This window comes from Zosterops lateralis, assembly GCF_965231275.1.
Source record: "Zosterops lateralis genome assembly, chromosome: 3".
NCBI lineage: Eukaryota > Metazoa > Chordata > Aves > Passeriformes > Zosteropidae > Zosterops > Zosterops lateralis.
Window position 1 is genome coordinate 64,148,445 of NC_139764.1, and position 207,441 is coordinate 64,355,885.

General features: G+C 39.9%; 2 protein-coding genes and 1 long non-coding RNA gene across 5 annotated transcripts; 1 reads left to right on the forward strand and 2 right to left on the reverse strand.

Annotated features, from left to right (window-relative positions):
• Positions 1–41,470: 41,470 nt before the first annotated feature.
• On the forward strand, positions 41,471–168,403 carry CEP85L (centrosomal protein 85L). Its single transcript, XM_083856739.1, has 13 exons — positions 41,471–41,540; positions 83,955–84,116; positions 109,141–109,907; positions 145,190–145,311; positions 155,447–155,564; positions 157,634–157,810; positions 159,474–159,626; positions 159,903–160,057; positions 161,570–161,687; positions 162,006–162,056; positions 165,668–165,775; positions 166,159–166,372; positions 167,466–168,403. Exons 3-13 carry the CDS (start codon positions 109,215–109,217, stop codon positions 167,627–167,629), a joined length of 2,073 nt encoding a protein of 690 aa, XP_083712865.1. The 5' UTR covers positions 41,471–41,540; positions 83,955–84,116; positions 109,141–109,214; the 3' UTR covers positions 167,630–168,403.
• On the reverse strand, positions 49,528–58,032 carry LOC310907929. The gene is made up of 3 exons (XR_014589743.1): positions 57,974–58,032; positions 50,387–50,484; positions 49,528–50,037 (listed from the first exon to the last, which is right to left on the reverse strand). It is a non-coding gene; the product is annotated as an uncharacterized lncRNA (long non-coding RNA).
• PLN (phospholamban) lies at positions 115,341–129,194 on the reverse strand. Of its 3 annotated transcripts, none has more exons than XR_014589506.1 (4): positions 128,988–129,194; positions 125,497–125,531; positions 123,310–123,386; positions 115,341–117,630 (listed from the first exon to the last, which is right to left on the reverse strand). XR_014589506.1 is itself a non-coding variant. In XM_083856740.1 (4 exons), the coding sequence occupies exon 4, from the start codon at positions 122,785–122,787 to the stop codon at positions 122,629–122,631; it is 159 nt and encodes a 52-aa protein (XP_083712866.1). In that variant the 5' UTR covers positions 122,788–122,908; positions 123,310–123,386; positions 125,497–125,531; positions 128,988–129,194; the 3' UTR covers positions 122,372–122,628. The 3 variants fall into 3 exon arrangements, 2 of the variants coding, with proteins under 2 accessions (XP_083712866.1, XP_083712867.1); XM_083856740.1 differs by lacking the exon at positions 115,341–117,630 and adding an exon at positions 122,372–122,908; XM_083856741.1 differs by lacking the exons at positions 115,341–117,630; positions 123,310–123,386 and adding an exon at positions 122,372–122,908.
• Positions 168,404–207,441: the final 39,038 nt, after the last annotated feature.

Consider the following 207,441-nt stretch of genomic DNA (forward strand, 5'->3'; position numbering starts at 1 on the left):
TGCTTACAGCACAGTAAATCCCTTTGGAGACTTGCTAGCAGAAAGATCTGATTCTCTCTTGATTTGCTTGGAAGTAGCTCCTTTGAAACCAAGTGAGTTAAAGTACTGCAGAATTTCAGAGAACTGAGGGAGTGTGAGGCCCAAGTACTTTGGAGTGTACAGTGAAATCATGAGAACACTAAGGATAATGTTGGCTTACTGTTTGGTAAAATGACAGAAACATTGCGGTCCAGACTGATTGTGTGGTAGTTCCTCCACTGGAAACATGCCATCAACCAATTATTCACCTCCCTCCCAAAGCACAGAGCCGCCATATCATGTTCCTTCTCACACCTATGCCAGGGTGAGGTTGATGTGCATCCATGACCTACTGCATGTGAAAATCAAACGTGATCTACAGGGTGCTGTGTCTGCACTGAAAGAAGGGTCAAGCATTCTGGACCTATGAACATTTGTGATGGTCTTCCTACTTGAAGTTTTTGCATCAGCCACTTGCATAGCAGTCTCATTTACAGTCAGAAATCCTCTTTTGTAGCTCTTTGGTTTGATGGATGTTACTGGCTGGCCAGTGCAAAGCCAGAACATAGCTACAGCCTTTACTAGCCAAGCTTCCAACCCTCAAAACAGTATGTTTGAGCATTTTGGGACAAGTTTGATAGTGCCCTGGAGACTTTCCAGACTTTCTGGAGAGAGCATGGTTGGGTTGCTGTCTGCCACTTAGGTACGTTTTAGGCAGCTAAATCCAAACATAGGTGGTAAAATTTAGGTAGAGTGAATTTGTCATTTTTGGTAGTGTCTTACTGGTGATTAGTATTTTTGGGATAATATGCTAGATAGTATGTCAGTAAAAAATGAAGTTTTCAGACTCCCCTGATTAAAAGTAGTCAGTGGACTACTTTATGAAATGGAACAGTGATTCTTTACTGAGCAGAGGTTTTTGAGATTTTAGGATACTCCTCCATTTTGTGTAGCATGAGAAATAGAACAAAAGCCCAAAAGATTCAAAGAAGGAGACTGAAAAATCCAGTCACTCTGAGGTCACTCTGCCTAGAAGGCCCTTTGGGCCTTGTTTCCCAGTTAGAAGCGAACACAAGGAGGCACAGGGACATCAGGGACATTCCAGTGAGTTTGCAGAAAGGCCCATCTTTTCTATACTATCAGAGAAAAAGTACTATTGCCTTTTCAAACTGTTTGCAAACAGGTCCTGCTCGCCCACGTGTGAGGGGTAAGTAACCAAAGAATAAATTTGGAAAAGCAGATACTGCTGAGATTGTTCTTTACCAGACCAGTTGAAATACTACTGTTGTGGTACTGCCTCTGATTCATAGCATGAATTGAGAGCATCCAAGATAAATGAGGAGCTCACTGTAATAAGAAAATGATACCTGCTGCTGATTTACTCTCTCCCTCGCTGTTGCCATTGCTACAGAACCCTTTTATCAGTGCTTTGGCAAGGAACATTGCTAACTTCTTTCCTTTCCCTTTATAAACCAACCTCCCCCACAAATAATCACAAGTTTTAATGTTTTTTGAGTGCTACAATAGCACAATGATTGGAGAACAGCATATCAGATTGGAGAATTTAAAGCACTATGGCAGGGACAGTCTGCTGGGCTAACCTACAGATGAATTTTCCTTTCCAGTACTTTGTGCAGTCAAGGGGCAGATGAGTCACTTCCTCTTAGCCTGTCTTTCTGGCCATGCACTGAGCCATTATCTGTTTTAAGACTTGCCTCTTTGAATCTATGGTCTATCAGATCAATTATTATTGAATACACTAGTATTTTATTAAGCTGTGTTCATGGAAGGTGGATATATATGTTGCTGTCTTAAAATCCAGTTGAACCAAATTTCAGAAGCCAGTGGTTCTAGCAGTGTGCTGATCAGGCCCTCGATTGTGAGCAGCAGTGAAATGCTGTTAGATACTCAGTGGTCAGACTCCATTACCTTGGCTGAAACCAGATTTCATCAAGTCAGTGTGGGAGAAGGTCACATCCCACAGGTGTGCTCTGAACAGCCCATGCATACATGCTGATGAGTCAAAAGGGAGGTGGAAAGCAAAACACTCCCAACAATTTAATTATATAATAGTTATATTTTTGTGGAGAAGAAAAAAAAAAAAAAAAAAAAAGATAATGATTCATCATAATTTTTTTTAATCCTGCTGCATGCATGGTACTTTTACTGAGAAAGGCACAACTTGGCTAAACCAAGATCGGAGTTGAGACCCACACCCCTCTGAATTAGGAGCTTAGGTATGTTATTTTAGACCATCATGAGGTAGCTCTGCTTAGTGCCTGAATCGCTTCTCATTTGCCAGTATTTGGGAAGGGGAAGCTGTGAGTGGTTGTTCTCTGTCTTTACATACTACACTGGTTGATGTACAGATCTCTCTGATGGCCTGTCTCCTCACTTCTTTCATAGCTGGAAAGTCCTGCTGAAAGAGGCTTCCTAAGAAGTCTTCCTTCCTACTTCCCACTTACAGAAACGGGCTATCACCTGTGCCTCAGGCTTGTTTCCTGGGCTAGGTGCTATTGACCACAGTCTTCAGAAGACAAACTACAGAGCTGTTCCTGGTTATACGGCCGTAAGTTATTTCCAGATCTCTACTGAGGGTTTTGCCTGTTTGTTTGGGTTTTTTTTAATTCCTTTATTTATATTTTTTAAAAACCTTTTTAGTAATCTTTTCATTTTACTTTTATTCATCTCTTCATGTATTGGTTACCTCAATTGCAGATGAGTCTCAGGTTGGAGCAATCTAGTATTTGTCACCTGTTTGTTGAAGCATCACTGCAAAACTGACATTTAAGACTGCAATCCAGAGATGCAAAGCTTGCCCAAAATGAAAAGGCACTAAGACAGAAAGCAGCTGATTTTATATCCAGTTTTCTTCTAATATTTTTGACTTCTTTAATTTAAACAGCTACATTTTTAAGTTACACCTAATCAGTTCTGATCCTTCAGAATCACCTGAAATTCTTCATAGAGACAGCAAAATATATGGATATTTGTTACCTTTCGGGATCTGGCAGTACTTAGGAGGACAAAGTTGTTCTTTATATCTTTCTTATAGTCCAGTTTTGCTGGAGACCACTGTCAGACCTTACCAGACATGGCCTGTGACTGTTGCCATTGGCTCTTTACCCTCCCCTAGAGATGCCTCCTCTCATCCTTCCCTTCCTTCCAGACCCTTGTTGCCTTTCTCCAAAACTCAGGACTCTTGTCACTGCCTGGTCCTGCAATGTCAGTGCAGCTCCCTCCAAAGCTCCCCTGGGAGGTATTGCCCATCCTATTTAAGGCACTTCTGGGGTGGATACCTAGTTCTTGAGCTTGTAAAACAACCCAGAATAGGAATCACTTGCCATGTAAACATCTTGCAAAACCAGCCTTCAGTTCTTTCCAGCAGTATGAAAATTTTAAGCATGCCACAAAAAATGTGGCAGAAGTTGAACTGAAAAGGAAGTGTGCGCCATGTGGCTGAGCTACCCTGCTGACATGTTCTTATGCTGACCTCTAGCCAGTCTTAGTCCCCTTTGTATGCTGCTTTTCATTCTAAATAGCTGGCAAGCAGAAGAAAACCGTACATGGCTGAGTTTGCTGGTTTTTCATGTTTTTCCTAAGTGGTCTGAATGTTGTGATTCTTGTTGGATACATAGGTTATAAGGAGTTAAATATCATAATGTGATGTGCACCAGGATTACAAAACCAAATGAGCTGAAGCCAAAGACAAGGCAAAGTCAAACTGAACTGAAACTTCTGAGTAGTGGATTCCATGTGAACAGATATCCCAAGTGAGGATATATAATATCCCATTCTAAAGAGAATGTATTTATTAATGGGAAGATGAGGTAGAGTATTAAGTGCTCTGTATTTCATGTGAATGAGGCAATAGCTTCATTAATAATGAATAATAATTATGTCATCTCCCTTAGGTATCTGGTATGCCTTTGCTTATCAATACTTTTCTTCCTGTTAGACAGAAGAATATTAACAGTTCTTAGGAATAACATTGCCCTTTACTTAGTAAGGAGCACAGCTATTTAGGAAAGAGTGAAAATGTGGGGTTTTGTCAAGTTTGACTATTCTGAGCCAATATATATGTAATATATATGAGCCAATATATGTGTAATTACAATTGTGCACATAATATTTCTATGTATGTCATTGTATAACTACATACAAACAATATATGCATAACAAGGGCATATTGTTTAAAAATGTAGATGTTATTGTGCAAATAAGATGTTTTGTTGCAATGCAGTTTAGGAAAAGATGTCCTTTGGAGCAGTGACTTTTCAATCAGTAACATTTCCTAACTTGAACCTATTAGTCATGAGAGAGTTACCACATGTAAAAAGGCGAGGAAGAAAGTATGTGTCATCAGAGTCCCCAACACAAAAGCTTCTTCAAGCAATACCTACGTGACCATGATCACTCACAGGGTGTTGGCACCTTCTGAGTAGCAGGTACCAAGTTCCAGATCATCTTGTTACTGCTGTCAACATTATTCTGTCTCTGTTCTCCCTGGCAACTGAAAGCAGGGGTGAAGAACAGTGGGAGCTGCAAGTTCCCTGATGTAGTCATATTCTGTGTTCAGCAGCATCCTTATGTTGCTTATCTTCAATGCCAAATCCTAGGTGAGTGCACCACATGTTTCCAGGAATGTTACTTGTCTGTCTCCAGGAGGGTTTTTTTCCTCCATTCAAGGCACCTACTCACCACAAGCCATTGTTCATCTGTCAGAATAAAACATCACAAGGAAGAAAAGTAACACTTCTGTACCTTCAACATGAGAGGCAGTCAACAACTTGAGCAGCTGCACCTGCAGCTCTGCTTCTTGTCCATCCCAGTGGTCTGGAAGCACAGCTCTACTTTAAGGAATCATGCAGCTTCACCAGCTTCACTCCTTCTCAAAACTACCAGTAGGAGAGCAGCTTTAGTCCATTCCCGCTTTCATGGCAATAGGGAGGTGTAAAAATGTCTTTGAATGCAAAGGTCTGTATGCTTTACAGCCATGATTTTTAAGATGCTCTTTTAGATCACAGATTGACCTCAGAAACTTTTATAGTCAGAGGTAAAATAAATTTCCCCTAAACTTTCTCCTGAATTTCCCTACAGCAAGTTAACTTTTTTTGGTAAAAAATACTTTTTACAGTGTCTGGCTTATAGTTTCTGAATATTTATATCTGACATCTCTGCTATACTCTATGCCTGATGATTAACAGCATCATTGAAAGATCTTTTCCTTGTTTAAATAAATAACAAAGACCCAAGCCAAAATTATTTTAAATACACTATAAAATATTGGGAAGATTAAAAACTTTAAAGTCACTAGTGGGTCATTCCAGTTTTTGCCAGAATCAGAAAGGATATTTCCAGTGACTTCAGTGGGATAATTTTCTAATGACCTTCACAAGATTCAGTTCAGCAGCATGTACTTATGGGTCCATTATTCAGCTATCAATATTCAGAACTAAGTACCATTCTAATCTTTTGAAGGAAACCTTTTCTTCAAGAAAACTGGAACTGAAAATACACTGTTCTCTCAATGAACATAGAGAAAATAGAAAGGGTTTTTTCCTATATTAGCAATTAAATAAATGCAAATTAAATTGTTAGAAAAGTGAACGTTAAAGTTCCATCTCTAATCGCCTTTCAGTGGTGTCACTGAAATGATGATATAATCTAATATAATCATTAAATTTGGAATTACCTTATTCTGTTAATTGCTATCTTGATTTAATCAGCTGTTCCTGTAATTACATTATTGCTCTTCCATTAGTATTTTATCAGCCTTATTGAGAGCTATATACCTCCTCTGTTAACACTTTTTTTTTTTACAGGATACAGTTGATGTGCAGAGATCAGGTTGGTTGGAATTTATGGCAACTTAACTGTGAAACCAGTGTGTTAGCTACAAGAAATCAGGAAGAAAAGTTGTACAATCTATTTTCAGACACCATTCAGAATCCATTCAGAAAACACTTATATATAATGAAATTTTACCTTTTAAAGTTAAGGACCCTGAGCTCTCTTTAAAGGTGAAGCGGACAATGAAACCTGAGCAGTACCTTGGACAAACTCTGTTCCTGATATGTGTTCTCTCTGTTGTTTGGCTGGTTTTTAAACAGGTGCACATAAAATACCAGTGTGACTGTGTTGTGTGGCACATTGAGCCATCTTAGAACAGCAAACTCTGAACTGAAACCCTTTAGTGCCATTTATATACATGACAGTAATAAATTTATTGCATAAAAATAAGGGAAAATCTTATTTTGTAACTGTAAAATAAGTTGTCTAAAGGATGAGTTTGCACTGTTTTGTGCAGTGTTTTCATGAGTGCTGACTTCCTGTTTACATTGTTTGTGCTTAGTAAGGCAGGCTCTAACATGTATAAAAGCTGTCAACTAACATCAATGCACACGTATTAGGAATCAGTGTAAAAATAAGGTGATAGGGATATATGCTCCTACTAAACACTTGCATACATTAGACTATGCATTTGCAAGTTCTGAAACTAGACTTAAAAAAAGAAACCTTTTCTTTCTTAGAAGAATGTCAATTTTGTTTTCCAATATAATATCAGCTACCACAGACACGTGCTCCAATAAGCACTGTAGTAATTTTTTTTTTTAATACAGCAATACCTGAAGTTAATTATTTAGATTATAATGAACCATCAGAGAGAAGGGAAAGTGATTACCTGAAAGTTGCCATAGAGCCAGCAGAGGGAGCTCCAAATTTTTTTTTTTTTTTTTTTTTTTTTGAGAGAAACGTCCTTGGAGCCGACTGCTGTGAAAAATAGTCTTCGGTCACTGAACACGGTTGCTGGCTGCACTGCTTCCTCCCTGGTCCGGGGAATCACAACAGCAAAATGATATCACGTTTCCTTGGGTAGGAAGACTGCCCGACATGCTAAAAATGTAATTTAAAAGATCTCGGAGTACCACTGTTTGTTAGAAGAAATAATTATATTATAATTGTAAGAATCTCCAAAGGATATGCTAAACTCTCTCTTAATATACTGCGTGTCAGCACTGCCCTTGTTACCTGAAACCATTGCACTTAACAGTAAGCCATGATGAAGAGACAGGCTTTGACTTTAAATACTCTTTTCCAAACTAAGACATATGATATTTAAACAGAGTGCCCTGGCCTAGGTCACACCATGTTTTCTTATTTTTAGAATTAGTTCCAATATTATGAAGGAACTGAAGGAACCTGGAGCCTGGGGTCAGGTATGGAGTGCTTTCTTCATGTGCTGCATCAAAACAGGAGTGGCCAGCAGGTGGAGGGAGGTGATGCTCCCCTTCCTCTCTTCCACTCTGCCGAGACCCCACCTGCAGTGCTGCATCCAGCTCTGAGGCCCCCAGCTTACAAAGGTCGTGGACTTGTTTGGAGCAGGTCCAGAGGAGGCCACAAAGGTGATCAGTGGACTGAAGCACCTGTCCTATGAAGACAGGCTGAGAATTTGGGTTTTTCAGCCTAGAGAAGAGAGGGCTCTAGGATGACCTTAGGGCACCTTCCAGTACCTAAAGAGGGGCTGCAAGAGAGCTGGAGAGGGACTTGATACAAGGACAGTGGTGAAAGGACAATGGCTTCAAACTGAAAGAGGATGGGTTTAGGTTAGATATTAGGAAAAACCTCTTCACTGTGAGGGTGGTGAGCACAGATTGTCCAGAGAAGTTGTGGGTGCCCCTTCCATGGAAGTGGCCAAGCCTAAGCTGGATGGAGCTTTAAGGAACCTGAACTAGTGGAAGATAATCCCTGCCCATGGCAAAGGGGTTGGAACTAGATGATATTTAAGACATTTCCCAATCCAAACCATTCCATGGTGCTATCATCAAGTCAAAAAACCTAATATACCTCAACAGTTCTCCCTCACATGCAGCCACACAGACCAGGACATTTGGGCATTACTCCTTCCTCAGCTCTGGGCAAGAAACTGTCCTGACCAAGGAGGAGCATTACTGGGAATTGTTTTACTGGCAAAATCTCAGACTGAAAACCCACATGGTTGGTCCGGTGTTCTCGAGATCTCTTTGCTAATGTAGGTATGGACTGCTTCTATCCTTAATTATTTCTTTCAGGAAAAGGAACTGGAGAGACAATAAATACCCACTCAGCACCATGTATTATCACTGAGAGCTGCACAATTTAAAGCTCCTTGTCAGCAGTGTCCAAGGCAAGGATGCCTTTGGTACCTCTCATCCTTTCCTCAATAATATGCTTATGCATTAGCATAGGCATTAAGCTGATTAACATGAGCTTAATTGGTAACAATCCAGGCTTGAGCAGAATGCTCTTGAAAACTCTTTCTCCTTGAATATTATGGTGGGAGAATTGTCCTCTCTCTGGGAAGAAAAAGTTATCCTCTTTTCTGATAGCAGCCCACAAAAGTTTCTGAGCTTTAATCAAACAGCTTTGACAAGTACTATAATACAAGATCATCAGAAGGGTATTGCCAACTTCTCTGTACCATGTCTTTGCCAACTTCCTTCTTCCAAGCTGAGACAATAATAACATTCTTTCTGTACCTGGTGATATTTGTATTTCTTTCTCTTGGTTTCTGGTGAAGTAGCTACCACTCCTCAGCTTTGTTCCAGTGGCCCATGAATGTTTTGGCTAAGGAGACTGTTACTGAATCATAATTCTTCTCTGCCTTTCAAAAGCTTTTTTGGTGATTAAAACTCCACAGAATTCAGCCAGTTCGCTCCCTACCACACTTATCTAACACACCCAGAAGTGATGACAAGTCAGCTCATCAGCAAAACTGGGCTGGGACTTCTGGGATCTGGGGACAGAATTATCAAGGCTTTTGCCTTGCACTGATATGAGGTGTAAATTGAAACTCCAGCATCTGGATTGTCTCTGTAATGCAATCCTGGTTTCTTTTAACTTCAGTTAAAAGGTTTTCAACAGTTTCTTAACCAGTGGGCCTTCTTCACTGCTTTGCTGGCAGTTCCTCCCAACACGCACCTGTATGTATCCTGCTGGCTGAGCCTGGCTCTCAGGCTGTGCTGGCAACCAGCTGTGCCTGCTGCTTTGGGCACACAGGTGTGGCCCAAGCAGGAGCAGGGCCTGGGGGGCCTGCCTGTATCTGTCACTTCAGCATAGGTTCAGCCACTCAGGGCAGGTTCAGGTTGGGCATCAGGAAGAATTTCTTCACTGAAAGGGTGGTTGAGCACTGAAATGGGCTGCCCAGGGAAGTGACAGTCACTACCACTGGAAGCGTTCATGAAATGACTGTACATGACAGTGCCATGGTCTAGTTGACAGGGTGGTATTCTGTCAAAGGTTGGACTTGATGATTTTGAAGGTCTTTTCTAGCCTTAATGGCCCTGTGATTGTGTCACATCCAGGTGCAAGCCTGAGGACAGTGCAGATCTGCCCACCAGCAGGTCCCTGAGCAAAGCTTCTGCAGGTGCTTCCAGCACAAAGTTCAGCCATCAGTGGAGAGACTGCGGCAGTGCCATCACTGAAGGTCTTAAAGACAAACAAGCATTGGCCTGTCTTGGGAGAGGACAGTGCACCACTGGGATCACTCCAGAGATTCCCTTTCTCTGATGAGGGAGAAAACACACATATCACAGGTGCCTACAGATATGGAGGTATTCCAGTACACAGATATTGTATCCCATTGTGCTGTGTATTTGCCAGCTGTGTGACTTGTACAAAGACACCCGAGTTGCAGATTTTAAACAGTTCATTATTCATTCACTGAACAATTCCCATTCTATGGGAAACAGAGTCAATGAACTCTGTTTCTACTCACTGTTCAGGACTCAAGATAGCATGGTTTCTTTTGAATGTGATTTAGTGTGATTTATTTTAAACATATTCCTTGTATATCCAAGTTAAAATTATGTTCCCAGCAGGCTTTGTTATTTATTAGAAGCTCATGAGTGATGGATATGTTAACTTCAGATCTCTAAATAATTTTAAAATATAAATTATAGGAAGCAGCTTATCTAGTTTATTAAGCAATTTCAAGGATTTATTCTAAACATCACACGTGTTTTTAAAAAATCCAGATATAATCTTTATTTTTAGTGTTAACATGCTGAACTCATATCAGGGAATCTAGACTACATAAAAACCATTGCTTCATGAACTCACAGTGTTCCCAAGCTGATATTGCTGGTAGACTCTCAATCTAGTTTAATTTTACTTCTTCATCCAAACTGCCACCGTTGGAGTCTCTTAACTGTTCTATTTGAGATGTCTAAACCAGACAAAAAATACAATATCTGGTTCCTATTGCTGCCACAGAACCACCACCCTTCCTAAAATGGGAGTGTTTGTGATGCCAAAAAGCTTAATTGGGTCATGGTGTCAGTTTAAATCGTACAGGAGATGAGCACTACATGTTTATTAAATTTAACGGTCTGTTTCTGTATCTGAAATGTCTGTTTCCTAGGAGAGAGCAGAAGCAGAGACATTGGGTTTTAAATTAATCAAAACCAGTATGCTGAAATTCATTCAGAAAATGAAGTGGCAGTCAGAATTACAGTATTTATTGTATTATCTCAATTATAAGACCAAGCAGAAGCTGAAGAAAGGGGTGGCTTTCAGAACTGATACTCTGCAAGCACATAGATGGCTTGTTCTGGCTGTAATTTGGAAAAGCTGACTAGATAAATGATTAAAAAAGTCATGTGAAAGAACATTTTTGAGGTGTATGCCACATGATTTTGCATGCACCTCAAAATTTCCTTAGGTACTTTCAGCTATGCATAAATTATAAGACATGGGAGCACTTTCCATAGAAAGTGGGTCTAGGAACATACCCCAAAGGTATCATCTTTGTTCTGTTTACATGTTAACATGCACCATCCCTTTTCATTGGTCCATATGCTTGGGTCCCTGGGAAAAATCTGGATGCACCCCTGGATGGCAGCACTACAAGCTTCTGTCAGGAATTCAGCTATGAAATCCCTTGAAACACAAGAGTTAGAGCACTCCCTCATAAAGTGAGATCTTGATTAATAATACTCCTTCTTAAGATTATTCTTGTAGAGTCCCTGATATGTTCACCATCATTTTTTTGCTTTTGGGGGAGTGTAGCATCATCGTGTGGCAACAGTGTTCATCCTGTCCAGGGAGGTGCAGGCGCCGGCAGGGAAACAGAGACAAGTCTCTTTTGTTAAGCACCAGAGTCCATTTTATTTCTTCTACCCCACCCCGAGCCGGGGAGGGAGAGGAAGGCAAAGAGAGCCAAGGCCAAGAGGGAGAACCCCAGCCTTGTCTCCCCTTAGGTAGAGGGTCTGGGGACAGGGCAAAGGGCAGGTGAGGGCATTGACCTGAAGCCAGTGGAGACACACTGAGGGGGAAGGAACCACAAGGCCAAGGTCATTGAGGGGGAGGCAGAACTGACCAAACCATTGTGTACAGAGCACACTGGAAGTGTCCCCTCAGGCAGGAGGGGCAGCTGGGGTCTGTCTTGTCAAGGCCAGACCTTGGGTATTACACTGAGTGCCTGAAGGGACTCCACAGAGGAGGTAAATTTGACACTTAACAGTGTCAAACAGCCTTTCTGCCCCAATGTAGCTGGAGTCTGATAGAGAATTGAGGGGAAAGTGACTCCACTAGGAACCTTCTTCATTATATTGTAAAGGGAGGTCACAGGAAGCCTGTTTCCTTCACTGCAGCTCATAACATCTTGGGATGTGAAAACTTTATGCTTTTTCTGTTGCCTCAGGTTGCAGAATGTTCTGGTGATGAGGCTGGTGATCTTCAGGGGAGAGAATAGAGAGAATGTGAGAAATAGACTGGAAAGGAAAAGTAACTCAAATCCAGCTAAGTTTAGTCTTAAAAGCTTGATGGAGTCAGTAAGAATAGCAGTTAATATGTTCTTCCTGCACTAAAGAGATTTATTTTCTGGTACTAAATATTGTGTAGGGCTTATTTTTAGATGGTATTACGCAGTTTATGCTTACTCAGACAATAAGCTCTGGGGCGTTGATGACAGAAATTATTGGAGTAAAAATAGATTTTTTTTCCTCTATATCCTTTCAGCTTCTTGGAACTGGATGTTTTTTAAGGAACTGGTGTGAAAATAAATCTGCCAAAATGAAAAGGCCAGCATTCAGCATCTCTCTTTCATGTGAGCTGATAACTTGCCAGTGTGGACTTTCCACTGTTTTCTTCCAAAGTATGTTCTACACAAGTCTTCCAAGACTTGTAATCAAACAGAAGCTGCTGATACATCAGCATCTGATACCAACTTCCTTAAAGAATTCTTGTCACCTCTTGTCACACTCTTTCTGTAAAATCCTTATTTTTGTTAGTCAATATCTAGTGTGCAAGTAGGTACCCTTTTCTTTTGGTGTCTGTGAAGCAGAAGGGGAATTCTTGATAATAAATAAATCAAATGTAGATGTTGCTGTTTAATATGACTAACAGGAATTTACTCCCTGGACACGACAACAACAACAACACCATCTACCACTGAACTGGCAAAATCTCTTTCCCTCTTCTGGCTTTTCAAAAATAACCAGTGTAGGGCTCAGTTGATCTGTTAGGAGTTTGCACAGCTGTCATCCCCAGCAAACTTGAAAATAAGGCATCCTCCCCATGCCATGGCCTCTCTGAAGAATACCCAGTTTTTTGGGGGCAGCAAAGTAGAATACAGACCCATATACAGGAACATAGATTCAAGATCAGGTTAGATGGAACTTTTAGCAACTTGGTCTAGTGGAAGGTGTCCCTGCCCATGGCAGGGTTCTTGGAACTAGATGATCTTTAAAGTCCCTTTCATCCCAAAAAATCCGATGATTCCATGGATTTAAAGGCCAGACCATCAGTTAGCATTCAGGCTCTCTCAGGCAGATCAGTTTCCTGTGCTGTCCCACCCACGATTTGATTGAGTGGGGCAAAATAAGTACCAAAACCAGATGTAATGGAAATGGCCGTGCAACAAAATATAACGCTCTGAACCACGCTTGTATGTTGTAAATAGAACATGGGGGCAGAAGGTCAGGAAAAAACCACCTGTTTGGGAACAGCAGCCTTTTGTTCCTTGGGGCTTTCTCGTGGCCGTGCTGTGGTGCTCCAAGCTGCAGTCTGCCTAAGCAGCTGCTGGCAGCTGCAGCCACCAGCTGTATCCAAGGGGATCCCAAGAATGGACCCAGCTCAGCAGCCCTGGAAATAGTACCCTGAAGACATGAAGCAATTGTTGGTCTGCATGCCAGGGAGAATCAGTACTGACTAAAGGGAAAAATGCACTCTTCTCTTCTGAGTCACTTCATATAGCCTGTTATCACTATTTGAATTCATTCTTCCCCTGTGATTAAGTGTCAAGGTGATACTTTCAATAGTTGTATATTTCTTTTGCATATGATACTTAAAGAGAGAGGAAGGATGAAAGGATGAAACTTCTAGAATTAATGCCCCCTAACCCTAAGCAGTGGTATGACCCTTCTGTAAGTCTATTCTCTGTAAGTAACTGTACCCAAGAAATAAATATTAGTCTTTTAACAGCTGTCCTGGAGATTACATCCCTATTACTACTCTTCTTGAACAGCATAAACTAAATAAATTTAAATGAAATTATCAGACATGATCTCACATTCAAAGAACCGGTGTCACTAAAATAATGCTATAAATTCAGCACTCTAATGTAATTATTAAAGTGGAATGTGGTCTGTTTAGTAGCCTATTGATTTAAGCCATTCTCTCTTAATTTGTAGCAGCAGTACCTCTGCTGGCAGTGGGCTTGACCTGTTGGTATCATTACATCTTGGACAATATCTACAATACAGCAGTGAATATTGTTAATGTCCAAAATTTATCACACAGAGTTTTCAGTTTTGCAGCAAAGTATTTAAACCCAGTGTTAAAAGGGAGGGCTTGTACTTGTGGGAATAAATGATGAAAAAGCAACAAGAAGCTAGAAAGCATAAAAGCATTTCTTTTTCTTGTCTAGAAAAGAAAAAAAGGGACTTTTCATGTTCCTTTCTGTGTAGGTTGATGCTGGGGGAGAGGGGGGAGTTCTCAAAAAAGGGTCTGTGAGATGTGGTGGCATTCTTCCTTTGTCCCTCCTTCCTGCCTTTGCTGTCCCACCTTTAATTCCTTCTCAGTGACCCCATTTTTCACTTTTCACATAATTTTCCACTTTCTTTAGTGCTGCCCTTGTAACCTTGATCTATGATTCTATGCTTTTATGACTCTTATTTTCACACAGCTCTTTTCACCCTGGATCTGTCTCCTGAAAGCATGCACCTGTGCATATCCCCATATTCCCTTTTTCACTTCTTCTCTCTTCCACCATGGGTTTGTATCCATTCTATATTGATAGAATCCATACATATATGTGTATATGCTGGATTTCAGATGATGAACATATTTTTTTTAAAAAAATTCCCTGTGAAGTTGAGCATACCCACTTGGTTGCCAATGAGCTGTGCCAAGTGTGTCGCACACCAGCCTGGTTAGGCAGTCACTGAGCCGAGTGGTGCTGCTTTGAGCAGAGCAGCTGATACACTGGGTGGCTGAAGCCAGCAGTCTTGCCTCTCTGCAGACAAAAGTCTGGAAGAAAAAAGGACAAAGGTGACAAAGCCTGACAAAAGACCTCGTTGAGGAAGGCATTTAAATGCATTTTGTGGTTGGTAAAGAAGGACTCTCCTTCTGCTGTGCGCTTCACCCTGTTCTAAGATGGCTGTTTAAAATGGCACCCCCTGAGCTGACACACTTTTGACATGCTCCAGCATCTCATCCCAAAATGCTGGTATTGTGGGGCACAAACCAGATGAACCAGACATTTGGGGCACTGCCCAATGACATTTACAGAAGCAATTTTAGGTGTGAACTTATCACAACTGTGTCAGCTCCGCTGCATCACTGCCATGAGTAATAGAGTGTTTGGCATGATATTTTTAAGGCTTGTTCCTGCAGTGATGTTATTGAGAATGCCCTTTTGTATTTTTAAGCAGTAATTTTCTGATTCCCTGTGGATTTTGTAGAGAGAAAAAAGAGGGCCAGGGTTGTGGTGGGAGCAGCTTTGTAAGTATGAATTCCTATGTTCAAAAAGAGGGAAAACAGCAAAAAAATCCCACTGGTAGTACTGTCAATCTTTAAATCCTGTTTGTGGGGTTTTTTCCAGTTGTGGAGTGAGCAGTACTGGTTTACATGCATTTGATCTTCTTGTATAGAGACGAAAGAAATCTCTTCTTCCTTGATATCACACGTAAAGTGAAATGTGCAGTTTATTGCTGAAAAGGTGGTAGGTTTTTTTAAGTGTTCGTGATCGGTGCACCGAGGGAAAGCCAAAGAAGAGGAACTGTTTCCAGCAGAGGGAGCTCCAAAATCTGGTTTCACCCCCCATTTTTTTTTTCCCTTTTTGTGTCTGAGGGTGACAGATGGTGCTTTTCTCTGAAATAGATGATCTTTGGTAGAATCCTATTTGTTAACATATAAATCCTTTGACGATTTTCATTCCCTTCTGTTAGGAATTCCTTCTTTCTCTCTTAACAATCCTCAACACTAAAATGGTAACAGAATTTGTCACTGCATAAGGATATTTTTTAGACTGTCCTATATTCTAAAACAATTTTTATATATTTAAGTTAATTTCAACTTAAATTTTAAGGCAGAAGTTGGTATATTTTTTTGCATATCATTTATTAAAAGAATTTCTGTTCAGCTTTTGTAGAAAAAAATTTAAATCATAGGAATTATTTATATTCATTTTCCTAAATTTCCATGTGAAACTTCTTCCAGCTCAGCAAATAAGCAAAGCTTATTCCATTATATAAATTCCATTTCACGTGTTTCATCTTCTGCTTAGTCAAGTCAGCTTGTCCCAGATGAAGCAGATTATATAAATTATTATATAAATCTCAACTTGCTTCCTCATTGTTCAAATTGATTTGAACAATGGCTGCAGATCTTGATGCCACTTTCTTGCTTCTGATACTGCTTAACTACTAATCTAATAGGTATTCATCTAATTTGGAGTGTGGAAGGTGCCATTGATATGCCATTGCCCTCACAAAAGTCCTTGAGTAAATATGTTTTTTTCCAGTTAACATGAAAAAAAAATATCAATGCCTTCTTCCCAGCACTTAAACCTTTGTCTCTGTGGAGAAGCAGATCCCAGCCCTTGCTGGCCCAGTGACAGAAATGCCGAGTAAGTGAAGTGTGGACAGAAAACCACGCTTAGCTCTCCCTTTTGGCTTCATTTTAATTTTCTTATATTTCCCAAGGCCTTTGAACGTCAGGAACTTGTAAAAAGGCATGTCTGCTGCCCTCAGCTTTTATCACAATGAAGACAGAAGACATATGGCATTTTGCTCCTGGTCATGTCATACCACTAACATATCCAGTCTGATGGGGCTTCCTCTTTTTCTCGGATGAGACATAACAGGAGCAAGCCCCTGAGGACTGGCCGTGCAGTCCCCTCATCAGCTGCTCTCAAGGTATCCAGACAGTTGTGGGGGCAATGAATGTCCTTCTGAAGCAGTGTGGCAGTGCCCTTTGATGTACCTCCTTGTTCTGCCAAAGATTTAATGTCATGATGCACTCCTTCCTTCCTGGCTCTGCTCATGCTGAGGCAGCCCCAGATGCAGGAGAGTGTGTCAGCGTTCATTTTGCAGACAGTAAGGAGGCAGTAAATGTTTGCTTTGCTGCCGGCTGCTCGATTTCTGCACACTCTGCTCCACAAAAAAAGGAAAAAAGAGCTGGAAGCTATTTGTGCAATTTGGAGCTTCCCATCACCAACTCCTGATTGTGTGGTGACTGTGTTGGGCTCAAATAATCAGAAAGCAGGATCTGCCTCCAGCAATCTGTTTTGTTCCCCTCTTCCCCTACCCCTTTTGATTTGCTTCCAAGAGCTTCCTCTGGAGTCAGGATGATGGCTGGGCACCTTGGATATCTCAACAGCAAGCCACTAATTTAGGTGTAAATTTAGTGCTTTAGGCTTATTTTTCAAGATGTTTACTGGTGCCTGGGCATGCAAATATTGAAACATTATTTGTCACGCTGCAAAGAATAATTACTAAACAGTTAGATTCTGATCTTTTGTGTATTTTAAATGTGTTGAAGTTGTGTCACAAACTATGTCTTTTAAATATGGTGCTTTCTGAACTCAGCCTGTCTTACAGAGAATGGAGAAACAAAACTTCCATCTGATACCTTCAGCTCAAAGCCTGCTCACATCCCATGGGCTCCTCTCCCTTTGACGTGGTGCCAGGCAGAGCTGGGAGATCAGATTAATTCCTGGAAGTCCTTGTGCTCTCAAACCACAGCTGAATTCCCTCTTCAAGTGCTTTTCAGCAGGGGTAATTTCAGGAACTGGCTCCTCAAGTCCACTCTGTCTTATGTCATACCTGCCCAAATGAATTCTTTCTTAAAAATCAAGCTGTTCTCAAGATCATTTTTCTCTGTAACTTTTCCCTCTCTCCTGCTTCCACCATCCAATCAGTCTAAGATCAGTGTTAAAAAGGTAAATGTTCACTCCATTGGGCATCTGTTTTCTCTTGTTGCTCCTCTTTTTCATCAGTTTAGAGCTTTGTGCCTGGTTCTTACCTAATCTTACCTAATTTGCAGCTGTGTAACCTCCAGTACCACAGTTTTCCAGCTCACTGTATCTGAAATACACACTGCAACCAGCCTGCCCTCTGAGCATGGGATTTGAGAGAGAAACACATGAAGGAGACCCTGCTTTTGATCTGAATCCTCTTCTCTTACATTCCCACGGCCTGACCTCAGCCTGTGACAAAGGCAGGCTCTGCACTCACCCTGCACACGGCACAGCCGGAATGAGATCCCTATGTCTCCAAATTCCACAGCGCATCTGCAGGCAGCCCTGGCCTGCTTTCCAACCCTAAGCACCCCCAAATGGAGTATTTCCTGATTTTTTTTTTTTTTAATTCTTATTTCCATTTTTCCTACCCTCTTACTCTGGAAACGTGTAATTTAAAAGCTTTCAGCAACCCACAAACCACTGCACTAATGCACATCAGGCCTGTTAGTGGGGAAGCTCCTGCCCTTCCTGAGGGGATATGGGCTGTGCCTGTGGCATCAGCACCGGTATCATCGAATCCTAATTGAATTGTACATTTCTTTTTCCTGCAGAATTCAAAAGGTAGATTCAAAACTGAACTGACCCTTAATAAATGCAATTAAGCACATAGTTTTTCTATTACTGTTCTCACTAGTTTTAAGCACGAAATCTAAGAAGCCCACAGATGTTGTGGTTTCCAAAATGAGCACATCAATAGTCAGGAAGCTGAGGCCATTTTCTTAGTGTTAAAGCTCTTCTTAAAGTCAGCAAGCTTTGAATCCAGTCAGCAATTTGTGTGTTAGCAATAATGCCAGGAGAATGAGAGAACTGTATTTTATTCATACTTACTTCTAGTTTAGAGAAATATGGAAAAGTGACAGTTCAGAAATATTTCAGGTTTTCTACTTGGTTTCTATATAACTTTTTAGAGCTTATAGGAATATGCAAAACTGTGATTAAAAAAAACCCAAACCAAACCAACCACATGCACAACCACTTTGAAGTATTTTTCCAACAAGCAGCATCACTTCTTATCACAGGGAGGGAAAATGTCCCTTGTGACACAAGGCTGGGTTTAGCAAAACCAGCTGGGGATATACCTGTAATATCCCTGTAAGGAATGGGTGAATGGGGGGATGTCCCTGCTGGAGCTCATCATTATTACAAGTCTATGCTGTCACAAATACGTTAACATCCTAACCCCAGGATCCAGTGAACACTGTTCACCAAAATGATCCCATTTACTTCTTCCAGTTCTTTCTCATTTCCAAATCCTATCACAGACTAGGCAGCCATGGTTATTAGTTCTGTTTTCAAACATAGGTTCCTCTTTGGTCATTTAACATGGTTGATGTGTGATAGTCTAAGAATTGTTCATGGGTCAATGTTGCCAAGTGAAAGAAATCCTTTGTCTATTTATCAGAGAGAGGTAAAGCACTGCTGTTTTCTCAGGCAAGGTCTGAGGACTCATTGGGGTAAGCAACTAAAACTGATAAAGTATGAGAGAGCCCCAGAGAGCCTTTTAAAAGGCTTTAGAAGGCCATAGAATACCCATAGGCTATGTCTCTACACTAGAAAGTAGAACAGGACCAGGGCACTGGTCTGCAATCATGTGTCTTGTTTAATTGTTACAATGCTCTGTGGCACAGATTTGGTCCATGACAGCTAGCAATACTGCTGGAAACAAAAAGGGTTGGATGCCTCAGACCTTTCCTAATGGGTGGTTCAGATATGACCATCATGTCTGGAGGCAAAAGGGAACAGTTTAGATTTGTGTACGTGTGCCAGGCCATGTTGCATTGCTTCAGGTTATGGAAAAGTGTCTAGCCTGTTTTATTTACTACTGGAGATGTAGCCTTAGAGTTTCACTTCTAGTGCTGCCACTGATTTTACAGAATAGCATCAGTGTGAGGCTCTGAACATCTGTCATGCTGTTACTAGGCTGATGGCAACTTTTAATGCTAGGTTAGATGCATCTGCAAAATATACAGTCACAGCAATGCCTGTGCTGTGGACTTAGCTTGCTGGTGATCTTCAAAAACTGTTTTTTTTTCCCTGCATTATTCTCTTCTGCTTGTAACTGTAAATTCCTTGGTAGCAGTCTGCTGTAATTCAGTCAGGCTGGTAAAGAGACTCCCCATGAAGGAACAGCAAGTCTGCAGACGACAGAACTGCCTCCACCATTTGTTCCAGACAGACCTGCCAGGAATCGGTCGTTTTGTCCTTGCTCAGTAGCTTTACCAAAACTCTGGGAAATATAGTAGAGCTAATATTAGTAAAACAATGGTAAAACATTGTTAACTACTCACTTATCTAGTAGCGAAGAAAAGATACTCCTGCTAACTAAGGTGTTGCAAAGAGAAGGGTACTCACATCAGAGGCTCCCTGGGTTACAAAATGGAGATTTCAGGTTTATGAAACATGTTAACACGTTAACATTCAGTGTTGTTTTTCCTTCAGGACCTTAAAGGGAAGGTTTTTATAAACTGTTATATCAAATAAAATGTTATTCTGAATAACTTTTTATTTTATGCCTCAAGAGAGGCAAAGATGGTGGATTTTGGAAATATACAAGTAGGGCATGAATCACTTAACCCTCGTTGCCTGGTGGTTTCCTCCCTGGGAGAGGGATGTGTGAGCAGCACTCTGGCAGAGCATTCCCCACCTCCTGCAATGCCCCTGCATTCAGGGCTGCCGGTCACATGGCCATGTCCCTTGTTGGAGCCCTCAGCAATGATAAAAGAGGTGTCACAGGGAGGTTTTCAGCCTTGCCCAGCCATGCTCCTTGGCACACATCCCTTCCTCCTGGGGAAGAGTAGCCAACTGGATCCCCAACAAAGGCACCACTTCCAAAGTGGTTTATAGGAGTGCCAAAGAGAAGGACAGTTTTTACTAGACAAGCTGGGAGAGACTGAAGAAAAAAAGGGCCAAAATTTCTGTAACCCTTCTTTTCTTGTTATAACTACCTGCAGGTGTGCAGGGCCAGAATGAAGGGGCCTGGAAGGCTCAGGGACAGACATGCACTAAAGCAGTGATGGAGGACCTGACCAAAGGCCTATCTAGCCCAGCTCTGGTGTGTCAGTGAGCTGAACGAGGCCATTACAGAAGGAATAGATGCTGCAGAAAAATGAAAAACTGTGAAGTGAAGAGGGAAATAGTTGCTAGGTGTCAAAAAGATGTCCTGAGGTGGCAGTGAGAACTCTCAGTGCCAAGTGCTTGCTCCAACAGGCAGAGACAGAGGCTGATGTGTTGTGGGAAGACCCCAAAATGGATCTGCTTAGACCAGGAGAGAACAGGAAGGACTTCCTGCTGTGGCATGAAGTAAATGAACTGGAAGTACTCCTCTGGAGAGAAGCAGATGAGAGGCTCAGAAGTTCACAAACAACAGAGTGGACATGGGGCTCCACCAGATGCTGAACATGCCCAAGACCAACATACAGAAAGGCTCATGGGGTGGGATAAGGACAGGGACAGATCCCTCACCAGTTACCATCACAGGCAAAATAGAGAAGCTTTGGTGTGCACTTGACACCCACACAGGGTCAACCCATCAACGAAATATAATTGCTCTTGTGATTAAAAGAAACTTTGCACCACAAATTAAAAAAAAAACAACTGATGTGCAGGGAAAAAAAAATTCTACCTGATATTTTTGGTATTTGTTTGTAATGGTATAACAACCATCTGCTTCCCAGAAGCTGAAGTTTTCTGTGGACTTATTTTTATTGCAATGAATGTCAATATGTTGTCTTTTCTGTTATCACGGCATTGGACTCTATTATCTGTTACTACTGCAAACCGATTGGTTCCTAATAATAGAAAATAGGCCATAAATGAATGTCCTATTTTTTTTCTGAATTGAGGACCAAAAAAGTGGAGCAGATTTAAAAATACTCATGAGGTTTATATCCTACAGGGAAAGATGGTAATGATCTTTTTTTGGGCCAAAGCTGCCTTAAAATGTTTGTGAGCATGTGAAGTTTTTCACTGCTACTAATAAATGGCTAAAAATCTGTTTTCTCTTGTTTGAAGTAAGGAAATAAAGAGGTTTAGATGAAATATTAGAAAAAAGGTTCTTCACCCAGAGGGTGGTTGAGCACTGAAACAGGCTCCCCAGGAAAATGGTTACAGCACCAAGCCTGACAGAGCTCAAGAAGTGTTTGAAAGGCACATGGTGTTATTTTTGGGGTGTCCTGTGCAGGGCCAGGAGTTGGACTTCATTGATCCTTGTGGGTCCCTTCCAACACACCATGTTCTTTGATTCTATGATTTGAAAAATGGTCCAACTTTTAGGCTGGTGATACGGTGGTAATCACCATGCTGTGCATAAGGTCTGGCTTGTTTAAGACATCAGGACCTAAATGTCACACAGCAAAGTAGCAGCCTCTGAACCCCAGTCAAATTGAAGTTTAGTACATGAAGAAATACTAAATTGTTAGAGACTTTGCTGTCCCTCACTACTGACTGAATTGAAGTGGAATAGCAGCCAATGATCACCAAAGATTTGATGAACATTATTGTATTTTTTTTTAATGAAGTGGAAATCTACTCTCTAGAAAATCAATAATGCTGATTGTCAGGGGGAAAGAGAGTATCTACAAGAGCATGTAGTAACAAGACAAGGGAGAATAGCTTCAGACTGAAAGAGAGCAGGTTTAGATTAGATACTAGGATGAAAAGTTTTACTGTGAAGGCAGTGAGGCACTGAAACAGGTTACTCAGAGATCTTGTGGATGCCCCATCTGTGGAAGTGCTCAAGACCAGGTTGAACAGAGCTCTGAGCAAGGTGGTCTAGAGGAAGGTGTCCCTGCTCACAGCAGGGGGGTTGGAACTAGGTGATCTTCAACATCCCTTCCGACCCAGTCCATTCTATAATTCTGTGATTCTGTGATTCCATGATAAGTGGCCACCCCAGAATTTCAGACTCTCCTTCTCCTGTGCTGATGCAGAGGCAAGGAACGAACAAAGAACATGCAGTACCTGCAGCCCAATCAAGGTATTTGTATATGGAAAAGTATCACTGTTCAGTAAAACAAATATTTGTTTCCACCTTCTTTTAAAATCACAGGGCAGGGCCAACATTGCTGTTCCTCAGTGCCTATAGGCACAGAGCATGGTGAAAATGTCTGTGAAGAGCCAGGATGCTGCTGGGGTGCAGTTCTGTGTTGCTACTTTGGTACAGTCACTTTGAAAACAAATCCTGATGAATGGTGTCCTTTTCATAAGCCCCTTTTCCTGCCCATATTTCACAGGAAGGTTTTTCAGCCATTTGTGTTAGTCTGAAGCTGTTTCTTGCTCTTTGGTTTCCTTCCAAGTATGATCTCTGAAAGCTCTTCACTAGCTCACATTTGCAGGCTGTGAAATGCATGGCAGGTAGTGGGGAAAACAGGAAGTTTCAATGTAATTCCCAGAGGTGATGTGTGGGATTGAAACCAAAATCTGTTTTATGTTTGTTTTGGCTGACGTAGCTGGAACCTTGTGCTGTGGAGTTATTAATGTGCAGCAAAACATTCCAGTGGGTATGCACCCATGGACCTGCTGACTTCTTGTTACTGTATTTAAAGAGATGCTGTAGAAAATAAAACCTAGTTTATCCAGTGAACTTTAACAGCACTGCATCTGTTCAGATGATGCAGTTTCTAAGAATATGCTTTTTTCAGAGCTCCTCTTACTTATCTGATCACTCCATGGGCCAGGACACAGAATCCTTCACACAGATACAGTTTCCCACATTCCCTGCTACTCATTTATCTGACAGGAGGAAAAAAAAGAGTAACAGCTCTACCCTCACTGAAGGTTTTTCTCCATGGTATCCTTCCTGGAGTTAGTTCCTGCAGTACAGCACAGGCTGCACTCCAGCATGGTGTAATTTTGTATATGCCCTTTCATCCATTTTGGGCCTGTCTTTGCAAATGCTTTTGTCTGTCTCACCTCCTATTGAACTATACTCTAATTTCTGGCTTTTTTAAAACCAGAAAGCAGGAGTCAGTGTCATGCATGTGCTCACTGCTCAGGTCTGTGGCCAACATGAGGCAAGCAAGATTGGAAAAAAAAGACATCAAACACCAAAGGCAAAACTCACTCTGATCTGTAATGAAATAATCTCTAGAAGTTCCCCCCATTCCCAGAATTAGAGTCTGGACTGTGTTCTGAAGCATGAGGAGGCAGAGGTATAATCCTCAAGTTATTTTGATACTGCTGTGAATTAGGGTCTGCCTAGAACTGCACAGTGCATGTCAGCAGTTTGCTCCTGTTGGAGAGTAGCCTGTCCAATGGAATTTCTGTGGCTAAAACCTCATACTGGATTTTGAACAATTTTTTCAATGATGATCACATGAAACCATACCCATTACACATAATAGCTAGCACTCATTCTGCTACCTTCTCAAGCATTTAGAGCTGGAAACCCAACTAGAACTTGGCAGGCCAGTCAGGAATGGCAGCTTTATGGAAGAATGTATTTTCACCCTTCCTGTTCAAGAAATTACTGGATGTGGCACTTAGGGCTATGGTTTAGTTGATATCGTGGTGTACTGTCAAAGCTTGGACTAGATGACCTTGGAAGTCTTTTCCAACATTAATGATTCTGTCATTCTTTTTTTTTTTTTTTCCTTCATCCCTATGCTAGTGCCCTGGGAAGGTGTGGGAGATAATTGAATTTTGGTAGAGGGTGGCTAAAAACTGGGGAAGGAGGGTGTTCTTTCCTCTTCACTGTACAGCGCACAGTTATAAATAGTAATTTGTATGAATAGTTCAAACAAAAAAAAGATATGCCCTACCACAGTTTACCTTAAGGTTTTTACCTGCTAATTGAAATTTATCTTCCACTTAACTGCCTTTCTAAAGTCATTAACATTGTTCAGCTGGGGAAATAGCTAAATTGTAACTGAGACCAGTGGACATAAGAGACAAGCATAGAAAGCAATCAAGCTCTTTTTGGAAACTGAATATGCCAGGCTTGCAGCAAAGTTGAAGTATGTGCTGGGCTATCCAATGCTGGCTGATGAAAATGTCTAATGTTACACTGATTCCTGAGGTAAAGGGCAGCAGGACTGATTGTTCTTTGTGTAAACAAGCAGGATACTATCAAAAGGTGAATTAGCAGGATTATGACAAAACATGTTTCTACTGCAGTTGATGTGGGCATGCCAAAGCCACCTTAGAACTAACAGCTTGACAACTTTCTGAGCTTCTCAGGCAGATGTTGCACACATCGGTTTCTTCACTTCCACAGCTTTCCTGCTAACGTCATGCAAGTATTTAGTTTAAAACCAGGTCTATCATGGCCATGGGACTCAGACTTGGAGTACAAACAGTGCTGGTTTCCCCAGACAACTAAAATGACCCCTTAAACCCTCAAAACTAGCTTAGCTGTCAGGGCAGAAAGAGATTCTGGTCCATACAACATTTGTGGGCACTCTTCCTGCTCTCACCAAAAGTGGGAACTCCATACCAGATCGACTAAGTCTTCCCTTCTTAGCATTGCTATGTGTTTTGAAGAAGGAAATTCCCCATGATGTACTTTGCCAAAGTCACAGAACATCACAGCCACCTCAGTCATGACCCTAGACCTGGTTCAGAGGGCTGGTCCTGTGTCAGTCACTCATGACAGTGAGATCCAACTCCCTTTGTGTGGATGCTCAGAGAATCCAGTCTGAGGGTGGCCCAGGTTGCAGCATTTCTGAATGTCTCCAGTGGCACTGTTTCTGCTTTTCCAGCTCAGTGAGTCTACTTTTGGAGCGTGTGTCATTTCTAAAAGTCATGAAAACTTGTTTGTGGATGTGCAGGTAGCACATTTCTAGTTTTGGATTAGGATGCCTGCTTTTCAACTTTCTACCAGGAATTCCCCATACTTGCTGTGGAGACTGTAGCTGGAGGGCTTCAGTTTGCTTACAAAAAATGAGAGTGGGGGCTGGTGGTGCAGAAGTCACTATTTTTGCTCCAAGACAGGAAACCAAGCTTTTCTTGCAGTCTGATTCCATCCAGCTGACCTTGCTGCTGTCCTCATCTTATTGCAGGCTTGTCTGAATAACCTCAATTCTTGTCCTGCTTAGACATTTCCTTGTAGTTCTGTCACCAGTTGCAACTCAGGTCACAGCCACAGGGGAAACCACAGTGGAGACACTGCAGACAGCTGCTGGTCTGTTACATACAGGACCATGTTCCAAGACCACTAACCAGTGCTTCTGCCTCAGCTTCCCCCAACAGATGTGAACAGCAGCATTTATTTGCGTCACATATGGCTTCTTGTAGTGGCCTGAGCACCCTCATCTCCTTTCTTTCTCATTTGTTCATGTTCTCCCTTCATTGTTCATGCTTTTTTATTTGTTTCAGGTAAGCCAGTGCAGTAAAAGTCTGCATTAAAAAAAAAATCTCAGACTGTGAGCTCCCCAAATGTGACAGCTGTTAGTGATACATTCTCCTAAAAGTCCATTCTTAAATCCATAAACACTCCAACATTCAACAGAATGCTGTAAAGTTTTGCTTCAACATGGATGTTTCAGTGAGACCATCTGGGACTTCTCTAAGTGTTTTAAAACACTTAGCTCAGTTTTATGCATTTTACTTGTAGATCTTGAACTATTGTAGCATCTTTTCTCTCCTCCAAAATTTTTTTCCTATGCTTAGAATGAGAACTGAGGGCAAACTGTTTGGCTAATGAGTTGTGGGAGAGAATGAAAGATCAGAATGGGAGTAATTTTGAGGGGTTCAGATTATCTAAGTTCACATGCCTTGAATAATCTGGGCTCATGGATGCTTCCAATGTATTCCTTCTTGCTCTGTCCCACTGAATTGGACAAAATGCAGCTTCATAATATAATTACCAATAGGTGGTTGAGTCATTAAAGGAGTAAAGCTGCAATATACTTTGCATCATTTACATCTTTTCATCTGAGGAACAAAGTCTAATTATACAATCTCATTTATAAAACCTCCTCATCCCTACATAGGAAAAAAAAAAAAACCCAAACCACTTTTCATTTCTGTGGATTGCAATAAATAATACTCGGACAGGAATTTTAAAACTGTACACCAAATTCAGCTCTCATGTCAATATGCATTACTTCTTCCAAAGTACCAGAGCATGGATTTACCTACAAGTAAATTCTGTCCCTGTATGGCTGGATTTGGCCAGAGACTTCTGCAGCATCTCTTAGGTCATTAGTTCAGGCTATGCAGAGCTTTTGGAGACCACACCAGTGGAGTGTGAGCAGCAGCAACCTACACAGTGCTCCAGTTTTACAGAGCCATATAAAGCAGCAGGGGAAGCAAAGATGATAAATCACACTGGCTGGCACTTCAGTGAAAAGATTAGTATTAATGGATTAGGAATCCAATTAACCACTCCTCTTCTTTTAACAAAAGCTGGCATGTCAAAGGTTGCTGTCTCTCATGAGAATAGTGGGGTGCAGATGGCTGAAAATCATGACATGCTTTGATGCAAAATAAAATTTTGGCCCCATCGTTTTGTTTCCAACTTTGGACCTCCTAAGGAGAGCAACCCTGTCACTGGCTGGCTGGGCTCCTCCACACAGCCACTTCCATCTGTAGCCATCTTTCCATGCTAATCGAACAGATTTCTTATCCAGATTGGTGTCTGTTTGCCAGACAGTGTTACAGGGCTGTCAACAAATGGACTGCAAATCAGCTTTATATTTGTTTAAATGAAGTTTCTTCTCTTGTCTTTCACACGTCTTCAGTGAAGCTCAAGGTCAGCAGTTAGAGGATTTTTAAAAAAGAAAAAAAGTGCTTCTTTCCCACTTTCTTTCTGCTTGTAGAAATTTATTGTTTGTTGGTTGTTTGGTTTTTTGTTTTTTTTTTTTTTTTTTTTTTTTTTTTTTCAGATGGAATTTAATGCTGGACTACTTTCAATACTGTATCTATTACATAGCAGTATTTCCTATTCATCTTCTGAGAATTCCCTTGTACCCTTTAATGAGGAATTCAGAAGGCTTTGTATTTTGTTAAATATGTGCTAGACCAATAATGACCAGAAAATTTGCAGAATTCCTAGATATTAATCTGGCCTCCACTGGGCTTTGCAATGGTTGTAGAGGGATTTGTCAGAGAAAATTAGTGCTCTAGTCAGTCACACAGAGTGCCTCTGGCATCTTGGCACTCCAGAAGACAATGGACTTTTCTTCCCCATTGTACACCAAGTATCATTCCACAAAATGCTCGTTGCAGATTTTTCTCCAAGTCTTAAGAGTGACCAGCAGTGATAAATGATTGGTGATTGGTGGTGGGAGGGATGAAGGTTGCTTTCTCCTTCCCTCTTTTTTTTTTTTTTTTTTTTTTTCCTCTTACTTATATTGCCCAGATACTCCAGAAGTCTTTGCACAGTATCTACCTGGATTTGTCAGCTGTTGCCAAAGCACTTTGAATCATGGCTTGTGTGACATTACTGACATCATGAGGTATAGGTAGGAATCTAGAGAAATCTACATGGGTCCTTCTTAATCCCTCTACAGAGAACAAAATTTTCCATGAGCTCAGAAGGGAATTAGTAGGTGTATCACAATAGCACTTCATAGGCAAAAACACATCCCAAACATGCCATGGAAGACCACCAAGTGTTTACTGTTACTTTAACTTCAGATCCAGATATGAAACAGGGTGTCTAGCATGGTCCTTGTTGGCTGCCAGCTGATACCAAGCTCACCAAGGAGATCAGCTTTCAGATTCTCTGATTGATCTTTTTCGCATACAACTGATGAAAGGCACTGTCAGAGGGTACTGCTCTTGGGAGCTGTTATAGTGCCTTATTCTCTTTCCATTTTCTCAGTGTCTGAAGCAGATAAAGCACTGCAAACTGAATCTCCTGAATATCTCATTTGTTTTGATCTTCGTTCAACTGTACTAGAATCAGAGATTTAAGCACTTGATTCTGACCAGTCTGTTTTCTATACCTGATATTAAATAGTGACACTGACTTTTGTGGAACCAGATGCTGAGTGCTGTTGGTCTCCCTCAAAATACAATAATCTAATGCCATTAAAAAAGAGAGCTATTATTTTAATTAAAATGGGATCAATTTTCTAAACTAGGCACCCATGTACTCCACAAAGTTCTATGACCATGGAAGTCCTACAAAGCAGAATGGATCCACACAAGTTGTGCTGGCTAAACCTTCCTAGGGTGCAGTTATCAATATCCAGAGACCTAACAATGCCTTTTTCCTGATGGTCATGACCAAAGACTGTTAAAAGACCATCAGATTTGTAAAATTGGTAGAAAAATAAATCTTTAGTTGATGGCTGGGGTTAAATCATGGTAGCAGTGCATGGATACATGGAAACAGGGCCTCCAAGGTAGTTAAAAATGAAAAAAAAAAAAAAAAAAAAGAAACAAAATATTTTAGGATGAAAGATAATATTTTACTTTTTTATTTTTTAAATTGTTTTGGTTAAATGATCTCTGCTGTAAATTGAACAAATTCTGTATTGAACACCCAGTATATGCTCTTATAGTCTCTAAAATTGATATAATTATATATTCTTGTAATTATAATTCAGTATCTGTTAGCTTGTTACACTGTCTTTGGACAACCCAGACAAGAATTAATAATGTCTATTTAAAACCTAATTTAATTTTCAGGGATTAAAAAATAATTAACACCAGTTCAGGCAATCTGCACATCACATTTCTTGCCATCACTTTAGTTTTCTTGGAACTGAGAAAAATAACAGCTTTTTAAATTTAATAAAACAAATGTTGCTTTGGTCTTTCCAGGCTGTTCATGGAAAATCCCACTCTTTTTGTGTTTGCAATTAGTTGCAATCGTTTCAGTGAAATTCCCCACTTCATATTTAAGTGGAAATGGAACACAGAGCTGCAGCAGGAAGTAGGAAGGAGCTGTTGGGAATCTTTGCTGGGTCTGGCACAGCAGGTATTCCTGCCAGCTGTGCTACACCTCTGCCATCCCATGGTCTGCAGTGGGGTCGTGAGCTCCTCCTGGGCAGAGCCCAGCAGCTCATCAATGTTGAACACAAGTTCAATATTGATATTTTTGCTCATTTTTATAAGCAGAGGATTTAACTTCTGGTTTCTCCTTTTGGTTCCTTTCTTATCTGGCTCCAGTGTTTCCTCCTAACAAATATGTGTGTTATGATGACCACTTTGATGTATATCTCCTTCCTTCTTTTCTCTTTCTTCCTCTCTCTCTTCCTTTAGGTTTTTCTGTTCAGGCTCTGTGTGACTGCAACCAAGTTTTGCTTACAAAGATTAGGTTAAACCACACCACTGCCTCACACATCAGCCCATTTTACTGCAAAAGCTAAATTCTGATTTGAAGCATGTCTTTGATTCCAGCAAATTTAATGTGACTCTCATCCGTACGAGAGGAGAGATCCGTGGCTATCCCAGCTGTTCCCGCTCTGAAATCCCTGGGACAGCAGACAATGTCCTCCAGAGCCCTCTCACAGCAGAGAGTAACAACATGGACCTTGAGAGCAGAACTGGGCAATTGCTACCAAAGTCTCTAGAGAGAATTATCTTTTTCATTTTGTGCCATACAGATGTAACTCTTTTTGGTAGCACAGAATTGGTACATTTTAAGCAGCTGATACATTTTCTAAAGGACTCAGCACTAATAATTGCTCTGCAAGCAAATGTCTTTGATAATAAATCTTTCCATTCATGTGCTCTAGGAAACAGAGAAGGAAAAGGACCAGCAGACCTGATTCCTGTCACAGTTGTTTCTATTACTGCCCTGCTAAATCATCTCAGGTAAGTTGTTTCACAGTCCTTTTCTGATCAAATTTTTGTCAGCGTAGAATAAGAATTCCCAAATGGTACTATTTTACTTGTAATACTGCCAGTAAAATTGTTTACAGAGAGGATCCTCAGACTCAGGGGGTTCATTAAGCAATAAATGTGGCTTTTACAGCTGTTGGGTACAGGCATTTTGTCATCTGGCCAATAAACCAGATGATGAAAAGAGTTCACCAATGTGGGACTCTCTTTAGAAGTAACATGCATTTCAGTTTGATGATCTTCCTTGGCCATACATAGAAATAATGGCCATTCATTACATACAAATGGGTATGTTTGGAAAAATCAAGTGAATATATTTGATGTGGTTTAACCCCCACCATCAACTAAGCCCCACAAATCTCCAGGAGCATAGGAAAGAGAATCAGAGGAGTAAAAATGAGAACAACTTGTGGGTTGAGATAAAGTTTAATAGATAAAACAAAAGCCGTGCACACACAAGCAAAGCAAAACAAGGAATTCATTCACCACTTCCCATGGGCAGGAAAGTGTTCAGACATCCCCAGGAAAGCAGAGCCCTGTCATGTGTAATGGTTACTTGGGAAGACAAACACCATCACTCCGAATGTGTCCCCTGCCCCTTTTTTCTTCTCTCCCTTTCATTTATATACTGGCCATGATGCCATGTTACAACATGGAATAACCCTTTGGTCATTTGGGGTCAGCTGTCCCAGCTGTGTCCCCTCCCCACTGCTTTCCCACCCCCAGCCTACTCAACGGGTGGAGAGAAAGGCAGAAAGGTCTTTATTCTGTGTAAGCCCAGCTCAGCAATAACAAAAATATTCCTCCTATCATCAATACTGTTTCCAGCACAAATCCAAACCACAGCCTCCTCATACTACATACTATGAAGAAAACCAACTCTAGCCCAGCCAAAAACATTACATTCTCCACCCCTTATTCCATGCCATTTACATCATGGTCAGATCCCACATTATCTAATACATTGTCATTTACACCACACCCCTTCCCATCCTTTCATGTAATACACAGGTATCATTCCTTTAGTTTATGGATGGCCCCTGTAAAATGTCCATAAAATATCCACAAATGTCCACTGAGATCATTTAGTCCATGGCTTTGGGCTCCCTTGGTTGTGGTGACCACTTGGGAAGAGGGAGGTGTTGGGGGTTTGTTCTGTGGGTCCCTGGGCACCAAAGTCACCTTGGGCTGGGTCACTTGCACTTACACTGCTTCTTGTAAGGCTTCTCCTCCATTGTTCAGGTGGATTTGATATGGTAATTCCTATAACAACAATTTAAAGGTATATCCATTACAAGCTTCATTCCTGGTCCCCTTGGACCACATTGCATGGCTTAACATTGCAGTGAGCACTGACTAGTAAACCACAAAAGTAAATGTCTAATAGTTAAAAGTAGTTAATTTTCCTGTCTTTCTTTGTATCTATAATTAGGCTCTGAGGACTTTATTGCCCTCAGGCAGAGTGCCTGTCTCTAGCAGTTGCACATAGAATCACAGAACCATTTAGGTTGGAAAGGGCCTTTAAGATCATCAAGTGCAATTATTAACTGAGTCTGACTGACTCCAATATGCACATTTCTTACTGTTCCCACATCCTGCACTTTCTAGTTTCTTTTCATAGCCCATTATTTAGCAATTGATTTTACTTCACACTGTGAATTCTCCATAAATAAAAGGTTGGCAATAGCACTTTAACATAAACAGTCAGTTACTGTGATTCTCTATTTATCCACTCAATCAATAACTTATAGTTGGTAAAAAAAAATAATTGACAGGAAGTTCCTGCACTCCCAACCTGAATTATTTCCCAGCAGTTGCAAAAAGACCTTACAGCCAAGTGTTAGCAGTGGGAGTTACCAGTGATTGTCACAGCACCCTGTCTTTCTTGCTTGCTGAATTATTTGTACCTTGAAATATAATAACTGGCAGGCCCAGAGAGAATTGGCCTGGACAGGTGTTCCTGCATTCATTTATATTGATACCAAGGAAATCCTGATTTCAAAAGTCAGCCTCTTACTTAGACAAAATTACAGCAGCAGACAATACTGACATGCCATGTACTGGGGTGTTGGCAGAGAGGAGCTGCTTCAGGCTGCACCAAGACTGCTTTTTAAGTTAATTGCTTCATCTTTGCCACGGCAGGATCATGCACAGCAATTTATGCCATCATTTTGTGTTGGTTATTAGTACTAGAACCTTTTGTCACTTGCGTAACTTTCACTTAATTTGAAGCATAGGCTATGAGTTTGAAATGCAAAGTGTACCTTTAAAAAACAGACATGACTGTCACTGGGAGTTAGTGGATGAGGGAGGCAAGCTATTGATGCCAAAATTCCAATGATCTATGCTTTACATCCTTGGTGTGATCACTCGTTAATATTTAAAGCACCTCACTTTGAAGCAATATTGTCCAATGCTAAAGATCTCAGGGAACAATGATAGAGAATGTGACTGGAAAATTGGATGAAAGATAACAAGAGAAACATCATAATATTTTATGAGCATATGAGTTTAGGGATGAAATTTGATCTGATACTGTTAACTGATAAAAAGGTATCTGAAGCCCTGATTCTGCAAAAGCCATGTAGCCCTTCAACAGAGAAGAAAAATATAGAATATGTCTGGATTTAGAAATACAAAATGTATTTTTTAATGTTTGAAATAAGTTGTAATGTTGAGATTCTCTATGCCTGTAAATATTTTTGCTATGTCTCTTTAGAGACCTAAGTTCTGACAAAAGTAGTGGGTTGAGAGAAAGAGTGGGTTTAACTGGAGCATAAGCTTTTCACATTAAATACACATTTCACATTAAATTTTGCATTTCCTAAAAAGAAGCTTTTATATATATGGTAATATATTTTTGTTGGATGTCTTACACCATTAAAAAAATCCAGCACCTAAATATGTCCTGTAGGTAACATTTTGTCATCAGATGAAGTGGATATGCATGTTGAAACAAATTTGATGTCCATGTCTGATGTTACTCCATCAATTCAATATGATTCCATAAGTCCTTAAGTCCATATGTAAAAAACCCTCACCTATATGAATAAAATATTGCTATTTAATATACATTCTCTGAATTGTTACTCTACAATTTTAGGTTCTGTGTTTGCCTCCCACTAAAAGGAAGTTTATTCTACTGAATCAAATATTATAGGAAGAAACACAAGCATGGACTGCCAAAACACTTTGGTACTTGAATTTTCAATGAGTTTTCACAAAGCTCCCATAACAACCAATATGTCTTTCAAGTGAAGGTATACTCAAAAGAAACCTGGGGAAAACTGTGAGTTCCACTGGTTTCTGTAAATTGCAAGTGAAAGGAACCAAATTTTCAATTTTTTTCATTGCAGACGATGTGGAGCAGGATCAATGGTTCCTCCTCTCTCTTGTGGTCTCCCCAGGTCTCAAGAAATTTAGAAAAGCACAGAAACTTAAGGGTTCAGTGAAAACAATGTGATTAACAGCAAGTCTGTGAAAAGCAAAACCACAGAAGCGTTGTCCTTGCTGACAATTTTCTGTATAAAAATGTGTTTTAAATCAATGGAATTTGAACTTTTGCTTAGACTAAAAAAGGTCAGAATAAACAGATATGTAACCAGCAAAGTAAAATAACAGAAATATAACAATCTGGCATTCCACATTTTATGTTCTTGCTGAGGTCAACAAAAGAAGATTTTTTTTCTTTGTATTGTACATATTTTTGCATCACAATGTTAGTGTGGCCACATTTCTAAAAGTTGTTGTAATTTTTTAACCATTCCTTTACAATGCTCTGAATTATTCTAGTGAGACAAGCCTTTCTGCTTTTCTTTCTTTCTTTCTTTTTTTTTTTTTTTTTTTTTTTTTTTCTTTAAGATGCACTATGGGGATTCCTGCTGAATGAATGATTATTTCCAGCTGTGTTAATAAATTTTCTTAAAAGATGACAAGAAATTATTTGGATGTTGTCTTTTAACTGTCCAAAAATCAATTTTGAACTTTTAAAGGAGGTATCTTTTATTGATTGCAAAGAACTAGCAATTATACTGTGGGAAACAAATCTTTATGAGGAATGGAGGAGGAGCAGCCCTGAAACATTTCTGTGATTCATATCTTCTTCAGAAGTTTTTTCTTAAGAAGGGCACTTCAAATGAAAATCCTTCCCTCTTTAAAAAAGTGCAGGACTTGATGCCATGTTTGGTTTTAAACTTATCCTTGTCTCTTCCCCCACAGTGAACCACATGGTTTGAATTAAAGGAACTAAGTACAAAGCAATAACTGTATTTTTAAAATGTTGCTCAGGAATGCATCCATTAATGAGAACAGCTAATGTAAAGAAAGAGCTTCACATAACAAAAAGGCTGAACTCCAAAACAATTCCTTATCCATTCAAAAAGTAAACTTGTATAAACACCTATTTACTACAGATAGTTCTATCAGCTCTGGAGAACCAAAATTTTAATATGAATTCCTGTGGTTTGCTTTTGTTTCAGACAGTGTTTATCAAAACAGAATGTTTAGAGTAATTATTTAGTCCACAGATACTTGTCTCTGCTTTCAGTGAACTTCTACAGATTTCACTTCCAGAGGTAAATTTTAGACCTGAGCTCCAGATCTGGTTTATCTGATCTGATCATTCAGAAAACAGTTACAATTTGTTCCAAAGAAAAATTTGTTCCAAAGAATTTGTTCTATTTGTTCCAGTTGTATTTGCAGTAATCTTTATTTGGGTGAGGAGAACAAGGTGTTTCACCAAGTGAAAGGAGTTGTATAAATGCAGGGAGGGATCCACAGGCAGATAGTGTCTTAACATTACCCAAATGCAATCAAGTGGCAGCTAGATCAATATTTATCTTAACAATAATTATCTGAACAATTGTTTAGATCCCAAGAGAAAGTGGCAGTGTGTAAACCCCATAAATCCCATGAGGAGATGTATCTCCTAGCAAGGAAATATATTTCAGAGTTTCATTTAGCCTCAAGAGTATTACATCAGAAAAACAAAGACTTGGGTATCAGAGTTAAAAATTTATATCTTCAAAACCCCTGCAGTACTTTTGCACAGCACAAAAGGGAGTTCCTCCATGCCAATTTTCCAGCAGTGAAATTCCCTCAGGAGTTAAGTGTATGTTTTGTGTACAGTCTGTTGCTACCTAGTGCATGTAGCTAAGCTACACTGAGGTCTCTATTTTAAGCAAATATCTACTGATCTCAGTGGTAAGACCAGGTACATTTGGTATTCAATAAATCTGGTTCAATGTACATGATAATTTGCCCTTTAAACAATAGTTCAAACACCTGTGTAAGTTCAAGTTCATTTTCTAGTTGTGAGTTTTTGAACTCACATCTATTATGAATGCTTAAATTAGCTGCATAATGCGATAGGAGGTAGTTTTAACCTTTTCATTGCAAAATGGGACAGCTTTATGTAGTAATTAGAGCAAGACAATAACTTTATGACTAGACCAGTTGTCTAGATCAGGGGAGGAAAGGAAGGCTTAGGTTCTTCCATCTACTCCTGTGAATCATTAAATATCCAAACAATAAATGGGTCTCCTCAAACCCAGGTGAATACATAAACATCAAGAGCAAAAAAAGACACAGTGTAAATGTGTGACTATTCAGTGCAAAGAGCAACACTTCCAACACATGGGATTTAAGAGAACACCATCCCATGCTGAGGCCAAAGTTGGTACCTCTTCTGCAACTGTGTTGGCATCTCTTCCCTGTGAACTGAACTGCTTGTAACAGTTCAGGTGCCTTTTCCTTTAGCTGTTGGGAGTTCCATGCAAGGACTAGGTCTCCGAAACTAAATAGAAACCCAGTCATTTAAAAGCCAAGGTTATTTTGGGAGGCTGGTCCCTACCATGTTGCAGCTGGATCCACTTTCCCCCTCACACTGCAAGTCAGTTACATTCCTGCAGTACAGCTCAAAATAACTGGTTATCCTTGGCCAGAGTGATGGGCTGAGAGAGAGGACAGGACAGCTGGATGAACTTCCACAGAGGGTCAGCAATGTTAAACTGAACGAAGAGAAATGATGGTTATACCTGAAAAAGCTGGGGGGAAAGGAGAGAAGGGAGAGAGGAATCACAAGGATTGCATTATACAGTCCATTCTGAAGGGAAGAACATTGGCAGAAAGGGAAACAATCAAAATATAAAAAGGCCTTTAATTTTTAAAGAAATTTGTATATTTACTTACTAGAAGTCTTCTTAGTAAGAGGAGGTCATGCAGTCAAACTTTTTAGTAGGGCCTGTAGCTATAGGACAAGAGGCAATGGTTTTAAACTGACAGAGGATAGATTTAGATTACACATAAGGAACAAAATTTTTATGGTAAAACAGTGGTACAGATTGCTCAGAAGGTGGTGGATGCACCGTCCCTGGAAATATTCAAGGTTGGTTGGACAGAGCTCTGAGCAAGCTGGTCCAGTAGAAGATGTCCCTCCTCAATTCAGGGGGCTTGGACCACATGACATTTAAAGCTGTATTCCAACTGAAATTTTTGTGTGGTTCCAGGAAGAAGAGAGAAGTGAGGAAGCTGGAAAGTGAAGAGTCACTTTTTTTCCTGAAAAGGAAAGAGAGGGTTAAGGCAATTAGAAGAACCCAGAGAGGAAATGGAAGATGAAACAAGGACAAAAGGACCTTTAATTCTGGATCAATTACAGAGGTGTCTGACTTGTCAGGGGCCAACCTCTCCACTTCAGTCAGCAAGTAATATCCCCCATTCTTGTCAAATCTCCTGCCACCATTATCTGCTGATAAGATGGTAGTAGAGGTGGAGGGGAAATGCTACTTTTTGTCTGCGTTTGCAGGTTCTTCAAAAAGTGACAAAATTACCTAGGGTGTCAAATAACCCACACAGCAGGTGTGCTTGGTGCAGGCAGGGGTTCCATGGAAGTAAACCCCATGTTTTTCTGGACACTGCTGTTCAGACTATCTGCAGATGCAGCAAGGAAAGGCTACCTATATTGAATGGGAAAAATGCAAAGAAACCAGGTGGATTCACTGAAGCTAGGTAAAACTTCTCCTTCCATGCCTTTTGACTTGTGTTGTGCAAGTGAGAATTGTTAACTTGCTGGCACAGATGTTTCCTTTTACATGTGTGTCCCCAGTGATTTTCAGTGTGACATGTAGCTGTGTAAGCGGGACCTCCCGGGGTCTGTGTCACGGAGCTGACTCAGCTTGCAAACAAACACTTTTCTCTATTCACCAACCCTGCAGAGTCAGTTGGAGTTCCTGGAGGAATTCTGCAAGTTTTCTGACTCATGCCCAGAAACACAAGTTCTGTAGGCTAGATCTGCCCTTCAGCAGTCCTGTACCACTGCTCTTTTCTGTATTTCTGGTGTCTTTTGCAACCACAACATCTCTGCAAGATTTTTCAACTGTTCTTGCAGTTAAACTTAGTCGCCAACATTTCGTCTACTTACATGAATAGTTTGTTGCTCTGCTGCTAATCTCTACCTTATCTAACTGTAATCTCCACCTTATCTAACTATTCAGTGAGTGCTAAATCGAGCGAGAAAAATGCAGAGCTGAAAGTATAAACCCTGGTGAGGCAATCCAGTTATCAAAGACACGCCACGTGCCTGCAGTATCTGATGCTATCAGAGCTTTTCCATGAGTTCCCAGTCTTGCATGCATATTTCTGTGAGCTGGATGTTAGTGGCAGCTTTCTGCATCTGTCAGATGCTAGTTCAGAAACAAAAAAGAGATTGTCTAAAAGGCTGTGGGACACTGGCACAGATCCAGTGAGCTGTCTGCCCTACTATGAAACCCTGTTTAAGAAGGTAGGAGCAGGGTCCTGATTAATTTATGGACAACATTCTGCCTCAGCAGAGAGTGCAAAGGCACATGGAGATGTGTGTGGACCTGTTCAACCCCTGAGCATGCACATCTCTACCACACTGCAGCAAAAGGCAGGGCAAGAGGTCCAAGTCCATCCCTGTGTGACAAAGAGGAACTTAAGGTCAGAATTGCCTTTAATAAAGACCGTGAGCACCTGTCCAGATAAGATCAGTGTTAAACGGTAGCAGACCTAGGATGCTTCTCATCTGTAGGTCTCAGAGCACTTCACAGAGGTAAGCCCTGCAATTCTGAGCACAGAGCTCCGGGTAATAAAGCCTTTTCACAGACATATTTTCAGGGGATCTTTGTTGGAGCCACTTCTCTCCACACGGCGTCAGTTTAAGATTTACATGCAAAGTACAAGAAGAAGGGGAGGCGGCTGCCTGTTGTTGTTACCAATCCAGAGCTGAGTGCCTCTACACTTCACAGAGCGTGGTTTGAGCTGCAGTCGTGCAGCTCTCCCGTAATCACCACAGTTTCCTGTTGCACTCATTTGAAAAGACAATGTTCCTGAAGAAGTTATGAAGACGTCAAGTAAGTTGCTGTCCTAATTTCTGTGTGTTTGGATAAGAGTGCTTTCTTAATTATGCTGGTTAGAGCTTATTTACGGTGCTTCTCAAACATTTGAAGGCACGAGAAACTTGTGCTTCCAGAGAACATATGGACAAAACTGTGTATTCTGCAGTCCCCTCAGCATGTTGCTCAGAAACAGCTGCAGAAGATTCAAGGCAGCTCTTTTTTCATTGGTGCTGAAACTGAGGGAAGTGACTTAAATCTTGAGTTGCAAGACGCCTCTGCAGCTGTGATGTCAGATAAGAAAATGTAACTATTAGAAAATCTGCTGTATGACTATAAATATTTCTTAAAGGCAGTAACTGAAAAAAAGCAATTTCACGTGTTCAAGCCAGCACTATTTTTTTAAAGTGCAGAATTATTTACACCTTCAGATGGACTCTCCCCACAGTTGTGGAGTGTGTGCTAGAGAGCTCCCTCGCAGTTCACAAAACAGGGCTCTCAATAGGAAGGATGTCTGTACCTTTTTGCTGACAGCCATGGCTTCCTGCCTTTGTTTGGGGAGATGATGCAGTGGAGGCAAGCAGCGAGTTTGCCGTCTGTCTGACGAGCAGATAACCTGCACAACTTGCAGCAGGGATCAGGGCACTGCTTTGGCTTTGCCTGCCCTCTCTGTCACGACAGCAGTTCTCTGTTGGTTACAGCTCCCATGTGTACAGAGGGCTGGACACAGCTCTCAAGCAAGGGGATTATCCAGAGAGAATATTAGGTGCTATCCTTTTTTTCTGGGCACACAGGAAATGTTGTGGGAAAAGCTTGAGTTGCTAGGCAGTTGTTTTGCTGGTAATGCGGGAACTAAGCCAGCACAGAGCAAGCCACAGAGGGGCCGTTCTTTTCAGGCCGCAGAAGAGCGGAGCCTCAGCGTGTTCTCTGCACTCCAAGTTTCCCTCTGTGCCTGGAAGCCCTTGATGCCATGTACCACCACTTTTAAAACTGATAAATCAATTGGGGCACTCTTCTCTCCACTCACTCAAAAAGTTTTAATTTCCTTAACGTGCATCTGATCAGTTTTTAAGCTTCAGTTTACTCAAACAAGTCTTCTGTTGTTACTTCTAGAAAAAGTGAGATCCAGACAAGGAAAAGAAAGAAAGCCAAAAAAAAAAAAAAAAAAAAAAAAAGAAAAAAAAAAAAGAAAAAAAAAAAAAAAAAGAGAGAGAGTAAAAATTATTATGATTTAGCATGTGAAATTAATAATAGAGAAAATAAATTCTTTAGCTGTATGCCTATCAGTGATACTTCAGGTTTTGTTGCAGCATCACTTTAAGGATTCATTCTGCTTAAGGCTAAGTGAAGTACTCCCCTAAACACACTAATTTAAATCATGAAGTGACATTTGAAGGCCCAAGACAATCCCTATAGTTTATGTGAAGAATTGCAAAATGCAGAGACTTATAATGGTAGCCTTAGTAATAGGAACTGATTTCCACTTCTGAGACCAAGTAGAGAGAAATATACAGCCCTTGGGTATCACACTGTATTTCTGTGAACTGTGAGAATTAGGTACTTCAGTTGCAGAATTAGGAATACAATGCCAGACAGTGGGAAGCCAGAAAGCTGCTCTCCAGGAGAGTCACAGACACTATATGGACACTCTGATTCTGATGCAAAGAAGAAAGAGGGTGTTTTTCAATGCCACTATTCATTTTGTCTCCCCTGCCTCCTTTGAGTCTCTAAAAGGCTTCGTGTAAGAGAAACTGCCATTAGATTTGGTGCTCATGGGCATCCCCACTGACAGTGCCAGCAGGGTCTCATGGTCAGACAAGTGTGGAGAACAGGATCTTGCACTCTGAGTCACCTTCCTGCTGCCTGGTGGCAAATTTTATTTTAAAGGATTATTGTAGCTTAGTGTTGGTGGTGCCAGCCCAAATCTCGGTCAGTGCCAAGCCTGGCAGTGGTGTGAATGGTTTGCCATGAATGCTCAGGAGGAGGATGAGTTTCATGCAGAATGGAGCTCTCATTCCTGCTGCCTTTAATGCACAAGCCCTTTGGTGGCCTGAGAAACCAGAAACTGGGTGTCATCTTTCACCATTACTACACGCAACTTCCTTCATTTGCTTTGATATGCTGCAGTCAGTATTTCCTAAGCAGTGCCTAAGAACATTATGCCATCTTTTCAGCTCATGTTTGTTAGTTTCAATTTTTGCTGGCATAGTAGCTGAATATAAAATCTTATTTTCTTCACACAAGAGTTCAATTTCTTTCTTACTTCACTTCATAAATAAGTCAATGTACGGAATTGTATTACAGAAGCTCTACTAAATAATAAATAATGCATTTGGTCTGCCACATGATTCTGTGCTTGTCTCTTTGCCCAGTGCTCCTCTAATTCACAGAATGGGTTTTGTATCACAGTGCATGTAAGTCTAGATTCTTTGCTGTACCTTTTGTAAAACTCATGCCTCCTCTGAACTAGATGCTTCAGCTAAGTTTATACAGAGCAGTATCATACAGCGCGAACATCTTTATTTTACAAAGTCTCTCTGACGTTTAGTTATGTGATTTTTTTAAGGGGTTTTGGGGGGGGTTGTTTGCTTGTTTGTTTTAGGGGGGGTTGGCTTTGTGGTTTTTTGAGGGTTTTTTTGGTATGAGATAATGAAGTTCAGAGTTGGTAAGCCCCCTGACTCTGTCACTTACAGATTCTGTTTTGAAAGAACTTGAGAAGGTGCTAGAGGAGCTCAGAGTTTAGCTGTTCTGTGTTTGTTGTGTGTCTCATCTATATGAAATCCATTCATATTATCTGTGTGTTTCAGGAGACCAAATGGCTCTGCTGCAAGGGGTCTAGAGAGCAGTTTGAGAGAAATGTTTGTGTGCCACATGCTGTTTGAACTGTCCAGGTGCTGAGAGCTTTCAGGGGTAACTGCAGCCAAAACCCAGTAAGTGAATGATTATTTCTCTTCAAAAGCTGCTACTACATCATATACATGTGCATTATTATGCTCAATCTAAATAGAAAATTGACCTGAAAAAGACCATCTGGTATTGACAGTATCATGAGTGATTCTTCCCTAAAACTCACTTGCCTCTTGTTTATCTGAGTGACAAAGGTTCCAGCAAATCTCCTGGGGCTTCATAGCAGCACCAGCAGTGAGGGGAAATCCAGGCATTATTAGAACATGCCAGAGATACCTATGAAAAAACTGGACTGTGAGACAATGGTGAGCCACAAGCTTTTGGCACAAGGCCAGAACAAAATGCAGAGGAGTATCTAGAGGTCCTTAAAATGTTCTGTCTTGAATAAGCCATGAAAGCAATTAAGGTACCCTCAATAGTAGAAGATATCCTGGCCTGTGAAAAGGCAGAGGCAGGGAATACAGTGAAGGGGCATGCACATTATGAGTGGGAAAACCTCCAAAACTTGGCAGAAAATGCAAGCAAACAAATAAAGTGGAAATAAACTGTTTTTTGAGGAACTTTAAAATTGCAGAATTATCTTCAGATTTTTCAAGGTGAGAGAGGTATTCAAAGTAGTAAGGGCTAAGAAGGAAGCACTACACAGCAGACCCCAGAACACCAATGCTGAGCATCTGATGAACTCAGGAAAACACACTCTAAAGACAAGATAATATTCAAAGTATAGAAGTCTAGAAGCAGAATGATGATGAGGAGGATTGCATTGTAGCAGAGAAAGTTAAGAGTGCTATCCAGCAATCAGTGAAAACAAAAGGTTCAGAGAGTGGATAGCTCTAAGCAAAATGATCCAGGGGAAGAGGAGCTGGTCTGTTCAGGAAGGTACATGGACTATATAATACAAAGAAGGAAAAAAAAAATTCTTAAATAAAGAAGGAAGAAAGTCAATTCTGCTGCTAGTGCCCAAGAAAAGTGAACTGCTAAGCTGCACAAGTCACCAGAGATGACTGATCAGTGAAATTAGGTCCTTCTCAAACAGCTGTGAGCTGTTAGGTCTGCCTTAGCAAAGCACTTTGTGGTTCTCAAAGCACTGCTGTGGAATCAGTGGAGGCAGACAAGCTTGGCTCCCAAAAACTTCTCAGGTGTGGTAAGATCAGTGGTCTTGACAAACAACACAGGCCAAGCAATCGGTTCAAGGTGATAACTAGCAGTAGATAGGATGTTATCTCTCAGCACCTTCCCAGCCTTCTTGGAGGACCTCAGTGGAGTTATAATGGCAGAAAGGGTCACAATAGGAAGACTTGTTTTGTGAACACAGAGAACAGAGGTTTGAAGAGTAAAGGCAACAGCTTCTGCAGACTGGTGAGTTGAAGTGCTGATCAGTATATAGAAAATAGTGGCAATGGAGAAATGAGAATTACAGGGATAGTAACAAGGCAGTGCTGTGGCTGAGGTGGATCATCTTTTATGCAAAGGTAGCTTGATCACAGAGGATTGAAATTGTTTAAGGAAACCATGAGGGACTGTACAGTGGAGGTGCTCTTGGCTTATGCAAAGTGTCTACAGAGGGAGTTTATGAACTTTCAACTTGTATTTTACAAGTCCCTGGAAATGCATGGGCACTGGAACAGAGAAGTGGTCACAGTACTAGCCTGACAGAATTCAAGAAATGTTTGGACAACACTCTCAGGCACATGGTGTGACTCTTGGGGTGTCTTGTGCAGGGCCAGGAGTTGGATTTGGTGATCCTGAGGGGTCATTTCCAGCTCAGCTTTTTCTATGTTTCTATGACTCTAAGTCCATGCAGCACCTGTAAAAAAGCAAGTTTCACTGTCAGTGAACTTAGCATTTACAAAAGGTCTTGAGAAAGCAGAGAAGAGGATTAACAAAAAAAAAAAAAAAAAAAGGATAGAAAGAGTGGCATGTGTTGCAATTTAGTTCCACCTATAAATGACAGGAGCAGATCTGTTAGATCTTGCAACTCTCCCTGGACCCTGTAACAAAAGTTGCTCTAATAATACAGACCTAGTGTTTGCTTTCAATTAAAAATGCTGCTAACTAAAGCTTTTAAAGAGACAATATTTTCCAATGTGTACCATCAGTACCTAAATTGGGGCTGGACTAAACAATGCTTTCATCATCCTCCAAGTAATTTCAGGCACTAGTCTTACCTCCATCTCCTTCTTAACATCCTGCCAGGAGGCAGAGGATCTTATCCAAAGACTGTTGCATCTACTGCTGACTCTGATGGAAATACATTAGCAATATCTTTAAAATACTGCTGACTTGTGTGGCAGGATAGCATTTGTTAAAATACCCCTCTGCCTTATTTAATTAACTTTTATCACTTACTGACATCATAGTCTTAATTTTTCCATCTGCTGCCTTTAGATTTATGGGCAACAGCATAGTGTCCCTTCTGAAAGAATTCCTTGGAAGAGTTAGTGCAGTGATGTCTTGTGAGGAACAAGGACACAGGGCATTGAAATCTTGTTACTCCTCACATAAGCTGAAGTGTTTTCTGAGAGGTTCTTAAAAGCAATAAAAGGCCCATAAAGCAGATTGGTAGGAGGAGCAAATGCTGGGTGAAATGCACAGGGGAGAAAAGGTTGCTCAATAAGATCTCAGTGAAGTGATAAGAATTAAATGGAAGTAGCTACCTTCCTTTTAAGCTTCTCATTTTTATAACTCTCTCTTCAAGCAAAGGTGTTGTTTTGCCCACTTTGTCCATCACCGTCTACATGCAGAGCTGCTCGCTGGTTGTCTGTGCCATAACATCCCTTCCAAATGCTGATGATGCATTTCTGCTCTCATTTCCTTCTCTGCACACACATCTGTCACACTAACACCCCATGGTTGTATTCTGGTGAATCTTCCAAGATAAAAATAAGAGGAGCTACCCAGGGGAAGGAATTAAGTAAATGGCTTCAAGGATTGGAGCCTAAAGTTCCAAACAACAATAGGAATTTAAAAAGTGATGTTAAGGGAAGTAAAGACGCTTTAGAAAATGAGAAACTGAGCCTTCATTTCTGACTGTGGTTTTCAAAAGCAATAGTGATTTCCTTCCCTCACTCTTCCCAGCACATTAGCATATATTTCCCCCAAAACAGCAAATTATGATGACCAGAGTATAGAGAGAGAGCCAAAGGATTTACTAATATATATTCTATGCATACCAGTGGTGGTTATGTCATAGAGAAAAAATGCCTGGGATTTTTTTCCAGTTTTTATAGCAATAACCAACAGAGGTCAGGGCATTTCCTAAAGATTTAGTGACTGTTTGGAGTTAATATCCTTCACCTTACTTATGGACCACCATTTGCTCCCATCCAGCCATTAATCTGCTGGAAACACTCTGCATAACAGTCACCATTTCCTATGGAATAGCAGCACAAATCAGTACAAATGGTGTTTGGAGAGCTAATCTGCACATAAAATGCACATCATGTGCAAGAATAAAGGCAGGAAACAAAAGCCTCCTGGACACAGGACTAGCCTGATTTTTGTGGGACACAGCCATGTCCTTCTGCTGGACATTCAGGGAAACATGTTGACCTTTTCTGACCACCTTTTCCATAGCAGCCTCACCACTCTGTGATTCAAATAATATAATTCAGTTTTATTGTAATTTAAAGAACAGAACAATATAAAAGTTTAAGCACAGAAACTCTTGTAGAAGAGCTCTGTTTTCAGGCCAAGAGGTGTCTCTACTCCTGCAGAGGTTTTGATGTTGTGAAAGTGTGTCTTTCCAACTTATGTAAACTGCCTGGCACCTTTCAAAATCATGCTGTCCACACTCATTTATTCAGTTTTCCAAAGCTCCTAGGGGCAGAGCTGGAGGGGAGCAGAGAGGGCCATCAGTTCAGAGGGCCCATAGCAAGCAGATGGTGAGAAGGTGAAGGCATGACCCCAGAAGAGGACATGCAAATAGAGTGAGGAGGAAGCTGCAAAGAGAATGTGATTACCCACAGAGGGGCAAGGAATGGGGAAAAAACCAGCCAGGCTCATGAGAAACTGAGCAGAAAAACAAAATCAAAGGGTTAGTCTCAAAAAAAAAAAAAAAAAAAAAAAAAAAAAAAAAAAAAAAAAAAACACCACCAACATAAAATATGTGCCCAAATGACAGAACTTCTGGTACGTGCCTGAATATTTTGAGCAGTTATTTCTTACAGTTTTGAATAATTATTTCTAAAATACAACAGTATGATTTTGCTATTAGAATCTTATTATTTAAAAGGCTTTTGTTTAGTTCTTCTGGACAGAATCCAAATAAGATTAGTAACGTGTATTTAAATCCTTTGTTTTGGAAATTATCTTACACATGTGAAAGAAACACATCTCTGGTGAGTAGTATTGCTGGAGATGGTGAGGAAAAGTAGCCCTATGTTGGTATTCCTGCTGGCACTATTCCACAGGCCCCAGCCAAGAGACTGAGATTATACAGACATGGAGTGTCAGAAAGAGTCTGCTTTGGAGAGGAGCTTTTATTCTCCTTTCATTCCCTGCTTTTAAGCCTGGGAAGCAGAGCAGATGCCATAAGGGCCACACTTCCTGCATCAGGATTCATGGCCTGGCACTGGCACCTGGAGAGGCACATATCCCAGGCTGGAGGCCAAGTGATCTGTAACACCTCCATGGGGTTCTGTGACTCAGTGTGGGACACCCACCTCACCCTTCTCCCACAGGGCCAGCAACCAGTGAGATCCCATGGCTGTGGCTTGGGGAGACAGGGAAAAATTGCATATTATGAGTTACAATATGGCAGGAAATAATATTATGAAAACTTCAAGTGGCATGTTCTAACATGACAGTGTATTCTGGGACTGTCCTGTCTGGATGCTCTATCTGTGTGTCCAGCCAGCACAAGTGTCCACCCAGACTCTCCTTGGGCTTAACTGATCATTTCCTGGAATTTCACATCAGTTATATCAGGAGGAAAAAACTTTTGACAAGCATTAAGTCAAAGATAATTAAACTCTTTAAACTGGAAATTCTTTTATTTGTTTAACTGTGATGATCATAGGGCAGTTCAGTGGAAAGTCAGGAGGCCTGCAGGAAACAGGCTGCTCTGCTGGGCCAGGCTGGGGCCATCACTGGGCTGCAGGAAGCCCTGAGAGGCAGGGAAGTGAATGACCAAACCAGGGAACAGGGATGGACACTTGAGCCATGGGACAGGACACTCAGCTTTGGTACAGGGGAGAGCAGAGGGAGAGGCTGGATGGGAGAAGAGCTGACTGCTGGTGCTTGTGTGGATTACTGGAGTAAAGTCCCTCCTCTCCTTTTGCTACCTTAACCTATTAGTGCTCCTGGTTTCATTTTTGCCTTAGCACAAAAGGAAACATGGGGTTCAACAACTCATATGGTTTCTAATTTAGGTTGTACATTAATACATGGAACAAATAAGTGGATGCTTAGCCAGGATGTGGATATATAGTTCATTAGCTACTTTGAACTATATTCTTTATGGGTGTTCTTAGTATACAATATATATTACAGTAACTTATTTGCTTTCCCAGTGACTACGCAAAAGCCTTGTGCAGATGAGTTTGTGGGCTGCAAATTCACACTCTGGCTACTGCACCCTAAGTTACTCACTGCAGACTCCAACTTAAAGCATCAGCACTCCTTTGCATAGATTAAGTTAATTTGCTTGAGCTTGTAGTTCCACTATGATCAGGTATCAGCTGCAGTGGGTAGCTCTAAGTGGCTTCAAAACAGAGGCAGAAAAATAACAATAACTAATTGAAACTGAATCAATTTCAATTGGTGGTTTTGGCAATGTTAGGTTTATGGTTGTAGTTGATGAGCTTAAAGGTCTTTTCCAACCTAAATGATTCTGTGGTTCTGAATTGGTTGTGTCATTGTCAGATGAGCTTTGGCAGCCCTTAAGTGGAGACACACAAAGGCCGAGCTCTAAGTCTTTCTTTACTCACATTCAGGACACCTGTCACACGTGAGATACAATTCTACCACCAATGTCCAAGCAGTATTTTGTGTTTTGGCAGGAGCAATTTGCGATTTATGTTTCCTAAGCCCTTCTTCCTTCTTGTGTGCCAGGGAACTTTTGGCTCACATTTCCAGGACTTGAAGAAGTAACTGTGAAGCTGAGATAGGAGGCATTTTTCTTCAGCCTATTCTCTGTTTGGCCCAAGCTCCTGGATTTGGAGGACTTGCAGAGCTAGAGAGCAAGAAAGCTTCTGTGGAGACAACCAGTCCCTCCTTCCTCAAACTTAGGGAAAGCCATTCCTTGCAGGCAGTGTTCAAGGGGAGGGTTTTAGTGGCACAAGCAAGCACCCAAAGCAGTTCCCTGTACTGAACATAGAAGGAAAATAAAGGTTAACTTGTTGGAATTAATCACAGTTATAAAGGCTGGGATAATTAACTCTGTGACTAATTAGGAGATCATATCTGTGAAAAGGGAGGTTTCATGTGTTAATAATTTCCTGCAGTGCATAAATGCTGAGAGGAAATTTAATATCATGGAAAGAGTAAATGCTGAGGTGAAGGGTAAGAACACACAGTATGTAATGCACATGGGCTTGTGGTAGCAGGAATTTATTTTGCAGTGGAAAGTGATTGAAATGCCTTGGGATGATGCTGTGCAGGGCTGGGAGTGGGGCTCAATGATCTTTGAGGGTCCTTTCTGCGAGGCTTCCTCTGTGATTCTGATGAGCCCACCTTGATCAGTAGCATGAATGGAAGTGTAACACAGGGAGTAATACCTCTTCCATGTAGCCAAAAGGACTTTGCAAGTTCAAAATACATTCCATGCAGATTAAAAAAATTGCTACCAATAACTGACCAGACAAAAAATGAAGAGAGTCAGAGAATGCAGTATGTATTTACATGTACAAATTAATGATCTTTCTGGTCTCCACTCTCTATATTCCTGTTGCAAACCTTGTGCTGTGCAACCTCTGCTTGAATGCACCACCCCAGCACAATGACACTGATACTGGAAAACTCCACATCAGAACTGCTCCCAGCTGGGAATGAGTTGTGCAGGTGTGGGGTCAAAAACAAGCCAGGGTTCAGGGCCTGTCTATCCTATTAGGAATGCTTGGTGGATCTGACATCACCTAGCGAAGCTATGAGATGGATTCAGTGCTCCATGGCAGAGACTATGGAGAGTGCTTTCCAGAGGAAAAACATTTGGGGTAGTGCAAAGAAATAAAATTCCAGAGGTAATATTGATAGTATTATCTCAGGTAGATCTCAAGGGCTTGATATTGCTTTAGGGTTTGGGGTTCGTCTTACTTCTTTCCTTTCTTTTTTTTTACTACTAAGAGAAAACTACTTTACTACTACTACTAACAGCTCTGGACTGGGCTGTTCTTTCACAGTCCCCAGGTCAGCATACTGAGATCCTGGTGAGTCTGTAAACTAGTTCCATAAGAAGTGCTAGAAGCTGTATTCTTCAGGACATTTGAGAGGACGCTGAAGACAATAATGTTAAATTAAAAAAAAAAAAAAAACCAAAAAAAAACAAAAAAAAAAACAAACCCACAAACATTATATTTTGCAGGGGATTAACTATGTCACCAAGTAAGTTGCTTCTATATGTACCTTCTGTGTTTCTTTGAGCCAGAGAACAGGATTATAAGTGAAAATAGTATTGTGGAGCTTTCAGTAAAAGATAGGATTTTTCTCTGGTTCCAGCAGTACTAAAGAAGATTGAAGGAGAAACTGTAATTGCTGCCATCATTGTTTTTTAACAGAAGTCATACTGTATCTAGCAAGACACTTTTGTAATACTGTCTAAAATGTCTTTGTACTCAGAAAAGGTCATAAGTAAATGACTTTGAAGCTTAATCAGTGGAAGTACGGGACAATTTCTGAATTTCATTATAAATCTAGTTTAAATGCAGTGAAGCCAGCAGAGTTACTTGGGATTTACAGTAGAGTAAGTGTGTGCAGAATATGGCTCCATGATTTTAAATGCTTTATTTCCACTGTGCAGATATTATACACCTGTCAGAAACTTGCACAGAATAATTTTAAAGAAGAGACTCAGCATGCAAACCCATAAAATACTAGCTATAGGATAAAGAAGTGAAAACTCTAACATTGTTTAATATACAAATAGTGTTCCTACAACAGCATATGAAACTAGTTAATGTTTCATGTAGGGATTACAGTAAATAGTTTTGTATGTAGAACATTTTAAATAGAATGTAGGAGTACATATCTGTTCTCTTTATAGTTGTGGTTATCTTCTTGATCCATTATATATTTTTGTGATCTGTAGAGAAAGACATAAATCCTTTGGAGGAGGAGGAGCAGCTCTCCACAGGAGCTGGTTTGTTAAGTTCCCTTTGAGCTACTTTAGACCCCTGGGTTTGCTGGCTTGTGGTATTTTGGTAATCAGATAGCAAAGCACTTTCACCACCTCAAATCACACAGAAGAAAAATGCAGGGCCCTTTGCTTCAGGATATCAATGTGCCATCGATCATGCTGGGGAAGCAAAGACAGCAGGAGGAGACGACCTCCAGCACAAGTGGTCTGTTCCTTTTCTGAAGCAGCTGAAAATGAAATTTGTTTGAGATGTAAAACAAATCCTGCACTTCTGTACAACTGCTTATGAAGAACACAGTAAAAGGTGAGAATTGAACAAAGAATAAAAATCATAGAAATCACATTTGGCTTCACAAGACTTAATATGCAGGTCTGTGTCAAAACTTCCACAAGAGTCTTAAGATTAAGATCCCAAGCCTAATTTTTTTTCAGGACTAAGAGGAATGATGTAAAACATAAAGAAGGGAAAGAAACCAGAAAGCTACTGGTACAATAGACATGTAGTCCATGTAAAACAACATCTCTTTCTTGGGATTCCTGTGTGGCTTTCTCTAGATTGGACCTATAGAGTCTTACCACTATTGAGCAGACTGCAGCTCCTGCCTTTCTGCACTTCCTGTACTGTACACTGATTCGTGTGGGAAAAAAAAAAAAAAAATGCTCCAATCCTGGCCCTGGAAGTAAAAAATAAAATTACAGGAAGGTTTTGTTCAGTGCTCTTGTTTTGAGAGATGCTTTAGGCTGTGCAAAATTCAAAAGGGTGGTTTTTCCTGTTTATTTTCTAATGATGAACTTTACAGTGTGGAAATATGGGAGGTGCAAATATATGAGGTAATTTTTCCTGCAGAAGCATCATGGAACAGGCAGATAAAACAGTTCAGGAGTATTTAGGAGTGTTATTTAAAGGTAAAGAGTTGAACAACACAAGTGACTGTTAAATTCATTGCCAAACACAACAGCTTTTGTGCGTGCTCCGGAAATATAATCACAAGTATTTCTGTGAAATCTCTTTTGTTTGTATGTTTTGCTATCTCACAAAAAAAAAAAAAAAAAAAAAAGCCACCAACTCCTCCTCTTGAGAGAATTTAGTGTGACAATCACTTTTTGAGAAGAGACCAGTTTGGAAGACAAGGTGCAGCTGTGCAGTCTAAGGAGGAAAGAACACTGTTCCCAGGCATTTCCTGGCCCAGGAGCAATATGACTCGCATCAAAAAGCCGCTTCTCCAAGGGTAAAGCTTGTCCGTCTTTTGGCTGGACACCTTTTTATGCCACAGTGGCTCTGCCAGGCAGCAGGAGCAATGCTGGGGTGCTTTCCTGACAGGCCTCTCCAGCAGGAGAGCACTTGATGCTCTGGCTTTGAGGTTTTCCACAGTGAGATGTCCATTTCACTTTCAAGTTCAGCAAGGAAGCAAGTGAGGAGGCAGCCTGGCTCAGAGCTGACTTTACTTGTGATGTGGCTCTCTGCCTGCTGGCTCAACCTGCTGCAAGATCACCCATGCTCCAGTGGGCATCCAGACAGCACAAGGGCCACTCTTCCCCTGGAAGACAAGTCTGGGAGGCAGCTGTGGGGAAGCTTTGGGGCCAGGGACTTTGCCAGGAACCAGACTCCCCAGGACCCTATGCAGCTCAGGGAACAGATTATCTGTTAGGGCACCTAGGGAACCACCTGTCTCAACTGAGAAAAAGGCCACATCCAAACTGATTTTTTTCTTCAGCAAAAAAAACCCAACATAAAAAAAGTGTTATCCCACTGATGCTAGGCATCAATAAGGGCACTAATAATGCAAATCTAGGAATGGGGGTTTGAATGTTTATCACTTTCTTTGCTAAGATTAGTCTTGTCCTCCTACGCATGCAACGCTTTCTATCAGTTACTTGATAAGCCATCATTATGAATTACCCAGTGATTTGTTGATTTGGCATGTATGCAGTGATTCCTCTGGTAAAGCAAGCCAAGAGAATTTATTTCTGACAGGAAATTTCTGAATAACTAGAGATGGAGTGCCACTAGCAATGTATTCAGATGTATTTCCTTGTGAAATCGTCAGATACATTTTTAAAAGTCTTTTTTTACTAGCCTTAATACTGTATTGTCAATGCTGACATAGCTTATTTAAATCAGTTTAAATTTTGTTAAAGGTCTGAGAGATTTGTTAATAGTGATTCTTTGTTTTAATTACAAGAACATCAATCTACATAAGTATATGAAATTACTGAAAACAAAATAAACATAAGAGCATCACACACTTGGGTGTTGTCTTCATGTTCTGGTGGCAGGGCTGGGTATAGTGTGAAGAACATAACCAGAGCAGCTGGTTTCCATCAAATGGCATCATGATGGCATAAAGGAAGGTGCACTGGGCCCTGCTGGCTCTATCGTTCATGCTCTGCAGGACAGCTGATGTAATTTTCTCTGATGGTTCTCTCTCCTCTCTGCAGTGTCCTGGGGAGCTGCAAGGCATTGCCCATTCATGCTGCACTTGATGCACAGGAAAGTGAACAGGAGTGCACCATCCAAAAAGGCAGCAGTGCTGCCTTCCCATTAATATTCCCATGTATCCTTTTGGGGAGTTCTAGGGGTAAAAATCACCATGTCTGGAGCCTGTTATCTATTAGGGAATTGTTACTTTACAGATGTTGCAATGTTGATGTAAGGCCTTGTGATATCACAGGCTTTGCAAAATGATGCCATCTGTCCACTGGAAATCAGGCTAAGATTAAACAGACATCTCTCTTTATAGACCAGTGACTATGTGTCAAGGGCAACGTCTTTTGTTCACTGACCTGTAATGTGATTTGTAAATGCATTTGTCTCTTTTATGTTCATGGGTGTCCTTTGAGTTTTTTTTTTTTTTTTTTTTAGTATACTAGCACCCATGTAAATACATTTCTTGAAGCAAGCACCTTGATTAGATTTTGGCTAGTGTAAATATTTATCTTAAATTGCTTCTTTCAAATAACCACATTTTCTTGCTTGTCCAATATAACAACTTGCCTCACACACTGTTGCTCTAGTGCCAAATTACTACAGCTTTAACTCTCCCACTGAAACATTTGTGTGCAGAACTGTTTTTGTGTGTATTTTAAAACTGCATTGTGCAGTAAACGCTGTTCAGTGAGTACTAGAATTTATTTACCAAAAAATGTGTGAAAAAATGTAAACATAAAACAATTATATATAATTTAAGAGCTAAAGCTATACCTCATCCTGATTCACCAGAAAAATTTTGTCTAACAAAAAGCCCATATGTAATGGTATACTGTAATAATGACACAAAGGAAAGACAGAAACTTTTATTATTTCTTAACATAAATTAAAATAACAATTTCTGAAAGTCAAATCCTTGATTGCATCTGCTTAAGTTTAGTCTTCTTTAAGAACTGCAAAAAAATTTCTCTGAATTCCTCCCTCTCCTTCCCTGAGTCCTTGTAACTCTGAAGGAAGCAGGTTTTAGATAAGCTGCTAGATCATTTTTCCATAGCCAAATAATTATCTTTTGTTTAGAATCTGTAAACAACTGAAATGTAGGTTCCTTTTAAATCTATTTTGCCAGCATGAAGTTAAATACAGCTTGCTGTAAGTTACATTTATAATGGATGGTACCGCAAAAAGATCAACTTTGAGTGTCACCTTGACTGGCTGGATATATTCCCTATTTTTCAGTATGAATAAAATGGAAAATACAGGGCATGAATGCTGAACAGATCTTTTATACAGCAAATTTCAGTCTAATTGCATGAAGAATTATATGCAAAAGATCATTACACAACACATCAGTCAGAAGAGCATCATCCTCACGGCATTGCTAAGGGCAGGGAGATTACAACAACAATCTTGTGCCTTGTCTAAACTCTCTTTTTATTTTGAAAGACATACAAATTCTAGATTAGAAATGCAGTGTATTACATGCTTTTGTGAGTAACCCAGGTTAGTTTTAAATTGCATGGGTTCTGTGGCTTATTCTGTACATCCTCAGATTGTTACCTACAGAGCCACTGCAAGGAGTAAAGCTGTGGATCCCTGAGCATGCATCACATCCAGAGGGAGCCTGTGGCAGGCAGAGCCTGGAGCTGGCTCCAGTCCCCTCACAGTCTGTGCACACAGTGGCCAGGCATGCACTCAGCATTTGGGATGTGATACAGGCTGTGAATTACTTTTGAAAAGGTTCCATGGTGGGAATTGTCTTCAGCTGGGGAAGAGTTTGCTGTTGCAGCAGGGGACAATGATCCAGATAGACAGAAAAGCATATTCAGGTGAAGTTGGTAAGTGATATAAACCTGGTGAAAGAGTAAATGAAGGCAAAGCCTTAGAACCATACCTGTACAAAGAGCTTGTGTTGTCTCCTGAGAATCCAGTCAGACATAGACCATGGACACCATTATCAAGTGTGGTTATAAAAAAATGGAGAACTTCTGGTTTAGATGACACTATACTTTCCAGCCTCTTTCTTGACTGTGTCTTCTTGCTACAGGCTATAAAGCTGCATCTAAATACTAATTAGTCAGAGCAATTAGATTTTTCCGTACAACCTGAAAACAAGCATCCCAATTTACTTTCCTATGTGGAAAACTGCACGTTTCCCAAATAAACCCCAGCTGGGTTGCTGGAACTCTGCTGTCAGGAAGGTTTTCATTGGTGTGCACTGAAAATCTGGATCCTGTCGTGCTCAGTGTCCACACTCTGTTTTATAGCAGGATTTCTCTTTCTTCAGGCAGAGCTGGGAACACTGACATTCACCCAGCATGTTTCCTCTGTGCTGAATTCCTCTACGTTGAATGACTAACAAGAGACCAAGGAACACTCTGAAGATATCTTTTCATTGCTAATGCTCAGATTTTCCATTCATTGCCAAGACACAGCATCCATTTCCAGCAGTAAATGTCATGCACACAATAGCTCTGCTGTCGGTGTGAAAACCTAGCTTAACTAAAGGAGGAGGCATAAAAGACCAGAGCATATCCTCTGTGTGCAAAACTGTACAGTCCAAAGTATGTTTCAAACTCCCAATTTGAAATAGATGGATTAGACAGGGTTGTGTCCTAAGGCTTCATTATCTCCTACATCAAATGTACCTTTTTTTTTTTTTTTTAATTTGAATCGTCTTTATATGTTGAGGCATAAAAATGGATTATGGTCCACTAAAATGGTTCTTACTTGGCCAAAAGAAGGGAACATTTGTAGGAAGGTGTGCAGACTACAGACCTGATGGCATGGTCTTCACCTGGATGAACAGAATTTGTGGGAATGTTAAGAGATATTGGAGATGCTTGTTCTTAGCTTGGAGAAGACAGCATTCCAGAGGCTGTGTTTACGCAATGGAGGAATGGAAAAAGAAGATGGACAAAGAAAAGCAGAGCCAGCAAAGTCTCAGTGAAAGGCAATGGGAAAAACAAATGCTGGGAACCAGAAGCAAGACCCAAATCAAAATCTGTATCTGCCTTGTAGATTGATCTTTAATGCACAGCCCGTAAATTGATTCCAAAATGGTATAATTCCTCAGTGCAGAAGTGTTCCATGTGGATGAGAATATTTCCCCAGCTTTATATAGTAAGAGACAGATAAAATCTGATTTGAAAATAATATAGCGTGCAGTGAATAAATTATATGCTCCGGCATTTGGTGGTGTTTGTGAGATATAATTCTATTTCTAGTGCAGTGTAGGCTTAAATAGCCAAATGGTGTTTATAGGAGATGGGCTGCTGCATTCCTTTTCAGTTTGCTAATATGTACTCGTCTGCTGAAGTAAACCAGCCCTGCACTGAATAAACACATGGGACTCTCTTCATCTGTGGGATGATGTGAATAAACCATCATATCTTCACTGGAGATCTATGCATCATATCTTAAACTGTGAAAAAAAATCAAACAATTTAAACTGACTATGCTGGTTGGACGCACTTTCAGTCTGTATGCATTTACTTACTGAGTTGAAACTTGAACTAAAAATAATCTGTAGCTGGAAGATCTTTGTGATGAACACTGTAAAATTCCAGTAAGATGGTTGAGAAGTGCAGTTTGTTTTTGTAAATGCTTTAGGATCTTGGTTTTAAGTGTGTTTAAACCATAAATGCTATTAAGTGTTTGTTTTACTGCTGTTCAGCACTTTCGGAGTTGCATTAGGAAATGGGGACATGCCATTCTGACTTGATTACCATGGAAAAAATTATTTTGTACAGTCCTCCAGGCAGAACACAGAAACATGAGTTCTGTGCTGGTGAATATACTACAGAAGTGGGGCTACCATGCTGTATAGTGAGACCACCGAGTAGTAAAGAGGTAGGGAAAATATCTTTTATGACTGAGCTGATGACACTCAGTCACTGGAAAAAAATAAAGGTAAGACAATGGAGCAAATGTTTATGATTCTTCCTCTTCAATGTAATTTTCACTGTTACAAAGTGATTCTACATCCAAAGCACTTTGGGAGATTGTGATAAAGATTTGCTCTTGGTTTTACAGTGGTTCTCTTTCTCTACAGTGACCCAAACAACACCCCAAAACCAATGTCTGTGTGTAGCTGCAGTTATTGCAGTTTTAGAAGACATCAGGCTTTATTCAGTATCCTGCTTTCAGTCTCCAAAAATTCAAATTCTGTCTGGATAAGGAAGGTGCTGAACAAAAGCCCCTTGATCCTTTCTTCTTGGATCTTGCTAGGGTAGTAATTTAGTGTAAAGCTTCACCAGTTATGCTCAAGCAGCTCCCCCCTACCCTTTTACTGAGAATCATTTTAGCTGAGATTGTTGGTGTGATCAGCTAATTAGGCCAGACAGAAGCAGGCAGAAAGCCAAGGCATGATTTTTCACTTGCAGCATCTAGATCTTGAGAAGGAAATTGTTAACATGTGTTTGCGATCTTGCCACTTGGAAATGCATAGTTGTGCTTGAACACTGTTTCACTATGGAGGGGGACTCTGTAAATGGGAGGACAGATCACAAACAAGGTAACCAAAGTAACTGCCTGATTGTTTATATTAATGCCCAGAAGGGAATATGTCTGTTAGGTTTTTTTTCCCATGGCTTCCTATTTTATCTTTCTCTCATTGAACAATGATCCATATCGAGTAAGAGTAAGAACAATGCAAATTGAAGGAAGGAAATAACTGTCTTTAACCAATGTCCTTTTGATTTCAGACTAGCTGGGATCGTTCTTCATCTTTCCCAGAAATCCCTATGTATAGACAGGGAGCAGGGTTGGCAGCTTGGTTTGAATTTCTCTTTGTTTACAGTGACAAAAAAGACCTCGGCTTGTAAGCACTGAGCAAGGATGTGTCCTGAAGGACAGGAACAGCTGGGCCTTCTGGAAGCTCTGCAGTCTGCTGGGTTGTGTGGTCTCCAGGCCAATTTTGCTTACAGTATGTGAATTATCTGCATATCCAATTTTATAAATTATTCCAAAGAGGAATTAGTATAATGTTACTCTCCAAACTCCCCTCCTACTCTCTCCAAGATGAAGCAAATCTGCAGGTTTTCAGAGCTTTCTTCTCACCCTTTTTCTGTTTTTCCTTTTCTCCCTTCTTTCTTTCTACTGATTGCCCAGACTTCATGTAAGCAAGCAAGAAAAGACTGATCAATCTACTTATTTTTCTGCCTAAAACTTTTACATCAAAGAAAGTTGGAATCATTTCTGAACTGAAGAGTTTTTGAAGAAAACATGAAAACTCCAAAACCTGATTATTGTCACATTCCTATTGCTTCATGGTACATATATATGTTTCTGTGTAGCATCCAGAACATTACACTTGACTGTTGCTATTTACTGGGAACTGACAGCTCACTTCATGCTCTTCAAGAGGCAAATGAAAATTCAGACCTCCTACCAGGAGCCTGTTTCTTATTTCTGGAAAATTAACTATGCCTTAATTTTGGTCTGGGAGTCAATGTTATTTTAGAATTGTCTTCTTAATTTCCATCATTTCTATTCTGCAGATGTGGAAAATCACCTTCTTTACTATATCTCCCATGACTCTCTTCGTTGTCATCTGCTAAGGCTCCAAAATCTGTTATGAGCTTGCTGGTAATTTCAACCTCCCTTTCTTTTCTTTTGGGAAGAAAAACAAAACCAAAACCAGACACCAAATCTCCCCACAAACCCCCAGAAAAACAACCCCATAAAACAACCAAAAAAACCCCCCAGCCCATCTGTATAGCTGCTGAACAACTTACCAGCAGTAAGAAAGAACTCCTTTCAGAGACCCAAGCCAACACTTCTGCTTAGGTCAGCCAAGAGGAATTGTCTTCTCTTGGGTACATCCTATACCCGTCTCTTCTTTCCAAGGGAAAACAGTTTTCACTAGGCAAGCTGATACTCTGCCAGCCAGAAAAACCTGTGCTGTTTGAAAAACTAAAGCTGTCTTTAATAAAATCTTCTGTCTAATATAACTGTTCTTTCTCTAATAGCCAGCTGGGTAGTATTAAAGGGTTCAGACAATAGCATTTAATTGTATTAAGAAAACAGTAATTTTCTAAAAAGTGCATTGATTTTTAATTTCATCTATTCTTTGATACTTTTTCTAACAGCCATGCACAGCATAGAGATAACTGCTTGGATTCTCCCTGTTTATTTTTAAAGGAATTGAAACTTTATAAATATATGAAGTTAAAAATAGTGACAGCACTGTTACAACAAAATCAATTTTAATCAAAACGCCAGCTCACTGATCTATGAATAAACAAATCTATGGATAGTAAGCACATTTAGCACTGTCCAACAGGAAAACATTAAAACTGGAGAGCCCTGGACTCCTTCCCCAACTCCATAGTGGGCTGCTGTGTGCTCAGTTTTCATCATCTTTGCAATGGCCACAGCAGGACTCACTCCCACAAGTCTGGAAGTGATGTCTGAAACTGCAAGGCAGAATAAGAGTGAAACATTTTGAGGAGAGGCTCTGTACCATGAAGGCCTGAAGGAACAGATATTTTACACCATCTCTTTGAAAGCCTCAACACACCCACACACGGATTGCCATGAATAACTCTGATGATGCACTTGCCAACTATTCTGCAGATACAAGCAAGGCAGTAAATGAGTTGCCTACTCATTTGCAGGAGTTGAGAAGGGCTAAAGCTGTTGGCAGTGGCTGCATCAAAGCTGAAATATGATGAAAGGATTTGTGTTGTGTGTCCTGAACAGGGGCAGGCCTGCATCATGCTCATTTGCCATCCAGCAAATGCTACTTCCTGACACTGTGACATGCTCATGGGGGCAGGTCTCCCTCTTTGCTGTGCTGAGCAGTAAGCCCAGCCAAGTCTGCCACTCTTCTGTTTAATCTGTAACAGTGTGACCAACTGTCAAATCTCAGGAGATTCAATGGAGCGAGCTTTGTATTTAAAAATAGAGCTGATAAGGGTGTGAGTGAGGGAAGAGCACATTCAGAAATCTGGCTTTTTGTTCTTCCTGAGAACTCTCTCTCTCTCTCTCTCTCTCTCTCTCTCTCTCTCTCTCTGTCTCTGTCTCTCTCTCTGACAGATTTTCCAAAGAGCTCACCATATGGGGGATGAAGGCTTGGGAAAAAACTTACCCTGAATTCCTTTGAAACTGTCCTCTGCTGGGTTATAAACTGTACGATTTAAGTTGCACAACTAATTGGATAATTTGTTCTATGGTCCTAATGTGCTTATTCATCCTTCATACAATCATTGGAGTCATTACTGAGGTCTAGTCAGTCAAATTGATAGGACAAGGATGATGCCTTTAACCTGACAGAGTGCAGGTTTAGATTAGATATTAGGAAGTAGTGGATGCTCCATCCCCGGCAATACTTGAGGCCAGGCTGGACAGGGCTTTGAGCAACCCAGTCTAGTTCAAGGTAGCAGGAGGGTTGGAACTAGATGATCTTTAAGGTCCCTTCCAATCCCAACCATTCTGTGATTCTGTGGTTCTATGAAATTACTTTTCAAGCCTTTGCAAGTGGGTTTGCAAACCCTGCATATGTAGCAAGCAGAGCTTACCCACAGACCAGTGTCACAAGGACTTTGAGCTTTTGTCCTCTTCAAAACAGAACTAGTAACTTTTCTATCTGTCCCTTTTTCTGGTAAATTCAACCACAGAACTTGTAAGTCCATATTATGCTGCAGTGTATGGAATCACCACCAGGCAGGGAGGACCTGCAGTATGCAGCCTGAGGCCTGTGCTGTGGAAATATTTGATGTGTCTGAGTTTCAGGGACTGTAAAACCCTATATTGCAGTCACTACTTGGGACAGGAAGAAGAATTTCTGTGAGACATCCCTGCAGGTGGAGATATAGTTGATCAGGACTCTACAAAAACCATCCACTTCAGTGACTGTTCACTTGTATTTTAAATAAACGAGTTTTTAGCAAAGAGTCTTTTACTATACAGTCCCATTTGACTACCTATATATATATTTCATGTAAAATTATATTTGAAAGTAATATGAAAAAAATATGCTAAAAAAAAAAGTGAGGGAAGATAAGGGACATCATTAGATAAGGAAACACAATTCACAGCCTCTCAAATTAGAGATCTGGATCTGCTTATCCAACCTGGCTCACTTGCCAGCTCAATGGAAGTTTCTTTATTTACATGATTTATCTGCTCTTTTTAAAGAGGGAACTAATCTTGAAACATTTTCTTTTCTTCTCTGTTCATACAAATTTTAACTTACGACAGATTCTGTTTTGTTCATGATGGTGAGCTCCAAGTGGGTTTCAGCATATTTTTGTTCTTTGTCTTTTTTTACATTGGAAGCATGTGCCTGCTGGAAACAAAATGTTGATGATTCATCTGATTTTAGAACTTCTTTGTGCTTTGGAACTCATACGTATATTTTCAAGGTGAAGTTTTATTGTGAACATTCAACGTGCCTCATAATGGCATTTTTTCTGGTGATTTTTTTAATGATTTTGTAGAGGCAGTTTCAGCAATTAAAGCATGACACAGCAAACACTAAATATAGATTAGAGTGGAATGGTTGGTAGTTTTTTGTTTTACACAGCTTGGTATCCTTATCTCTGTGTAAGGGAGACTGGTTTACTTAAATTGGAATGTATAAGCTCAAAGATATATAGCACTGAGTATATATGGCCAAGCTGTAGAGCCTTTAGTGTTTGTAACGTACTTCCAGGGCTTTAGATATTTCAGTTTACTCTAGAGGTCTGTTAGAGTCAGCTTTCAGAGATTATGTGTTCCTGCCTACCAGTAACATCTGAAAGCAGTAACATAAAAATGCAGCAAATGTGTTTTGGAAATAAGTGGTTCAATTTATCATTTTTAAAATTAGCTCCTAATTTCTACCTTAATATGATGCAAAAGCATGGTTTTCTTGTGTTTTTAATCCAAATTTTGAGAGTTTATCCTTGCTGCAACTATCTTCAAACATGGAAGTGAAAGACAATAAGTATTTTCATGTGTTTCAAGATATTTTATTATAGCTGTCTTCTTATTATTGGTTTCTTATTTTTCCTGTTCTATCTGTTAACTGCAGTGGCTGTGCTAAGTAAAGATCTTGTCAGGGTGACTGCTGGGGCTGTGATTCAGCAGGGCCATCACCAGGAAAGGCTCAGTTAACATATTGTCAGTGGTGTCATTGAGCAAGGACTTCCATGAATGAACTGACTTCATGGAGTATTTGCTGGGGTAGTGTGCAGATGGGAGTCATGCGTATGACTGCCTCTTGCACTCCCTTAATGTATTTTTGTTACTCTCCATTTTGGCTTCCTGACTGCTTGCCATTTCCTGTTTCAGCGTTGGTTTTTTTTTTTTTTTTTTTTTTTTTTGTTGGTTGGTTGGTTTTTGGTTTTTTTTTTGTAATTTTCACATTCAAAGCTTGTGCACAATGTTGTTTTGGAAGGATGCAGCCAGATCCAGATTTTTAGTTAAGCTATTTATCTTTTCCTATTAAAGCAATTTGCTTGGGTCTTTCAAGCTTCTTACCTTGTGAACAGATGGCAATTACTTTTCCTTCAGAAGCCCTGGAGACATTCTCATGTTCTGGGTTAACCTTCTGATGCTTGGCTCAGAAGATAGTAAGATCAAGAACTAAATGGTTGGAGTATAGAGCATATTCGTATCATACTGTCCTGCACTAACCAGAGAATTGCAACTGTGATTCTTCAGTTCCATTTTAATTGATTTAACCAGATGTTCTCACAATACTAGAATAGTACAGCAATGCACTACATTGTGTGCAATTCTTAAACCATGAGATTCCCAAACGAGTGGAACTGTCCCCAACAATTCAAGCAGCAATACTTAAACTTCTATACATCTTTTATTCATATATATTGAAAGTTACATGCTCATTTAGGAGCATGATTTCTGGTTGTTTCCTAAGGGACCAAAGATCAGGTTACATGTTTACGCCTCCCAGATCAATTTGGTCACTCATGTAATGTGTTAAAAGTAGAATGATCTTACAGCCAAGCCAGAGCCACAAAGTTACTTTTAATAAACACTCTTGTCTGTGTTAATTTTAAGTCAAAAGCAAAACAGTCTAAGGATACTGTGATGGATTCATAGATGTGATATACTAACCCTGAGGTCTCATAAAACAAATCTGATAGGTACTGTTGGTCAGTACAAACTAGCCCAATTTGTGCATTTCAGTCATTTTCTACCTTCTTGGGTAAAAAGGGTTTATCTAAAAATGTGTGTTCTATATGTTTATTAGTTTACTGTGAGAAAGATACAAGACACAAGACATAAAGAAATTATGCTTTACAGAGCCAGGCATATCAAAACCAGAGTGTTTTCTAAGGCTGCCTGTCCTGCACATTGTGCAGTTCCCAGCAGTGCCATGGCTGATGGTCCTTAAGCGTTATACAGGGAACAGGTTCTGAAACATCTGCAGGGGTTGTCATGGGTGGGTATAGAAGTGCCCAATTAAAATAAATTTTATTCTACCAGCAAAGAATACCTCGTCATTTTAGTTATGGAATTAACACTGCTGAGAGAGAGAGAAAAAAAAAAGTATTATAATAGTGATACATTATTCTAGCATATCATATGTAATGAATTCTTGTAGAATCAATGTCAGTGATTTTTGTAGAATAAAAGTCAATGGAGAAAAAAATGGGGTAGGGAGCCTCATTAAGCTATAGTATTTATAGTTACAGCATGAAATAAATTTTTCCATCTGACTTTTATGTATGGGCATATGACAGTACTGAGCTGACTAAACTAAGCACTGGCATAACTCCATTGACTTTACTGAAATTTCATCCCTTTGCAGCAATATTGGGTTTGGCTCAAACACAAGAGACCAGATAATTTTCTGACTGGTAATGTTCATAGGTTGTATTTCTGACTTGGAATAAACAAACAACACATTTCAGGCTATAAACAGATAATGATGGCCACTTGGAAGTAATTTCATTTTCAAGTATTCATACAACGTTGCATTGCTGGCTGGTTGTGCTGTCGAGTGTTTGGCCTTCCTGTAAAAGTTACTTACGATTTAAATTTCTGATTTACTGCAAAGTTATATAATTCATCAAGGATATTTGTTGCAAAAGGTAAACAGGATTTTCTCCTTTCAACATTGAAGTGAAAAAAGACCAGGAACTACATGAACTACATGGTCCTAGCCTTTGTTTCAGCAACTGCATACAAGGGGGTGCTTTTTTGATTAACCTTTAAAGCAGGTAGGTTTAAACAGGTCAGGCTAAATGCTGTTTTTGTGCTTCTAATACAGCAATTACTTCACATTTGAGGTGGAGTTTAACATACATAAAGAACCTTTAAAAACTCTGGAAATTACTGTGTAGTGATATCATCCAGTTTTGGATGCATCATCCTTCTGAACTCATTTGTCTGAGTTCTCAAGTCAAACGAGTCTGCCTTGAAGTAAAATGCCAGCTATAAAAACTCGAGCATTGTCAGTGGCAGTGGGATCAAACCCCTGAACTGCAGCACTGCTGGTGCTTCCTGGGCCTCAGCAGAAGTTTTAGCACAGAGAAACAAATACAAAAAGTATTTTTTGGTTCTCCTAAAATCAGATAGTACGTACAGAGAAAGTGAGGGTGACTCAAGGGGGCTCAAGAACAAAAGAACTGGAGATTCTGTGATAAAGTCATGCAGTAGAGCAAAAGAAACAATTTCTAAAAAATATTTTTTTGTGAAGGCATAATGTCTTGCAAGGTAGTCGGACATGTTGGACATGTGAGTCCAGGAGAAGAGGCTCCCTGGCTGCTCTGGCACAGGGACTTAAACTTTATAGGAACCAAACTTGGAAACCTGAGAGAAGACCTGCCTCCAGACTGTTGGTTTTAACATAGTCTCTCCATCTCCTCCCAAACTATTTATATTTCCTCTTCTTTTCTACTGCCTTTTGGAAGAAGGGAGGATGGGGGAAAGGGAAGACAGAATAGCAGAACTCAAAAAATATCTCCTTGAGAAAAATATACCTGGAAAATTCCTGTTTATCTTCCTAAGTTACTGGTTAGACGCCACTGGATGCCACTCCTGCATTTGTTCTTCCTGCGCTATCTGAGTTGATAACGCAAAGTTGATTTAATTCTCTGTGACTTATTTTAAATTAATATTATATACACACATGCACAAAAAAGGTGAAAAATTCCTGACACCAAAGGGTCTTCTAGCAATGATGTAAATAATTTCTCAGGTGAAAATCTGACTCTGAAAGCTGGAACATTAGGATGAATCTGCAATTTCAGGATGTTGGTAATAAAACATAGCTATGTTTATAGGTACGGTAACAGTGAGCAGTTGGATTTGACTCTCCCCCATGGTGTAAGCTGTTAGCAAAAGCACAGTGTAAAGCAGATTCAAACTGGTATCAACTTGTGCTCCTGTGTGAGACGTGCACTCTCATTTGCTCCTAGAAAAGGCAAAAATAGGAACAATTGTATACATCGTGTTATTTCACAATGCCTACTTTGCAGATGTTAGATGACACAATTTATTCTTAATGCTGTGCAATGCACTCTGCGTACTCTGAACAAAACATTTCAGGTTTTTATAGGCCTGCATGCCCCTACCAGCAGGTGTGCAGTTCCCTAGGTAAGATAATGTGTTTTTAATTGTAGTGACTCCCAATAGAGTTTAACATCTTGCTTTGTAACATACATAGGTTTTTTGGAAAACAGGAGGAATTGTTCTAAGGCTTCTTAAAGACTGCTAAGACTTTGCTAGGACACAGTGTTCAACTGAAAAAGTTGTGGGTGGAGGGAAAGAATTGCTGTACTTAGTGAAGCAACTCAATAACTGAAAATCTGTAATTTTAATTTCAAAGTAATTTACAATGTAAATATGCTTGCAGAAATACTGCTGTTGTTTTTTGATAGAATGCATACATGCCAAATGTGTGCATTTTAATAGTATTATATTAGATTGGGAAAATGGTCTGCATTCTCTTAGAACAATGTTCAGGTATTTGTATTTGGGGTTTTTAAATAATATTTTAATTTTATTAAATGTGAAAGCAAGTGTGTAAAAGAAACATTGAACTTATTTCTGGCTTTAATCAAAGGAAAGTGCTGCTTTCACAGGTTATGCTTCAGCTTCACTCCACTCCAAGCATTATGTTTTTACTGAGAGGGAAAACAAGGGATGTGATTTCTGAACCTGGAGACAGATCACAAACCATTGGATAAGACATGCTCCAGCTGACCTTAGTGAGACAGCATCTGCCTAGCACCAGGCTTAAGCAGTTACTTGTTATTGCTGTTTTCCTCTGTTCATTCTGCCAAGAAGGTGGAGTTTGTGTCAGTAAAAAAGAGGTGGGGAGAAGACTTTTCAGACAGGAAAAAATTGAGTCCATTCACTGTCTGGAGCATCACATTTCACAATAATTACCTGGGGATACAGGCTGTTTCCACTTAGAGTTTTATTCACGTGTAAGGTTACATGAGTTTCCTCTCATGCTGTGCTGCTGTTTTCCATGAGTATCAGGACCTTGATACTCCTCTGTGAGTGAGGCAGCACTGGAACACAGATTGTCATGCTCCTAATTCTTATCAACCCAAGAGACGTAAGAGTTGACAAACTTAGCAGTTGAACTGGATGATCTTAAGAGGTCTTTTCCAACCTTAATGACTCCTACTAGTCTAATGAGTTTCCAGTCCCATGCAAGTCACCTTAGTGTAGGAACACTCCCTTGGGATGGAGGGACAAAGGCACGGGGAGTGGACCAGAGCCACTGCTACCCACCCCCTCTGCATGGTTGGACCTTGCAGGTGGAACAACAGAGACTTGCTAAAGAGGGACTGTCCTCAGAGCCCACTGCATTGTCAAGCTGAGATCCACATGAAAATATGGGATTGTTTCAGCAGCATTAAATGGCACGACTCTCTTTTTTCCTTTTGTGCAGGAGGTTCAGACCAGTCATCATAATTTTTCAAGAGATTTTTGAAAATCTAAAACAAATACTGTACCAGGTCTAGAACTGTATGTAGAAGCAGACTGCAGCTGTAAAACATTGCTGGATAAAGAACAAAGCATTAACAAGCTAAAATTTATTTATAGAGTAAAACTACTGGCTTCAGTTTGGCCTGGTTTCCAGACAGATACACTGTGGTCATTTGTAGAGAAAAAGCTTTACTAATTACATTCAGTTTCTATAAAAATAACTTAAAATCCAATCATAACAATGGAAGTGTCTCAGATTTTGTTATCTGACTGCTTAAACTTAAGCACAGTTGTTTTGTTGTTTTTTTTTTCTTTCTGCTCTGAGCAGTAGCACTGCAGATGACCCACTGGGGGCACCTTGGAAGACACAGCCCTGTGGTCAGAGGGGATTCAGCCAGACTATCTGGCTGTGTTCTGCCACCCTCATCTTGGCCTTTTTATCTTTTTTTTTTCTTCTGTGGTATTGTTCATGACTAGACAGGAGATACATAAGAAACTGTAAAGCTTCTATTAACAGCAATACAAATTACATAAAACCACTGCAGTGACATTTGTTAGAAGAGAGAAGAACAGTTACCACACCTTTTCCAGGCATGTAGCTTTCTTGCAGTCATGATATGCCTCTGGATTCTTGCAGCTGCATTTCAGGACAAACTCCAGAGCTCAGCAGTCATGAGGCAATTATTCTTCTCGCCTGCAGCTACCTTTCCCGTCTTAAAATTCAGCTTCCTTACAGCTCACTGCATCCTCCTGTAAATATGCTAAGTACTCAAGCTAATCCAACAAAATAGTATGCTACAATGTACACACAGTCAAGTCCGTTAAAGAGGTCTTGAATTAAGCTGTTTATGTGTTTCTTTGTCTTCAAAGTTTTGCAATAAACTTTAGCTTTTATTATTTCTTCCAATATTCATGTTTACCTACCACACATCTCTCTTGCAAATATTCTGCATTATTGACGTTTGCTTCAGGGTTGAAGGCCAGACACTTTCACTGAGGTGATGTCAACAAAAATTTAGTTCCTGCTTTGGTGTTCTGCTGTAAACCAGTGTTTGTGGCTTCTTGAAAATGCTTCTGACCTTTTATCATTCAAGGACTTCTAGCAACAGTCTGAAGGTTTTGACAGTTTTACTACTTTTTATTCAGTATTTGGTAACATTTAAAGTCTGTGTTTCTACAACTCTACCTACAGAACACCCACAGACACTCTGAAGTTAAAACAAGCTGGTGAGGAATGCACATCATGTCAGGTCTTCGGTGGGTGTGCAAGGGCTTTATGCAGATAAGAAAGAGGATGAAATAACCACATGCAGCATTTCTACATGCTCAGTATGTCTGAGGCCTGTTTTACTGAGTACATTATGAATACCAAGCTAGGCATAAATAAAACATGACTTGTGCTGAAATAAAACATTTTAAACTTCCCAAAGAGATAAAAGCTGTTCTGTGATCATCAGCTACTAATTAAAAATGCATTGGGTCAGCAGGAAATGTTTGAAGACAATTTTATTTATTGATTGTGAATGTCTCCACACGAGCACAGAACTGATCCTGTTTCACCTCACCTCCCTAAACTATCATGTCCATCATAATCTACAGTGCTGTCTGAAGCATTGCTTTTCTTCTTTTGGTGGGTGTGCATTTTGTAATCTTAGCATGGCTATGCCAAAGTCAGAAGCTGTCCAAGTGCTTTCTCTTCTCTTGGTTTTTGTCTAATAATGTGGATTGCTGATTGAGTCAGGGTCTTGTTCAGAAAGTAGTTTACATGGGCACCACTGGGCTGCAGCTGCAAGCAACAGGAAGGTACTGCAGAATTGTCTTTTGAAGGATTTGGAGCAGGCTCAAAGCGACGAGGAGGGATGCGCCTCTTTCTGGGTTTGAATTATTGCTGACGGGAGCATTTTGTTCCCAGTCCCGCGGCTTAAACTTTTTGATGTTACTGTGGATCTTTTGGTGGAACTGATGGTTCGAACGAGTGTCACGATTCTTATTTCCACATAGCTTTCTTACTAAGACAAACATAAGTCGGGGAAAATAGTGATTTTATTAAGAGCTCTGCTTACTGAAGTCTGCGCATACTGGCCTTGGGTGTTTCCACTGCCGCAACTCCGGAGTCAGGCACTTCACTCTCCTTTTCCGATCACCTTTACCCCACGCTAAGTGCTGCCAGCTCAGTGCTTTCTCCAGCCCCTTCCCCGAGCCCGGGGTGACTGGGCGGCGAATACGTGACCAACCCGAGCCCAAAACAGCTCCGGGGCCTGGCGGGGCCTGAGCGGGGCGGGCTGTGCTGGGCCGGGCCGGGCCGGGGCGGACTCGCCCCCCGCAGCCCCTCACAGCCCCCGCTGGCCCCGTGGGCCGGGTTATGTAAGCGCTCCGTCCCCGAGCAGCGCCCGCCGCATCTGCGGCGCCCCCGCCCCTGTCCCCGCCCCGCTGCCAGCGCCGGAGAGGCAGGAGCGGCGGCGGCAGCGGCAGCGCAATAGAGCAAGTTTTGTCTCCGGCGAGGGGCGGCCCGGTCCCCCCGGCTCGGCAGTGGCGGCGGCATGGCCGCGGCGCCCCTGGGGCGGGCAGCAGCGCCCACCGCGGCGGCGGAGCCCCGCTGAGCTCCCCGGGCAGCGGCAGCGGCAGCGGCCGCCCATCCGGGCCGCCAGCCCTCCCGCCGGAGAGCGGCGGTGCCCGGCCCGGCCCGGCGCGGCACCATGTGGGGCGGGCTGCAGCCCCCGCCCGGCGTGCGCGGCTACAAGGCGGGTAAGGAGCGCTGGGCAGGGACGGGGCTGGGGCGGGGGGAGGCTCGGGGGCCGCGCCGCTTCCCCTCCCCCGGCACGGCCCGGCTCCCTCCCGGGTCCCCGCGGGGCCGCCGGAGGAAGCGGGTCCGTCAGCGGCCCGGCCCCTGCCCCACACCGGCCCCTGCCCCACACCGGCCCCAGCCCCACACCGGCCCAGCCCCACACCCGGCCCTGCCCCACGCCGGCCCAGCCCGGAGGGGACGTGGCGCCCGGAGGGGGCGCGGGGCCCGCCCGGTGCCGCCGGCGCCGAATCGGCCCCAGCCGGGGCTCCGCGTTTCCTTAGCCGGACCTTGCGGCGGATGACAAAAGCTGGGCTTAACCTACATAATCCGTTTGCATGTTTTGGGCTTTCTCTTCCATCCCCGATTTATGTCAGTATATACCCTTAAGCAGAGTCTGAAAGCGTGCTCTTCCTGGTGCTTTCGCGTTTTAAATTTAGACCGGAACAAATGGGTCGAGTCCTGGTTTTTTGGGCTTTTTTTTTTTTTTTTTTTCCTCTTTTTTTTCTCCAGCACTTTTCTGTCTGTGGATTAATTAGAGCCTGGTTCCTGCGGGCTGGCAGGGATGCGTTGCAATGTTAATGCTGGGAGTTGGGCTGTTCAGGGGAAACACACACCTCTGTGCAGTTGATGGGCTGAGTTCCCCGTCACGGCTGTCAGACTGGCACAGCTAAACCAGTGAATTGCCTGCACAGCCCCGTGAGCTTTGCTTTTGGGCAGGTAAGGCAAGGGGCCGGCCCTTCAGGATGCCTTTTTCTGCATGTGAAAATACTACCGACTGTATCACCTGTCTTACTCTGGCAGGGCTTCTGCAAATATTTTGTCATGTTTTGATTTATTGGAGCAATTGATCACAAGCGGAGGTCTGTGGTTTGGCTCTGCCATTGCAAGTGCAAAATAGTGCTGTTGGAGTAATTTCTCTCCTTTAGAAATTTGGATTTATGTTTTAATTTTGGGCTTGCAAAAGATGACTGTATAATGTGTATACAGTTAGCTGACATATTTAAATGGTGAGATTGTTTTGCTGACAGGATTTTTTTTTTTTTTGCAAATACAAGAGCTGCTAAGACATTCTCAGCAGCTGCCTGAATCTCTACAAGTAGGCTAATGTTCATCCCTATAAGGTGAAAGAAGGCATTGTTCTTTTTTTTTTCTGTGCTGAGATTAAGTTATGAATTTCTATGTATAACATGTTTGCTTTGTTGAAGCATTTTAAAAAATTATTTCATGCTTCCTGCAAAAGAATGGAGTTACATTATCTTTGTACTACAGCTTGCAAAGATAGTGGGTATTCTGAACAATAGGTGTGGAGATTTCAGTTAATTTGATGGAAACTGCAGGAATTTAGGGTGTTTCAGTTCTTTATTATTTGTCTTTGGGACAGGAATATTAAAAGGTTGTATCACTATGTGCTCTGACCCTAACGTCAGACCATTAAAAGGTTGTTGGTGTTCATTTTTCACTTGTTTCAGAAAACTTTAGATTGTGACATTTGATACATTGTTTTTTCCTTTGTTTGAGGGTCAAATAAAATGTTTTAGTACTGTGTTGAATTTATCAGCAATCCCAGTGAATTATTGGATTAATGTTTTGCTTTGCTTGTATTTCAGAATTCTCTGTGAGACTTGAGAACTAATTTTGTGTATTGCTACTAGTTCCTCCCCCATCCCCTTTTTTCTTTTGAACTTGTATTCACCCTGATTATTTAAATGTATGTTTCTCTGCAAGCAGTAGAAGTGTAAGGTAACAAAAGTGGTAGAAAAAAGATCTAATTTGAGATAAGATAAACTAACAAAACGTGGTGGTTAATTAGAAGGCAAGTAGGTATAGGTTTAACCTTGAGGGATGATGTGTGCATTATAATTTCCAACAGAGGAGTGCCCTCCTTCATCTGTCCTACTGGGAAACATTTGAGAACCTGTTTTGTGTGGTTGTAATCTGTCTGAAGATGTGGAAGTTAATTAGCTCCATGCAGGTATTGTTATTGAAGGAATGACAGCTACTAAGATCCTGTGCTATTGTTACTGCCATGTTAGATTTTTATTTTTTTCTGTAAGGAAGCTGTTTATGGGAAAAGTATTTTGTAGCAGAACAGTAGTGTCTTACTAGGAAGCAGGAGTTTAGGCACTTATTTCTTAAGCTGAAGGAACCTTTCTTCTGTCATGATGTGTTTAGTACTTCAATGGCAGCTACTTGATGTAGGTTCTAATTGGTGTGAGAGTACAACAGTTAATGACTTGATAATTCTTGATAAACCATATTTTTGTACTGAAAAGCCTCCTATTTTGCTAGTTGTACTTTAGTTATCTATGGATACGGATATTTAGAAGTCTTACTTTTGAAAATCATTGAAAATCATACAGTTCCCTTACAAAGTTAGGCTTCTATTTACACAGGGGAATTACCAGTTTTTTAGTAATAGATGCAAATTAATTCCAGTTATCTTAAAATGTAACAGGCAAGGACACTTCTGGAGCATATTTAATTTGTGACCTTCAGTTTTATTCTTTCTTGTCATTTCAAAATGCTACTTGTTTTTTGGTTCAATACGAGTACCTTCTCTGAAAAAAAAAATTGCTGTCTTGTTTGCGTCCCCGTGAGATTTTTTTTTAGCTAGGTGTTTCTTGTATAATCAGTGAATTTAATGAGTTTGCTATGCATGCAAAATAATTTCATCTCCTTACAGTCTCAATGCCTGTCCTGAAAAATTAAGTTACTGTTTTTGAAATGTATATGATTGACTTAAATCTTTCAGTCTGCTTGTACACGTGCTTCTTTATGAAACCCTTGCAGCATGGTTTGTATCTCTATAAAGACAGCAGTTACTCATGTGCTGTACGGATTTAACTGCAGTGAAGGGCATACAGCATTTTAATCCCTTTGCTTATTTATCTAGACCAGCCTTTGAAATGCACACTTGGTTAATAACTCTTTAAAGACTATGAAAGTGCTCGTCTGGATGTGGTTAGGCCATGTGTGTCCAACAGATGCCTGTGGAAAGTGAAACAAGCACTCTTTGAAATGAACTAACATATATATTACTTTTAGTAAACTCTGCCACCTCTAGTCAAGCTTCTTTCCACTGCCCATTATTGCCTGTTGGTAATATTGGACATCAAAAGGATTTTATTGACACTCCCTGAAAACAGTACCTTGCACCCCTCTGCTCCTGGAGCCCTGGCAGTGTGATTTGCCCTTCCTTCCTTTTACTTGAGTCTCACTGGCAGCATGACACAAGTGGGTCTAAAAGACTGTTTAATGATGTCACAGGCAGAGTGTCAGCAGCAATAAGGTCCCAACACATTGTAAGGCCCGTGGGGCGATGCCTTCTGGGGGTACACATGGGCTTCACAGGCAGCTGATGGGGCTGATGACACTCCTTTTCATCCTTTGAGGTAGAGGAGGAGACAGAAGTCCGGTGGTTTTGTTTCTGTAACAAGTTTTCTTGTTCTGCTGTTGGAGATGTGCAGCCAGGGATGGTACAGCTTTGGAAGTATCGTGAAAAAGCAGGTTTATCTTTACAGGCTAGGCAAGGCAATGAATGAGTTAGTCCAAGCGTAGATTTCAAATTGGTTACCGGTTATAAGTGTATAAATGTGTTTGTATGTGGTGCATTATGAAGGTTGTTCAACCAAACTTGAAAATGTAATGTTCCAGCTGCAGGATGGGCTGCTAGAATGGGCCTCTGCTGGCTTTCACAGATCGCTGTGGGGTCAGATGGCATTCTGTGTTTGAGTGATGGTGAACAGGAGCTACTTACTTCCCTTCAAAATTTTTTTTTTTTTTTTTTTTCCCCTCCCTTCAGGCAATTCGCTTTTATGGATATAGCATCCACTCTTTCAATGTGCACAGTACACTTATGTCTTAATTGCTTGGCAAGAGAAGAATGATGGATGTAAGGGTGTGTTATAGTGTTGGATTTGGAGGTTAGCAGTTATTTTGATCTCTTGTGTGTTACACTTCAACTGACTGAATATAGACTTGTGGTTGCAGTAATTCTTTGCTTTTAAAATTTTAATTAAAGGAAGTAGTTACTACTGTAATAATTTTGAGAATAGTGCATTTGTTTTAAGGAGACTTACAGAATAAATATGTAGTAAAAAGTACCCTGAGCCATTCTGTCTGCCCTAGGGGGAGGTGGTGAAGGAAGTGCTAGTAGGAAAATAGCACCTGTAGATTCTCCAGATAAAGTCTAGAATTTATGTCAATCAGATATTGATTTTTACAGTGCAAATTTATTTATGTTTAGATTTTAGCCAGGCACTTAATACTTGTTAAAGAACCCACGTGTTTCAAAATATGGTGCATAGTGATAAGAATAGTTGAAAGTCTCCTAAATTGCATGATTTGAGGTTGTAGCCAGAAGTGATCATCTACTGTTGTTGAAAGCAAAGCTCGTTTGTTGTACACACCTTAGTTAAGGAGAAGAGAAATTGTACTATTCTTGTTCAATATCAACTGCTCTGTTTTCTGTACTCTCTGAATGCTGGTTTTTAACATACAACTTGCCTGTGGTTTAATAGTTAGAGAGTTAAACTAATTTTCATTTCCTGTGCTGTTGGTTCTTTGGCTGAAAAAGTGCTGACTTGGTTGTAGTTGTCCGTAATCGCTTGGGTGGCCAAATGTGTCTTAGAATTGTACACTGACAATGAAACAGTCTCATTGTGGTTGTGATTAGCTTTAAAACGCATTCAGACATATTCACTGTGATTCAAAAAGTGGCTTTCTTACTGGCTTTTGCCACGGGTTAGCCTTGGCTCGCTACTCAGCTGCTTGCTGCTCCCGATCCTCAGTGAGACAGAGGAGAAAACAGGATGGAAAAGCTCGTGTTGAGATGAAGACAGATTTCTTGCCAGCAGCTGTCACAGGCAGAGCAGACTTGGCCATGGTGTCAGTCCATGTCGACTCCCCTTCCTGCTCCTTCCTTGTGCTGTTGCCCTGCTCCAGCCTGGTCTCTCCAGGGCCTTACAGGGTACCTCTGCTCAGAGCTCCTGCTCCTCCTCTGCTCTTCCCTCTGGGTTTGCAGCGCTGTGTCTCACCCTCTTGTTCTCCCTCACTCATTGCTGATGGGTAGTGTTTTGCTCTTTGTGAACAAATGCTTTCCCCAAGGCAGTGCCGTCATGGTGGCAGGGCTCACATGAACCCTGCTGTGGCTGCCTGGGAGCTGTCTGGGACCGGCTGTGGCCACTGCCTGGCAGCCACAGACACTCCTCACGCTGCCCTCCCTGCAGCCCCTGCCACTGTCTGGGCAGCTGCACTCCATAGAACTTCTTCAGCAAGAAGCCATTATAGTTTGATATTTCTTTTCTGGAGTAATGCTAAGTGTAGTGTCCTGAAGTTTATTCCTGCCAGCACTGAGGGAAGGTGTACTGAACAATAGTAAGTTCTGGCTCCTGCCTTAGGTTCATTCCTGCATGAAGTCTCTTGCTGTCTAAGGCAAGGTGAGGAGGCACTGGATGTGGCCTGAGAGATGCTGCAGATCAGCTGCAGAGGCCTAGAGGTGGATGGCTGAAGAAGAGGAGGAGAACTTGCATCAGGGAATAGCTCATGTAAATCTGCACACAAGTGTGTTAGTCCTGACACATCATCCCTCATATTCCCAGAAACTGCTGACCCTGTGGAATTGCCCCTGAGGATGCTTGCTTTCCCTGGGCACTGTGCTCCACAGCATCTGGCTGGGCTGCCTGAGTGCGAACATCCTATTGATTGCACGGCCACGCTCAAATGACCTATTTCTCTGCAGCCAGCCGTGCTGTAAGTGACACTGCATCTTTCTGTTCCTCATTCCCCAGGGATCTCTGCTGTTTTCTGAGATTTGAAAGGCCCATCTGTAAAAGGAGTCAGTAACACAAAGAAAAGAGGCTGAGTTTTGAGAATTTTTAATTCTTTTTTTCTTTAAAGGTGTGATAGTCTGAAATGTGGGAAAATACGGCAGGTAAACTCTTTGCCTGAAGGAGTGTGTATGCAGATGGATTGCAGGGCATGATTGCATTTTGCAGGTAAAATAATCTAGTGGGTAATTGCTCCCCCCTCTCTGTGTGCCTCCACTTGAATGCCTCCCATGTGCCCACTTTTGCGCTTGCTCAACCTTACAGCAAACTAATTAGAGAAGCTGGACCAGGAAAATACTGAAGTTAAATACTGAATGAGGGATTTACAGTTGCCTGACCCTGGTGTCAGGCATCTGACAGGAATCTGTCCGTTTCACTACAGGATGCATCTATCCTGATGTCTGGCAGGTGTGGGATATTTAGAGTCAAAAAGACTGGCTCTTCAATCAGCTGGTGGACAGTGGGAATCTCCCAGCACAGTCTTGGTTTGCTGCTGCAGATGACATCAGGAAGTATATAGTTAATCCCCAGCCTTACCAGGAAGGTCAAGGAAGGTTAAGTGAAGATCAGGAAAAAGTGACATTAATTCCATTGGACAGTGTAACTTCCACCAATTAGTGGACTCACAGGTTTAAGCAAGTCCAGAATAATGGATAATGACTGAAGAATTGATAGGAGACTCTCTCAGTCTTGCTGAGGAAGGGCAGGGCAAGTAGTGTTAAGTAAAGGTCTTAGCGGCCTCTTCTTTTCTTAAAATACCTGTAGTAGAAAATTAGCAAATGCAATTAAAAAGAACAAAAAGGTGCTTTCAGCTTTCTGATACATTAGAGACGTGGTGTGGCATTCAGACGAGAAACATTCTTGAATGATTGTGGAGTCAGATCTGAGATTCCTTATAAGGTATCCTTATGTTTTTAATGTTTGTTTTACTCTTTCCTAGCATAGTTTCCAGATGGTGTGGAAAGCTGCAACTTTTTTGATTGTTTCAAAACAAATTAACCTTTTGTTGTTTTCCCCAAGCCTATCTTTCTTATAAACGTGATGTCTTCTCTCCCGAACGCCTACCTTTAGCATTTAGACCTTTTGGCAATTCTCAGTGCCTCTGGGGGCATTCTTACAGTTGAGAATTAGTGCTTTGTTTAAAAGTTCAGTCGCTAACACTGATCAAAGACCTGGTGGTTCTGTGGGTAATAAGAAAACAAAGTACAAAGTGTAGTGACCTAAATAAAAGCAGTTGCTCAAAACTTGATCATTTTTGCTACTTACTAAAACCAAACCTAACAATTGCAATCTTAAATCCTTTCTGTTCTCTTCATCATCTGAAATTACCAAACTGGTTGAACAAAGGCTTTTGTGTTTGGTAGAATTATCGTAATGTAAAGCTTTACATTGAAAGTGATTGTAGTTGTGAAGACAGAAACACAAGAAGTGCTGGTTTTGACTGAAAATATTCTGAATTTAGAAGATGGCGTATTGTGGGAAGAATTTTTTTAAACTACTACTCAATTTCCAAGGTATTGTCCTTCCTTATATTGAATAGGTGTGAGAGGAAGCTGTAAAGCTAAGTGGGAGGAAAAGTTGTCCTCTGTGACATGGGCATTTGGAAGTTTGTAAAGAAAATCTCCTCATGTCTTACATGAAGAAAGAATTTCATCCTTTCCACTGAAATGTAACGATGTGCGAACTCCCTTACATAGTTGTGTTACTCCTTGCATATTTCTGTTAGCATGCACTAAACTCATAGCCTGGAGGCTCAGTTTTCTGATACTTGCACATCAAAGTAGGTGCTGTTGTGTTTATAGTGCACATTAGTCCTCTTTAACAGTGCTAAGATTTTTTTCTTCATTTTTCATACTTGAGCAAAATATTTCAGTGAAATTTTATTTTGGGGGAGTCTCTGTCTTCTCCATTTACTTTAGTGTAAGGATATCTTTAGAACTGATATTTGACTACAAAGAGGAGAGAAATAATGCACTTTTCTTTTTTAAAGTAAAACTATTAGACTCCTATTTGTTCCACTTTGCTAAGTGTGGGAGCTACTTAAAACCATTTAGTATTTTTTGACTCATTTTAGCAGTTAGGATTACTTCACTTTTCCCCACGCACAGAGGAGATTGAATTAAGCCTTTAAACAGAGAGAGAGAACACAAAGGTAATTCTGTAAGAAAAATGTTAGCATGACAAACTGCTTGGAGAACAACTTACCTGGTTTTGAATACCAATAAAGGGAAGCTGTAAGAAGGGGTGAAAGAGATGATAACCTGTGATCATTACATTTTTTTGATAGGAGGATTCAGCTGATCAACCACAAGCACACTGCTTTTTTTAACAGACCCTGAGAACTGACTGCATGTCCTGAGGGCTTGCTGTTCAAAGTTTATATTAACTTTAACCATAATTTAATGTGTTTATTTTCCTAGGTGTTCTCTCTTCATACTGCAGTTGATAAACTTTCCAAGTTTAAAAGGTAGCCTTCTCCTCTGTAGTTGCTATATGGAAGTGAATGGAAACTAGGAATATAATTTGGTGTTTCCATGGGGTGAATAGTGCATTGAGTCCAAAAACAAAGAGGCAAGCCAGCATAGCAGGCATGAGGTAATAGTTGTGGTCTGTGTGCCAAACATGAAATAAGAAACATCTGCAGTTTGTATTTTGAAGTTCTGTTTTATGCAAATGTTCTATCTGGAAGCAGAAAACTCACTGGTGTGCCATCAACAATTGGACTGAGTTGATGGACTGAATTTTGGTCTTGCTCCTATCCATGATGAAATGAAAGCAAAAAGGTTGGAATTTAATTGTTGGTTTGATGCTAAATAACTACAGCTAAATGCTGTCTGTGTATGGATTATAAAGTGTGTGCTGAGTTTGTGTTTGGTTTACATACTTTCTAGAGTAGAAGTCAAAGAAGGCAAAGCCCAATATTATGTACTTGTGTCAGTTTAAAGATTTTGCTACCTTTTTAGTTAACAGTTGAACACAGCTCTCTGCTAGCTGGACAGATTTTGTTCTCCTCAGTGAAGGCAGCCAGAGATTCATGTCTATCTCGCTCCCGTTTAGAATCTGCCTCACTGTGCAGTTTGGCATCAGATCTGTATGTTTCCACTCTCTCTGTGGCACTGCTTCATGTCTGACCCCTTGCTGAACAAGCTTAGAAAGTCAAATTAGCAGATAACCTTTTCCATAAGTGAGGACAGTTTGTTCCTGTTTCTGGAGGCTCTGGAGTGGAGGGCTCATGCTGGGGGGGCAGGAGGAGCGTGTGTCTGGGCAGGGTGCGCAGCCTTTGCGCAGCAGCTGACCAGCAGATCCAATTAGCTCTGATGTCAAACAGCCTTCCCAGCTCAGGCCCATTTTAGCCAGTGGCATAGGCTGGCCAGCTGGACTCTGTGATGGAAAGACAAAGCTGTTCACCTCTTACTTTCTATAGACTCTGGTGGGGGATTGTAGAGAGCAAGCTACCTGATTGTGTCTTTAAACTGCCATGGCAAGATTCTCAGAAGGTCATCCCTCCAATTGACTTGTTTATTATTTCTAGCTACCATTGTTCCTTTAAATTGTGTACTTTCCTCCATGGGATACCTTGTTGCTTCTTGTTGTACAGTCTTGTGCACATTTGTAAAGTCATAAAAATCAGACCCTTGTGAAGGTTCACTTTGAAATACTGTTTTGTATAGAAGACAAATATTTTATAGTTGCAATTTTCTATGATGAGAGATTGTGCATTTAGCCACTTCCGTGGGAGAAAAAAACCAAAATAGTTTAACCTTTATTAAGGAATTTGAGAGGCAAAATAAGCTGGAAGTGTGGTGACACAGTCTACTTAAAATTTAGCTCTTGGGAAACTGAAGCAGAAGTTTATGTTCCTTAAAATATGACCATAACCTTTTTTTTGTAAAGGCGGTTTTGATACTGCCAGTCAGGTGTATGTGTACTTTGAGTATTTTCTTCTTAAGGTTTCTTTCTTCTATTTTATTTTTCTTCTTCTACTATTTTTTGTTTTTCTCTCTGTCTCTGGTAGGTGAATTCTTTTGCACATTAGTAATACAAGCCTTTGTATACTGGGCAGTCTTATCAGTCTCTACAAGTAAAAATGTCAGTAAAAAGGCCTCTCTCAATATTCTTCTGTTTAAACTCTCACATTCCTATTTTTCTTTCCCTCCTTCCCCCTATATCTGTACATTTTTATCTTTCTTCATGCTTAGAACTGCTCTAATCTTTTTGTAACTGGAAAACTATGAGAACTTAGTTAAATAGCTTGCAGGCTCTGTCAAGAAAGCACACTAATAAAGGATATGAGTCCTTAGGATGAATCATACTTTAGCTATCAGACACTGTAAAGTATTCTTGAGAAACTGAAATGTAAAAATTTAATAGTTCAGGCTGTCATTTCATCCCACTTTACCCTGGTTCTTACTGCACTTTGATTAAACTGCATCATCCACCTACTTTCAGCTGCATTCATGTGAGAGGAGGGAGTAGGACCTTCTGGTATCTTAGTTCATGGCCAGCTGGTAGAGCTGTGAGTTTCCACCACTTCCAGAGCATTTGTAAAAAAAAGGATCCTGAAACTGCCATCTAGCCACCTTCCCTGTAAGCATTAGAAACCGCTCTTTCTGATATTCTGCTCACTGTGGAAGGGAAAAGCCTGCATTGTAGACTTGGAACTTGTTTAATAAAAGTATTAATATTAATAAAAGTTGCAATGGAGATGAAGTGCACCTAGGACATGTGTGTCTAGGAGGTTAGGGTTGGGATGCCATTTTTAAGCATTATTTTCAAAATAATTTATGAAGTAGTTATTTCTCAAATTAAGGGGTTTTTTGCCTGTGTCTGGAAGGAACACTGACATGCCAGGATCTTTTTTATTGTGTCAGATGTCGGATTGAATGACTGTACCTTATCATTCACTTCACCTTAGACTGAAGGAGGCTGCTGTCCCACCATTCTGTTGCTAACTCTCAGCTTTTTAAAAAGCCCTATATAAATGTGTTAAAGTATGACATCTGCTCTTTGGAAAGACTTCTTAGCATTTTGGGTTCCCCTGCCTCCATTGCCTTTTCTCACGGTGTTGTCTTTTCAGCAGTTAAAAAATGTAGAATATTATTTGTGGAATCTTGTGCATGAAGCACACCCCTTGAGTGAGATTTTCTTTAATCTTGTGGCAGTAACCATCTTGCAGGTATGATGAGTAAACAAACACTTGCCAACCAAAGTAAGATTTTTTCCTACAACACAGCAACTGTATAATTGAGAAACCATTTGTGTGTTTGTTTGTAGACTTTTCCTTTTGAAAAGATGTGTGCTTATGCAGCCCTATGGGACAGAAGAGAGAGCAAAGGAGAGGCTGTGACACCTTAGGGAACTTATGGAGAGCTTATTGAGAAGGGAGGTGTGTGTAGAAGATGCAAGCAGAATAAGCTCAGCAATGTCAGGGGTGGATGTGGAAGAACTGGGTTGATGGTGGATGGACTTCCTTCAAAATACTGTCATGTGATCTTTGTGCATAATTAGGAGTGTTTTGGATAAAGGTACAGATGGTGAGGGTAAACTGATTAACAGTGGCAGTGTCTTTGGGGCTAAATGCTGACTCCCTTTCCTTGAAAGAGCTTCAGGCAGACTTCAGTGCCATCCTGGCGTGAAATACGATTGTACAGCCTGGTCACATCCACGATGACTGGAATGAGTTTCTCATAGTTTTGATAGTACTGTAGAGAGATCTTCAGAATCCTTTGACTCTATAAATTTGCACTGGCTCTCATGGGTGATTCACTTCTGGTCACAATCCATGTCAGTCACAGTGTGAAACAGAAAAATCAGTATTCTTAGTTCAGGATGTATCTGCTCTGAAACCCAGTTAGGTCTTTTGCTGTTGCTTTCCATTCAGTGTCTGGGTAAAGTAACAGTACCATAGCTGTCACTTAAAATTATAATCTTTACATTGAAGCATGTTAGAGATATTTTAGGAACCAAATGTAAAGACAGTAATGTTATTATTTTGTGTATGTACATCATAGTGCATGCCACTGAAATTAGGTGTGGTAATGATCCAGAATTAACTGTGAGTCTTTCTGACAGCAATAGATGACAGCAATCTGTAACACACAGAAAAAGATGGATGTTTTTGTGGAGTGAAATTTCAACAACTGTTCCCCTTTAATAAATAATCTACTTCCTGCCCTTTATATACTTAGTTGTAAAGGGATCTGTTTTAAATGCCTAGACTGGAAACAGAGGACTATGTTGGTATATTTAACTGACCAAATTTAAGGAGCCATTCAACTGTGTAAACAAGGCTTCTTTTGAGATCTTTTTGTGATTTTACACGTATTTCATCATGCTTGTTGGAAATTGCAGCCTGGTGAGATGTCACTACTTTTTTCTCTTCTAGCGAATCCTATGAAAAGCAGATTTTTCTAACCCAGTAAAGAATGATCATAGACAGATGCTAATATACAATTCAGCAGCACAAATATTGTTTAGAAATGTTTGCTTACTTCTCTTAGCCCACTGTTTTAGGCAGATGGATGCTGGCTGTTGACTGGCAGGTTGGAGATGAGAGTGGCAGGGTGAGGCAGCTGTGCTGGCTCTGCATTGTGGGGACTCCTGTGTATCTTCCCCTTTTACTCTTGGTTCTTTCAGTGTAGGCTGTTTGCTTTATGAAAGATCATGCATTTGCAGAAAGCTGTTGCCCTGGGTTGTTGCATCTTTTGGAGTACATTGCAACAATATGTTTGGAACATGAGAGCCTCTTGAGATGTTTGGAAAATTTTCTTGGAATGGAGGGTGCTGGAAGAACCAGTGTGGTTGTGGAACCTGTCTCCTTATTCAAGGCTCAGCTGGATGGGGCCCTGAGTAGTCTGATCTAATTATTTTGCTTTCAGTTGAAGGTTAAAGTAGGTGACTTCTGAAAGTCTTTTCTTAAGTTACTCTCATTCTGTCATATTTTTAGCTTTTATTCCTCTAAGTTCCGCCAGAGTGAAAAGTACTTCTCCCTTTTGGGGGTTTGTGTACGGATGGTTGTAGGTTCACATGCTGACCATTTGTCTAACCAAGAGATCTAAAGGGTTTGAGACTTAACGTTGTGTTAATACTACCACTACTCCATAATTAATTATCTGCTGCATTTCTTTTAACACCTGTGTAACACCATAAAAGCTGAAATGTCACCAAAGAGTGGTGTAGTGGAAAATAGCATAATAAAGGGTGAATCAATCGAAATTCCTTTTCTATAAATGTATTTTAAATGTCTCCTAAATCAGAACTATCTCTGATTTAATTAGCTTGGCCTTCCATAAGCAAGTTTTACTCTTGCTGGAATAGCTGGATGCAGCTTGAGAGGGATGAAGTGGAATTCTTGTGGAAAGTAGCCCTGTTTAGAGGGAGGAGTGGTAAAATTATTGTTCCCAAAGCAGCAAGAGTATTAGTGAAAAATGTGCTGGGTGGTATGAGAGGAAGAAATGTCCCAGTTTCCCACTAGCTGTATGCAAAACTGTCCCACTTGAGTACATTAGATGATGAGAAGGGAGGGTGATCTGAAGGATAACACCTGGAGAGGTATTCCATTGGAATCTTGGCTGGATCCGCTTTAGAGGGTGTGACTGGTGAGCCCTGGGCACGTGCATTCAAGTCTGGCTCCTCTGGTCTTCCCCCTCACTACTGGACTTGAAAGATACTCACTGGAATAGTTAAAGAGACTTCTGGAGAGGAATAAGTTTGAGGAAGAGAAGGAAATACATAGCGCAAGGTATGGCTGAAATAGAATGAGGAGGAATGAGAATTGGGTGATTTTGAATTAAGGGGAAAAAAAGGTAGGCAAATGTGCTAAAGGGAAGAAGAGGCAGTAATCTCAATGGAGAATGAGACAAATGTGATGGACACGCATATTTAAGGCCTTCAAGAACCTACCTACAAAAAAGACTGTTTTAGATGTCATGTTACAGTTCAATAGCATATGCCATGAGGAATTTACTGTGTAACTAAGTATTTACTGTGTTCCTCAATTTTCAAGTGGCTTGGCAAGCAGCTGTTACCACTCTGGGTAACAGGTCTAGCGATTTGGCTGCTATATGGGAACCGTGTATGTGTTCATGTATGTGGGGATGGGGTTAAATATGTACCCACAAATTTAATTTTTGCATTGTTTTCTGAACTATTTAATTCACTGTAAAACAAGACAGCTGGAAATAGCAAATGTCATTGCAGAGGCAAATTGCTGTTATGACTTCAGATGGACACTGCTGAAAGTGTTTAAATGATCTGAAAATAATGTCATGTAGCATAAGAGACATTATATGTGAGCTGATACTTTGTGAGTCATTTCCTGCTGAAAGTGCTATACAAAGCTAAGTGCTAGAGGGGAACTATGTATGTGATTATATATAAATGAAGAGCAGCCGTGCTTTTTTCCATGGTTCTTGATATGCCTGTGCTGGTTCAAAGTATGAGTGTGCTGATCAGTATTCTACCTTTAAACAATGCTCAGATTTAGATACTGGCTATTGGAAATTGTAATGGTCTTCTGGGATTGTACTCCGTGATGAATTTTCCCTTGAGGTTGACTGTGAGAATATGTGGCCTACTTTAAAAACTCCTTGAACAGCGGAACTAGTTCCTGCTCTGAATTGTGTTTTAAAGTGTAATATTTTAACAATTATTTAAATTAAAAAATAACCAAAATGAAGCAAACCACTACATGGATACATGTCTCACCAAGGCTGCTTGTGTGCAGCTACATAAAGAATTACTTTAGATATCCATGTTGACAATTTCATTGCTGGTTTTATCACCTAGGTCATGTGGTTTATGCACAGTAGAAAATTACTGTATCTCAGTGGCCAAATCTTCAACTGCTTTTGGTCTTAAAATTAATTAATTGCTTTGTATTTGAATGCTTGCAATGCAAAATTCTGCTGGGAATTGAGAATCAGATCTAGGATAGGAATTGTGAAAGTGTCTTGTTAACGAGAGCAAGAAAAGTTTAAGGATCATGTTTCTAAATAGTTAAAAATACACGTGTTGGAATTTTGGGGAAGCTTTCATCCAGCAAAAGGATTTTAATTAACAAAAAACCCCTCTCCAAGACACATACCAGTCTGGCTCAAGTTTTATCTATGAATCATAGGATTCACTTTTCATCTTGACAGTTATTTTGTTGCTGACTTTTGTATTGTATCTCTAATGACAGACTTTTGGCTTTCTTTTTTATAGGCTCGGATTATTCCTCAGTGGGATGGTTACCTGGTACTGAATCCCTGTGGCAGTCCTCAACGATTTCATCAAGCAGTCAAAACAATCCTGTGAGAAGACACAGCATAGCTTCTGACAGCGGGGACACTGGGATTGGTACCTCCTGTTCTGACAGTGTGGAAGGTGAGTTGACACTGTATGTTTCTGAGAGAGAAACAATCCAAAACGTTTTAAAGATGTTTTTCACAAGCTAACCATATTTTTGCAAAGCTGTTGAGTGCATGCAGTTTCCTTGCTGGAGCCGAGTAATTGTTTTGGTGAGGGTTGATTAATTTAGTTCTACATGAGTTGTGGGCATTAACTTGCATCTCTGCCACAAAGGGGGTCCTTGTGTTACGTTGTTTTGATAATTGCAGTTGCAAGAAGTGCCAGATTTATACAGAGGAGTAATGTCCTGTACTACAGCACTTGATAAATGAGTGGGAAAAAGCAGAAACTTTTGAGGGAGTTGATAAAAAGACAATACTTTCTGGTATTCATTGTGTGTCACATAGTGTGTGTCAGCAAAGAAAGTTTGCTCATCCTGCCCTGAGGAAAGCATGTTGTCTCTTTTCATCTCCAGTTTTGATGGGAAGGAATTTGCATTTTATTGTACGGCATTTGACACATAGTCAACGGTCTTTGAGAAGAATCAACAGTATCTAAAGATTGTCAGAACTTAGTCTGGATTAAATCTTGATTAGTCAAAGGTGATGTTATCAGGGAGGGTTACAGCCTCTACAGTGGCAGTGTTTCCATAATGTTGTCACCCTCCCTATGCAACCTGTCACTGGAATTAGGCTGGAATGAGAGAGAACTAGGCTGTAGTAAGACTTGAGGTTTCCTTCTTGCATTGACTTATTTCCCAGTAAGAATTTCGAGACAGATAATGAATGACAGCAGGACTGTGATATACTTTTGTCCAGCATCTTTCTGTGCCTGATAAATTTTGCAAAAGGGGTAGCTGGAATGAGGAAGAACAGGAAGAATTGGTGGAAGTGAAGGAAGGAATGCGGAATCGGTGTAAGACAGAAGTCTCTGTGGAGGGCTGAGCATTCCTGAGGAGAGGTCCAAATGCTTCAGTTAAGTCTGTCAGGCCTCTTTTGCACATGAGAAAATCCTTTCCACCCTCTTTCTGTTGCATCTGTCAGCTCATAACTTGCTTTCTGCTTCCTTTCATTTGTAAACAGTTGTTGGCTTTGGCAAAATAAAGATTTTGCTCAGATATTCAAATTCTTGGATGTAAAACTGAAAGAGTAAATAGTTATTAATGCAGAAGTTGATTTTGTTTTTGTTTTTTTTTCCCAAGAGATGTAAGGGGGATAAAGCACTCTCATGGTGTGTATTTATATATAGATTTAATCACTCCCAGCCAAATGCTGCACAGTAGTATTTTAAGACGCATTATTTGAATTAAAACCATGCCCTCCCCTCCCCCCTTTGAGGGCTTCCCCATTTGAGGGGTGGGATGAAGGAGAGGAAATGAAACAGCAGCTCCTCATCAGATGTTCTGTTCTCCTCTGTAGGCAAGAGAACATTCTTTTCAGGGCTGAGTGGGGGGAGACCTTGCTGGGGGGAGAGTAAAATAAAGAGGGGAAAGGTTGCAACAACAGATAGTTCGAGGTTTGTTTGACAATGGTCAGTTCTACTGCATCCTTAATGTTAAGCATTTCCCACCAGTTTGTTTGAAAAATTTTTAAGTAGCAGAAAATACAGTGTTAAAGGAAAAAGGAGAGAAACCTAATGGTGAAATGAGGATTAATGGAGAAATCACATAACCAGCCTGGAAATTGATTGTGTATTTTTAGTGGAAGGGGTTGTTGCCTGTGGTACCTAGCTGTCTGTATCTCTCAAGTGGCCCCTGCACACATCCACAAAAAGAAAAGAGTATCATTGTCATCTGTGGAACTGTCAGGCCAGACTGGTAATTGCAGACTTGATGCTGACCATCTGCTATCAGTGTGGTGCTTGGGAAGAAGCTCTTGGGGGTTTTTCAGAGGGGAATTTTTTTCACAAGTTGGCAGATTATTACACTTTTTAACAATGCTCAGATAATGAATTGTGACCTTGCTATTTCCTTTCTGTTATGGCCACTAAAAATAAAAAAACTAATTTGAGAATTAGCATTACATATCCTTTAATTCTGAAGGTTGCACCTGAGTGTGTTTGTACAGACACAGTTGCTAATAAATATGCTCATGGAGGGAATGGACCTCAGGTGCATTTAAAATGCATTTTTGCTGAGATTTTTTCATAACATCCTAAATGTTCTTTCAAATTCATCTTCTTACTCATACTAATTTCAGGAGCATTCATTCTCTTTGAAAATGCAGGATTTAAAAAAAAAAAGACAAGTACCTCTTGTGTTTGGCTCACACCTGTGTGGTTTGAAGGGGAGATGGGTTTTGAAAAAGACAGGAGAAAGAAACCTTTTGTGTTCAAATGTATTCAATTAATTGTGTATTATGTTGTGTGAAGGTAGGAAAATTAGGAAATGAAATAGGCAGTGGAGTTTCACTGTTGAAATTGCATGATGTTGATGTGCACTGTGAGACCTGAGGACAGAAATTTATAAACCTTAAATTGGGGATGTTAGTTTGGGTAGATCTGACACTTTTAATTCAGAATGCTCTTAATTTAAAGATTAAAAGGCATTTTATATCTGTTTAAATTGCAGTTAATGTGTTCGGGATTTTTATTGTTTCCTGTCAGTTTGTTTCCTGTTCTGGATTCACGTGAGCTTTTGCTCTTCATTTTTAACCACCATCGTGATACCTGTGTACAACCATTCTTTCAGTAACACTTACGGAAGAAATATGAGGTGTATATTTTAAGTGTTTTTGAGACTACTTTTATTTGGGTTACCTAATTAGAGAATCAGGGACTTGGCAGAAATTAAATGGCCTGTAAACCCCAGCAGAGCTCTTTCCCTTGTGTGCATTCTGAGTTTTGCCTTTTGGACAGGAGGGATAAGAACTGGATATTGATGTGATACGATACAGGGCCCATGATTCTCGCAGACCAAAACATTTTCCTTCATAAGATAAGATTGTTGTGCAACTGAAAATCCCCAAATCTTTCTCCCTTATTGTTACATGCAATTCATGATTTAACGTTTCTGGTTGCAAGCTAATAGTGTGAAAATTCATAGAATGTTGCTTTCCTGGAAGAGAGAGATTGGATGCAGAGAATCAGATTTACTACTTTTTTTGGAGTTGGTTTTCTGCCAGTTTCATAAACCCCCTTTTCTAACAATGCTCCAACAACTCCGGAATGCTTAGCTGATAGAATAGGAACTTGTTTTAGTGTTATGAGACCCAGAGGAGTCTCTTGCCTATAATTTTTAAGGAATTAAAAAACCACTAATTATTTCAATTGAATTGTAGTGTTTCTTTATATACCAAGGAACATGAAACAGCCAGAATCAAAGTTACTTGGTTTTGCTTTTTCGAGCACTTCAAGCACTCTTTCTTCCAGCAGATCCCAAGTATCGTATTCTAATGCCTTTTTTTTTTCCCATTAAGGAGAAAAAGAAAAGAAAGAAAAGTTAATAAATATAACTATTCAATACAGTAAAAGGCAGAACTGAATTTCAGGAGGCAGAAGAATTTAATTATGAAGTATCTTGAGAAGGGTTTTCTTCTGCTGCTAAAAATAATGGGATTGACAAAAAATAATGGGATTGATAAGGTCAAACATGTTGATTGTACTATTAGTTTGAGTATCACAAAAGTGCAATAGCACAAGGATCCTAGATCTTGATTCCTGGCAGTGCTCGCTGTCTACTGTGTTCTGTGATTTTGGAAGATGATGGCTTTTCAGAGAAGTTCCTGATCTTAATTGAGGTTTATCTCTATGCCCTTGGATCCTGGCAAGTATTGGCACATGCTTGGGGAAGGAGCTTGATTATTTGGAGGGTAGAAAATAATCATGTTTGAGGCATTTTTCCTCGTTTCCTTCCTGTCTGCTTGCCAAATCTCACATTATGAAGCGGTGTCCAGCCCTCTGTGAGTCAGAGTTATTGTGTTACTTGGATATTATCTACCCTGATCATCAGAAATGTGCACTGCACTTAAGCCTGTATTAGTCTCTAGTCCTTATAAGTAGTATTGCCATGGCTTGCTAGAATGAAGTGTCTGTAGAGCTGATGGGAATATAAAGATTAATGCTCAAAGTTTGGATGTTTATTTTTTGGGGGGCTAGGATTAAAAAAAATAAAAATTAAGGGTTATTTCAGATTCTAGTAGCCTGTTCCCAGGATTTAATGAATAGGAAAAAATTATCTAAAAATTTTCTACTAAAATAAGATGGAAAAATTGCTTCAAGTAACAGTGACATACTTGGGTACTCTGAATTTGAAACTGGCTTGAACTAAACTAAAGGCACTTACTAGTTTCATACATTAATGTTTTGCAGAGAGAAATAGCTGCTGCTTTAACTTCATACTTTGCCCGTTTTTGTGATAACAAGCTCTTACAGTATGCTCAGTTTCCTCACATAAAAAATACCATCAGGATTTTTCTCTGGCTAGTGGAAATGTTCTGGGCAGTGAAGTTGGTGCATTTTGCCTTCAGCTAACATCAGTAGTTATTTATCAGAAAAATTACTTGTGTTGTTCTAATTGGAAATAACTCAGTGCGAATAGGTTCTGCTTACTTAGAATATAGCGGCATTCTCTTGGTTAGGGTGCAAAAAGTTATTTCTGTCATATGATGCATTTTGGAGCTATGTCACAGAGTTGTACCAGAATGTTTAAATGGTGGGATAGGGGAGAGGTTCAGAACAGCAAAAAAACAAGAAAAAAACCTCACAAACTTCAAGGCTGAGATAAAGACAGTTTAATAATGAAAGAAAAAGTGGATCAACATTGCGATGTAAAAGCACCACCTGATGCCCAGCCAGTCTGAGCAGCAAATTCTTTGGAAAAAAACTGCCCCTCAGTTTCATTGCTGAGCACGACATTACATAGTATGGAATCTCTTTGGTATTTCAGGTCAGCTGTCCCAGCTGTGTCCTCTCCCAACCTCTTGCGCACCCCTCACTGGTGTGGCAGAGGCCGTGGTGCATTGTAAATGCTTCTCAGCAAAAGCAGAGACAGGGCTACGTTACCAAAACAAGCACTATAGGGACTGCTGTGAAGGAAATGACCCCTCTCCCAGCCAAACTCTCTACAGTTTCTGCCTCTTATTCCATGTCATTTGCATCATGCTCAGCTGAAATATCAGGTAGATGTTTTTAATGTCCTGTAATCTGTATTTTTAGAGTGTGGTGGGTATCTGACATTCTGATGAGGAAAAACAAGGAGGATTGCACAATGCTCGCCTGTACCTAAGTTAGTATCATGAGACCTGGGTGTGCCAATCATGCATCTTTGCCGAGGGATTTCAGGGAGGACTTCTCACTTTTCCTTGCTACTATAATGCCAAAGAATACTCTCTGACCTGTGCTCAGCAGTTCTGTATCTCAGGATCTCATGAAGGAGAGCAGGAGCGAGATCAGTTTCAGAAAAGCCGGAGAGGAACAGTTGTAGCCTTAGACTGTTTTTCTGTGAACACTGGAAACAATCTGTGGCTACTCAGTATTTCATGTACATGTTCAAGTAGCTTTTGCAGCCTTATCTGAAGAAATCACAGGATTCATTTTTAATCCTTTCCACTATAGACAGAATAGTGCACTTAGTCACAGGCATTTGGGATGTAGGCCACAAGTCCCTTGTAGCCAGAAAAAACCCGTTACCACCGCCTGGCATTCTAGCCTGGGGCTTGACAGAGCACACTCTATCCCCCATAAAAAGTTTGTAAATCTCTGATTTTTAAGAGTTTTACAAGACTGCTGGTTTCTGGAGGGCTTATACTTTGCTCTAAGTTTTTATTCAGCAGACTTCTGAATAAAAGTAGAAACTTCTGTTTCTACTGTAACGTATGCACAGATTAAACTTTTTGCTAAGTGTAAAGTCCAGTTAACGTATTTAATGTCAGCCTTTATTTTCACCATGATTTCAGTGTACTGATAACATGTAATTTCTGTAAAAGTTCCCTTTGAAGTAGAACATAAAAGCTGGCTGTTACAGAAAACCTTTTTCAGGGCCTTCCTTGTGTTTCTGTGATAAGTCAGATGGAGTTTTTACATCAGTTTTGACAGTATAAAAGCAGCAGTGAGGAAGAACAATGTGCAGAGACCACTTGTGCATGAAGCACGGTTACTCCATCTCACTTCCTTCATCTCTGACTTTCTTTACATTAGGGGAATTAGGGGTCTGTAAGAGGAAGTGAGAAATACACAGGAAATGACAAGTCTGATCAGTTAGCCCAGGTTTGGGGTGGAGTGAAAGTTTGAATAGTGGGGAGTGGTAGTGGAGGGGGCAGGGCTTAAAGCCTCGAGAATGTCTGCCTGTCTGCTCCTGGGGCATTTGTTTGCAGTACCCTCACTTGAGTGGTGGTTGTTAACAGCTGCCCTGATTTTTTCAGGCAGAATATGTGCTAAGTTTGTTGCTTTTGATATGTTAAATTCCTTGGAGAACTGTGATTGGTTTGTTTTAAAAGCAATTATTATTTATTATAACAGTGCTTTTTTTTCTTTTTCCTTTTTACCATCTTAAATGTTTCTTACCTCATCAGATTTAGAAAGAAAACTGGTGTGGGTTTTTCCCAATGCGAAACATGGTGAAAGAAATCTCTTGGGTTTTTTTTCTTCCTCTTAGGGCTGGCAGATAAGACTTTGCTGTGACAATGTCTGTGTTTGTGTCAGCGGGGGCAGTCATGAAAGTGAGCATTGTAGAAGTGTTGTCAGCTATACAGAGGTCTTCTTTGCCCCTGGAGCATGTTCTAGTACAGTTATTCCTGTACAATAGGTTAAAAAGATTATGCCTTATTCGGCTTATATAAGTAAATACGACTTACATAACAAATAGCTTTGTAGTGAATACTCAAGCTTTGTCTGCAGAAAAACACTTCTGAGGCATCCCAAGTAGGAAGTGTTGATTTTATACATCTAAAGCATATTTTTGTGTATGTATATATTGTTTTTAAAAATGTCTGTTAAGTAGAAAGATCAGAAAAAAACAGAAGGCAACTTAGGTGTCTGTGTAGGAGTAAAATGAAGTCTGTCCTTAAAGGCAGGGAAAAAGGCAGTGTTTTATTGCTCTAATGCTAAAAATGTCTCTGACACCAGTCTTCTTTGCAGCATTTTCTAAGGTTTTTGTTGTAACAATGAAAACTGGAAAACATACTGGAGTAACCTTTCTAAATTTATATCAGTTTCTTCTTGGTTAGTTTCCAGAATTCCTGTGATGTTCAGGAATTACACCCTCTTCTGTTCCCTGTTCTCTCTGCTGCTGTTCTTCCCTGTGCTTAAACCTTGTAATGGAAAAAGTGGTAACAATGAAATGTGTTTGGAAGGAATTAGTTATGTTTATGAATGACATAAACATAAATAGCATCTCCCTCCTTGTTAACTGTTCTCACATTACAGTTTATGCCTTGTTCCTCAGTATGACTGGACTTTATTTTTACACTCTTGCAGCATTGGATAGAAAGTTTATAAGGATGTTGCCAACAAATTGAATGGATTGAAGAGGTTGCTGGGTTTTTTCCCCCATGAGCTTAATGTACCAGAAAACAATAGCATTCCAATTTTGAGATCACAACACACTGCATTTGATAGTATGGCCCTGAAAAAGGGATGGAAGTGGAAAAAATTTTGCTTTCATCTTGTCAGATAGTTAAATTAGTTAAATTTATTTGACACACTATTCCTGGTAGTAGCAGTCAAAATAACAAAATAACCACAAATAAGACAATATAACAAAATAATCTGACATTTATGTATTTTTTGAGGTGGAGGAGAGGTGTGAGAGTGGATTGTTATTGTTTTTGGGTTTTTTTTCTGGCCAAAACTGTGTACCAGTTTGTATTATCTCCTGCTGTTTTTGTAGTCTAAAGACTATAAATCCGAGTTTAAATATATGTATGTATTTTTGATACATCTTGCATTGAGTATGCCCCTGTGTTTGGGCTGCTATTCTTAAGCATACAGGATGATTTTAGTCTTGATGTTGGTCTGTGAATCAGAAGACTGTATTGTGTGCATTTTTCTTAAGTTGTTATAACATAAACTCTTAGTGGCACATCATCTTTTTCCATCAGGGATTAGTCTATCCCTGTCAAAGGCTAAAAATATTTTGTATTTTCAAAAACAGAACATTCTTGATTGATTTTAAACAATGGCATTTATTGTATGAAGTGGCTGGAGGTTTTCAGTTTTCCTGTTTGTAAGTTTTATTCTGTAGGAGTACTTAGAGATTCAGGACAGGATTATAGTTTATTGTTTTATTTTACATAAAAATTTTAAAGGAACAGACACTTCTTAACTGTGTGAAAGGTGTTTCTGCAGTAAGCTTTTCTTTAGAGAGGTGATATGGTTAAAAGTAGTTCTTTCTTTCTCATTGCATCAGCCATCTGCAGGCAGTTATACTTTGCTGTTGAGAGCGATAGCAGGCTAGCTTGATAGCTAGCTCAGCTAATTAGCTCAGCTAGAAAATGGAACTAAAAATATGTTCAGACCGCATAGAAAGGGAATTGGATTCACTAGGGCATCCATAATGAGGTTGTGGCTCTCCTGATGTGTTAGAGAAATCTTCGTATACAAAAGAAGTCTACTTGAAAAAATTTTAGAGACTAAGAGAATTCAAATAAAAAGTGCAGAATTTTTGGTTTTTACTCTTCTGCCCTATTTAGACCAGGAGAAAAAAGGCTCATGATAAAACCAAAATCCCATGTGAAGAGAAAACACTTCAGAGAGGTTGGTTTGAGGCCCTTTCTGTTCTCCGATTCTGTGAAACGTTTTCTGATTCTGTGAAAACAGTGCAGGGGTTTTTTTGTGGTGGTTGCTTAGATATCTGTTGACTAATAACAGCTTCAGAAAGGTTCTGAGTGAAGTGATTCATGGCTTGTGTAAAACTGGAAGTGTGCTCTCCCTGGGACATGTTTGACGGGGATCTTAGGTTTTTTTTCTCTCTCCTCAATCCATATCAATGTCCCCTGGTTTGGTATTCCTTTTCAGGTCTCGTTACTCCCCAGTCTCTTCTCTCCTAGTGGAGTTCAGGAAGAAGAGGGAGAAAACAAATCTGACTTCAAGCATCCCACAGGGTAGATATGCTTTCCACATTCAAGCCTTTACATGAAATCTTTCTCACCTTGATCAGGTATTCAGATGATCTTACTACTTGACACTGAGGAGACTTATGACAGAGGACTTCAGTACCCCCATATGGAGGCCCATATGGGTTAGTTTTATGTACACAACTGTCCAGTTCATTGCTTTTCTATTTTTAGAGTTTCAGTCCCAAAGGAAAAAAAAAAAAAAAGAAAAGTACTGTTTTAAATTCCTGTTTTAAAATCTATAATTTCTGCTGTTCTAGATGGCTCAATTCTTGTAACACTTGGGTCTTCACTTAAAAAGAACAGTATGTTATGTAAATAAAAGAAGGGACAGTCCATGATCTGTAATGGTAGTATTTCAGCTTTTAGAATGTCTTTAAGAGATGGTGCAGTAGTACTTTCTTCCTTCCATTCCTGCTGATTTTTTTCCTTGTTCTCTTTTGCAAAATGAGGTCTGGGATAGTTGCATTGTTTTTCTACATGTTAAGATGATGTCAATAAGTGATGTAACCAAACTCCTGTGGGGTTTGAAGATGTGGTCTATATGTAGACATGATGAGTGAATAACAAAAATTGAAATTTTGTGTTTACCTTTGAGTAGATTTTTTTTTAATGGAAATTAACATTTATTTAATCCTTAATGGAAATTGTAATGGATTTTTTTTGGAAGGAAGTGAAGAATATGAATAATTCAGAATCTCTAATTATATAATTCTGAAGTTTTGGAATGAAATGGGAATTCGGAAGTAGGTAAAAATATGACTATATGTGAGTATTCACTTCAGTTGGTTCTGGCAGGTAGTATAGTCTAGTAAAATTAATAAAACGTGTGACTTATGGCCAAAAGTTCATGTTTATATATATTTCTGGGAGTGTACCCTTAATTTACTGTAAAAGTTAAAGAACATTAATTAGGCCGATGCTCGCATGGGTGGATGTTATTCCAACTGTGGAGAAGTAAGTGTGGGACTTGATGAAGCAGGATAACTTGGTGGAGTTCTGTTTCAGAAGTCTGAAACCAGACTTGAAAAAGCATAGATTATTTTTTGTTTGTTTTCTTCTGAAGCTTACTGATTTGTAAGGGTGGTTAAATCAGTTTATTCCATGTGCTTATATAAACAAATTTTTTGATATGCTTTATATGAGAGTTTCTGTTTGCATATATATATGTATATATACATATATATATTTACACAACAGTTACCATGCTTGTTTTTCCAACATCATTAATATTTTTGGCCTGTAATAACTAAAGATATAAATTGAAATCTAAAAATAAAGTGCATTACAAAAAGACAGGGTAAATAAAGATATTTGGAGGTTCTGTTAAGCTGTTCTTGCATTCAGTGTTTATAATTGTTGTTTATACAGTTATTTCTGCTGCTTCACTATTTCACTATTTTAATTGTGTCTAATTTGCCTGTAATTGTTAGCCCAAGATGCAAAAGGGAATTAAGCAGCGTGTGATTATAAAAATACTCTGTGCAAGGTGAAGCACGGTAGTTTTGATTCTCAAAAATCATTTGTGTTGACCTCTCTTTTGAAGCTGAAGTGCATCAATAACCTTACACCACTTGAGCAGGGATATGAAGATCTGTGTGTAGCTTCTAAAATTGCTACCCTTTGCAGAGTTTCAGATTTCATCCTGGTAGCTAGGATGTGGGCTGAATGCCATTACAGTCTGCTGCGTTAGGGATTTACTGGTGCTATTGGGTAACCCTGGAAAGCGCTGTGGATACCGCACTGCGCAAAGTTACTGTCTTGCGTTTCTCTGGGGTGCAAGATGACTTCAGTTATTAACGTAATTAGACAGATTTAATTTATTTTTTCTTTTAAATTTAAATGCTCTCTGTAAGTATACAATTCAGACTTTCTTAGCTACTGGTTATGGAACTGACTTTATTTCAGAGCCAGAGATCAGGTATCAAGTCTACCGCACCAACTTTTAAGATTGGCTTTGGTCCCTGCTTGTTCTGATCAAAATATAAGATCTGAAATTGAGTCTATCCTTTGAAAAGAGTTCTATTTCTAATTTCTGGAATGTACTGTGCTAGTAATACCTTAACTGAGGTGTTCCTTAATAGGCTGGAGAGCAGAGAAGAAACAGTTTTGTTTCGTTTTCTTTGTAGGGATCAGAGCACTGCGTATGTGCTTGGGTGCCATACTGATAAGTACTATAAATATCCAAATGTATGAGCCAACAATTGGAAATGAATTTGTAAACACTAAATTCTTTCCATTATCAAAGGCAGCAACTGAAACATTTTCAGCTCTCCCACCTCTTGCTCTGTACTTTCAATTGTGGACATTACAGAAAACAAAAAGAACATAAAAACTCTGTCTTCCAGTATTCCTGTGGAGCAGAGAGAAGTGATCACTAAACCCTTTGAAGGAAAATGTTATTCAGATTGTTTGTGTTCAGGCTTATTAGTTGTCTGTAAACAGTGAACCACTCTTCTGTTTATTTTAAATGAAGTCTAAAACTGGGTGGCAATACAGGTAGTAGCACTTAAAATAACTGCAATTTTTATGTCATGAGATATTCTCTGTGTGTGATGGGCTGTGTTCAGTAGTGGTGGAGATTCCCTGGGTACTCAGGGAGGTATGTTGGCAGTGAACCAGCCATTTCCATTGGGAGCCACCAGTCAATCCCATTCAGGTGCTAAGTAAACCTTTTTGTTGGGAATTGAAATGCCAGATTGATTTCTACAGATATGGTGATCAAATCTCAAACTGCCCCAAGGAAGGACTTCCTTTTTTGTGTGTGTAGTGTCTTCTTTTTTGTTTTGAATGCTTTACATGTTTTGTCTTAAATGACTACAGAAATCTTCTCTAATATGCAAGATGTAGTTGGGTTAGAGTTCTGTTATCTACAGTAGGTCAAGTCTTTTAGTCTGAGACTGCTGATATAAATTGTAGTGAGTGTGTTTCATTCCAGGGAGGATGAATTCAGTAGACCAAATGGTGCCTGACATTTATGCAATTTGGCAAAGGAACTTCTGGTCTTTCAGGATGAGAAACATTCTGTTTAAGCATTTTTCATAATTAATTACTTATATTTTCTTGCTTTTATTATTTAGTTGGATATATTGCTTTCATTTAATTAGTGTGCTAATCATAAAATTTTCCAAGCCATTATAATGTCAGGGCACTAAACTCTTCTGGCACAGGAAGTGGGGGGGAAAACAGCTTTAGAAATAGATTGCCAGTGAAAGAATAGAGAAGCTCTAAACTGCTGTTAATTTTTTTAAAAAAATATTTTAGAAATTATTTACAAAGCTAAATATCTCCATTAGGAAAAGCTGTGATAAAATACTCTACTGGTCATTATGTGGTTCTCTCCTGATTCAGTATCAGTTTCTTTAAGCATTGGTTATAGTGAAAATCAGGTCTTTCAGCCAGTCTTGTTAAAGGGCACAAATGACCTTTAATTTTCAGGATATTTCTATAATAATGTGACATACAGGTTAATTTTTGTAATATAGAACTGTCTTTACGTTACAGACAGACTACTAGCAGTGAAAATACACTCTTAAGAATTAATGCAGGCATGAAGTTTGAGGGGTTTTTTTCCTCCAGTCTTTAAAATTATCCTTCATGGCTTCTTTGTTGATGGACATATAAACAAGTAATAGTTCCCTTCTGGAGTGGAGGCTTGTTCTTTACAGTACAGGAATCTTCCAAAGAGTGTGAGGTTTGGTTCTAAATACACCCTCAGAATTAGCACTCCTAATTTCACTTGTGTAACATTGACATTTGTTCAAGCTATCAACTGTCATCCAAAAAACACCTAAAATTAAGTCCTCAGGGTGTGTGAAGGTTGAGGGTCCTGGAAGAGTTGTTGTTTATGGGCAGTAAAGAACTAAGAATCTCTTTTCTTTGTTTTCTGCTGTAGGTACATTCTGTGTTAGAATTGGAGCAATTCTCTGTTACTAGTAGTCAGTGTCGCGGCACCACAGGTGTGCCTGAAAAATACTATGTTAAAAGATGGAGTCAAAACAATCAAAGCCAGATGGTGCACAAAAGCAAAGGGTTTTCCACATCTGTTGATTATATTGTAATCAGTTTTGTGGGATGGAAATCAGAAACTCTTCCATACCTTCTTGTTGCCACTGTTGCTTTCAGAAATGTTTCTCTTAGTAATAGGAATCTTGCTATCGGAAAATGATGAGAATTCCAGGTGGGTCTTGCACTCCTTTCCCCAAAGTTTATTACTATTTTGTTTTGCTTGAATTTTTGAAATTTAAAAAGGTAACCAGGGTAGCCAGTACTGCTCAGTGTAAAGAGCAGTGGGAGGAAGTAGGTAGAGTTTACTAAGTGACATTAGTCTAGTTGTAAGAGTTTGTCTCCTGTTCTTCATTTGGAAAATACAGATAATGATGCTTAATTTTTGAAGTATAAAAAGTGACTTCCTCTGTAGGATATAGAGCTGTGCTAAAATCCAATTTAAAGTTAATCCTCTGTGACCTGAGCTGGGTTCCAGATGGTGGCCTACATGTGGACTAGGCTGTTAATTTGTTATCAAAGCCCTGATGTGTCTAAGAAACTTTAAGGGAAGGTGAGATTAGTGTATGGTAAATGAAGGGTAGAGTAGCAAAGCTAGGAATATAAACGTTGGAAAACAGTGCTAAAGCTACTTCTGTGACATTGTATTTTACTTCTTTCTGTATTTACTTCACACGGTTTTACTAATGGTTTTGGATTTTTTCCCCCAATTACTTATTTAAATATTGTAGTTTTCCCCAAATCTTGGTAAGTAATTAAGTAGACTGCTAGGTCTGCAACAGACCTACTCCAGTTGAATATTAGCTACTGTTAACATATTACCATCTCTTTTACCTTTTGGGGATCGGCATCTGAAGGAGAGACTTCCCCAGTGAGTTAAGTTATTCTTGAGGCAACCATTGAATTTTTGAGGTTGCTGGGGATGATTTCTGGCCCTTGGAAGGGATTACTGCTTGATCTAGGCATTCACAAAGTGTATTAAGTGAATTGCTCGTGGCCCATGAAGTGCTTCCAAGAGGTGCTGCAGCAAGGCAGGCTGGCTGTGCTTGGTGACCTGGGCTGACCTTGGTCTGTGGCAGGAGGAAGGAGTCAGACAGGGACAGTCCTGCTAGGAAGCAGTGGAAGCCAGCAAGCAGTATCCCCTCCTGCCTCAGTGGACCCATGACAGTCTCACTGCTGTGGCTGCTCACAGCACCTGCTTCTGCCTGTAAAAGGATTTCTGTTTCCATCTGAGTAAATGTACATGTGTTCTAATTGTGCAGAAGTTTGTGTGATATTGGAAGAGTTACCTATTAAAGGGCTGTCCGATATTGGAACAGGCTACACCCAGGGAAGTGGATGAGCCACCATCCCTGGAGGTTTTCAAAAGATAATGTGTAGGTATGGTGCTTGAGGCCATGGTTTTAGTGTAGGATTTGGTAGTGCTGGGTTAATGGTTGGACTCAATGATCCTGAAGGTCTTTCCCAACCAAAATGATTCTGTTCTATGATTTGAGCTGGGGCTCCCAAATGGAGAATATAGAGGTAAGCTAGAAGGATGACTACTGTGCAAAGCTCAGCTGAGGGAGATCAGTGGAGGAAATGAAGCTGAAGTGTAAGATTGAGAGAAAAAATGAACGTGTATTCTCTCTTCCCCACTTGTGTAGCCTGGCATAAAACTGAAGGGTGCTGGTCCTGTTAGAGCTATTCCTGGTAGGCTGTAAACCAAGAGATATGCTGCTCTGGGGTGAGCAGAACAGGTACCAGTTGAATCTAAAGCAGAACAGGTACCAGTTGAATCTAAATATTTTAATATTTAATTAATTTTTAATTATTTCAATAAAAAGTCTTAGTAGAAAGAGAGATTAAATTGTCATTAGTGGGTAATTATCTCAAAAACATAGCCAGAAGCTCCAGTCTCCTTGAAAGTGGGATTTAACCTTCTAAAGTTACTTGACATTGAATTGAGGGCTCTGCTTCTACCTGTAGTTATGAAGAAAATGTGAAGTATGTGGATGTGGATGACATACCTTGATGATCCAGAGTTTTAACTCTCTGGAATGACAGTACTCTCTGGGAGCCCTCAGGTTTTGCTCTGGTCTCTTGTGTTAGAGGATGTCTCTTAACTCTCCTCATGTGAGTTCGTCTTCATGTGCCCATCCTTTGCCCTTCATGTCTTAGGTGAGGTAGTTTTGTTGCTGAAAGGTATCAGCCTGGCTAACCTGGGAATGTTTTAGGAGATGGCATCAGAGGTAAGTTACAGAGAGTTGGGATAATACAAATAAGTTGCCTGTGGAGACTGAGAAAGCACAACTTGCATCTGTTTTGGTATAGGAAAGGGTATGTATGTACCTGGTACTGGGTGTTCTCTTACAGAGAACAAAAATATTTAGAATTATCCCGCTCTGGAGGGCAGGGGTGGATTTCTGTTCTGATGGGCTAAGTTACTCTAGGTTTTTTGAGTCATCCCTAGCTAGGGAGGAAAAAATAATCCCAGCGAGAGGAGGATATCTGGTGGCTGTTGAAGTAGATGGTATTTGAGGCATGGGTATCTTACAGATACTGAAAGGAAGGAGAACAGATATATTGTGGCATCCACAGTATTTTTTCCCCTTTAGCTATTACTTTTAAAGAAGGTCCTAGGGGGATATTTGATTTCTTCATGTCTTCACTGTTAAGTGCTTGTTGTTGGAAAATGGAATTGGAAGCTGTAGATGGCCTTCATAAAAGGGCAAATGCAAGTTAAGATCTGGACTTCTGAAAAACGAGACAATTAACCAGAAAAGAAACTCCCTGTGGCAGTATAGGTTTTCACTCATACTTCTATTTCAACCAAGTCAAGTTGCCTGTTTACGTGACTGCTGTTCTGGAATATTGCTCTATCCTCTTATCTGGGGGGGTGAAAATAGAACCCATTAATCTAAAAATTGTTCTACTTAGTTAGTTACATAACTATTCCTTAAAAATAGCTCTTAGATGGCTGGAGAAGATAGATGCTGTGGGATACAAATTTCTCTTTCGCTTGGTTTGTGCTCTTTTGCACAGAGCATCCACATGGCATGCATAATATTTTTTACTATTTTGTGGTGTCCAGCTGCATATAACTCACATGTACTCACACAGCTGCCTGTGAACATCCTGTAGCACAGCTCTCTCTCAGGTGCTACTACATGTGTGGCAGCAAAATAGCACCAAAGCTGAAGCTGAGTGTAGAGAGGCACATCAAGAGAGCACACTGAGCATGGGGTATTTCTTTGTGTGTATGTGTCACTGCTGGGAAAATTTAACTTTTTAAAAATGGTAGTTCAGAGCATCCTTTATTCTGTTGTATTTCTAGAAATCGCTATTATATTTGGCTGTGGGTTTGTGATATCCTTGGTTGAAGAGGCAAAGCGCATAAATCAAAAGGTTTATTGTATTCTGGTAAAACAAGTTCATTCTTTTAAGGCATATTTCTATCTTAACATGGTCAGTTTTCTCATCTAAAGAGATTTGATATATAAGTTACGTTAGCCTTTCTCTTTACAGATTAATTTAGCAGATGGCCATTGTAAGCTTGAACCAATAGCAATTATAAATAACTTGTTTCCAGTGACTGATACGGAGTAAAAATTTGCTCTTGGGCTTACCTGCTGTTTGCTTTAAATTATTTGCTCAGATAAAATCTGTGAAATATTTTCTGCTTCAGTTAAATATCCCATGGTATTGTATTTGTTACTTGTTCTTTTAATGAATCTATACCTTCAGATTTCTCTAACATTGGCATCTGGAATACTTGAGTAGAGTAGGGAAAACAAGAGTAGAATCTTGAAGTAGTTGATTTTGCTGTAATTTATTTTTCTCTGCTGAATAATCTTTTCCTGTAAAACAAATTTTGCCTGCTGCTTTTGGAAATGTGTGCCCATTTGTCAGAGCTGTCCTTGTTGCACAGGATCGATGCTTGACTTCATTTTGGAGTGGCAGCATCTCACCTCTGTACACTGCTGCTTTCCTTGACAGTCCCCTGTTATATCATCTTCTGAATCTGGGTTTCATGTGAGTGAGCTAAGTTGACCCAGATCTGGCTCAAGAGTAGAAGTTAAATTTTTGCAAAGACGCTTCTCTTTTGGAATTGTAGATTCCCCATCTGAGTATTACTAGCCTAGATATTGCCGGGTAAATTGGCACTTCGCAGAAATATTAATAGGCAGAGTTTTTTTTATGTCCTGAAATAGCAGTTATGCTAGATCCCTTGGGCAGGACAGATACACTTGGTGTGTATCTGGTATGTTGCAGACTTAGGGGTTTTCTTTTTACTCTCTGCATGTATATACACCTAATTAGTGTTAAGACCTCAGGTTTACTGTACCACTCACGTATGCTTGCCTTTTCCTGTTTGTTTGTGGAGTTTGTATTTGTTTTCCTCTATCAAAAACTGTTGCACTGCCTTGATACAGTCTCCTTGAAGTCAACTTTCACAAAACACAAACTGTTGTTAGAAGTTTTTGTTGAAACGCATGTAAAATTTTATTGTTTGAGTCTTATAATTGGTGTTGCCAAACAGCTGGTTTAAAGAAGTTTATTTTAAAGCAGAATGTGGATCATTTTACCCAGTATTTTCTTGCACAGAAAAACACAAACCCAAACCAGCTATATAAGTCAGGGGAATGTGTATTAATTTTTAGTGAGTAATGTGAATAAACAGGCCATTCTACCAAATGTATTTTAACATCAGTTAGTACTGAGAACTTCGACCTCAAATCCGACTGCAGTGGCACATAGGAGAAAACGAGCATTTTCTACAGAGCTTGTCTCCTGTGTAATGTTTTTTAACTGATCATGTAAGATCAAAAAAGCAAATGTATTATCTCTGTGTGCTTCGTTTTGGTGCTGGTTTTGGTTTGATTACCCCTGTGCAATTCTTTGGGAAGATGCTCAGGTTGCCTCTTGTGATCTAAGTTAAGTGATGGAATTAAGAACTTTGGCTCTTGAAATGGGATGTGGAATGCAGAGATTGATTCATAGTGCTAAGGTGAGATCATATGAAGGTGTTGCCCACTGTGTTACTTAGCTCTGTGTTCTTGCTGCCAGAATCTTAAGAACTGTGCTGAAGAGGTTTTTGCCAGGTCTACTATCCCGGAAGGCGTGGTGGGAACTGATGTTGAGGCACAGGGGTGACCTCTCAAGCATGGGACAACACTCTTTAAATAAATCAAAGCTGGTGAGTGTTGGCTGTGCCCTAATGAGACTTGATCAAAGAGCAGATTTGTGAAAGAGTATTTCAGTACCAGAAATACTACAACTTAATACAAAGTAGTAGTTCCTATAAGGCATTTTCCTTGTCAGTACTGTGTTCTAGGGAAAATACTATGTTTTCAGGTAAATCTAAGTGAGGTAAGGCAACCTTTTACATGGTAAACTGAAAATAGGATGTGAATAATGTGAAAGTAGGGAAATACAAGTTATTTTCTTCGAGTAAATATTTTTCATTTGCTCAGTGAGGAGGTATAATTTTCTCTTGTTAGTGATGGTTTCTGTTTCAAGCTTTAATAAATTTTAGAACATACTTGTTTCTCATTCCCCATTTTTTTTGTATTGTTTGCAAATTGAGAGTGTCTTCTTCATTACTTACACTAAGTATGATTGTTGCAGCCCTATCACCTCTCTGTCAAACAAGGGAGAAGGTGTGTTTGCCTGAAGGGCATGGAAAAGAGTGAGAAGTCACAAATGGGGGAAAAGTAAATTCATTAACTGTAGAGGAGAAGGATAAGGAAGATGGATACCAAATGGCCAGGTCCTAATAAATTAGATGGGCTCTGTTAGGCAAGTTTCTGTTCAAGTATGTAGCATTCCCTTTGTAAGGATGTTTGAGAAGCTGTTTGCCATTTGCTGGAACTCAGTGTTACCTCTGCATTTCTTTCCTTGCATAAGTGTGGATGACATCCTGATACTTACAAGTGCAGCTTTTACTCTTTCCAGCATGGCTTTCTGCTCTACTTACTAAAAATCCTTTAAACTTGCCTTGTAGTATTTTTTGATATCTGTACATTGTAAGAGGCCTGTGAGGCTGTCCTACCCTTTATTCCTTCTTCCTTCTCTCTACAATAACATTGCTTAGTGGTAGTAGCTTTACCAGTATTTCATCTGAAAGAAAGTCCTAAAAGCAGCAAAATTCTTTCAGTTTTTGAAAATCCCATCTCAAGTGCAACCTTCTAAGTTCACATTCATATTATTCAGCATTGTACTGTTCAAATTCTTTGTGAATTACATAGCTTTTAAATTCCTTCACCTTTTAAAACTAGTGACTTTATAGGTACAACTTGCATTCCTTTGGTATGCAGCACAGTAGATTACAGAAAATCCCATACAATTAATGTGAAATAAAGTAGAACTGACTTGTAGTTTGCAACCCACATCTTATGTAAAAGAATTCTGATTGATACTGGCAGTACAGTGATGGTGATGGTGGAAGGCAGTGAACTTCCTTCTTTTTTCCAATTGACATTAATTGGACTTGCTTTTAAACACCACATGACTGTTTCTGCTTTGAAGGCATAGATGTGACACAACCATCTTGGTTTACTGGCAGTATTTTAGCGTTTAATATTATTTTAAATTAGCTTTAGTTAGTATTTTGCCTCTAATAAGTTTTTTGTTAGTTACTTGTTTATATTAGTTCCCTGCTGTTCAAACACAGAACTTTATAAACAAATGATGTTTAGGAATTCTTTCTCATACAAAAGTTGTTAAATGTCTGAACAGTTCGCTACTTTGTCTGCAGTGCTTCCTTTTCTGCCACAGCTTTCTGTGATGCATGTTCTTATTTATTCTTTGGAAGAGAATTATTTACAGAAATTCCTTCCTTCATTTGCCTCATATTTTGACGCAGTAAACTTGAAGTAGTATGAAAAAGGCTTGTAAAAAGAAAGATGAAAAATTCTAAGAGTATGAAAAAAAACCCCAACAAACCAACCAAGCCCAAACCATTCCTGTGAGTGCTGCACCCTGGAAAGGCATGCTTTTGCTTCCAGAGGATGATGTGTCAGTCTGCTTAGGACTTTTTACTGGAACTGGCTCCTGCCTGGCCACTTTGAAATATCTCATTTGGCTCATCTGATTATCTCTGCTGCATTAAGGCCTGTCCAGTTTGTGAGTGGGTAAGCAGGGAGGAACACACATCAATACTGCTGTCAATATTGCTGTTGTGGCACATCACCCCATTGTCTTTGTCTTCCAACCAACTCCCAGGAGAGTTAGACATTTCTGTTGTTGAAAACAGCTGTTTTGGAGATTTATGGGAAGTACCCACATGCTTGTATGGTAGATAGAAGACTCCTGGTTCCTTCAGTCCTGTGCTGGATGCTAGAATTGCTTGTGGCTTGTTGCTGGGGTCCATGCAGTTAAGAGCTACAGAACAGTTCAGAGGAGCTGACGTCCTGTAATGAATCAGAGCTTTTATTCTGCTAAAGATTCATTTCTGTACTGCAGCTAGATTCAAGACCTTCAATTTGTATAATGGAGCCTCAGCTTCCCCTGTTTATCTTCTGCTCAGTTAATAATAACAGTTCAGTTTTTTCCTGGTTTGGGGTAAATTATGTCAGTGTTTTGGGGGGGTGGGTGGGAAGGGAGGACAAGAAGAGAAGGTCAGCTGTTTTTAATACTGGTGCTTTTCTCCATGATTAGGGCATTCTAATTATACCCTGGATAAAGTATCAAGTTTCAAAGTCCTTCACACAAGGAGGGTTCACTGATTTGAATGGCATTAGATACACATGCATCCCATAAACATGTGTATCAAATGCGTTTTGATTAATATTGAGTAACTGTATTTTCTGATTGCTGTTGTTTGATAATATCTTATCTGTAACAGTGAAGAATTTGTCCCATGCAGAGGCATATCTTATATGGGAATTCTCATTGAACTGGTTTAATTTTGCAGCTTAAGAAGTTGTTTAGGGTTACAGTGAACCTTTTCTGACTTGTGTTTTGGCTGACTGTTGGGCGACAGATAAGGATTTCAAGTAGCTGCATGAGAGTGGTGTGTCCAGCCTGAGAAATTACTTCAGAGGTTTTTCTTCCAGTAATTTAAAAAGCTTTGCACAGGAAATGCAAATGAGTAGGAGGTGTTCATTAACTTTATATTGAAGTTTCTTTCTTCTGCTCCTCTTTCAGAAGAAAATGCCTTTCTCTTTGTGATTAGTTTTTGATTCTGTTACATTATTTCCATGCCAGATTAGCAGTAATTAAATATTTCAGAAATGTAACACAAGATGGTAGGAAAGCCATATGAAATGTTCTTAATTTTTTATTCCATCTGCTGCTATTATATGGTAGAAATCTTGTAATGTGTTTTTAAAATAGCGTACTTTCAATTCTCTTATTTGTGTGGCTATGGAAGTACTGGATCAGGTATTAAAATGTCATGCCTATTATAAAAGTGCTCCAGGGAGTTTTGTGGTGGGCTCCAAAAAAAGTTATTAGGATAATTGAAAAGAAAAAATTGTCATATAATCTTATTTCTGCTGAAAGGAAAACCGGTAGCATCTAGCTACTTTTTTATCCTGTCTTTTTCAGCTTTCATTAAAGAGAGGAGTTTTAAGCTTTGAAAGACTCTGGAGACCCACAAACCATGTTTGAGAGTGTTTGTAATCTTCAAATAAATACCAGATCAGTGAAGTAAACCCCAAGTAATCCCAAGGAGAGAGCGCTTTTGGTTCTGAACTGGCATTTGCTTACCCCTTCCTGTATGGAAGGGAGAAACCTGCTGCTTGGATAAAATAGTCTTTGGCAGGATTTGGCCAGATGGAGCTTATTCTTGTGTCTACAGAAGAAGTAATGTCTCTTAAGTTTCATGATGCTTTCTGTATTCTCTCCTGTTTTCAAGGAAATGTACAGAATTTCCTGTTTTTTGTGTTGTGAGATGTTTCCGAAGGCAGACTGGTTTTCTTTCCAGCTGAGCCTGCAGGCGAGGCAGACTTGAGCAATATGCTCTAAGAAAAAGTGTGAATTTTCTCATATGTTTCAGTGAACGTTAATGGGAAGACTAATTAGAATAACTTGAAGCCAAAATTACTGTGTTTCTCTTTGAGACGAATTATTGGAGACATCCATCAGCTGTACTTGGATATAAGTGGCATTCCAAGTTCAAATCTGCTTGAAGAGTTTAGAATTGGAAGTAAGGAAAAGAAGTTTAAATCTTAACTCAAAATTAATTAAATTTTGATTTAATTCAATTTAGAAGAAGGAAAAATAAAAATCTACCACATATTACTAAGTCTGTAATCTAATAAATGAAGGAGATAATGTATTTCTAATTCTTACTGGTTTTAATTTTAGTTCGAAGACTATGTATGTGTAACATTAAGTCAGCATTTTAGACTGAAAATGCTATATTAAATACTGTTACATATTTTTTACTTGTTTCAGTTTTACAAATACATGTATGCAGGATTTCTTCTACCTTTCTCTTGCAGATGTAACATTTCTACTCCTAGAAAGCTGCATAGCCTAAACCATAGGTCATTTCTTTTTGAATCCTAATATACTCTTATTTTCTTTGGATATAAAAAGGTCTGGGACCACTGACTTTGTGCAGTGTCAGATTCAGCTTGTAGGTAAGGCTCAGTACAAGGGTTAGTTTTCTTGAATGCTACAAAGCCAGCAGCCTCAAGCTAAGGAGTTACCTGTACTAGAGAAGATGCATTTCCTTCTTCTGTGTGTTTCCATCCCTACTTTCCCTGAGAGTCTCTTCCTGCTCTTCTGCTGCATGTTCTCCAAAGCAGGAGTCCAACCTGTACTTCCTATCTCATGATATCTATGTTTATGTCTCCAGCTCCATCAGGTCATATAACCTCTCTTGCTCTCTTGTCACTGCTTTGACATTCTCAGACAGGTGGCTGTGTTATCTTTATTTCCATTGCAGGGCAGGACTGGCAGCAGCCCCTGCTACACATCATAGCCAGATGTACCCAATTTGTAATGGCTTTTGATGCAAGTGTCTGATGTGCCATGAGAGAAGACAGGAGCCAGAGCTGAAAAGCTGATACTGTACCTGGCACAGGCAAAAAGGTTACATGTTGCGTGCGTATCACAATTTGGACATGAGTAGTATTTGTTGCCACCATCTCCAGTGTTGCAATATCTGTGGGCACTGATGTGTTTGGTAAAAAGACTGATTCCTTCTGCTTGAAAGGGGTTGTGTGGCCTCCTGTCTTCCTCTTTAACATGTCCCGCCTCTTGAGCAATATCAAGACAGAACAGCCAACAAAAATGTTTCTCTCTGCAGTATAGGATTTTTAAGGAAGAACTTGTAGGAAGGAAGGAGGATCTTTCATCTTGCATGCAAAAAATGTTACCCCCACATAAATTAATTAGGTAACAAGCTGCTAGTATTCTACTTGCCATTTAACTTTATCATAGAATCAGAGAATATCCTGTATTGGAAGAGACCTACCAGTATCATCCAAGTCCACTCCTGGCCCTGCAGAGGACAGCCCCCTCCTGTGTGTTCTCTGGCCACCATCAGCACCCTGTGAACAGCTCTTGAGCTGTTGGTCCGCTTCAGCCAGCTCTGACAGTTCTGCCAAGTCTTACAGAGAACAGTCTTCGGTAACTACTATGACAGTAGGTGGCTGTATAGAGGCAAGAAACTGTGTGGCATGAGCTTTTGAAACAGGAGGGTACATGCTGGGGCAGGGACGCTGGGACGCAGGAAGGCTTCAGCAAGATTTCCTGCCTTTCTAGGAGTCCTGGCATTAATGTAATAAACAGGGAAGTGTTTACTCTTAGGTGGGCCATAATGCATTTTTCCCATGAAGAGTGTGACAGTAGAACTATATTATTTTGTGTTGGGCTGCAAGTGCAAGAAGTGAGGAAGTCTGATCCCAAATTGGGAGGAATATTCAAGTTGCAGGCAGGGATATTTTTATTTGGATATGTGTAAAAATAGGTGCTACCATTTTTGAAAGTTGTTGCACCATTGGAAGCTCTCTTTTCCTGCCTGTGGTGTGGTATATTGAGTAAAATACAAAGTGTGCTTAATTAATAAATAATGTGTTCCAGCTTCACCAAATCAGAGTAATCTATTGTAGCCATGAAACTGGTTATGTCAGTTGTAGAGCAGTTTTTTTTTGTTGTGTTTTTTGTTTGTTTGTTTGTTTTTGTTTTGTTTTTGTTTTGTTGTTGTTGTTGTTGTTTTGTTAACTTTTAAATTGTCCCAGTATGAATTCATGTAGTAGCTGACAAATCTCAGAGAAAGAGGTACTCTCTAGGTTTGGATAAAATAAGTGAGAAGAACATATCTGTTTTGCTTTTTGGCAAGAGGCACACCAGAAGAATCTTTTAATTAGAGCGATTTCATTCTATCGGCCTTGAACCTGACTTGGTGGGAGCTGATCCTCTAATGAGGGAATTAAATGCTTATTTCTGTAGCCCACAGCCTGTGACATGCTGAGCACACGTTGCTGGGTGTGTGAGAGCTCTCAGCCAGTTCCCAGGAATTTCTCCTTTACCTCTCTCATCTTTGCTCTACTCTTCCCTCCTGAATATCACCTTTCTGATTTCTCTGTTCTTGATATTTTGACTTGAGAAAGATTTTTATAGACAATTTGATAGACCCATTTTCTCTGTGGTGTTGTATTTGGGTCTGTAAATACACAGCCATTTGCTCACTCCTCCTGCCCCCACCCCTGGGAGTATAGAAGCTCCTTAGTATTATGTGGGGTGGGGGAGAAATCCATTCTGCCACCTTAAAGCTGGGGATGGTTTCTTGAGCTCACAGCCTGAAAATTCTGTCTGAAGCTGCTCTTGCCAATGCTTAGTGCACTTTTCTTTTTGTAATTATGACACCTGAGCAAAATAAAGTTGAAAATCTTCTACTTTAATTAGGGTTTTATTCTCATGGTTTAGAATTATCTATAAGGCCGTATTTTGTCAAGAAACCTCTTCTACTTTTGCATTTCACCTTGAATTTGATATTTTGTCCTATCTGAACTAATGTTAATGAGCTCTCTGTTGCACTTACTTATGTGATAAATTTCTCTTCACAGATCATTCAACTTCAAGTGGTACATCATCATTTAAGCCCAGCCGATCACTGGTTTCTATTCCCACTGCCCATGTGATGCTGTCTGGTGCCAGCTCTTCACTTTCCAAACACAGGGAAGCTTTCAAGTCCGATGGCTCAAAATGGAGTACAAGCTTTGTACGGTCAGGAGGAGGCAGAAATCAGGGCCCCCTGGACAATTCTCTTGACATGAAAGATGCAAGACCTGTAAGAAAGTGGTCCTCCTTGTCTAAACTCAGCTCACCAAATAATTTCAGCCAAGATGGAAGTAGTCATTCAGTGGAATACAGGCCTGGTACGGACAAAGCTGTGCCACCTCAGTTAAGGACAAATGGGCCAAGTTGTTTGCATGACAGCATGGAGTTGCTAAAAATTGAGGACAAAGAAATGGGGAAAAAACGATCTTCTCTACTGGACTGCAAATACAAATTTGAAACGTGCAGCAAAGACGACTTTGTTTCAGATTCCCCAGGTAGGAGACATGCCTTAGACTCGACCTACAGTGCCTTACCTGAAAGCAAACCCACGGCAGGCGGCTGCGAAGCTTTTGGCCCGAGATACGCGACGCTGGGGCAGCAGGCTGTGAGCGGAGCTCCCATACAGCCGGCAGTGAGGACTCAGATGTGGCTCAAGGAGCAGCTACGGGCAAATCCCCTGGACTGCCGGCCTGCCGAGGAGCCCTACGGCCTGGCTGCATGGCACATGCAGCAGCTTGAAGACTTCAGAGTGGCAGGTGACCAGTCTGTGCAGGTGAGGATAAAGCTTGGTGTTTGCTGCCATCGTGTGGCTTCCTGTGTTATACCAGAGGAATAACAGGCAATTTTTAATGAAACAGGAAAGGGAACAGGTCCTCCTAAACCAAGTGATGGTATTTTTAAATTTTGACTGAGGCTGTTGCTGCTTCTCAACTGTAGTTGTTTCTTAGGTTTTTCTTTTATTTCCACTGTCTGCCTACATAGAGTTTATTCGGATTCACTGTACCTGTCCTCATGGGACTAACAGGTCTTTATCTGAAGCTGGGCACAGAAAGAGGTTCATCAAGCAACCTTTTTAGTAGTTTTAGAGTAACTGCATAGTGGAGGAAATGTGAAGATATTTTGACGTCAATGGGCTTACAAAGAGGCTGCATTTATGCATTCAGCAAAATAAGAATGACTTTTGTATAGTGCAAGGGTGAATGAATATTCAGTCTCCTCATGCCTAGTACTTAAAAACAGAATTCAGTTTGATATTATTGCTTATTTTTTAACTAATAAAAATCAACTAACAGCAGTCAACGAATCTGATTTGTTTAAATAAGATAGTATATGGGGTTGATGCATCTCATACTTGAAGTATTTTCATATTGAGACTGTCAAGCACATAGTTTTGAGAGACAGGTAAGCCTTTCTAACATGGCAATTCACAGTCTTTATTTCCAGCTCTTCCCCTAATGAGGGAGTATGGTTTGTGAAGGAAGGCAGTATTTAAGATCTACATGTTCATGTTTACCTGTGTAGTAAATTTGGCTTGGCTTGACAAAAAAGTCCAAGTTTACAATATATTAATTTCTCTGAAAGGCATTTTTTAGGGTTAGACTAGGATATTATCTCAGCAGGGATAATCTAGCTGTATGTTCAGATTTCTTGTTTTCTTCAGCCTGAAGAGATAATTCACACGAGATAATTTACAAAGAGTTGTGCTCAGGTTTTGTTGTTCCTTCTGTTGTATATTGATGTAAAAAATGATGAGTTTAGAGATTCTTAACATCCAGTTGTGCTCTTAATGATGTCCTGGTTTTGGTTTTTGGTGGTGTTTGTTGGGTTTTTTGTTTTTAACTTAAGAAAATGGAAGCCAATTAATATGGCCAAACTAATAGTAATCTCTAAGGGTTTGTCTAAAAACCTGACATTGTTACAGGTAGCCACCTTTACTTTCTTGCTGCAGAAACCCTCATCTTTCTATAAGCACTTCAAAGATGCTGTTGCTGATAAATTCCCCAGGTAGGGAGCAGAGGCTGATGGGCTCCTTCCAGAGCCAAAGTGGCAGAGAGTGGCTCAGTGCTGAGGCTGGGTCCAGGGCACTGCCAGCTGGACTCCAGGCAGTTGGCATGTGCTGGTGGCATTGAGGGGCACATGAGGGGGTTGGGAAGTGACAGGAGGGCACCATGAGGGACCTTGGTCTGTCCATTCTTTCCAGTCTTCCCAAACACCCGAAATGTGTAACTGGCTGTAGCCGCCAGTGGTGCTGTCTGTGAGATTTGTGATCAGGTTACTGTGCCTGGTGGTTCTCTTCTTGGGTTTAAATATACACAATGACAGAATATTAAGGGTTGAAAGAGACCTTAAAGATCATCTGTTTCCAACCCCCTCTGCCATGGGCAGGGACATCTCTCACTAGACCAGGTGGCTCAAAGCCTTATCCAGCGTGTCCTTGGACTCTGTCAGGATTGGGGCATCCATAACTTCCCTGAGCAACCTGTTTCTGTGTCTTATCACCCTCATAATAAAGAATTTCTTCCTAATACTCAGCCTTAAATTTCCCCTTTTTCAGTTTGTACCCATTACTCCATATCCTATCACTACAGTTCCTGGAAGGAGCTCCAGGTACCCCTTCAGGTACTGGATAGTTGCTATGAGGTTTCTATGCAACCTTGTCTCCTCCAGGCTGAGGACCCCCACCTTCCTCAGTCTGTTTTCATAGGGGAAGTGCTCCAGTCCTCTTACCAACTTTGTGGCCTCCTTTGGACTTGCTCCAACAGTTCCACATTCTTTTTTATGTTGGGGACACCAGAACTGTATGTAGTACTCTAGACAGGGTCTCACAACACTAGAGTAAGGTTTATTTGTTTATTTACTTCGTTTAGATACATGCCTCTTTATAATCTTATATGTGCCTTTACAACACTTTGTTTAGGATGGATGTTTTAGAAATAGATTTTTGTTTAGATCAAAACAACTCCCAGCTTTTGTCCTTCATGTCTCAGAAGTGTTTTCTCCCCCTGATCATGTTTAAATACGGTACAAAGGCAAAGTTAAATGTTTGAAACAGGTGAAGTCCTGTATGTGTTATTACAGTTACTCAAAACCTTTCATCAATGCAGGCATTGCTACCGAGCTGTGTTTGGAGGACAGAGCCAGCAGGGGGAACACAAGCACTATTTATCTTTGACTTTGATTCAGAAACAGTCCTGCACCTTTCCCGGTTTTGAGATTTGACATTTTTGCCTAAAACTGGCTTGTTTCTTTGTTTGGGTTTTTGTTTGTTTTCATTTTGTTTTTTGTTTCACCTGTAACTTTTACATCTCTGTGGAGGAAATTCCTGATGGCCTTAGCAAGCACTTAATTGGCATGATCTGGAGTCATATTGCTGGGCCTTGAAATTTCTGAGAAATCAAGAAATCTGCAATCCTAAGTGGAATATATTTCTAAGAGATCAAGTAGAAGGCATAAGAGGAAGCTGATGATTTATAAAAGGGGCAAAAGCCACAGCCTGATATAATTTTTTTCCTTTTAGTGAAGATCACTTTTGCACTTTTGATTTTAATACATATATATCCTGATGGAAATGCAGTGGTTTTTCTAGGACTGAAAAAAATTAGTTTATCATTATTTTGCTTTAAAACTACTATTGCCATAAACAGAGACTACAACAAACTTTGCTTTTAACTGTTAATCTAGAGCAGTTTTGTGCATCTTCAAGATAGCTGCACTCTGTAGCCTCCCCTTCTACCATCTTATCACTAATGAAGTAAGAATAGGCAGCAACAATTTTCTGAGTTGATTTTGAGGACTGATGGTTCAGGAACAGCTGTTGGTCTTAATAATACACACTACAAATATAAGTTTTTGTGTCCTCGCAGACTGATATAGACAGTTCACCATAGAAAACTCTAATTCAGAGTTAATTTTTGTAAAGTCAGACAAGCTTTCTATTTGTTTACTCAAAAGACTAATGGAAAGTATAATGTAACACCCCTCAAAAGCTGTTCCAAGGGTAATTACTTTCAAGCTTAAGATTCTCTGCTTCTTTAGTAGTTTAAAGTTGACTGAACTCAGTGGTTTTTCTTATACTTTGCTCCCCAAATTATAACACCTGTCATGTGGCTTTTCTATTCCAATTGTACACCATGGGCTGTAAAATAAAATGTCCTGTGCATTGTAAGGGGAGCTCAGAGTGTTGGGTAGAAGACCTGAAGCTGCATTGTGATTGTCCTTCAGGATGTGGTCAGGTTTGCAACTGCAGAAGATGTGCTGTGGAACAACAGAATACATCTTGGAGAAGATGTATCCTTCAGCTGTGGGTGTGATAGTTGTACATTTCAGAAATAAATCTCCAAGGAGAATCTGGTCTTTGGTTATTTTGGAGTTGCATCCTTAGCTAATGTGAGTTATTTAATGTATGCTTTTTGAAAAGAGACATTCTCCTACACATTTACTAGGAGCAGATTTTAACAGTTCTTCAGTTTATGGAGTTCAGTTTATGCACTGAAACAAAGAAATTTTGCTTTAATGAAAACATTTTCCATGCAGAATTTATATTTCACCATACACTTAATTGTTTAATTGTTTTCAGTGTACAGCTGATCTTTAAATAAGGAAATGTGTGGTATGGACTGTATTAAGAGAAAAAAAAGCTTTTAACACCCAACAGCCTTTCCCATTTACTGAACTTGGATGCCATAAAATCTAAATTAAAAGGCTGTGTTTTCAAGCAGTGGCATTTCTTAAGGTCTGATCCTATTATATATCCTATTACCTGAATGCATGTAGGTACATGCTGTGTGCTAGTCCAAAAATTAGATTTAAAATGAAAGCATGCCTTTAAAATTGTTGGAGATCATGTAATAAGAAGGAAAGCTTCAGAAGATTGCATCTCCACTTATTAACTTTGTACAGTGTTGTAAGTACACAGTATGAAACTCTTTATTCCACTATAGAAAGCATCTGTATGATTTCATGGTGTGCTAAATTGTGTCAGAATATTGCAGAGATAATAGGTGGAAATTACTGAAGTGGATCTTTTCCCTTTAATGTACCAGTTTTAGTGGATTTTTTTAAATGAGGAGAACACTGGATTGATCGTATCATGTATATAAAAGTTGCTGGAAATTAAGTTTTAATGCAATGACAAGTTTAGAGTTATTAGAACAATTTTTGTGGCAAAGCAAAAAAGGAAGAAAGTAAACTGCATGCATATCTAAACATTGGTAAACAAAGCTGTAAAACTTTAATTGAAAGAAAAGTCATAACATTTGTCAGATAACAATGTTGCCACATAAAACTTTATTCTTAAATGTCAGCACAAAGCTAGGGGTTTTTTACAATCCTGTCAGATCAGAAAATTAAAATTATTAGTATCAACATTTTTCCTGTGTCACATTTTGATGAAACCATACTTTTCAGGAATATAAAACTTTTTAACATGAGGGATTATCACTTTCAGCTAGCAGAGTGAACTCCTTTACTGTAAGCCATAACTAAGCTTTTATGGTCTGTTCCTTTTGCTGTGAAGTTGGTGTCCCAGCAAATGGGATTCTGTTCATTACAAGGTGCTTGTAGGTTCAGTCTGGAGTAAGTGCTGGCAGATGATCGGAAACCAAACTTGGACTGTGCTTGATTGCAAAAAGAGCCTTGGCACTGGTTAGCTGATAACATTGCCAGCTTTATATGTCATCTTGGGAAAATGCATGTTTCAGTTTCAGCAGTATATTTCTGCATTTGTTGAGGATTCTGTCACGTTCATTGCTGGAAGAATCTACTGGGGTTGTATCTGGGGATTGTTTCTCCACACTCTTAACAAAGTTTCTCACAGACTTCCTTGGTATGTAGCTTTTGATCTGGAAATACATGCTAGTTGGTGGCAATAGGCTCATCTTCCTCAATTTATTAAAAAGGAATATGTGATTTTGTTGTTTTGTCAGGGCCAACTGGTGTCACAGTGGTTTCCTTATTATAGGGAAATTACTGAATATACAGAAGGTCATAGAGACAATGAGCTTTGGGTAGTCCCAAGCAGTATCAGTGAATAAGCATTTTGTTGGGAAAACTGTTCTTATTCTGCTTTGGGCTAGAGTGAATTTCCTTGGAAATCCTTGTTTGTTTTGGTGGTTTTGGTGTGCTTTGAGCCATCTCTGTCAAGCATCAGGAGGAATTCTCCTAAGTAATACACAACTATGTAACCATTACCACATATATCTCTGGTATATAAATTTACAGATTTTTTTTTTAAAAGCAGAATATTTCAATATTATCAAAATAAATGATGAAGTGCTTGCTGTGCTATAGCTGTGCAAAGTTTTCTGTTTTAAATGCAAACAGATGGGAATTCATACTACTATAACTACCAACTTCAAAAAACTATGGGTATGTAGTTTGCAGAGGGCATTTCAAATGTTTATTGCACATATTTCAGAGCAGGTGAGAAAAAGACTTGTTTTAACTATCTTTGCTGCTCTAGGCCATTGTTGGTTTGGCTGAGGCAGAGGTAATTTCCTTCATAGCAGCTGGTAAGGAACTACACTTTGGACTTGTACCAAACCATAGTCCCCTGCTAACTACTATACCATGAAGAAAATTAACTTTATTCCAAAAACCAGGACACTAGTGCTCTCTAAGCTTTGGAGCAGGCAGTGGATACTTAAATGGCAGGACTTCCTTAAACTTTGAGGTTTGCTGGGCATACTGCCTTTTCCTGTGAAAAGACTACTCATAGATCCAGTTCAGATGAGTCTCCTGCACATGACTGAATAACAACAGTGATCATATGGAAGTTCTGGGTGTGAACATGAATAGATATATTCTGTTCTGTAATATATATCTATAATATAGCCAGCAGTATATGTGCTGAATCAGGGATGTGCTGTTGGCAGTAGGAAGCTGGAGCTGGTGCTTCCCCCATCCATGAAACAATGTCTAGCTCTTCTGCACGTGTGTTAATATGCATATCTATGGCAACAAATTTACTGTACAATATATATTTGTTGGTGCACACTCTTCCTTTGTTTCACTTGGGAAGGTGAGATGCTAAGAGGAAGTTGTTTGGCTCCAATGTAATGTATGAAAATCTGCTTCTGGTCCCCTCCTTTTCCAGCACTTACGTGTTTAGTGCTACCTTCTGGAAAATCATTCCAACAGAAGTGTGCTCTTGTTGGTCACTTTCCTTCCCAGGACCCTGTGGGAAAAGTACATTCTCCTGTAAAGGGACACAAAAGAAGGTCCTGTAAGATGTTTTTGCTGCATGCCTAGAGGTGAGGACAGGCTATGGACTGAGGATTGCACTGGCAAGTAACAAGTGGTCTGTCAAATACGGCTGGAGGGCTCCCACACTGCTCACTTGACCTGTGCATAAGTGGTAAATCCTCTTACTGAGGCTGTAGTGCATCTTGGGCTTGTGCAGCTGCACCTGCTGCTGGTGTATGTGCTGGTGCTAAGAGTTTCCTGGGCAGAGTTATGATAACCCTAGGTAATGGCCCTTTGTTTTTCAGTTGTTTTGACAGCTGCTTCTTTTGATATGCTGGATAACAGAAGGCTTCTGGCTTGTAAGGTGTTGCAGTGAAGCACAGGTGGTCAAAAAAGGTCTAAATAATAATTTTGTTTTTATATTTGACCTTCACTTATCCCCATCTCTGCTACTGCAAGCTGCTTTTCAAGGATGTATTTGTTTCCCTTTATAGCATCTGTGCTTTTCTCTTCACAGGTAATTTGATGCATGCTGTCAACTCAACGCTGGCATCTTGGCTTGCCTTCCTGCTGTCATTTCCCATGAAGTATATGTTCTACAGAAATCCCATTTTAAAAATTCAATTTCTGCTGTCCCCTTTTTGCAGAAATTGTTCCTTGAATGCTGCAAATAATTTGTAGATCTTTAAATAACAATCAGCAATGAAAAACTACAGTAGCTGCTGGTGTATTTTTGGGTTTCTTCAGTGAGGCTGTAGGTGCTTTCTTCACTCAGTGGCAGGTAGATACTTGTGCACTGCTCTTAGGATTGCTTTCTGATAAATTTTGGGGGTGAACACATTCTGTAATTGTTGGATATTTTAGCCTCTGCAGTCTTTGCATACTTTTATTCAGGTAGTCTAAAGTGTGTAGATTATAATTGCAAAATCCACAGGGTGAAATCTGAGAAGGAAGCAGAGCCTCTCAGAGGTTCACATCAGCTTCACGAGGATAAATGCAAGCACTAGAACCAAGAAAATGAGCAGAAAGTTGAGTAGCAGGTTGAGACCTCTGTTGTTGGCAAGATCCATAATGGGCCTCAGTCTGCCCTCTTGTGCCTGCAGCAGACTCTTAATTGTAGCTTAACGTTGCTCCTTCAGTACTAAGCCATGTAGGTTCCCATGAATTTCATTGTGTCCACAACTCTTTTCCTGATTTTTAGTTTCTGCCACTTAAGGAAAAAAAGTACACGTACAATAGCTAGTTGTTTGGGGTTTTTTTTTTTTTTTGGAAGAGTATCCTGGATGCTCCTACAAGCCTTTTTTCTCAAATACCTTAAAAATAAAATGAAATAAAATTAAGGTTAATGATAACTTACATTCCAGTACTGAAGAATTTCTGAAGAACTAATAATTGGAGGAAGGACTTGAAATTTTTTATGCAATTTGGCACTTCATTTGACTTACCAGGCCCATTGAATTTTCAAAAGAATGCATGTTCTCAAGACTTGGTGTCTTTCAGCAACAGACTGTTGAAAATTTACTTCTAAAATACTTCTATAGGTGAAACACCCCGTGGCCCCCCTGCTTTCCTATCTGGGCAAAACGTCTGTCTGTTAATAGAAGCATTTCCTACCCTTCTAGGGTTTGGCGTTGTGCAGTGCAGTCGTGTTTAGCCAGCAGTGTGCTGTGTAAGGTCCATTGCAGTCTTGCAAATGCCTTGTGAAGAATCTGCATTGAGCCGGCAGAGGATGTGTCCTTGGTGCTTTTAATAGCACATATGCAATTACTTATTTTAAGGTAGCATTAATAACTTAACAATTGGGTTTTATTTATAGAAATATATATACATAAATGAAGGGAACATATAAACCCACTCAGCCCTAACACTGCCAACAGTTGTCAAAACTTCCTTTTAATAATCAGCTACATTTTTAGGGAAGATCACAAGAGGGCAGTATTTGATAGTTTTATATATACAAAGGTGTAAGTTCTGGCATCATTCTGCCTTAACAAAAAAAAAAGCTTATAAAGCAGTCAATCAGATATTACTACAGTAAATATAGGGCCTGTGTTAATTAATTTAAATCACCAGGGTTCTTACTGAGGGGAGCATCAGTTTTTAAAGGAATCCTTATAAATATGTTCTGGGTTTTTGTCTGTTTTTTTCTTTTCCCCCCAGCCCCACACTTTTTTATTATGGAGGTAAAAGCTAAAAGGATTGCATTTGTTGTTAAGTAAGACATCTCTGGATCTTGCAAGATTTCACCAAAAAAATTCCAATTGTATTCTGCTAGGCACTATTCATTAATAGCCATCCAAGTACAGGTATCTTGTCTGTAATCTATAGTGTGTTGATATGCTTCCAAATATAAATGGGAACACTCTAAATGAATGTGTTCAATTGCACTGCTCTAATTTTGGCAGTGAGGATATAGATAAAGTATGTTTCAGCATACATTAAAAAGTGTGTACATTTTTTATGATTACTGTTCTGTGCCTATCCCAGAATGGATAAGGTTGGAGGAGACTACCCTCTTCCTGCTCAAGCAGGGTCATCCTAGAGCACGTGGCACAGGATTGTGTCCAGGTGGTGTCTGAACATCCCTGTGAGGGGGACTCCACAACCTCTCTGAGCAGCCTGTTCAGTGCACAGTCACCTGCACAGTAAAGAAGTTCTCTCTGATGTTCAGGGGGAACTTCCTGAGTATCAGTTTCTGCCCATTGCCTCTTGTCCTGTTGCTTGGCACCAATGAGCAGAGCCTGGCTTCATCCTCTTGGCTCCCCCTTTCAGATACTGATGGACATCGATGAGGTCCCCTCTCTCAGTCACTTCTTAAGGCTGAACACACCCAGCTCCCTCGGACTTTCCTTCTGACAGAAATACTCCAGTGCCTTAATGATCTTTGTCATCCTCTACAGCTACAGGAGCTCCAGGTGTCTCTTGTACTGAGGAGCCCAGAACTGAACCCAGCACTAGGCTAGCAGGATCAGGGGTACAGAACTGGACACAGCAGTAGGGGGGGCAGGATCATCTCCCTTGACCTGCTGGGAATACTCTTGGTAATGCATGCCAGGATACCACTGGCCTCACCGTACCATTGGCCATTGGTGTAGTTGTAGCAAAACTTACATAAAAATGCTTTGTGCACGGGGATGACAAACATTTTGTGCATGTTGTGTGAATAATTTTGTTTAAGGCTGTTTTACTCTTGTCTGTCCACTGAGTGGTTCAGTTCTGCCAGGAAGGGAAGTTGTTGCTAAATTGATGATGAACAGTTATTAAAAAAATGCAAGTATCTGCTGCCTTCTAAAACACCTTATGGACTAGTCTTGGTCAGAGCAAAGTTTCAGTTTCTAAATGGGTAATATTTTCACATAGAGAATAATATAAATTATTCAGTTACTGAATCAATTATTATATCTTTTATTGCTGAGGAGCTGGCTGAGGGAACACTTCTTTAAAACCAGCATATGTTGGTTCCTGATTCAACTCCCCAGTATAAAATTGTCATGGAAGTTGGTAATTTTTTGGAGAAAGAGTAATACCGGGTTGTTGCCTGTTTACTGTCTTTATTCACTATTAGTGTGTAAGATGATCTTAGCAAAAAGATTAGGCTTGGGTGGAGTGGAGCAAAGAACTGAAAACTTAATCCAAGCTACATGCTGTACATGTTTGCAATTCTTATTATGGCTCATAAAAGTGGTGAACTTTTTGATTACACTTGCAGAAAATTCATTAGGAAGAGTTACAAGCACTAGCTACTGAGTGAGAATCAGGTACATGTAAGTGACCTGGACATCACAAAATAGTCAGGATTACTCTTGAAAACCATAACAGAATAAACAGAAATTTAGAGAATCAGAAAGCTGTGTGATGACTAGCTTCTTTTCACATAACTTTAATAAGTAATAGAATGGGTGCTTCTTTCTAAACAAGATTGGATATATTTTATGCATTAATATTTTTCAAGCAGCCCTTTTATTAAATAAAAATACTGTAGATATTATTTTTAAAGCTTATATAAATCTACAAAAAAGATTGTATTATGTACAAAAGGGTTTTTTTAAATTTCTGGGTTCAGTTGCCAGTTGGTGATATAGAGGACAGTAACAGATTTTCTGATTAACAGAAGCCTAAGATACAAATGAACCATGCAGTATATGCAATATATCTGCACTGCTGTAAAATAGCAGTTGGGCTTCCAGTTTATTGATAGCTTGGTTTTGTTCTTGTTTGAAAATAAGTTATGGGTTTTCCAGGTACATAAGAGGAAGTTGGAGGGTTTGTTTTTATTTGGCTACATTTTTTAGCAACACTTTACTCTGACTCCTTTGTATTATAGGCTTGTGAAACCTATAACCCAAACTTGTCCTCAGAATGTGCTGATGCTTTACTCTTAACACTTTTTCCTTCAGCAAGTGTTCAGTACTGTAAAACTGTTGTCTATTTCCAATTGAAGTGTCTTGAAACACATCCAAAGCAAGCTAAAGGTAGAAGCTCTATCCATCACAAAAACACAGATTTGAAAAGAGAAGAAAAGAAAGAAGGAATAAAAGGGGAAATATGCTTGCTAAAATCTCATGCATTTGTGAGATGGTCAGAATTCATGAAATGGAAACTGAGATTTACGCTGACAGTTCAGATCAGTAATGCTTATATACTAACTTGCAAGTGTGGGGGTGTGTTGCCAGTCTCACCAGTGCTTGCCCTAATCCTTATATAAGTAGCTATCTTAATTTCCTCTGGTGGGTAACCTTATTTCAGAGTTTGGTCTCAGCATACCTACTCACCAGATAGGAAATTCACCACTAGATTTGCTTGCATTGAATACAGAGTTTTTTTCAAAAATTTCTTCCCTTCCTGCCCAGCTGTTTATTGTCAACTTCTACTCATGAAATATTAAGTCTTAAAGGTAGAATAGAAGATAAACCTGTTTTGATTTTCTGTATTCATCAGTAAGAATGTTTACATAGAATGGAATAGAAGAATATATCTTTTAAAAATGGATGTCTCTCTGACCTCTGTTGGTTGATTCTTGAGCTTTCTTTAAATTTGAGAAGTGTATCAAATTTCTAGGAATTTTGCTTAATAGCAGCAACATGTAATAGGGTTAGTAGGGTTGGAAGTCTTCTACTCAGTCTTGTAACTCACAATTTCTGGAGTGGAAGTGTCGTCTTTTATGTGTATAGCCTATGGTTTACATGTTGAAAAGATATTTCTGCAGTGCTTTCCCCTCCTGTGCATAATTGTTTACAATGAACTTTTTAATCTATCATTTTTTTTTAGGAAAGTACTTGCATATTCTCTAGCAGGAATTTGCAGCTGAAGATGGGGCTGTTACTTTCATTTGTATGGATGCACTTCAGTCACCACAGTAATGTCTAAAGACCTAGACTTTTCTCTTTGCCACATCAGGTGTAAGCCACCACGTATGACATTGGCAAGTTCCAAGTTTTTTGTAGGTTCGAACTAAGGAAATTATTACATAAATTAGGACAAGTCTTAATTAAGTTGTCTAAAGGCAAATATTAAGAACTCTGAGAATCCAAGTCGTGCTAGTTGTCATATCAGTCAAATTACTATGGAAAACTAATTTTTCTATATCAGTTATGGTAGTATCATTTTTTTTTTTCTGCAAAACATAATGAAAAATCTTTCCAGATGTCACATATGTAAGATTCCTTAAATAGGGAGAAAAACACATTAAATAGTTTTCCCTTTCTGATTTAGAAGAGATTTTTGGTTCATTCTCATATTCCTTTGAAAAACACTAAAACAATTTGAATGCTTTCAGTTGATAATGCAGAGATGCAGCACCTTGAACTAAGCAGAGCAGAAATTTTCCCAGGATGTGTTGAGGGTTGTGTAACTGTAAGCTCTTCTTTGGGCAGGCATGGTCCAAATTTGGAACTCTTCCAAGGGCTTAAAGATTTTCAGAGGAATCTAAAAACACTCAGGCCCCCAAAACGTGATTGCAGTGTTTATCAGACTAAAACATTGAATTTACCAGTTGCTGGCTGTTACTGATCGGACCAGATAATCTGATTTACTGATGCTTTACCCCATGTAGTAAAGACATCTCTTGATTGAGACTGGCAAATTGTCATGCACAACTTTGTAACTACATGCTCTAAACACTGTTCTGCACAGAAAATGTTTTTTAATACATGTTGCGGGCAGTAAGATAACAGAGCACTGGTTGGCACACCCTCTAGTCCGAGTGCTAGCCCCTGTCACATGGGGATCCTTGCACTGGGAGTTGCACGTGTAGGTCTCTCTTCCCCCTGGGGTGACTTTCCTAGAGGACAGGGCAGAGAAGTGCTGGAACTTCAGAGAAGCATCACAATGATACAGATCAGCAAGAGGCAAATTAAAATCAGGCAGAAATTCACAAAGAGCTCTTGGAGCCTTTGGCGTGCTTGTGGGTTGACCTCAATAGTTGAGGCTCTCCTCAGAGCGGAGCGGGTCATGTGCTGGACCTTCTCCATGGCAACAACAAAACAGAGGGCACAAATCAGAGGTTTTAGGAGTGCAGGAAAGAAGAGCAGTGGTCAGGAACAGTGCAAAGTGCCTAGTATCTTCTCTTTGCTTTAGACAGCCTTTGGGGAGCTGGAAAGCAGGAAAGCAGAGAATTAGAAGTGCAGAAGTGTTTTTATGAGTGCAAATGGAGATTGTTTTAAAGTTCTAAAAAATCTGAAATAAACAGATTGCTTTTACAGTGTTTTTAGGTTAAAACAGGAGTTTAAAATTTTGGGGATTTAAGTTTATATTTGTGCTGTATTATGCTTCTCCTCCCGAAGGCTACTGAGCACCTGCTTCTTAACAGTGTTAGTAACTGTACTATGGAAATTGTGGATATCTGGGTTTTGCCCAGATTGTTGCTTAGATCCTAAGCTCTCTTTTACACAATCTCTGAAAGGGCTGTGGCTGGTTGTCCTTCCACACACCCCCCTCTGCTTTATTTGTTCAAGCACATATGAAGGCTTGATGATAAGAGTGGGGTCACAGACCTTTCAGCCAGGAGATCTGGATAGTCCTGCTTGCTGGTACTGACAGGGCAGATAATCTGATTCACCAGTACCTTTTTCTGGAAGAGAGGAAAAGAAATCTTGCTGAAGTATTTCCATTCCAAGAAAAAGTTCTTTATGGTGGGCAATTAAAACCTAATGCATCACTGCTGTTGGGAATTTTAGTAGCACAGTTCTCAACAGACAAGACAGAGTAAGGACTAAATCTTTTTTTATGTAGGTAGGACAATCTATTACAAACATGGGTGCAAAACGCAGAGGATGACTGTGAGGAACAAAACAAAGCATTTAGGTAACTTTGTATTTTAAGTGAGAATTACATTTAAAGTGTATTTTCCTCCTTTTTAGTGGCAGATGGAAGGACAGGGTATCAGTTTCTTTAAAACTCCAAGTAAGTAGTTGCAATGTTAAAACCTTCTTGTACAAACCTTCCATGGTAAGAAGCTGGCTTTCATATAGGCTTGTTTAGCTCATGGTGAGTTGGATTCTGAATGTAGGTGCTGCCACAATGTGAAAACTTGTTTTTAAAAATAATGACGACATATCTGTCAAACTTTGTTACTAAAACTGCATTTACCTGTAAAGTTTTTATTAATTTATATTGTGTTCTTATATTTCACAGAAGACCTTTCCTTATTACCACTTCATTATTTCTTTCTTGGGAATAAGTGAAATTATATATGCCACATAAAGGAAAAGAGTTGCTTGGACGTCTGCTGCCCAAATTACATTATGATCCTGACTGAATCAGAGATACTTTGTTGCCCATAAATTTGTCTTTATATGTGGCTAAAATGGAAAAGCCTTAAGAGGAAACAAAAGTGTCTTTCAGGCTCTTCCTTTTTCAATCCCTCCATGTTGGGCTGTAGAATTAAATGGTACTGTATGAACAGAAATGCATGTGTTCTCAGTGGCAGTGTTGGTATTTAAGAGAGACTTTCAAAAGCAATCGTGTTATTTTAATACCTTTAGAGGATTCCATGTGATGGCATCTCCTCAAACTGAACTTCAGATTTTGTTATGATTTTTTGAGCTGTAGTTGATCTTAACTTTATTGGAAAAAGAACATACACCACAACATACTCTTGTAGTGACTACCATTTTTCATCTTTGTTTGACTTTTTGCTGTACCTGTTTTCATCTATTTAAGCAGTTAAAATGCTTGTCAAGTACATTCTGCTTAGCTCTTTGCTAGTCAAAAGCAAAGCTTTTGGCTTAGCTTTGGTCTGTCCCAAGTGCAGTAAAAGCAAGACATGCACAGGAATTGTAAAGTGTCTTGGCTGAATGTACATTCATTCTCCCAGCCCAGTACAGGCTGGAGACTGTTTATCTTCTTCCAGACGAGTCCTAGTAGATGAACCACAAATGCATTTACATGGATAGAGAGAAGTTTGTGTAACCAGTTTCTGTGACAGACACTGGCCAGAGAACGCCATTTCCTGTGGGTGACTTCATCACAGCATTTTATGTCATTTTTTCAGTGTCGGGTGTGTGCAATTCTTGGTCTTGGGGTTGTGTATGACCTGCTGCAGCAACATTTATCTTTCCTGATTGGTGTTTTTTTTTTTTTTTTTTGTTTGTTTGTTTGTTTGTTTGTTTGTTTGTTTGTTTGTTTCCCCTCGGGGCCCACAGAAGGATTGGAACAGAATCAATGTATACCTGTGTACGTGCAGAATAAATGTACATTCCATTTCATGTGCACTGCATTAGATGTACCTGCGCTTGTGCTGGCACCTGCACTGCTGTGTTGCTGCATATGTTTCACTTGCATGACTCAAGGGGCAAGGCCCTGGGGCTCTGAAGGGGCTCCTTCCATAAAAAGCAGTATTATCTGGTTGGGCATCACAGATGCAAGGCCAAAATAGATATTTGGACATATGTGATACAAAAGGATCTTAAAAAATGGAAGGTAGTGTAAGTTAAAATCTCTGTACCTCATACAGGTAGAAAACATTATGGAGAAGGGGTGAGGGGAGGATAAAATAAATTGAGTTTCTTGATTTAATAGTTTATGTGGTTTTGGAAGTTTTTGATACATCTATATGTTGTTTAACCTCCTACTTCTATCTGTGGGATAAATTTTCTTGTAAGCAAAGGAAGCCAATTCTGCATCTATATTTCAACAAGTTTGTCTTTACAAGTGCTCAAGTTCAACTAATAAACACATACCTTGCTTGTTAATCCTCCATGGTGCTGTCACCCACCTAAAGTGTGCAGAAAGAGGAACAGATTCAGTAACACAGCTGCACATGGGTGGCTATCAAGGTCAAAACTAACAGCTTGGAGAATAATTACACAGAAACAAGGACTGATCATTGTCACAAATAGCAGCTGCTCTCTGCTGTTCAGTTCCTGTGTTTTAGGCCAATATAAAGAAGAATTGTGAATACACACACCACTTCTTGAAAGAAAAGTGCAAAAAAAGGGCAAATTATATATATATATATTTTTTTTTAGAGGTCACAAAGTGTGACTCGTGTGACAAGACTGAGCATCACACAAGAGGAACAGTTGGCTGCATTGCTGTGCAGTTTTGTTTTATCAGTGCTGTTAATGGATGTGCAAGGCTTGTCTTAGACACAGAGATTCACAGAGTGAATCTGCTGGAGGAGGTCTGGTGCCTGACCCTGGATGTTGCTATGTAGGGAATGCCCTATACCCCATACTTTAGAATGAGTCACTGATCACAATTATTCCTTCCCACTTCACTGACATGTGACTGTTTCCCTGATTTGTATTAGGTTATTTTTATCTTTGTTCCTGGGTGCCCTTCACAATGAGAGGGGGTATGTGACCAAAGTGAAAACTGTGGGCCACGCTCATTCCTGTTGCAACTGCATTGACTCCCTTGAAGTCACACGGGATAAATTTGGCTCCCTTGGAAATGCCACAGCCTGTTTCCTGTCATAGGTTCACTAAATGCAGCAGTGATATCAGTGGAATAGAAGAGGTTTGACTTACTTGAATTCTTGCAGTTCTACATGACCAAGTGAAGCCCTGAGGGGCTGTTAGTTATGTTGCATAAGTCTATTGCATAGATTTTTACAATGAGATGTCCCAAAACCCCAGTAATTCACTTCTATCTATTGAAAAAAGAAGTCTTTCTAACCATAAACATAGAGACGGAAAAAGTACTATAAAGTTATGTTGATTGAAGATTTAGGCATTGACTTCTGGCATATAATGCAATTTTTCAATCATATGGAGAAAACATTTCCTTGGGACAGGGAAAAATGCAACAGTTCAGCTCATAGTTTGAGAAGTGCTGTTAACAGGAGAAACAAGCTCATTTTATCTTTCTCTTTACCTTTTGTCTGTGATTGAGAATGATATAATATGATTGAGAAGGTTATAGTAAATAAATTCAGCTTCTGAGAAGTTACTTGATGCCAGGAAGGTCCTGTTAACCTCTTTTTCAATCTCAAGAAAGCAAAATCAATCTTCAGGTCTATTGTCTTGTAGTTTTGTCTGTAGGGTGATTTTTTATTTCTCTAGCTGGGGTATTTTTCTATCTCTAAATTAAATTATTCTTAAGGTAAACGAAAAGTTGCTGCTGTAGTTCTGTACATGTATCCCATACGTTTTTGTTTGTTGATGATCTGAAAAAGCAGTGAAAATCACCTTCACACTACCAGTTACAAGCTGATTTCAGTGAGTTTCCTGTTGTACAATGGAGGCACGATATTCCGAACTTCCTCAGAGGATGAGAAATAAATGCAGCTTTTAAAAATAAAAATGTGGTAATACATAAATCTGAATCTCTCTTAAATAACAATTGCATTGTTGTCTTGACAAATGAGTAGCAAAAAAAAAAAAAAAAAAAAAGACAGAAAATTGCCTGCTGTAAATGAAATGCCTAATTTCACATTGGTTTGTAACATTTATCACCTGCCTTGTAGCACATGCCTCTGTCATGACTGTGGGTTGTTTCTCAGGGTTTAGATGTCTGTGACATGGGATGTTACAAATGTGAATTTTCAAAATTTAATTTAACAACTGAGCCACTCTCTCATCTACATTAAATTACTGAACTCTAACAGGATAAAATGGAGTCGATAGGGCAGTTCACCTGCTGTAACTATGGGATGCATTCCTCCAGTGAAGAGCTGCCTACAGCCATTAAATGTGTGTTGTATGCTCAGTCTGTGTGTGTATGCATGAAATCTGTATTTTTAAAGGTCTGCATATCCAATATTTGTGGTAGAAGAGAAAGATTCTCTGGGTGGTAGAATAAGCCTTAACTCCTCTCTTCACTTGAAAATACATTTTATATATCACTTCAGCCTTGAAAAAAAAAAATTGTCTCGGAATCTTCTTGCTCTTTGTAGGCACTGGGGGGTCTGAAGTGCTGCTTCTGCCCACTGAAAACAGCTTCTAGAGAACTCTGTAACAGATTGTTTGCCTTAGGAGTAACAGCATGTCCAGACATTTCTCTTACTTGAATATTTAAAACTAGTACAAGGCTGCTGAGCAAAAAACCCTGGATGTATCTTTGCCTGATGCCTACCAGTCACTAATAGGAAAAGGAATTAAGTATATCGGTTCACTATCAGGGAAAACACACCTCACAAAATTAAAAGTCTATATTAGGTTTGTCTCTTGTATAACCAGAACCATATGTAGACATAGTTAGTAAGGTGTGAATTGATGGAATGGGGGAACATGATTGTAAGGAGCATAAGAATCTTAGAGACATACATATTCATGAATCATATTTCTTTTTAAAATATTTGTATATGTAAATATTGAATGTTCTCTGTGTGACATGTTTCTCTGAGGTGCGCCTTTTTTTCAGTGATTTTAAAGCTGGGATTGTATTTCATTGTACAACATGTCTGTGTTTCCCTTAGAAATAAATGGGTTATTTTCTGCATTTGAAAGGCAGTTCATGATGTTACAAATCCTAGCTAAATTATTTCTCTGTTATAAGAAGCAATCTAGGACAAGTGCGTTAGTTACAATGAGCAACAGGAGAGAATAAACTTTTAATGGATGTCAGAGCAAAAACACTGCATGGACTCTGTAGCCTGAACTGCACTTAGAGTAACACGATATAATTTCAGTTCTAGTACTGCTATAAATCACTAAAATCTTAAAATTAAGTGTAGTTTTTCATCATGCGGAAAAAAAAAAAGGTTTGCTTTCTCAATCTGTTAGATCAGAAAAATACTTTACAGAGTTAGTGGTGAAAGAGCTTCTTTACCCTTGCTAGTCTGTGAATAGGCAGCTTTGGAAAAAAAAAGCCTCTATGAAAACTTAAGAGAATTATTTTCTTTGTAGATTTTGGATTAAAAACCCAAACCAACCAAACAAAAGAAGAAACAAGCAAAAGGTATTAAATTTAAAAGGAAAGAGAAAGGTGTAAGAAACCTGATGAAATCTTCTTGTGCAATACCACCTGTATAAATCATCTACCCAAGGACAGCCGATGTCCCATGAACATATAGGAAATTATGTTGTCTTTACTGTTGCTGAAAGACTCCTCACACAGCAGTATATCTTTGACTCAGAGCTGTAATGCCTATATTTCCTTTTTTTTTTTCTTTTATAAACAGTTAAAACCAGCTGTTAATTTGAGTAGAGGAATTTTTTGTAGAAAAGTAGCTACAGCGTGCCTTCCTGCAAGAATTAAAAGATTACACAGAAGAGAGGTTCCTTACCCCTGGTGTGAGTTAGTGAAGCACAGAGGAGCTTGCTCAGGGCTGTGGGACGTGCCTGTAGATCTCTGGCAACTTCTCCGAGTCTGTGACCAAGTTGTGGAAACAATTGAAGTAGGCTGAGGGGAAAAAATAACAAAAGTTTCAGAGGCAGGACTCGCGCTGTCACTCAGCAGCTCACAAGTTGATTGGTCCCATTTGCCTTCTGACACAGGCAGTGGCTCCTCTAAAAACTTGTTCCCAGCAGTAATGCATTAAACATGGGCAGCACCTTTCCTTTTGTGAAAGGAACTGCGTGCCAGGGAGACACCTGCTGAATGACAGGATGAGGGAATCTGGGAAGCTGCATGCTTCAGTGGGGTAGCAAAGGGAGCTGCTCCCTGACACCCTGCCTTTTTTAAACAGGAACTTAAATGGGAACTTACTCAGGGAGCTGCTTTGGATGTGTTACTTTTGCTACAGCAATGTTTCTTCTTCCTAAAAAAACCCGAATAGTGAGGGCTGACATATTTCTTGTGGGTGTTTGACTTGGAGTGAGTTTCTTTTGTCCAAGGTATTTTTTAAATTACACTTTCAATATATATAGTTTTGGTAATGCTGGTTACATAGCTGGTATTCAGTTTATAGCGTATGATGAATGTTTCCCAATATCATCTTTCTTCTCCCCGTGCTTAAACTGAAATAACTTTTCTGTATTTCAAGTCTCTTTCAACCTTCAATTGGGTGGGTTAGAGGATTTTTTTTCCAAATCTGGCATATGTAAGTTCATCTGTGAAATTTATCATTACTATATATTTTGAAGTATTTATCTTTGAAATACACCACCATTTTTTCTTCCTCTCCCACTTTCTTTGGCTGGAAACTATTTAAGTGACTTTTTTGAGAACCTTTTCTCTTTATTTGGGTAGGAGTAGCAGCTTGATGCTATTTTACAGGTTGTCTTATGTATACTTTCCTGTGTTGAGAAGTGACAACATAGTGCACATACAGAGTAGGGTCTGTGCATTGGGGAAGTGAAGGATTTACTGGATGCGAAAGTATTAAGCTGTCAAGTGAGAGCATCCAGCATCAGGCTTTTGGTGTGGATACAACTGACAGCATGTGCCTTCTCCTGATTTGGAAATTGCAGGCAAAAATACCGAAGCTCAGCCTAATTCTGAACACTTACAGATTTAGTTTTGACAATAATTGTTGAGTATAGATGAGTGCTTGGCTTTAAGCAGGAACAGACAGGGTGGGGAGTTTTTTTACTTAGTTTTGGTTTTATGTTCCCTGAAAGCCCTGCTGCGGTACATCGTTCAAAACAGAGACAGAAGGGCTTCGGGGGTGGTGTACGACCCTGTTTCAAATTGAGCTCTGTTTTTATTTTTGTAAATATGGTTTGGCTCTTCTGCAAATTGGTCATATCACAGTTGAAGTTAGCAACTTGGTTTTAGTATAATAAATCTGCCTGCTTTCAATTGTCCTTTAGTATCAAACCCAGGAAGTCTGGGGTCACATATTTCAGTTGAAAGTTAATTGAATATCTTCACAGTGAGGAGTGATGGTTCTTCACTGGTGCAAAGTATTTCATAATTTACTTATAATGGCATTATTAACATTATAAATCTTTCACAGTCAAGCAAACTGTATTTGGCTTTTTTATGAGGGAAGTTTCATGTTTTTATTGTACGCTGTCATCCAAGAAAAGTGGTAGCATTGAATTGTTTGCTTTTTTATGAAACTTGTACTATTGAAATTCACCCTCTATATTTTGTTATGACGTCCAACACTCAGCACTGCAACAGCTGCAATGCCAATCTTCCCTTTTACCAAATCGATGTAAAGCTGTCATGTTGTTTAGTTACAGTACCCCAAATTCTTGCCTCGTTTTGTTAATAAATTTGAGCTTTTTAGAAACGAGATACATTAAGAGAATTTGGGGGGAGTTTGTGAGTTACTGACATAGTCATGTCTTGGTCTCCATTTTAAAGAGTGATACTTAAATGTACAAATTAAGGCACTGAAAAAATACTAAGATTTCATCAGAAACATAATACGCATCTTCTCTAAATGTCAACTCTGATGAGAATTTTAAGGTGGAAAATGTATTTGGCAAATAACAATAACATGTACAAGTTCAGACCACATGAGTGTTGTAGATCTTGTATTGATGTTTCTCTGAAAGCAAGCTTGTTTAGGAACACCCTCTTGAGAACATTTTTCTAGTTCAGGTTAGTTATCATTTCCTCATGTAACTCATGGAGGTTTTGGTGGGGTTCTGAGGCAGGTGCCAAAGTACAGCTTATGGAACCTGTCAGGTCTGACAAGTACAGACACAATATATGAGCACATCATTGTACTGTTTTCATTCACTGCTGGGTGGACAGGTCCAGACACCCATAGATGTCAGAAGGGAAAAGCTTTAAAAAAGGAATCTGTATTGGAGGTTTTGGTCTGCTGCATTTTGTTCTGGGGAACAAAAATGTGCAGCTGTTGCCTGCTTGACCTTAAATGGAGATGATCTGGGCTTTCTCCAGGGGGATTAGGAATCTACCACTAGAACATGTTTCTTTTCAGAAATTATTTAGAGATCCGGTTGATGTTTGGGATAATGTCTAAAAAAAGAGACGTGTTGTACTTCAGCATAACAGCTCCTTTATTTAAGTAATAATTGTAAGATTTCTATTCACACTGGTAATAATTTCCTGGATTATTTTTGCTTTTCTTGTGCTAGTTTTCAAAATTCCAGCTGTAGACATCAGCCACCTGTATAATCTGTAAAGAGTTTGAGGTGTCACTATCTGGTCCACTGATAATCATGGCTCTGTAGAGAAATGGACTGTGACCCAAGTCCAATTATTTATAATATACAGGTGAAGAAATTCAGCAGTAAGTCTGAGCACTCCAGTTAGTGAGTTGTTTCATTATGCTGCTGCAGTTTTCTCTCACACTGCAGAAGTGCCTCTGTGGTCTCACCTGGCAGAAGTTCTTGTGTTGGCACATTTGGTTTAACAGTAATGAAAAACACACAGAAGGGAGAAGTGAATGCTCCCACAAATGTGCATTAATTTGTGTGTATGTGGGACTGAGTTTGATATTGAAGCTGAACTCTAAGATGAGATTTTTCCTTTTTTTAACCAGTAGTTTTCTGGTCTGATTTTGCAATGGGTAATTGCTTGTAGCCATCCAGGTGTTAGCAGATGTGGCTTACAGGACCCTTTTTAGTGTTCTCTAAGAGAAAGGACCCAGCTAATGTATCCTTCAGTTACATCTGTGCTGTGAGCCAAATACACCCTAAAGGGAAATGTGAGTTTTTCCTTCCTTCGAAAGTACAGAAAAATCAGTATTTTCAGTGCTAATGTGAATAGCATTCCAGAATCACACCAGATAAGGCGACAGCCCACTCAATCGAGATAACAACTTTTTAAATGCATTTAAGGTTTTTTACTTGAATTTCTTGACTCATGACCCATTTGCTTCTATGTCTTACCTGACGCCTCCCTCCTTTAATGATTATCTGACTTCAGTGACTCTCAGTGGATTTCACTCACATCTGTAATCTCAGTATCTTCTGTATTTATGTGGAGGAAGTTGCCTTTCTGAGGCTGCAGATGTTCCTGCTTTTGTATAGTGGGACTTACAGTCTTTGTTAGTGTTTTAGGAAACAGCTCTGCTGGGAAATCTAGGCTTTGCATCATGTTATTCTCCTCTCCTCTCAAGACATACTTACTTTTCCTAATCATTGGACAGACATTAAATTAATTTGATTTCCACATATTTTTCTTCTTTACAAACAAGATGAAATTACTTTTTGAGGCAGCAGCTTGTAAAGCATACCATTGCAAAGCGATTAAGAAAAAACTACAAAATAAATTAATAGGAAACTTGGTCTGAAATATTTCTCTTTTTGGGAATGGTGAATGCTCTGATAGTACCAGTCATCTGATTTGTTACTGACCAAAGACATTTTTTGAAAGGTCATCTTGAATGTTTTCGTTTCAGTTGCTGTTACTGGCACGAACCTTAAACCATTAAAGTAGATCACAGGGTGCAGAAGTGGGTCACGCCTGTTTATTGTCTTTGGTGCTTTGACCCAGTGTTAGAAGAGAAGGGAAACAAGAAGTTTTGCCTGGCTCTTGCTCTGAAAATCGGCTGTGTCCTTCCTCTTCCCAAACCCCGTTAGGAAGCACTTATTTCACACGCAGACAATGCAATGAGCAGAGGCTTGACCCATGTAGGTGGTTTATTTTGCAACGAAATATTGGCAACACAAAATTCTGTGTTCTTGTAAATATCTGGTGGCTTTCACAGCAATGAAGTTTATCTTTTTACTAGGTTAATGAAGGTCAAATAATTTACTAGTAGCAGTTATCTTCAATGTTGCCAAGTGTCTTCAAAATAGCAACATGAGACAGGATAGGAAATTCAACGATCTTCATTACAGTGAAGGTTCTTAAATTCTATGAAACCTGGGAACACTGTGTTTTAGTGCTTACTGGTGTCCTCAATTGGTTAAGCTGAACAATGTGCTTTAGGTGGTGTGCCGAAGTCCTTATACCTAAGAAACTGTGTTGAGTGTCTTTCAGATAAACTGTTCTGGGAAGCACAGAGATTAGTTGTGTTATTTGACATGTTGTGAGTGATAGATGAACAGTGGGACAAAGGCACATGAAGGAGAGATAAAGTTGGAAGACCATGTTTCACTTGCAAAGTGGTGGTGCTGGATTATCTCCCCTTGAAAGCGTAACTGCAGAATTGAGGAGAAATGATTGGGCTTTAGCTTTTGCTACTACTTATCTTCAGCTGGAAGTTGTTCTAACAGAAATGCATAAATATTGCCCAAATGGTGAATGTTTGGGCATTGTTTAGGAGCTGATTGTCTTGTGCAGATTATTGCAGTGATCACCCTCAGGTAGTGTGGAGGGGCAGCAGGTAGAGCAGTGGGCTCAACATCTTGCCTCGTGGGAGTCTTCATTCAGATCAACATGGAGATGGCATAAATCAGGCTTTTAAAGAGTTTTCAGGTGAATTTTCATATGGCCCTACTCAGAGAAGTGGAAGCCAGAAACACTTTTCTTTCTCATTCTTGGTGTTACAGAATGGTGTGTGTCTTTTCTTCACTTCTCCTGTCCATTGCTCTGAAGTTTGGGGTTTTTTTTTCTCGTCCCTCTATTGAGTGACTATAAATAAGACTAATTCCCATGGTGAGTGTCAGCTTTGTATTTTTGTTTCATGCAATTCATAGCTAAAACACTAAGGGGCTTTTTTACTTCATCAGAAATCACTGAAGTTTATTTAAGTAGCAGAATGTCTTTTCCTTTTTTGGAAGTAGACTGCTGATTCAGAATTACTTCTGCAGGAAAAAAGAAAGGCAAAAAAAGCACCCCAGAAAATTAGGGTCCTGAATTTCATTACCTGAGAATTTGAGGTACAGAATTTCCTATTTTTTCTTTATTCTACCGTAGAATGTGCCAACTAAAAACATGGCTCTACTCCTTGGTTCAGACCAGCTCCGAGTAGCAGGAAAAGATTTCCTGGTGTTGAAGATATTTTCTGACTATGTACTCTGTTTCAGGCAGCTGCTTTGTCATGGAAGTTGTGTTGTCAGTCACTGGAGCATGGAAGCTTTGTCAAGTGTAATCTCACAGATAGTTTTGTCTGTAGCTTCCTGACCACTGAGGTGATGTGGAGAGCTTTTTTCCTGCTTTTATGCCTCCATTCTTACAGAAGAAACTATTTGCTTTCCTCTTTTTGTGGCCTTTATTGAAAATGAGTTGGTTCTATTGTTTTGAAATACAGTCTACTGTATCAATTGGTTATGTGAGTACTTGCTATAACATTATTATTGACATCTCTGTGAATTAGAAAATGAAAACAAAGGTAGTTTGTTCTGAAGCATAAATTTTCCCACCTTCTAAATGAGCCTCCCTCAATCAACACATATTTAGTTTTCTTTAGGCAGAGATTGTCTCATTTGTGTCAGTTAAAACCACTGTTTTGCTTACAAAGTGGTTTCCACACTAGAGAATCTGCTGTTTTGGTGCTGTTTAAAGAGACAAATGGTCTTTGTTCTTATCTCAGTTTCCTCTCTGTAGAATGAGAATAACAAGTCTAGTTTCTTTTTAAGAAACTTGAAGACTTACAAGTGATAACTACTAATTGCTGGTGATGAAAGTGATATTTATTTTTTTAGTGTGAACTTCTACCCTTTATGCCTATATAAAGAAGGTGCTAGGGCTCCCCCTGAGTTTATCTTGTAAGGAAGGAAAACACCTTCACACACTGACACGGATGTTTGGATGCACCCTTACATCATACTGCTGCTTTTGCTAGAGACAAGTGTGTTTCAAGTACCCCTCATAAACTCAAGTGGAAAAGGTTCAATCTGGATTGAAGCCAAACAGTTCAAATATCCGTCACTTACTCCACACACAAATTATGTGACTACCTTCCATGGTTGTGTGGTTGCTGCTTTCACACACAGTCCAGTGTTAAATTAACAACATTTCTTCTGTTTATCAGTGATGCAGAAGTTTCAAGCTAGGATTTTCAAATGTCTGGCTTTTGAGATTCCAGGATCTGATTTTCCAGAGATGCAGAGCCTCTATAAATGCATCTGAAATTCAGAGAGTTGTGCAAGTACATGGTGTCTCCTTGTGAGTTAAAAAAAAAAAAAAAAGAAAAAGAGAAAATTTTTTTATTTTATTTATTTTTTCAAAATTCTGAGGCAAGTGACTGAAATGTCTATGCGATGATATATTATATATGTGATGCTGTACAGGGATGGTGGTAGAATCCCTGCTTGAGGCAATTTAATCTTCACAGTAGGTCCATGTGCTGTTCTGCTTGCTTTGCTGACTGAAATAGCTAGTTCCTTCTAGGAAGAATTCCTGGAGTTGAGACAGAAAACATGAATGTGCCTCTAATTTTCCCATCCATGGAAGTTTCTCAAGGTAGTCACCAATAAATGTAAATGAATACTGTACTCATGATGTGCAGTGTTCTGATGGCCAGAGATCTTCTTAATTCTGCATGAGACTGTTTTAGTAGAGAACTCAGTTTGGTCTTCCAATCCTCACTAAGGTGGCTTTACTAAATCCCCCACTTGCCACTATTTATAGAGTATCCCTGTCTTTTTTTCCTTGTTTTTTAGAATCTGTGTTTGTGGTAATAAGAGCTGGAGAATAAAAAGGTGTGTATGAGGGGATGTCTTTGTTACTATTAACAGTTTTGGTTTATGCCTAAGAGGAAGTGGAAAAGAGTGTATTATCTAATCGTTCCTTCCCCATCAGCTGTAACATGCACAGAAGTTGCATCTGCAAAACTTGAGGCACATGTATTCCAGTCATTTCACTCTATTCTTTCTACAAGTGCTCATAGAGACCAGTTCTGGATTATCCTTTTTAAATAAAATGTGCTTTCTTGAGTTTGGGGGAATACTTGAATTTGTTCTAATATAAATATTCTGAATGTTTCTGCTTTTTCTTGTTTGTTTGTTTTTGGTTTTTTGTGGTTTTTTGTAGGGTTGTTTTTTTTTTTTTGTTTGGTTTTTTTTTGTTTGTTTGGTTCTTTTAAACTTCAGTTAATTGTGCTGAGTATTACATGTGTGGCTCATGTTTCTTATAAAGTCATAAAAAGTCATGAAAAGCTGAAGCAAATGTAATGCAAGAAAGGAGAGGCTCAGTTTTCTAGTTTAGGGGCCAACACCCTTCACAGAATCTTGACAACTTCCATTTGAAAAATCAAGACCCTTAATAAAGAAATCACAGAGCATCACTTTTCCCCAGTTGTATGCTCCTGCTTCACATTAACTTCATAGTGGCTTCCTTCTCTTTCAATATATTTGCATGTTTCATTAAGAAAAATTGGTGCTCTGTGTGTAAAAGGTTTTTCTAAGTTTTCTTCTCCAATTACTGCATAAGTATGGGTTGTTGGTTTTTTCCTCTAATATTCACCCAAGTTGCACCTTCTTGTTACAGGAGGACTCCTGTTAGTTTCTATGCAAGATTGATGGCCAGCACTGCTCATCCTTGCAAAGTTTGTGCAGGCTGGCAAAAAATAGATTATTTTTTGATTGCTTTCTAGGTCACTTTTTGCATCCACTTTAGCCATGAGCAGACATAGTAAATAATCAATGAGCAACCCAGACTGGCATTCAGTAAACTGGCGTTTGTAGGTATTAGCAATGTACATTTAACTTAAGGGTTTTTATAAATGATCAGAACTTGGTTGAGGATGTCTGAGATATTTTACAAGTACTTCTATTCGTGATTGATTTTTGCCAACTATTCTTTTTTTCTAAGCTACTTCTGTCTTACATGTACAGTTCATCATTTTTTCTAGTGAATAACATGTCCTGTATTTATGCAACACATATAACAATGGTCTTTTTGAGTAACTATAGTCACTTTGCTTTTCAGGACAGAATAAGAAACAAAAAGAAACAATGAATTTAACAGTGAAACTTCAACTAAAAGCTTTTTTTTTAAAAAAAAGTTATTCTTGTGGAAGCTCCCTTTCATCTCCAGATGTTTAAAATCTTTTTTTATAGTGAAGAACATTAGAATTTCAATGCAGTGGGAAGATAAAATGAACACTTAATAAAACAAGTGCTTCTATACTTAGGAGAGACCCAGTTGTTATCAGTGGAAAATTCCAGGCACTGTTGCTTTTAACGTCATATTAAGTGGCACCTAGAAGTGTTTTGTGTTCATAACATTTGCCAGAATATAAATGGAAAGGATTTATGACAAAAATAATATTGGTGTTGCACAGAGTATGAAGGAATGTTATAACAACACAGAAAAGCAGGAGAAGTGTGGTTGTTCAGGGGAAGATAAGCAGAGGGGAGTGTATCATGATCCCGTGTGCAGCTCCGGGAGTGCTGGTTTCACCCTTCAGGAACGTAGTAGCTTAGGGGACAGAGATGAGAGTCAGGAAAGTCAGAAAGGACTGCTGAGTGGCTGCAGCCTCTTCTAGGAGACTACCCTTGTCTCTGCCTTAAAACCTGCATCCCGAGGGATCATGCAGACTTTTCAGAGTTTATCTATTGACTTCTTCGTTGTTGGAGGCTTTTGCACAGTACCATCAGGGATGCTAGAAGGAACAAAACCTTGCCAGTTAAGCAGTGACCAGAATTCCAGTTCCCTTCCCTTACAGATCCCCTGCTATATTTCTGCTTTCTTCAGAATCCCCTGCTGAATCCAGATTCTGAATACATAAACATCTTATGCATGCAGTCTCTGACACTAGACAAGGACTGTGCTGCTGGTCCTGTGTGTGCTGTCATAATTCATGGAGCCAACACAGGCAGGAGTATTTTGAAAAATAATAAAGTACAGGAGGCTTTTGGCTTTATTCTGTTATGCCATCTTCATGTGCAAGTTCCTTTTCTTGAACTGATTTCTTATGTAAACACCAGGTCTCGGCCAGTGCAATTGCGTAATAGGTTTTTTTTCAGAAGCTTAGAAAGTACTCAGTCTACACATTGATGCTTTGGAAGGGTTTGGCAGTGCCTGGAGTTGAGATAATTCAGCTTGTGGTCATGTTCATACTAATCCAGCACAAAGCTGTATCACTGCAAAATGTGTTGTCTTGTACACTGCTTTCCCACTTAAGAGTGTGTGCCAGAGCTAGATCTCACATGGCCTTGAATCTGAGAAGAGTCTGACCGAGATTCAAATAACCTTCATGTGTGTGGGATGGAGGGAAGAGTGTAGGACTGGGGCAGTCAGGAGGGAGCTGAAAGGTATGAATGTTTGAAGTGGTGAGAAGAGGCAAGAGAACAGGCCCCCCTCCCTTTGATAGCGGTGTACATTTATGCCACATTTAAGTGACCACGCGGTTGCTATCAAAACCCTGTAACTATGCCATCAGTGAAAAATCTCGGCTTGTTTCTTACTTAATTTTTTTTCCTCCATGGTGAATAGCTACCTGACCTTAGCCTTTGTTTTCTCCCATCTCTTGTCGTATCCCAGCAACCGTGTACTTGCTATGCTTTGCTCTTAATTCATTTGTAAGCTGTTGTGCAAAGGGACTGTGTCTTCTTACCTTGTTGTGATTATCAGACCTGACCTTGATGAAGCTCAGAAACCTCAGCTGCAGTATAAACAACGCTGGGGAAGAAGTAAATATACAAATAACAGTAACTTGCAGGACTGTCAAGATTTCTCCCACGCTTGTGAGAGTAAAGTCTGTGAGGTCTGAATTAAGTGTGTGGCCCTGTGTGCAATGGGAATTTCATTTGTGAAAGAAGTTTGAACAAATGTGCTAGTAAAAGTGTGATTACTAGAGGGAATGCTGCCTTTAGGAAGCATGTGAATGCTATTACTGTTTATTATTCTTCATTTTGAAAGCCTTCCACTTTCTCAAGTTTTATGATGATAATGGTGGTGGCTGTAAATAGCATTAGCAATTTAATATTTTATTGGAAAAGCTTTAAAAAGTCATACAACAGATGTAACATCCATGCAGTTCAGCTCTGGCTATATATCTTTGAGGTGACACCTTTTAAAATCAATTTTGATTCTTGAATTTTTGTCTATGAGGTTAGTGCCTGTGATTATTCTGCTCTTGACACAGTGTAGTCAGTGTAGTGTGTTACTCAGTCACATGAATGCATAATTTAACCCTAACTCAAAGGAAGTCCTGATGTGTCATCAAGTAAGGACTGGCTTGCCCTTTAATTCTGAAATATCATCCAGTGCTGATTCTAAAATCTTAAAATTTGGATCTTCTCTCAGCTGGTTGTGATATGCTTTTGCTACTTTTCTCCATCTCTTTAGTTGGTTGTATGGGTTGGTTTTTTTTAATTGTTGTTGTTCACTGTTTTTCGTTTGTTTTCTCCTGATAGTCTTATCCCAGATTGCCATATCTCAATTTTCATTCCATCAACCTTAGTTTACATGGACTGTCAACCTGGGAAACGAGGTGTTTGCTGTCTGATTTCATGTCTCTTCAGCCTTTGTTATATTTAGCTCTTTATCCTAAGCCATTCTTTATAAGCTTTTTAGCCATGAAAGTTTCTTTTTTGATTTTACTGTTCCAGTGATTTTCTGGTTCCTCACATGGAACTTCTGGTAGTATGTACTACCAGACATACTCTTGCAACTGTGTTTATGCCACAGCTGTTTAAAGTCACTGCTTTATCCTTTCCCTCACCCCACTTTTTCTGTAACTGACATCCCATATACAGCCAATCCTGACTTGCATTAAGCTGATTTTCAGGCAGTTTAAATTGTCAACTCGTGTCAAGTATATTTTCCCTGTTAGTTGCGGTCTCTCTTATATTAACTACTTTGCAGGCTGCATGTTTATATAAGGTATAGTTTGGGGTTTTCTCCCAAGCCTTATTGATTTTTATTTTGCTGTTGGCAGTGCTAATCTCTCTACAATACACCTGTGTTTCTGAGTACCTCACCCTTTGATGTTGTTTCAGTGTTGATTTTCATGATGTTTTCCACATTAAAGAAATTCCCCAAAGAACACCAGATATACCATGGGTGGAATAAAAGAGCAAGGGCATGATTAGTTGTTCTTTCCCCCATGACTGCTGGAAATTTGTGAAAACATAGGCAAAATGTGATACAGCCTAGGTGTTGCTCCCAAGAATTGTAGTGATTATATCCTGCTGAGCAGAAACACTTACCTTCCCTAAAAGGCAAAGTTGGAGCTGAGTAGAGCAGTAAGTAGGTGGTGGTGAGATGCAGATACCACAAATTAGGAATTCTTGTCTATACAGCTCAGAATCTGTTACAGTGTGGAGGATTCAGCTTTGTGGCTGTGTTTCTAGTGCATTTCTGCAAGGCACAGCCTTTCTGTATAAATCATTCCTTAAACTTAGGGCCTTATTCCATGTTTGCAGCCATCTATAGCTTTTCCTCTGTGAGAGCCACCATCCCCTGTCATGTTCCACCTGCAGAAGGATGAACCAGCTTTTGAGATCTAAATCACGGGAGCTGTTCTGAGCTGAAACACTCAGCCTGATGTTAGGAAGAAATCTGTGCAAGGAGAAAGAGATGGGTAAATAGTTTTTCCTTACCCAGGGTGGGGAGCAGTTACAGAACTCCTCAGTGAGTGCAGCTCTGCCTCTGCAGATGTAAACCTTTTCCCATCACAGGTGACTCATAGGTAGGAGGCATCTCTGTGGCAAGAGTGCATTTGGGCTTGCTGCTGCCACATCCACCTCTTCCTTCTCCCACATTATCCATCCAGTGATATCCCTGAGGCACAGCCTGAGGGGTCACCCATATTTGCTTCCTCAACTGTCAGTCAAAAAAGGAATCCTTAGCTCCTGCTAACATTGTATTGATTCTTTATCTTGGATTAGTTGTGGATGCAAGGAATTCTTTCTGTTGAGCAATGCTTGTGAAATGCAGCAAGAGAAGAATGGAAGAATGATCCCTATGGACAGGAGTTTATGATAGGGTAGGGCAGTGTAAGCAGTTGTGCAGAAGGGATCACTCACCTGGCATGATTCTTGGTGCTCTGCTAGTGTTAGTAATGTACTGTGAATTTTTAAAATTGTAGTATGGACAGACAGCACTAAATTATTTAAGCTGCAGCTTTCATGAAAAAACCCTTTCAAATCCATCGGGGTCTTTGGATTTGATTTTGGGTTTTTTTGTGGGGTTTTTGGGTTTTCTTTTGTTTTGTTTTGGGGTTTTTTTGAGATTAATTATTATATTGCCCTTTTTAGACTTCACCTTTACTTCCTGATGTAGTAAATCATTTGACATGATACAGCATGTAACACATGGAATGCTGGGCTGCTCTGTGTGCTGACACACTGATCTGCTTCAGGGAGAAACTATGGGCACGTTTGAGAAGATAATTTTAATTAGCACAATACAAAAACCCAGCCACATTTGACCTAAGTTATCTAAATGTTGTTACACTCTGTGCACAGAAAAATCATTTTTCCACTGACAATAAGCATGAAACTGTCGGTCAGCAATTTCTGTTCCAGCAGTAAGTGTTTGCATCTAGGCTAGTACAGCAAAGATTTCTTATTTTTTTTCCCCAGCAGCTGACTTTGCCTCAGCAGTGACTTGAAGGTTTGCCAAGCCTTTGTCATAAAACAAACTAGTGAGGACCTTTGGGTGTCCCTGTGCAAAGGATAGTGTTCTGACTGAACACATGTTGTCAGGACAAGGCTGATACTCTCAGAAGAGGTGCCAGGTGACAAAAATAGTTGTATTTTGTAGGACAGATAGAAAAGAATGCTGTGTCTTTCCAGATGGTATTTTGTTTTGTAGTTGTGGATGATTCAAGTTAAGGGCTTGAAGTTGTGGATGGCTTTCTAAATATGACTCCTGGAAGTGTATCTGGTCTCACTATTTGGTTTGATATCCTTAGGAGACAAGATACTCACATGTAAGTGGACTGCCTGTGTGTTACCACACAATTCAAAGCAGCTAAAAAGCTGTTTGTAGTAGTCAACACCATGTACTCATAAATGAGTGAAGTGTCTTGTTATTTTGGGAAGTGCTAAGAAGTATTTTTAGATTAGTCTTTTTTTTTAATTGGATGAAATATGATATCAGAATCAAATATTTTTGTTTCTCTGTTGATTTGTTCAGAGTGAAAAATTGAAGCACACAATTATAATACAAAGTAATATTTTATTTGTTGTTACCTATGTGTATACAGCACATATATACTCCATAGGATTAGGTATATTCCAAAGTTAAATCATCACAGTGAGTCATCTGTGGAGGTCTTTTGTTTTAGATTTAATAGAAATGCCATACTAACACACTATTGTTGACATATAATTCACAGAATATTACTCTGTTCTTAACATGGCAAAACTCATTGCATTGCTTTTCAGCAGCTACAATATTTAATTGACTTGTGTAATGACTTATTGTACTGAATTTGAAGGGGTTTTTTTCCAACTTCAATGCAGATTATTGTTTGCAGAGGTTCTAGATTGAAATAAGGGATTTGCATTGAAGAATTCTCCTAGAGAGACCACCAGTGACTTCCAAAATGTCTGCACATAACGTAGGTTCATATTTAAATTGTCTTTAATCTCTTCATTTATATAGTTCGGTCTTAAAATTTAAAATTCATCATGCTCAATAAACTGGTTTGGCTTTATAAGACCATATATTTCCTATTTATCATGTCAAATGCTTTTGAGGTTTTTTTTGGAGTAGAGAAAGGAATTCTGGCTCTGAAAAGCAGAGATCTAATCCCAGCTGCAATAAGAACTGTTTCTTTCTTCTTTTTAGACTGTAGTGTAATGGTGCTGAGGTGGATGTAGGAAAGCATTCATCAGCACTGTAGTGGGAAAAGCAAAGGAAAAAAATTCATTGCACAAAGTCCAGTGATAGTTCCTCACGTTGTCCCTTTGTACTGCATGACATGGCATGGGGTCACTAAGAGAGACTCTCACTGGAATAGGTTTGTGCTGGTGCTTCTCAATTCAGCCAGTCATATGTATAACTAATACAAAACAGTATGTGACAATCCCAAGGTATTCTGTAAGCACCAAAGATGACTTTGAAGTGATGTGATCTGGACGGAGCAACCCAGGCAAAATAAACTTTAGATCCCTTAAGCCATAAAGATTCTACGTATGTGTTACTTACAGGAAGAATCATAACTAGGTTTCTTTCCTGAGTTTTATTAGATCACTGCCCAAACAAAAAAAACCCCAAAACATTTTGTCACCAGTTTAGATTTTGTTTTTGATTGGCATGCAGTATTTAATGTGTAGAACTGTTGATGGATATTGTAGTTGGTTTTTGTTTGTTTGTTTGTTTGTTTAATCATTTGTAACTGATCTTACTATTGAAGCTATCCAGTTTGTTAAGCAAAAGAAATATTCCCTGAAGCAGATAAATTGGACCTGGGGGAATGGGGGGTGAGATGGGGGGTGTAACAGTCTTGGAAGATTTTTAGAAGTGGTAAGTCTTGACATCTTATCTGGTTTCAGGTTATAAATTAAAAGAGAATAAATGCCCAGAAATACATCAGTGGGCAAAGCTAGGGATTGAACTGAACTGGACTGATTGGGAAGAAATATTTTTTAAAGTTACAGAAGAGATTATAGTTGTGAAGAATTGGCTCCTGACTTCAGTACCTCATGGTATTGGGGTTTAAGCAATGAATTCTTTTCATTCAGTGTTAGAATTCACAGTAAAACTTTGACCAGAAACATGGAGTGCTTGACAATTGTTTAACTTACTTTAATTGTTGATCATATGTCTTGGTCTTACAGTTTGTCGTAATTTCAGATGAAATTTAAAACATTGTGGAGCTATAAAAGAAAAAAATAGCCTAAAGTCTACTTTTTAAAAAAATACCCATGTTGTAACTTTTTTTCCTTCTGCTCTTTTTCAAAAACATAGAAAGACAGCCTTGTCCAGGATGCCTCTCAGATTATAAAAAGATGAAATATTATTTCAGTGATTCAAAAAACTGTGAAAGATTAGATGATACTTCATAGCAGCTGATGCTGGGATCCCTCAGTTTGATCTCAGAAGCTCTAGTTTAAACCTTCCCTTATGTGAATTCCTGCTGCAAGTATTTGTAATAAATTTGTAATAAACGCTTGTTTGATTAAATGTCCCAATTTTTTCACTTTTCTTCCTAACCATTATGTTGTTGGTTCATATTCAGTTCAGTTGTTGCCATCAGTTTGTTGCAAGACATGAAGGCTGGCTTTTGGGAAAATTAATAGAAAGCCTGGAACCTGTTACTTGGGAAAGTTTTATTCTCTTAAAATTTAGCCAGAATTATATTCCCATATTCCATATTTTAAGTGCACACACATTAAGGGAAATTTCTCTTTCTCTGTACACCAATGTTACAGGTGGGAGTTGAATGGGGCAGTGCCAACTGTTACCTGGAGTTACCAGTGGGTCTGAAGTTACCAGGCCCTGTTGTTTGAATAGGATTGCAGCAGGATATGAACATTTTGTGGTCTTCCACTTGATGATGTAGTTAATTCTAAATGAGCTTTTCATTCCAAACTGCTTCTAGAGCTAGGAATTGTTAAGTAGGGAAATTATAGGATCAGTGACGCTGGGCTGAAGTTCATTTCCAGAAATTTGTTTATAAATCCAGTTGTTTTATACAGAGCAAATCTGAATTAAATTGAGAAACAGTCCTTAGGTTTCTGTAGGAGCAAACCAGTTTGTAAATGCCGTAATATGTAAGACATTATTTACTTTCACTGTTTTGGGGGCTAATCCTACAATTATTTTATGCAGGTTTCACCTGGAACATCTCGTTCAAGTTACCCAGCTACCAGCTATCAGGACTCCAGCAACTGGGAATCTCTAATGAAAATTAAAGAAGGGCTGCTGAGACAGAAGGAATTTGTGATTGATAGGTAAGTACCCAGCTCCTGCTGTATTCATTAGATCAGATGAAGTAAAAGCTACAGTCTAAAAGCTGGTTTTCAGGAGAGCTACTTACTCAGTAAAGTTGTTAGGTTTCAGTCCAATCACTATTTATGCACAAATATGTAGGAGCTAATCCTGCTAGGAGAGAAGACTGGCAGCTGGCCTAAAGTCTTACAGAAAGTTGGAAATGTATTTAGGAGGTTTAATGCCTCTGGAGTGGAAAAGGAACAGTGAGCCCAACAGCCACTTCTGCTGTCAGGTTCCCCTCTTAGCTTCTTACCAGGCTGCTGTTTGTATAGGACATCTTTCTGCTTGTGAGGTCTTGGAAGTGAATTGCAAGATGAAAATTGGTCAGGTGCATTGGGCTGATTTTCTTTTCCATCACAAGTACAGAAATGCAATATGTATGAAGCCAGTTGATAAAGCTTTGAGAAACTGGCCTTCATAATAATATTCAGCAGTAAAATCCTATTCAAATCCTCAGACAAATTGTTCTGATAATAAAATAAATGTTAAATCATTAAATCCAGAATTATGTCACTAAATATATCACTTCTTATTAAAATTGCTGTCAATCTGAGTGGGCCTTAATAGCAACTCACTGCTGTTAAGTTTTTAGTACCAGGAGGATTATGCTTGTGCAAGAACTGTTCATTCCTCTCTTGCAACAGAATGAGGAATTGCAGTGATTGAAGGTGTTCCTGTCCCTTAGCACTCTGGCCAGTACCTGTGGTGGCATTTCAGTGATAGGAGTTGGCCTTGGGTTCCCTGCCGTGCTGTAGGATGTTAGTGTGTGTTTATCTGCTGCTGCAGCAAAGATGGAATGCAGTTGGGAGCTGAGGCATGGGCCATCCCACTCCCAGCTCTCCTGTGGAGGTGGTGATCTCCCAAGGGGGTAAGAAGTTGAAATGGAAACATCTTTTCCTATTGTTTACATCTCCTCTCAGAGCCTTTTGATCAGCTGCTTAAAGGCCATCTAAATTACAGTGGTTTTTTTCCGGCTTGCTATGTCAGTAGTAGTGTAGTAACAAACCTGCAGCCCATCTCCTGGGGCCCAAGCTGTCAGCAGTGTTTGTGAGTACATTGCTCATGGTGGCTGGGGGGGTCTTCAGTGCCTCTGCTGAGCTTATCATCCTGTGCACTCTACATGAAGGCTTGTTATACACTGGCAGCTAAAAATGCAGTTGGTGTTGCTCTTCTCACACTGAAAGTGTTTACAGTCAAGGGAGATGTTTCTGAAGTCACTGTTTGTAACCTGGCTGCCTGCTAATGTTTCTTGATACTGTCCATGTGGAGGAAGAAAAGCTATTTCTTGATACCCAGTGATGGTGTGCTGGTTCATATTTTTGTACAAGTAATTTCTTTTGTGTGACTTACTGATATAGAATATAGTTCTTTGAGGATTTCTCACCAGTAGTCAGTTTAGATAATTTCATTCAGCTGAAAAGGCAAAATACATTTTGGAAGCTATTAAAACAGAACAGGCCACTTAGTGATGTTACATATGCAAGTAGATACTTGGTGTTAATGTTGTAATTTGTAATGATGCAGTGTAACAAAACATAACAGAACAGGCTCTTCTTTGAATATTGAATTTCCATTTGAGCAAAATATTTGCCTGAGAAGTTATTTTAAAATTAAATAGAAACATTGATGGTTTTGTATTTTTAAGATTAGTACAAATTGATGTTGCTTAGTTACAAAGTTTTTACAACAAATTGTTTAATATTTTAATTTTTTTAAAGAAGAGGTAGTGCATTCTGCTGAGATGTTAACTCAGTGTTAAGACCCAGCTGTTTGCTGCTGGCAAGTACAAGGAACAGCTGGATGAAAAGAGGCACACCAGGAACACCTCTCTCTTGCCCTTGTCCCCAGCCTCTCTTTCATCCACAGGGTCATTAGCCTTTTTTTTTGAGGTTAAACACTCTTTTGTTGGGAATTGTGCTGGTGTTGCACTTACTGAGAAACTGGAGGAGATTAACATCACATGCCTTGTTCTTCACAGCAGTGCTTAAATCTGTTGATAAGTAGGGAATGGATGCTCTGTACAGGATAGTATCTTCAGACTGTTGTACCTTGTTAAAAAAGGGAGGAAGAGCAGAAGAAGGAAAGTGAAACAGGCTGCCTGCTTCCCTTCTTTCCACACAAAGATAAAAAGGTGAAAAAATTCAGCCCTTCCAGATTAGATTATTAGATTTCTTTTTTTTTTTTTTTTTTTTGCATTGGTAATCTACCAGATAGGAATAGTTAAAAGTTTCCAATAGTTAGAAAAACAATTCAAGGAGTAATGCTTTACAGCGTGAATCATAATATTTGGATACTTTGGTGTGTTACAAGAAATGCAAGCATTTTAAAGTTTTTAAAATCTCAAACAGCCACTTGAGCCTGAGAATAGAATAAGTACCTTAATTTTGATCTGCATGCTGTGTTAAACAGCAAATTTAGTAATAGATAAATAAATTGGTGTATTTTGTGTAGTCTGTTCAGTACTTATTTAAGTAGTACACAGCATAAATAAATGCAGGTTTAAAAGTGGTTTTGGTTTGCTTTTTAAAACTACTTTAGGAGTCACTTCTAATTTAATCAGTAGAAATCTGAAATGTTTTTTAAGTCTACTCTTAAGAAAATGAGGGGAAGAGACTACTTTCAGGAAGTGAAAACATGGTGCAAGAAAGCGAGCCTGCTCTGTGTGTGCATACCAGAACTTCTTAAAGGCATGTCTCATGTTTTTTCCTGCTCTACAGGCCATGAATGAGGACTTAAGGATTTAGTCTGTAAGAGAAAATCTGCTGCTGCAACACTTACTACTATAATATCTGTCACCTACTGTATGAGATAATTGGATTGTATCATTGCCTTATTTCTCTGGCAGCTTAGTATGTAACACTGCATTATATTTAGCACCAGAGGGAGCCAGCAGTGTTTGTGTTGGTTTAGAAAATTACAGCATCGCATTTTAATTCTTCATGTTGCTTCTCTGTTCAGTACATTAACACCACTGAGATTGCAGTGTTTGGTGCAGTGCTGAATGTCTCTTGATGCTGACCTGCCACTGTAGATGTTTTTAGTGTGGTCCTGGCAGAGTTTGTGTGGCAGGGGCTGCATGTAGTAGGTACATGAATAAATGCCAAATATCTGGAATATGACACAAGCTGCTGAGAATAACACTGTGCATGCAGTGTTCTCTTGCAGACAGCATAAGAGCATTTGAACAGCTTTTTAAGGAAAGGTAGATTTGGAAGTACAATTTTAGTGAATAGCTGATATCTCTCAAAGCATAACAAGTACATTCTTAAAACAGTTACTAAATCATTAACTTTTAATCCATATCTGAATTAGAACTATATGTTTTCACTGAGACAAGAGAAGTAGATTTTTTCTTTGCCTTCTATGAAATTATCCTGACTTCAGTAGATGACATGAAAGTGTGTGTGCTCTGATAGTGCTCATTTTAATGCTAGTATAAAGCTGTAATTCTTTTCATTTCGATTGCCATGTTAAGGTCTGCACCATTAGCATATCCACTTGAGTGATGATTTGATCCCACTTTTAAGGAACCTGGAGCTTTGTACCACCCATGTGGTGAGTGCATGTGTCTATAACAGGGAGTCTTGTCTGGGGAGTGGGGCTGCAAGGAGCCTCCTCAGAGTGCTTTGCTGTGTAAATTATACTTTGCTTCCAATAAAGGTGTTAAAAAAAAAAAAGCCGTTATCTTTTTCCAATATCACAAATCACCCAGATAACTTGTGGATGAGACTTACATCTTGAGCTGGTAAACGTTTGGGCAGGTTTTCTACAGAGTAATTATTTTAGCTGTTTTAAAAGGTTACTTTGTCAGATGTGAATGCTAGTAACACTGATGCAATTAGTATTCATCTAATAACCTAAATCTTGGCAAGGATGAAAGGATGTAGGACAAGAAAGGACCTATTTAACCTGACTGCCAGGCCTTGAGGAGGTCAGTGCTGTCATTAGATGCTTCCACTATTGGTATCTGCAATACCAGGTGTTCTACAGCCTTTCTGGTCTGGGCAGTTTGGTGATTAATTAGCTCAAATGTTAGAAAATTTTTCCTAATATGACTTACTCTTCCCTCCTAGGTAATGTCTCCTAGGCATCAACTAGTTTTTATTATTCTTTGAGATCTCTCCAGCTGATAAGCCCATTTTCTCTGAAGTGTCCAAACTGGCCACTGAGGCCTCCCTCAGGCTGAGTGCTTGTCTCTCACCAGCTGTGCTTGTGTGGTGTTTACTCTTTGTGATACAACACTGGGGAGTGCTGGTCAGCTGCAGTCCCAGATACTTCTCTGTGGAACTGATGCTAAACCATCTTATATTCTGTAGATTTAAATATTTCTCAGAAAATTCTAGTATTTGGCAGAACTGCAAATTTTGCACAGGGAGGTGCAAGAGTTGCTCTGTGTTTGTCCTGTCAGGAGACGGCAGAAGTTGAAGAGCTCCCACCTGGGAGGGAGAGTGCAGTCCTCTCTCTGAGGAGACATTTGTGTCTGTGTCCCCTTTTTTCCTCACGCCCTTGATTAAGTAACCCAAGACTTTTGAGAAAGTAGAGTTGCTCTCTGTGCTTTTGCCTACCTTGCTTTAGCACTAGCTCACCTCCTGTGGGTCAGGCGAGCATTTCAAACTTTTTGCTATTCAGAAAAGTCATTGAAAAATACCACAAAGAGCCAATTCATCCAGATGAGAGATCATATCTTGACTCCTAAAGGCAGTATTCCCATCTTTCCTTCAAGGTAAGTTCTGCTGTGACTGGAAGAAAGGTTCACTTGGAACAATAGCACAAAAAAGGGAGACTTTATTTCATAGGAAATTTGAGATATTTTCTCATGAGTTTTGCTGATGTTGGAATTCTTTGGCATTATCTTCCAAATTCCGGAAAATGTATTCACATTGTTTTTAGGACTTTGTGTACTAAGGATCTCTTTCCCTATCAGTACTCTGCACGTTTGTACTTCTAATCCCAAGAGATCATGCCTCTAAAACAAAGGGATATAAAAATTTGCATCCAGCTTCTTAAGCAATAAAGCAGTGTATCTCTAGCTGCAGTATGGAATAAATTATATCTGTGGTACAGAGGGATCCATATTGTATTTTATGTTGTATCCTGATTCTGAAGAAATCTGCTCAGACATTTTCACCTAAAGCAGCAAATTCTTGTTAATTTGTGACTTTTGAAGGTAAGCATCAGTTGCCGTTTGTTTCTAAAGTAGTTACTAGTGTCCCTTCTGTAGTGGAGGAAGCTCTGTTCTAAAGTTCTTGAATTGTTTGAAGATACTAATATGTACCTCAACTTGGAGTGTGGCACATAGATTTAGGCTAATCTAAAAATTAAGAAGAAGAATTTAGAAGTTGGGGGCGTGAAGTGCTTCTTGGGCAGATGTTGTTCTCTAAAGGCTCTTTCATGTTAGAGTAAGTAAGGGATAAGATGGGCTTACAGAGAATGGATGAGCTAGTCCCAGATTCAAGAAATGTGGTTTATTTTCAAACAACTGCATATATAAGTGTCTGTATCAGTGTGAATGTGAGAAAATTATGTGAATGTCATACAAATTATGTTATGTCATACAAATATTTTTGAGACTTAAGAAGTTTGTTTATTAATCAGTTTGTTAATGCTGGTCTCTGAAGACAGTCCAGGCTTGTGCACACTGAGCTGAGTGCTGTTCTCTGATATACCACATCTTCTGTGCTGATTTGAATTTTCAAATGGGATTGTTTGAGCTAGAGGACAGAACTGCAATTGAATCAAAATAGAGACCTCCCCCTCATTCCCTTGATACTTCATTGTTATGGTTGTAACTTACTTTCTGCTCATTTCAATAGATTCAGTTGAGGTCAAGTAGCATCAGAAGTTTTCTTCTGAATTCTAGACAGCATTGTAAGTAGAGTCACAAGATGGAGGGATTGCAAATGGAAGTATCTGTGGCAGGCAGAAAGATGGATAAGGACTACTAATCTCCTTAAATGCCGAGGAAATAGTTACGCAGAATCAGTATCTTTGGTAGCCTAGTGTCTAGTGTTAGGATTTCATTAGGGGTGATATTTGGTAATTCTGGGAAAGGTGAGAGAATGGTGCAATCTGCCATGACAGGTTTGTAACTCTTCCTTCCTAACAAAATGTCATTGATCTGATTTAGTGAAAAGTGGCTGAAGCCTCGAGATTTCGTTTACAAAAGTAAAGAATGTTCAAGGCAATGGAAGAAAAGAAAGCAAATACACGTTTTTAAGACCTGGAAGTAAGCCAAAGTCATTACTTTGTGAAAATGATAGGGCTTCCTGTAATCTAGCTAGAATGTAAATAGCTAACGTGTGGGAACTGGGGCAAAAAAGCTGGTTCAGGAGACCATAGAACAGCACATAGCCACCACCTGAGTCTTGTGTTTTGAATAATCTGTTACTTCTGCTGAGCTCCCTCAGAATGTACCTGGGAGCAGCACAGAGGGTTTGATCTCAGGTTATTTATAAATTATGGCTGGAGGTTCAAAAAAGGGGGTGAAAAGTTCCCCCTTCCAGTGTATCAGTGAAATTTTAAAAAAGAAAAGATGATGAAAATATAGCAAGCAGGTTTTTTCTGAAGGAAAAAAAATACCTTTAAATCATTATACCCGAAGAAAAAAATAAGATGTCTTCAGTGCAGAATTCTTCTGTGTATCAGGCAGTATTTTCTTACCTTGAGAGGAGTTTAGATTTTGTTTTTGTCTGTTTGTTTCTGCACTGCCACCCTCAATTTCTGGAAATAATATTACACCTTGAGGGACAGCTGGAAAGATTTGTGTCTGAAGTGTTGGTGAAAACAATGTTATTAGTCTCATGTTTGTATTAATTATTTGGATAGAATATTTACAGTTTATGCATTTTTAATGCCATTTCCTTTGGAAGATCAGTTTAAATAAAGAACACTGAAATGTGCCTTCCAAAAAATGTTTTTTATTCTTGCCTTTTCTGGCTTCTTTTCATTTTTTAATTTTTATTTATCTTCTTTTTAAACAAAATTCTCAGCTCTCAGTCCCTTTGGCTGGTTGATGACTTTGGATCAGAATATTGCCTCCTGTTCTCTTCTACTTTAGTGTGAGTGTAAGGGGAAGGGATGTATCAAGACAGACACTTCAAGTAAAATAGTGGTTTTTGCATTTGGACAAAGAGGCACATGTGAAGAGTGCCATGACACTCACACAGTACATCACTAACTCTTCCTTTGCTGTCAACATAAAATGGTAACGCTCACGGTGAAAAAAAAAAAAAGGACATTGTGAAGGAAAGCAGTTTCCATGGTACCTGGTACAGTACTTTCACTGAAGCCAGATATGTGAGATGGGGTCTGGTTTCTGTGCACTGAAGGCTGGATTCCTGTCAGATTCCCCCGTGCCCTGAGCTCAGGCCACAGCCTGTGCTTGCTTGTACTTGGATGGCTTCTGGAAGCACTACAGGTTGAGGAGCTTGAACAGAAGCTTGGAGGCAGCTAAAGGCTAAAGACTGATTGTATTTGGTGGGGTTTTTTAAGGGTGCTGGGCTGATAGATTAGTAATAGGGAGGCTTCTGGGACAGTGTTGCCACTGTAATAGGCAACCTGTGTTTTTGAGAGCAAGTGAGCTTTCTAAATTCCCTTTAAATAAAGCTCAAAGTCATTGAGCTTTATTTAAAGGGAATGCAGCAAAATGTTTGTTTCTGGGTGCCATGAGGTTAATGTTGTTTTCATAGAGGCAGTTATGTAAAGAAGTGGGGTCTACACAGCCTTAAAATATTTTTAGTGTGTTTTGTTGGCAAGAATGGAGAGTTTCATGCTTTGCAGAGTGAAAAGAAGCAAACTAGTTAAAATCTGTGTTCTGTCTCATCTCGGATTAACTTGTCTCACCTTTTCTCCAATAGGGATTTGGTAGGGTGGGGAAAGGATTATGAAAGGAAATATGGTAATGTAGTTCAAACTACACTGGTAGATCAAAAATATTTTAAAACATATTCTCCAGGCTGTAATATTCAGATTCTTGAAATCCTACCTGGAAGGAAGGCACTGCTAAATTAAAATCAGCCATAAACAGAAAACTGTACAGTGCTTTCAAGGGGTATCTGACAAGTGGATAAATAATTGTAAAACACATAAATAATTTTAAAACAATTAAATTTTAATAGACCTGTCTAGGAAGCAATAAGGTGATAAAAAAAGAAAATTTGCTTCAGTTCATAGGTTTAGATAACTCATATTAAATAATTTTGTTCTCTATGACCAAGCATGCACCGAAGTCACCAAGGCTTCATATTTCCTCATATGATTATACAAAATCTTGGTCTTTTATAAGGTCTCTTACAAGTTAACAGTATATTCCTTTACCTAATCTTCCAAAATAAGTTGGAAGCTTTTTGTTTGTGACATCTTAAAGATGACAACCAGAATTGTACAGTCTTCCGGTGTCACATACTCCTTTTGTATTTGTACAAGCTTGTTCTATCTAGACATTAGAGGGAACAGGGAAGCCTTGAAATCACCTGTGCTGATGCAAAATATTTTAAGACTTGCCATGGAGTCACATAAATACATTCACTTGCTCTCTCCTTATTCATTCATGTTGCATAAGTTGTTCTAAGGTACTAACAAACGGCAACTTACATATACTGATTTTCGATTCATTGCTGTTCTTTATAGCTATAAAAATAGGGAAACAGAAAAAAACCCCATATTTTCATCATGTCTTCTTTAACACTTCTAGCTGAGAAATGTGTAACTTCTACTATATTCAATATTTTTAAAATATGATATTCCTCTTGTACCCCGAATAATATGGTTACAGTTGGCTGATGACTAGCTAGAAGAATGTGAGTAGCTAAAATGGTTCCTTCAACTGGGTTTTGGCATCCTATTAAAATTTGCAGCTGGCATCTTTTCAATTAATACGTATTTCATGTTAGTTTATAAGATTAATCATGCATATTTTGTGTACACATGCTGATGTTTCCAAGATGCTCTTCCTAAACGCAACCCTTCCAAATTTTTAAAAAAGCAACAGATTTTGATGTTTTTCTGTATACTTTGCAGGATTTGCTTTTCCAGTATGCACAGGCAAGTCTTTTGCCTTCAAGTTAATGTGTATTTGCTCTTTATCTCCTCTTAAGATTGGGTTTAGTCACCCAGGTTCAGTGTCATTGTTTCCAGAAAAGCCAGTCATGCTCCATGTTTAAAGGTGAAACTCTGAGAAAAAAAATGTCATACTTGCATGCAAATATATCCTGGGATAAAAAAGAAGGAAAAGTGAAAATTAATGGAGTGCACAAAGTTGGTTTTAAGTTTATTGAGAAGGTCTCTGTGTGTTTCTGGTGGGTGCTGACAGCTCCACTCTGGGATCAGTTTTGAGGTGCCTGTTGCTCCATGGAGAACCACTGCACACCTCGAGGGGCTGCGACTTGGGCTGGGGCAGAGACCTGGCAGGTGTTTGCCCTGCAGTCCTGCCTAGTTCAAATGCATCATTTAAACAGTGATATGATTTGTGTTATAATTAAATAATGATGCAGTGCTGATACCATTTCTGCTGTACACTGGCCAAGCAGTTGGTGCATGGTACTTGTTTTAGCACACTCTGCAGTATTTTACCCTAGGGGAAGGTACATCTTAGGTAGAGCAGTTGACTGAGAAAGCCTTAAGCAAAGGAAAAAGCAATACCTTGCAGGGAAGGTGTGCTGACTATCTTATATGATGGCTTTTTCTTCTTAAGTTCTTTCTGTTCCCCTTGATTTGTAAATCTCTTCAACTTTGGTCAGAAGTCAGCCGGTAAAGAGAGGGGCCAAGCAGGAGAAGTCCAAGTGAAATGAAGGTGCCATTTTTGTTTGGTTTTGTTCTGCTTTCTGTATGCTTTTCCCTGCTTATACTTCCAACCCTAGCAGCAAATGGCAGCAGAAGCCTCCCTCAATCCACACAAAATTGATAGATTTTTCAAATCATATTTCTACAGTTGCAGTCTGACTGCAGTGGGAAAAAGCCCACAGCTAGTATAGCATCCAGAATAGTTGAATACCATTGTTAATGTGCTCTTCATTATAAGTCTAAAGATCTCTGTTTTTCTAATCTCTGTTACATTCCTTTTTAATTTTTTTTCCAAATTATACTTGTGTATTACAGGCAAAATCAGCAAATTAACAATTTACATCAGAAGATAAGGGAGAATGAAATACGAGCTCAACATGCAAGACTGAGCCATCTTGTGAACTGCGAAGAGCCATACCTGACTAACTTACAGGTAGGATGAATGCTTTTCTTTCACCAAAGCTTTCCACTGCTTGGTAACTGGCACCTAAAAGCATGTTAACAATTTTCTGCAGGCCAAAGTGTAGAGCTTTTGTGATTATTGATGGCTGTGTAATTACATAGCTGGGAATTGTGTAGAGAAGACCTTCTAAGTGTTGTAGTTTACTTTATATTTGCAGAAATCTAAGTTTTGTTATAATCTTGTACATACTTCAAGTCTGATAAAAATGAGATAGCAATGAGGGATTGTGACACAATGAGAATTTAACAGCATGCATGGTATGGTAGTCCTCCTACAGGGAGATAGTAGGAAAAAGAGTAGTTTGATAGAAGAGTATCTGAAAATAACTAATGAGAGATTTTCTGAAGAGGAGGAGGTACTGCCCTCCTGGTTAGATGGTTAGATTATGTGGATAGAATAGATGGAAGAGATATGAGAAGGCAAACAGACTGGTGGAATACCTTTTGACAAGACACCTGAAAAGGATATGGGCTAGTACTCCTAGGGAGCACTTAGTCTGAAAGGGAATGTCTGATGGCATTTTGAGTACACTTGTTCTAAGTTTCATCTACCTAGCACAGGTATCAAGTAGCATAAGGATGATGTAGCAAAGGTTCACCAAGAAATGCAGACCAGTGTGAGGGCTGTGGCTGCTTATATCATACAAATTCCATCTCCAGGCCTTGGCATAGCTAAAAGGCAATGCAACAAGGGATTGTTAAAGGCAGTTATGCAGAGAAATAGCTTTTCTGACCCTCGTTTATTACGTTATCCTTTTCTGTCACAAACACTGCACTAGGATCTCAGCTAGGGTACTTCAGCATGACATTATTTAGGTACTTGGAATAATACAGCTGTACCTCAGGTGAGACTGTGGTTTCTGTGACAGCAGAGAAATTCAAATGGAGCTTCAGCTGAAGTTAGGTATAAAGAGACTTTTTGAGACATCTAGGAATGCCTAGGCTTTTCTTGCTTCCAGATCTTCTTTTACAAAATACTTCAAAATCTGTCCAGGTCTAGAATTTTTATTTTGGGAGGGAGAGGCAGGAGAGAAGATGCAAACAAAACACCCAGACAAACAAACAAAGGAAACGATATTGCAGAAACTGAAATTTTAGTTCACATCACTTTTTATGCTTCAAATAAAGCATGCTTGTATGGTATGCTTCAAATACAAGCAGCAAGTACATTCCTTTTCCATAAATTAAAGAAACTTGAAAGTTTATAATGTGTTTGTGTTTCTGCTTGATTTGTATTTGGGTTCCTGGTTGTGTTTTATAAAATGAATTTCTAAAAGCAAATCTAATTTAATGAATGTTTTAATCTCTTAATACTTTGCTGAAGGAATGTCACTAGTTAAAGAAATAACACAGACAGTATTTTTAAAGATAACCAATTTATGTTATTAAAAAAAATGTTGTAATTGAAACCCTAATAGGATGCATCTCTTTCATCTCACATGCAGCCAACTTCCATTTGGTGCTTTGTCTGTCTCTGGGCAGTGGAGATGGAAGTTTTGGTATACAGAACAAAAGACAGGAGACCTGCCTTCTGACTGTAGCTCTAATCTCAGGCTTGTTCCTGCACCATTCTCACCCCAGGAGTGATAGCTCGAAGCTTTGACTTGTACTGATGTTCTACTTTAGGAGTGTCTTGACATTGAACTGTCTCATACTTCATTCAGTATATTCATTGCAATTTTAAAGTGTTTTTCCTCCCAGGAGGTGGTATGATAATGCAGTGGTAGTAGATTTGTTTTGAAAATGCTTTTTATCTGCATTTATAGGGATTTATTTTGAGATCACACATCTTCCCTAAATCTGAGAAGGAAAGCAGCCACACAATGTTCTTGTGCATTTGTTATGAGTGTAAAGTTGTCCAGCTTCTTTGTCTTTTTGCTTCAGATTCCTGCTGTTGCCGTGTATTTCAGTGTTTGAAAAATCAAACCCCACCCTTCCTGACAGCTAAAAAAAAAATTCAGGGCTGTTTTCTGCTCTGGAGTTGAAGTGTACAGTGGTGTGTGTGTTCATTTGTGTGATTATTTTATTTCTTTTCATAAGCAACCACAGTATGAGAGCACACCACTGCAACCTCACATTTCAGAAAGATCAGCATCCCACCTTGAGGAGCTTGAGCGAAAGATTGCAGCATCTCAGAGCAAGGAATTGCAACTCAGTGAAATTGTGAAACAACTTTCAAACAAATCTAGTGAGGAGAAAAAGAAGATGGAGGAGAAAGTAAGTTTCTTTCCTGATCCACATTTCCTTTTGTCACTGTTGCAGCAGCATATGTTTGCTAGAAAGCAACTTGGTGTATGGGTGTCTGAGTTATTTTCAAAAGGTTACTAAACTATCTGTGATAGAAAAAGATTATTGATTTCAGATGTTGGTAATGGATAAATCTGGACTTGGAGAGAATATATCCTTGAAAGTGATAATAGATAAAATGGTAATCATGGTAACAGTTTTAATCAGGTATCAGTTAAGCTTTGGGGGGAAAAAAAGCTGCTCATTCTTGTAGCTTGTAGTGTTTATTACAATAAATAAAGTATCACTTAAAAACATATATTGTGAAAATTAAATCCTTATTTTTAGCCTGGTTTGTAAATGTGACCCTCAAGCTTTGAGATGTACTTTCCAGCCTGCATGTGTTCATTTAGCACGAGTGATTCTCTTGTAGCTTTCTTAGAATGTGCCGAGTGGACTTCAGTCTGAGACAAAGATAGCTGTGTTCTTGGAACTGCTTTGGCAAAGGCTTTCTTTGCAGGCTTAAGGAATTCCCAGGGGTAGTTTTGAATGTACTCACAGCCTTCCTTTATTGCTAGCAGGAATGTGCCATTGACCAAGGGGTTCCTAATTAATGTTTTAGGGGTACATTGTCACTGTTACCTCATCTTATTTAATTACTGGGCTTAATTTATATTATATCAGGTTCAATGGATACAAGCAATGAGACACAGTGAAATGTCAGGTGGGAATACAAAGAAGAATGCATAATTCATCTCAAAATTCTGCCTTATCATTTCCTGTGAACCCTCAGTGTGCTTTTCACTGAGGCAGGAAGGGCAGAAATTGGATACTGCTGCTTCCTCCGTTGTGAGCTTTTCCTGCCTGGATTCCTCACTGTGTAGGAACTGGCAGGCAGTGGCAGTGGTGAGGACCTGTGCAGCAGTGCTTGTGTTAGCAGCATGGTCTGTAAGTTGGACCCTGATTCTCTGCACAGTCCTGATTTGTCCATTAACACCTGTCCATTCTGTGCACTGAACAAAAAGCTCACAAGGAAAAAGAAGCCAGAGAGGGACAGTGAAAAATACTCTTTTTCCTCTGCCTTTCATTCAACTTCTTTTGATCTAGATAATAAAGCAAAAGAAGTACCAGGAATACAAACAAATGTACCATAATAAAAAAAGTCTTTTCCACGTTTAGGGAAAATTAAGGTGCCTGTAGAAAAGGTGTTTAAGAAAGCAGCTATTCTGATGTGACTGTCAGACTGCATCAACTGCGTCAGTATTTTAGCTTCCATTTTTGGTAGGTTAAGTTCTTGGTCCTCATGTTTTTGTAGTCCAGAGGAACTAAAATATATCCTGATTATTTGTTGCATATGAACATCTCAGTGGGTGAAAGAGTTAACAGTATTTTAAGTGTTGAACTGTTTGTGTTTTCAGTTCATAAGGCACATGGATTGTTCTGGGCAGAGATGGAGCAGCTGTGGTTTGCGGACACCTGGGCCTATAACTTGAAGCTGTTGGGATTAATAATTTTTGGGTTTGTTTCCTGCTCTTAGCCAACGCTTTCATGCAGCTGATAGTACAATTCTTGGAGAGTTTTCTGCCTCTGCTTCCAAAGCAGGCTTATTTTTTCTGTTATCATAAAGCATGTACTCTTTCTTTCTTTCTTCTAGCTTAAAACTAGAGACCGATATATTAATAGCCTGAAAAAGAAATGCCAGAAAGAGTCTGAGCAAAACAAAGAAAAACAAAGACGAATTGAAACCTTAGAAAAATACCTGGCTGACCTTCCAACACTGGATGATATAGAAAGGCAGACTAAACAGGTAAGGTAAAGGGGGTTTGTTTTATATTTTAAAAATATAAGTAAGCTCCCTAATATCTGTTGTCAAATCTTTTACTGTTTCAAGATTTCCTTTTTTTCACCCTTATGTTTAGGAAGTGAAGTATTTCAATCTTTTAGAAAGCACTGTATTAGGATTTGTCACAGTCAGATAAGTGGCAGGGGTGTGAAACAATGCAGCCAGTCACTGCAAAGCTGTGGTCTGACACAAGGTCTTCTGCTGGTGTGACACTGTCTGACTAATGTAACCTTGTGTTAGCTGCAAATTCTAGAAGAGGAGAACAAGCAACTTCAAGAAACCATGGCTGAGTTGGAAAAGAAGCTCGGAGAGGCCCGGTCACAGTGCAGAGAGAGAGAATTGCAGCTGGCATCTCAGAAGAAAAAAGAAAAAGAGTTGGTCACAACAGTGCAGAGGTATGAACAGCTGCTCAGGCTGTGCCCTGCAGTGGGTGTGCTGGCCCACCTGATGTCAGGACCTAATGCTATTTGCAGTCTTAATCTATTACTATGATAAGGGTTTTTACAACTTGGTTTGTGGCAATTTGTAATTAATACCATGCAGAAGAGTGTGCCTAGGGCATTCTTTGCTATCTGTATTTAAGCATATGGGACACTCCAGGCATCATAGCCTGTTGGCAGATAGGGGTTGGAACAAACTTGTGTGGCAGAGAGGCATTGTATAGAAGCTGTCAGTAGGGCTATTTAATAACTGATCTTGTCATGAGCTGTGGAAAAACTGGATATTGGCTGATGGGTATATCAGGGAAGAGTCAGAGATTTCAAGAATTTCCAGCTATTTCTTACTTTTTCATCGAGGGTGCAGGTATTTACAAGGAAATATAGCTGTAGCTAATATGTTGTCACTGAACTTGCCTAAGTATGAAAAAACAAATGAGACAGATATCCAAGAATATCCAAGTAAGACATGGAAATTTTGTTACTGTGTTCTCCTTTAGATCAGGGGACCTACTTAAACAGGTTTTTTTTATTAGAGGGAAGCAGGGGAGAATCGCTTTTTAGTGTCTGTGGATGTTCCTGCAGTTGGTTGTCCCTCCGTTGGGTAAAGGTGCATGCCACAGGAGCCTGAAAGGTTTCCATGATGAAAGGCGAGCTGGCTGGGACACCTTGCCAGCCAAATTGTTGACACATTGTTTCCATCTTACCAATGGAAGGCCTTCATGCTCTCATAATATAGAGGGGGATTATTCTGTCTTTTCTGAAAGCCTGCAAATAGTTGAGGTGACCTCTGGTTCCTAAATTAGACAGCAAGATTAGCACTAATAAAGTGTATTTCCTTTCTGAGAGAAGGTGAGCAGACAGAGGCTGTAGCTACACGTATGGGTTGAGTTGAGCAATGGAGGCTCTGAAGGCCATGCCCTTGTGTGGGAGCATTCCTGGCAGGAATGGCATTGGGCTCCCCATTACAAGTCACAGAGGGTGTGATGGATGGGCCACCAGCACTGGGCACAGCGTCTGATTCTGGACTTCACTTGGAGTTGTATATACCCCAGTGAGACAATCTGATTTAAAAGCTCCCAAAGCTGTGAAGGTTCACAGATGCCTCTGATCTGTGCTTTGCCTCCCCAGTAGCCCAGACCATCTGTGAGCACTGCAAAGTTTTGCTTTGCTCCTCTCTTCCTACACCGTACTGCTGGAGCTGTGCCTGTTGAGAGACTCAGCACAGAGTATGGCACATAAAACCTGCATTCATCTGCATGAATCTGGCTTTGTCAGTTCCATGGCAACTTGAGCAGTTTAGGCATCCTACTAAGTGAACTATATGCTCATTCATAAGGCTGGATTCTGCTAGGTACAGTTTTATAGTTCTAGTTGGGAAGATAGTGCAAATTTCTAAATTCTTCCTAGAACACACAGCCCTCTGGTTTCTATTAGCCCACTAAATGTTTCTTTCATGTTGAATGGCAGTTTACAACAGAAAGTAGAAAAATGCCTGGAAGATGGTATCCGGCTTCCTATGTTGGACACAAAACAGCTTCAGAGTGAGAATGAATGTCTCAAAGAGAAGAATGAGAAAGCCAGTAAGGTTAGTCTGCGAATAATCTGCTGGAGGCATCTTTAACCTTAAGTCCTGCACTTCTTTTTTTAAAAAATTTAGAAATAAATATATCACTAAAGAATTACATATTTGTTACTAATTCACATAACTTTTCAAGACCTGCCTGTCTCTGTTCAGAACATTGATTTTGCATGAATTTTTTGTTCCGTCAGAGTTGAATTGTCTTATCATTTGTGTTTTTAAAGATGCTATTTAGAATCTCTATGTCTACACACCTCTAGGCTGATTTTTATATAACAATCTGAAGGGATTCAAGCCTTCTAAATTGCTCAATTTCTATTCTAGGTCATAGACAATCAACAAAATCAGATAACTGGACTGATTTTGGACATGCAGGTAAGGAAGAATGTATATTCTGTTTAGTGCATTTTTAGTTTGTAAGAATAACATTGCTAAAGTTGAATTTTATTCTTTTTATCTTTCTGAGTAAGTCAAAGGCAGAGATGCCAAAAACTTAATCTTGTGGATGGATTGTATTCAACCCATGTTCTCTTGCAGGCTCATAGTGTAGTCGTTATGTCTCTGTGGTTTAGCACTTCACTGGTACTCATCAAAAAGTGAAAAACTGTTGCTATGTCGCATCCTTATTCTGGTCTAGTGGATCATCCAAAGTACAAAAGTGATGTTGCTTGGGGGCTTCATTGTTCAGTTTGTTAGAAGAGACAGGTGCCTTTCTAAATCATCCCAATTCACCCTGTTCAACTGGGTTCTGACACTTAGGTACCTTAACTGTCTTGGTGGATCTTGGGCACCCAGCTTGCAGCCACAGATTTTTCTAGACAGCAGAGGTTTGTCAGCTGGAAGTCAGCTGCAGCTCTATAGATCTGATGAACAGAGTGTTGAAAGTTACTCAGTGACCACTGTTTGTTGTGGAGAAAAAGAAACACTATACAGCTTTTAGAGAGAAAGGTTCTACTTGCCGTAGAAAAAGCTGAGCAGTTAAAAAAACCCAAACATCTGTGTTCAGCAAATACTGAAGCCAAACTCTAGTTTCCACATTGCTCTTCTCGTGTGTCATTTGTCTATTAGAAGTTGTCTCCCACTGTTAAGTTGCTTCCTTTCTCTGCCACGGTCAATAGGAGACCTGATTCCTGTCAACAACATGTATTTGTTTGATTAGATTGCAGTGGATGAAATCTATCTGTAAAGAAGCAGTAGGAGAATTTAAGTTGCAACATGAGCTACCTATGTTAACTGAAAAGGAAACTGACTTACTTAGCTTCCCAAGGTTTGAAGAAGACTGATTTTATCAACCTTAGATGTTTGCATGGAGCAGACTGGTATATGCAAAAACTGTGATACAGGCAAATGTTGTTTCAGGTGTTAGATAATTAAAAAGAAGTTCAGCTTGAAATTCATAACCTTTTTGAGGTTCTCTGCCCCTTTTTATAGTTAAGATTATTTACATATATACTCCTCTGCTTATCAGATATACATACAACTTACTAAGGGTATGATCATCAGCCTAAATCTTTCCATCCTAAACTTTCTGGTCTTTTTTTCACCATCACCTTTATCTTGAGACTAGTGATCTTCAGTGTTTTGTGTGCTTAAGCTGACATTAGGGAGCAGGACTGGGAAATGCTGAATAGCTGTGACTGCCTCTGAACAGGGTACTGTTCTGTTCTCCAGGACTTTCTCTTACTTTTCCTCTTGAGGTATTTTATATAAGGACAGAAAAAAAGATGTGAAAATGGTGTCAGCCGTCAAATTACTTGTAGACTATAGCAGATTCTTTGTATCCTTGATCTCCCCAGCCTTCCGTACTTGTGACCTGGGAAGCATTGAAAATTAGTTCACTAGAAATCCGTTATCAGCACAGAGATGCAATTTATCTTCAGCTGAGATGATCTCATTTTATTCCCTGTCTTCTGCCACATTGTGAACTTATGCTTGAGAATGTATTTCAGTTCATTGTTTTTAACTTGCAAGTTGAAAACAAATTCTATTTCAGACAGCAGTTGTATAAAGCAGTATTGGTTTCTATTTGCTCATAATGATAGTGAAATTATTTTGATCTTCCTTTTATGGTTTTACTTCATTGATTTGTTGCTCTGAGTGAGAGGGATTGAAATTTTGGTTGGTCTTGGCAAGATGCTGTGCTGCATATATAGTGAGTGCATCTTTCGAGGGGAAAAATTTTAGATGACAGTGGTGTTACAAAAAAGAAAATCATATTTACATGATTAATTTAGATATCACAAAACTAACAGTTTTGATACAAAAAAAGAGAGCAGAAGTCAGATTGTACAATGCCTATGTTACCCAAAGTACATCTGTCAATCTTGTCAGTCACAATAAACCCCAACTGTGCCAGGCTGGGAATACTGCCACCAAGTTGTAACTTTTGAAAGCATATGGAAAAATTAAGGGTGAAATATGGAGAATTCATAGCACCATGAGAAACGTGGAAATTTTAGCACTATAGGTTCAGCCAAGCTGTTAAATACATGTGCTTTTTCTGAGCTTTGAGATAAAGGTAACAGATAGATCTTAGGTGTATCTTTTAAAAATAAACACTGATTTCTACTTCTGCTATTTCCCATTAAATGGAGCAATTCTTGAACTCAACATGTGCACATTGTTTGGAATATTCTAAAAGTTGTTTTTTGCTTAGTTTGTAGAGTTATGTAAATTTAGTGGCACATGTAGTTTTGAAAATACACTGGGGAAGGTTAATATTTCTCACCCTGTCTTCCTTACCACCTCCCCCCTTCCAGGAGGCTGCACAGTCAAACCTTTTTTGTCTGTTGTTGACATGAACATGAAACATGTAAGTGGTAGTCCTAATGCATCTGTCATAGCTGGGCACTGGATGTCCCTGAACTTGATCTTCATCAAAGAAGATCTGTGATGTTAAAATTGGAAGATATTGGGAAACTGGGAGGGTGTTTTTTGGCACTGCATTGCCCTGTTCACTTCATGCTTCTTAAGTATGACATTTGTATACCACAGATGGAGCTAGAAGGACCTTCAGTCCAACCTAGTAATGGCTATTTTTCTCAGTAGATAATGTTTCTAAAAAACTGAAGGCAATGATTCAGCATCACTGCAGGTTCTGCTCATCTGCAAACACGCAAAGGAAATGCCTGAAGCAGTTTTTTCCTGCCCTCTCCTGGCCCAGGGTGTTTCCTTTGCCTCCTTCCTCCCACTGGTGTGCGTAGCTGTGCTTTCTCAGAGCGCTTATCTTTAGGATACACGTTACTTCAGCACTTCCCTTTGAGGGGCATGCTGAGGGTAAAAAGAGCAGCAGATCAAGTGTATGAAAATGGTTTTAAAAACAAGTAATCATATCTGGGTCCTGTCTGCTCATTCTTACTCCTGACATGAAAATAAAGTGTTGAGGGTTTTTTAGTCCACATTAGGTCTGTAAATGTTAGCACCATCGTTTTCCAGTTTTGCAAAGAATATGACAGAGTACTGACTCCACACTGCTTGTGTGGTGTCAAGCTGAATGTGCAGAGAAATTTTGTCAATGCTGCAACACGTCCTGTAACCAGTCAGGCCTTAAAAAATTTCATTTAGTGTTGGGCTTGCCTTGCTTCTCATTACTCCCTGCCTTCTCATCACTACTGATGGATCTTACAGGTGGCAGGTCACGGAAGAGATCACTCTGTTTGAAAGCACCAGGAGTTTATATAGCCTCTATTCATTGTTAGTGTTCAGATAATATTCCTCTTTCTGATTTTTGCCAGATGACCTGGAAAGACATATCTACAGATTTAAAGGCCAAGTAGTGGAATAAATATGAGTACTTTCAAGAGTAAAGGCACCTGTGCTAATGCTGAATTCATCCTGAAAATTCCATTTTGGCAGTATCTTATGATTTTTCAGTTTGAACTCTGTGATTGAAAACTGGGGGATTGACAACAGGTGATTCCATATTGCATTGGGTTTTTAATTTATTGTTGTTTAAGATCATCAACCTGTGTTTTCATTTCTTTCAGTCTATGCAAGAGAAGCTTTCACAAGAAAAGCTGTTAATTCAGAAGATAACAAATGAGCTTGAGGAGAAAGAAAGACATATAGAGCAGTTAAATAAAACTCTCTCTGAAGTAAGTAAAATAGCACCAATAACCCAACCCCCGACCACACCAGAGCCAGGAAGAACCTGATAGAATAATTAAATAAGATCCTTTGGTAGGGCTTTGTGAGCTTAATTACATACTTAAGTGTCCTGGCTCCCATGCAGATACATAATGCATGCCACCTCTACCTCAAGAAGTGAGAACTAAAGGGTGAAGATGGCTAAGTAATGATAATGCGAAATAGCCATGTAAAAGCTGTCTGTATGCTGTTCTTTGGAGGGGTACAAAAATACTGATTAGATGTTTGGAAATTAATTATTTTTAATTGTACTATTTGTTGCTTGAAACTTTCTGCTACAGTGAATGGTGCAGACTAACTTTCCTCTTTTTTCCATTTGCTCTTCACAAAGAACCAAAGACTGATGGAAGAGAATGCCTGCCTGAAGGAGCAGATGCGGCTGGTGGAGCAGTCCAAGCAGCCAGTATCTGAGAAGATGCCTGTAGCAGACCAGTTGTTCAAGGAAATGTCCCACTGCTTGTTTGACTTGAAAGCACTGTGCAGTATTCTTACCCAGAGAGCTCAGGGCAAGGAGCCTAACCTTTCCTTACTGCTGGGAATCAGATGTAAGTGGTGTTGACTTTCCAGTGTTTAATAAATGTTTTGACAGAAAGGACTAACAGTTTAGCTAATGTGCTTGAACTTGCCAGCTGGACAAGCTTGTGTCCCCTTGCTCTGCAGATGGAGCATTAGTACATGAACTCATGGAGCTCTCTGGAAAAGCTGGGCTCTTAGAGCCTCTGGACCACTGAAGGCATGTGATACACAGGTCCTTGCCAAGTCAGGAGAGCAGATACCTGGTTCTTCATGTGGACCCAGTCATGGATACGTTCATTGCTCTAGAAAAGAAAGGTGTATAACCAGGTGTCTGTCCCTCCTGAGACACACTGCAGTCACTGAGGATTAACAGATGCTAAACACATCTTGTGGTTTTGTTTTAAAGCCCTTGGGGTCAAGTGGTAGGAATATCCATCTACTGTTTGAATATGTACATGTCTGGTTTGGGAGTGGGGGTGTCCAGGTGTTTTAAATAAGCCTTGTGCCTGGTAACTTCATCTCCTGTGCTGTTCATCCAGTCTTCAGCATTTACTAAGCTGTTAAATTTAACCAGGAAATGAAAAGCATGCCCTAAAATCAGTCGGACAAAGTTTTTGTTAGGTCTTTCCTTCTAACAAGTTGGTTTTGTTGACCCAAATGTATCATATTCTGATGTTTTCTAAATGTTAGTTAGAATTCATCAGGTAGACAGGTTGCTGAACTGAACTCTCAGCAAGGTAGAAAGGTAAAGTACAGTGTTTGTGCAGGAAGAGCTGCTACACACCTGCTGGCCCTCTTCTCTGAGTGACTATAGGAACCCCCAAAGTCTCTAGAAAATGGCTGCTCTGTTTTTTTTCCACTACTGTTCTGATTCATCAGACTTCAGGAAGTCTAGATTTTAGTGCAAACAGAAAAGCACGTCTTTCAGAGAAGCACTGATGGGCTCTGAATTGAATTTAAGTTCATGTGATGCCCCATTTTGTAGACTTTTCATCACACTGAAGGGTGACGTGCCTAGATGTAATTAAAGTGACCTGCCTCTTATTTCCAAGGAGGTGATTAGTTGCATTATTCACAAGACACAGCTGCTGGAGCTTTAACCTTGGGTGTTGTTTTTTGTAGCACTGAGCTGTTCATCTGAAGAGAGTGAAAATTACCACAGCACAGAGACCCTTTCGAAGAAGCTCTTGGATGTTTGTCAGCTGCGGAAGGATATTGATGAGTTAAGGACTATAATGTCGGACCGCTACGCTCAGGACATGGGGGACAACTGCATCACTCAATGACAGCACTCCATCCCGTAGCACTTACTAGGTCCTGCTGTGTCACAGGTCTTTGCATTTCCATTAAGGAGCCATATGGGAAGGCTGCAAATAGCTCCGGACACGCATCTCCGAGGGCTGCGCGTAACTGATCTCGGGAGTCCGGTGTGCAGGGGACAGTCATCATGTGAACGGTGGTACAAACTGCAAGAAATCTTTTCTCCAAACTACTGAATGTAGGAACAAGCTGTGAAGAATTGATTCAGTTGGACCCTCTGTTTCCTTCATTTGGGCTCATTTTATTACTTTGCCTAGTTTTTGGAACCAGAGATTCAGAACAGCCGTGCTGCTACAACTCTCAGTCCTTTCCTTCATCAAGGGTTTGTGTGGCATTATCTGACTTCAGATCTTAGGGGAGAGAGTTGAGGAACCTATGCATGTGTATGTCTGGCTGTACATGGTGGAGCCAGAGGGTTCTGCCACTGCACTTCACTCTAAGAATCGCAATTAGAACAATCTTGAAGCACTCAAAAAGTAATTGCTTTCCAAATTGTGAAAAATTAGGATATCAGAAAGATGTTTTTAGTAATGGATGTCTACCTTGTTTGTCCAGTAACAGAAAAACCCCAAGTTTAACTCCTTTATGCAAACAAAATATAGCTGTTTCAGATTGTTTGAAGCACTCTCATGTTGCTGTAAGAAGTTTCAATAGTACAAAGTCTGTGACAAACCAGAGAAGCTGTAAGACATGAAACTGCAGCATACTCCATGGCCATAAGAAAAAAAACCACAAAACAACCAGCAACTGCATTTTAGTGTTTGTACTTATTTCTCCCCTTAGGTCCTTTCCATTTCAAAATGTGGCTGTATTTTGTTCCTGAAGGCCTCTGATAACTAACGTTGTGCACCACCTCAGCCATTTTTATCACAGCTACAAAAAGGCTGTTTGACCCTTGGCAAAATTAGGGCTCAAAACAGAATGTACTTTTAAACAAAGTACTTGGTTATCTGAGGACTGAAAAATTTTCCACATTGTTTGGGAAATCTTGATTTCTCCATTTTTGTAGGAAGCAATTACATAAAATAGTAAGCTCATGTTCTGTAGTTTATTCAACGAGTGTCACTTGGCAGTGCTGTTTAACTACCATGGGACAGTTGACATTTCCAGGAACATCACTGAAAGTTAGCTGCACACTTACGCATGGTGGAAAATAGTATTTGAGGGAAACAAAAACTTGTAAGGAGCAAAGCCACTTTTAAATCACACTGTTAAGAAAAATATGTGCATCACTTACTTGTATGGTATCGCAAGAAGGTTTCAGATGCATTAAGGTGCAAGGCAGTCAACTGATCTGGAGTAGGGATAACAGTGGAAATCTCTTGGAAAGCTTAGCAATTTGAAGCAAGTTGATTCTAGTGTAACATTTTTATGGCAAAAGTGAATATCTTCAGTTTCCTGATTTGGTGATATTTTGCTTTCTGTTCATTGTTTAACGATTACTGTTAATTGTATTTTTATAATTTAGTGGTTTAATTGTTTTTAGCTGTATGGATTTATTTATTTGACAGTTTTCTCTATCCTGAAACTCGACTTGGACTAATTTGTGAAATGTAGTGTTGCTATTTATATTACTGCTACTGGCTGTTATCAGATAGATTAATCTGACTGGTTCAGCTCCTGTGAGCACTAAAACAATGTCTAGATAAAATCTCAAGTGAAGTTATCTAGTGTCTACTTCAAGGAAAAAAATGAGGCCATTTTATCTTGAATTTCTGTTCTCTTTCTGTAGACACACTTCAGTCTCTCCATCAGGGTATAATTTGCTCCAGTCTTCCTTGTCCTTCTCAGTGGTGTGATGCAGGTGCAGTTGGAAGTATAATTGTGCTCTTCTCATTGATATGATGAGTTCTGCTATGAGTGGGGAAAAGATGTTCTGATCTAATCTGCATTCTTATTGCAAACAGATCAATGGTTGTTACCTAAAGGGATGATTTACTCTGGTAGCTCATTAACAATATTAATTCCACATTAATACACACCTGCTGCATCAAATGGTATACTTCTATACTAGTGCAAAACTGAAAACCAGGATCTTTGTAGCAATGGGCTTGCACAGTTTCCTGTGCCTCTGACAGTGCTGGCTTTTGTGACTAAGGCTCCAGCTTGTTCCTCTGGTGTGGCTGGTTGGGTTCGTCCCTGCACTGAAGTAGTCTTTAGTTTATGGCATCTGTCTCCTATCAGAATTCAACAATAGCATTTCAGATAATACATCAGAAGTATTAGGAAGAGAGGAAACACACAAGTTACACCTTACTGCTTCCTTAGATGGCAATGTTGTATCTATAAAAAAATCACCAAAACCCACGTTTATCTACATTTGATAGAAATAACAAGGAGTTTAATAGAGCAATTAGAGGGGATCAAGACATCTTTTGAGTCACTTTGAACTATTAAGCTTGTCATTTGGCTGGTATTTCTCCACTGTCCCTCCTGCTAAATGGTGATGCTGTACTGCAGAGTTGAGATCAGTAGTTTATATTTGCCAAGCACTTCAGTGCTTTTATGCTCTTCAAGTATTAGTTGAAAGGCCCTCTGGGAGGAGATCCCATTTTATTCATAATACTTTTGATTGCAGTGTTGTAATCTTGTGTTCTAATGCTTTTGTTACAGAACCTGTAATATTTATGTTCACTTGAAAGCACTTGATTTTAAAACCCCCTGAGTTTATCTGCCTCAGTCAAATTAAAGTAGGGAGGTGAATGATGGATGTGTGAGCCAAAGATGTAGATTACCAATTGATTATTTACAGCGATACAGTACTTTGCTTTGATTTCTTAAAATTTGGCCTGTTGTAGTGGTAGCAATTACTATATATGCATCAGTTTACAGATGACTCTAAATGGAATAAGCTTTGTCTAAGATATGCATGACTGTTTAATTGGTTAAAATGTAGTGTGTGTGGTCTAATTCAGCATATTTAATACAGAGGTGATTAACGAATGTTAACATTGGAATTGCTTCGATTTAGTCATGACAACTTTTTGCTGTAGCTATTAGACAATCCCAAGGGCTGAAAACAGCTGCAGATGAATGGATACTGTACCTTCTGGCTGTCAGCAAAGCTGTACAGTAACATTTTGTACAGTTTCTGATAGAATTTATATGGTCCTCTAGAAGATACTTACAGTAACTACTACTGTATTTAAGAATGTATTTTGAAAAAGACATGGAAAGTAACCGTCTTCTGACAAGCTATAGAATATGTATTTACTATGTAGAAGTATTTACTGTATAGAAGTAATGCAGCTCAGTCATGTAAACGTGATGTAGGTTGCTGAACTCCGCTGTGCAGCTTGTGGTGTGACAGGTGTGTGAAATTGTTGAGATTTACTGTAACCACCCACTCAGGCTCCAGCATTTCAAACTGATGGTGGTCATGAAGTCGTTCAAGAGCTGAAATACCATCCTTTTCACTTCAAAAGGTTTCCTTCCTTCCTTTGCCCTTGCTGCCTGTCTTTTGTTTCAAACTGGTTTTTTGTTTTTTCTTGGGAAGGGTAAGAGCACAAGGAGAGAAAGAAAGCAAACTCTTTCCTCCACAGCCTGCTGCCATAGCCTGGGCAGGGACAGCACACTGTGGTCTCTCCATCAGGGCATAATTTGCTCCAGTTTTCCTTGCCCTTCTTGGTGGTGTGATGCAGGTGCAGTTGGAAGTATAATTGTGCTCTTCTCGTTGATATGACGAGTTCTACCATGAGTGGAGAAAAGATCTGCTGAATCTGCAGACAGATCAATGGTTATTATCTAAAGGGATGATTTATTCCAGTAGCTCATTAGCAATATTAATTCCACAGCTGCATACCTTTGTGCCTTTTTAGCCTGAAGTAAATGTATATTCCCTTGGAACTTCAGATAAGTTGTTAGCGTGCTGATGACTGCACCTTGTTTTCTTCTCACCTGCCATTACTTTGTTAATAAGCTTTTGTAGTAAGAACTCTTGCCTAATGTCTAGAAACAGAAGTACTGAAACTAGATACTAGGTGTCCACTTCGAATGTTAGGCTGGTTGTTGTATGCAGCTTCTTTGAATACAATGTGTGAACAGGAAACACAAATCATAATGTGTTTTTTTCTGTGTATATTAATTACAGTGTATCATTAGTTCAGTGGGGAGGAGTGTCTGGAGCTCTCTTAAAAGCACAGCTGACATATGTACTGGATCAGTCCCTGAAGACTGGTAGTTTTGTAAATTGGGTTCAATTTTTGAACTGCTCAGAATACCTCATATGTAAATAGAGTTGTCATGACTTAATCACAATGTGTTCATTGTAAAAAGTAAAGGAGCCACTGGCTGGCTCAGCTTTAGGCTTGTTGTTCTTGCCTCTTTTTGTAATTTTTTTTAAAGTAGGGTTTACAGCTAGAATTTTGAATGCCAAAGTTCTATTTATTAAATAATAATAAAAGTTTTCATTGTTAATGACTGGTATTTTTCCACTGGAATTTGTTTGTTGATGTTTGGGATTTGTATCCACAGAGCAGAAATAAATTTTGTTACAAAAGTGAATTTTTCACGGTTCTCATTTGTCCAGCATCTGCCATGTGACAGAAGTGACCAAAGCTGGAGGCAAGAAAGGAATCATGAAACATCTTCCCAACGCCCACCCCAGCTTCCCTTCAGTGGTCTTTTCTGCCAAATACCAAGTTGACCAAGCTTTCTTTGCCTGGCCTTATGTTTTGGGTGGGGTCTTTTTTTTTATATCTAGGTCTTGATACAAAAAATATTATTTCTGTGTGATAAAAAGATTTCAGAGCAGCATTCCCTGATGGTTCTTTAGACAGATGCTCCTGTTGGCCATCTTGGATGCTGATTGGAGAGATCACAGGTAGGTATGTTTAAAGAACTAAGCACAAAATCGTGGGCAGAAGTCAGCAACCTCTGCTGCAGGAAATACTGCAGGTCAGTATGGGGCAACACAGCCAAGCAGCATTGACTGCCACATCAAGTTACTCTGAGGAAAAGTCAAAGGTTAAGGATTCTAGTCAATCTGACAGGAGTCTTCACAAGTGTAGAGGGAAGTGGAGTCACCCAAAAAGATTTTTGTTCTGGCAGTTCCCTGTCATAAATTTTGGGGCCTGTTTGGAGCATCAGGAGCTTTGCATGAGCATCTCCTCCCCTCACACTCCATCGTGCAGAGCACAAATGCTGGCACTGGCTTTTCTTTTCAAAGACATTGGGAAATGCACTCTAATTAGGTAATGCATTGTATATGGTAAACATGACTTGCTTTTCTCCAGCATTGCTACTGAAGGTTGCGCGATGGGCTTCTAACTCGGCTGAAAACATTCTGTGCCCTGTGTAAATACGTGTAACAGGCTGCACAGGTGCCAGCTTTTCATAGATTGCTGAGGGTGGCCTTTTGTGAGCTGCTCCAAGTCAGGTTTAGTTTCAAAGTACAACGACTAAAGCACTGCTAACAACAGCAGTGGTAGAAAATGTTCTGTTGCCTTTTATTCCGCAAACAAAATACAGCTCTACATGTGGGTAGAAATGAAGCCTTAAACAATAACACTGCAAATAACACCGCAGCATCTTGAATGAGTACGATTTGCAACAGGTAAATCTGCGGTAGATTGCCTTCCTTATGTAAATAAAGTCTGTATGCTGGGTCGTTTGTTTTGTAAATGAATGGGTTCAGTGTAGTTGGAAAAACTCCAAGTGGCAAGGGAAGTGGATAGTCTGAACGATGGTTTTTAATCACATTTTAGTATGTGCATATTTCTTTTCCGGCTTTGTGTCAGTTACTCCCCTTTTGGGGGCAGCTGCTGCTTTTCTCCTGCTTTTCTTATAGTCACCGGTCTGAATTTCGTGGAGATAAAGGCACACTTCAAGTCATGGAGTTGGAGACTGACTGTAGGAAACCTGATAGGTTCAGCAAATGTTTGGAGGTGCTTTGATGAGCAGTTTGACAGCTCCCTTGAATAATGCAACCTGTAGGTATTAATAGACCAGAAAACAGATTTAATGGCCTGTGTGCCTGTGAAAGTGTTTGCCTGAAGGAAGTTTGGCAAAAGGAAGCCATTGTCTAGTTCTGGTTGAGAAAAATGGTGTCTCTTGCTGAGAGACTGATTTGTAATGCTGAAGGTGGTTGTAAGAGAGTTTTCTGACTGAAAAACCCTCCTCGTGTGGGATCTGAATTTGTTATCAAAAAAGCTTATCTCCCCTACATTAAAACATAAGAATATAGGTAGCCCCTGACTGCTACCAGGGAGATGCCAAAAACCCCCCAGACCGAATGTGTTGTATTGAAGTTTGAGGTGGCCGCAGGTGCCAAAGGAGTGTGTTTCTGAGCCCCACTGCCCTCAGCCTGTGTTGGGGTGGGGGCCCAGCCATGTCCTGTCCCAGTGCTGGGCCAGCCCGGCTGCCAGGGCCGAGCTCTACCCTGGGGGAGTGTCAGGAGGAGCCCCCAGCCCCAGAGCTGGTCACACAGTGCTGCAGAGTGGGCTGAAGCTGCTGGATTTTCCTGGTGTCTGGAGAAGCCGCCCTCACCCTTTGCAGCCCTGCTGAGGTGCGTTCACAGGAGCCAGGCAATGTGCACAACAGGACTTAATGGACCGATGCATTTTCTAACCTTCTGCTATTTTTGATCTCATAATAGTTAAATGAGATGATGCCTAATTTATTATAAGTTAATTGGGGGCAATCCAGCAACAGGGAAGGAGAGAGTTCTGATCACAGTGAATGATGATACAAACTTTGAGATGATCAATCTTCCCTCAATGCAGAGACACTTGAGCTGTTCAAAAAGCTCTGGTTTAAGGTGGTCAGTAGCTTTCAATAAATGGTTTACTGGCAAGTTAACACCACAAAGCAGCCACCTCCCGGCAAAATCACCCCTGAAACACTATAACCATGTGCAGATCATCAGCAGTTTCCATCCCAGCTTCTGCACCCCTCACTTTGGAGAGAGACAATAAAAGGTCACAGCTGGGAGGGAGCTGGCAGAGGCACACACTTCCCTGCTGAGAGCTTTGCTGGAGGAGGGAGCCTGCAAAGGGCCTTGATTGATGGCATAATCCCATCAGCCCCCAGACACACCTCATTACACAAGCCAGTGCCAATCAGATCATTAGTTACATTATCACCCACTGCCTTGGTGCCTGGGAAGTAGCAGAGATAAGTAATGGGATATTTTTAGTTTAAATTGTGGTATGAACATTTTAATTAAAATCCTATTATAATCAATCTGTTTCTAACATCCTTTCCCTCACCCTCATTCATAAAAATTAATTATCACCGTGGAAGGCCAGTGAGTGCCTATATCCTGCTCCTGGCTAGTGGCAGAGCCTGGGTTTGCTGCTGCCTGGGTGGCTACCTGCACTGAGCCAGCCCAAATTGTGTGCAGTCACCAGCCCAGTGCTGGCCCAGCATGGGGAGTGCTGCTGGTCCCTTAAGCAAAAGTGATGATCTGCTCAGACCAGGCTTTCTCAGCCATCCATTTATATTTTGGAGGTGAGCAGAGCTGAAAACACCTAGACTTTTAAAATGAAAATTGTCTTCTCAAAGTGCTAGCATTTTTCAAATGTCCCAATTCTTCCCTGTAGTTCTGATGCAGTGGCTATAAATGTCAGCACAAAAAATGACCCCCAAATGGCTGAGAAAACAGTTAATAATATGGGGGTACCAGGCAGCTTAACACTATGTATTTGCAGTATCACTTCAAAACACATTGAGTGTAAGAATAAATACAAAATTAATAATTTAAAAAAAAATAGATAAAATCATTGAGTAGACTTTGTCTTGACCTTCTCAAGTCAGGTGAGGTTCTCAAGGCTCATCACTGATCCCAGCCTGCATAAACAAAAGGAGACTTCTCATTTGGGTATTAAACTTATTCCAGCAGGTCTGGAGTTCAAAGCAGAAATGCTTCCCCTGCCAAAGAGAAAACAATAAACAATTTTAACTCAGGACTTTTCTTAATTGTTTACAAAAAAAAAAAAAAAAAAAAAAAAAAAAAAAAAAAAAAAAAAAAAATGTAATTCTAGTGTTATTATCTCCTAGGAAACCCACACAGTGTGATGTATCTGTCAGCAGGGCTCATACACTTGCAAACAGTACAGTTTTCTAAAGTCCCAAAACATTGGCTTGTGCAACATGGAGTTGGCAACAAACTATTTCCACAAATTAAATAAAAACAGATTATTTGTAACATACATTGCAAGTGGTGACTTTACAAAGCACGAGAGTAAGTCAAAGATCTGGATCCCATAAAGTAAGAACATGTAGTTTGGAAAAGAAATACAGTCTCTTCTCTGATAAGAAAACAGGTACACTGTTACAGGCTTCCAGATAAATTAACCGACAGCTGCAATAGGATCCATAATTCATCAGTTTGTCCATGAGACTGTTACAGGAGACAGTGCTGGAAGGCTTCCTAAGCTCAAGGTGATATTATCCACTGCTCTACCCTTCCCCACCAAGTAAATAATTTTGTTGTAGAAGTCTGTTAGGTCAGTCACACATGGTTTCCCTTTCATAAATCTATGTTGATTACTCCAAATCACTTGTCTTTAATGTGTTCAGAAACAGTTTTCAGCATAGCTTGTTCCATCCCCTTGCTGGGGATCAAGGTGAGACTGACCAGCCTGTAGCTCTCTGCAACCCTCTTTCTTGCTCTCCTTGCAGATGCCAATGACATTTGCTTTCTTCCAGTCTTCAGGATCCCCAGTGTGCAAAGATCATCAGGAGTGGACTTGCAGTGACATCAGGCAGCTCCTTCAGCACTCGTGGATACTTCCCATTGGACCCTAAGTTTTGTGCATGCCCAATTTGTTAAAACACTTATCCTGAGCCTCCTCCATAGTGGGTAAATCTTCACTGCTGCATAATTCCAAGTCTGGGAAATGATCTAATCTCTGCTGGCTACACCTTTCATTTACTCAGCAGTTAGAGTCTTTCCCCAACTCCTGAGGGTGGCAGACACTGCTCACTCAGTTAAGGGGGTTAAAACTTCAGTGCATTTAGCAGGTGATGATGCTAATCTGATTTTTTTCCATCTTTCAAACTACTTGAGCCTACTACTCACAAAAACTACTACTTCACAAAAGTGAAGTACAACTCTGAAAGTTCACTGTTATTCTGAACTGAAACATATGTCAAGCAAAAAACCCCCGCTAAATTCAAAGAGCTGTGGAGGCTGGATGTGCCATTCTGCACTTAGTCACTTTTCCCTCCCTATTTTGCCAGCTGCCTGTTTGCCCCTCTGTTCACTGCCCAACACTGGAACAAAGCCTGTCTGAGCCTTTGAAGGAGGCACACCATATTGTGGGGCACTCCTGACATGACTTTAAACAACTGTGTTTCTCCAATTTCTTCCTTCTTTTAAGGGATGGCAGCAGTGCTCAGCCCAAGTGAGGCAACAGAATGACAAAAACAACCTCCAATGTCACCTTGCACTGCTGGGTGCTCACAGCAGGCAGCCCAGCCTGCTAGGCTGGATATACAGGAAAAAAAGGGTGAATTGTTGCTTCTCTCCCCCAAGCCTGGAGTGGAGTGACTAAGGGAGCAGTGAATCAAGTGTTCCAAGTGCATTTGATTGCTTGTCATGACCTTGTTACACAGATCCTTTTGGAACACACTTGATGGCTGGAAGTCACACACACAGATATATGCACACACACAGAGCCTGCTTTGCAGCTGAATTCCTTACAGTACTCGCATTATTTGCATTTTTTTTTTGGTGCTTAAGCTAACATTTCTCCATGGTCATCTGTGGTAGGCTGAGAGAAGTCCCTCACGCTGTGTGGCAGGGGATAGGAGGTTGGATGGGTGCTGAAACACAGAGCCAGGGGAGCACAGGGGAGCTGGCAGGGTCCTTCCTTACCCAAGGAGAAATGGGAGAGGGAGGAGCCTTCACCCATGATAGATGGGTTCCATGAGAAGAGCATGGCAGGAAGTCAAAGCTGAGCCCTGCCTTGGACATTTGGAAACAAACCATTTATGTGGTAGGTCAATCTCAAATGATTAAAATGGGGATAAAAAGAGCTCTCATGGTGAAGTCTGAGGCAGCAGTAGTGACATTTTCTGTGTCTTAGGTGTAGGGTTTCACACAGATGTCCAGAAGGAATATCTAAAAATATCACACCACCATAGCACAATTATTTATGTGCACATTAATACAGAACACAACATGGTGTCTGTCTAATTAAAGCAAAAAAATCTATTACATAAACTGACCTTCAAATAAAAAGAAATTTATTGGCTCTGCGCTTACATATTCTAAATCCAACTTTGGAATGCTTTGAACTGCTTCAGTGTACAGAGTGAAGAATTTGTTTCTTCTTGACACAAACTAACCAATAAGAGATTGACCTTGCATCTGTGGCATGCCTGAAATGTATTTCAGAGACATCATGTTCTGGAAAATAGGCACCAAGTGTACAGATGTGCTTCTGGCTGTTCTGTTTGGGCTGAGCTGGACAGTTTTGGGCAAGTAGCTCCTCTCAGCACCTCAGCGTATGTGTATGTCAAGTGGCAATTACACAGACTCCCTTGGAAAGCATCTTGACACCCCTGGATGAAAACTTCCATGAGAGCTAGACAGCATCTCCACTAATGAGCATTCACACACTAGTCTGTGTAAGTGAAATGCTAAAAAATAAGATGCTAAAAAATTAGTGGTTTTCAATCTGACCGCAAAACTGAGATACTACATCTCCTGTCTTGAATCCCCTATCACCCCACCTTAGTAATCCAGAAAAACGGTCCCGCTTCCAGAATTGAGATTACTGGAGTTGCACAAAACCAAATGCATTCCTCATACAATGATCAGGGGAAAAAAACCCAGGCTTTAAAAACATTCTTGACTAGTATCTGAAAAAAATCGTCATTTCATTTACATAGAGCATGATTTTCCTGAATCCACAGGTTCTTTTGCAAGAAGACCTGGGATTTTTTTTTCTCCCCTGCTGTAGAGCTAGCACAATACTCAAGTTTTCTTTCATCGAGTACCAGACCAGCCTGTTAGTAATTAAAATCTCTGCTGGATTCCCCACATTAAGGTGTGCTAAGCTGTGTTTTGGAGATTGTCACCCTGTTCCTGTACATCATGGTGGAGTAGCAACCTCATGCCTGCAGAGGAATGGCCAAAGGAGTGGAAAATACTAGTGCTTTACTCAGGCATCTGGCTTTTTTGGGAATTGGCCCTTTGGGAAGGGAGTGTTGAGGGAGAGCATCACTCAGCATCTCGGGGCTGTGTTGCAGGGATTTGCCTCCCGCCCACTGCAGGCAGCTGACACTGCCTTGCCCACCCTCCCTTTCTCTCCATCTGCCCCTGAATTTACAGAGCAGCAACTCCCAGCACTCCTTCCCAGATGGACCACCATGGTGCTTTTCCTCCCCATCCTGGAATGCTGCAGCTCCCAGTGCCAGTGGTCACTAAGAGAGGGACAGGGCAGGGAGCACCACTACAGCTGCTGCTGCTGCTGCTGCCCACTGGGATTCGTGTTTTAATTCTCCTGACAGAAAGGCCCCTGCTCACATGCTCTGTGGTCTGACCAGTGCTTCAGGCTGTGCATGTGTAAATGGAAAATGAACCATAAGATATTATGAACAACTTCAAAAGCTCAGGCACAGCTGTTTGATCCCTGACAAAGAGTGGACAGATTATACTCTTTCATTCCTAGCCAGGAGAAGAAACATCAAGATTGCAGAAATGCAGTAGTTTCACCAGGAAGAGTCCTGGCCAAGCAGAGAGAGATCTGCAGCACTGATGGGAACAGAACAAAATGTATAGGATTAGTTAAAGTGGATAGATCTCAGATCACAACAATCACAATTCAGATAAAAAAAGAGAAAAGTAGTTCACTTTACCCCTTTGTTTCACACCTGAACAGCAGCTGCTTGGGATATTATCCCACTCCATGGGCACAAAAGGTCTAACAGGAGGTCCTTCTACCTGTGTCTCTTACTCCATTTTAGGGTCCAGTCTTTAGCTGCGGCAGATGAGGAATTCTATCCCTGTTATAAGCTAGACTTCCTGCACTCCCCATGTAACTGGCTGGTGCACCTCACCAGCAGCAGATGCTCCCATGTGTCAATGATTCCTCACTGTGCAGGAGCATCATGAAAACAGGGGTCTGGCCTCAGTGCAGGCAGGTGTCACCACTGATCTTTGTCCAACACCCACAGTGAAAATATTCCTCAACCATGACTCAAAGGTTTTTATTACTACTTGGTAATGCTTTTCCTAAGAACTGACACCCTTCCTCTGACTCCTTACCCTTGCAGTACAAGGGAGCCCAGCAAAGACTGAGGGCACATCCCATGTCTCACCTGCTGCTGTCCTTGGTGCCTGCCAGGCCCTGGTTGTGCACATCAGTGCATCCACTGCCTCTGCTGCACCCACTGCAGGAGCTATGGGGAGAGGGGAAGGGACACTTGACTCCATCTGGCTTGAGCCAAGGAGTGGAGAGAAGCTATGTGAGCTCTCAGTGCCCATACTTGGCACAGACAAACTCAAAACAAGGGTTGAAACCAATCCTGACAGAAATCTGTGTGCATTTTACTCTCATGCACCTTTTCCTTGTCCTGTCAATCATTCTTCCCACCACTTGACATTTTGCTAGCTATCGAAAAATATGTCTGGCCTTCTCCCAAGGCACTCAATAGCACAACCCTTTCCAGCTACTGTATGCAGAGAGAAAAGGTGACACTGTCACAGTCCATTTTAGAAACATCTAAGTGTCTCTGGCTGAAATGTTCCTTCAGAGAGGGGTAGCCTTGAGGAGAACACCTTTTATTGGCCAATCTAGCCAATGAACTGCATCTTCAAAATGGAGACTTTTACTTTTGTATGCTTTTGGTTCAGCTTTCAGCATGGCATTCCTCACTGTGCTGCCCAGCAAGGAGTCTGTCCTCACTGCTGACCACACTTTCACCATTGCTTGTTAAAATGGTGCCAATACTGACCAGGGAGAAGAAAACTTCCTCTGCAAGTGAACTATCAAGTTATTGCAAAACAGAACCTGGAGAAATTACTATGGAGTCTTGAAGACTCATGTCAATTTGTTAACATGCAGGCATCTGTAACTAACAAGATCATTTTGAACTGGTGGTGCTGCTCTTTCAATTGCTACTACCAAGTTTCTTTAAAGCAAAACAAACAAAATTAGACTCAAGAGAAATATTCAACAGCACTACTAGTAAAATACTGTATTTGATTCAAGAGGAAATAAAACAAATTCACCTGAGAAATAAAGACTATCTACTCATGCCAAGAAAATCCCATGTAGTACAGATTCCTCATTCAAAATGCAGGTAGTACATTTCCAACAAGCAGATACTATTTTTTCACCAAGGGAGAAAGGGAGAAGCCTACAGACATTTCAGCAAAAACATCACCAACACAGATGTAGCTGATTCAGTGCATGTCAGAATTGCTTGTGCCTGGGTGCCTCAGTATGGCTCATGGAGAGCTTTGCAGCACAAGGGACCTTCTTGAGATGTCCTCTGTCATTCAGGGAGTTGTCCTGCAAATGAGCGCACTTCAGAACAGGAAGGGAGGCTAAACAAAGGGAGGAAAACCACTAAACACCAAATTTCGAGAAAAACCTTGAAAATTAAAAACCTGGCTATTATGAGTCTGGTGTTTGGAAAACCCCAGAGTAAGGCTGAATCTGTGTATGTAACTTCCTTTCTGCCTGGCAGTTTTCTCTGAGTACCCAGTAAAACTGTTCAGAGGCCTGACTTTGCAGTAAGTAAACAAGGGATTGGATCATTCCAGTCACTTTTATTGTTTTTGCTTAGTTTTGGAATTTTTTTCTTTTTTGTTTTTAGAATTTCATTGCTTCAATTCTGTCTTCTGTCTCTTTGTTTATCTTTCTTCCCTGACTTTGGAATTTCAGTGGGAATAATTTTGGCAAGTTTCATCTTCTTCACTGCTCCTCATTTCATCTCAGTACATTTCGTTGTAGCCAGTCCATTTGCAATTTTTCTGGTTTGTTTCAATTTTATTTGATCATATCTCCTTGCCAGAGTGTTTGTTCCACTTTGTTCTCACTTTGTCCAATTTGGAAGAATTTCCTTTCAGGAAAGTGAATGAAATCTTGCCATTTCAATGCAGATCAGTTGGGATCACCTTTTTTCTTGGGTGAGTATTTCTTTTTATTAGGGATTTAGCACCAGCTTAATCACCAACAACATTTATCCTAACAATGGGCACATCAGTTACTTTATTAATGTGGGCAGGAATTTGGTTCCCCCACCTCCTATCCTGTTTCTCTTGCAAAACCAAGGAAAAAAAGCATTTAAACCCAGTCTTTTGTCCTTATTTATCTCCATAACAACAGCTGCAAACTTATTTATCCTGACAGCAGAGTGGGGTGCAGCTGGCCAGGCTGGTGTGCCCCGTGCAGCTCCCAGGCCTCTGCTGGTGCCTGCTGGTGGAGAGAAGGGATACACGACTAAAGATTTTTGGTGATGACAGCAGATCAGCACTTCAGGCCAAGTGTCCCATTCCTGCTGGGAATTTCTCTTGGTTGAAGATGGGCAAGAAGTTTACATATTTCACTAAATCATGTACAGGAGAATGGTCACATCTCAGTTCTCCACGAGGAGGTGCAGTAGCTTCTAGAGATGTTGGCACCAGCCACCATCCATTCCTGCCACACACCACAGCCTTTTTCTGCAAGCGTGTTCAGGCGCTGCTATTGTTTAGCAGTGCTGTAAAAAAAAAAATCCACATTTAATTGCAGCAGGCTATTTATAAACCTGTTCTTTCAAAGCCAGTTGTGCAGCCAAACAAATGATGGTGGTCACTGCTGTTCCTGGGAGGGTTCAATCCCTCCTGCATTACACTTCTCCAGACAAATATTTGGAAAGAAAGCCACACCGGCCTCAGGAGACCTTGGAGAGGGCAGGAGCTGAACATCCCACCTATGGCTTGTGCAGCTTCTCCTCATTCCTGTGGCTTCCAATTCCTTTTCTCACCTGTGGCTTGTGCAGCAGCTGTCCTATTCCCCAGTGTCCCAGCCATCCTGCCCACCCCTGGGCTGAAGGGCAGAGCCCACGTCCCCATCACTCCTGTCCACACCACCACTGGGCTCTGGGAGACACTGTACCTGGCTCTGGCAACAGCCTGCCTTTTGGATTTTGTCAGCAGGGAGTGGGAAGAAAGGAAAAGAAGCCACTTGTGAGGAGTAGGCACAGCTCATACACATTTGAACACCGCTTCTCCCTCACCTAATTTTTGACCCCTCTGATGAGGCAAGGGATGAAGAAGGATGGTGAAGGACAGAAAGTTGTTCTTCTCATGGGGGCAAGCACAGTGCTTTCTCAAAAAAAAAAAAAAAAAAAAAAAAAAAAAAAAGAAATTCAACATTTGTGCAGGATGACCCAAATTTCTCTTTTAAAATATGCCTGAAGCTTTAATCTTGTTCTTATCTTGTTCTTTCTCCTGACATATCATTTAAATTCAGAGCAATGAAGGTGTCTACATCCTGGCAGACACTCAGCCCTTTTCATTTAAGGTATTCATAAAATATTTCACACACTAAGGATGGCTGACACTACAAAAAGCAATTCCTACATAACTGTAGAGGGTATTATGATAGCATTGACATTTGTATATTATTTGGAAATTTTTTTTAATTGCCAGGGCAGAAGATGATAAAAGGAAAAAAAAATAAGATCAAACACGAGTACACACAAGTTCACATGAAGTGCCTAAGCCTTCACCCTGTAAGCTACTGACAAGCAGTAAGTTACTGTTTGCTCTACACATTCATGACTGACATTTCTTTTTTTCAGGCACCACTTGAATTGTCCTAGAGAGAGGACTGGGTTTGCAGTAGCCCACGTTGCCTCAAAGCACTGCCAAGGCCACAGACAGAATTTGCCATAAGATAAGCCACCACAGCAGGAATGTGAGATAAGAACAGGAGGGAGGAATTTGCAAGAGGAAGGTGCTGATTCCAGGACCGATGTTGAGATTGAGGTGAGAACATGGGGTTCTCCATCACGCCTTGCAGGAACTCTTAAATGTTTCCACATACTACACACATTACCTGGGCAGAATCCACATTTTTAAAGCAGTGGAGAGAGGAGCTCTGAACTAGTAAGTCTGTCTTGAGGCCAGAGTCCAGTCTGTCTAGACCCCACAAGCATAATCAAAAAAGACATCTGAAATCCATTAATTAAAAATCTGCTGTCTTGCTTCAGTGTCATTGAAATGCAAATCTCAGCAAAACATCAAGGCTAAACTGATGATTTCCCCTTTCAATCACACAATGATGCCATTCTTAGAGAACAATTTGTTTGATACAAAGCACCCAGGCTCTGGAGACCTCAAAATCTGCCAGCACTTGAGCTTATAAAATTGTCTCACCAAACCAGGAGAAATTAATTGCTACTAACTGCAGGACTTGTCTGATGCACTCAATTTAAATATCATGAATTGCTCATTTAACAGAATTTTACATGGGGCACAATCGTAGCAACACCTTTATGATGGCAAATATTTGCAAAAGCTTCAGTAAAAAAGACACCAGTGCTGAAATAATGTTTGGGACAGCACAGAATTCATGAGATGGGATAATTTGAAACAAAATTTCCAGTCCAAACAGAACCAGAAATAGCCAACTATTTCATTTTTTAATGCATGACATCAAAACCTGAAGTGTCTGACTCGCTAAATATCAGCATTTCAGAAAGTTCACTGCAAATAAGAATAATAAAATCTTGCATAGATAATACATTTACAAGTCTAATATGTTATGTATAAATATGTAACATTAATGCATGTATATGTACACGTATATAAGTAATTATGTAGGCACAAAAATGTCTATTTATAAAAACCCCAAACCAACCACTTGGGACATGATGTAGAGATGCCTGGCAAAAAATATAAAGATGCTTGAGTACCTATACAAAAATCACATTCTAATTTGATCTTTGATCACTCTGTATTTGTTATCTATATGCTCACATCTCATAACATTTTTCTTGTTTTAAGGCCAGCACTTCCAATGTCCTTGAGTTTCTTCTATGCAAGTTCTTTGCACTTTATCTTACAGAGGACTCAACCACATGGATCGAAGAACTGAGAACAAAAGCCCTAACCCAGTGTGCTTGTGATCAGTGTGGGCCTTGGAGTTTCCATAAGCTATTAAGGCATTAGAAAGCACCACAAATGTGTCCTGCAAGCAGGCTGTCTGCTTGACCTAATGCTCACAGTCACTTTTTGTGAGGACAGGGGTGAAGGAAACAGGTAATAGTAATTCCAAACTCCCAGAAACAACCTGCCACAGCAACAGAGAGCTTCTGGGTGAACTGTGACAGTGCTAAAGAAATACTGAACAAGACCAGTGAAAAGTTGCCATAGGGTTCCCAGACAATGACACCTCTGCTCCAAGAAAAACAGGACAGCTGTCGATCTCTGACTGACAACACCTCACATCAGAAGCACAGTGTAATTCTTCAAGTTCTATTTCAAAACTTCTGGGACTTTTTTTTGACTTCTGAAAAGCAGGAAGCAGATCAGAGCAAATTCACCTGTGGCATAAACCTATTTATTTCACTCGATTTAGATTAGATATGAAATTGGTTCCTACTAGGATTTTAAATGATGATTAGATTGGAAATGTCACTATCAGGCTTCAGAAAAGTGAGCAGAAAGGAAGTGGTGCTGAGCCACCTGGAGAGCAGCCATCCATCTTCCTGAAAGAAAATCATTAAATTCTTAGACCAGAAACCTATCAAGGTTGAAGACTTCCAACAGAAGGACTTCTAACCTTCTGGGTGTTGTACTTTCTGTCCCTGAGAGCAGCAGGACTTGCCAAATTTCATTCTGCAAGAATACAAAAGTTGGACCCTGTGTCCAAAGATCTGCAGCATCTGTACGAGACCTGTAACAGTCTCTGCTTGGAGGAGGGCAGTAATTTCTCTCTTTAGTGCTGCAGCTCGCTGACAAGTTTTTGACACCATTCCAGCTGTTGGTAGACAGATGTTCAGCAGCTCTCCAGGTAGTATAAAATGTACAGAGGTTCTTGAACAGCTCTTCATCCAGTCTTAGCCAGGTAGATCTCACCGCGTCAGGGCTGCTCATCAGTGGCACAGGTGGGAAGGAAATGCAGTTTTAACTTGTTTAGAGAGTTGCTCAGCATTATCTAGACTGAAACATCCTTCTTTGCATTGTAAATGAATTGTTGTGGGCAGGAGGAGAATATTTAGACCTAGTGACTCTCTCTTGTGAACCTTGTCTGCAAAGATGTTCTACTTTAACAGCAAACAAGAACAATAATAAATCTTTAAAAATTTGATAAAACTCCTACCTTTAAAGCCCTATGAGACCACCAAACACCCTAAGCTTTTCTGACAGGCAGTATTGGAAACTTGGTTTCAGCAACTCGTTTGACAAAAATCAAAATTAATTGCCTTTCTTTTGCCAGCAGACTGTTACACTTCCCTCCTGCACTGAAGAAGATTAGCGGCGCTTTGGTGTGGACACCTTTCCCCCAGGTGATGTCATTGTGGATTTGTGCTAAGCTCTGTGCTTCATTACCAGTGCCCAGCCTCACTTGCAGTACAAAATACACGAGTGCTCAGCTGTGATCCACCTTCCCTTTCCCACAGAAGAGCAGTGTGTGGTGCACAGCAGGTTAATGAGCTGTGGATTCAGACCTAAGCTTACTCACAGCTGGCTTGTGAGCAACAACAGAGATGTTTTTCCTGCCTGAAGTCTGTTTTAACCTTGTAGAGTGCAGTTTGGTGGGTGCATCTTCTCCGAGTGCTGGGTGGATGGTAATTAAATGTTTTGGAGGCACAACTGCCCCAGAAGGCCCTCAGTGCAAAATGGATTGTCTGGGAAGGAGTGCACAGTGGGCACATGGGAATGCTGGGGGAATAGCAGTAAAGGGAGTAGTAAAGAGTAAAACACTGTTCCATTAAAGTCTGTGTGAGTAAGTTTTCAAAACTTATTTAGGGACTGACAAATTATAGGATCAATATTTGGACTAGAGGTTTTTAAAAATTGCTTCAAAGTTTTTCCAATTTGGCCCTCATAAAAATGAAATATTTTTGTATTTCACATAATCCATGATAGGAGAAAATTTTGAGGTTAGTGCTTAGTTCTGTTTTGAAACAGCTTAGTGGTGTTTTGAAACAGTCCAGCAGCAATGTCTAGTACACTGAAACAGCATTATCACACTCTCTCAAAGAGAGTTATGAAGTAGGTAAAAGCAGGGATAAATTCATATCTGGAGTCATAAGCAGCCTTCCAGGGTGGCAAGGAGATCAGTGGAAAAGTTAAAATCAAATCCAGAGACAAAAGGCAATTCCATTCTATCTTATTACCCTTAAATTTAAAGGATTACAACACAGATATTCACCCAAAGCATCAATCTCGTCAAGAAAATAAGGTGGAAAGGGTAACTGCAATGAGTTAAATTTTTAGAGGGGCATTGAGACATTCAGATTTTCCTCTTTGAGTACACAGAATAAGTTAAAAGATCACAAAACAATAGAAGAAAATTAGGAACATAGAAATGAAATCAGCATGGCTATATGCCAAGGTAAAATGTATTAATTAAATAAAGGAAATATCCTTATGAACAAACAAAGCAAAGCATTCTAATTAGGACTGCAAACTCTGCAACACACAGACAAAAAAATGTGCAAGGAACATCTTGCAAACTGTATTAAAAAAATAAAACCCCCGATGACCTACCCAACACTTTTTTGAACTTATTAAGATTAGAACCTAGAGGACATATGGACGACCAGCATGTGACATGATTTTCTAGAAAAAGTAAATCATAGTGAAATACCTCAGTGAATCTGCAATTATCATTAAGTATCTTGAAGCAGTTCCAGTGCTAGACCCCCTCCCTCTTTTTTTAGTAGAAAACACAGGAAGTCTTTCTCCAGCTGCAGGATTGACAGAAGGACTATGGAATAATGGATGAAGTAGAGGGGAGGTGAACATGTGGCAAAAGGACAGAACAAGCAGTAGCAAATGGCCAGGACCTAATTGTATTTGCTCTGGAGCTCTCCAGATACTCTGAGATACAGATGTAAGTGGTGTGTACTCTCTCCTGTCACCAAAGGGTAGGGAAGGGGAAGATGGAAGCATGGTAACAATATTCCTTGGATGGGCCAGGGCCAACACAGAGCAGGGGTTCCCAGCTAACAGGAAAAAGTTCTGTGCTGTAAAGAAGAGCAGAGCTGATATTTCCCATCCTTTTCAATATAAGTAAACAGGGCATCGAGTGACTCTAGTGAGTGTCAAGTTCAAAACCAAAAAAAACCAAAGAGGTTGATCCCCACAGATGATAGAGAAGATGATAAACTCCTGGTTGAATGACACTATAGAGGCTAAAAATGTTATATGGGCTCAAAAGAGCACCTGGAAGATTTTATAGAAGAAAAATCCATCACAACCTATTTCATACGAGTTACTACCTCTGTCTTGAAGTTCTCCTATGACATTTCTGCATGTGGCTAAAAATGTGGTTTTGGAATCATGGCTACTGCCTTATCCTCTCCTCTAGGCATCTGCTGCCAAGAGCAGGAAACCTGCCTGAGTGTGTCTTTGTTCTGGCCAAGAAAAGTCTCTCTGATTAGTCTAGCCAACAGGAAGCAAAGTACAGACCTGTCCTAAGAGAAAAATTAGAGAATGCTAAGTCAAGTTAAAGAAATCTTTTATCCAAGCGCAAGACAAAAGTTCCTATTGCACCTGTGTATGAAAGACCATGTAGGCAGTTTCTGTTTGCTTTTGATCAGATCTATTTTCATCTTTCACTTTGGAGTCTCAAATCCATTACTAAATTTCAGACAGGGTGCTAATCACTGGAACAAGGCAGCTGTGAGCTTTTCTTCCCAAAAGAGATCAGAAACAAGTACAAAGAAAGCTAGAAGTTGAGATGTATTAATCAGTCTTTCCAGTGGCAGCCTTATCCAGAAGATGTCACCAAAGCACAAGTAGTGCTCAGGGTCCCTAGAACAAGGAACGTAAGTGGAAGGACTTCGGGCTTGTACAAAACCACTGGAAAATCAAGAAGAATGTTGAGAGAACATCTTAAAACATGTGATACCTGACCCCAAGCCACAGCAAAAAACAGGTGGTTGGGCAAGGTGAAACCAGTGCCTGGAGCAAAAACTCTCAGTGCTTCAGAGAGCTTGGTCTAGCATGGCAGCCATGTGGACACTGCTGCAACCTCAAGCAGATCAGCAATTACCAGATGATATCTGTGAGGCTTAATATCATTTCACTTCTTTGTGACAGCTGAGTGCAGCTATGAGCCAGCATGACTCATCCTGCTTAATGCACTGTGGTTCAGAACAGATCCTATTGCAGGAAAAAGTTCAACATAAAGAACACAGACTAGGACATCAGCCAGCAGGAATTCTCCTGAGTCTCAAACCTCGTCTTTAAGGGTTTTCTTGACCCTCTCTGCTAGCAGGAGATGAGTTCCATTCCATCATGTTTATTCTTCTCTAAGAAGAAACCCAAACAAATCCACCTGATAATGGCAAAATCCACAGGTGCTCTAGGACTGACAATGTGTTAGAGCATATCACCACCTGAGTGTCACTCTCCACAGACCTCCCTGACAAATGTGTTCTAGGAGCAATTAGAGTATGAATAACAGAACTTTTAAACAGACCTTTATTCAGCTCTTGTTTGTGACTGCCCAATTTACACCATTTTGAGCAGAGGGTTAAAAGTAAGACTTCCTGCAGCAGTACTTGTGCTATTATGGGAAAAGATTTTGTAAGAGATACTCCTAGGAAATTATGCATAATGGTTACATAATATGAGAAATCACGTTCTCATAATATCATTTGGCAGGTTTAGCCTTATTTCTAGGAAACAGGCTAATGGAAATGATGTCCTTTCAGATTCTGTATTAATCAAAACAATGTAATGAGACCAGGTCTACACTAAAAGGTAATCTGAAGGTATATCTATATGGATTGCCAGTGTTCTGAAGCAAGTTGTAGTCTTAATAAATATTATTTGCATCTATATATATTTTTATATATCTATACACACTAATAGGAACAATCCATTTCCATAATTAGATTTTCAGTCTACCCAATGCAATAAGGAAGTCTGTAAAAATTAATGCTATTGAGTCTGTGCATCTAGCACCTGCTAAACAAAAACATTTTTCAGTTTCTAAAAGTTTCTGAAAAATAATTCAACAAGTAATGAGCTAAAAAGAGAACTTCTTTAAAAGCAGAATTATTTTGGGTTTCAAAAAATGAATGTCATGTTTCTTGGCTGAAGAAGTTCAAATTACAGACAGGTATCTTATAAAAATCAATTTGTGGCACCTAGCCTTGCTGCTCACGTCTGAACAATCAAGCCACTGCTTTGTTTCAGATAAAAAGAAAGTTTCCTTAGCAATCTTAGGAAATCAAGAACCACAGCAACAGAGGAAGAGGTTTAGCTGCATACACATGCTTAAAGCAGTAATAAAACTGCTCTTCTACTACCGTGTCAGATCCCAAGTCATGACAAACTGACAAAATCAGCATCTTAGACACCACATAGTCCTGAAGTCCTCTACAGGGTATAGGCTCAAGGTAAGAGGGTCAGGAAGTGAGATGCACTCCCGGGAGAACCCAGCTGTGTGGTAATCCTCCAGTCTCATGGTGAGGATTTGCCTGGTTCAGAGAATCCTTTCCAGAAAGCTCCTCTAATTTGCCTCTCTCTGTAAAAATGGGATTTGCTTTCTATTTCTCTGAGTGAGAATAAGCAGAAGTGGAAGCAGTGGAGCAAGCTGATTTTTTTAGCATAAGGTAAAACTGGACATCAGGTCCTGTTATGAACAAAGATCCTTCTCTTTGTCACACATTAAGAAGGTCATAAAGCTTTGCATAAGGGTAAATTGACATCAAAAGCTAATGCCTGATTAGGCATAATTTGGGACATTAGGCAATGTAAACAAGCATCCAGCCTTTCTGTGTAGAGCAAAATCAGAATTTCAGCCTCTGGGAATCTCTGTCTGCAGGTCTACTAGGCAATAAATCACTGGAAATGCACAGGCTTTTTTATGACAACAATCCTCCTCCATTACATAAACTCATTTCTTGCTCTCTTTGTCATAAACTAAAAGAAGCTGCTTGACAATAAACACTCACAATTCTCGTTAATTTGCTGCTGTTTGTGCAAAATCTCCCTGGTTACACATAGACCTGGAGAACCCGGATGATTAGGAAGTAAAATTATATTAACCAAGCTGAACCAGCATGGTTCAGCAAGGTAACTGAGGAGATATTTACAGAGCTCAAGTTCAATAAGATTTCATTGTATACTTCTGTCCATAAAGATACTTACAGAGCAATAAAAACAAGTCAAGTGATGCTGAAATCCACTTTTCCCTCTTTTGGTAATTTGCAAGTACATCCAGATCCTATTCTATGTAGACATTGGAATTGGCCTTCATGGTAGACCCCAAGATTAACTTTTTTTTAAGTACTTCCAAGTGCAGCTGGGAGCTACTGTAACCTATAAAAGTACGTGCAATTGAGAAGTCCCATTTTATTTCACATGCTGATCAATTACTCTTCTGTATTTTCAACATGTGCTTAGCAGTGTTTGCAGGTTGTCATACACATAGCAATTAAAAAGAAGTAATAATTAAGAGAAAACTACTAGTTCTTTACACCCAGTTTTATATTCTGTTCTGTGTTGTTGTTTATGTTCATAGTGGATATGACATTATATACTGCTCCTTTATGATGTTTTATCATAAAACATAGCTGCCTTTTCAGATTTCTCATACTCTAAGGAGTTACAGTCTTGGAGTTTCTGTAGTTGGCGTACCCACAGGACAGACTACTTAAAAATTGTATGGAAAAATGTAGGTAAATAAGTGTACCTTTGATTTAACTCAGAGCCCTCCTTCTTGAGGATGATACATTAGAGCTAATCTCAGTTTCTTTTCTGAATGTTTTCACTGCAGGCAACAAAAGAGAAGCATTAGTTCAGAAGCCACACTATCATGGTGGTGGTGATCTACTACCAAATTTGGCACCAGTGCCAGGAACAGAGATTTGAGCTGACACTGTCACAATGTCTTTTAAATTAATTTGGCATCAAACATCATAAAGGTTTGCCATCACTTTTCTGTAACACAAGTACAGCAGTCTGACAGACACAGTAAAGGCTGTGGCACTTTTCTCTGTCAACCTGGCTTCTAAGTGTTCATTTTTCACACGTAGCTCTGTTACCTGTGTTACTCTCCTGGAGCTCTCAGGGGGTGCAGAGACAGTTCCTACTCCAAACACAGTGGGTGTGAGGCTGGGTGAGCTCTGCCTCCAGGCCCTGGCTGTACAGTTTTCTCTCTTAGCTGAGACATCATAGCAGTGATCAGAAATAGCAGAATTGAGGGTGATATGAGAAGAATCTGTCTTTATCTGGTAAAGAACATTGGCCATGTCTCTGATAAGGTACGGCTCTGACAATTGTCACTCCAGCAGCAGCAATACTTCTTGCTCCAGCCTTCTGTCCCTAAATCAGGAATTTCCCAGGGACAGGTAGGTATTTTCTCTCAAAGTGCAGAGAGAAAAAAGAATTCTGAGGAGCACTATAACTAATTAGAGACTACTCTTAGGAAAAATGGAAAAGAAGGTTAACTGAGTTCCTGTCACCATTCAGATGCTTAAGGACTGATAATTAGGATAGGCTGTGGATAACTCAGAGACTTAACCTAAAGTATAGAGTTAAGTACACGACTGCATGGAAGCCTGTATTGTCAGCCACTGACACACTGCTCCAGCATCCTGGTATTTAAAGCATTTTGTGGTACAGAATTCTGTCTACTAAAAACTAGTCTGAACCCATAATTTACTTTATAAGCAAATTGATGAAGAAATTTAGATTTCAGTAATTTTCTCTTTGCATGAGTGTAGGATGGTTTGAAATAAATCACAGTAAGCAGGAACATACTAGACAACCTACAGACTTTGACATCTCAACTTACACATCTGTCTTTAAAAAAAAACAACAAAGCAGAAATACGCATGATCATTCCTTTTTTATTTGGTAAATGACAGAATCATTTCATATAAAACAGAAAAAGAACCATACTGATCAGCCACCCACACACTTTCTTTAAAGCTCATGTGAATTGGATCAACATTTAGAAAGCACAGCAAGTACTGGCATTTAAGCGATATTATGAAAACAGTCAAGCTGTGATAGTGAATATATATCCAGCCTTTTTATATTAGCTTCCGTATGCACGCACAATGTTATGAAACACTGTTCAGAAATATAAGAATATTATTTTCATGGGAATTTCACAATTAGAAATCACCTCTTTACATACATGAGCAAGACAGTTAAGTTCCCCTCTCCCCAGCACCAGCTATTCATGCAGCTCCTCCTTCATCCTGCCTCTGATTACCCAGTTATGCTCCAAGCCCAGCATCTGCATCTCCCAATACAAAAGGCTGGTCCCAAAACTCCTGTGCACAGTCTATTGGTCCTCCCACACCTGAATTTCAACTGACTTCACTCCTGACATAACTTGAGAACAGCTACAGCTGTTGCCATGCTGTACCCCTGCCTCAGCCAAGGTTAATTGCTTTAAAGGTGATATCCTCTGCTTACAAAAAGAGACAAATTAAATACTATAAATCCTTTGCAGGACTTGCTCAATACAAAAACATACAATTGCCGTTTCATCCTTTTCATAACAAAAGCAGCTGCACAAAAACAAGCTTGGGTTGGTTTCCTCCAGAGCCACTGACAGGCAGTTGTGGTTTCTCATTCTGCTGCTCTGGCTGTTGTTTAAAATTTGTGTAGTGCTTACGTTTTTCTACATTGATTTTTAATGTATGTCTTGAAACAGATACATACACACAAACTCATGTTTTAGGCTGGTCAAGATGCACTGTTATCCTCTGAAAGAACACCAAGTGTTTACCCTTTTTATTCCCAATCCCTCTTTAGCAGCTGTAGGATCTCCATTTTATGGGATGTTGTGGAGGGGAAGGGGAGGGGGTTCTGCCTTTTTTTCAATAGACATTAAATTTAGTAAGTTACTGAGGTATCGTTACTGGTCCAGCTGAACCTCTCCGAGCCAGTGAGGGTAACTCTCATGAGATGCATTGCCCAGGAGTGTGAGCTGTCTCTCCTGCTTCTGAGGCACCCCAAAGAGGGCATGATCTTCCCAAGAAGCCCCCTCATGCCTGGCCCAAAACTTGAGCAGGAAAGCTGAACACACACACACACACACACACCAGCATTAGCATATGCATTCAACTTGAGTCTTCAACTTCCTTATATTTCAAAGCTGAGATAATCACCTTAAAAATGCACCTACTGCAATTGTTTGGGCGGTCAGCTTCCCACTGACATCCTTGTGGTTCCCTTTGGAGCACATTGGCTCCTAAAGCAAGGTAACTATCAGGCTTTTCACTGAAATCAATCTTTCTTTTAGTTTCAATCCCAGTGTCATTAGCATCAGAGCTGTTGGTAAGCTGTAATTCTGATTTCTTTGATCTGTATTGTTTGCCTGCATAATCGAGAGACAGGCAGACACATGCTTGGTGAATGAGCAATTGCAACCTTTTTTTGTACTCCTTCAGGGAATGCTGTGGCACGAAGCAAGGTCTGTCTTGCCCCTCATGCCTCCAGGATATGGGAATAGCACACCCTTGGCTGTCTGAGGAAGGAAGATGAACCCACCTGATTCTGAGGCAGGGAGGAGACTGCCCAGGACTGCAAGGCTTCCCAGGGGACAGAGAGGAACCCCCTCTCTGCACTCCCCAAGGGTGGCCAGCAGGGCTGGGCAAGAACATTTTTCCTCCCCACCACCCAAAGAGGTGCACACAGGCTTGTGTGTGATATGAGGCACATCTCATGGGAGTGACGGAATGGCTGTGGCCATGGCATAGTCTCACTTTAAATAGAAGTGATGATGCCTTGAATGGGATGCTAGATTCTATGATCTGCACTCAGGGCAACATCCATCCACTCATTAGGTGACAGGTTTTGATCTACTTGGGCTAAGCAAGGACCATGCAATTCATTTTGCTCAGAAGCGGAATTGAAGGCAGAGTTTAAAACTGCAGACCCAGAAAATTGATCTTAAAAAACCACTCAGCTCTGTGAAGAGCTCATAAACCTAAAATTAAAGCCTTAAAATAAATGCAAAAACCATCATCTACCGCATTATGTTTCTCAGTTATACCAATTTAAAATTTTCACACCGAGGTAATCTGAGTAGCCCAATTCCGTGTTGGTAATATCACCTACAGTAACACCCTGCAAGCACAGCAACAAACTCTCCCAGGCAGGAGGCCAGGTGCCAGCACCAGCCACTGAACTTGAAATCAATTTTGTCTCTCAAGTGTAACTTTATTCTTGTACTCCATGAATATATCACTGTGTACAGGGACAGCTATATACACATTTTCCAGTGATAAGTAAGATGAAACCACTGACTTAATAAATTCATTTTTTATAGACGTACGGTATTTCTGTTCAGCTGTGTAACACAGAGTGGGCCTGAAGCAAAGTACTGCAAAGCAGGAAGGAAGAAAAGATGAGGAGATCTTTAAGATCTTTTAGAGTTTTTCTGAAAAGGAAATCTCATTTCTGTCACATGAGCTTTATTAGCTCATTGAGGGGTTGCTTGCAGGGTTTTACCACCAATGCCTGAAGGGGGTGGCTACAGGCTTTATTTCTCATCTCCTGTCCTCTTTGCAGGCAAACCTTTATTTACATCCCAGTTCTTCCATGTCACAAAAGTTTAGGTTTACCTGGTCTTTAAAGTGTCCCAAGATAAGCCGAACTTGGAATACTCTTTGCAGCTTCCACAAATAGGGAAAACTACATTATCCTCCTCTGAGTCAACAGATGTAATTAATGGTTTCTAATATTGAACAGTGGCATGTAAGTTCATTGAAATAGTCATTTGGAATTGAAAAAGAAGACAATAAGATAAAGATAGCTGACTGTAGAAGCCAGAAGGTATTATCAGGTGGGAGCAGGCTGAGGTATCTGCATTTATTCCAAAAACTAGCAAAAAGGGAACTGCAATGTAACATAGCACTGGAGTAGTAGAGAATTCTCTCTTATAGCCTTCTGTTTACAATCACAATGTTAATAATCTTAACACCTCTTTTTTCACCCAAATTAGACATTTTTAATTCTCCACAAGAGTTGGCTAATGGCTCCCTCTAACCCTGGGGTCACACATCCCAGCTGGAGATCACACCTTCAGCAGAGGTACCCCTCACACGAGGCAGATCCCTCAGCATTTGCTGTGACCATTTGGTGCTTTTGGAAAAAGCAGAGGCGTTGTTTAGGCAGAGGTGCTGTGGTGGTCCTGCATTAATAGTGCTGTTATCTGGCACCGTGCCTGGCATCTTTTGATGCCTCGTTATCTTGTAAGAGCAGAGTAGCCCCACACATGGCGCGGTTTTTTCCAGCGAACGAGTCACAAGACTTTCAAAGGTACAACTGGTGAAAGGCTGTTGAAATGCTCTTAGAATTATAATGACAACTTATCAATGCTTGGAACAAAATCATCCTTTTGCTGATTAATTTGCAGGCTCCAAGAAGAGTGTTTGCTTGTGAAATCTCTTCTGCCTTTTTTGGTGTCATTTCTTTTTTATTTTCTACTGGTGATCAGCAAAAGAGGAATGTTAATAACAGCAGAGTGCAGACTCTTCTCAATTTAGCTTGTTATCAGATAGCTTTCTTGGGAGACTAACAGATAAGAGCAAAACATGACTTTTCTCACCAAATAACAACTGCTTTGGCATGCACAGTTTGAGAGATAAGCTGCCTGTGCATGTCACCATCTGCAGACCTGTGATCTTTCTACTACAGCTCTTCTGCCCTCTGGGTAGCCAACTCTAAAATGTGGGCGTCAGCCCCCCTCTGACCATGCAGAAAGGAAAACTTTTAGGTATCTTCAGCTGAGATTCCCCTATGTGAGAGCTGGTAATAAAGGAGAGCTCCAGATAAAACTGCACCCAGCTTTTATCTGTAAGGAATATGGAGAGTCTGTATTTCAACCAGTAGCCATCAATTAGAGATCCCTTACTCAGTGCACTCAACCTCAGGAAAAGATTAAAGTCTGACCTGTGCTGCTTGTTAGCAGATACTCAGCTGATGAACTACTACCTCTAAAAATTACATTCTAAGAAAAAACACATGATGAGCAGAGGGAGACTCAATATTAGATGAATTTACACAAGCAAAAGAACTTTTCTGACAGGCCTGAGTCACACTGTCTGGGGGTAAACAACTCCACATCTTTTCCTAATAAGCTGCAACACAGCTTGTTTCAAGCAGAGGAATGACACAGAGGGTGCCACTGTCACCACGTCTGGCTGTGAGTCCTTCAGAAGTCACAGTGACACCCTCCCTGGCTTTGAACACTGGATGTTGAAAGCCAGAGAGAACTTCACACTTCAGGGTGCTGGACAGCAGGTGGTTTTCACATGTATATAATCCAAGAGATACAGCAACAGGGTTTATATATGGTAATTAAAAGGTCCTCTATGGTAAACCAAAAACTGCCCAGAAACCACCCCTCTCTGCTCAAAACCCAGGAAAGGAGGCTGCTACAGAATAACTCCTTGGTTAGAAATGTCCTGTATGCTGAGACCTGGCCAGTGTCCAGGCTTGTTCTGTTTGCAAACAAATCATTGACAGAAGAAAAGGACACAGTAACATGTTTCTGAGAAGTCAGATTAGAGTCTAGGAGCACTGAATCAACATTTGCCTTGGCTGGAAGAGGAGGTGTGCCTTAAAGACAAGTTGCCAATTTTTATCTGTGGCACTTGTGTCCCTCTAGGGGATGTCCCTCAGGCCCACACTATATGGCAGTACTACTGTGACCATGAGGTTATCAGAAGTTTCTCGTTTTCAGGAGTGCTTTTCTCTTCAGGCCTGCCTACAAGGCAGAGTGAGTGCTGGCAAGAGATCATAGCATCTAGAGGAACTCTTATGTCTTTGAGGAAAGAAGCCCAGTACACATTTGCCAGCCTTTTGAAGATACATTTTTAGATGGAGACAGAAAGTACTTTGCACTGTCTCCCCAGGACAGGGATGAGCATTTCTCAGTGTTGAAACCTTTGTATCACTCACTGCTCTGGTTACAATTTCCCACCTTTTACTGTGTCTGAATCTGAAATCATCTATCACCTTCATTTGTCCTGCCAGTTACAAATATTGAACCTTATATTTCGGTTGCTTTGCAGAATACCCTCACCATACTGACCATTGTTTATCAATAGTAAATTGTCTGCAGATGCCCAATATGTGATTATGAAAGATTAAGCAGTGTGGGCACAGCTTGCAGAATCCCAAATGCCAGTGCTGATGATGCACACAGCCATGGGTTTATCGTCAAAGAGTAATGCAGTTGGTACCACTCTACTAAAAAATTCTCTGGTAATTAACAAATCCTGGAAATACCTTGGAAGTTTTGGAAAATAAAAAAACCCCAAACCCCAACTCTCTAAAAATCTTTCTTGATTATACTATTCCCTAAATTAAAAGGTTTCTTCAATTTCTAAGTTCTCACTTATCTTAAATAAAGCCAACTTCTTTCTCAAAATCCAAACCATGTCCCTAAAACTTGAATGACATTCTCAAAAAAAAAAAAATCTCCATTCATATATAAAAATGTAAGGAAGCAGACAGCTCTCCCATCTCTAGGATGAAGGACAGGAGTTTCTCCCTAGCTGGTTTGATCATTATCTTTCCTGACAGCCACCTAGCGTGGGAAGCATAATCACTGCTGCTTTGTGCTGAGTTCTGCAGCAGGTGAGAGTTGACCCACTGCTCACCTTCCACTGGTTTCTTTGACATTTTGGCCAAGTGGATTTTACGGAGTTGTCTGCAGCTGCTTTACTTATTCTGGTGTTTTTTTTTTTTTTTTTTTTTTTTTTTTTTTTTTTTTTTTTTTTTTTGCCTTCTTCCTCCTTAATCTTCCTTCTGCAGCCTTTGCAAAGGCTATGATAACATGATGCCATATGACAACAACTACTCTACAGTTGTTAGATGTAGTGAGCTCTTTTGTCTCAAAGCTGTTTCCAAGAACTGGGGTACATATTGATTAAGAACATAAATTGTACATTCTCATTTGAACACTGACTGTGCAGTCGAGAAGACAAAGAAAGTACTTTATCTTTATATACTGAAGATTGATTTTGTTCATTCGCACTGCAAAATACTTTACTCTAAAAGATGCCTTGCCAGTACCAGTGGGATACTTAGGCTTCTAGTCCCATTAGATCAGGCACTGGCTTCTTTCTAAAGAGGGTGTTGGAAGAGCCCAGAATGAAAGGACTCAGGTGTGTAGTTCCAGAAGCAGCTCCACACAGATGGGATGGATGCTCACTAGAGTCTAAGCCTTTTTTTCTTTTTAGCAATAATTGACCTCAATTAACTGCAAGACTTTTCCAACTTGGTAAAACCCAGAAAGAGTGAGGTGGCATTACTAATACAGGAAGGCAAATATTATATTAGGATATGAAATACAGTGAGCACCATGCACATAATCTGACAATCACAGCTCAGTGCTGACTTCTAATGAGAGTTTGCAATTGTGCCAGAAGAGGCTTCCCCAACAAAGGAGTAAAAATCTGAGCTGTTTATCATTTACTAATGCATACTACAACTGTTAGAGACAGCTTTTTCAAAATCTAATATTGCCATATCTATTTTGACAGCCGTAATCTTGTGTAAGCAACACTGAACATAATGTGATTAGCTGTTATAATTTCCGTTTGATGTGAGTGTAATAACCCTAATTCAAATCTAAACCAGAATATGAGGAACAGTGAAATTTTCACCCTAACAGCCCTGGAAAGCCCAAGAGACAACTCACCTCCATGGTGGGAACTCTCTAGGGCTCTTGAGACTGGATCACTTGAACCTCAAGAAATACCACTTCCAATAAAGCCAATGTAAGCATCTAATATAAATTTAACTGTAAATTACAAAGGGCACATATGTTAACAGAATAATGAAAATTTTTTACACTCCATTAGTTAGCATGGTAAGAACTGACGCCCAATTAACAAATGCGTTATTATTGCCAAGCACCTCTCTTGGAAATCAGAAAAAACAAGCAATTGGTAGCTTATTGACAGTGTGGTCTAATCAAAGAGATTTTCTTATTCTTTCTTTTATTTCAATTTCTATTTTTGATGGGTTTTCTTGTGTTGCTTTTAACAACTTACCTAAGAAACCATTCTAATTTGATAGGTAATAATTACAAATTTACCTGCAGGCTAAATATTTTTGCAAATTATTTTACTGCTACTGATTTCAGAATCTCTCCCCTCTTTGACAATCAAGCCTTTAAGACACACTTAGAAGCAGATAATATTATATTACCCACTTGTGTAAAGACCTTTTTTTCCCCCACAGAACCAATCTCCCCACATTTCAGACACTCCCGACAGCACCTCAAAACTTCTCACCCTTCTTGCAATTACTCAGGTTTGCCAGAACCAGTTCTTTGTAAGTCAGAGATCAGAGCCCAGTCTTAATGCAGTAGTACATAAACCAGCCCTGGCTGAACTCTTCTTAATCACAGAAAGTAGCACACATCTGAGGAAGACAAAAACATTTTCAGAGATTTTTTGTTAGTATTCTTTTTCCAAAGTGAATAACATTTTTCCCTTCCCTAGTTTTTTGCACAATCTGAAATTAAAGAGCAAATTTTACTCTCTGAAAGATGTAGTTGCTATTGGAGAGTGAAATAAAATAAACCCCAAAACTGAGGGGTGTGTACTGGAAAAGAAGATAAAATGTATGTGCAAAGCTTTTCAAGTGGTTTTATATGATTCATTATGGGTGTAATATAAGATTGCAGATAGAAGTCCAACCCTTAACTTCAGAGATCCTGTGAGAGCATCAGCAAAATTTAACTCCTCCATGTTCTGAATATACACTGTGGGAAAGTGACAGTAATGGCTATGACAAATTGTTATCTAAGGAGACTGTCAAAAACCCTGACTCAGGACCAAAGCCCTACACAGCCCTGCAAGGTACTCTATACACATAGGATAAATTAATCTTTATTTAATAAAGTCAAGAAGACAGCTCCACTAACACCTCATTCCTATGTGTCAGTCATTGACCTTTGCAGCAAGCCACAAGCATAGCTAATTAAAAGAAAAAGAGCAGCATAAACATTTAGGTAGAATTCCACTGAGCAGCTCAGGTAGCAGATGTGATGTTCTAGCTCCTGCCACTGTTCCCAGAGCACACATCAGATATCTCTTGCCAAGAGTGGTGTGCATGTACCTACAACTTCTGCTTTGCACATAATGTCCAGCTCCTTCTCTTGCTTGTAGGGGCTCATTGTACTGTGTTTTGCATATCCCACTCCTTGTGACTCAGGAGCAGTTGGAGTATGATGCATGGAAACCACAGCCAGGGAAAACTGGTGCATCCCACATCTCACATTGCTGTGGAGTTGATGTGTAGGAAGGGCATAAAAGTAGCCAAAGCCCTTCTGACTCCCAGGTCAGATATAGCCTCTACACCTTTCACAGCTTCTTTTCTTTTCTTCTTTTCTCTTGTATAGAGTCTTATCCTATAAGAACCAGGTTAAAAGCTGGACATGAGACGTTGCATCACATATAAATGCAAGAGGCTACATTTTCAAGAGGTGCTGTGTAGGTCTCAGGTTTTCATACATATTTAACCCTTAAGTCAGTCAGAAAAACTTTTCTTTTGACTCTTATCTAATGTCAATTGTCAGAAAGGCTCTAGCCAGAAATGATTCTGCATCTCAGTATTTCAGTTTTCTGTTGCGTTTCTATTAAAACCAAGTCATGTCTATAGGGCACTAAGGCACTCATTCATGAACTTCTTAAGGAACAAATCCTCTGTTTGAATAATTGCAAATGAAAAGTTAAATCCTGAAATTCAGTTGCAAACTGAGTTTTCACTGCAGGCCACAATGTCCTAATAACCTAAACATTAGAAAAATGGAAAATCTACATAGCAATATAATCTCCATAGAGAAAGAAAACTCCAGATTTGGAACAAGTGCTTTTCTCTTAATATTGAGCACATCTTATTGGAATTTGTAATCCCTCATCGCAACCTTGTGTTAACTATTTTGACAGAATGAATAGCATTTTCAAGCCTTATAATTTTGACATCAAACAAAACTATTCAACAACTGAAACGAATAGAAAGCAGATGAAAAGCCACCATTTGATCTCCTAGTGAAGAGTGGTACACTTCTAGATGCTGTGTGGTAAACAATTAGAAGTGAACAGAGACAAACGCAGATTTAACCCTTACTTGTCTGCCTTTAATCACAGGCAATGTGAAAATCTTTCAGGCTGAACAGCTGATGGACAGAAGATTGCAGAAGGCTGCCATTAACCCACAACAATGTCCTCAAACTATATCTTTTCCCAAAGTGAGGTAAGGAAATTAATAGATATTAAATTAATTATACTTTTAATATTTCACTAATTTTTTGCTGTTGTGTTAATAGCCGGAATTTCAGGTTTGCATTTTAGTGAGGATAAAAGGTAAGGATAAAAAAAATCAGATCTCAAGACTCATGAAAACAAAATTCTTCTAGGTCTTGGAATGTTTAGCACTAAGGCACACAGGCATGAGGGCTTAAAATGATCTTTCAGTCACTGCTTTTCACATCTAAAGAGCAATATTAGAAATTTTGGATCTGAGGGGAAGATTGTACGTCCTTGCAAAAGGACAGCTTAAGGAAGCCAAGCTGGAGAGAGACCCAGAACGTGTATTTTCCACCAAAAGCAGCAATCAAATTATTTGTTTATTGTAGAAAATAATGTCAGAACCAGACTCTCTTCTTTGGAGGGTAATGGAAGAGTAACCCTGGGCACTGGATAAGGAACATCTTCCTCTTTACCACATGTGAATGAATCCCTGTGGTACACAGATCTCATTTTGGTGGCAGTTCATCCGTTTGAAACAATACCACCTTTGAAACAGCCAAAAAAGGCAGTTCCTGGGGGACCCACCCAGCACTGAGAGCGTGGTCCTCTTCTCCAGGCAGACTCAGTGTTGTGCAGCTCCTAAATACAGACAATTGCAGCTGACCTGCTGTCAAGGGATTCCAAGCACTTCATTTCCAAATTAGCTATCTACAAAAATGTCTCTCTGCTTTTATATTTCAAGAAAGAAAAAAAAATTGTATTAGAAAATTGTGAAAAAAATGTTATAATTATTTTTGCTCAAGAAATAATTTCCAGCATTTTAAGTTTCTTGGCTGTGGTGATTTGTTTCATGTTCATGTTTCCATCTTTAAATTTTTTATAGGTCTTTGCAACAGGGGAAGTATAACTCAGTCATGTAAAAACCCAAACAGAACTGAAACCCTGTACATCTGGTTTATGTCTTATGGTTTAAATATTCATACACCAGCAAAAGGCTAAATGAGCAAAATAAATCACCATAACTGAAAAATTTCTCCATTCAGACTTTAGGTACAGAAATATTTGTAGCAGAAATACCAAGATTTGTCTGAATGTGTCCACCCATGTGAGGGCATCAGAAGAAAATGAAGGGTTAAAACAATAGGACACACAGCACTCAATAACTCAATAACACAGACACACACAGAGCAGCCAGCCTTGTAAACACAGAGTAATCTGTTGCTGTTGCAATACAGGTCTCCTCATCTAGGTATAAACAAGAAGATGGGAACAGGGCTATATCACATGTGCCATTCTCACACAACCAGAAATCAAGTTACAGCCAGAAAGACACCCCAAATGAGGAAACAAAGGCAACAGTGCCTAAGACTAATGGAAGACAGAGATGAGCAAGGTTCAGAGGCAAAAGCTCATCCCATAGTCCTTGTTGAGTTCTCAGAGGCACATCAAGTCTATCCGGAAATAGGGTTGGTTTTTTTTTTTTTTTTTTTTTTTTTTCCCCTGAGAGATTTGTTGAGGAAACTGAAATCCTAGTTTTGGTGTTGTTCAGTTATGATTGTGGGCAGCTTGTGAACATCTGGTTGTGAATAAGTCCAGTCCATGAGACAGTGAGTGAAACTGTGAGAGTTGTTAATTCAAAGTCTCTTTCCCTTTCTATACAGTCTTACACAGACTTCTCTTCCATTAATTTACTACAGGATTTCAGGTACTAGAGGATTTCTCTGTTTGAAAGAAAATAAGTGACTAGCTTCCGTTAAAAAGAACCCCAAAACAGCACCATTTGTCTGATGCCAGTTGAATACACAACACTTGAGTGATACACAGGGAGGAACCTCTGCTGCTGGAGACATTTGTGCTAATTACTTTCCCCCCTTCTTATCTGCAGTGGAAGTGAAAAAGAAGTGGAATTGATCTCTTAAGTGCTGTGCCCAAAGAACAATCTTTAAAGAGAAACTACTTTAATTAAAACAAGATGAGCAGCAGCACTTCAGGACAAAAGTGCACAGCCATCAAACAGAGCAGTGGTTTCAGGACTGCAGAGTTCACAGTAATTAAGAACAGAGATGAACAGCTCTGGTGGGACCAGCTTGAGCAAGGCTTAAGTCACATTGTCACCCACAAAAGGATGTTAGTGAGACCCACAGACAGTTTAGTCTGGACAAACAAAGCTGTTCAGCACTTAAGAGAAAGGATTGGGAGTATTAACTTGGCAGGCAGTATATGAACAAGTTTACTCATGGATGCAGAAGAAAGAGAGAAAGTGATCAAGGTTTAACTTCTCCAAGACTTAGAGGACAACTGGAGAGAGCACAGTTAATAAAATTCAGAGGATAAGTTGTAAAGCTGGGAAGGGCCAAACCAGAAAGACAGACTTCTAAATCTCAGGGGAGCGTGCAACTGCCAGGCTGACAGATTTTCAAGGTGTTTGCCAGTTAAATGAAGGGGGTAGGTGCAGGATCACCGATGTGTTCATAAAGATCTTCCCAAGGGCTAAGCAGGAGCCATCCTGAAGCTTCAGCAACATCTGGCAGCTGGGACAATAGCAAGGGGATTTGCTATTGCCCAGCTAACATTTGCACAACATACCTCCAGAAAAGGTCAACATTTGAAGCTGTTATGGAGTAGCTTTCTGTAGAAGTTACTCCAGGTGTACAGATGCCTGAAGGCATCTTCTATCAGGGGATTGGGATGGGAGGGAGGCATCCAAAATGAGAGAGCTCATTTAAAGAGAAACATCACTTGACAGCTCAAGAGAACAATGCATTTCAAGAATAATTTGTCTGTGCATATTTGCCACAGGTCTCTTTTCTGCTTAAATGCAAAATCTATCAGGTTGCTCGTCTTTTTAAATACAATACACAGAACATCATAATTTGTTGGAGAAACAGGTATAAATGTGGAAACCTCAGTAAGAGCAATACAGCATTTTTGGCATTACTTTGTACCTCAACAGCATGTTTAAATTTTAAAACCTGTCAGATAAAATAAGGAAAAGGACAAACATATTTCAAATACTTACTCCCTTTGACATTTTCAATTGTGTCCTTCAAGGGCTTTTAAAAGTGTAGGACTTTTATATCTCAAGTATATTCCAAGCAGATATGTAAATACATAGAAAAAAAAGGTTGTTAAATCATGGCAGGTTAAATTATTAAATCATCTCAGCGACAAGATGCAGAAACAAGACTTGGCCCTACCATCACCCAGAATTGGAACTGATCACTTGCATCAGCAAAAAGATGTATGAAGGCCAAACGAGCACAATACAAATGCCACCCAAAAGACAGATGGAGAAGCACTTTATATACAGCTCTGCAAGCATAATAGAAGCATTCAGACATAGTTATATGTTTCTCCATGTGAAAATTCAAAGCCTTAGTCTTTATAAGAAACAAAGAAAATATTCTCTCTCTTGAAGCCCTCCTGGAAAGCCAAAACATCTGTAGAATGCAAATGAGCACCACCTGCTGCAGCCTCAACAGGCTGAAAAAAATTCTGCTTGTCTCTAGATAATATAAATACAAACAGTTGTATGTTAAATTGCTAAAGTGAAAATCACCTTTGCACATAGAAAAGCCAGGTTTGGTCACCAGCTGGAAGCAAGACCCCTACAGAAAGATTTTTTCTGTGGGGCTGTGGATAAATGCTACCTCAGAACTGCAGCAGCTCCCAAGGAAGATGTGTTATCCCAGCAGGTGGTGTTGCAACCTGAGGACAGGTCTGCATAAACATCTTCCATTTGAGGATTACACCTTCTGCCCTCTCCAGTGGATAGTGGGACCAGCTGGGTCATTCTGTGTGCACCACACCTTTTATTTCAATGGAAATCAGAATGCCCGAGCATTTCAGCTGTGTTACTTTTCCAAAACACATTAGTGACATTTACTGATTGGAGTAGTTGTTGGTTGGTGGCTAAAAGCTTTTGTTCAGTGTGCTCTAATATGTTCTGCTTCACTCTTTTCCCTTTATTTGCTTTATCAAATGTGAGCATCCTTGGATTCTGATGTTAAACACTCTGATGTATCACTAGGCAAATGGAGAGGAAGAGATCAGAGCAATTGAGGCTTTACTGCTTTATGAACTCACAATTACAGAGATTAAGCCATCACACAAGATGCCCACAAAGCCCCAACAGCTTTTTTCGCTTTATTTCTCTCCCCCCTTCTTTTCTCCTTCCTGATAAATGTGCAGTGAAAGAAGTGACATGTTTATTTTTATTTTCTAGCTCTGATGCAAGCCAAGTATGAGGCAAGCAGGGGAGAAAACATTGAGCATATGATCTGGTATTTGTTTTTGTCCAGAAATGTTGATATAACAGGACTGATTTATTTTATAAGTCTTAAAATTCTTCCAAACATAATATTTTGAAATAACCAACAGAAGGCCCTTGGCATTTCTCATTAGATCAAAGTGTCAGTGGCAAACTCCAGACACTGCTCTTACAGCACCTCAAACACACTTACAAATTGCCATTCAGCTTGTGCAAAGAACAGACAGAACATAGCCACTATCCACACTGGGAAATACAGGAAAAACAAACTAGAATGGGTTATTTTCTCTCTGCTCAGACAAATTAACCATCTTTCCTGTTCACAGATTGCAAACACCCCATGCAGCAATAATGTTCCCTCATACATTGATAGATTTTTAAAAGTCAGTGTGGAGTGGGGGCTATTTGGGGGGAAAAAAACCCCAAAAGCAAGACAATAGCAATATCTTGTCTGACAACACAAATGAACCCCTTTTTCACACTGTCTTTGCTTGAGGAGTTTTTCTTCCATCTTGAATATCTGGCAATGGTTGTTCATTAATGCGCTTTAGCAGCGTTTGCTTTAGGTTCACACACATCTAACACAAGCATCCCAAGGTGCAGCTCCTAAGGAGAAGCCACTATTTCCACTGTGCTGTCAGAACACATTTCCCTTGGAGACCCTTCTGATCAGGAGAACTAAAGTCTTGGACTTTGCAGTGTTTTGGCAGCAGGTGAGGTGATGAACCCCTCTCCCTCTCCTTCTCCCACCCCTCTCTAACCTCTTCAATAACCTGCCCAGGCCATGGTCCCCCTGCCCTAGCCTTTCTTACCGTCACAACTCATGTTCCTTTCTCCAGCCCTTCTCCATCCCAAGACACTCCCCTTTTTCTTCCTCTGCCCCAAATCACCCCTTTCTTCTCTTTCTCACTGCCACATGTTTACCTTTCACACCTGTGAGTCTTCTCCCTCACCATCACAGCAGGATGCAGGGGACTGGGCCTGGCCTTGCAGATACCTTATTGCCTTGAACAATTCCATGTGAGCAGGGTGTAAGGTGAATTTCACGTGACTGAAAATCTCCTGGGCTGCCAAAGCCATTTTTGGCCTTTCTGTATCTGCATTTTGCTCCAAGGCTCAGATGCTGATGTAGAAAAAGTCTCT

Excerpts from the sequence above, each read along its gene's own strand:
- PLN (XM_083856741.1), bottom strand. The coding sequence starts at position 122,787 with ATGGAGAAGGTCCAGCACATGACCCGCTCCGCTCTGAGGAGAGCCTCA.
- CEP85L (XM_083856739.1), top strand. The coding sequence starts at position 109,215 with ATGCTGTCTGGTGCCAGCTCTTCACTTTCCAAACACAGGGAAGCTTTC. Across the intron at positions 160,058-161,569 it reads TTGGTCACAACAGTGCAGAG|TTTACAACAGAAAGTAGAAA; the intron begins GTATGAACAGCT and ends GTTGAATGGCAG. Across the intron at positions 166,373-167,465 it reads CTTACTGCTGGGAATCAGAT|CACTGAGCTGTTCATCTGAA; the intron begins GTAAGTGGTGTT and ends TGTTTTTTGTAG.